Source organism: Photinus pyralis, unplaced genomic scaffold (genome assembly GCF_008802855.1).
Source record: "Photinus pyralis isolate 1611_PpyrPB1 unplaced genomic scaffold, Ppyr1.3 Ppyr1.4_LG7, whole genome shotgun sequence".
Taxonomy (NCBI): domain Eukaryota; kingdom Metazoa; phylum Arthropoda; class Insecta; order Coleoptera; family Lampyridae; genus Photinus; species Photinus pyralis.
The window spans coordinates 15429601-15668799 of record NW_022170738.1 but is presented as its reverse complement, the minus strand read 5'-3'; the positions used below and the strand labels follow the sequence as shown (position 1 = coordinate 15668799).

The 239199-nt window shown below is 36.2% G+C and overlaps 7 protein-coding genes across 11 annotated transcripts; 5 read left to right on the top strand and 2 right to left on the bottom strand.

Moving 5' to 3' along the window:
* Window positions 1-29299: 29299 nt before the first annotated feature.
* On the top strand, window positions 29300-30402 carry LOC116177296 (cuticle protein 18.7). The gene is made up of 2 exons (XM_031496230.1): window positions 29300-29457; window positions 29510-30402. Exons 1-2 carry the CDS (start codon window positions 29446-29448, stop codon window positions 30329-30331), a joined length of 834 nt encoding a protein of 277 aa, XP_031352090.1. The 5' UTR covers window positions 29300-29445; the 3' UTR covers window positions 30332-30402.
* Window positions 30403-36455: 6053 nt separating this feature from the next.
* LOC116175962 lies at window positions 36456-38327 on the top strand. The gene is made up of 3 exons (XM_031494357.1): window positions 36456-36634; window positions 36913-37055; window positions 37105-38327. The coding sequence occupies exons 2-3, from the start codon at window positions 37044-37046 to the stop codon at window positions 38116-38118; spliced, it is 1026 nt and encodes a 341-aa protein (XP_031350217.1). The 5' UTR covers window positions 36456-36634; window positions 36913-37043; the 3' UTR covers window positions 38119-38327.
* On the top strand, window positions 37853-44092 carry LOC116175961 (facilitated trehalose transporter Tret1-like). Of its 2 annotated transcripts, none has more exons than XM_031494355.1 (5): window positions 37853-37986; window positions 41920-42169; window positions 42646-42821; window positions 42923-43335; window positions 43383-44092. In XM_031494355.1, the coding sequence occupies exons 2-5, from the start codon at window positions 41979-41981 to the stop codon at window positions 43902-43904; spliced, it is 1302 nt and encodes a 433-aa protein (XP_031350215.1). In that variant the 5' UTR covers window positions 37853-37986; window positions 41920-41978; the 3' UTR covers window positions 43905-44092. The 2 variants fall into 2 exon arrangements, with proteins under 2 accessions (XP_031350215.1, XP_031350214.1); XM_031494354.1 differs by lacking the exon at window positions 37853-37986 and adding an exon at window positions 41709-41833.
* Window positions 44093-46667: 2575 nt separating this feature from the next.
* Window positions 46668-48280, top strand: LOC116175688 (zinc metalloproteinase nas-13-like). The gene is made up of 5 exons (XM_031493928.1): window positions 46668-47552; window positions 47601-47707; window positions 47757-47949; window positions 48002-48135; window positions 48188-48280. The coding sequence occupies exons 1-5, from the start codon at window positions 47324-47326 to the stop codon at window positions 48278-48280; spliced, it is 756 nt and encodes a 251-aa protein (XP_031349788.1). The 5' UTR covers window positions 46668-47323.
* Window positions 48281-50376: 2096 nt separating this feature from the next.
* Window positions 50377-201367, bottom strand: LOC116175798 (octopamine receptor Oamb). 4 transcript variants are annotated; one of them, XM_031494097.1, is made up of 6 exons: window positions 201307-201367; window positions 118252-118355; window positions 69774-70254; window positions 58742-58978; window positions 58361-58571; window positions 50377-51499 (listed from the first exon to the last, which is right to left on the bottom strand). In XM_031494097.1, exons 3-6 carry the CDS (start codon window positions 70035-70037, stop codon window positions 50571-50573), a joined length of 1641 nt encoding a protein of 546 aa, XP_031349957.1. In that variant the 5' UTR covers window positions 70038-70254; window positions 118252-118355; window positions 201307-201367; the 3' UTR covers window positions 50377-50570. The 4 variants fall into 4 exon arrangements, with proteins under 4 accessions (XP_031349957.1, XP_031349959.1, XP_031349960.1 ...); XM_031494099.1 differs by lacking the exons at window positions 118252-118355; window positions 201307-201367 and having other exon boundaries at window positions 69774-70134; window positions 70177-70397; XM_031494100.1 differs by lacking the exons at window positions 118252-118355; window positions 201307-201367 and having other exon boundaries at window positions 69774-70124; window positions 70177-70397.
* On the bottom strand, window positions 128468-129562 carry LOC116175800 (zinc metalloproteinase nas-14-like). Its single transcript, XM_031494103.1, has 6 exons — window positions 129549-129562; window positions 129278-129448; window positions 129119-129225; window positions 128877-129069; window positions 128691-128824; window positions 128468-128638 (listed from the first exon to the last, which is right to left on the bottom strand). The coding sequence occupies exons 2-6, from the start codon at window positions 129369-129371 to the stop codon at window positions 128552-128554; spliced, it is 615 nt and encodes a 204-aa protein (XP_031349963.1). The 5' UTR covers window positions 129372-129448; window positions 129549-129562; the 3' UTR covers window positions 128468-128551.
* Window positions 186861-187664, top strand: LOC116175799 (larval cuticle protein A3A-like). The gene is made up of 2 exons (XM_031494102.1): window positions 186861-186967; window positions 187017-187664. Exons 1-2 carry the CDS (start codon window positions 186956-186958, stop codon window positions 187662-187664), a joined length of 660 nt encoding a protein of 219 aa, XP_031349962.1. The 5' UTR covers window positions 186861-186955.
* Window positions 201368-239199: the final 37832 nt, after the last annotated feature.

The following is a 239199-nucleotide window of genomic DNA, read 5'->3' as shown; positions in this document are numbered from 1 at the left end:
AAGTATACAGGGTGAGTTTTTTTTCATTTTAAGCATTGGGATCTCGGAAACCGTAAGACGTAGAGATTCGGTTAAATGAGGAAAGAGTTGTAGTTTAAAGAGCTTATTCAAGATATGCTTTTGTTTTTAAAAAAAAATCAATGACATTTTTAAAAAGTGCATTTTTTTCTGTTTACAATAATATGATTCATTGTACTTACTTTGACAAATAAATATGATCATTGAATAATTATTATTCAATGGTATTATTAAGAGTAGTAAAAACAGATTTTGCCATGGGAGACATTTTTGTTCTCTTAATTACTGTCTATTACAAAACTTGCAGTTAGTTGTGCGGCGGGGCACCGTTGTGTTGAAACCAGCGTAAATTACGTCGTGTTTCCAAATCTAGCCCATCCTACATAATATGTAAGATATTATCTTGAAATTCATTTGGTAGAAAATGAAGATAACATTGGCCTGTCCAATATTCGTGGTAAATGAAAGGTATCTATCTCACTAGAAATTGTTTTCCATGGCCAACTCTGTTTAGTTACCTCTCAATAATACGAAAATTACTGTAGGGCGTTTATTTATTATAGTATATTAAGTATGGAGAACGGTAAGGGATTTTTACCGTTCGAAGACAATTGTTTGGAGGAGGAGCGAAGCGACGACTCCAATTATTGTCTGAGAACGGTTTACGACTCCTCTAACCCTTAACGTTCGACGTGCTTATAACATTTTTTGCGCGATCGAAATTAAAATTATCCAACCAATATAAATATGCACTAAGAAATTAACGAGCAGAATAAATCGAAATAATCGAAGTGGTTTGGTGTACATCACTAGGTAACCAGTTGAAATGTCAAAATTGAAAGTAATAATTTCATAAAAATGTGCATGTGTCTGATGTAGTTTACTAGCTTTGCATTTCCTTTATGACTTTATGAGCGTCTTGCTATAGGAAACAACAGCACAAATTGTACGTTTAATGTACCTAACAATAATTAAAGATTAAATGTAATATAAGACTGTTGATTTTTAAAAAGGCGTCGGTAAGTATTTTTGCTGTTCTGTTTTTAGATCGGTAAGTAATTTTGGCGTCGTCGTAATCATAGCAACTGGTAAATTCTACGTACTGTCATAGAAACATCCATGGTAAATAGTCAGAAATGACCGATCGCGCAAAAAAGTACATTTAGCAAGCCTTATATCGTTATAAAGAGAAAAATTTGTCCTTTTTAAAAATGTCAAAGCAAACTATGACTACCATTTAAAAAAATTAAAGTTTGTATTATAACTCAAAAATTGTAAGATCTAAAAATAAATTAGTATGTTCATCATGTTAAGGATTAAAATGTCTAAAACTTTCATTCGTGTCATTTTGTTGTATTTCTAATAATAACGATTCTGCAACAGTTAAATGAAAAATCACTAAATCCGTTTTTCGTTCATATCTAGTGAACTGTGGATTTAAAAAAAAAACAAAAGCATATCTTAAATGCTCTTTTTTCTTATTACACTAAATAATTGCGCGTTAACTATTATGTATTGTCCTGTAATTGGAATATCTGTTCTTTTGGGCAATAAATCTCTATTATTATTATTAAAAAAAAAAGCGACAACTCTTTCCTCATTTAACCGAATCCGTATGTCTTATGGTTTTCGAGATCCCAATGCTTAGAATGAAAAAAAACTCTCCCTGTATATTCTTTCCTCCAATCTTCTCTCCTTGCACTTTTCTTCCTCTCCTCGTTGTGCCTGTCCCAGTTCGTTCCTTCGTTTTAGTTCTGCCTCCATATTATCACCTTGTTCTCTCTACCCTTTTTATACGTACCCGCCTCTTTAGAAACACTTTTTTCTTTGCTACCACCAATTTACTTTTCTCTTCACTCTTGTTCACATGCATTCCGGCAATATTTCGCGTTCTTTCTTTCTCTCTCTTTGCCTCGCTTTTCCATTCTTGTTTCTTTTTCTATAATATAATTTGATGCTCTTCATTCAGGTCCAATGTCCACTCATAATATCTTCTCAGTACTCCTTACATTCCTCTAATCTCTATATTTCCTTATATACCCTTCTTACCATCACATCATTTTTTTAATCTAACCTCATTTTCATTCCCCATACTTGTCTCGTGATTTCTCCGTTTTCTAATTCGCTTGACCGTTTACTCCCATTTTGTTACCAGCGTCTCTCGATCCTTCCCATCATTTCCTTCATCTGTTTCTCTTCCATTGCTCTTCATCGTTTTCGTATGTCATCTTCTTTCTCTCTAGTACCATTCTTCCACTGGGTCTATTTTTCTATCCATCATTTTCCATACCTTTCATCATCACTTTTCTTTTTCTTTTTGCTCTTTATCCACCAGCGTATGTAGTACACATATACGAGTAAAATAAATTTTACTTCCCTTTCTAACTCCTCATTGGCGCCTTCACAAGGGTTGTAAGACTGATTTTAGTTATTTGGGATATATGCACGCTGTTTTAATACTGGTATTTCTTGTATTTTTGACATCGACATCCGATTCCTAACCACAGTTTTTCCGGTTGAGTTTACTCGAGGCTACCGAGATCGACCCGCCAAAAAGTTGCTACCGCCGACCTCGACCAGGCGTGAGATTTTTCGCTTGGTGGCGCCCGAGTCCGTCCGTCTGTTTCTGGCGTTTCTTGCCGCGTTCCGCCGTCTTCTGTCGACAAGTCAGGTTGCCACCAACTGCCACTGCTGTGTTCGAGGCTGTGTTCAATGAATATAGTTTGTATATTTATTTAATTATTCTTAATTAAACTCCAATTATTGTTCCGGCAATACTCTTTAATTTCCTCTCTAACCATGTTTTCATTTCAGTGATTAAATAGGTTTCTCTTATTTCAGGTTCCTGAGTACTATTGCTGTTAGACGATGCAGCTACTTTTGCAAATGTGACCTGACTGCTAACCGCAAACAATAATAATAATAATATCGTAAACCATTTCAATATTAATGTGCCAATTCCAAAGAAAGGATTTTGGTTAATTATGAAATCTTGTTAACGTTACCATTGTTGCGGTCATTATATAATTGGGTTATAGATTCTCGTGTAACAATGGCTATTCAAAAATTCCCAGAAGAATCAATTGGGAAATTATTACCTACTTCCCAAATCCCAATCCAAGCAATATATGAAAATTGTACAATTGCTATAACGCATGACGCAAGTACCACCTGTAACCAGCATTCACTCATGTAAACCCATAAATTATTAATTTGGCATTTCATCGTTTACTGTGACTTTTTAACAACAAGTAATGCAAATGGTTACCAATAACAGGAGACAGTTTAAATCTTTCTATAGCTATTTTCAGGATATGTTTCGTGAAAAAGACGTAAAAAGCGTAGGTTTAGTTTATAAAGCGGATTGTGGCAATAGCGAGTGCAACATTTTTCGATTAGGAAGTAAATTGTGAGATCGCTGGATCAGGGCTGGACGAATTTGAACGTGCCCAATTCTTCTAAACGCCTATTAGTGTCAACTTAATTAGAAGTAAGTTTTACATTCGACCTTAACACTATTTCTACGAAACTTTATTAGTCGAGTCCTTGTAAGGTTGCTGATAGCTGTATGTAGTAATGGAAAGATATCAGCTCGACGCTATCTATATACGGTAATTTATTGTTAAGTAATGTGGAATATGTGTATATATTTAATTAATAGTTTCTTTAAATAATTTTACGATTTACTGTACAACATAATCAGTTTTGTATTGTACTAATCATATGCAGTTATTTCAAGTATTTCGTAATAATGATTGTTATTGCGAGCGAGTGGATATAGAAATTCTATTAATTAAAAACATTTTCTACTATTGTTGCTATTTCGTATTTTTGCATTTATTTGTGGGGCGGATGCAGAGTGGAATTTATAAAAGATGAGTTCTTTGCCACTATGTTTTTATTAGGTACTTCTGAAAACAACCCAAAGTTGATATAAGCTTAAAATTACAGGCAGGGTAAATCCCAACGATTATCTTTCCCAACACAGCCAAATTCAAATCTATCAAAATGCCAACTTTGAATTGAACAGTAGGTAAGTATAATCAAAGTGTCTCACTTTGATTAAGGATGTGTGTTTTTTATAGTTGTGGCATTTTAGAAGTGAATCGCTTTAACATTTAATATGTAAGTAAGCCTCTTACTACAAATAATTACAATGATATTACATCTTTGTGAATTGTAATTATGTAAATTATTTCGACATTTCTGAAGAGTGCTACTTAATCAATGAATATGTATATGCATGTTTTACCCACTAATAATCATTGCATTATTATACCGTTACGCATTGTAGAAGGTAATAATTAACTGACGCGCCGCACCAATTTTAAAATTCAGTGCAAAAGTTGTTGCTTCAGGGTAGATGCACGTTTCAACGCGACGATTGCTGAACCTATTAAAAACAAGAAGAAATCTGCCAAACAAGCTTCGCCAAGTGCCGGTGGAACACGTTTTTGGTGCCTACTGCTTTACTAATTAACCTTATAATTGCGGTAGTGATTTAATGAGTTCGTATATACGTGAAATGCATGATAATGTTTTTTCTTTGAAGCGAAAACATTCTCTTTTTCCTTCAATTTGAATTATTTAAATTATTTCATTTGTTTAATTTTACCCTCCAATCTCAATTTTTAAGTCTCAACGGTTCGCCATCAGGGGCCCCGACCCAAATGAAATATCGGTTCCGGTTTTGTTTATATTTAAGAAAAAGTACCTATTTAACTATAACGGTTCTGGTCCGGTTTGGGTTCTAAGAAACGAACGTTTCGATTCTGCGCATTTTTTCGGTCCATAACGGTTCGTTTCTACTACTACTCTAGGAGTGAACATTCTGAAGGCAAGTTTTCTTGGGGCCGAAAATTCCGAGGCGAGTTTTCATTGAGTAAAATCTTGCTCTTGTTGATTATTCCGAACGCCAAACATAAAAGGAGACGGGCAATTCATAGGGAGGTCGGTAATAGTAAATGAAAAAGTACTGGAAGAAATAGATGAATTTAAGATAGGAACAATCGAGATAGAATCGGATCACCAACCGATGGAATTGATAAGAGGATGGAGAATCGAAAAATGAAAAAAGATAGAGTTGTGAACAAGAGACACGGTGGAACGGTATAGAAGAAGACTAGAACAACAAGGAGAAGAAATGGGAGAGAATACAGGGGATGATGTGGAATGACGGTATTAAAGAAGCAAAACCGTGGAAACAAATGACTGAAGGGCAAGGGACAGAAAAAAGAAAGGACTGGTCGGACAAAGAGTGTACAGAAAAGAGAAATAGGGAAATGTTGGAGAAAGAAAGAAAAGAGAAGTAGAGGAGAAACAATTGATAGAAAAGAAAAAAAGATGGGAAAACAGAAAGAATACGAAGAGTAAATCAGAGAAATGAAAACAGAACAGGATTTTTAGAAGCTGATAAAACGGGAAAAAAACAAAAATAGAACACATGAAAGGAAAATAAGATTAGCGGAATGAAAACATTTTATCGAGTTACTACAAGGAAAGCGACAGAAAGCGGACACTTAGGAAGAGGTAGCCAGTGAGGAGGTTGAAGGAGATGAGATAACAAGAAAGGAGATCGAGCAACAATTAAAAAGACCGAAAAGCAGCAGCGGGAGACGAGGTCATGGGAAATATAGTAAACAAGGTATGGAACGGAAGGGGATTATCAGGAAAATGGTAGGAAGGTGTAATTGGGCCAATCTTCAAAACAGTGAACAATCGTGTGGGAAACTATAGAGGAATCACTAAAATTACTACGGCGTAGAGAATCTATGCAATGATACTGAACAAAAGACTCAAAAGAGAAATGGAAGAGAAGAAGATGCTGGAGGTAATACAAATAGGCTTCAGAAAAGGAAGGGGAATGAGTGAATGCATATGTATTACGCAGATTGATGGAAAAGGAATTAGGAAACAAGGCGTTCGCGTTTTTCATGGACTTAAGGGCAGCGTTTGACAGAGTGTATAGGAAAAGGGTATGGAACATGGGGAAATGGATAAGAAGTTAAAGCACGGAATCAAGGAACTATATGGAGAAATGAGATTGAGGGTAAGGAGCCTGAATTGTTCCGGATATGTAAATTACTAAAACAGGGATGCCCATTTAGCCAAACCTTATTCAGTATTTACCTAAGAGACGTGGAAAGAGTATCAAGACAGAACTAAGGTGGAGGGATAGTAGTGGCAAACGCAGTGATCATGGCAACAGAGGTGGAAGGAATAAGAAGAAATGGAGGAAGGTAAAAGAAATTAAATATTCATAATACTAATGCAAAGAAACCATAGAGCAATTGCGCAGATAAGTGAATTAAGGAAAAGGGTGGTCGTGGTGGCGATGATGCAGGGGTAGGAAATTGGAGAGAGAGGTTCAGAATGATTTTGGAACAAGAATGTACGTACTGAACGGAGATATGGGGGTGGAAGGGATGGGAGGAACTGAACGATGATGTTAAAATAGGTATTATGGTTAAACGGAAGGACGCCAAATTGTATATTTAGAGGAAAAAGGTGAATTTAAAAACGTTGGAGCGCAGGGCGGTAAAATTCGATGAATTGGTGAAATAATGCTTGACAACGAGGATGAACGCAAAAGAATTGTGGGAAGAACTAAGAGGAAAATATTACGAAAGAAATAGGATACGAACGATGAGGTCGAAAGGATGAGAGGAGTAGGAGAAAAGATGAAAAATGAGCTTGAAAAAAGGATGTACAAATAGAACAAAGATAGAGAACGCACGAGGGAGTAGTAGTTATAAAGATCTAATAAGGGAGTGGTTACCATCATATTTGTGGAAAGGAAGCAAAAATATGAAAACAATAGCAAGATATGAGCGGAAGAAAGGTAGAAAGAGAAATGGAGACAAGGAAAAAGAAAGAAAATGTAGAGTATACGGAGATGCAGAAGAGAACACATGTTATGGAACTGTACGCAGGTGGAAATGCCAAAGAGTGCGGTGCTGGATGAGAGGGGAGGAAGTGAGAAGTGGAAGACATAGATTTTAAAGCAAAGAATGGAAAAATCCCTTTTTGGTTTTATTTTGTTACAACTTTAATTTGTTTAATAAGATTGACTGAAAATTCCGCGCGCCATTCTTCCAGGGGTGAGTTTTCCAAGGGCGCAGCTTCCTGAGGCAGGTTTTTATGAGGTCAAATTTTCGCTGGGGAACATTTCGGGGACGCATCTTCCTGGAGGAAAATTTTTCTGAAGACGTCCAAAGCGAGCACTCCGGGGGAATTAAGCTTGGCACGGACAAAAGATCGTTATTTCTGCACCGAAGAATCATTTGGGCAATAAAACAGGATAAATTCCATACTACGGGCGACATCCATTGCCATTTTAAAAAATTCGACTCAAAAAGACACCCATACGCCGCCCGTATGAATTTTTGGTACCCAATTTGTTAATATTACCATTTATGTCATCTACAACACCTTATAGGGTCTGCGATTGCCCCACGCGCTTACAGTACATTTATATCTCAATATGAATAAAACTGCTCGATTCCTAGCTACCGAAAGCTGTAGACAAAAATCTTCATGGGTGGTGGAGGAAAGAAATATTGTTACTATTACGTTAATGTTCTTGTTAAGCATCGATATACATATAATTAAATATGGTTGTTTTGTCGATGGAAAATTCTTTATTGAGATTGTTCTATTGTAACTTCATCTCTTAAATGTTAATTAGTTATACAAATGTTAGACATACATCGTGTAATTATGTAAATTTATGGATCAGTTCCGCCCAAAATTAGCAATATACTGGCTCTAGCACTAAATCCGCGGTTTTTTCTTCACCGCGTTAATTGACCAGAGAAGTTTAATTAATACTTTTATGTTACGGCTTGTAAGACTTAACATAATAAACGATTCTGGATTTCATGTTTGGATTTACAACGTGAATCCGGTTACAACGTGACAATTTTAGACTGATGTAAGATCGGCGAATCAAGTTAACAGAGAAATCTGACAAGCCCAAGAATAACAGGGGAGTCTGAAGGTTGCATTCGAGAATGGTATGTGTAGATCATAACAATGCATAAACAGTGCATCACTAATCGTTCGCTGTTAAAATGAGGCTTGGGCTGCACTTTTTTCGGGCCTTGTAGAGGGAAAGGTGTAAACGCCTCTGACAAAAATGTTTCGATAGAATTAACATAAACCTTAACCTCAGTAATAGGAAACGGTCCTAATTAGAATATTAAAGTGTGTGGTTGCACTTATTGGCGTGTGCCGAAATAGTAACCTTGATCGAGGGCTTACTAGTGACCTTTAGCTGGAAGTGATGAATTAAGTAGTGAAAGTTGTCTTTTAGTAATGTACTGAAATCTAAAATATCGGATATTTTTAAGATATAAATGATGGAAGCGTATGATGCCTTTCAGGCTACAATAGTAATATCCTTTAACATGAAAGCCTTTTATGATGAAAGTGGTACTGATATAGAAAGAAATTGTTACCTATATGAAGAACTGTACTCAAAAAAAACAGAAAAATAAAATCTTATGGAATTATTAGGTCACGCATGCAAAGTTTTATTACTGCACTTCCTGCTGGGGTACATTCCTCATTAGGATAATTTAAAAGGAGTCTTCTAGTTTTGTAGCTCTTTCCTTGCAAAATCTTCCTTAACTTATGGTAACCATCAAAACTTATTTAATCATACCTCCAAAACAAAATTCTTAGATGGCTTGTTTTTGGTATGTTCTATATTCAAATGTTAATAGTAGGTATGTTTGGGTTGTTTGGTACTTAAAATGTTTATTTTTGATAAAGTGGATTCGATTACGGGGTTTAAATGTTTGTTTAGGATTTCGCGTGGACAACCCCACAGTATAGGGAGCTTCAATAAAAAAATAACATGATCGCTTTTTAAGGCTATAACATTGGAATGAGTTGAACGGTGAAGGGGAGTTCTTTCTGCAATCCCGGTGACATATTTTGCCACCAAAGCTCTGAAAACCGCGTACTTGCTGAAGGTTATACCATAGACCAAATACAATAGACTGTGCACGGCGTAATGAATCATTGGTCGCATAGATGGCGCACACATTAATTACGATGACCTCAGTAGCGTTTTAATTTTATTTCGCGAATCGTGATGCTGTTTTCCGTTCATGCAAAAGCGTTGGTTACTCGCCTTATCATGTCAGCTACAGGAAATGTTTTTGCAGAGTCAAATTTCACAGTGTAGAAGCTACCGTTATATTTTTTCTACAACTGAACCGATTGCTTTTAAGTTCAACTTTGTCATGTGTGCGAAATACTTTTTTTCATTGTTGACGGTTTCGCGCACGTTGTCAAGAGCAACCTTACTTATTAATTAACCGTTTAAAAATCTAGTACTTCGCGTTTCGAAATTCGTCAGAAAATGACAGGTTTTTTTGACAGTTGTAGAAAAATAGGTTTTTTATAATAAAATAAAACAAAATGGGAAAGTGTAAATTTCAAACTGAGTGGTTGAAGAAGCTAGATATTATCTTGGGGTCGAAAATTTAACGACGAGAAGGTGTTTTGCGTTGCGGTAATAAGTATTTTAAGAATGTATCCATTTTATGTTGTTACGTTGTTTAAAATGTTATTAAAATTGCAACGTCTATGCAGTTACGTTTTAACGGTTACTTTTTTTTTTAGATATATTGCCGTTTATGTATCTCATCATTCTCATCTATTACAAAATAAATATTTTTTGCTTAATTTTGTATGGAAATTAGTTCTTTAAGGTCTCGAAATGGTCTCTATTTTTAAATATGTAAATAGAGACCAAGTCTCTATTTTTTTGCTAAAATCAGTTGCGAACCCTGTTTTCAACGAAAACTGTTGATAAGTACTGGCTCCAGTATAGTTGTAAAAAAAATTTGCCAATTTTTTTCCAAAAATATGTTTTAAAGGTTTTCATTAAACGAAAATGCCCGCATGTAATAACACATCAACAATGTTTGGAGCACGTAAAATTTTTATTGATCAATCTAATAACTTTACGTAATTATTACAGTTCAGTTCAGCGTTACGACAGCCTCATCGTCGAATTCATCCTAAAATGTTGATCGTCAAAAATGTGTAAATAATTTATTTGTTTGTATTAGCCTCTATTAGTGATTGTGAAATTTAATTTTACTTTATTGGCAAAAATTTATGTATTGGACTTTGGTATTTACATGGCGTTATTTTATATTCTGTTTAAATGCTATAGAAAAAATAATAAAAAAATAATTCGCAAGTATGCCTTCAGAAGCCGCCAGATTCTGCAAAGAAAGTTATTCAAACTGCGGTTATAAATTTATAATGTAGATGCAAATTTCTTTGAAAACGAAGTACCTTAAAAACGCATGTGCAGCATTTTACATTCCTAAAACGTTATCACTATTTTGGCCCTCGTCATGGCGTAATCTTCAATGTAAAATTCGTAATTCGAAAGAATGTAAGTATATTTTTAGCAAATGCAGTCGCTATAAAACCGGCGCAAACATCAGCAAATTCCTCTGGTGTTAGGTTTATATCGCGTATGAATGGAGTAGGCAATGCAATTAGGCGGGAGAGGTGATTGTATAATCTTCAAACGGTTGTCGTTTCCAAACGAAACTTCGCGTCGTCGGCATAAGCTGCCGCTGACTTTTTTGTAGAAAATTTAATGCCCTTTAAAAAAGTCCGCATATATTTTCGTCAATCTCCTTTTCTGAGCGTTTGGAAGAATTGGTCAGAGAACACAATTTTTACAACTCTATATTAATAATTCAAAAATCGGACGATATTACACAGCATACAAACCAAAATAATCATATTTACCAATCAAAATAATAATATTGACCACGCAATCTGCCAAATGACGGGTTTTCAGTAGTATAAAATTATTCAGTTTTAAAATTTCTGACGTTAATTCAGTGCGCCACTGGTTGCTGGTAAGCGACTTCTGTTGGTCCAACTCCATCTATACGTATTGGTCCACATTAAAACCGGTGCTCAGTCTATTGTATTTGGTCCATGGTTATACAAAATTTAAAATGTCACCATCTGATGCATTTTATTCTAGAAGTAAATAGGAAACCCGAACTTTCAAAGGTCAACAATGCATTATTTGTTGATAAGCGTGTTTAATATGCATCGATGCATATTTTCATTAGTGGTAATTGGAGCATACATTTTTAAATTTTTCAATTGTGATAAATTTTTGTAAATAATGTAAATAAAACAGTACCTGTCCGGGCACATTTCCGGAGTGTTGATTACATTTATGCCAATAAAATAATTTATTATTGCGAATGCTTTCGACCAACACAAGAACAAAATAACAAGGGTGGCACCACACCGAGAAGAAGAATCAATTAATGACTAGTACTCACAAGAGGGAAGAAGCCATCATTAATTAGTAGTAAACATTAAAAACGATAACATAATTTTATTATCCAAACAGAATGAAAGAAAAGAAGAAAATCGAATTTAAACTCATTCAAACTAAGAGACAGCGAAACAGGGAAAAAGTATACCGAATACGTAAAAACAGAAGCGGAGCAATGAAGGTTATAAGAGCGAATACCTAGAATAGTTTCAGTAATATTACATGTGAAATGGCATGCGGTCACAACGCAGAGCGACCCACCAAATACCTGTCCAGCTAGCTCAAAACAAATAAAAATTGAAACTTCTCATTGTCTTCAGAACTTAACTAAACGCCATTTTCTCCATAAAATAAACTCCTTCTGCAAATCTGCACGACTGTTCAAAATCAACCGCCGTCAGGAAACTGAAATACAAATTCAAATCAAACGATCACACTTTGTATTTATTCCTAAAAACCCACCAGATTTACTTTAGAATTGAAATTGGTTTTACACACAGAGTTGCTCGACGTTATTTAAAGTGCCTGAACCAAAATATTTCTGCGTAGCGTAGTTTACAGGACATTAAATTCTATTAAATGCAGCAAGGAAGGCAAGTTAAGTGTGCAAGCAGCAACGAAGGAACGTTAAAGAAATCATACGGGAGGCAAAGCAGATAACATCGGGACAGTTCGGGGAAAAATCGAAACGGACACTCGTACAGCATAAGCAACAGAAACTTTTCTATAAAACCATTAAATCACTTAGAAAGAAAAGATACCGAAACCCGTTGATACTTATGAAAGGACAACGAATAATCAGCAGGTGGAAATAGTGGAGCTGCCACTGAAATTGAACGACATGGAAAGATCCAGACGACAATATGAAATAACAGCAGATCAAAGGGAGAAGATGGGCTTATTACTAAAAATGTTTAACAAGCCATGGAATGAAGACAAAATACCACACGACTGGGAGAAGAGAGGAATAGTACCCATCTACACAAAAGGGGATAGAAAAGAATGTAAAAACTATAAGGGAAATACTCTGGTAAGTGTAATACTGAAATTCTATGAATCAATTTTAGAGATAACGAGAATCAATCAATCAATCAATCTTTATTTGTCCGTATGACATAAATAGGTTTTGACACGTCAGTGAATATAGTAAATAATAAATTAGTACAATGCATATATAAAAAGAATAATAAAAACTGTTTAAAATTTCAAATAAATAAAAGCTAGACAAACCATGTGGCTGAAACAAAACTAGATTATAAACAATTTAAAATTTTAGTTAAAAAGAGACAAAACAGAGATAAAATATAAACAAGTAAAGGTAAAAATGACTAAAGGGAATAGTACTACACAGGTACACAAAAGTAAAGTAAACAAACAATGAAATAAATAAATATTAAAATTATTGAATAGTTCCTCAAGGCGTATGTAAATATTCAGTAACGTTATAAAAAGAATACCTAATAAGTGCCCCTTAAGGACTCTTTTAAATTAAAAAAAAATTGTAAGGTTTGATACAATCAGGAACGATATTGTATAAGTCGACTCTTAGACTGTTTTTAGACCTACGTAGTTTATAATGGGGCGTTTTTATTTTTTTTTTGCTCCTCGTGTAGAATAGTTGTGAGAGAAGTCAATGGTCAATGGTTCTCTGGATCAATAACAAAGCGGATTTAGAGAAGCACGAACGTAAATTGAATTATTGATTCTTATTGAGTATTAATTACGGTTTAGTATACGACTTGCCTTAGTGTTAGACGTTAAAATTCTTTTCGCAATATTATTGTGCTGCGCTATTCAGTACCCCTCTTGCTTAGTTGTTTGTGCTGTTACAGATTAGGCAGAACGCGCCCTTCTAAGCTCACAAGGTTATGACCAGAGTTCAAAGGTAATTTTTTATTTTCAACGACTCCTTGATATAGGTACCTATAACGTTTGATAACGTTTGATCACATTCTTCTTTTCGATACAATCGAGTTGTAATTACTACATCTGATAGTTACTTAACAATTATAGCTCCATTATTTTTTGCGGAAGCCTGTTTTGATACTTTCTCTGACTACGTGTTGATCCCCTTTTTTTTACTAAAAATATATTTAAATTTAAATATTGACAACTCAATGTTACAGTGTCAGGATCTCTTAGTCTGTCTTGTTTCCCCCGTATTCTCTTCTCTCTTTCCAAACTTACTAAAGATTTGTAAGTGAATAAATGCTCTTTTTTTTCTGATTTGTAAACACTTGTGACTTTTACTAGAATTACCAAACAACTCCACGTTTGCGTAAATTCATGAAGCTTCTAGTTTCGATAGTAACAAAATATGAATTTGCAGTTTAACATCTCTTCGAAGCTATTAGGGGTAGGGTTGTGATTCACTGTAAGAAATGATCCGCTTAAAAAAGAGACAATGTACAAACAGGAAAGTAGTACAAAAAAAGCAGGTAGGCGTTAAGTTTTTATCGTCCTACAAAATACACGGTAAAACCTCCAAAGGATGATTTCTCAATGTCGAATTTTTCTAAGCACTCTCTATTGTATGTTAAACCACTTAAACCTACATGTTCGCGTTATAGTGTAACACAAATGCCTTCCTATGTACGGTACATGACCAGCATATCAGTGGGTACCTAATCAATTTGTTTTAGAATTTTCATTATTTCTTTAAAACAAAGAGACATTTAATTTTTTCAAACACTTCCATCTAGGTACTATCAACCACGCCTTTAAGATACCTTGATCCGCTTTGTAATTAAATATTATACTAAAAGCATTATAGACAGAAACGATATATCAGATATATACGCAATTAGTACCAGTCAAAGCAATAAAATGTCATTTCTTACAAATTCAATAGTAAACTTATCCTTAATAATGTTGTTTTATATAAGGCAAGCAGAATTAATAATGTCATCGGGTTTTAATGGCCATCAAGTATAAAATGCCTTAATCCGGCGATTCAAAATTTGTAAATCAATTACCTTTTAAGTTTAAAATATCTGATTTGGGTCGGACTTGTATAAGTAGATGTCTTATTTAAATGATAATAATTATTAATCGATGTATTTTGGCGTGGTGCGAAATCTACATAACTTGTACGTAAATGGAGACTTCTGAAGGCTAATTTACGGATCTTTATTTAAAGCAATTGACGTAAATAATGAGCTATACCTGTCGAGCTTAAGTTTAATTTAGACGGTTCACAAAGGGAGGAACTTTGCAATTAAATTCCAATTAGCTCTGATCTTCGTGTATATTTTTTACGTCCTGCACAAAAACCAATGTTGTCCGGTCTCAGAAATACTCGTACCATGAAGTTATTGATCACTTGCAATTAATAAATTGATGTTTGTTTAACATTTGTAGACTTGGGGAGCTATTTATCATATCAATGCACAGTTTAAGCCTTTAAGCCTTACACAGGGGACTGTGCCGCCAGTGGATGTTTAATCATTTGTACATATGACTAAATAACCTAAAACCGCTGTAAATGAAACACAGTTGGAACCCCAGATAAGAGAAAACGACACACATTCCGCCACTAAATCTTATGTAAGTACAATATATGTGAGTTCAAGTAGTTAGCATCATTTATCGTAGCTAATTATAACATATGTTAATTTCCTGTTGTAGTGAACGCAACATAAGGGATGGAAATATTTAAATTGTTAAGCGTCCGTTTAAATTTCCAATTTAAAGAATTATACCTATGGGAACGGCGTTATGTGTGTATTATCCTCCGGGATTTGCATCTCATTTGGGAGTACTGCTTTTTGCCTTTTTAATACAGCCGACAGAGTAATTTACGGGCGTTCATTTAAAGTGTAAAAATAAAAGATGCAACCCCGCATTTCTCTTGTTAGCGGAATGTAGAGCGCGAAAATTGCCTACCATCTATCTTTAATTTGTTAGACTAATTACATTTTGTATTCAGGCAGTTGAGAGCGTGTTAGTGAGACACCGTATTGGACATATTCTTCTATTGCAAAGCGTCAGCACTTCAAGTATTGAGAAAATTAGGAGAGGGTCGCTGTAAAAGTTATCGACATTCAACCGTGGAATTAAAATGTTGTCCGAGTTAACTTTTAACTACCTACAAGTTTTTGAATCTCATGCCTGTTTCGTAGAAATTGTATTGCCAGAAGTTCGAGTTATCCTGTGAAGACTTCATACAAGTGTATTAAAGTTCTGTTGACTCTACAACTTCTTATTTAGTTGATGGCTGGGAAACAGCAAACGTTTGCTTTATTTTCTAAAAAGCTACGCTAAAATGAAGTTAAGTTTTTCATTTAAATTGTTTGCCAGTAAATTGCCCAGATAATGGCTATCAATTAATAAAGACACACAGGGTGTGCACCATATTCTTGATGCTATTTAAGATTTCCAGAGTTTTGCTTTACAAATTCAGAGATTATGAGTATGACAGCAAGTTTTGTCACGCAAGTTGCTGTTACTGTCGAGTGACAATTTCACTCACGCTTGAAAATTCAGCTTAATTTGGGAGAAAACCTCCCCGGAGGTCTCAACCCTCGACTTAAGGGAATAATGGAATAAAATGTGAGAATTGAATAGAAAGGTATATGTGTGCAAGTATTTTTTAAATGAATTTTCCGGGAACCTATTCATTGGTACAACTTTTAGTTGGGCAAATGGGCACACTGTATAGGATAGATCACAACAGGTTGTAAGGATGTCAAGAAGAACCAACAACACAACAAGCATTTCTTCCAACTAAAAACGTTTCGTCTGATGGGATGTATACCCAAAAAAGTACTAATTGGTGTTCTTTCGTTAATATTTTTCTCAGCAACCGTAAATTATAAAAGAAATTGAACTATGGGCTGAACGTAGATTTTTTGATATGCGCTTTCCCGAATCTGTTACATGTAAAATTTCGACTCCATGACGGCGTACCCCTGGACACTTCATTAACATTAAAAAACTAATTCAGGTGAATTTTTTGAAATTTCGAAAGAATCCAAATGAACATTTTTTTGTATGCACTCGGTGCATTTTAGAACAAATGTTGCCCAATCGTTTATGCATACAACTTTTCAATTAAAGTACGTTATGTAAGTAAACCCCTTGCCATTGGAAGTCATTCTACCACTTTATCAAATAAGAGGGTGGAGGGTTATCTGTTTGGCATTTTCTGCAGTCGATAATAGTTAGGCGTCTCTTACCGACGTGCTTGGTAAATTGGCACTAAGTTCGATTTTGAAAATTCGCTCCGGAAAATTCATCTCTGGAGGTTTCGCCCCCTTCTTTCCAGACCGAGTTTTCATAAGGACGAGGGTTTGGGTTTGGGGGACACACTTACCGTGGCTAATGTTGTCACAGAAATGTCTTAATTAAACAAAAGGAAAGCAGCAAAAAACTTACCTTGCAATGAAACGGAGCAGTATAAATTACTATGCAAGAAAAAGCAAAAGCTATAAATACGGTGCGTTAAACTTAATGTAAAAGCAAAAGTTAAACGGTGTGAATGCAAATTAATTAACGGAAAACGGACACGGCGTATTCGGTTATATACATTGAAAAATTAAAACTTCTTTAATTAATTGTGCGGTCTGCAGACGCCCTAAAAACATGTAATTGATTCCAAAATTCAAATCAATCAGGAGTATTTCTTTTGATACCCCACACGACTATGTGAAATGACGTTTACTGCAACACTTTTATAATATTAATAATAATTTCTTTATTGCCCAACAAATATGCTCCAATTACAGGTCAAAAATACGTGCAATTTACAAAATAAGGAGATGATAACGGTGATTTAAGTACAAATTAACAATATATGATAAATACATAAACAAATTCTAAAGAAAGAAAAAAAAAGTGTTTTAACTGTTAATTTCACTTACTTAATTGGCCGGATTGATATTTCTAAAATCAGTGGTCAAACACCTACCGTTAATTGGAATTTCTCCAGTCGGCATAAAGGTCGATTATCAACCTGATAACCATAGAAAATAAAAACCTGCTAATAATGGCATAACGTGACTAAAACTCTCAAATATTAATTTTCCCTCTTCTTCTAAAGGGTTGCCTTTTTTTCCAAAACGATACCTGACCAGTGGTATTTAAAACTGAAGCTTTTCGGCTTGTCCTTCACAACATTCGATATTTTCAACTTGCTTTAGACTCGACTTGTAACGAGATCTTCTCTTGGAGAACCATGAATACATGCGCTTAATTGATATTATAAGGAACGATTGTATAAAAAGAGCAACGCTTACCTACATAGCTACCTAATTATTCCATAATAAATCATAATTTAATTGGAGCGTAACATTAACTTGTAAACATTCATAATTTTTCTCAATCCAATCAAAATTTGATTCAATTTGGAACATTAGTGTCTTGTCTATCTTTTCGACGTTATAATTAATCTTACTCGCCTTACGTTAACTCCCAAAATGTGGCCTCGATTATGTACGAATTTCCTGATACATCGCTCATTCATAAAACTATAGTTGTATCGTTGAGTGAAGGATATTTAATTACTCAATGGTTGTATGTAAAAATTTACGATTCACGCAATATTATAATTGCTACGAACTTGGGCGTGTGCGTGCGCTTCCACAGTTCGTGGTTCCGGGCCTGGATATCTCCTGCATAAAACCACTTTCTTTAGAAAAAAAAGTTAATTAGTGTATGTGGAAACGTATCTCTATTTTAATAACAAATTCCTGAATGTAGCAATTTATTACACTTGTACTTGTCAGTTTTTTATGCGAATTGTCGTTAATTTAGCGCGATCAGCCTCGTAAAAAGCAAGCATGCCACTTAGTGGTAGAACAGGATTTGTAAATGCTTGATTGGTAAATTAATTATGTGTGGAAATATACATTTTAAGAGTGCAACCCTTGACTTTTGAGTACCTATGGTATTTGACTTTGAGGAATTTGCAACATAGCATAGCAAATTGAAGAATACACCTAGTCACAATGCAACTAGCTCGTATCTATTTTGTAACTATGAAACTTTGGTACTCTTTCACTTCATCACAATCAAACGACTCTTTTATTCTCGACAATACAATTGCCTATCCATTTTCTGGGTATTTCCACAGCTTCTGTATGCCATGGATAAAAAAAGGAAGCCTGGCGGCAGTTTATAATACTTAATTTAACTATTGACCCCAGTACAATCCCAGTACTAGTGCTTTCCATGGAAAAAACATACTTGTTCTGGGTGGTAACTTCAAATTTGTAACATCTCGCGTGAGATCCAGTTGTTACTAATGAACTGTGTGGCATTAGTATACAACTGTCGTAGATGTTTACCACGTTCACCTACTCCCATAAACGTTAATACCTAATTCATTTTTTAATATCGTTAATGATCCAAATTTAAATTAATTTAAATACATTTCGCCTCAAGTTACAGCGCTTAATTTAACACCACAAGTGATAAATTTGCTAGTAGATAAAATGTGGGTGGTTCTTTATGGGAATAATTAATTTGAGTAGCGATTACATTCTTATCGTATTAAATATCTATAATTAGTTTAGTTAAGAGGCGAGTTGGGATCGATTTCAATGATTTCGAGGAAAGTTAATTGGGCAGCCTTTAATCGATGTGTTATTGTTTCATAGCGAGTAAGTCACTATCTCCAATCACCTTGAAATTGCTTAATCAATGCAAAAAAAAATTAGAAGGGCGTCTTAGTATCACAGATTGTAACCTCATCCAGTACCTACTAACAACATTTTTTTGTAACACTACAAGGTCTACCGCCAGTAGCATCTGTGTCTGATTAGTACTGATAATCCTAAGACCTCTTTCTATCAGTCAGTACAAGTCATTTGCCAATCACACTGTATCGTTTTTGGAGCACGAAAAACCGAACAGGTTAAAAATACCATCAGTAAGTAGCGACAACTTCCAAACAATTTTTTTTTAATTTGTGAACAAGGTCGTGAGCTAACCTTTACGGATGGTAGCACATTTTTGTTGTCGATTCACCCGAAGTTGTCAAGCCGCGTTAATATGAATAAATTTGCATTCACCTACAATATGTAGGGCGTGACAGCAGAAAAAATTCCCGCTACCTAATTAATTAAGTGGCACCGTTGCGCTGTCATAAATTATACTTCTGTCGACGGTTTTCACCTTTGATCTTGAAATGTGCTCATAAATCAACTGTATTGCAATATGTAATGATCGATTTTCAAACAGTAATTACTGACTGAACGTGTTAACATTCCATGATCGTTTTATACAGGATGTTCTGGAAGGTTAATATGCCCGAGTTTTTTTTATTTTCATTGCTCCTCAAAAAAAAATCAAAACAAAAAATGGTAATGTATTTTATGCTGATTAGATTAACTATACGTAAAGCTGTAAGTACATAAGAAAACCGTAATTGAAGCTCCAGTTCAGATAGTTCAGAATGCTTAATTTCATTCCATAGAACAGATTTGTAATGGGGGAGAAGGGCCATTGTCCCTTTTTTTATAGATATATCTATTGATGACTAGACGTGGCTGCAGTGGATTATAAATCCGCTGGAACGAATTAACTGAACGGAATGGATCTAATCCAAATCAAACTTGGTTTCTGAACACATAAGACTCGTATTTAATAAACATCACCTGCAAATTCTTCAATTCTTGACTCGCCAGCTACTTTTCCACTCTAATATACAATACGCACATAGGGACACAGGTATAATATTAAAAGAACTACAGCAGGTTTACACTTATCGTACGCAGAGGTATATCATACATTGAAAACCCTACGAAGTTGTTTTTTAAGTTTAAAAGTTGCTATTTATTTTGAACAGTTTTGTTCAAGCTATGCCTATGTATTCGAAATACATAGAAGTATAAGAATACACATTTTGTAGAGGTATCAGACAACATGAAGCAACAATTTAAACTTAACACTTTTGTGTCGCACCTTTTTGCTCTGGCGCCTTTTTGTCCACGCGCTTTATTGTCTCGTGCCCAAATGGCCGCGTCCTAGTGGCTCCACCCAAATGGACGAGCCATAGTGTCCGGCTCCGTGGTTGCCAGGCCATCTCTGGGAATAGGAATAGATAGAAAAATTAATTCTAAGCAAAAAGTGTCCTATACAATTTTTTCACGTTAATCGCGATCGAAAGTATCAGTTTTTCATCGAGAAGATCATTGGTCACCAGCAAACAAACTAAAAAAGTATGTGCTGTGTAAAAAAAACTGTAGAGGACAAAATTGTAGCCTTTAAAAAACAAAGAAAATGATATTTTTTTAATAATAGCTGTATAACTAATACTAATCGAGCTATGGTTTGTTAAAGGTCAGCAGCTCTAGTTCGTCAAATGCATCAAATTAGAGAGTTTACAAGTCAAATAACGGGAAAGCTATAGGCATTTTTCGAGAAAAGCTTATATGAAATGTGAATACGTTAAGAAATAAATTAATTAAAAAACAAACTAGGATTTTTATTATGGTTTCTATAGGTGATCGATTTCGGGTGTTATTTTACCCATCATCAGGCCGTGCTGAAATAATAAGGCACAGGAATTAGGTGAGAATGGACTTAGATTTACATTTTTTATAATTGAGCGAGTTACTATTAAAATAAGGTTAGGGACGAAATAACCATCAAAAACAACCCCTAATTATCACCCTAATTAAAATTAGTCGTTAGTTTTCTTTATTTATGTATTATTAATTATAGTCCGGGAAAGTTTTTCCAAAATGCAAAAATTTGAGTAAGTTTTCACCTCTAAATTATTAAGAGCCCCCATCGGTACAATATGGATTTTGAAACGACCCCTTTTTACGCAAGTCTATAAAACTATATATCTCTTAAAGCTTAAGGTGACTAAAATTTGGTTCAGATGAGTTCACTAATGAGTAATGAATGTTAGATGTCAGAATATTTCAATTGGTAAAAATCTTTCACAGCGTTTTAATTTTACACATGTTATTGCTTAAAATATTAATAAATTCATTTTGTAATCTTTCGAACCTAAAAAACTACCCCTTATAACATTGCAATGTTTACAAACTACTTTAGTAGACGGTCGAGTATACTTCCGTTAATACTGTCCACCATGAAGCATTTGAATGGTACGGCATCCGTTAAACCAGATTTACTAGAATTGGGTAGCTCACCAAAGGCAGTGGAGTCTAGCAGTTGTTTTTGCTGAAAAAAGTAGGGATTAGGTATTTGGAGTTTTTATCATAGCTCGCTGAATTTTTATATTTTATTTTATTATTTTAAAAAAAGTATTTTAAAAAGGCACTATAAAAAAGAATCTATACGTTTTTCTCAAAAAAATGCATAGTTTTCCGGTTGAAACTCTCTAATTTGGCATTTGCCGAATAAGAGCTAATCTTTAACGAACCATAGCACAATTCGTCTAGCAATTATTAAAAAAATCATTTTCTTTGTTTTTTTAGAAGCTAAAATTTTGTTCACCACATAATTTTTTACACAATGCATACGTTTCGAGCTTTTTGTGAAAAACTGAAAACTTTGGGTCGCGACTAACACTTTACACAAAAAATGTATAGAAATTTAAAAAAAAATTATAATAAAAAATTGGACAAATACAAGTCTAGCGCGCCAAAAACAGTCAATTTGCAACTTGTTACATAAATAGCTATTAAAACACACGTGCTTTAAAGTTGCTAAGTAATGATACTTTAAATATTACTTTTGAAACTGTCATCTGGGTGAAATAAAAAGTCCTCTTAGGTCGCTTTCTGTAAATGCAGAACATTTCTTTGCCTTGTACCTATCATGTAGTTGAAGCTTTCACAAACGCGCGTAATTTAGGGTATGCTTCCAAACCTGTTCCACTTTTTAATCGCAGCATTGTTTGAAGTTTTGAATGAATGCACCAAAAGATAGAAGATTTAAATACTTTTGACGTTTCCTTCATATATGCCAGCATTATCGATGCATTTAAGACTTTTAGGCTTTACTGGATTTGGATTTTACACCTACCAACGTTTGTTTAGATTTAATGGACGGTGTATTATCTTTTTCAATGGAAATCGTTTTATTCACAAAGACGATGATTTTTATAAGCCAACGTTAAGTGACATTTCCATGGCAATCGTGACATTTCCATGGCAATCGTGATATTACGAACACCCAGCCCACTTAATTAGACATGTATTCGAGTATAACGTCAATATGATTTCATTGTATTTCCTATTTTGAAATTATACTGCAGGTATAATAAAAAATACTATAAGTTTGGTTCTTGAAATTAAATTTGATCGGACGAACTGTATGAATTGGGGGAACAGTGTGGAAGTTTGTGTTCGGAATAACTGGAAAAAGGGGGACCAATGTATTGGAAACACAAGGATACGCCAACCAAGCGCAAGCGATCACTAGAACAAAAATGCAAATTGGAATACGAGGGCGCAAACGAAAGCATTCGGGGCGCTTGTAGGTAAAATGCAATCGTGTATAAACAAGCTATAATACAATGCGCATCCATTTCAAAAACAAAATTTTTTGCTACTTAAAATTGGTGAGCCTAATTCACATAGGTCAATACAACAAAAAATAGCTCATAAAACTGTCATCTCTGCCTACTTGTATGGAGATGAACACACTAGAAAAAGCTCATCTTCAAATCCAACAGTGGTTTGGAAACAAAAGCATTCAGCCGACAGAGCAGAAATTGCTTTTCAGTTTGGCGCGGCCGCTTTAGCGCCGGGAGACTTTGAAAATTTTAAAATATTGGAAAAATTATTACATCATGAAAATTCAAAATTTATTTTTTCCTTATTTAATGTATATGTGAACTCGTACATGTTTGTTTTATTTGAAAGTAGTTTTTAAGCATTGCAATGTTTTGTACACATAATGTAATATTTTAAGAAGTAACATTTTGTAATTAAAGAGGGTAAAAAAATTTAGGGTAGGTAAATGCTAGGGGTTGGTTCAAATATTCTAAAAAAATCCAATAAGTAAAACAACGATTACTCAACTATTTTGAACCAAATTTTTCTCACCTTTTAAGCTTCAATCGAGGCTTTAATATAATAGTGTTTTACAGGTTTTGGCAAAAGGGGTAATTTTCACTTCCAAAACATGAAGAGCGCCCATCGGTATAATATAGATTTTGAAGTGGGGGGTAATGTAAACTTAATCCTAAATCTTTATGCAAATCAATCCATTTTGAAAAAAATTGCTAGATATCGTAAGCTTCGTTTCCTGCAAAAAAAAAAGCAAACAAAGTAAGATAAATGTTCATTACACAATTTGTCCACTTCCACCAATATTGAGACGGTTGTAAGTAACAATAACAATAACTGTCATGTGGGTCGCTAGTTGGATGCTAATTGTTAACTTATAAGTCTTTTTTTCATTTTAGGAATGGCCTACTAATTGGACGGTCGGCCCACTGCGTATGTTGGTCAAGTTGTCACTGAAAAAAAGTACAATACTTCAACGCCTCATTAATTTTGCGAAAAAAAGATGTGCAGTTGGGCACAGGTTGTTTCATCTTACGTGATCGAATACATCCGTACTTTTTGTGTGGTTAAGTTAAAAAAAAACAATGTGCATATTTCGATTAAATCGTCACGCACGAGTTGGTGGTGCTTGCAATAATTTCTCTAAGTTTTTTAGATCATCATTTTGCAATCTTCCAAACGCATTAATCTTGAACTCTGTCCCCCAGAAATAATTAAAACAAAACGACTACTACCTCATACTAAAACAAGCCCCCACAAGATTATCAGGAGATCTTCAATTTTTAACGCGATGAGGTGGGTGTGTCCCTGTCCATTTACTACACAATTAATAATACGGCGTAACTATTGTTCGTGTTTAAAATCGTGCATGCCCGTAGTCTTGTTATATAAGTAAATAAATTACGAAAATTTTTGCACTTGTTATAATCTATCGATTGCTTATCTTTTCGAGTTAATTATTAGACTCCTATTCTTGAATAAATTTTCCGCATTGCCGTACGATATTTGTAATTTAACCACATTCACGGTATTATAACGCATTGCAAAACTGAAGAATGGTAAAGTTACTTTCTTATAATATTTTCTATCTATATCGCAAGCCAACCCGCAGTATTTCAATTCAATAAATTCGATTTCAAAATGTCTACGCAATTAGTCTACTACAATGGTAAATTTGCAGACCACCTGAAGTGAAGTTCGTGGCGTTTTCCTCTTTTTTTGACCGTCACTTAGATGCTTAGATGCTTAGAGTATACTTCGTACTCATAATTCGCATGTACCGCAATATTGGGAAAAATTGTGGCTAACCTTTCACGTCCACTTATTTATAATTTCAGAATGAGAGCATGCACAATGGATGCAGACTGATAAATTATTCTAATAGTGTAGATGTGACTAGAAAGGAAATGTTTTTAACTAAATCAAGAACACGTTTCTTTGTTAACTGTTAATTGTTATAAAGGTGCATTCTACTACTAAAATTACGTTTTGTGGATTACTATTATTATAATTTCCTTTTTGAGATCGATTTTCTAAAATATTGGTCTCTTTCAATAGAGACGAGTTTGGTACTAAATTATCTTATCAATTTTTATCTAGGGTGCCCTTGGAAATCTCCGTCTCCGTTGTAATCTAGATATTTTTTGGAATTTCTTTAAAAGTGTTAGGGGTTATTATTATACTAGAAGCGAGGGGGGCGGGGATCTTTGGTAACCATTTTTTTCATTTCTGCCTTTCCGAAATAATGACTTGATTTAAGAAAAAAACCTTGAGAGTACCGCATAATCCATATGAAAAACATTCCATAAATCCCGATAGACATGAAGGTGCCAAGAATTTCGACTATGTGGCTCATTGGTAGAGCGTTGGACTACGTAGCAGGAGGTCGGGTGTTTGAACCTGAGCCTAGGTAAGAATTTTTTATCTGCGGCAGAGATGGGAATTTCCTTAGATCAGTTTCGAACATTCGGCGGGCTACTCTGTATTAGGGTTTCCTGCAGTTTTCCTAATTCGTTAAGTAAATACCGGAGTAGTATAGTATACTTAAGACCTTCTGCAGAGGCACCTCTAAAAAGCATTATGAGGGTCACCTGTAAGTGGGCGCAAGCCCGTTTAGAACCCAGAACCAGAATGAAAGCCGATTAACAAACCATGGAAGATAAATCGGAGGCTGGTCAACAATCAATGGAGGCTAAAATCGAAACTGACCAACAATCCATGGAAGCTAAAATAGAATCAGGTCAACAAGACGTTAGAAGCACGATTCAAGATGAGATACAGGGTGTCCAAAATAAAATTCATACGATAGAAAGCGAAATCGATCAATTACGAAAACGATTTATGGCATTGATTGAAGAACGCGAAAGAGTGATAACACAATATCTACTTGCTGTTCCACAATCGTCCCGTAAAGAAGCCTCCGAACTATGTGAAATATTGGTACAACAAATGTTCGAGTTAAGCCACCAATATTCGAATGAAAATCACCGTGGTCCACCTAACTTGAGACAGTTTGGATGCAAATAAATGGCCAGAGGAAAAGAAAGCAACTTTTCTGATAGTTGCGTTGCGGGGAAATGCATTGGTTGTACGATTCCAGAACACCAGCAACAAGACTTTGAGCAAATTTTACGTTTAGAAGCTCGGTATGGAGATAAGCATTTGCAGAAAGTGTATTACGCCCAATTAATGAACCGAACGTAAAAATCAGGCGAAACTTTGCAAGAATTCGAAGCCGATATAGCTCGATTGATAAGATGGACGTATCCAGAAAGCTGTTTACAGCGGCTGGTGGTGCAGACCGCTATCGATGGTGTTCGCGACGGGAAAACGTAGAAAGCTTTGAAACTTGCTCGACATGAGAAATTGGAATCGGCATTGACGCATGCTCTGGAGATAGATGCATCTCGTGGTAATGCTTGCGTGTCAGATGAAGAAGATGAAAATCTATAAGAAATAGTGAAAAGAGTAGTGCAGAAGCAGTGGACAATGCCACGAGGCTTGCGATGTGGGGGCTGTGGTGAAACCCGAGAGAGAGAAAGAAATTGTCCCGGCAGTACAGTAACCAATAGCCAGGGAAAACTAGGACGAGTCAAAGGGCAGGAGCGAGCAAGTTGTGCCCAAGAGACTGTAATCCTAGTCAGCATCATTGCAGCATCGAGTGTTTATTGAGCCATCAGTATGAAGCATGAAGATGCGCGACGCACGGTGCTTGTAGATGATGGTTGGTCACCGCAAGAACTCCGGACGGCACAAGAACATTTACGTTTAGTGATAAACTGTAAAATGGACGAGAAAAGGTCAATTTGAGAAAAGGTACCTCGATACGGTCCCAGTTTTAAAGGCGTATATATTGGCCTCAGTGGGACTCATTACGATTAGAAGATGGTCTTCGGAAGAGTGGTTTAGAAAATTATGAGGGTACGACCGCCAGGGTGCAGCTAGTGATACCGAAGAGCAAGAAATCAAAAGTACTACGACAAATGCACGAGGCCCTCTAGGAATGACTCCTGATTAAGGTGCGGGCGGATTCTACTGCGTGAATTGCAAACAAGATATGAAGGAATGGTGGAATAGCCATTTATATCGCAAGACTCTTGCCGAAGACAAATTCTAGAAACAAATACATCTTGTTGGTCATGGACTATTTCAGCAAATGGACAGAAGCATATGCTCTACCAAATCAAAAAGCGACAAGTCAGACAAGACAGACATTCTGGTAAATCTAGCCATTTAGCCAAACACGTCAAATATTTAATCACATGCCGGATAGCTTGAGATGGAAGAAAAACGAAGATATGAACATATACAAAAAAAGATTAAAATCATACTTTCACGCGTTGCCTTTATATTCATTTAACGAGTTCTTCAACCTTAAGTTTTCCGTTTAAGCTATCTAATTAAAAATAAAAAAAAAATGTATACTTAGTAATTAGTTAAGCTAGAATGTAGATCAAATATTGACATTCCAGAAATATGATAGACATCGAGGCGCCATGGAAGATTGGCAATCGGTGAGAAAGAGCAGAGGCGGATTTTAAATAATCCTTCCGGGAAAATGACAATTGTCGTTTGCTATAGAAGCAAATTGTAATTATTGTTATTTAGTTCTAATAAATAAAACCACCATAATTGAATTAACGTTACAATAATATTCTTCACGTTCAAATGGTTTCGAAAATATGTTCCTCGATGAATGAATTCCAATGATTAGAGCATTCGGTGCACCGCAAGTACGATGTTTTACTTGATCCAGAATAACGATTTATTATTATGGTGAAAGAGTGTAATTATTTCGATTTTTGTTTTTACATCTCCTTTTTTTTGGTACCTATAGTTTTTGAATGACATATTCCAGCTACGAAAACGAACCAACCAAAATTTGCAGAATTTATAGAACCAACGGAAATATAAGCAATTCAAAATCTACAGAATACAGGATCTATGGCATTTTAATAATGTGAATCATTTGCAGAGTCTACAGAAATTACAAGATTTTCAATACAGAAATTACTATGTGAAAACGGCGTCCATTTGTAAAGTCTGCGGTACCTTTAGGAATTGTATCATCAAGATCTACAATATTCCTAATAAACTCCAGAACAAAATAATATTTTATAGAAGGTAGAATCTACAATAATCATCGGGACTACAAAAGCGGAATTTACAGATACTTAAGTACCTACAGAATTCAGTGAATTCACAGAATCTTTGAATAATTATGTAGGACCTACGAATCCACGAGATTTACATTCACCCACCCACATGACCCCGAGATCAAAAGATCTGCAAAATTTAGAATGCTTTATGTGGATAAAATAGCAAACCTTCCCTATGAGTATTGAAGAAAGAATTTGAAGTATTTTGAAGCACTGTACGGCAATTATCTGGGTATATATCTTTAAGAGCAGATCAGTATCGGTTTTATCAAGGTACAATTTTCGCACTTATAACAACTAATTATACCCCTAATTAATTATACTTTCTATAACCCGGTGTAGAAGGATGTCTAGGAACTTGTAAGGCAATAGCGTTTCCTTTGATAAAAGTAAACACAATTACTTTACGAGAACTAATTAAGCAGCCAAATCCAAGAGGCTCTCTTAGATGATACATGAATGTCTTTTTTTTAAATTGAATTTAATTGAATTAGAAACTCCGATCATGACCTTATAATTATTACGGTGACACAAAAATTGACCTCTAATCACCGCTAAGCGTAATTTTGCCCTACATTATCAGATGAAATATGTGCAATAAATTCGCCATTTAATTAACGTTTGCTGGATAACGTGTTAAAGCGAATGAAAGCAACTCCTTACACTTATTAAGATTAGTGAGGTCAACAGACATTAAGTCACGGATATTGAATTGTAAATTCGAAGTTAAGTACGTATTGAAAAATCCTAATTGGGATGACTGGAATTTCACTTTTATACGTGCGAAACTGGTGCATATTAGGGATGAGAAGGCAGTACCTATCTTTCAAATATTTACAGCTGTACTACTTACTAGTCATTTTGCTACAGTGTGGTGTACCCTCGGGTGTACCTACACCCTATTTTAAATTAAATCAAAGATGAATTATTGATGAGCAACTTATAAGGCTTTATGTATATTTTGTAGATGTGTCTAAAGTAGATCATTAATTGTAATGCAATAATCCTGTCTTTTAATTTAATCATATTGAAAGTCAAGGAAATCATTGAATTAGAGGTAGCGCGATTATCAGTGGCAATTAATTGGTAAAATGTCGCGTCTTCGTTACCTTTTGGAAGTTTTACGCGAACTGGCTTACGTTTAATTGTATGTAAAATTGTGTAATCTGCATATGGTTGTGTTTCTAATGAATTAGTGAACACGCCCCATCTGTTTTAAGTTAAAAATGATAAATTATTAACGAACAAAATTTACAAAACTAGATTGGTATTACGTTTATAACGTCATCTCTGTCGGCTTAGTGAAGTTGTACTGCGCTTTGGTTCTTTTCTTGAAATTTTAAGTAGGATAGATATGTTACCGTCTTCTGTAAACGGTGAAAGGGACCTTGCTCCTCAGATGGGGTATTGTTATTGGGGGACTGTATATAAGCAACGTTGGGGCGATACCCCGGTACAGTCATCAACAGTCCTAGTGTCTTAGGAGGTTGAAGAGGCAAAAATGAAATACTTCGTGAGTACTCCTTCTTAGTTAATTTGCGGTTAATTTAATCGTACTATTTCAGGTTGTTTTATCTGTCGTGCTTGCAGTTGCTTCGGCAACGCACCCTTACGCTTACGGCCATTTATATGGTCAACATATTCCCTTAATCGACCACAGTGGAGTGCCAGTGGATACACCCGATGTACAAGCAGCCAAAGCCCTTCACTTCTCCGCACATGCAGTCGCCCGTTCTGGAATCTTTCACGAACACTCGCATCCCCTTTCCTACGCCGCTGGACTCTACCACCATCACTACCCCGTGGTTGATGGCGCCGGAAGGCCAATTGACACCCCCGAAGTAGCGCACGCCAAAGCCGCCCATTTTGCTGCATACAACGAAGCTGCCGCTCGTAATAGCTTAGGACACGTAGCCCCACTTGTTGCCGTCGCTGGACATCACCATGGCGTCGTAGATACCCCCGAAGTGCAAATCGCCAAAGCCGCTCACTTCGCCGCACACGCCAAGGCCGCCCATGGACACGTCCTCAAGCGTCGCTCTGCCGTCTTCCCATACCCTCACCACATTCCAGTTATCGACCATACTGGCGTACCAGTTGAAACCCCCGAAGTGCAAGCTGCCAAAGCCGAACACTTCGCCGCCCACGCCAAAGCCTCAGCCGAACACGTAGGAGCTGCCCATTTGGTGTCGCACCCCATCGTGCCATACGCCGCCGTCCACGCGAAATATCCCATCCACATTCCCGTGATCACCCCCCACGGCGTCCCAGTAGAAACACCTGAAGTACAACACTCCAAAGCTGCCCACTTCGCCGCCCACGCCGAGGCCTCCGCAAGAAACGCAGCCATCCACTACCACCACGGATTACCTCTTCATCACTATTAGATACCTCTTGTGGAGGTATTCTTCCTGTACATTATTCTACTGTAAAATCAATAAATAAGTTTGTGAAATCACAAGGTATCTAGAAAGTGGGTGCATGTATCTACGCATGACTAGATAACATAATCAAGCCGCCACAATTATTACTATACATTTTTTTAATACCTCAAAGTGTCATAAGGCGGAAAACATAAACGCACTTGTTAAGAAATTCCACCCACCACATTTCCTATATAATTTCTCGTGAAACTATGCGTACGAAATTAAAATAATTGAAATAAGGAAACTGCTCGATGATGCGTGCCAGGAACTTGCAAACCTTGCTCTAATTAATTAGATAACTGAAACGGCGCGTAAGAGCGAAGTTAACCAGGTTATGAAAAAGAATTCGGTGCGCACGGGCGGTATTAAAATAATAGCCGCTCAAAACATTTCATTACGACACCTGTTGAAAGATACGACATGATAAGCACCATTGAGAGCGTAATAAGCGGTTAAGAGTGACCGAAAATTCGGTTACGGCTAAATTATAACCATCAATTACGCGTGATTAGTTAAAGTATTTAGTAATTGGTGACCTTAAGACGTATTCTAAGAACGTTATTCATATTTGCAAAATGTGGGAGTGCGAGACTTTTCTGTTGCTTCAGAGTGCATTCACGTTTTGCCAGTTATGGATTGGCACGAAGTCATCGTGAACTTTAGAAATGGAAATACCATCATGAAGGAATCGGTAATTTTCTTCATTGATTTACTACTTACATGCATTACTCGGTACGTGATTGTAGCGCATATAACAACTTCTTGTAAGTATAGCAATTTAAGACGTAGGAAAAACCCCTCGAAGTTCAGGCTATGTTAAAAATGATAATTTTGTGCCATTTTTCCCACCCTCGTATTTATCTAGATTTTTGTACAAAGATTAGATGATTTTTTGCTTTTTACCCGCACGTTATAAGCGGTCGTGCAGTGTCAGACGTGAGGACGAACTTTGGATACGATTCCTTTGTGATAATCCGAATACTTCCAGGGAAAGGATTTGAAATGCGGATTGGCCACATCGTTTGAAAAGGATAAAACGAACAGAATCCAAATCCAAATAAAACTGGATCCGAAGTACCTACTGGTACGTTAAGTTGTATCCCTTAAATTTTGAAGGCCATGTCTCCGTTAACATACACATACAAAACGTAGAAATTGAGGCACAAATCAGTACGGAAGTGGTACATTTCTGTTCTTGGAGTTAGGGAAACAACCTAATGCAGTGGCGTAGCGCGGTTTTTCGCCGCCTGGGGACGATTGGAAATTGGGAGCCCTATGTCCTGCCTGAACCCTCTTCAAACTTCTTCCTGTGTCTGCAACCATAACTTCCGACCAGTGCGTTGACGTAGAAAATAAGTAAACAGATTTTCGCCCTAAGGCGAGTAATTCAGCGCATTTTCCATGCATTGAGCAGTACTTCCCAAAACACCATAACTAGTGTGGTATGTATTTCTTTACCATCTATGGTAAAATTTGCAAAGAAATATCTCCATAAATAAGAAAGTTAATGTTGCGTAGTTCACGCATGTCATTTAATTTTTGCTATATGCGATATACCTATTTGTTTTTACTAGAAGCGTCTACGGTTAAAATTCTAAAAGAGAGATCTTCATGAGTAAAAAAGTTGTCACTTTGCAGTCTGCGCATGCGTGCAGTCGATTTTTCTATGTGCTATGTGTTTACCTTTGCTAATAACATTTGTACTTTTCGGTAGAATAATTCCCGTTGACCCAATGACCTTATGTCCTTATCTATATCCACTGCATAGAGATTAACCCCCAAACAAAATGGCCCCCAGCCGGTCTACAGGTTTCCCGATAAGAAACAGGTGTCGATACCCGCAAGTAAATGGAACATTTCCGTTTCTAGAATTTAAACTCGAACCAAGACTCTCATAGTAGACCTTGTTATTTACCTGAACGTCAGGAAAATTACACATTACTGGCAAGAAAATATTGAAGTACGAGGAATCTTTGGGGCCGAGTACTTTATTTTTCGAGTCAGGTGTCATTTTACTGACGAGTTTTGTATTAAAATTTAACCGAAATCGTATTTTAATATCAAATTTCAAACAGAATGCACAAGATAATCATGGGTTTAGCAAATGGGGGCCAACTTACAGATTAATGCATGCACAAAATATGTTTACCGAACCACTTCCAAATTATATCGAACTATGCACAACCACAGGGTCAATCGGCAGAAACAATATAAGCAATTATTAATGCAATTGGACTCTCATGGATGATTAAATCTGCACTCCGCTTCAGCGGTGGTCTGTCGAGCTTATGGATTCTGTGTATTTTGGTCAGTTTGGATTCCTTAGGTGTTTATGTAGATTTTTTTGTATATTTCGCAATTCTGTACTTCATGTAGTCTTTGTAAGTACCATTAACCCCATAGGTATACGTTGTGTCGATCCTGTACATTCCCTTGCAATTATCTTTGGTCATATTTAGAAAATGCCCTCTAGCGCCTTTATTGTGAATCCGGCGTACAAAGTGTCAAGCCTTTTTTTGTAGATCTCATCAAGATACATCTATTTTGTAATTAATATTTTTGACTCTAATGATTACTTTTATAAATGCAAATTTAGAAAAATAAACTATTTATAAATAGTTTAATTTTTCAATTCGAAACTTCTCAAAAACAAAGAACTCTCAAAAAAATTGTAATGAACTGTTTTGTAGAGTTTTTAAGCCATTTTGACCAGTGTATGCGAAAAAAATTTAAAAATTTCTCAAGCCGTTATGGCTCTTAAACTTTTGACACCCTCAACAACCATGAAGATGGTTACGGATCAAAACTAAAATAGGGCGTTTTCGTTTGATGAATTGTCATTTTAATTTTAGTTATTTATAGTAAGTTTAGTTAGTAATTGTTTAACTAATTTAATACTATGTCTTGTCTAAAACGCATAAATAAGGGAACAATCGAAATCGTAATGTGAATGTTTAATCTGCTCAGGTGTTTGTTAAAAAAAGAGGTTTTTGTCGATAAAGCTAATTGGTTCTGTGATAACAATACCATGTGCGAGATAACGCATGTGTTTATCAATACAGTGCGACGGAGCAGTGTTTCGTGTATCGCCGGGAAACAATGATATGGAATTGATGAATCGTAGTGCATAAAACGATGCTGTTTGACTGATGGTTTCGCCAAATAAAGAAGTTGAAAGTCTTTCGCCTGAAATTGCTACGCATCCTGTTCTGAAGTTGAGAAGGTATTTCATACTTTCATTCATAATTTTGAGTAGAAATTTTATTGCAATTTACGGAATTTGATTCCCATAGAATGTTGGGAAATAGGGATTTTGTACTGCACCCCTAATCTTTGTATCGTCTTTGGCAAAAAAAGGCGCTGGGCTATGGAAAAAATAGTCAAACGCAATAAGCTTCGGAAATTTTTCTTCTTTTTAATGATCACAGCCCATGGACGCAGCCACGAGTGAATTAACTTTCACGAGATGGTTAGTTTCCCTTTATCGTCGTGTATAATACAAAATTTATTTTATAGCAGAAGCCATATAAATCATTGTAAAGTTTCTGACAATTCTGAATTTAATTTAGAGACGTCAAAAATAGCAAACTTAGGTTCTACCGCCGCGTTCGTTTCCATAGAAATAGAATTGTCATATGTTCTGAACATCATTTTATATCGTGCATTTGAAATAAGAATCACAGATGTCATTAGAATGCACAATTATCTGTTTCACTTTATCTATCCTTACGGTTAAAAAACGGCCTCGTACTCCTTTGTTCACAGGAAATTTTATTGCAAATTTATAAAAACGATGAATTATAGTGTATTATTTATGTTAGTAAGCAATTGCGTGCGACAAAAATTAAAAAACTAAAAAGAAACTATGAAATAAATAGAAGAAGATACACTCACTGTTAAAAAGAATTAACTAATTGAAGGAAGGAAAAAATAAATTACAATAGAAAAAAGCGGTAATTACGAAAATAGAATAAGAAAACGACGCGAAGGAAAAAAATGTAATATGAAAGCAGTTCAGATGAACAGATACTAAGAGGGTTTAATAGAAAACGGTGAATTAAATTTGATACAGTGAAGAAAATGGATAAAAGTGAAGGGAAATTTATGATACTAGAAGGAAAGCTGCGTTAAAATTTAATTAGAAACACGAAAAAAGGAGAAATGACCTTTGTTAAATACAAACAAACTTTAGTACACGGGAATGTTGGTCACGCTTCAGGCGTTTTTAAGGAATGGATGATAATTTAAATACGGGGAAAATAATATTAAGAAAACAGTAATGAAAATTTGGAAAGCTGAGTGGTTGATTTAAAGAGAGATTTAAATAATAGCACGTGGGAGTGTATCGATTAAAATTTAAAGGAAAATATCGCAAAAATTATATTACGCTTTAAAGTAATAACAAAGTTTCCCATTCACACTTTTGAAGGAATTTGATATCCTTACCTTTTCACGTTAAACTTAACTCAAGTTTATCCTTTTCACGTTTGTAGAAAACCGACTTGTACTTAAATTATAGGAAAGTTGACTAATTGAGAGGGGAGTGACAATAACACTTGATAACATCATTTCTGTTTTTAATTTCAACTCACTTACTGAAGGGCGATAAAAGCTTGAAGGAAAACAGTCGCTTTTAGTTTTACATTAGAAATCGTATGCAAAATAGGCCGACTTATAATCGCCGAACTGCCACAGCCAACATTGCGATTAAAAGGTAAAAGCTTTCAACAGGGTTTTGCTTAATGCAACAAGTTAAAACTGTCATACCATTATAAATGATTGACAAGGTGCATGGTTTCTAGTTCCCGTTTATTAAAATATGGAAGGAAAGCTTCATAATGAAGAAAGCGGATTTCTTACAGGAATTTCAGATCAATATGGTGCGCAAGACCCATGAAATCGTGGATTCTGATGTTAATTCAGTAATAATTGATACGTAACTACAGCTCAACATTTTTCCAGGTTTTCCATTTGTTTATCTTTGGTTTGTGTTTCTATACCTGCTGAGATATGAAATCGTGAGACAGCGGAATTAGTGGTGTTAGTTTTATTTCGCCATGAAAAATAAGCGCCTGACCAAATTAATAATAAGATAGGTACCTACTGTGACTTGAGTATTAAATTAATTGAATTCACCCTAACCTAGTTTCCCCTAGTTCCTTCTCAGAGAAACAAGGTCTAATTGAAAAAATTGCTTGTGAACATAAAATAATCTGTCTAGTTTTTGTGGTCGTTTGAAGTTATATTCAGTGAGGAACAGTCTCGTTTACGTTTTTCAGTGTTAGCCCTGAAGTTTTGCGTGGCATTACATTATTTTGTTTTTTTTGTGCAGGTCATACTAGGTGACAAGGTGGTTCACACTCTATTTTCGACGCCTCGGGCTTTAGCCTACTCAGTCTGTACATAAATTCACTCTTGATAGTTCTCTAGCTCTACCTTCATATACCAATAAAATGGCCAGGATTTTTTTGAGAACGAAGGTAGTTCCTGATATTTTGTGGGACCAATATTCCTGGGGCCGGTTTCTGAGGTCGAACCTTCGATGTGAGAAATTTCCGGGGGGTGAATTTACCTGGACGAATCTTGCTACTATCATATACAAGGCGTTTTTTCAACGGTTAGCTTGATAAAACATGAATGAAACAACCTATTTGTAATGAACTCCTTGTTTTTTTTGAAAGATGTACGTAACTAGAAAACTTGCAAACCTGATTTATTATGTAATTAAACGGTATGTATAGGAAAATGTTAAAGGTAATTATGTACTAATGGTGCTTTAGAGGTGTGGATCCTCGTGAATATAGTTCACCACCTTATATGATTAACACAAAAGATGCATGAATTGCAATTCGCGATGCATTATTTGTATTATAGAGGTCAATATTTATATCTCCAATTCGACGGAATTTTACTAGACACCTGCAAGGCTTTTGTGCGTCAATGTTCAGTAGGAAAATTATGAATATCCGTTTTTATTCACTCTAGAGAAATGGTAGAGGTATAGGTACCTCCTACACCAAAACAACTTCGATCGTGATTATTAGCGAAGTTACTCAAGCACGAGAAGCGTTACCGTCGACTACCTACAGACCGTTTAACTGTCGACAAGATTTACAAAGACGTCCATTTCCGACTTAAAGAATGCAAAAACAATATCTATATAATTGCCAAGGTTTCCACCTGTACGGACTAGACCCAAAGGAGAGTGCCATGGTATTTTCGATTAACATAACTGTAAAAAAACTGTATACCAATAAACCGTAGGTAGGTGTGCAATTAACATTTTATCATGCGCAATTATGTAACATAGAACAGTGTTTTCGGTGGTCGCATTTGTAAACAACATAATTTCATCTCCTATCCACACCCAATATTTCTGTTTTTCATTGTAGCCTTGATTGGCACAGCAAAATTACAGGTTGTTTTCCGCGAGAACGGTTACGAGACATTATGCGTACCGGAATGCATCAAAAAATTATCCTTGATCTTAAAAAAGCCATCCAGTTATAAATAATTTCAAGAATCTTTTAAATTAATTCAAGGTGCTGGCGGAATATTCTAGTGGTGTATTGCGTACTTGCTGTATAAAGCAAGGCGAGGCCCGCTATATAATAATTTCATGAAGGTGCAATAAACGTAGTTAATGTGAGTTCTTGAAATAGAAGCGCATAAAATGGAATTATTGGTGAGTTTTATCTTATTTTTTAATTTATTATGGCATTCATTTATTTTAGCGACTGTTTATTGCCTTATTATCAATCTGGGGCGTGTCGAGCTCCGGTGTCACCATAGGGATAACACCATACTCTCTCCCAATTTACTCGCAGTACCACGCGCAGGATATTTTGGGACAGTACGCGTATGGATATGCGACACCCACGAGTACTAAAAGTGAGACGAAGAGTGCTAACGGGGTCACCGTTGGCGGATACTCGTATTTAGACTCGTTTGGGATATTGCAAACTGTACGCTATTTCGCCGATCCCATTCACGGATTTCGGGTGGCGGCAACGAATCTACCACAAGATCTTCCCGATGTGGCGCTAGCCAAAGCTCAACATTTGGCAGAGTTCCAAGCCACGCAATCGGAGCGTGCTGCCATTGCTGCGCATTACACTAACCCCATCGTTGTGCCCGTTTCGCAAGTAAAGAAAATTGAATTGTTGCCAACGCCAGTTCAAGACTTACCCGAGGTGGTAAAAGCAAGGGCTGAACATCTAGCCAAGTTTCAAGCGACACAAGCCGAACATGCTGCACTTGCGGCCCACAGTGCAACGCCCGTTCCGGTTCAAGACCTCCCTGAGGTAGCTCGAGCAAAAGCGGAACACCTTGCGACTTTCGAGGCGATAAAAGCCCGTGATGCTTCTCAAGTTGTTGTGAGTCCACTCCCCGCTCACATTTCCGCTCCTGTAGTTGCACCGGCAGCGATTCCCTATTACTCGTACGTGCCTGCCATACCATTACTCCCATCATCCCAGTACCACGCCCAAGACGGAATCGGCCAATACTCATACGGTTACGTTGGCCCATTAAGCTCGAAAAGCGAAGCAAAAACAGCGGACGGCATAACGCGTGGTGGATATTCTTACTTGGACGCTAGGGGAGAAATCCAAACCGTAAGTTATATTTCCGATCCCGTTAACGGTTTTCGTGTTGCGGCCACCAATCTACCCGTTGCTCCTGAAGTATTACTTAAAGGGCCCAGCGCGAGTGCTAAAATTGTAGCTCCAGTTGCGCCAACGATTTAAGTAGTTTAGAGAAGTGGTCCTATGATATAAAAATTCTTGCATTGATAAATATAGGTAACTAATTAAATAAATACCAACGACATACCAAAATACTGGCATGAAGCCACATGGTAGCTATTTACTTTAGGCTAAAAATGTACCTGTACGCATAAATATGAAGTAAGAAGAATAGATGTTATTAAAATTTCAATCACTTTGTATAACCATCACTATCGTATATTCGTATGCTCAATATTTGCGTTCCTCTGGTGATAGATTCTTCGAGAAGAATACGAGCGGTGATATATCATAGTTGCATTGGCCATTTACTGTTTGCATTGCTTAAATGCTTCCTGTGCTTCGGTTGTCCACTGGTTTCCTCGAATCTTTCCTTGCAGTAGCTCATGCAGTAGTTTATACGGTGTCTTTGAGGAACCGTCTGTAGTAGTTCACCACCCCCAGAATTTGGTGAAGCTTCTTTGAGGTTTTGGGCTGAGGGAAATCTAGTATGGCTTGCTAGCACTTTAGTATCTATCGGGCCGGAAATTCGATCTCCTTCTAACATTTATCCGCGTTTATTACCATTCCGTTGTCGTTCAGTCGCTGGAACAGTTTTGTTCGGGGTGCTTTTCCTGGTCTCTTAATGTCACGAAGATATGTGTATGTAGGCGTAGCAGAAATCCATGTCCCTTATTATGCTGTCCATGAACCTCTGGAACGTTTATGCTGAGTTTCGTAGTCCGAACGTCATAATGGAAATTCGAACAATCCGAACAATCTTGTAATAATTGCCGTCCTCGAAATGTCGTTTTCTGCACCCGGAATTTACTGGCACGGCTCACCAGATCGATGGTGGGAAAAATGTTTTAGCGATCCAAGATGGTTCGTGAGTTATGCGCACGGTAGTGTCCGCACGGTCTCCATTCGTTCGTTTTATTGGGCACCAGATGTAGCGGTGATGCCCAATGGCTCTCCGAAGGTCTTCCGGGCGGTATCGAGTTTTCCGGTTGCTAGTCTCCGCGGTTTTTAGTCTGCCGATGGTCCCTCTTTGGTACGGATGTGGTGTCTCGTGGATTTCGCATGAATCCTGGCGATTTGGTCCGGGGCGGTATCCTTCTACTAATTCGTGGTAATTCCCTTTTTCGGGGCGGTCCAAATACTTCCTATTTCGTTACTGGCAAATACTTAGCTCGTTATCTCGTGGATGTTGGTCGGAAATCTGCTGTCCCAAATGGACCTTCGGAGGTTGTCTGAGGTGTTTTGCGGTCCCCTAGTTCCTCACGTTCGAGTAACTGTCTCATCCGCTGCTCCTGGGTTACCTTTTAAACCAACCAACATGCATATCAAAAGGGTCGGTCTACGGGAACCCTTCATAACCTCATTCTAAGATTGAGAAAAGCATGCCGGACAAACAATGGACCTTCGTCTGTCCCACATATGACTCCATTGACGAAGAGACAAAGATAGCTATAGCTAGTGCGCAGAGGTCATTGCGGAGGACTGACGCCTCGCTAAGGCCGACACCAAGCGTCCCCAAAGTGTAAGCAATAAGTTTAGCTGGAGGAGTGGTAGAGAAGCCAGCTTAAAAAAGAGTGGAAACGTCTGTGGGACTAAGCGCATCCAAAAAACCGATCAGTTTTCAGGAGACTAAAACCAGCAAGTTGCTAGAACTCAGCGGAAGTGACCTAGCCTGGTCACTGGGCAGCACCCTAAGATATCATCTCGACAAAATCGGGGTAGCTGAGTATAACACATGTCGCGTCTCCTTCGAGGAGGCTACAATAGCACCTAAGCTGACCAAGGGGCTGCAGCTGGAAAGGATTCTCAGATTTTTAACAAACTGCCTCTTTGTGAGTAAGACACTGGGGTACGTACAATAGACCCAAGGGTCAAAGAGCGTAGGCGTGAAATAGCCCAACCCAAGAAAGGAAAAAAGATGCGAGGAATAGAAAAAAAAATGGAACAATTTAAACAAAAGAAAGTGAATGAAATATTCAAAAAATTGGAAGAACCTAAAGAACAGAAAATTCCAATCGTCACAGGACGCGTCCGATAAATCTAGAACGAAACAAACGTCCTCAATGGACCCAAAATCCGGAAGAAACCGAAAAATTCGAATAAATGGGAGAATCTGAAAGATCACACTAATCTAAATTAGACGAAAAATATGTGTAACATCTAAAGAAGCGGAAATCGAGGAATGGGCTCTATGTTTAAAGAATACGCAAATTATGAAAGTGAAGGTTTTAAAGATTTAGTGAAATAAAGCATTGGAAGAAATTCAAACAATGTGAACTCAAAAACCGGAAGAATCCAAAGAAATGGAAGAACGCGGTTTTAGAACGCCTAGTATTTTGAATGACTAGTGGATTAATTTATGCAAAAAAAATGTATATATCTGCAAGATGAAATCCCTTTCTGCCTCATTCAAGTTTCAATGCCTTTTTTGCCGTCTTAATTAGTTCAGGATATTACGGCGCCGCGATAGTTCGAGTGGATCTCAAGTTCAGTCTCTTTTAATTGCTTGATAAAGTTACAGTCGTTGGCAGCATAAAACTAACATCACCGTGGAAACTTTCGAGTCAGCTTTTTCCTGGAAAGGGATGGGAATAATTAACGACCCTATAACTAGTTCGGGATTGGTTGAAATAGGATTCTTAACCATTGAAAATTAATTAATGAGCTCTTCCATTAACAATCCGCTATTTTGGGCGGGGTTAATAATCTAAGGAAATTAGTCTTTGGAGAGGCTCTAAGAGGATTCTCGAATTTGGCTTTGTGCGGACATTTGCCGTCATAGAAACCCTGGTGGAATTATTTACGTACTACGTAGAATAGAATAGAAATAAAAAGTAAAACCACGATTGCAAGTGTTATTAACCGAAAAAAAACATTAATCCATAAAAGATTATTACGAAATTAACCGAACGGGAAGTTTTCTGAAGTGGAGGCTAATGCGTTGTGTCAATAGTATAGATCGTTGTTACTTATCTTATTGGCCGAAAGTCCTGGTCCGAGGGTCGAGGGGGATGTGTATCCTAAATAATACACGTGCGCGCGGCGTAACCCTTTCTCAAATAGGTATGAGCTCCATTCCAACGACGCATTCAACCATAATCGCGAGTGTGCGGAGATCTTGGAGAGCTCAGCACCAGCTTGGGGCAGGACGAAGGGAAGTTTCAACCCTTACTTATGTAATAGCCCAGTCCATCACATAGTTCAGAATGACTGAATGAGGTTCCTCAGTCCCATTTCCATGGTTAAAGGTAGGATGCAACGTATTTAAAACTTTCCAGAATGCAAATTGGGTAAATGATTTCTACAATTTGCGTATTTTCCATCACATGGAACAACATCTAGACTTTTCAGAAACTCACAACAAAACATATTTATAATAGCGCGGGTATTACCCTGTATTTGTTTCTGGAGGGTGATAACAGTCTCGACACTGCTGACTTGCTTGTAGCAATAAACTCCTAAAGGTTAAAGAAATTATCAAAAACAATAGGTTTAACTTTTCGTCTGGTGTCAATAATTGGAACGATTACCTTATCAGTTGGTTAGTTACGCGACCTTTTGACCTGGTATGAGTATAATATAGTAATCTTGTATGGGATAAGATCAGTGTACAGTTGGTTGGTTAATGGCATTTCTAGAGCTATAATGATAGTACAAGACATAAAGATGCCCTTTACACCTATCCGTACATGGCCTCAGTACGTTGCTGCTGCAGTCGGTATGTCAAGCATGTGGCTACTAAATTCCTACTCTTATATTTTAAATCACACACATCAAAGTGCTAACGTGATTTGCTTGCTTCAGGAACACTTTCAGCGCTGATCCTTGGAACGCACTTATCATGGCCATCGACTGCGCTCCCAATGTTGCAGTCACCGTTATCAATAATACCGATATCAAGCACCGAAGGATCGTGGATAGTATCGGTAATTACCTTGAGTGCCTGCGCCGGTGCAATTCCTACAGGAGTAATCGCGAATGCAGTGGGACCAAAACGAACACTTCAGATAATGGCTATACCTCTGCTGGTGTCGTGGTACCTTATTGCATTCAGGTATGACATTTCGTCAAATTCAGCACCTACCAGAACGCACTAGTAGTGACATATGAACTCGTCGCAAACGGCTTATCGCTCAAGATAGACTTGAATCTCTTTTGACATTGAAATTAAACGCATTTCAACTCAAAGGAACTGATTTCATCAAAAATAGTATCAATTTTGTTTCTACTTTACATTTTAGCCACTAAATGCCACAAACCTTCAGTTTAATGAAAGTAAAAAGTTCTCATTGGCCCCCCGACATTAATTAATTAATGGCAACTCGTCGCGTAGGGTAGGTTAAACGTTTTCATTGATAACCCTTTTATCGCGTGGAGACATCCTACTACGACGATAACGCTTATCTACGATAGTTTAAAACGTTCTTTAGCTATCAATGAAAATTCTGTATTTTTCATTTAGTGGAAAGGCTCTATACTTCTATGAAGATTAGGCTTTGACGTTGAGTCTGTTTTTTTTTTGCCTTTCAGTAAATACCTTTGGGTGATATATTTAGCAAGACTGTTAGCGGGAGTTGGTGTAGGATCAACATGTGTGGCGGCACCAATGTACGTAACGGACATAGCGGAAGTACGAGTTCGTGGCTTGCTGGGAACCTTCTTCCAGTTACAGATAACTATAGGTTTCCTAATAGGATATACTTTCGGTGAGTTAACTCGATAAAATCAACTGTTCAGGAAATGCAAACTTTTTGATCTCATATTAAGTAATCGATTAAATGTAGAGTGAAGGAATATTTTCTTTCAGGAGTCCTTATTGAAAGTTTCCAAATCCTCGCCCTGGTCTCATCGGTGTTTCCCATTATTTTCCTAGTAGCTTTCTACTTCATGCCGGAGTCGCCCACTTTTCTCCTTTCAAAAAACAGGATTCACGAAGCCAGAATGGCCTTACAGTTCCTAAGAGGTCACGGCCACGAGATCGAAAACGAGCTGTCGACAAGAAAGGAAGAGCTTAACGAAATCGCTTCTAACCAATGCAAGTTTTCGGACTTGTACAGATGTCAAGCGACAATGAAAGCGATGATTATTGCCTTGGGCCTGATGTTCTTCCAGCAGTTTAGCGGTATCAACGCCATATTGTTCTACGCTGGAACTATTTTCAAGGACGCGAGTGGCTCGCTTTCTTCCGGTTGTTGCACTGTTATTATTGGTACCGTTCAAGTAAGCTTAAGCCGCCTGCTGAACAACAGTTAATCTTCTGCTTCCAGGTTTTAGCAACACTAATGGCTGCAACGCTCATCGAGCGATTGGGCAGAAAGATTTTGTTGCTTATATCCGGATGGATAATGGCAGTCTGTCTAATTACCATTGGCGTATACTTCCACTTGGCTATATTGGATTATGACGTAACAAGTTTTGCGTTTGTTCCACTGGTATGCACCGCAGTTTATATAGTTGCTTTCTCTGTCGGTTTCGGGCCAATACCCTGGATGATAGCTGGCGATATTTTCTCGACTAAGGTGAAAGGACTTGCGTGCTCGATCTCGACAACGTTCAACTGGACCTTGGCGTTTACAGTTACTAAGCTTTTCATTCCGCTAAGGGATGAAATTGGAATTGGATTCACATTCATAATTTTTGGTGTGGTATGCGTACTTGCGTTCCTATTTACGCTTACGTACATCCCAGAGACGAAAGGAAAGAGTTTAGGAGAGGTGCAAATCTTGTTAGCGGGGGGTAAGGGAATACAACAGCATTTGGTCACTCAGAAAGCGAGCTTTAAAGTGTGATACTTGCAGATAAAATTGCGTACGACTGATATTTATTATGGTGATTATTACCAGCTAATTAATCGTAAAGCTAAATTAACGTGCCCCTTGCGTATTTTGTACGGTTGTAATTGTAAACCATGGTGGCAAAAGAACTCAGTTCTGAGTTGATACGTTCGTTGTAAATAAAGTTGCATTGTGATATCGAATTGTGTTTATTATAATAGAGAATAGGTTTATACGTAGGTATTTACTAAACAAATAGCACATGTGGAAAGTTTTCACACATTATTATTGTTTAGGTATAAAGCCATTTTGGCAGTTTCTCATGTAACGGGTCACACGTGTCAAGAATGAAGAACAAACTTACGGTTCACAAGACATGTTACACCAAACCTGTCGGAACATCTCATAGCAACTTAAAAATGCCCTCACTACCATGAGGATAATACAAACTGACGTGCTCTCTAGTCATGTACACCTTTTAAGCTTTAAACCCACCGCTTAAGGGATTAATATAACTCTCGCTCTTCCGAAAGCCCATCTCTTGCCGTTCCTTCTTGTACAATAATTATTTATGACGTAAGTAATAAATTATCTGCTTCAAAATTGTACAGGTTTCACCTCGTCTCATACTTTGTAGTAAGCTCTTCTCATGATTAATACAAAAAAGCGTGTCATTTACAGAGACTGGATTCACGCGAATTTGTTTGAATTTGTGGTTCCTTGTATGCACGATACACACATTGTATGCAGTTGATGCTTCACCAACCTACTTAAAGAACCCGCATTCGAATCTGGGTTTCTTACATCCACCTCACTACGCTAAATGAGCCGGATTCGATTATGAAAAGCGTCTACTGAGTGTTAACTTCCAAACAAGCGCAGCAGAAACTATGAAACTATAAGAAGTTTCCAACAGCAAGGCTCTAATCGCATCGAGGTAGTCTGACCCCATTAGTCTAGGTCGATTCAGTGGACCCGTATCAAATCGTATTTACATGTCGAAACGGCCGGTACACCGATCAGACCTGGCCTCTGGATTGAACTTACCTACTGACTCCTTTTAAAATTGTAACCAAACTCAACTCCACGATTTAATTTCACTTCCAACGGAATTAAAGAGACGTGGCGTTTATATATATATATAAATATACACCATAGAGTTCACTTTATACGTTGATAATACGTATATAAATAACCGTTTTTTAGCATTCGTTTTATAAACGTATATACTTAACACTACTTTCATATACGCATATAAATCGTATATCAATGGGAAATAATAAACGCATAATATCCCTACAAGAATACAGCAACATCTACCGGACATTTATGCGTATTATATACGTAGGGTTTTAGTCTGCAATAAACGCTTTTTATATGGAACTGTGATGCTAGGGTTAGGTGATGGATGGAGAGCTCATTACGACTTTTCAATGTTGCCTTCAATCAATAGCTAAGAACCCTCACATTAAAGAACTTGGGTTCCCCGCTGTTCGTGAAGACTAAGTTCGATACGTGGCTTGTTCTCGACGGTTGGAAAGCGATTTGATTATTTCGAGGCGTAGTTTGTCACTATTATAAAAATGTTGTGCAGAAACAAGTTAACCTAAGCTGTGTGAGTTTAAAGCGGTTTAGCCGCTTTGTGGAAAAAGTCTATCAAGTTGAAAAATCAAGCAGTTGGTGTAAACGCGAGGCTTTCTCTTATTATTAACAGTAAAAAGTTTGTACCGTTTGCAGACCCACCGGCAACTCGTTATTTTATTTACCAAGTTAATGTTGTTAAGTGCACCTTGTTATCCCAAATCTTTGTACGACCAGATTAGTAAGCGAAAAACTGTCAGTAATTTAAGTTTTTTGATATTTGTAACTATCGACCGCCTGTGCGGGGTAATTTGTTCAAGCAAGTTTTATAAGCGTTTCTTTCTTTCAGGAATTTTGTTTTAACTTTTCATTTCATGTGTTTCGGATCAATTAATTGTGTGTTTATTCAATTCCAATTCAATTTGTGTAGTTATAATCCTTTAGAATTTTCGCTGCACGGAGACGAACAAGACTGCAATTTTGGAGCTTTCATCGTTCGATTATACAATTTTATAAGGAACTGTGTTGCTATGGTATGCACGGAAACGGGCTTCACTTTACATTAAAGTTATCAAATTTTTCTTTCTCTTGTCTTTATCGCTTTCTTGTATTTCTTTAATCATAATGATAATAATACGTAGATAACCGATAAAGAGCTTAGTGATAATGTACTATCAATATAGTCGACCTTAATAAGTAGGAACTACTTGAAATCTTTTTCCACTCGAAAGGTATCTTGAAATTGAATTCAAGAGCTACGAAGTTATTTTATTACACTTCACTAAATGCTACTATAAGAACAAAAAGCTGCAATCGTATTGACTAAGAACAGAGCAATTTACAGTTGAATAGGAGATTTTTCATAAATATTTAACGAAACAGGACGATCAGAGAATTATTACGAATCTTCAAGTGGCAGATGTAAACACCTTTATTTCAATTACGATAGAAAGCAATATTGACGTCTTTAAATAGACTATTTCTTGATTTTACCAAACAGTAACGACTGTAATTTCGCAAGCTTTGTGAAATAAACGATCGCTATGTCGTTTTAATTAAAAGGGTACATTTTTGACTAGACTATTCTCACCCCGACTTTACTACCATATTATCACAAATTTAATCTGTGGTATGATACAACGCAGTGAGTGTCCCCTTGAAAGAGGAGATAATTCTTGCTTTAAGTTTTTGCTGAGTTGTAAAGTATTCCAATTGTTTCCATTAGAAATTCTACTCAAAGAAAATTTCAAATATGACACATGGAGACGGCTCAGTATAGTATTTTACATTATTAGCCAGGTAAGTGAGTTTTTACTGGCGATAGGAGAAGTTGACTGGCGAGCCTTTCAGCCACGTTGGTGCTCATAATCAACCTCTTCAGTAACTAGCGACTCTCTGTGTGGACAGTTATAATGTCTTTTGTTTAAGATCTCTGAAGTGCTTTGTTCGCTACATCAAGGTCCAGTATCATCTAGAACAGAATGAAAGTTATAAATCACTAAGTTATAAATTCTGCTCTGTAATGGTAAATAGAGCTTAACAACCATCCAACTTATTTCTATGAATGAGCCCACCGTCGGGTAGTACTAAAGTACTGGTAGCTACTGCGAACTAAACAAAAATTGTTACAAAAGAAAAGGGCAACCGATTATCTCTTTCAGTGACGACCAAAAACCAGCGGTTTGTAAAAAAAACCATTTCGCTTCCCACAACGATTATCTTTGCTGATATCGGGACAGGAAATTATGAGTGGTTTTCAACTCGACTTCCAAATTATCAATTAAGTACCCTTCACACTTACTGATATCGCATGGATTAACGGATATATAAGGAGCAGCTAGTCCTAAAAGATCATGATTCGACGTCTAACATTCCCTTCAGCAATGTTCGCAATAGTGTTATTGGTTTCGTCAGCGTTAGTGCAAGCACTTCCGACTCCACTCTCTGATCACGACTTATGGCAACGAAGCGGTAAATTTGAAGGCGACATGGTGTTGGCACCATGGCAAAAAAATGGAGTTATTGATGTCAAATTAAGATGGACAAACAGACATATACCGTACGAACTCTCGGACGAGTTTGGTAAGTCGTCTATCTAGCAGTAGAGTTTTTCTAACTTTTCCATTCTAGATCAACAGCAAAAGGCGCAAATTAATGAAGTACTCGAACGAGAGTTTGCCAAGACTTGCGTAACAGTGAAACCACGCGTTAATGAAGCGGATTATGTTTACGTTACTGTAAGTTACCATCCCTTATGGAAGTAGGGATTAATTATATTTCTGCTAGGGCGGAGATTCCGGCTGTTGGTCGCATGTTGGCCGACTGGGAGGATTACAGGGGTTGAATTTGCAAGTTAGGGGGTGTGTTTGGAACCACACAATCGTTCACGAGTTTTTGCACGCTGCCGGTTTTTACCACCAGCAAAGTTCCACAGACAGGGACAACTTCGTGGATATATTTTGGGAAAATATTGAACCAGGTACCTCAAACTTTTAAAGAAATACCCCACGTAATTGCTAATATTTTCTTAGGAAAGGAGTATAATTTCGACAAGTACAATGCTGATTTCGTGACGAGCTTCAATGAAACCTATGACTACGGCAGTATCATGCACTACGCAAAAACAGCGTTTTCTGCCAATGGTAAACCGACAGTACTACCTAAGGTAGGGTATATCGATCGCTATTTTATACATTTCAAGTAACATTTCGTTCTAGGGTGATTCTACTATTCCCATTGGAGTAACGAATGTAATGAGTGAAATTGATATTCGAAAACTTGCTAAAATGTATGATTGTGTTGAAATGTGACAAAATAAAAAATAATAATTATTATAAAATAGTCTTTATTGAATATGTTCCCTGGTGAAATTCTATTCTATTTAACTATTTAGAGGGCACGGAGATAAGTAAAAATTAAATATGCACAACACAAGATAATCAAATTATGATAGAATACAAATAAAACAAGAACACAACATTATTCATCTGCAAGAACTATTGCAAATTTTGACGTGCTTATATTAAGAAGGTAAGCCTTTAAATGTTTTTTTTTTTAAATTAATATATCGGTAATGAATGTGGGAAGAGAGTTAGAAAGCTTCACGTACAGAGGCAGCACCAATTTTGAATTTGTTGTGTACTGTATATATCAATACGATCTAAACATGGGTCATAATCGGAGCAACCATACTTAAAATGGGACAGAGCAAAGGTTTCTGATAACATTTTTTTTATTGAATGATAGTATATCTATACTATAAAATCTTTAACGATAAGTAAGCATACTTTTATTAATTGAGACATATATGTAACTTAAATCGAAAGGAGGAATCAAGTAGTAATCACGTAAGAGGTCTCCTAGATCACATTTGGAATCGTCTAAAGTCAGACCATTTTCGTTTCCTATTTTCCTGTTTATGGATATCCCGAGAAGTTGTGGTATCAGAAATTGAGCCGTCACCAAGAGCTCTGATTCCATTGCTTGCACGATTGGATGAATACCAGAACTGATCCTATGGGGTATCTTTGTTTTGCTTCTCTGTGATGGACCAACCTTTGAATAAGATCAAGTTTTATATGTTGGATTGAGGTAAGAATGAACAATTCTTTTACCCATTGAGAAATCTCTATTGTTCTCATTAAACTCGTTCCTAACGTCTATTTTAAGACACGCCTTTGTTCTTAAGTGCTATACAGAGAAATATCTTGAATCCGCATGAGCTCCCTCTTCTGAACCACCATTAACATCAACACCCCAGGTTGATTGTTTATTGTGTTTTTCTTTAGGGCTAAAGATATTTTGGATGGGTATTTATTTGATTGAAAATTGAGCCATAAAAACCTGTAGAAAACTGTCCATTAAGGAACAAATTAAAGCGCGTGTGCAATTTATCGAAAATACAATAGTAGTCAGTTGGGCTATTTCAACGAAAAGAATCCAAAAGTCTTTATTTAAAAACAATGAAGAAAATGTACGGCAATCATTCATGAACAATTTAGTTTAGTCCTACTAACAGGCGGCCGACGTTTTGCCTGAGAATTCGGCACTAATGTGGTCTATTTTTTTTTACTCCTTTTTTAAAATTTCCGGCAATATAATAAGCCCTCGGGATATTGTTCCTAAATATTGCTAACAAAGCAGATTGAATATGCGATTAACATGTAGCCGACGATAATCACTTCAGGGTGTTTTAACCAGGATTGTTTGCATGTTTAGAGTCAATCAAAACAATGTAGTAGTTTATTTTTAACGTGTTGTTTTACATAATTATACACGCCATTAGTTACATTTTTGAATTGTTTGACAATTATGAATATATATGTACATTTACGATAGCATTAAAATAGTACCTTTTAGTGAAATTTAACATTTATTATAGACTGATTTCTAAGATCGGGTAAATATTGAACACCCTTATTTTGGATCACATCCACTATAAATGATGATTGGTGAAATATACATTTTGTATTATATATTGACCGCTTAAAGGTACAAACGCTAATATTTTATTTGGCTAAAGAACACAGCCTTCATTTGTGAACGGCGATTTAAAACGCCGATAAAAATCTGGATATCTCATTTGCTTATGGCTACCCGTTTATACAGAAGACTAGATTTACTAAAATACCACATGTCAAGAAATAATACTTAGTAGGTAATACAACGCAAATACTTACGAAAATATGAGATCATTACTTATACCTAGAAAGGTTAAGCAAATGGGACATCTAGAAAGGAACTTAACAGATCATCTACCTGTCAAAACGATGGGCGTATTAGGTTGTCGTTGCATACAAATCTAAAAATTTCAGTCGGTTTCGAAAACTAAGTGGTGCCTTAATTAAATGAACTTATGGTTTGTGCGGTACGAATCAGCAGGTGAGGTTGTTTCTATAGCAATTGCTTTATAATTACAGGTTTAATAAGTCGTTAGTTTTTCCCTCTCCGTAAATGCATAAATATATTAAAAACACGTAATAAATCTAGCTACAGTCATTAACACTCATGCTCCTGTCATCCGTACAAGTACATCGCCATTTTAAACGGCGAATTGTTGTCGAGATACATTTGAGCAACGGACCGATTTTTCTTGTTTGGTCACCTCGAGTCCGAAGGATCTCCCCCTGGATCACTTTCTTCTCCTAGCGAATTCGCGTGTTGTGTCGTGTTATAACTAGGCGAACGGAAATGCCTTCCGGCAAGTTGAGATCCATCCGAACCTCTCCGGGAACTCTGCGATCCGTCCCCTTTACAGAAGCATTTGCATATAATTCTCTTAAACGCGAACCTAAAGTCTTTCGAAAATAAGGCGTAAATCAACGGATTAATTGCACTATTGCAGTAGCCTAACCAGAACAGTATAGAAAATAGTAGCGGATGAATGCATCCCCCGCAAAACGCCCGTATCAGGTACATCGTAAAGAACGGGAGCCAGCAGAAAATGAAACCACCCACGATTATACCCAACGTCTTTGCGGCCTTAGTCTCCATTCGAAAACGTTTCACTTGAGCTTTAATGTTACGTTTTCCCATGCGTTTCGACATCACTTTCGGTTTGTGAAAGCCGTCCTCGAACGCACTCGGGCTAGGACTGGGATCGCGGACCCTTTCCATGTGCCCCCCAAAGCTCGACCGTCTGATAGGTTTGTGGTTTTGCGAACCCAAACGATTTTGTACCCGTAAGTGGTTCTCTCTACGATACAAATTGGTTGATGTGATATCCTTTCCATTGGTCGTGTAGTGCACGGCGTAGCTCGCTTGGGCGATTGGAGACGTTGGACTGACGGCGAGTAAGTGGGGCGCCGAATTAGATGATACGTTCTCGGTCGATGGATAACTAACACTAATTTTTACACGTTCGTGCTTTCCACGAGGACTAGGGGATGCACTTCCTGTTGTTGTTGTGGTGCTGTTGCTACCGGTGCTGTGGGGCGATCCGTGGAGGTGCTTGGTGGAGGACCCTCTACCACGGTGTATCCGCAGTGTAAGCCGTTGCTCATCGAATCGGTTGCCCAATCCTCGTGTACCTGAAAGTATAATGCTAATTATTGATTCAAGTATTATTTAAGTACAGTTTTACTATGGAGCTTCGATAATTTCAAAAAGGTTGATGTACACGTAATTTGGAATAAACCTTAAATTTTGGTTCTGTAAACCGCAAGCCATTTCAATCCCCGAGACCATTTCGCGTTTCCGTGGTCAATCGATTCTGAGTACTGCCACTTCCGAAAGGAGTGATTTAGCAGATACCTAACATTTATTATTTATCAGGTATAATACCATAGCTGCTTTGTACTTAGGGTATTGTATAAAAGGCAGAAACGGATTTCGCGATAGAATTAGGTATAGAGTAAACTACTGAGGTTCAGTAGTTACTAACATGGCAATCGCGCTATAGTAAGTTAAAAGTGAAGACAAATCGCATGCACCTTATTAGAAAAAAAACAGAAGAACTAAAAAAGTTATTGTGAAAAATTGAAATCCTAGAGGGTAAGAGGGGGATAACGTCTTTTAGTGAGAAACACAATAACACTATTCATACCTTTCTTGCGCACAAACGCAAAGTAGGTACAGGCTCTTTGTATCTTTCGACTTTATTTGAAATATCTGCACTATATTGTTTGTTTCACTTTTTGTATATTATAAGTATAGGAAAACTTGTAATGCGAGCGAATGCTTTTAACCCTATCATTTTACTCGGTGGTAATTCAAATTTTGTGCATAATGTTATTCGCAGGTGCATTTCTGTGTAAACGAAAATACTAAAGGAGTCGCGAGTGAGTATAGCATTATCTAAGGATTAAGGTATGGCAATGGATTTGCGAGCTCGTATAAAATGTTAATAGTAAAATATTGAATCTCTTTGACAAAAGAATTCTATAATTATACTCGTCTTTTACATGAACTGGCTCTTTCTGATTAATATTCCTGTTGCATGAGGTTTGACCTACAAATGTTTCAAATGATGTCTTTCGAAGCACAATAATTGCAACTGTAGTAATTTCAGTAATTACAAACCGCCATTCTTATCCGAATACAAAAGGGATGAAGGTATGTGAGGCTGATCAAGCGTAAATATTAATTTTCTCACGTTTTCGTCAATGAAAAAGGTGGTGGACGTTCTAAAAATAGACCCTCTATCAGTCTGCACACACAGAATTTCCCTCAAACGTTTTAAAAGGTCCAACGGGTAACTTTTTAGAAAACTACTTCTCCGTATTTAAAGATCTAAATTGTAGCATATAATGGTTAATTTTCAGGCCGACACAAATATTTGCGTTGCCCTCTTCACAGAATGTTAAAAGCGTCTCGTCGCCCTAACCCGCCTACATTTCATTTTAAACGAAAACTGTGTGAAAAATGCCTTTCGGTAGGGATTTTAATTTCGTGTCTCAGCAGTGCGTGATAAAGCCGTCTGACCTTTATAACTTTCCAAGTTTGTAGTACAAAATTAATAGTTCTCAACACAAGTCACACAATGTCCCCAAATGTAATAAGATAAAACATCCAACCCTTAATTAACAAAAAGCGCGCCGTTAAACCTCCATCTTATAAACCATGCTATTTATCACTCCACAATATATATCATTAAGGCGACTTTGCTTATAATTTGGAAAGTTAAAACCGCGATTAATGGGTATTTATCCTCTGTCAAAATGATGCCGAGCTAATATAATCGCCCGGTTTACAGTTGCTTCTAACATTAGTTTTATTGTGAGCTTTGTCTCATTAGTAGCTGGTTGATTCTACCATCAATGAGAGATATGTCACCATTTAATTTACTGTCCACATACGTGCTATCTCCTGTGTAAACGTCAGTGGGACGTTTTTAAGGTTGAAGATAAGAGCGGGCCATCCGGTATGTATGAATGTTTTAATTGAGTTTAAATCTCGAGGATTTGATTACAAATAAGCACGGAATTGGTTTATTTTATCGGAATTTGTTATTTTATTGTCTATTTCTCTCTTTCAACTTTGTTTGAGGCTATCCTAGTGGTTTCTTATACGATACTTCTTTGTGTTGTTGTTAGAGTGCACGCTTTATACCTTTCTGCACCTATATCCCTTCTTAAAGTTTACCTTGCTCGCGCAGTTTTAATTCTTCCTCTTCAGTAAAGCTTCTGCTTTCCCATTGGTTACATGCAAATGTTCTCTTGGTACGCCATTACGAGCTATGTTACGTGATTATGCAACATTTTTCTCATTACGCATATTTTTTTAGGACTTTTACATTCACTCAAAACTCAACCTTCAAGTTTGCTCATAATTTAAGTTCTTATCGTTATTTTTTTTGATTATACGTTTTTACCTACCTTGATATTACTACTATCCACACAGTACGTGTATGACATTGCAGATTAGCTGTGTTACATCGATATTAGTACCGTTGCTTTGTTTGAAGCCGATATCTACAAGTATTGGTTACATTATTTGTTTTGTTTCGAAATATTGGCGCATATTATCTTAGTTATGTTTTGAATTGATTGGACCAATACAAATTTAGTTATTTGTGCATCGTAAAGTATTGTTCTTGAATTGAACTTCACGTTTGTTCTTTTATACCCCGAGATTGTAAGGATAATCCGAGGTCGATCAAAATTTTGCTTTTGCTACTGTAATAAAGCTTAGAACTATTGGTTCGTGTTGAGTATTAATTACAGTTTTAATATCTGATTGCTTTCGTGTCAGACGTTAGCATTGCTATTAGGTACACAATATTTTATGTGCAGCGCGATTCACTACCACTGTTTGTGCCGTGGTTTGTTACAGATTTGAAGAACGCGCCTTTCTAAACTCACAGCCGTTGATCAATGGAAAAACCAATCATTATCCGACTAGACATAGTCCTGGGCGCAGAAGATTACGTGAAGCTAATATTAGATGGCGTGAGAATTTTTTGTCAAATTTTGGCAATTGGTCCGGGGTGCGGGATCATATTGCAGTAAATACCAGGTGTGCTGAATCATATTTCGGTAGTTGGCCTGAGGTATTTCGGTAATTGACCCGGGGTACATTTCTGGATTAAGTTTAAGAGCAGGGTTGGGTCACTGTGAGTAACTCAACATCTGGACTTCACTTTGTTAAATTGTGTCTTGGTAGTGTTTTAGTAGTAGTAATATATGTGGAAGATATCAAAGACTATCAACATTCTAACGATAATATTCAAAAGTAAAAAGAACTTCTACAAAGTTACCGAGCGATACAGGTATAGAATTTTGTAGGTACGTATGGAACCACAAAAGTTAAATGACAAACTTACTTTGGGTTGGAATTTTTATTCAACACCAACATTGAATTAAACATGGGCTCCCAACCTCACAATACTAACCCTGCCTCTAATTCGCATAGCATCGGCGCAAAAAGAAATCCGAAAACAAATTGTAAACATGTTTTGAAATGAGGGAGATCGTTTGCATGGATACTGATAAAAGCACTTACTGTATCAGCTTTCAAGTGAATGCAGACGAAATACGTCCTCAAAGGCCGCGTTGAAGACCTAAAAATCCTACTTCTCCCTCTGAATGTTTATTCAGCGTATATCTGGCTTATTTGACAAATTCAACGAAAGCTTCGGTAGTGAGATTGAGCGTCGTATTCCCGCATACCAAATAGGGAAATTATTTGAAAGGTAAGGTAGGAGTTACAATCCGGACTACATTCTAATTAAATTCGATTTATTTATCATTCGTTTCCCTTTTTTTCACATTAAAACATCTAATCGTAGTTCAATGAGAAGTAAAATTACCACTTTAGTGGTTTTTTTCCAGATGGTTTACAAAATTCGAAAGAAGCACTCGGTTTACAAAGAAAGATTCGACGAGACGAGCAAATATTTCATATGGAGGTACTGCCGAGTCCAAAAAGATTAATCAATTTTAATTAAATTACACGCCGTTTTACAACAGAAATCTGGCGGTCTTGTAATTTACTACCTTCGGGATGCATAAAAGATAAAAATTTATATTGCAGTACCAAATCGTGTCACTTTTTTAATTTCCTTTTATGTTTTCCTATGCAGAAACAATCACAGAAGATACTAAAACTACACCACGAATAAATTGCCTTCAAATGTCAGTAGCAGTAATTTACTGACAACCACTACGTTGTCGATACGTTCCTTTCATTGTCAAGGTGCGTGATTAGCCCTAATGAAATCAAACGACGAAATAGGCATTCCAGAAAGCTTTTTACCGTTACGTATTCCCTAGTGCTGTTTTTTACATTATTTGTCCATGCACCCTTGAGAGAAAGATCTTTTAGAATAATGCGATGCCTTCTAAGCCTAACATAAACGTGCCCGCGACACTGATACGTTGGCTGGATGTGGAAGTCGAACTTATCAATATATAGACAAAGTATTTCACTAACCTTCCAGATTTTAATTATGAATCAATTTTTAAAAAAGCACTGTAGTATGGTTGTGCACATTTTGAAATGCCGTGGCCTTGGTTATGTAACGGTAGGTTTTAATTTGGACGAAATTCGTCCGAATTTTTATGAAGTTGAAATGTCGGAAATTTTTATGAGTGCGCATTGCGATTATGTGCAATTGTAGGAAAGGTCGAAGTTTTCAATTAAAGTTTAACGATCTTTTTTATGCGTCATTTAAATTCTATAGCATGTTGATCTTTTCATGGCTTTAGAAAATCATCGGCTCCAACTTCTCGGAAATAACAGTAGATAATTCCTATCTTAAATAGATTCGCGTATTCTGGTGTTAAACAGTCATCGATGCTCTTGAAATGTGTACCGTCACATCATCCTGTTGGAACCAAATGTCCCCTCAGTCCAACTCATCTAAACGTGGGAAAAATTAATTACTGAATATCCGCCCGAAAAGTAGGATTTAACGGTAGAAGCACACTGCTCACTGTTCGAACGCATGGTGCAACTGAACTATTCAGTGACAAAACTTTCTAGTTTTCCCACTGAAACGAGTCCACCAACGCTCTCTGCTACGACGTCACCCGACTGAATGGAGCACATGTTCGAAAAGGAAGTTATTCTCCCGCACCTTGTATTCCTTAACCGTTAGTGGCAAGTTATTTCGCCGCGAAGAAACAAAAGAGGTTGAACCTGTTAGAATTCGTAATGGTAAAACTGCGCTAAACCTCCGCATTCGACAAAAAACATTAATAAAAAATAGGCTGAATACATTTTGTGAGAAAATGTGTGAGTACATATCCTAAAAGTTTTTCAATAGCTCTTTTTTCCTTCAATGAAGTCCCTAGAGCTATTCTCGTGTGATAGGAGAGGACAACCCTGATTTTAATTTGAATTTGATTGTTTTTTTTGGGGCAGCCATAGGAGGTGCTGCAGCTTCTTGTAATCCGCATTCTAGAATGGCTAAGAAGAACTGAAGGTTCAGTTCAGATCTACTGTGGCGTAAACCTAATAGGCAACCATGAAATTTGCCCTTAAAGTTTAAAATGTTTCGGAAGAGGGAGCGCCGGGAAATACTTCATCCTCCCTAAAATCCTTTCCGCCATAGTGCCATTACATACGGACCTGAATCCCCCACATAATTGCAACTCAGCTATGACGTTTTTACGATTCTTCTGCACCAATTTTTCAAAAAGAGGAAAACGTGTTAAAAGATATTTCTTCGTATTGCATATTTTCAGATTATGATTATGATTTAAGATTATGTTGTTCAATTAATATTCTCCTATTAAAGTTTGTCGGCGTTCGTATGGTCCTAATACACGATTTGTTCGTGTTGCAAGGAAATACAATATGTAACATTTTGATTTTTTCATGGATGTTTTGATTTATATGTTGGTTTGAGAGTCACTGTAGTTTTCAATGATCTCTTTTAATTCGTGGCGAATTATTATTGGGGCATCTTTAAAGTCGTTTTTCGTTTCGTTTTCCTTGCAAACACATTTGGTGGTGGTCACCTTAAGCGTAGTTGTATTAATAAATTCAAAATCGGTTTAATTGCAAAGTTATATAGTGTTATTAGCTTCTGGCGATTAACCGGATGTTGTGTACTTCTCGCAGTGGTTTGGGTCGAGACTGAAGACGCATCTTGGAGGATAAAAATTTGGATTTTTAAATATGTATGGCCGCCATTTTATTAATCATCTGTTAGGTTCTTTTTCGGATTCCTATTCGCTTTATCTGGAGTTTGAACCCATTTACTTCTAAACCGTTGCCGTATTATTATAATTATTTAATAACCCTCTTAGTCATTGGAGGTAGGTTAAATTCTGTGATCGAATAGAATTTAAATGTAATTTTTTTAGGGTTCTAGTGTTGTCCTAATTTGTCCTAGTTTTTGGGTTAAGTACAAGTTTAAGAACCAGGTCAAATAACGAACCATATGCAATGTCAATGATATCGTCGGTATCCGTCAATGTTATCAATCAGATCGCCATGTACTTTCATAGATAACTAGAGTTAGTGGAAAACGCATTCTTTTAACAGCATCTCTATTTTGTGTCATTCATTAATTATTTACCTACATTTTTCTTTATATAATCATAGTTTGGTCTCCTCTTCGAGGAAATATGTAATGGGAATAATTTTGCTGTTCATTTAAACGTAATTATTTAAAGTCGCCCGCACTTCGGTACTTGATCGAGTTTATTTTTCCGTTAAATTGTAATTGGATATAGCCAAGAGGCTTGGCTATAGGAAAATAACCCTCAGAAGTCAATAAACTACGGTTTCTTTATTACAACTTGGGGAGAGGATGATGGTTAACTACTTAAGTGGGAATTCGTGTCAATTCAATTACTTAAGTCGTCTCAATTCACTATTGGAAGGTTACACGTAAGGATTTTTAATTAAAAGGTTTTATTGCCATACCAGTAGAAATTGTGTTATTTCGATTTTTATAGCCTTACGCAACAGTTATCTCGTCAACAACACTGAACACTAACCTTTGGTAGTCCTAAATCCTTGATTAATAGCACGAGTCGTCCTTACTGCCGCACGATAAATTCGCCAGTAGAAAAACAGCATAACGAACATTGGTATGTAAAACGAGCCTAACGCCGAATAGACAACGTAACCTGCTTCGTTTGTCAACTCGCATTTCCATGGACAAGGAGGATCTTCCGGAAGCGTTACGTTGCCACTTTCGTCCTCACTCTGAAAAAAAATGCTACTTAATTTATCGTGAAAATTGAAACGAAAGATTCCGAAATTAAATTTCGAACGAATTACCGTCAGCAACACAAAAATTCACTTACACGAAAACATAAAATGCGGCTTTACGCCGCAATTAAAAATACTTTTTAATTTAACTCCAGCGTAATTACCTGTTTATCTTTCCATCCAACTAACGGCGGGAAGCATATAACAAAACTGAGAACCCACAATCCGGCAATCAAAAGCTTCGCTCTCGAGTGAGACATTATGCTCGGGTAGGTGATGGGTCTGGTAACGGCGACGTAACGGTCAAGGGAAATCGCACAGAGATTTAAAATTGATGCGGTACACATCCAAACGTCGAGAGCTAACCAAATACTGCACCAAGTATCTCCAAATATCCAGACCTGAAAAGAAAGAGGATTTTCTCTTTATTTTATACAGTCCATTTTATACATTTGCGATTTTACACTCGACTTCAAGTGTCGTTCAGTAAAAAATCTCATTTGTGCAATTTCCCGACGTGTTACTTCATTTCCCTCAAAGACTTTTTATTAGTTTTATTTTCGATTAATCCAATTTTTCCGTAATTGGTTTATGCGAAAATGTCGCAATTTGGAAAATGACATCGTATGGCAAATGGCATGCAATTAATACTAATGAGCTGGAGCGATTAAGGATATAGTAACATGAGTGCAAACCCGTGAAAGCGGATAGTCAAATCGCGTGAACACCTCTCCACGTATTCCCATATTATTCACGAACTCAACTCAAGCACGTTATTGCCAAGATTCGTGGCTTTTAAAGGTTCGAGGGTGTCTAAATCGATTAGGGTATTGCGGTAATCCAGATTTATTCCGAGGGATAAAAACATTAACTGTGTACACCATAAGTCAGTTCCTTTTCGATTAGAAAACATCATCGACGAAATGAAAATTCAACGAAAACTAAAAACGAGTTCATTCCTTTTATTTATATCCATTTTGTAGAAGTGCATTTTAGGATCAAATTAAGATAGCTTTTATACATTTTTCAATAGATACGATTAGTCGCTTTATTTTCAAAACGTAGTTTTTATTCCATTAAATGTTGCAATTTTCCAGCTCCTTCTTCATGGAGGGAGGGAGGGGGGGTCCATCAGTAGAGGTATTCAAATAACGGTAGGTATTAATGATTGCTTTTTGGGATCCTTAGCACTACTGGAAGTCTTGACATCCCTTATCCTAAAAAAGACGACCTGGATCCTAGGTCGTCTTGATATTGAACAATTTCCCGGGATCTCATTACCAAAAAAGTGAAAAAAAAGTGGCAATAGGCACAGTTTACCTATGTAATTCCCATGTATTGACATATCTGTGAAATCATTAAGCTATTCCAAATATTTAATTTCAACAGCAGGTACTCCCAGTCAAAAGTAGCTAAAGAAGCGGGGTGTAGATCTATAGGAGTCAAGAGACATGTTTACGATTAGATACTTGGCACATGCTATGTTCAATACATGTATCCATCCATAGTAACTAGTGGATAATAAAGAGCGATTCAAAAAATTCAGCGTCATACATGGCGGCATACGGAACAAAGACAAAAAAGGAAAAATACTGATACGTCCACACTCTATACTTTCACAAACGTTACAAGAAAAGTTTCAAAATCTAATGCTTTACATTCATTTCTCAACAAATGGCGTACAAAAATAATATTGCAAAAATTTAGTTTTAACCTGGCGCCACTAAGTATCGTTCTGATCATGTGGACATTACGAAGCAGGATACTTATCAAACGACCCTCGTATCTCCAATGTCTTTAATAATAATGTTTATTACGTTTATACGTCTAAATATACAACAAATAAATACACAAACATATTTAGGTAACCATCAGGTTATGGTATTTTAATGCAGTTTTCAAAAATTAAAATGAGCTGTTACTAGCGCTTTGGCCACTAATCCATTCGTGCGTCAGTCCATTCATCCATCCGTGTGAGGGAAGAGATTTTATACATTGAGAGTAGGTACTTTTTCGGTTTTTGTATCTTTTAGGTGAAGTTGGAAAACAAAATTTCCCCAGAAACACTGCACTACTGTCTTGATGAGTAGGAGCTGGGAACAATACGTTGAGGACTTCTCGTCATCATGGACAAACATCTTCTTTTTTTTCATTGCATTTTAGTTGTTATTATTTGGGTTAGGGTTGCAGGTAAACGACACATTTTATTTGTTTGAGAAATTGTCTGTAATAAAAGGAAGCGAAGTAACAACGATAACACTTAAATAAAGCATTATTACATTAGGTATATTCCTGGAGAAACACAGATAGTTTCAGTCTCTCTAATATATACACATAAATTTGCAATATAATGCCAACCGCTCTGATAAACTAAGATTGCTCCAGTAAATGTCCAGCATTAATGGGTTTACATTTCTTGGCCAAGACTTTAGCGCGAATACTTGTGAACCAACATTCGTATTGATTTCGTCAGTGAAATAACAAGACGTACGTATTTATTCCTAAATGTAGAAATATTCTAACGAGCATGCCTCTGTAAAATAAATCGCTCCCCTCCATGTATGGAAAATAGTATGTGGGAAACAGACTGTATTTTATGCTACACTATTTGAAGTGTTCGCGGTGGTTGGAAGTAGGACAGCTCGGCAAAACCTAATATTATTAAACGAAGTAAACTTCTATTGGCTACACACACGTTGTTCGTAGGCGGTTGGAAGTAATAAGCCAAGAACAGGTAACAGTAATGGAATTCTGCGTCCTCTCAAGAATTAATATTGCTTACTTCAGCGATAACACTTGCTTATCTTGAAATTGATTAGCTAACGTAGCGATAAACTTTTATCACAAACGATCGGAGGTAACTTTTACAATAAAAATAAGCTTATACCTTAACACGTGATGTTTTACAATTAAACAAAATACAAGCGACGATTTAAACAAACTTAACATTAAATAGTTCTGGTACAAAATCAACATTGACCTCGAATTTAACCAAATATGATCGAGTCTTGTATCCAATCAACCAACATGAAACGTAAAAAATTTAAATCAAGAGGTGTCCCATCGTTATTGCAAGTGCCGGAGCCAAGTAATACGTCTGCATGACGTAATTTAATCAACAATATTGCTATGTGCTTGTCCAGTTAGCTCAAATAAACAAAGTTGCTGACAACATTTTTATACCAAATTTAATTAAATTATAATTTATCTAGGGCACGTCTAGCCTCCACCTCGATGCAAATCTCGATATTATATTGATTTGGGAAACTCAGCTTTGATCAATTCCCAACAATCCCAAAGAATTATTTAACAAATTTTTGATTAATACCTAACGTAATCCTGGGTACAAATAGAAAATTTTAGCTTGAGAACTCTTTTATCTTGGATCGACGGTTAGGCACAAAGCTAGTCATTTACATACGAAATAAATTTATTCGACATAAATCAATCAATAAAGCTGTAGAAAAGAAAATCACTCACAGCCCACAGGCTATGTACCACGCACTTGCGATCGATTGAAACAAATTCGTTAAATAAAGTTTTAATCACCTTAATTCTTAACATCCGGTCATAACTTTCCTTTACTGACACAAACAAAACACAAACACCAACGGATATTGAAATGTTTAGTTGTTACTTCATTTAATTTGAACGAAATGGCTTTATTGTATTTACGAATGTGAAAGTGGCTTTTTGGTGGTGGATAAATCCACTTTAACTAAATGATTCACATATAACTGCTCTAACAACATTCGAACAACTTCTCCGTATACGTAAGACGACCCTTAAGCTTCCACTTTACAACCACCAAGACTGAATGTCTTTTAGCAAAAAAGAAAACATTCATTAAGGGTGACTGCCAAAGACCAAAGAGACACTTTTGGTGTGACGTTTGCTACGCCTTTTTAATGACTGTTCCCTTCTATTACTTTCTGATGCTGCTTTATTATCATTTTCTCAACATTAGCCAATCGACCAACTCTCCCTCTCGTATCAAATTTCGGAGTGTCTTTTATAAACTGAACACCTGTGTTTACTAACGGCGAACACCTGTATTTTTTCAACTTTAGCTTTTACACAGCGATAACGGACTATTCCGTAAGCTCTCAATGAGTAAAGTATTTCAATTGTGGGAATGTGTAAGCCGTAGGATGTTGCACAGTTTCCAGATTGAAAGTTATATAGTGCAACTCAGTCTTCCTATTAAAAAAATGTGGGAAGTTTTTGACAGAACAGCTTTCTAGCAGCTAGCTCAAACCATGCCATGTGTTCGTAGAATAAAAATATTCAATAAAAAGGTATATGCTTATAATTAAAAAATTGGTTGCGCTACCCCTTAAGGGACAGTTATGTGAAAATGTGCATAGCATCATTAAATGGGCTCCTCCATAATAAAAAGATTTTATATAAAATCATTTTTTTGATAACCCCGCTAGTTTCTGCAATAATCGACTGTCTCAAGATATATGGAACGCCTTGTATATAAATTAATTCAGTAAAATTGACTGAAAAATGAGATTACGGAATTGCTAGTCGCAGCTTAGAAAAGAGATGACCGCTACGCCCTCGACTACACTCCAAATCGTCTCGTTATGCAGCAAAAGTCCAATAAATCATCCCCGAAACTGATATCTATTCTAGGCAAAAATGCTTGCTTCAAAACTATGGCATACAGGGTGTTACATGATCGCATGTAAAAAAATTGGGTGATAGAAGGGATCAAGACAAGCACTCTTTCCAAATATACCGAGGGTCCAACGTGTTTCGTTTGGGAGCCACCCCCAAAGGAGTGGTGAAATTTGGATTTCTTTTTCATTAGTCTTCTCAGCAACCATAAGAGTTACAAAGAGGGGTGACACGTCTTTGAATAGGTTTTCGGGTATGCCCTACCCGATTTTGAAAAAATTTTTCAAAAATTCTTACCACGAAAGGGCGCACCCCTACTTGAAAGTGCGAGAAAAAATTCTGATTTCGACGAAATTTGGTATCTGGGGGTTTTTGAACATGAAAATGACGAATCTGGAATATTAGTTTTTGATGAGTTAAGGAACAAAATTGTCGAACAGTTATTTAAAATAACTATTCAAACAAAAGTTATTCTTATTTGAAGATTGGGCCTTCGGGTTACAAAGTGTCCTCCGTGAGTGATCTAATTTCGCAAGTAATTAGTTGAAAATGTCCCAAATAACAAACACATAACGATTTAAGTCGAGCGAGCCGAAGGATCGTGCTGCTGCAAGTTATAAAGCACTAATAAGCACTAACGAAGCACTACCGAAGCACTAACGATGTGATCGTGTACTGTCGGTAGCATGATCTAAGGTCGGTAGTGCTTTTAATGACCGTGCTAACTTCACGGACCTCGAGCTTGTCCCAATTAAGTTTACGCTCCAATTTTGAGATCCTGCGGACATAGTAAATTCATTTGGACGTACTTTTAAAATAATTTATATCATAAATACGATGTCGATCTCTTTAGTAACCCAAATTGACGTCTTGCGCACCTAGATAATACGTTTCGCCGTTTTTATTGCAGTGGTTTCGGAAATGTTTGGTCAAACCAATTTTGTTCATCTAAAACTGATCCCATCAGCAGCCGACCTAAGCTACTTATTTCAGAAAACAGAATTAAAAAACTTTCTTTGGTCTCAAGTTATCAACTTAACAATCCCAATTCCATAGGAAGCTTTTGAGCCTAAAGGCTTTCGCTTCGTACATAACAATTTTCAATACGAATACATCTCTCAATGACATCATTTATATAAAATAATATATTATTTATCTTAAAGACATACATAAATCATCCCCACAAGTGTAAAATGCGAATAGAAAAGGTGCTACTGGCAAATGTAATTAAATTCTTCTTGGCTTACATTGCGCAAGAAAACATAAATCATAAATTTCATTACGCTGAAACATAAATTCAAACTAATAAGCTAATATACAGAGGGAAAATAAAGAGCTTCGTTTTGAATGTCTCAATAGACACTAGATTTTCATGACACAGACATTGCGGGCCTTCATTACGGTGATTTACTTCCTCTAAATGCCTTCCTAATTTCCAGCATTCTCGTTTCGTTTGTGTGGATGCGACCTTTAATATAAATATTAGGATCTTAGTGTCATTGCTTTTTAAGTAGCTATCCTCCTGTGTGAGGCACGTAATTTAACGTACTTTGTTACCATTTTGGAGAAACACAATAATATAGGAGAAAATGATTAACAAATTGAAATCAAATTCAATGAAGTATGTTACTAGTTTTGACTTTTAAATTTTCCAATAAAAAGGAATGGAAAAAATCTCCACATGCTGTAAGAGCAAAACTTCCACACGACGTATTTCCAAAGTTCTCTTTTGATACACCAATAAAATATTAGTAACATCTCTTAATCATTTAAAAGGATCCAGAAATCTCATCTCTTCAACTTATTTTTCAATCCCATCTCGAGAAAAATGATGGCAAAGATATTAAGGTTACGGAATTTGCCCAGCCATTTCCTGAGGGGCATAACTGCAATTTAATTTAGTAAATGGAAAATCTGAGACAGAAATTTAGTGAAAAACGTACTAAAGGGGATTCTTTGATTGAGGCGAATAGAAACACCTAAGTTCCTTAATCTATTTTAGAATGAATCCATCCAATATTGCAAGGCCCTCGATGCCAGGACGCATTGCAAGTAAATACCTGAGCATTTCCCATCGATATCGGCTGAGCAGGTTGTTCACATGAGAGTCTCGCAAGAGATTTGTGTTTTACAAGACAGAATTAAATTTACTTCCAGGCTAGATATTTCCGCCAAGACATTAATACTCACTACCTACAAGCGATGGGGGAGCGACTCTCAAACCGTTTTGCAATTTACAAGGAACTTCAAAAGTTGTAATCCTATACAAACTTCTGTATGGTGTGACAGTAACGGAATTCAAGGGGATGCCTAAGTAAAATCACCGAAAGCTGAAAAGCTTAATGATCTAAGTGCGAACAATAATTGCCTCAACGTCTCATTTAGGCGCTAATTTTCCACAAACGCTTCGTATGAACCGAATTACATAAATTAAAACATCAACGGCTTTGTAATTTTTCTTACGGTTACACTAACTTTCGTAATTATTTAGAAAGTTTCGTGTATTTTCGCTAAAACCAAAATTCCAAACTTGTTGATTTGTTAAAGTTAGAAACTTAAATTTCAGACAGCTTTGATCGGCTGAGTAGATTGCTATATTTATTTACTTCAATGCTTCGGGGCTATTTCTGATAGATTACTTACAAGAGCACTTTGCTGGTTTTTAACATTTTCCTTTTGAACATGATTAGCGGCAAAACGAAACCAAAGTTCAGAGCAGAGTGAACCCGTCAACCAATATTAGCGTTATCAGTGTAAATTTAGGGTATATAAATTGTTTGTGCTTCTGAATGGTTTTTAATTAACATCATTTTATTAAAAATACTCAAACTACCCCTGCGTTTCTACTGAATTCTTCATAAAGAAAACTAAACTTGTGATTCTTAACCAATTGACCATAGTTTTCCTTGCCTCCAGCTTCCAGCAACGCTTACTCTCCATAATCACAATATAATATAATTCCGAACGTTATTTAAACTGGAGTTTGAAACGTGTTGATATCAACAGTCATAAAGCAGTCAATTCATTTTTCTGGCAAAGCAACTCCAACTAAAAACAAGTACATGAACTCTGGTAGTAGTCAATTCGCATCTAAAAGTAAATGTAACTAGCAATTTTGAATTTGCACGAAACTAATCAAGTTTTATTTATCTTTAAGACACTGTTCATTCCAATGTCATAATTGTATAAGGGAATTGCTTTACTATCCTTTATCGTTAATACCTATTAGTAGATATAGTAAATTACGAGGTAAATTATGATCAAGTAAACGATAGGATCGGTTAGTGTATAAAGAAGCAGTAAAAGTGGGAGTAGTAATGAAAAATTTACCCTAAACACTTCAACCTTTATTTATAACGGGGCGCATTCTTAAGGATCCTCATTATTTATTTACTCTTAAACGTCGTATTTTAATTTACCTACCATCTTGAATAAGGTATTCTGGAAAATTGTTTGTAAATTGTTGTATGATATCAACATCATCCGACTTGTTGCGGTTATCTGACCATATACAGTGTATATGTTAATTGGACACACTGTATATAGACAGATACCGAGTGAGTCGTACTCGTACCACCTCAATTACCGAGTGACAAACTAATAAACCATATTGATCTTCATCTTTCTCTAAATATTCGGATTTTTCAGTTAATTTGTCGAATAATCGAATCCAATGAAGCAATTCTCGTTAAGCAGTAGAAAAATTTGTCTGATTTAAAGATTTTTTCCATTATTTGCTTCTGCATTTGATTAAAATGTACCTAATAAAATAACCTTCGAACATTAGGCTTTAATGGAATATTACGTTGATATGTAAGTATGACCACAAAACAAAGTAACAATCAAAGGTGCGATCAAGTTCTTAAACTCTACATTTTTCAAACTATCTGTAGCGGTCAGTTAGACAAACAAGTAAAATTGCAACACTTTAGGAGTGAAAGAAAGAAGTTGGCTTTCCCAAAACGCATCGGCGTTAATTTGGAATGTTTTTCAAATGTTGCCTCACGTGTATATATAATGAGGATAATTTACCGCATCGCGAGGGCGACAATGCTAACTAAATGAACCGACAAGGGAGGTTTGCTTCAACAGTATTAATCTATTACCTAAACCGAATACACGCTTTTAACAGGCTACTAACACAATGTCCCTTTTGATACATTGAAACCGCTAACGTGTAATAGAAAGGGGGCGTAAATAACAAACTCGCTGCGTCTGAGAAATGGGGAAATCAAATATATTCGTCACGTTTCGGTTTCTTAGAGTAGGTGACTGTTAATTTAATAATGAACGAAATGATGTCCTGCAATATTTGACAGGACATGTAGGTGCTTTGGTCACTCACTAATCCCAATAAGTTAGGTAGAAGAAATCAATCTTTTAAAATTCCCACACAACTTACAGTAAGGAAGAGCGAACAAAATTATTCGCTTTCTCCAAACTCAATTCATCATTGTTTGCATTTATTAAATGTTTGTACGGAACGGATTCGGTTTTTAGATTCGGTCGTTCCATCTCCCTATTAAATTATAAATTCATTGAAAACCGTTGTGTTTGGGTCCTTAAAATAATTTTGAGACGGGTCACTGGTTTCAAAATCTATTTATGTTTCATTATCTTCATAACAAGACGGAATATTGGAATTCATAAACAAACGCACAACGTAAACTGTTTTCAATGAAGTTCCGTTGTGACTCAAGCGGTTATACAATAACAAATATTAATAATGTTTCTTTTTTGCGACTTCCGATTTTCACTACAAGTATTTTGTTGTCACTTTTCGAATAAAACAAAAACCAAATATAAATAACCTATCTTATGGAGCTTGTTATTCTGCGTCCAATATAAAAATTATACAGGGTGTTGCATTTGAAAACAAAAAATATATTTAAAAAATATCGCAATTAACGGAGATAATCGACCGATTAGGGAGTTTGTACTAACGTTGTATATTTTTTAGAATTGATGTGAGAAACAACAATACATAAATAAGATGATACAATTGCCAAACCTTTATTCGCTCTGAAAAATTGCAAGGAAACTGAATATGCGTACTCATAAAGTGCTTATTAACTAAAACTGCCAATCTCCGTCCAATATGCAGGGTAGAAAAATAAACAATGGAAAAAAATGAGTTGCAAATGGAACCAAATCAAAAATTCTAACTAAATAAACATAAGGTTCAAGATGGATCATTTAGATTTTTTGGGGTACAAAAGCGGCAAGAATTTCAAGAGATTTAGTTTAGACACCCCTCAAGGACTTCAAACATTCGTCGCTAAAGCAGATATTTTTGGAAAAATTGGGACCCCCATCAATTCTTTGAGACCTTCTTTTGTCAAATGGCGTGTTTATTCCCTTAAGGTGAATAGAACTTTACATAGAAGTGCTCTATCTTTGAGGATGATTTACCGCTTATTTGTGACTTCTAAATTGGGTTTGTTTCGATTTGCACATATCTCATAATTGAAGATGTTGATGGGAATTTTTACACGTAAATGATACGCCATTTTTCTAACGCTTCTTTATCTTGGTGCATTTTCTTTTTAGACATCCAATATCTGACGGTTGGGCCAACGTAATCTAATTGTTATCATCTTCATTCGTATTAATTGGTTTCTACGCCCTCTCATTAACTTAGAGGCATGTGCGTTTGGGATTTTAAGACGGCCGTTGTATTAACTATTTTTAAACGATTTGTCCTTCCTCCCGCTGAACAATACCAGCCCAGCTCGATTGTGTTAAAACTATCAGGGCGTTGCCGTGCGAATATATCAATTTAATTGGGCGCAATACCTGTATCGATCTTATCAAGGAGATAACGGCCACATTGAAGCCATTGTGTTGATTGTATAGACCTTCTGGACACTTGGGCAATTAAATAAACATCCGAACAACTGGACTCTCTTGTTGTGTGTCAGTGTGTGGTATAAAGACGAGTTTATCAGTAAACTCCGATCAGTCGTGTACACCTGAATCCACACTAAACATATTAACATTCTGCACTGTCCAAAGGATTTCGGTTTTGCACTCCGCTTAGTTTGAAGGCCCTACTAATTTAAATAGCAATTTATGGGGCATTCAAATAAATGATCTTCGTGTAATATTGCGTATTTCAGCAGGATTACGTACACTGCGGAGGTATACGTTTTAAGATGTACACATATATCCATCTTGGTGACAAGTTGGCTTTGCTGACGAAAAAATAGATTGAAGTAAATCCGTAAATAACTACTTAAGATGAATCGTTTGGAAATGAATAAACCCATGACACGTGTCTCTTATTAAGCGGCAAAATTGTTGTACAAGTGCTGATTGAAAAAGATTGAGCACTTAAATGTACGTTGTGTTGCCTTTGACAGTTTTCAATTTCTCTAAAACCTAAAAAAGGCATTGTATATAATTTATTTTCCTTTTGACAAGTTACATAGAATTTTCTAAAATAATATTTTATTTTTATGTACGTTTTATGAAATTTTCCGTTTCCGTTCAAACCCAATGTGCTATCGCGTCAAAATGCGAAAATTGCGGAAACTTATAACCAGACTGATAATGTAGTTTTTCGCTTACCTTAAATATCTCCCAAGTTGCAGAAAAGGGAAGCACTGCTAATCCAACTAGGAGATCAGCGACGGCAAGCGACACAATAAATAAGTTTGTCACAGATCTTAATTTCGACGAACAGAAGACCGCGGCAATCACAAGACAGTTACCGACAATAACCATAACATTAATTAAAGCGAGGATCGAAAGCGAAGTTAGTAGTCCTGGATCGCTCCAATTCACTTCTTCCAATAGCGCCGCACACGCGGACGCGTTTAACGTTTTTCGCATCACCGCATTCGCATTCTGATTCTACAAACGCGGCTTGCAGTTACACAAAACACTTTTTGACGTCTTCCATTTATGATAATGAAGAAACTTGAAAATGCTACGCCATGAATCGTTTTTGACAATCATATTTTATATTCACCGCAACGTGCGCTTTTCCAGCTGGTGTCAGAATCTACAAGCTTTCCGCCATAGTCTGGTCCATCTTCAGCGGAGAATTCTGTAACAAACATTAATATTAGACAAATTCGTTAAGCATGTAAATTGAGTTAAGAAATTTATTTCTCGTCAACTGTAAATAGGGATATTGCTTAGCTTAGCCTTATTGCTCACTAAAATAACTTGATTAGACATTTATGGTCATTAAATTTTACTGGAATTCTAGTGAGCGAATAAATTTTAACTTTATCTAGTAAAGCAGATGTAACTCGGGACATTATTCCAATTTTATCTATCATTGATATTTTCGAATTTTATGGTACGAAAATTAAGTACCTTCCTATAAATACTTTTACGCATCATGCTATACAATACATAGAGCACAAGAAATGCGTCTCCATACATTCTCTTATTTGAATTATACAGGAAGTATACCTTTTTCTAATATACTCATCAATGTAATCAAAAATTCATTTCCGAACGGACAACCAGTATGTTTCCGATTCCATACGCAAGCAGTTCTCTGCTACTTCCGTCAAGGGTTATACCAAATTTCGTGAGCTCTTCACACCAAGAAAGTGGGTCTAGGACAACTCGCCGTCGGGCAAACTCGCCGTTGGTCAAGTCGCCGTCAGCGGAATAAATAATAAAAAATACTAAATACTAATAAATGTTTGTAAGTGTAATCAGTTTATTCTTATCAAACAAAACAATCTAACATTACAAAAATATTTTTGGTTATACATTATACATTTACATTTCATAATAATTATGGGCTAACCCCCTAAGATATTCCGAAATATCACTATCGTTCCCAAAATTCTGGACTACTGATAACACGCGTGCGTCAGCGTCTCGATACTTTCTCAATTTTAGAGGTGGAGGGTTACCAGCGACCACTGAATTCTTAAAAGGGTGTAGGCGGTTATTATAATTTTCAAGGAAGGTCTTTTTCACAAGGGTTTACGTACAATTTTTCTTGCTATTTTGCATACGATAAAAGGATCTAGATCGTGTTGGGGGGATCTTGGATCTTGATCTAGATCCTTTCTTAAAAGTAGATCTTTGATCTGGATCTAGATCATGATTTTTAAATGTATCTGGATCTCTATCTAGATCCAGATTAAAGGATCTTACCCAACACTGCAAATAACTACACCATTCCAATGATGAAACGAGATTGCTAAATAATATTATATGACTAAACTGATTGCAGTTTAAACATCTAGTGTTAGATTTAAATATTTAAAAAAAAAATCTTTATTTTGTTTCCGGTGACGGCGAGTTAACCGACGGCATGTTGACCGATGGTGAGATTGCCCGACGGCGAGTTGCCGACGGTCAGTCGGCGACGGCGACTCGGCGACGGCGGCTTGTCCCTGCCCGCAAGAAAGTATTTGAAAGTAAATCCTTAGTTGGGCCCTTCCATATAGCTCGAGTTAGCCAAAACCAACTACCGAGCTTCAATTTTCAAGCATTCGTAAGTCCTGTTGCAAGTGTCAATTTGGGGTGCTAATATAGCGTTATGGGTCAATAGCTGTGGCTGTTGCACTAGGTTGTTGCTCTTTTGATGTTCATTTTTCATGTAATTAATTTTCTTCAATTATTTACAGTTGATTCTCTCCTTTTAAAACGTAGCCGACATTCATAAAATTGGATAGTGGAACGTGCAATGCAATCGGACCAATGGTACTGCCTGACAAATTTAGCTGATCGTTGCAAATTAATTTGGAGAGATGATTGACTACTCCAAATCAGGAGTTCCGTAGTAGGGAAATGTCAAAATTATAATTCAGAGTTTTAACCTCGGTTTTAACAGTCAACAAACGCGCGAATTAATTGTCTTGGACTTTATTACCAGTAACCGTTTTATTTGGAACCTATTAGGGGAAAGTGGGGGAACGATGTGCGGCGTCTTAATCGCCCATCCAAATCACCCAAAATTATTAACAAAAATGACATCTTTGTGCCGGTATGGCGGCTATGCGGGCCCGTCGCTGCGGTATGGCAGGTTGATTTTCGTGAATGACTGATTGAAGACTTGATGCTCATAAAAAAATGAGCTTGTAGCTAATCACCCAAAAAAAACAAGCAATCGACACGTTCAAATGAGTATGGCGGGCTATAAGGCCCACCGGAAAAGTATGGCATTTCCACCAGAAAATCCAAAGAATTTTGTGTAGCAAATTGTCCAAAATCATTAAATTTTCCGACATGTTTAAACAATCGTCACGCAATAACGGCCCCACTCCCAGAGAGTTAGCACCATTTTCGTTTTGAGGAGTACTTAATTAAACCTTTGAATGGTCGCCATACTTGTAGCAAATCACACAACAAAAAGTGTAACCATCTCCCGGTCTAAGACAGTTCGTATGCCAAAGCGACAACCTTATATGATCTACCTCTTCAAAGTCATATACCATATACACCTTCCTCTGGACAAAAGCAGCTACCATCTGCATCAAAATTAAATAACTCGTTCTTCTATTCCAAGGCAACAAGAAAAAGCAACAGTAAAAGCAGTTTTGCATTCTAAACACCATTCAGAATTACTGACAGGCACATCCCTAAAGGAAAGATTCGAACAAGCATAAACAAAAAAAAAGGGAAAAAGAAGAAAGATTAATACAAAGAAAGGTAATAAGAAAATGAACCCGAACTTGATGCACAAGAACGTGACGAACTATGCTTATTTCCTTTTCCAACCAACTTCTATGGAAATGCTAAATGAAGGAGAACGGTCAAAGAGAAACCAGCAACGACATTCGTGAAAAGTCTGACCACTTCAAATATAAACGCAATGAACGTTCCGCACCTTGGACCATAACGCTTTTATATAAAATATAACCGCGAGTACTCTAATCCGCTAATGGAATAACACGCAGATGTTCGCGTACGTATTAACAAAGTATTCGTATTCGCACTGTATTTACGGTTGAACATAAATTATATCCTTGCAGCCAGCAAATTCCAATATACTTTTTGCATAAAAACGCTGCTTAGCATGGGTTTTGTTCGTAATGGCAACTCAAAATGAACTGATCAAGCACCCACGACCATCATTTCGTCGAAATGGCGGCACAATTTTCCTGTTGTGCGATTGACGATCCTTTCGTATACTGGGGTTATACGGCTTTCGGTTCGAACTTTTAATTGAAAAATGAAATTTTACGCAATCTCAAAATGCCGCACTCAACTTATATAGTTTCGCTTCGAAGGATTGACGAAAAATTCAAAACCAAAATTTTCTAAGCCTAAAGAAACCACTCTACTGCATTTCTCGCTCACGAGCAATTTTGTCCATGAGATGAGAAAACTAAACTGGGGCGTTCGATACCATGCATTCTTAGGTTCACACAACATGGTAGCTTTTCCAAAAGAATATAATTTAAGGGATTATCGGTTCTCATAACCACTATTTTTACCAACATCAATCATTACACCAGTTTCCTCTTGTGCAGGGTGTTGTAACTAAAAAAACACAATTTCCTTGGATTTGATAAGGTTTCTGGTCTTTTACCTAAATCGCCTACATAATAACTATATTTCTACTACTTGTCATTTGTGTAAGTGTACAGAAAAGCCATAAACTCTAATTTGAGCGGTTTTTAAGTGTTACCTATAGGTTATATTTTAAGACATAAAAATAGACGAGCTTGATTTTTGCACCATCAGATGATGTCAGTAATCTAAAAAAATGTCTTTGTCATGGTTGATCAAGTACAGCAAATACCAAATCGTATTCACCACACATTTCCCTATCTTCATGATATTTCAAAAAATTGGCTAGATCACAGATTAGTTACTTTTGCATTTTATATAGTCGTACTTTATTGTAAGAATAGTTAAATCATATCTAATTACCACTTATACGACTAGGAGTAAATATTATCTAAGATTTTATAGTTTTGGAATTATCGTGTAGAGTTCAAGGTTTAATATGCATGAATGAAATAGTGCATTGATCATGACCTTTCTGAGGCATGGATATCGCTACAAAAAAATTAATAATACTCCTATAACATAAAAACGCAATCCATTACACTGTTTTACCATACCTGGGTGCTTTGGCAAATGGAAAACGATATTCAACGTAGAGTTTGTAAGAGCAAGACAAAACTTGTTCAAAAGTACTTAACTGTAATGCCAGTAACCTACTAAGCATCTAGGTCCGTAGGTATCCACTTGGTAGAATTGGCGATCATTTTAATTGTCCGGAAAATGACTTTCGGCGCAATTCTGTCGGGCGTTGAGAATCGATTATATTGTCTTAATTAAGTCTACGTGGCCAAAACTGCCCATATAGGATTGCCTGGCGTTAGGTCACTACCAAAAACCTGAAAAAGTCCGCATTAAAAATTTGAACAAGCGTGACAGTGTGAGATATGGCTAGCGTAATTGGTGAATTTTAAAGAAATCAAATGCGTTAATGACTAAAAATGGCCAATTTCATTAATAAAGACCTATTTTGTGGCGTCAATTATTTATGAAAGATAGGTAGGGATTAATTGCGGGATATTTTTCCGAGCATCCCAGTTTTGCATGTGGTAGAATTCAAATCTAATTGTGTTTTTTTTCTGGCATTCCCCAGTTACACATCATACTCTTTCTCAGCTGCTTTCAATTTCTCAAAAAATTCACAAAATTTACACTATAGTTCACTTTTTAACACTGGCGGAAATGGTTCATTAGGAAATGTGCGTTCAAAAAAAGATTACATGTTTTAGTCCCCAATTGCAAGAGAATTGCTACACAATGAAATTACATGGAAACTAACGGAGTCTAACCTCTTCTTGCTAAAAATTATTATTTCAGATTTATTTTGCTCAAAGGACCAATAGTTACTTAGGAATCCTTGGTGGTACACATTAACTTCACTTTTGCACATCTCGTCGTAGTAATGCCTCTTTCCGTGTTCACAAAGAGGATTGTTCCGTTTACTCTATTTAACACGTTTAATTCTTAAACTGGAATTAATACCCACATAATAGCGATTCTTTTCTGTAAGGGTTGACGTAACCCCTCCCAGGTTAATCCAGGTTAAACAAACTAACGATGCTAAAATGTCGCAGATGCAGCGTATTACAGACATTGTGGCAAAATGAAATGTACCAAACGACGTGCATCCGAGCGTCACCTTTATTCAAGCCGCAGATAATCACGTCACGCTGAAACTGTGAATACCTTTATATTCAAAGGCTGAAATCAGTACTGATGTTTTAAACTGCATAAGCTCAAACTGCTCGTAAAAACGTTCAAACCCTTACATTTATAATTGCCTAAACCACTCGAGTAAATAGAAAAGTGTGGAAGTTAGAACGATCGTAAAATAGGTTCCCAAAGAAAAGGAAATAGATTTCTTTCTACCAAACTTCCTACGTTATAAATCTTGCAGCTTGTTCGGCATAAAAAAATAAAAGTGAGGTTAGTTACTTGACAACAAAGTCGTAACTTCTGAAATATACTTACTTCATATATCTTCTACCAATAGTAACTGAAACGCGTAATGTGATTATGTAAATAAAGTGCCGTGTTTGCGGTCTAAACGTCGTCGTAACTAACAGATGAACGAGCATAAGATGGGTAGAAACGTTAACGTAACGTCGACTAACAACATTTTCTGCATTAAGTTATGTTGAACGATTATTTACGCGTGGTTTATATTTTGAAGCATTGAGTGGTTCTTTACAAAAACACAAAGTGTTTGTGTGGAAAATGTATTTCTGGGTTAGGAAGTAGGCACTGTTCTGCTTCTGATTGTATTTCTTAAAAATCTACGATGTGGCACTATTGGTGCATTGAAATTACTTAATCGTAACACTCACTTCCCCTCAAAATCGTTGCTACAGGGACATGATCAATCCTCTCGATTATTTTGTTATACGTATCTATTGTTATATAATTAATAATTAAGCCCTAATTTCTTAGCTAACATTTTCAACGTATTCAAAAGTTGGTTTTCACTAACATAGTTAATAATTTTCTGCTATTAACATTTTCTTTTTCCATTAATACAATAATACTCAATTCAACCACTAACTAAAAACCACTAATAAAAGACCCATGCAAGGCACACGTGTGTTTTTCCATTTTCCATCAAGCAAACATGTGTCGAACTCCTGGTCGGACTATATATAGATGGTTGTGCATCTGCGGAAGTTATTGTTGAATGTACAGCGTGTCCCATTTTTACGGAGCAAATAAATAACTGGTCCTTTAAATAGAAAACCCTGCATATTTTTAGTTGTTTCGATGTTATTTGACATTTCACATAGAAACCCGAGTAGAAACCTATTCAGTTTCATTTTTTGCCAATGCTGCTATCTTATTAATTTTTTACGAATAATTCCTTTGGATCCGATTATTAACCACAAATCCGTTTCTCGCAAATCATATTTATAGGTCGGTTCCTTTAGGAATATTATGATTACGTTAAACAAACTTGCTTTACAATTCCTAAAAATAATCGACCAATACTTTATAATATATAAATAAAAAAATGTAAATAAATTATCGATGAGATAACGGTTACAAGTAATACCATCCTCAGAGCTTTATTTACAGAACAGTGCATTTCGGAATGAGGCCACTAAACTTCAGTGAACTTACTTTCTTAACTAGCCTTTTAAATCGGAGATCAGAAAAATGTTCTTTATTTATAACGATGTTTTATATTAATTGATTTAATCACGTTTTTGTGTGTAAAGCATTGCGACGACCCGGAAAGTTTCATTCGCGTAAATTTTAATCAACCACTGCCGGCTCTTTCGTTTCGTTGACTATTTGTATTTTGCCCGCTGGAAAAACCGAAAAAGGAACCTAGTCAAATCGTCGAGCTCTCTGTTTCAAACCACCCTCTACCTCTTCGTTGCAGCGATTATTAGAACTGGAAACACGATCGAGCTCGAACCAATCTACTAAACAAAGCCTGCGTGTTATTCGAAATGCACATCTTTATCGACCTTATCTCCGAGCAAACTTTTGGTTCACGTTTGCTATGAAGCGGTATACCGTATATGTGTAAATTTCCCTATTCGAATAAAATAGTTTTTAAAACTGCATTCCTCGTTACATATACAGAGTGTAAAATTCCAAAGTAGCATAACTATTTTTTTTTTCAAATGGAAATGTAAAGTTGAATCCGCAGGGTGCCGTTGTGGTAAAATCCTATTAGACATTTAACCGATTGAACCGCCCCCCCCCCTCACCGCCCCCTTATCAGGCGCTAGCCCGTTGCCTCTCTCTGTTTTAAATCATGAAACGATGCTAAGGCATGTGTTTATCAATCTGACGCCGAGATCCTTCTCAAGCACTGGGGGGTGTGTGATGAGTCGTCATTCTGTTTTAACCAAACCTCGCATCCCACAAACTGGGTTTCCTATGGAGAGCTGGGCCGCAATTGATTTTGTTGGATTTCGCAACAGAAGGAGGAGGCGATCGCATTGGTACAGGACCCAATAACGTCATTTTCCCAGGACATTTTTTTTATATTATTAAAATCACCCTTTAGATGAATTTTGAGGTTCGGCTTTTATATTTGTCATGTTCTTATCCAATCTTTCTTTAAACGTTGTTAAAGTGGAATGGAAAATTGCGCTTATGTTTAAGTATAATAGATACGAAAGATAACAAATAGGTTTTCACGCCAAATTGGAAATTTAAATGCTTAAAAATTAGTGTCAAAGCTTTGCCAAAGTGCTAAATCAACCATACTTCCCCCAATTTTACTCTCACAGATGGTGCAACTGCTCAAAAAGGCTTCAGATAAATCTCTATTTAGGAAAAATAACGTGATGGTTTTTGACCTCCTTTAGAGTGAAATTAAAGCCGAGTTCTTAGCACAGTTCTGACTTTATCTTATGTTTTCCATGTGCGTATTGAATTCCGCATCGTAGAACTTAACAAAACTTGCTGTAAACAAAACCACTCAAACGAGGGAAGTAAATTGCTCGCGTCTCGTGTGTGCATCTTGCGACAGTATTTACCGGAGTTTGTTTGAATAACCACCTAACCGATTTTTTCTACTTCTACAATTGGTATTCTAGAACACTCTCTACTTGATTGAGTTACACTGTTTCTAGTCCTTTAGGGATAGACGTTTGTGTGAATGAATTATTCATCGGAAAATTTCTTTGCGATCACATCATTAGTTCTGTAGGTACACCTTTTTTAGGTCGCGGTTCATTAAACAAACTTGACGGTTTCTATGTAAATAAAACATATTCAGGTCTTGTACTTGGGTGTTCCCTATTTTTGTTTCGTTTTCCTTTGAGATGTATACGTGGCCGTGTTTCCTTTTATTGCCACTTTCTCTTTAAAATTGGTGGCAATTCGTGCAACTGCCTTGTGCTCAACAAAGTTGGTATTCGAGACCACAACCGCGTTGAATTAATGTACACCTCTTTATAAAGTGTCATAAATGTCATATAAGAAACCAGAATACTAACAACAACGTAAGTTACCACAGATCTCGCCTAGATCAACTCTCAGCTGCTTTTCTCGACAAGTAAAAACAATAAGGAATAAGTATTTGTAACAGAAGTACTAGTAAAATGGAAGAGGTGCTTTTTTTACGACAACTTTGAATTTTGAAAGCTGAATGAAGCATTAATATTATAGTTTTAACTAAAGTTTTTTTAGGTACCTAACCCTTTTACAACCTGTCCGGTTATCACGTCAAATCCGAGAGCTTTTTTTGGATTAATGTTAGTTCTTATTTCTCCTTTAACTTCAGCCAGAGTAATGGACGGGATTTCTCTTTCCTCTTGTTTGATGGCGTCAATATTAGTTAATAGGTTCGACTGAAATATTTCTTCGAGTCGTTCTGCGTCTTATGGCCCTTTGCTCACTGTTTTTAGCCCAACTCCCATCTGTGAAGTGTTTGCATATTGGTCTTTTCAAGTTTTGAATATTGTTTAATATTCGCACTATAATCATTCATAAGTTGTCGCACAAATTCACTGATGGTGTCGTTTTTTATCTGTTTAATTTCGTTTCTCAATTGAGCCGTGAGATTATTCAACTGGTGCCATTTTCTTCTTGCTTTTCTTTTTTGAGCTATCAATTCCAAAATTTCTTTTTCCTTTTCTTTCAGTTTTCTTTTGATTTCTGTGGTGTTTTGCCATTCGAGTGCAGCAGTTGTAATTTCCAACTGTTTATTTATTTTTGGATTTTGCTCGTATAGTTTTCTTGAAACAAAAGCTTCATTTTGTTTCTTTCAATACTCATTTGGTGTGCACGGTATAATATTTCCCGACATCGTATCCGGGCGTATTAAGTGAGCACACTCTTTTTATTTTATTCAAGATAGTACTCGTGATAAGATTTCTCATATGTGCTTCTGTATTTAAGCCTTGTCAGTACAGAGAGCGGCGGAACACGTCCGTGCACAGCGAAAGTTAAACGAATAGGTACTATAGACATTGGATAAACGTGTTTCTGTTGGAGTATCTTGCTCTGATCACTTTAAATTAATTTAAAATGTCAAACATTTCCGTGATACATGTAAATTTGTTCCAATTTCAACACAACTATTTCACCATAGAATGTTACTTAAAAATTACAATATTGTGGATTTTCATTAACTTTAATCAATGGTGGGTGTGTACAATCATTATCATTAGTTCACAAAAATCATTAAGAAGTAGCCAATAGAAACAAAGGTTTATTGCGCGTTGCGAACCAACGAAACCATTCTAAGCTTAGTGAACTAAAAATAATCATTGTATAAAATAAACCCACCACAAGTCGTATCTAGAAAATAGGCTACAAGATACGTATACATGCTAAGGTATCTGATTCGTTTCATGCTATATCAGGAGTTCCGCAAGGAAGCAACTTGGGGCCGCTACTGTTTCTCCGTTTCACTAATAACTTTCCAATAAATCTCGCATTGTTTATCGTTGGTGGAGGAATTAAAGATGTTTAAAGAAATTAGGAACATCAAGCTGATGTTGACAATTGGAGTAAAAAAACAAACTTTACTTTAATATAAAGAAACACAATAGCAAGACCCAATCAATAAAGAAGGTATATACCGAAGCGGATTACTGTATGGACTGCAAACAGTTCAATTAACTAGAGATTTAGAGGAGATTTATAGCACGTTAAAATGAGACAAGCATATAAATAACATTGTCAATTTAGCACTAAAGAATGGAGGTAAGTTAAGTACGGCTTGGAATTCCGAACAGCAACTCCATACAAAAATAGAGACGTTCAAAATATCTTTTTTTTATATTTGCATTTTAAGGAGATTACCTAAAGAGAAGAATAATAACATAATTCGTGCCGTTAAAATACCTATAGGAGAGATATTTGTGTCCTGCCCAAATTGATAAATAATAAAATTGACTGTTCCAATTTTCTATCATTATAGAACAAACACTGTATTTTAGTACCTGTGTCGAACGGGTTACAAATTAAATTCGCCAATCATAATGTCAGTTATCACCACCGACCGGTCCAATGTCAATATTTTTAATGTAAACCTGAAATTATTTAAGAAAGGAGTTATAATCGGTTTCGTGCCAGCAACATAAACCAGTATCAGAAATGTGATTTTTTAGCTCTTTAAGAATATTTGTTATAGCTTAACCGTTGATTACTGACAATCTAAAATGGAAAGCCCCGTTTTGTTGGTAAATAAACTGTTTCAAACCAATATAGACAACGAGCGGCAAACATAGACCGACGGACAGAAAGTCTAAATACAAAATTTAATCAGGTGGTCCTTTGACCATTGTCTCCCTATTACTGAAGACAGATTTGGAAAATACAACACCCTTCGCGAGTTATCACGAATACACGCATAGACGGACAGAAAGTCCTATTATTAGAAACATATATTGGAAAATTCGAAACCGCTGGCGAGTTATGTACAGAAGAAAAAACAGCCAGACACAAAGTCCAAAACTATGAACCCGACCCAGCTAATAAATAAATAAATGTTATAGTTAAAAATGTCGATCAGTCAGTTGTATGTAGTGATATTTTAACCATTGAGGGAATTAACTTTCACGAGATGGTTAGTTTCCCTTTATTGTCGTGTAAGTATAATACAATTTTTTTTAATCAGAATCCATATAAATAATTGTAATGCTTTTGACAATTCTGAATTTAATTTAGACGTCAAAAATATCAAGCTTATAGTTATGATTTTATGAACGTCATTTTATATTATGCTCGGCGTGACATTTGAAATAAGAATGACAGATGTCACAATCACTAGTTTCACTTTATCTATCCCAGCGGTTAAAGTGATCGCTTTTACTACCCTCAAGGTTAAAGAGCGACTCATTCAAACTAATACTAAGATGTCAATTTAAGATCTGCTAAAATAAAAAATATAAATATACGCCTCATGACGAAATACCTACTGCTATTTTATTTAATACATCAAAATATATAATTTAACAAGTGTTTTTGTTTTCACCAAGCACGAGGTGTCAGAGTTAGGGGAGGAAGATCGGCACTCGACAATGTAACAATACTACAATATACAATAAATTAAATCCTAAACTATCAAACAGAATAGGTGCGGAATTTAAGCACAACAAAGCCAATTGAACGTTCCACACTTAATGAGACGTATTCCAATTTTCATCGTACAAACGATTCGTGGTTTCTCTACTCCTTTCCCTTTATTAAATCTGTTAGTTCGCATCAGATGTGTTTACTTTGTAGTAAAGCAAAACTTCGCTCAATTGAAGAGAAATTTTATTTGAGTGTGTAGTCTGACTTCGCTCGAATCAATGAATACTTAATTTTAGCCCTTGGCATACGTAAAGGTGGTTGTAGTTACATACAATGTAGCGAAAGTAACTGGATTTCGAGCCTTGATGTTCTGATAGTGAAATGTTAATCATACCGTCTTTCCGAAAAAAGAGGTCTCAATTTATGGATAAGTGTATAATCAAATTTTATATAGTCTACGCTCAGACATCAAAAAAACGTCAATTTCCAGTTATGCATTATGAACGTACTCAATGCATTCAATCACATTTAGGAAACGCTTTCAATGAAAAGCTTTCATATCATTCATGTACATCTATTTATAGAAGAAATATGATAATTTCCATACAGCCGAGTACATTTATTATTGATTTGATATCTTTTTGGCGCACTGAATTCTAAAGGAAATGAAAAAGTCGAAAATAAAGGAGAGATCGGCGCTTTTTTATTGTTGGCAGTAAAACAGACATGAATATAAATAAAATTAACTTTTTATACAACCGAAATTATGGCGATCAACTATGAAAACTCAATCCCTTAACCTAGTTCTTCATAGATTTCTATGTGAATCAGGTCTTTGCGTTATTCCCTCTCAGGGCGCTATATAGAAATTTTTAACCCAGTAAAATAACTCGCTATTTTTAGTTTGAAGTCAACTTAATGAACTTTCCAGTGAAGATGGTGTAAAAGTTAGGAACTTTTGCAATTACAGTATCATAACGTAAACGTTTTATCTCCGATAGCGGTTAAGATCGATTAGATAAATTTATTATTCTGAGAAAATAAATTTTATTGCGGTCGTTATAAGGATGCGTCTTTCGTTTAAGATTAATGAGGAAGTTCATCGATGATGTTGAAGGGAAACCTTTTATGAGTGGTAAATACGAAAGATAATCGTAAAGCTCCCTTTGTAGAGTAATGACTGTCAAACAAGATAACACTTGTGAGACCTACGTAACGCTAATCTAATTTTTGACAACGAGACCGTAGAGGATTCCAAGCAGAACTGGAACACTGGTCTTGTTTGAATCTTAAGCTTCATAATAATGCCACTAATGGCGTTCATTTCTCATTTCACTGAGATAAACCGAATGTGAGTAAAATCGTTGAAACGCTTCTTGAGAATCCATATATACTTTCCTTATGCATCAAAGCATTTGCGAATGTCGGCACTATACATTGCATTAATTGACTAAAATGTGACATTCCGAGTGCAATACACCATACGTAGTGTTTACAAAAAAATAAAATCCAACTCTAACAAATGAGCATAGTATTTTTTTTACTAAATTTTTTTATAAACCTGTTTTAGCACAATCCGCCGATTTGTGAAAATGGGCGCATCGATAATTAACGTTATAAATAGATGAGTGCCTTTTTTTCGTTTTAGGGGTTAAATAATCTTTAATTGTGCATCTGAGTTCATGTTTAATTTAGCGACTAAAGATAAGTATGAAAATATAAAATTCCATACTTTGATTTAAATTTTTAAATCTCAAATGCTGCTAAGGGGGGTTTTTCACAGGGTGCTTAAAGGAATAGGACATACCTATGTATTATCTTAAATGAATGAATCCTTGTAAGAATACTAATTAGTATATATTTACAATAATTCATAGTCTTTATCAAGAAGCGGCGTTACGTCGCCCAAACACGATCTAAATAGCAGTGATGCAGTGGCCGTACCTGGACCAGTTCACGGTCGCTGCCCACTTGGAGGAGACTAAGCTCAAAGGGCACTCCCCCCAGTTCTTCTCTGGTAGCAGTATGTGACCTTGGAAAGTAGGTCAAGGTAAAGCTCAAAAATCACTCACTTCCGAAGGTCAATAACCACATTTTTGTGGTGCCATATTTTATATTCAAGGTCAGAGGTACACAATACCACCTTGATGAATAAAAGTGACACCACAGAAATGGGGTCTTATAGAGGTCCATTTTCCCAATACTTTCTAGGTCCCAGACATTGATCCGTGCCATTGTCCGATCTCGTTAGCAGAAATCAGAAACCATTGATTTCACAGATTGACAGTTCGTAATCGGATCCAGGCGTCAATTGAACCTCACATTTGGGTTCGCGTTGACGTTTGGATTTACGCTCACGTATGGGTTTGCATTCCCGTTAAAAATGGGGCCATTGATCTTTGGAGGCGAGAGACCTTTGAGCTTTACCTTCCCTACTTTTCAAGGTACCTTTCCAGGTACAACAGTAGGATTAGGTTGGCGCTGTTTTAACTCAAACCCGCCGCATAATACAAAGTTAAATCGAGGTTAGCTTAAAAGGGTACCTTACAAGATGGCCGTTATCTAAGTGATAAGAGCGAACAGGTACAGCTGCTAATTACGCGGGTAGTTTGTACAGCTCTTGTAGTTGGTACACCCTCGAATTGAGACTGCTATTTTTCATCTGTAAACCCCACTACCTCTAATCCAAGAGAGGGCGTAGAAAACAATTAATATCAATATCAAGCAACGATGGGACAAATAATAGTTATTTATGTATCAAGGGCATTAAGGCGATATTTATGCCGAGGGCGACAGAGCCCGAGGGCCTCTGGCCCGAGGGATTGTAAGTCGCCCGAGGGTTAAATATCGAGTAATGCCTGAGGTGCATACAACATTTTATTTTTCATCGTTCCAAATAATGCATTTCCAATATACAAATGTAATGATTATTGTTAGTGCTTCATACGAATCAAGTAGCATCTTTTTTTATTACATAACTCCGTCAATATATTTGACAGGCAGTTTGAGGGCATAATGAGAGGGCATAATGGATTGTCATCTCATTATGCCCTCTCATTATGCCCTTGGGCGTCATAGACTGCTTTATATATCTCATATGACAGATATAATTGACATATAATAGGCAAATGAAAAATAAATTAATTTACGTCGGCTCAACTGTCAAACTGCAGAAATCTAAAACGTCGTGAATTGGCAGGTTACCCAGCAAACATTTATTTAAGGGCCATTGCTGGCAATGTAACGTACTGCCTGCCCTAAATTTAATGGGCCAGCAATGGCAAACGGCACTGGGCCGAAATAATAAGCATTGCAAAAAATTAATATTCCACAAAAATATGATATGTATATGTAGGTCCATACAAAACAACAGTCCTTTGTCACTATACCGCCATCACGATCAGCCGCAGGCGTTAGTGAAGAAATACAATTTTTTCTACCGCCTTTCAACTGCAGAAAATAGGCGATACTGACTGTTTGAGTTCCGTTATTGCACGGAACACAACAAAAAAGATATCTAAACGAGGGATTATTTTGTCAGCGCTCTACCATCACTGCCAGCAGTTTACCTTACGTCAGCCGCCTCCTTTATGTTTGCATTTCCCAATTATGTCCTCCACAAGAGATAAGTGTAAATCAAGATCATTATAACCCAATCATCGGAATCACAAAAATTCAAGTGAAGCGTCAAATATAGAAAAGCTTCTAATTTAATATACAATCCACCTTAAGGAAACACATTCCAGTTAGCGAGTTTTATCCTGAATTCTCAGAAACTGACTCGTTCGAAAAGTGTGCTTTGGAGAATTTGTGTACTACCTGGAAAAAACCGAAGGATCTCAAGGAGTAAATGAAGGGCCAAAAAGAAATACAAACGAAAAATTTGCAACGCGTAAGAGCGTTTAACCCATAATTGATACACGGAATACTCTTTCGCAATCGGTATCACTAATGATGGAGTGTAAACGCGCAAGCTAAAGATTAATATCATTACAGTACTTCAAAACTATGAATGAAAACAAAAAATGGTGGAATATGCATTAAAAGGTAGCTAAAGTGGATGACAAGAAACAACGATAGTCTTACAGTTAAAAGGCCTAAAAGTGAACGAAAAACGCCAAAAGAAGTGAAAAAAGAACAACAGGAAAAATAAGAATAAGGGAAATACATGTCAGCGAATCGTAGGGGGAATTAAGAAAAAAGGCACAGACACACACAGAAAGGCAACAAATTAAAAACGGAACTACATTCTACATGTGATAAAAAGATCGTAATTTAAAGCAAAAAGGAAAGTAAGTTATGGCATAGATATTCTTATACACAAAAAACTGCGCCTGCGTATGAACACAACTGAAGTTTAAAATATGCGATATGTTTGTCTCTACTAGAATTTTTATTTAAAACTGCAAAAGAATAAGAATAAGAAACTTGACATTGCGCAGTTGGCGCATACGCGCATTAATCGTCAAATTTGGTTCAGGTGTCAGAGCCATGAGTTACCGAATGCAAAAGGAACGAACCAAATATCTTGAAAACCGTAAGAGTGGTTAAGGCCTCGGACGGTCGGACGGACAGATGAAGTGGCCATAATAATAGTGCCTTATAACATGAGTTGCAAAAAGCACTAAAAAGGACAAGATGCAGAACTAATCGACACCAAACTTTCACCTACACTTTCCAAATTCGGCGTTCTTTTTGAAACAATCTTTAGGAACAGAGAAAAAAAGAGAACAAAAGGAACAAATCGGATAAAAATAGAAACAGGAACAAAACCAGGATACATAGAAGTTAGAAGTGACCAAGTGAAGTCAGAAAGACTTGCTTTTATATGCCACAAATAAGAAATGTAAATATCCGCATGCGTAAGAATTTTCTTGCGTCTTACGGATAAAATCCATTTTTTTTAATACGATCATCGAGCACAATAATAAATAAACCCATAAAGAGCGTTTAAAAAAGCGGCAGAGCACCTCGATGTAACCCCACGGAGTCATTGGATTTGACCCATTTTCAATAGGCTTATTACATGTGACATATAGGTCAAATGTGCGAAGTTTGAACGAAGGTTCAAGCGTTTGGCAGAAACAGAGAGGCGTGACCCCAAGGGATCATTGGATTTGACCCATTTTCAATAGGCTTGTTACATGTAGCAGAATAGGTCAACCGTGCAAAGTTTGAAGCAAATCGGTCCAAGCGTTTGACAGTTATCGTGTTCACGGACAGGCGAACAGACGGACACAATCGACTCCCCTATAAAGCTTACATCGCTTTGCTTTGCCGCTTAATAATGGACTATGGCTACCGACCGTCTTTCTGTTCAAAATGTTTGCACAAAACCAAGTAACTAAACCGAGTTTATCAGACGAAGAATGATAAAATTGGACAAAAGTAAACCGAATAGAAGCATGAAGGAAATTATCAAGAGAAATTGACTAATGTGAACTGAAAGCAAAATGCGAAGAAAAAAGGTGGATTAGGCGCAAACAATAGAAAGCTAAAAAAAAGAGTAAAGGAAATAGAAAGGGAGAGTTGATGTATAAAAATAGTTATTTACATATGAGTATGGTAAATCAAGGTTTACGTTAACGAGTGAGATATTTACTGCCGAAGCGTAGCTGAGGCAGGAATTTCGAAACGAGTAACGTTAACTGATTTAACATACAAATAATGTAAAACATTTTATTTCATACTGCTCTTTTTTTTATTAAAATGCCATACAATTTTTGATTAGAATGTGTACGCTTTCAAATGAAAGCAAAAGTCGATCATTTGATTTGGTTGATCTGACAGTAGTTTAACATACGGGTATTAATATAACTCTCGCCAGGAAAGATTGCCGATCACAGCACACCTTGTTTCGATTTACAATCTATGTTTTTCTTAAGATGCGAGTGACTACCGAAATAGGATCGTGCTAATGTTGAACTAAAAGTCTTTTTGTTCAACATTGACACGATACTACCCCGGAAGTCCCTCACACGTTTAGAAAAACATAGATTGTAGATCGGGATCAAGTGTTCTATGACCGGCAATCTTTCCTGGCGAGAGGTTTATATAGGTTTATATGGATGTCAGTTGATGTTGCTAGGCAACATTTCCAGTCTGGTAAAAATGTTCAGTCTGGTAAAATACAAGCGGCGATTACTAGATAGTATTAAGTATGAAATAAAAGGTATTATATTGGTGCAAAAATTTTAAATGACTTTAAAAGCGCAAAACGGGAATTTAACGCGACAAATCATAGCTGCTAAAAGGGTTTTATCCCTTAGCACACTAATAAATAAATAAAAATGAATAAGAAATATAACCAAACAAAGAGGGCCAAGGAGTAAGAAACAGTCAACATTGGGCTGACTAGAGATTAAAAGGATGTAAACTAATTTGGTTAAAAAACATTAGGAGCAGAACATTATAACAAAATGATATAAAGTATAGCATATACCAAAATGGGTAAAAAAGGTTAAATGAAACTAAGAAGAGGCCAATGAGGTTAAATGATTAGACTAAAAATGCAGAAAATATAGAACAAATAGAGTAAAAGTCTTAACCAAAAGAAGGTTAATTAAAACATAAAGTGACCAAAGTAGGTATAAAAGGGATTAGTTCGTGTACCAATGACCCACTAGTAGCAAAGAGTTCCCTGCTAGTAGTAGTGGACTAAGTAGGCGTAAAGAAGCGTAAATATGTGAAGGAGAAATTCAAAACATCGAAGAGGCAAAGAAGTCAAAGGAGCTGAGATAAATTGGAGAAGATACATCGATCTTTGCCATTTTAATCTAAGAGGTGGAGGTGATGTGGAAGATGTCGAAAGCGTCATATTTTTTGTACTACAATCAGTACACTGGCATTTAATTTTCCCACAAATGATTACTTTCCACTCTGTAAAAATAGAGCTCGCCCAGAGGCAGAGGATGATAATGCGGGATGAGATTATTGTGTGTAAGTAAAGAGGAATTGTATACTTACCAAAATGTTGTTCGCATTTATAAATTAACTTCGTTATGTTCACATTGGGAGTGGTAGAAAAAATTGCCGTCACTTACCGCAAACATCCCCAAAGCTACATCCGCAATTTATTTGTGTCAGTAAATAACATAATTAAATTTCTAAGTATTAAAAACGACCGCCAAGTAGCTCCTCTCGCACATAATTCTATTTAATTAAACTTCGGATAGCGTGGGGCGCAACAGCTGACCTACAAAAAATTTCGTAAAATGATGAATTTTAAGAACATTTTTAATTAGGACTAACCTGTGACATTTGAAAGTTCTCCTACGCGACTTCTCCCCCCGTGCTTTTATACATGCACATTAAGGTTTGTGTAATACGATTATTGTCAATGTTGAGCAATGAAATTCGAGAAAACTTTGGAAATTACGTTCGAGCGAGATTTTTTTCTTGTGAAAGCACGGCAAGAAATGGAAGGTATGAAAAAGTCAAAAAGACATTTTGATTAGTATGCATCGAGGTTTGCGACGGGTACCGTGTGTGGCAATCCAAGTTGGAGTCGGGTTGATGGTCAATTCAAAGAAACCGTGAAGGACTTCCTTACATTCTGTGAGGGACTTCTAATAAAGTTTAAAATTTGTTTTAATCTTGGCGTAAATTTACATAATAAGTTCCAGAGTATACTCGCAAAGACGCCATGATGAGATTTCTGTTTATTATCAAGATTTCTTTTAAGTTTAAGGGCATTTTTTCAATTTCTGTTCGCTAGCAAATTCCAGTTGGAATAAACCGTTTTATACCGGGATGACTTTGCCTTTTATAGGGGAGGGGACACATATTTTTACATCAAATGAATGAGATCCGAAGGAACAATGTACTCGTAGTATGGTCGTATTGAAAAATTGCCTATTGTAGATTCGCAAATTTGTTTTCGAATATGAATTAGGAACTATCTTACGAACAAAGTCTTAAATCAATCGATAATGCTAGCATATGTGAAGGCAATGTCAAAGGTATTTAAATCTTCTACCCTTTGGTACATTCATTCAAAACTGCTGCGATTAAGAAATAGAACAGGTTTGTCAGCATTCCTTAAATTACACGAGTTGGTGAAAGCTTCAAACAGAGGATAGGTACAAGTCAAAGAAATCTTTTGCACTTGCAGAAAGCGAACAAAATTTTTTATTTCAGCCACAGTTGACAGTTTCAGAAGTTAACGTTACTTATGACTTACGAGTAACGTTACTTCTAACCTTTAAAGCGCAAGTGTTTATAAGGCGTAATTTTGCACGCATTTGAGTGTTCAAAACGGAGATTGTGATTCAGGTATAATAAAAAAGGAGTTTTAGAAGCTTTAAAATAAAGTTTTTTATTCAACACTATATCATCTGCATCCCCGATAATCATAAAGAAAATGTTTAGGCTTACAAAATGTCATTTGGTCTTTTTAACCTTTATCAAAAAGATAAAAGCAAAAATTATTCAACCAAATAACTACTGCGCTAAAGATAAATACGATAAAAACCAAATTAAAATCCTTTTCAAATAAATTTATGTACAATCAGAAAGGTCAAAGTGCCAATTGAGCTTGCGGCTCCCTTGTACAAACAGCGAAAATAAACTACCGAATAATACACCTACACTTAAATAATCAAGAGTTCGAGCAATATTATACCTATAGTTAAATGAATTACACATACTGTCTTCTTTCATAATAAATTCTCAAATAAATAATCAAAAGATGTCTTGAAAACTTCCAGACTGTAAAATCCATTTTAGACGCGCTTCCTTTTTGCTTGAAAAAATAAATTTGTGCAATGTAAGAAAAAATTAGCTCCCGAAGTAAGGGATAAATACTATTGGGTGAAAAATTTCGTTATTCAATGATAATACGCTGATTGAGGAGAAGTTGCATATGAATTGCGATTAACTGCAGCGAAATCTGTTATGATTAGAGATGCTGTGCTTAATTTCAAGAAAGTTAATACCTTCAAACAATACGTATTTGTGCGAGTTTGCATTACGCTTATTTAACAAATCTGCAGCAGTATTCAAGAGTCACTAAAAGGCTTTGGATTTAGGTAATGCAGTTATTTGTAAACCCAACTAAACTAGTATGTATTTCTCCTCATAACTGTTCTAATTAAAAATATGTTTAAGATTTTGGCCAAATTGAATAAGTATATTCGCAAGAACTCGTGAATGATAAGTCTCATCAACCCTCAATACTAAATGAAATTTAAAGTAAAGTATGTGTAGGTGTTATTGATTTTTAGAAAAAAAAACGTGTAGGTGAACAGATTTCGTTTAATGTGCTGTTAAATGTGATTTTTAAGTAGGTAAGTTAAATAAGAGGGCTAATTGTAGATGAAGCAGCAATTTTCGATGAAAATTTTGGTACACAAATATTAACCGAACCTAAAGAAAGGTACACTCTAACAACACGAAATGCAAATGGCGGTACTTACGATAAGAAAGGAAGAACGCAAGTTATATCTTCACTATAGAATCCGTCAAATAATATTTGGGAATCCCCCAATCATGAATCCGGTCACCTATAAGGATGATGGCAATTAAAATTCCATGCAACTCTAAACGGAGGTACGAAAAATTCTCGCCAAAAATAGGTGGGTTTTTCGTCATCAAAATAGCAAGTAACGATCACACTTAAGTAACTATACGGACATATTTCTACCTACCTATATTTTCTATTAAGTATGGAAGTTTGGGCAATCTCTGAAAAAAACAAGCATTTTGCTCACAAATGAATTGAAGGTACAATTAACTGAGTGGTTTTTATGAATAGACTTTTTAAGATTCCTACACTAAGATGGCTCGCAAAATTGGTGGAATACGCTCTTGACGTATGAAAGACAAAAACGGTTGACTTTTCATAATAGAAACCTAACAATCGGGAATGGGTCACGTTTTTAAGTGTTGCAAATCGGAATTTATATACTACTTGGGTCCGTAACAATATTTTGAAAGCCGTTACTAGTTTTTCTTATTTCCTTGCATCTGTAATACTCTACATCAAAACATTGTGAGAAAATAAACCTGTGTAAATAATTCACTAACATTTGGCGGTTCGCCATTTCGTATTTAACACCTTGTGTCATGTTAACGTGCTATTCTGCCATTTCTGGCAGTCAGTGTAATTTCCAACCCGACATGCAATAGTTGATTTAAATTCGCCATCGATTACGTCTCATTAGGGAAATAAATGAGCTCATTCTGTTCCATTGTAATAATAATCGTACGTTTTGTCAACAACATCCATTGAAAATAAGGTCAACTTATTCCACTACTTAATTGGTACACTTAACTTTGGAGTTCTCTTCACGTGTGATTAATGTATCGAAAATGAGCGGGGTAGCGTTACTATTTTAGACAACGGTGTCAGCTTTAGAGTTTGAAACCCTAAACTTTAGCAGAATGTCGGCTAAATCGAGAACTGAAATAATTTCCGAAGTAGGATGAAAATATGCTATTAACCTAAATTTTTTTCCTAACCAAACACGTGGTTAATTTTAAGTGTTTGTTTATATCTATGAAACATTTTTGTAAGAATTTTTTATACAAAAGTAGCTGCTAACTCTTCAAATACAGTAGAAAGCAATCAAGTTTAATGCATATCTTTGTACTTCTCTTTAATGAATGTAGAGCGTAGCAGTGTGTATAAAAGCCCTATATGAGTATATCCTCCACCTTAATGTATTTCCTTTCCATGCGGCTTTTAAACTACCCTTGAGTTGGATTTATTTCCGTGGCAACAACAGATTCATATTTTACGTAGGATTAGTATACCAATTGGCATAATGCACACTTTAGTCTTCAATCGCGAATGGTGTAAAACACATCCGATTTACTTCTCGTAGGTAGAGCTGGTGATATATTTTAGCATACAATGGCTTACCTTATGTGTCACCTGAGTGGAATATTTTACTATAGATGCATAAATAGTATATGTGGTTATACTGTAATAGTATATTCAGAAACAAGTGTATTTATCAAGTCTTTAAAGCACTTGCAACGAGTTTAAAGGCATGACGCGCAGCGGAGTGCCTTTAAACGTTGCAAGTGCTTTAAAGACCAATTAAAAACGCTTTCTTATAGTATTTTTTATTATACCTGCAATATAATTTACAAATAAGGAATACACTTCGCGGAAATTTGTATGAATAAAAACTTGCACGCGTGATATTGCCACCAGAGTGTCATTTAATTACGTTTAACGAGAAATCATATGTACGTGAAGAAACAATTACGTATTTCTGTATTGAAGTGCAGACGACAAAGGCAATTATCAACAGGTTACCTGCAAAGTTTGCAATTCCCGGTATTTGCGATAAACATTTGCGTAGCGATTCTTCTATCTTAGATACAATGTAATGGATCAGTTCCAGCTAATCCACAGTTAGCATCTTCCAATTCAAAAGCGAGTAGGTATTTGCATTTCATCCAGAACACAATACTTCTTTACTCCGATAATGCCAAAAATCAGACCTAAATCTAGTTAGTTTAAACGTACACATTAATAAATAGGTTGCGGATTACAATATAGATAAAAGTAAGGATTAGGTAATTAAATTAACCTAAAAAGAAACGTGTTAACAAAGAGGAATTCAATGAAAATAACATTACCTAAAGAAGATTATAGCTCGCTCCATTCGCGTGAAGACGCTTAGATAATTAGTTGAATGAATCTAGTTTGTATTCGCGCTACCTTCCCGAAAAGAGGTTAAAAAAAAGGTGGGCCGGACCGCAAGATTACAAGTTCATATAGAACAAGGCTGCTGCAAGAGTTTCTTCTACAAGAGGATGAAGACATGACGAAAGATGCTGTGTTTTCCTGGACCCGATAAGTCGTACGTCAAATCGTACCGTGTGTAGGGCGTTTAAGATTATTATTGTTCAAACCGTAGTATAGTTCCAAGTTGTACCATAAGTTGTACGTGTGTAGGGCCTTTTACATAAGGGTAAAGTTATATCTCTGCATTAATATTATGTGCCAATTGTGTAAATCACAAAATGCGAAAAGTTGAGCATAAAACAAGCATAAGTTAGCTGATAAGCTTATCCGACACTTAATTCCCATAGAAGCCCAGATATATGAGAAGGATATTTTTACTACTTTTTTCTAATAGCGATATTCTAAATCGTATATTTTTTGTGTGTTGTAACTGGCACAATCCCGCTTTCATCTTCTTTGAACTATTAGTGCCATCCCTCAGGGAATAAAAAATTAGCTTAGAGTCTTTGATAAAATATAACATGCTCTATTACTAATATACGGATAAATTTAGGTTCGTGAAACCTTTGTCCATTAATGTACGTTTGAAGTTCCTTTCAATCTACGTTGTGACGTAGTTACATTATTTTGTAATAAGGTATATGTGTGGCTTTAGGATGTTGCTTGATTTTAACACCATTACACTGCATTCATCTATACTCTGGAGATTACCTACCCTTAAAAGTAATGGATTGAGTTATTGAATATAAAGGGGTTTTTGATATCAATGACAATCATGACCAGGAATGTTGCAATTGGGGGTTTTACTTTTGCTTGCATACTATGTTCTATTGATCGCGTATCAAATTATTGCAGCCATTACTTGCTCAAAATTATAGTTCTTTGTGTATATTCTTTACAAATCTACGCTTGTAATATCAGTTTTTTTCCAATAAAATTAAATAATGGCCAGTTGTATTTTTTCTAGCATGAAGTTTCAGCTCCTAATTTAAAAATCAGCTACAGAAGTTAGATTTATTGTACTATTTCCTGATGAAGTTCCGCCTTTTCTTTGAATTATGGATTTCTATTCATGAATAACTTAATAAAATGTAGTTTTCACGACACGCTGGCTGTTCCGTTCCCAGAGTAAAATATTTATCTTGAAACATTGCATCGTTGATGTGTAAATCACTGTTTATGCTTAATCTTTAACATACTATAGCTAGCAATTAATTCGAAGTATAGCAAACATGTAGGTAATATTAACGTTGATAAGCATGCAATCGGTTTTCTGGGTCAAATGCATTTTAATAGTAAATTGCGAGTGGGTATAGTAATGTAAATAATTAAATGGAAATTAAGGAGTATGCGGACTATACTTACGTAATTATGGCGTCGAGAAAATTATGGTTTTCATCAGATTTGAGCTTGCAAATACATCGCGGGTTGTAGATAAGGTCTAATGTAATAGTCATTGGGCTTGTAGAATACTTGCGAGTGGAAAACTGAACATGAAATCGCCTTAAAATACATTTGAAAGAATTTACCGTTTGTAAAACTTTCGTTAACAAAATGATTGCAGTTTTCTAATGCAAATATTTGTATAAACCAAAAATGCGAAAATCCTACAGATGATCTACTCAAAAGGATCCCCCTGGAAAAGTTTTTGTGTAGTTTTGATTTCTTGCATCTACACCTTTCTTAGAGTGCTAAATCCGATTTTGAGTTTGTTAATCCAACAAAAATTAGAACAAAAATCCTTCTTTGATAACAGCAGCAGCATCTTGGCCCCAACTCTGTCATCATCCCAAAGTTTCATTCTCGTTTTCAGACTAAAATAGCCGACGGAAAGACGACGTGGTCTTTTGTAAGGCTGTACTTTATACTAATATAATGTGCTGTGTAATAAGGTATGAGTAGCTTTGTAGATACTTTCCAGAGTTATAGCGCCTTTTCTTGAAATCTTTCACTTTCCTAGTGCACTTCATGTGGTTCCAAAGTATTTTAGGCCTATACCAGTAATTGTTTTTCTTTTCTAGGTCTTTCTAGCTCTTTTCAAAGGTTTCTCAGCATGTTCATTGCTTTCTTGGTCCTTTCTAGTCTATAACACGAGGTGTTATTTAAACACATTTACAGTAACTCTGAAATACACGTTACGTTTTCTAAAGATTGATGCATATGTTTATGTTCTTTCAAAAATTTGTCTGATCTAGCTATTGCTGCGCGTTTTATAGCTTTTAGAGCCTTATTGGCATATCACGCAATGGAAACCCGTTTGTAACGGTTGCTCGCTTAACCGTGTCAGTAATTTTTCGAATTTTTATTGTGTGCAACATACGGAAATTTACACATATACCGCTTCATAGCGAACGTGAACAAAAGTATGTCTGACAATAAGAGCGATAGCGAAGTGTGTGCGGGTATTTTAAAGTAGTCTGAGTTGAGCTCAATACTGACGATTAGTTGGCCGGCCGTCCGTGAACTGTCAGTCCTGGCCGGCCGGCATTATCGTTACTCCAAATTATTCCGTCCTGTGTATATCGTCCTGCCAAGCAATACTTACAATGTGATTTCACCTTACTCATCAATGAGAGGAATTAGCAGGCAGGCCGTCTATACGTGTGCAGTGAAAACTGGCCGGCCGGCCGTTGCCTTTCCGGACAAAACCGTTCGGCGAACTGAACGTGAGACCATCAGGGATCACGTTACCTTTTTGGTACGCTAAAAATTATCCATCGTCTTAGTTTCAAGAACAATCACGTAAAAACATGGTGCGTGAAAATTAAGACAAGGCTAGACCTTGAAAGACTAAGAACGTACTATTTGTGTGAGGTAATTTTAGTTCGCATAACCGCGATTATTTTAAGGTGATTTTCGCGAGCGGGCAAGTACCATTTTGGGTGCAGCTTGTGTGGAGTACATACGAAAATATCTTGTTTAACTGTAAGCTTGTACAAATATTAGTGTGTGAAAATTAATTCACGGTCGGCATTTTTAATTAAGTTGCGAGAAATATCCTCAGATACGTATCTGTGAAGGTTCACGCTTAAAATTCAAGAACCAAAAAGTGAATTTAGAGGGAGAAATTTATTCGGATAGCTGTAATAAAATTCGCAGCTTAACTACGAGTGAAAATAGTATATTAAGAAGAACTTGTCCATTAATGAGAAATCAATTTCTCATATCAGGGGTTTTCGTATACCCTTGATTAAAAAACCAGTACAAAATTATGTACCTTTAGAGCCACGTCGATCTACATCAGAAATAAGTATTATTAGTGACTTGATAAAAAAATTATGAGAACATTGGACAATATGGAAATTAACTTGCCACTATTAACTCGAAAACTAGCTATTTTATTGGCATTGGTTACTGGACAACGTATTCAGACTTTACATTCTAAGAAAACATTTACACACACGCGGATAGAGTGGAAATAAAAATTCCTAATAGAATAAAAACCTCTTCCTTGCACAAATCTCAACCATTATTAACATTGCCTCATTATGAAACCGAACCAAAAATATGTGTAGCAACGACACTCTTGGTTTATCTTACAAGAACTAAGGAATTACGCAAGCCTGGTCGGTTCCTTTTTATAACATGTAAAAAGCCTTATCGTCAAGCCTCTTCACAAACCATTGGTAAGTGGATAGCCAAAGTATTAGGTGAAAGTGGAATTGATACAAAACAATTTAAACCGCATAGTACGCGACATGCGTCAACCTCAAAAGCGGCACGGGCGGGTGTAAGCTTTGATACCATTCGCCTCGCGGCAGGGTGGTCAGGTACATCTAGCTGTTTTGCAAAGTTTTATAACAGGCCGTTGAATAATATTAGTAATTTTGCAAATTCTGTATTAAATTTAGATATTGATTAATAATTAATATTTAGAATATCGATCAACTAGTTAAGTTACTATTTTTATTTTTGAAAGAGAAATTTCTTTTGTTTTTTGATTTAGGTTTTGATAACACGAATAAATTAGCAAGTCGTGTGATATGAGGTTATTGCAACGTCTTTAAACATCTACACATATTATTTACGAGACGAGGACCGTATATAATTATAAGATCAAACGAACTTACCTTAAGTGATGTTCGATCTTGATTATATACGGTCCTCGTCGAAGTAAATAACGTCCCAGATCCCACCCTTAGTTATCAATTTTTTTTTCTTCGCCCAATCATTGCAATAACTAGGCAAAAAACTCGACTGAGGTTCCCAGAGTGAGAGCGACGCCAACAATCAACATTCTTTAAACTTGTGACCATATAGTACATCTACGGGGGTACTACACATATTATTTACTTCGACGAGGACCGTATATAATCAAGATCGAACATCACTTAAGGTAAGTTCGTTTGATCTTATAATTATACACGCGTTTCTTATAGTATTTTTTTTATTATACTTGCAATAGAATTTAAAAATAAGGGAATTAAAATCAAATGATATTGACGATATACTCGAATTCGTTTCTTATAATAATCGCCGCCTTTGTTGAAGAGTCTAATCAGCGCGCCTTGTTGCAAATGCAGAAAAAGTTAGTACCCGCAAAATCCAAATGCAAAAGCTTCATGGATGAATATGAAGCATCTTTCAACGAAGTCTTAATTGCATCGTTAATGCTGGCATATGTGAAGGAAGGTACTACATTTTGGTACATTCATTCAAAACATCAATCAATGCTACGATTAAAAAGTGTAACAGATTTGGCAGCGTATCTACTCTAAACTACTTAGGTTTGTTAAAGCTTTCAACGAGCCAAAGATTTTACATTTGCAGAAAGCGATCTGAGATTTCACTCCCAGCTTATATAGTTTTATATGTCGATTTGAAGTAGTGCTACTTATAGCAATCTTTAAAGCTCTACGTGCTTTAATCGGCCTTTTTCAAACGCTTGGACGTGTTTTAAACAGATTCTGATGCAGGTATAATAAAAAAAAACGTATTAAGTGGCGAAATCTACGAAATTTCGATTACGTCGCAGAGAAACATTTAAACAAATTCGGATGTGTGACAAAGTGCGAGTTGTCAATTATTGTGTATAAACGTTGTTTCGAGTGATAAAAACAATATGCGAAAAAAACAACTTTGAATATGACTTATCTGTCAGAAAATTACCAACATCAAGGAATTAGAATTTTTACAATTATAAGCTACGTTCAGAATTAAACCATATGTATGCAAAATTGTATATAAAATATCTATTTCATATTTTACATTTTAAATAATCGCACAAAAACCATTTCTCATTTTAGATTATAGCTACAGCAGTCCATTTTGCATTTTCTATTTTAAATAAAATATGTATGTTACCCACCTCTGGGAAAAAAACCCAAAAGTGAGCACAAAGTGCTTATAAATTCGAAACCTACATTCCACCACAATAAAGTTCTATTAATAACTATGAATGCAAATGTGCCATTTATTTAATATTACCTAGTTGGACGAAGAAGTAAAGTCCTCTTCGTAAAGGGATTGAAAGGGAAATAAAGTTGCAAATGAATTTTAATTAAATAGTCAGCTAAGCTCACCGCACCACCACCGCCATCATAATAAAAATAAAAGACATTCAATTTATATAGTTCACTCCGACAGTATTAATTTGCATAATTATTCACGAGGCATGTTAGAGTTCGAAGGATGCTACGTCGAGATAATGGGAATGAATAGATGTTTCATGATCTACAGGCATTAAATCACGCGAAACTGACCGCTTGTATCTACATTTAAAATGAAGGGACAAACAAAAATAATGTTGGAGCGAAATCACTGCGCCTCGGCTCTTCCCTTGTTCGCGGGAATGCGAAATACAGCCAAATAGACTTGTTAATAAATGACGTCGATTACTATGGACTTTGAATGGAGGACCTACGCACAGATATAGCTGTGGAGTATAAAACAATTAGTGAGTTTCCACTTTTTGCGGACAGCCCTCTCCATCGTTTCTCGCTCAAGTTTTTGTAGCGGAGCCCATACTGATGAATCGTTTCCGTAAATTTCGAGGAACTTTGATTAATAAATAATCACCGTCTTCTGATGTTTCACACAATTTCGTATAACTAAAAAATAAGTTTTCGCGCTTTATGTATATTCTACTACATTACTGAAAGATAAAACAGATGGTTCGTAAATTGAATTACAAAGCTTACTAAAAGCTTAACTAAATTATGTACAACTTGTGCTTATAGTCCCCCTCGAGCACGTATGCTTGGCAGCTTCCAGGTTATGTGCGTTTCCGAATACAGGAGTTAGCGAAGGTTTTATTGGATTAGCAATAAAATGGTGTATAATCTAATAGTCGCCGATGATTATTAATGTTTCTCGGCCATTAATATCGGAGGCACCTTTTACGGAGTGGACAAACCATACACAAGGTGGTTTGAAAAGTATAATCGTAGTAGTAGGACTTATTTTGGCAAGAAAGAAGGCCTTAACAGTATTTTACCTCGCCATAATAGAGCTTATTACGTCTCGACTTTTGTATTTTCCTCGAGCTCAAGCATAGTTTAAAGTTCAAAGCTTGGTTCTGTTGTTCGACTGTAAAAAAAATACATCTCAGTGGTGTGATTAAGTTAAGGGGTTGCAAACCAGGCCACCAAAAGTGCTAAAATTGATTTCAGACGTCCATGCTCGGCATTTATTATAAAAAGGTTAAGTGAGAAAAACTTCGAAACCTTAACTTGAATAGAGCTGTACAGGTAATTGGAAGAGACGTTCGGATGTCGTCACTCGTCACGCGAAGGAAGCGTGTGTAGAAGTTCTTATTAAAATATGTATAAATGGTTTAAGAATATCAATAGCAACCGATTTATGGGTGAAAGTGAAGATAAAAGTTCTTTGCTTGTTTTGCTATTGTTTTTTGAATTTACATTTAAAATTGGTCAAATGTGGGAAGATGCAGGTAGGTAATTCGGACGTTTTACGAATTTATATTATTTAAGAAACTTTTTGACCCTAGATGCACTAAAGACCGTGTATTATGCAATTATTCATTCACGAATATAGTACAGAATTGCTTATGTTGGGGTGCTGCTTATGATGCCTCACTACGCCCATTAATTAGTACCTATACAAAAACACGCGGTAAGAATTATTACTTTTCAAAATAAATTAGCTCCCTCTTTTCGCACTTTTCGAAATTTACAAATTTTAACAATCAACAATTTATAATAATAATAATAATAATAATAATAATGCCATTTATTAATCACGTACAGTTATTTTTACAATAAAACATTGTTTACTATACATACACTGTCTACGCAACTAAAAGGGCGAAGTTCAGATGCTAGTGACGAAATTCGCCCACAAGCCCTGCTCTACCACTTAACCCTTACTATAATTTTACATCTTATAACTATAAATGAACGTGAAATGACTGAAAAATTATAATTAAAACCATTTATCTTGTACGAGTGCAAAAAAAAACAAAAAATAAACGTAATATCGTATTTGGATCGAATACATACATTAATCATTGTTGAAAGATAAAATCATAAAATGATAAAGAAATTTCTATTGAAAGAGGAAAAAGAGAAAAAAAAAAACAAAAACAAAGCAAAACAAGAAGCATATTCTGTAACAAAATTGGTACTAAAGATTAATATGATTTCAATTTATTACGAATGATTTTGAGAATTGATTAAGAAACTGTGTAACTGAATTTTAAAAGACCTAACAGATAACTTTTTTAGATTACTCGGCAAATCATTATACAGCTTCGCAATATTATAGGTAAAGGACCTTTCAAATAGTGCTGTTTTGTGGAAGGGAGGTGTAATCAAGAGATTGAATCTAGGGTTCGAGCTAAAATGGATCTTACTATACAAATACCTTGGTGTTTTGCTCCAGATTATTTTGTGAAATAAAACTAGAGAATGGTATTTCCTTCTGTTCGCCATATTTAACCATTTCAGATCAGATAATCTATGGGAAATGCGATCATATTTTCTTATTCCGAATATCAGACGCATACAAGAATTTTGCATTCGTTGTATACGTCTAACATCGGTACTTTCAAAGCATGCACCATACACCGAATCGCAGTAGTTAAAATGAGACAGCACTATTGAGTCACATAATATACTTTTTTACTTTTTTATTGAGTATGTGTCTGTTATTATATATCAGTTTTAGGTTGGTAAACGCGTTAGATATAATAGAGGTTATATGGCGTTTAAATCGTAATCCGGAATCAATATATAAACCCAGACTTTTAACACAATCTACGTTTGACAATTGATTGTCTTTGACTTTCACACAAATCTCATGTTTTGCAATATTTCGGGCATTTATCTTGCCAAATAAAATCGTAGAAGATTTTACAGGATTGATTTGCAGCCCATGTTCTTCAGATAAATTCACAAGAGTTTGAATGTCCTCATTTATATATTTATTGGCAAGTTTTGTTTCATAGTCAAAGAAATCAAAATGTATTTGTGTGTCATCAGCATATTGATGAAATGTAGTGTATTTCAGTGATTTACCAAAATTAAAAGTGTAAATAATAAATAACAGCGGTCCGAGTACGGAACCCTGGGGTACCCCTGAAAGAAGATTAGCTGGCGCCGATTCCTGATCATTTAAAACCACTCGTTGGGTTCTTTGATGTAAAAATTGTTTTATTAATAAACGAGCATTTTCGCTGAACCCGATGTAATTTAAGAGGCTAATTAAAATCTCATGATTGATAGTGTCAAAGGCCTTGGAGAAATCGAGTTGAACTAGAGATGATAGTTTTCCTGAGTCTAGGGCAGTCAGTATGTTGTCTGTAATATTAAGTAGCGACGTGGCACAGCTGTAACCCTGTCGAAATCCAGATTGAGTAGGTGGTAAGATATCAAAGCAAGTTAAATATTGCTTAATCTGGTCAGTCATAATTTTCTCCAAGACCTTTGACAGCACCGGCAATATACTTATTGGACGCAAGTCTTTATAGCTTTTCGGAACAGTTGTCTTTAGTAATGGGATCATCTTGGCCTTCTTCCAAATTTTTGGAAATTCGTTATGTCTTAAACAGTAATTTATCAGATACGTTAAATAAGGTGTAATACAGGGAATACACATAATTAACATTTTGACACTGATGCCATCAAGCCCTACAGATTTAGTAGAAATTTTGTTGACATACTTGACCACATCAAAATCTGTTACTTCCTGGAATTCGAATTGTGAGCTTAGGTCTTTTATAAGATTATTATTGTAATATTGAGTTAGCTCCCCTCCATTTACTTGCGTTGTAGGTGTAGCAAAGAAATCACTAATCTTAGGTATGGACATCACTCAAAAATACTGGGATTTCGGTACGCGAAGATTTGCTATATATATTCATTGTTTTTAAATCATGCCAAATATTATTACTGGACTTTAGTCGATGCTCGATATAAGCCTTTTTTTCTCTTTTTATAGCAAGTGTCGTGAAATTACGCAATGTTTCATAGTAATCCCAGTGAGCGACATTTTTAGATATTTTGAACCTAGTATATGCCTTGTCGCGAAGACTAATCATAAATTTTATATTTTCTGTTAGCCACGGAGCAAATGGTTTGGTTATCTTTGCGGTTTTAAATGGTGTATTGGTGGTGGTATTTATCTACAAAGTACTGAAAGAGTTCTTCGAAAGGTCCGAGTGTTTTAGAACTAAAAAATATGAAAGACATACGCGAGGTAAAGACAAGGATAAAGTAAAACCGCTCAAACCTAATTTTACGACCTTTCGAAAAACTTTTCTTTATGCCGGTCCCATAATTTATAATTACATAGTTGATCATTGTCCGGAATTGTGTAGCAATGTAAAGCAATTAAAGAAATGGTTATATAACAACAACACCATATATGATAGTATCCTAGCAACGTTATGATGAAAATATCGAGCGATATTTACCAATTTTTTTTTTCCTTTTTGGTTTCTCGATTAATTGATACCGTATCTAATGAATTCAAATTATGCACTGCAGAAAGCGGCACATACCTGTTCTTTATGAAGTAGTATTTGTAAGTCGGTGGTGGAGTAATTTTTCCCACCATTTTCTCCTAGAGTAAGTTAAGTATACATTCTTTACAAGCTTTTTTACAATGGAGAATAAAATTGATTTGATTGATTTGATTGATTATTTGGAGAGGATCTATATACAGTCACATAAAACGTTATCAATTGTCTTGAAAACGTATAAATAAAGTTTTGGGATTTCTTTTCCATTTAATCCTTTGCAAACCAATTATGATTCTTTTGCTCACTTAAGGAAAAATAAATCAAGAATACCACAAAATGCGGATATTGGAGCGCCATTTCAGCCTCCATCTGAAATTTTGTTGGCATCAAAGAGTGGAAAAACGTATGTGTACATAAAGACCATAATAATATTTTCCACTTCCATTTTGACCGCCACCTTGATTTAAGTCCTTAACAGTTGGAATCTGCCCATGTGCATTGGATCGTCACACGCCCAAATACGAGAAATCGCTGTTCACTTTCATTCATTTTTGACACTTCCGTCGTGATCCTGGGCCCCAAAAACCCTTGAACTAAAAAAATTGGGCATTGTCGACGGAAAATTTACTAGGGTGGTCCAAAAATCGCCATATTGGACGCCCTTGATTGACCATCAATTGTATCTCTTCTTCCATCAGGACATGGTTGGTTGTGATGGTCGATACAACGGAACAAAGGATGGCTTCATGACAAAAGGGATCGAATTAGTATATAGTATACCTTTGGCGGCTCCATATACGGGTGCAAAGCCCTTTAGGCAACGCCATCGAAAGCGCAGATAGTCATTGGAAGCTTTTCTTCTTTGTTCGATAAACCTCCGTCCACAGGTGTACTGCAGAAGATCATCAGCACCTATCTGAAGGCCGAGTCTGCAGTCAGATGCTGTTGATGCCCCTCTGTGTAGGAGAAGGCCGTGTAAAATCGATCCGGGTGTCGTGTCCTGATCATATGATCTTGTAAAGGGACAGGAGAACATAATTGTGAGAATTGCTGGTTAGCGCGCAGTGCATTTTTGAAAAGGACTGCGGTCCCAATCTTAAACCTTGCGCCTGGGATTTCGGAACCGGAATAAACGGTTCGTAGTGCAAAAAAATTAGTGCTAACTCGTGGTCTTGAGCAAGACTTGATAGAACCCAAGGGACGAATGTTCCCCACAATCGTAGTGAGAGTACTCCGCTTCCTGTTCCAACTCAAACCCAGGCGTATCAAATCTGGCCAAAATATACCAAGAGTTTTTCCTCGCCAGCTTCTGATGCCATCTGCCTGAATCCATTTCTACGGGAAAGAAGTAGGGGTAACAAATCTTCGCTATGTGCTGCAGAGTCTCGAACCCGCACTCGCAGCATAAGAGGGCGTAAAATTCGACCGACGTAAAAGGGCCACGTCAACCCTTTATCTTTTATATCTGCATACTGTCGCTCACAGAGGCTGGAGGCATCCAGTGTGAAGGACTAAAATGTGTTTTTAGGGGAATTTTTCGAAAGAAAATAAATTCCCTTATGTGATGGTGTTGTCCGTCTGTGCGTCTGTTCCTCGTCTAATTCGGGAACGAAAAGAGATAGCGATGTTTAACTTTCGCCAATCGATCAGTGCTATTGAATATGAGTCGGATTAAAGGCCTGGTTTCTGAATGCGAGCTGTGCGGTAAAAAATTCTCCTACTGAAAATTGTATGCGATTCTTCGTATCTTGTTATTTTTTAGATCTATTTCGATTCTGATAGAATTCGGTATTGTGTTTTTTTTTTATTTCAGCCTTTTGGCTTTCACTAATTTGAAAACGCCCATTTCCTAGCAAATTCAACGGTTTCACTGGTTTGCTAGAGAATCAGGAAGGAAGTATGATTCGCATCCATGGGACAGATTTATTAAATGGTAATCACATCACCGCACCCATTCCTTTTAATATTCAATATGCGTTTACGGAAAAACTATTTGACATTTTTATATTTTCACGAGTAATAATTATCAGTCAATAATCAGAGACCCACCGGTGCACTAAATTTTTGTTTAGCAAATGTGAATTTTGTATAAAGATATTTTCTGACGACCTGATTGTACTTAATTCTCCTTTACTTCACACTCTATAATTACCAACAGTAATTAAGAAGGTGGGATGGAGCCCTAATATGAATTTATTAAAACGATAGGCTTTAATAAAGTACCGGTACTGACCCACCACTGTAGTCCTCGGTACCCAGAGAAACTGTTGAATAAAAGCTCGGGTTAGGATTAATTAAAACACTTCCTTGCATTCGACGCCTTTATTTTAGAACAGTTAACCAGGTTATTAATTTCTGTACAAATGAGCAATTAACCGAGTAGAGCCTATATTATAAACTAAAAACCCACAATGTCTACCTCAATTGCACCTTCGGGAATTGTTTAATCGTAATTTATATGAATAATACGCTTATCCAAATTTTCTGATTGAAAAATTGCTCGAAAGCGTAAAGATAGCGAGGTAAAAAAATCAGAGGTGGTAATAAATCTCTATGAGCGAGATGAAATATCGGTAGGTGGTAATGGAGGTCCTCGATATAGACACGTAGAGGTACCTATCACAATTTCCACCAAAGAAATTCCCGATTATCCGTCCTTTATTTAAAACTTCAAGATAAACGCGTACCATCCAAATCTCCGTCAAGCGAAAATCGAGATCGGAAGATGTCCGCTCGCATTTCTTTTATTATACATTAGAACGATAATTTTATTTACGCAAATAGAAAAGATGTGCAACTGACAAATGTATTTCCATTTATATAGATATGTTTTATGCAGAAGATTTAGGTTTTATCGATATCCTGCGTTGAGATGGAACGTCTCGACCAGAAAAATTGAAAACCTTATACATACGGGATTTCGCACCCGAAGAAATTCTCTGAACCCCTCCAATGTATACATTTTTATTTCGAATTAGATTAGTTAGGCTTCCAGATCAAATCAGATGTATACTTAAACAGATTTTACGTTTCTTTTTAAACTTCTTTCCACCGAGAAGGGGTGGATAAATACGTGCCGTCTTATTTCATTCGACGACTACGAAGGTGCTGTTTACTAGTAAACGCTTATTGAGAATTTAAATTAAATTTGCTTCCTTAATTTTCCAAACTCATTTCGTGTAGGAGATATTATGAGTTTTTTTTTGGGATTTCAACGAAATTTTAATAAAGACAGGTTGAATAGGTTGCCATTGACAGATTGTTGTTAATTTATTCAATAATTACTTGTTTTTGGATTCTCTTTTTCAATTTATGTCACTATCCCACAATCTTTGTGGTTCCCTTTTTCATTTAATATTGCTGTAAGGTTTAATTTTCATTTATCTGAATTGCTTTTTTTTATATTGGGAACTACCGGAATTATTCTTCATTTAAAGAAAATATGCAAATTCCCCCTACTTCCGCTTTCAATTTCAATTTTCTTTTTTAAATGCAGAATATGAGCTTGCTAACATTGTTTATCCTGATGTATGAAATGAGTAAGTTGAATAGACGACTTGAAACCGAAACAGGTTACTCCGCCATGATGATGAGGTGTATCAGGCTACTGTAATATCAATTTGATTACGTTTTTGCTTCTAATTTAAAAGCTGATTTAAATAAAAATTCATTGTGTATTGTTCTACTTTTGTCATGGGATGTTATAATATAAGGTGTGTAAGTACACAAATATCTAGCGTGAAGCGCGTGGTAAACAAAAAGACATTCGTCGACTGGCTACTAAGGTGAAGGCACTCACTAATAAGCTCCGATTGATTGCATTGACCTGTATTGTTTTCTATTTGCCTGTGTTTTGTGTTGGGTGAAGTTCGAATTGATTTTTTTACTTGAGTTTCGTAGAAATCAGGCTTTATTGTTAATTTTTTTTAGGAATGTAAGAACAATTTTCATTTCAGTTGTAGTATTCTATTTAAAATAACCTTTTGGAATTGTCATGAAAGTTATTGCTTCTATAAAATAGTAGTAACAAGTCCTTTGTTCAAAGACAAGCCAATATGAAAGTTACGTAACCGTTCCAAATACATCGGAGCGAGCGATAAATACCAAGTGAAAAGGATATCCTAAGCGATATGTTTTAGTCCAAACACATGTGGTAATTTTTATTGTTAATCTTATCTTTCCATTTAACATTTAAGATGTTTTTTGTGTAAGTTATATTAAGTTTATCGATGTTACTTTATGGTTTCGTATTCTGCCGCTAGAGGTCATGCAAATTTTCTATCAAATCGATCAAATGTGTTCCCTTCTCTTCTTAACGCTTGCGTTTGCGTACACCTGTATCTGGACAAGATTCATTGTTGCTTCGTTGGTCGTGACTTGTAAATACACGCTATATTTTTACTTGACATTTTTATCTGCCTTATCAAGGGATTTATTGGTCATGTGTTACTCTTGTGTGGAGTCTTTCGTATTTGGGTTGCTTCATAGAAGCTTATTGCGGCTAATATATTTACAATCGTTTAAGCCCAATTTTAGGGTGATAAAATTTGCGCAATACTTCAATTAACATCGTTTAATTTTTTGGTTTTCTACTTGTTCTCGTGGTTTTCTACATTGAGCATTAGAATATTACCAGCGACATCGACGTCCTTGTTACATACGCTGCACTTTTGGAAAATTACTTAACCGCCATTTTGATGGAAGCCAGTCTCGTGACATTTTACTCCTGACTATTATTTATCTTGAAGACCAGAATTACTGTACCTGTTTTAATTGCAAATTAACTAATGTCGATCAAAATTTCTTTCCATCGTAACTTGAATTATTGTTTGTCGTTAACTATTAGTTACAATGCCTAGTATTGGAGTTATTCGCCGTGTCAAACGTTTATTTTTGCCATTTATATGCCGTGCTGATTACACACACTCTCTCTCTCTCTCTATCGCTCTTTGTTTTTGTGATTTAGGTATCTGATTGTAGACTATTGGCAGACAGCACCCTTCTGAATTCAAACGGCTGCGGCCAGGGTACAGAGGTAAGATTCAAATTTCGTGGAAACCCCGTCAGATACCGTTTGTACATACCGGCCAAGCTCTAATAACTATATTAGTAATATAATATATAAATAACTAAATTAGTATGTGGAAGGTTTTGTGTTTTGTTGGTATCTAACTGTAATAACTATTTCTATTTGGTTGGATAGTCATTTAATTATTATAACTTTAGTTAGTTGTTGTCATAACATCATACTCACTCACACGGAAGTCACACTTTCGAGAATAGGGGTCATAGACCGGGAAAAACGAGGGAAAAAACATTTTCTTATAGATTTTGGCCTATAGAATCCATAACTTCAAATCAGGCTTCAAACAGTTTGAAGATTGAGCTACTAGATCAAAAATTACAGCCCGAAAGTTGAATTTTGCCTATAACGGATTCCAATTTTGAGGTCCAATCGACAAAATACGAGACGTTTTGGAATCTACGAAGCTAATTAATAAGAAAAAGAAAATATTCCGAAGTTAGCATCTAGAAACAACTATCGTACCCAGTGCATCCGACATTTACCTACTACAAAAGATTAATTTTAGCATAAAAATCCATGATAAGCACTTTTTACCTGTATTCATGTCGAGGGAGGGGCCAATTGTGCCAAAAATTTAATTTTTTTGTTCAATTAGTAGTGAGGTGGATAATGACCACCTAATAATATGTATTCAGCAATTTCAAATTCACAGTTACTCCAACGGCACGTTGGTGAAGTCGACATATTGGACTTGCTAATCCCAGTGTTACACAAACTCAGAATGAGGTGTTATCTATAAGAGCTCCGAGGTTCAGTTAAAGGTATAACGTTAAGCCAAGCACGAAATTCAGGCACCTGTAAAGCTTCGACTATCTATTTCAGGAACGGAATAAAAAGAACTGTTCGCTTCGAATTTAGTGTAATCTAGTTCTTCGGAGATGATGTTAATAAATCTACTCCGTTAGACCGTTACTTGTGTAGTAAGTACTGCAATTTCTGTAAATAAAATCACTCCACATTGTATACACAAAGAGCTTTCAGTGCCTCCCCAAGCGTTCAATGTAGCTAGACGACATATTGAGTAATAAATTTTATTTAAAACGAATAAATGCATGTGAAAATTATATTAACGTCACTGTGGAAATTATTTTCATTGTTATTCGGAAAAGTTGCTTTCAATTTCAAACTACAATAAATTCGACCAACTCACAATATCACATACTTTATCCGCAGTGCTCTCCCGGCCAGTCTCTATTGATTTTGTGATTTATTTACGAAATGCACTGCATACTTCTTTTATTGTCACTTCCATGATAAACACACGTCATCTCCACATATTCCCGCCATTCAAAGCAATGTTTTAGTGAATGACGAAATCCGTGCGCCTTGCCGAATGAATATAAAGCTTTCTCGTCCTTGATGCTTTGAACCAAACGGTCCGCTAAATTTTTATCGTTTGTGAAATGGAAGGTCTCCGATTTTTGCCCATTTATTTTACGTGTACTTGTAAAATCCTGCGCTCGCTGCATCGGTGGATGGAAATTTGAAACACGTCCGCAAAATATCCATCTTGAAATACTGTTATTGAGAATTCCATTACCTGTTGAGAATTGTCAAATGTCAAATACATGACAAAGTTGGTGTTGTTACGTTGACCAACGCGTCAAAGGTTTGCGAACGGAAATTACATACGCCGCGGCCTGTCAGGAAAATCTATCAGTAAAAAAGTTCTGTGTCCTCGACAGCGGAAAAAACGGTCATGCAAAATGTATAAACGTAATTGGAGTAGAGAGTGCAGCTAACCGGGTGCATTACTTGATTTGGTAATTATTAAATTTAATTATAAATTACTGGTTGCGCTTTCCAGCGAATAACTCCGTCCAATAATTAGTTTTTAATTGACATTCGATACGGTTGATTAAGCTCTTTTCATTCATTAGTGAACTGCAGCCATAAAACATGATTAACCTTTCGCACCAACTTATCTAATTATTTGCTCATCAATGAAAAACTCCAATGGCATTTATATAATTAGGGTAGTTAAGCCAGCAACACAAAAAGTATGAAAGTACAATCAGGGCCGTAATCAGAGGCTCCGAGTGAGGGGGGTGTATGCAATAAAAAAATGCAGACTTCAATAAAAATTCAAAATAATACACCGTACAACATTAAACGACGGCTTTTTAACGCTGGCCATTTTGACACTATTTTTTCCAAATATGTACTGTCTGCTATATCTTTTTCTGAGTGTGCGGTAAATTCGACCCGGAAGACTCGCCCCGGTAAATTCGCTCCCGAAAATTCGCCCCCGGAATATTCGCCCCCAAGTAAATTCGCCCCCGGAATATTCGCCCCCAAGTAAATTCGCCCCCGGAATATTCGCCCCAAGTAAATTCGCCCCCAACAAATTCGCCCCCGGAATATTCGCCCCGACAAATTCGCCCCCGTAGCATTCGCCCCATAACATTTATTAACACTCGGAAGTAATAGGTTGGTTTAAAAAAATTAAATAAATATTTGCAAAAATTACGATATTTGGAACTCAATACGGCGAGACTGACAACTCGAAATTGTTCATATTCAATCGTCTCTCTCCTGTTAAAGGCTGATTCAACGGTTCAACGTCAACCGTATGTTTACAATACATTTTACAACAAATTGCGTTTACAAAGGAGTCTAATTACTCGGCCATTTATGGATGTATTGAAAAGTTTTTGGCATCAATGTACAAACAAAGAATGATTCTTTCTTTAGACTTACATTTGAAAATTGGTCCAGATTTGATGTAAATTTGTGTTGAAAAACACCAACATTGATGAAGTTTGCTGAAGTATCAAATCATAATTAAAATAATCTAAAAAAATCTAATTCGAAACATCCCATTTCTTTAAAATATAAAAAAAAGTTTGCTTATATATTTATTAGTTAAGTAGCAATTAGTCTGCTACGGTACTCTTGTACTCGTTCCAAATTCAGCCCGTCGGATCAGCCTTAAATTTGAGAATTTTTGTAAAAAATGTGCAAATGCCATAAAAGTTTTAAAATGTCCAAAGTATCCACTTGAGATCAAAAAATGTTGAACGTTGACCATTTACCAAAAATTTAGACCTTAAAAAGACAATAAATTTAGTATATACTTTGTGTCCTACTATTATGTATAAAAATGACAATACAGACACGTTTTTATTACTGATGCTTTCCTTTTTTGCTGTTGTCAGTTTGATTTTCAGATTTTTGTATTTACGAAAGGTGAAATATTGTGTTTGATTTACAATAAAATAAACTCTTCGTCTATTAGGATTGTAATATTTAAAATCTTAGAAAATCGTGCACAAAATTCTTTTTTTTAAGTAAATCTAACTACCTAATTAAAAAATAATACAAAACTTACCAGCACCACGTGAAACCGATCTTCTTCAATACTCAAAACTATTTTTTCACACGGGTTTACACCAAACTCAAAATCCGTGTTCAAGCCAAGTATTGATCCGAAAGTTAAAAAAAAGCCATAGAATCGTTAACCAAAAATCAAAGTTCGTATTCGCTCCAAAATCTAACAAGTAGGAACATAAAAAGTTTCAAAACAATTACACCACCAATGACCAAACGAGCCATCAAACGTTCTGTTAGGAAGAAATGAAGCTAACAACTCAGTCAATCAAAAATGTCATTTAAATTAGATTATATATTACCTTCTTTTGTAATACAAGAGTTAAGGTGGATTTTCCATATGTCATGTCTGAAATTATAGAAGTCATTGTGAATATAGGATTTATTTCCTTTGGATGTCAAATCCTTTGCAAATCACCCTTACTTTATTCAACCTTATGTTAATTACCTATTCATATTTTAGTTAACAGGTATTTGAGTGCCATTATTCTACCCCCTTTATGTAGGTATACACAGTTATTACAAAAAAAATTAAAATTAAACAAAATTCATTTTATGAACTGCTAGCCCTGTTACCTCCGAGGATTAATAAATCTTATGGGGCGAATCCTACGGGAGCGGAATCGCCGGGGGCAAATCTTCCAGGAGCGAATTTGTCGGGAGCGAAATTGCCGGGGGTGAATTTTCTGGGGCGAATCTTACGGAGGCGAATAGTCCGGGGGCGAGTTTTCTTGGGGGCGAATTTTCCGGGGCGAATTTTCTGGGGCGAATCTTACGGAGGCGAATAGTCCGGGGGCGAATATTCCGGGGGCGAATTTTCAGGGGCGAATTTACCGGAGCGAATTTTCGGGGGCGAATCATCCTACAATCCTTTTTCTGATTACTTAGAACCAATAAGGCAGTTAGCCAATTATCCGCCATAGAGGAACGTAAATGATTTTTAATTAAACTATATAATAAATACCAAAGTAATAATGATAATTATTATTTTATGATTTGGCATTATACAGTGTGCTCTTTTTTCGCGGCGGTCATGGATATTTATTCTATTTTGTTTCTATTTGCACGAAAACCGAGTCGAAGTTTTTATAAGTGTTTATAAGACTTTTACAGAGGAATTTGATAAATATGGCCAGAATGGCATAGAACTTTTTTTTTTATTTAGGGTCGCCAAATTTCATCTTATGACCTTTCATCAGAGTTATTTTTCTCTGACGTGCCATAGCTTTTAATTTACTACTTTGTTTTACCAAAATACCTTATTATTCAATTTTCACGACAGTAGTGCTTTAGAAATTGCAGTCAAACTCATTTGCTGTTTTGCTTTGGTAGTTTACATTTATAATCAAAATAATTAAAAAATGTCGTTTTAAATGTAGTAAAGCGTTCTTTTGGCAAGATTTTATTATATATTATTATTAAGTTAAAAGTAGTAATCTATCCGAAACCGATTTTTGCCTAAAAGACACTCTCGTGACAATTGAATAATTAAGTGTTATTGCTTAAAATGTAATATAGAAATCCATAGTAAATTCTTTATTAAAAAAATCTAAAAATTCAATGTGATCACTACGTTCAAAACAAATTAAAAAAATAATGTCATAGTCTAAACCGCCCATTTCTCAAGTAGGTATACTCGTTTTTTTAAGACAGAATTATTAAAACGCAGAATTCAGTTCTTTTTAATTATTGAACCTAAAAGAGTTATCCTACAAGTGGCTTCAATTATTGATTCGCATTGTAAATTTAACTTTACCCCAATTTGACCATTAGTTTTCAACATAAGAGATCCCATCGTCAGGCGCTAAAAATGACCACCCTGTATACTTATCTACCATCTATTCCTATCGCAACTTTTAAACCCATGCAAACATAACGGCTAGAAAAATTTGCGGAACATTTTTAAGCGACCTTTAACCATGAAAGGTAATGGATCTACATCCTCGTAATATCAATGAGAGTAACAACCAATATTTCTTCATTTTGCGTGGAAGGGGCGGAAAACGGTTTTCCGGCTTACCGGCGTATTTTACGCAATTTTTTTCCAATATTAATTTAATTAATTTCATTTGAATAGCGATTTGCCGAGTGCCGACTAACTGAAGTTTTGCCGACTATGGTCACGCGTTAGGGGGGGTGTGACCCCCCCCCATACCCCCCCCATCCATCCGGCCCTGATGTACAATAAACTGGGCAATTGTTGGCTGCAAAGTGTGTATGAGAATGTTTTGCTTTCTTTTTCACGAATGTCTGAAGTAAACTGGGCCAGCAATAAGAAAGCTAAGGTCAGATCTTTAATGTAAAAAGAGAATAAGTAATTATGAGGCAAAGAAAGGATGGAATTTTATGTATGGGATGTAATCGTACTGTTAGGCTAATTGATTTGAAATGTAAGAGATGTTTCCCATTCTAATATTTTTTTTTTAATCAGTAACCCTAATCATTGTTTGGGAAACCGGCAATAATAATAATAGTATCATTGAAGTTTCAATGGGACTCGTAGTCGGCAGTTTGATTTTAAATGCTTCAGTTTAATAAAGCAAGCCAACCACCACTTTATTCCAGAATGGTACACTCAATTAAATTTTAATTCCTTTTAAAAGTGAACAGTCTTTTCTTAGAACACCTGGCTCATGACAACTAGTCATGAGCTCTCTTTTGAAACCGGCAATATCCTTGGTGTTACAATTCATTTGCTAGGATGAATTTTCAGGACACTTCTAAAAGAAACAGGATTTCCACATGTAATGGTTTATTTTCGCTTTTGGTTCACTGTCACTGTAGTTAATTGATTGAGATTTGCTGTAATACTTAAATTGTAACCGTCATTGCGTTCACTGGTGTCACCTGTGCTTTTCAATTTCCTTTTCAGGAAGCATTCCTTTACAGTAAAGTCACGGGGCACGTTGAAGCAGAGTGCAGAATTAATAATTCATGTGGGTCTAATTGCATGAATCATTGCCTATTCTTGTGCATAGATTCAGTATCATTTGGTAGCGAGATTAAGCACTTATCTCTGGTTTGGAGGATATATTTTTGATGTATCAATCTATGATGGTATGGTACGCGGGGTAGAACATGTGAGTAATTTTAGGGCTGAAGTATAGGGTTACAATCAAGTTGTGGGAATGGCTACCGAATAGCCGCATTATCTTATTAATATACGTGTATAATTGATAAAATAAGTAATAATTAATTGAATTTCCTGAGGATGTGATAGCGATTACTTTCGCAGAGATTTAGATCATTTTTTAATTTTTCTATCAGTCCTCTTCCTGAACTTCCCCATGTTTTGCTCACTTTATACAACTTCTTCACCAATTCCACATTATTTTCTTTCAATTTTATTTAAATATCTTCAGTCACAACTTCCTACATGTCAACAAACTTCTTTTGCACAATTATATTCTTTTCTTCAATTTTCTTACCGAACTCCATCTCAGTCAATTTTCTATAAAGACCGTCTTTGTAATAATAATATAAATAAATAAATAAATAAAGATCTGCAGGAAACCTTGGTGTAGTGGATTAAAAGCTCAATTATAGCCATGTACGAATGTGCACATTTTGTAAGTAGCTACTAGTAAGTACAAAAAGAAAAGGATAGATTCTCAAATGTTTCTTTGGAAATTCTTGATAGATATATGTACAGACTCTTCCGGTACACCTTAAAGCAGATCCTATATCAAGGTTCTTCAAAATTTAAATGTTATGGTCACAGAATTGGAATAATTCAGCGATTGTACAAACATTCTTCAGAATTTTATCACAGGTTATTAAAGTCACGTAAACGTTATTTTGGTGTCAGCACCTTCGAAATGGTTGGGCCATCCTGTACGTGGTATAATTTTAATTTTTAGGTGCAAATCTGGTGTTTTTTTACGAATAAGGACAAAATTGGTTTATTTTGCTTGAATTTGTTTTTCCGTATTTGGTTTTCCATTTAGAAATTTTTGTTATGCGTAATCTTCTTGTTTAGATTTTATCCAAAAGAGTTGTGGTTCGGATTACGGTTACAGTAGTAGGAATTTCCGGGTTCCTGGTCGAAAAAATTATGTAGGACGGCTGTACTCAATGAGTCTGTTTTCGCTCAAATATTTTCAGTTTTATATACGACCTCGTAGTTTATATTGATTTAGCTGTTCGCAAAACTTGCTGTAAACTTGATTTGTTTTTGGAATTATTTTTTTAATAATAAAATCCTTTACAGTGTAAATTGTCTTTTATAAAGGAAACGACATAGGACCCTATTCCCAGAATTTGCTAAATAGTGCAGAACGCATTTTCAAAACTGCGAAATATCATATGAACTTGTGTACACATTTTTTGAGTTACGTTACATAATTAGGTAAGAGGTCTTATTTAAGCAAAGAAAGTATTGAGTATGTCTTACAGCAAATTTAATCCAAAAAAATCAAGTCAAGAACAGCTAGAACATCTCATTCCAAATAACAATGTGTGAATCAACATCCGGTGTGACGAGGGATCAGTATTTTACTTGAAAAAGGTTCATGGAATTCATAATATTTCAGAAGATGCATTACGATCGACTTAAGCCAATAGTAGTTTTCCATCAGTTCCAGGGGGAAGTAACCCCAAATTTCGAAATTTAATGGCACGCCCTGTATGTTTTTACTCTTTTTGATTCTATAGACAAATTTGAACGTAACTCCATTCGAAAATAATGGCCATGAATGTATTACATTCTTTGCGCTCGTAATTCACATTTTGTATTCTTGCTCTTGTAGAGCCACCTAGTTGTTTCGTTTATAATCCACTAGTTTTAAACGTAAGTTAATTCTTGTAGTAAATTAGCATTACATTAGAATGTTCCTTGTTTCGCCGACGGAGGTCGTGCAGAGTTTTCAGAAGAATACATGCCTTTACGGTTACTCGACGATTCTTGTCAGCCTTCTTGATGTTGTATAACTTTAGCAAAGTTTTCTCTTGTTATTTTGCTTTCGACTCTTTGCTGATGCATTTACGGATATATTTTACAAGTTCTAAGGCCGTTTTCGGTATGTTAACAAAAATTACGCATTTACCTTTTGACTTTGAAATAATCATTTTTAGGCTTCTACTTCTGGTTTACTCTTTCTTCATTATTTATTACTTATCTGATTGTGCTTTTTACATTTTTAACATTCCTGAGTGGAAACCGCTGAATTTTGGATTTTCTCAATATTGCACAAGGAAGACTCATTTGCGAAGATCCACCGCCATCTTAACGGGTCAAACACGCAATAGATGAGTAGACCTTATCGACAGAATCTGGTGAAATGAACTCCACTTACATCGAGGTTTATATCTGGAGATTTCGATATTTGTTCCGGAATTGTAACTGCAATTATAACGAAACGGTCTGTCTCCTCCTCCTCCTCTGGGCTTTTAAAAAAATTCACTTTGCACATCATAAAGGATTTCCACGTTTTCCGAACGTAATCAGTGCCTAAACTACCATTTTGACACCTTTTGATTCAAAATTCATGCAGTTAACAAAAATGGAACAAGCCTACTTGTCCGGCATTGAGACCTAATTAGAATTCATCAGTAAGGACAATGGCATCTCCTAATTCCGCTTAAAAGCAAGAAAGATAGATAGATAGACCTTAACATTAGAAGCAACACAAGACAAGAACCACAGCCATCAACAAACCACAACAAGAAGTCATCAAGTTCCAAAATGTTTCACCAACTTAACCGATATCAAATTAACCAAGAAAGATAGATGGTAGTTTGTGTGTTACAGTAATGAACCTTTTAAAGAAAGAAGTCAATACCTTGAAAACTTTAGCAGTAGTTTTGTCTCCAACTCTTGAGGAGTTACTATGAATCCTACAAGGTCGTAAAGGTACAACCTTCCGTTTGGAATTTATATGACTTGTACAGTCGTTGAAGAGCATGCTATAGAGTAAAGAAAGAAGGACAAACAGCGGACCATACGCATTATTTTTAATGTAAATGAAAAGGGCGAGTGCGATCGCATATTTTATTAGATCCGTTTATTACGACAGCTGTTGTATGGTGGGTCTGTCATTAGTTCCACTACAATAATCAGCAATTTACCGAAGCATGTTTACCTCAATTTAATACGAAAACACTTGTTAACATTTTTAGCGTTCCGCTAACGGCCATGTCCAACCACAGAAGTGTTTGTAAAATAATCATCACGCGGAAACTGACGGGCACAACAGCGAACGGCGCATCTCTTTGATTGGTTTGCATAAAAGGTTCCATGTAATAAAAACGCCAGTCTTCCATCTGAATAAGCTACGTGAGCTTTTCAAACAAAAAATAATCCGACGGCCGTGTAGACTTCGCCAAAGATTACTTTCCACATAATGTGGTAAGCCTGATGCTTGGGGCAATAGCTTTATCAGAAAAAAAAGTTCTCATCTCCCACCCCTATAACCTACGCATTTAATTAAACATGTAATAAAGGTGTGCATATTAGTGAAAAGTGTAAAGCGAAGATTTGGAAAATTTACATAATTCACGCGCGCGCAAATTCACGCCAGATCTAAATTTTAATAATGATACTAACCTGGTATGGGTAAAGCTCGGGCGCGAACATTTCACAGGCATCGAGGGTGCGTACCAAGGCGTGCTGACTGCGGCTCACGGTTTCCTTGTTATACTCGCCTGTTCCTGCAAAGAGAAATCCCTTGATTCCCTTCGTAGAAAAATATTTCTGTAGTAAAACATTTCTAAGCAATAAGGAATGCGGACAAAAATGCTTAAAGGTGGTATAAAAAGAATTTCGTTTTCTATTTTCCTCGAATTCTTTTGCTTTTGTTGATAAATTATGTAAAATTTAACTTTTTCGAGGGAAAAGTTAAAAATATTGTTGCGGTTATTTTAAATGAGCGAGAAAAATTTTAAATCTCTGAGGGACGAGTTTTGTTGAACATAATTATAAATTCACCACCCCCCCTAGTTTAAATTGTATAATGTTGGGACAATTAAGATACCTATCTTCAAAAGCGTTTGTTATTTTTAATTTTTTAACTTATTCAGTTATTTAACTCTTCAGTCCCAAAGGCCTGGATACATAATAACTGATTATGTAATTTCTAACTCTGCAAGTTCTGATAACGTTCCTTTTCAGTCTTACTGTTTCCTATCCGCATAAAGCAGATTGGTGACCACGCATTAAGAAGCTTTAACCCCGAAATCAGGGCAGGGTTTGTTAGTCCAGTGGAAGGTAGAGATATTCACCACGTTCCTAAACTGCAGTGAAGCATTTAGCAAAATAGAAATAGTTTAATGCTGGGTATTGCTGCCAATTAGACATTTTACGTACATGTACTGTTAAATTGTTTCATTACAACTGAAAGCTAAGAACTAAGGTTTAGTATCTCTACCATAATTTGCACCCTACCCAGCCCTTTGATAGTTACAAAGTTGGTTAATACATAATCGAATTAAGAAAACTACACCTTGATATCTGAACATAATATCAATCAATCCTTACTACACGCTAGCTTTGCAAAACTTTTTCCAATTAAACTCCCCCCTTATCCAGCATCACACTTCTACCGTCATTTCCACCTCCGTACAGTTCGATGGCATGTCGTGTTCTATGTCCTCTCCGTATATTCTAGACTTTCTTTCTTCTTCTTGTCTCCATTCCTCTTTCCTCTCTGTTCATTTCAACATCTGAATCTATCGCCAGGGTTTTAATACTTTTTCTTCCTTCCCACACATATTGTTGTAACTACAGATCCCTTTTTACCAGCTCACCTTCCATCTTTCTCCTACTCCTCTCATCTTTTCGATATCCGTATCCTCATTTCATTCGTAATATTTCCCCCTCATTACTTCCCATATTCCTTTTGCAGTCATCCCCGTTATCAAGCATTCCTTCAGCAATTTGTTTTCTCTATCTCCACTTTCCTCGAGTCTTACCGCCTTGCGCCCCAACGGCATCTTTATTTTTTCCATTTTCGCTTTCTAGTCTTTCCTGCCTCCATTTCCATCCTATTTCCCTTTTCTTTCCACCCCCTTATCACCAAATTTCATCATCTTCGATTTTTCTACATTTAGTTCCATTCCTTTCCTTTCCCAATACATTTCCATTCTTCCCAACATTTCCTTCATCTGTTCCACCTGTTACCGGGATCACTGAGCCGTCCGTGTATGCCAGAGACCACATCTTTCTTCTTTCCACCACTATCCCTCCACATTTTCCTTGTCTTAATACTTTTTCCTTGTCTCCTAAGTAGGGATTAAATAATTTTAGGCATCCCTGTCTAAGACACATCAGACTTCTTCCCTTCTATTCCTACGTTCAATCGTGTCTCTCCATATACTTCCTTGATTCTGTCCTTTAACTGCTTGTCAATTTTCCAAACTTCCATACTTTTCCCTTTCCACTGTGTCGCTTGCCACTGCCCAAAAGTACATGAAAAACGCAAACACTTTTCCGCCCTTCTTTTTTTAATTACTTGTCCGTCAATCTGTTTAATATATATATACAGCCGATCGTTCCCCTCCCTTTCCAGAACCCAATTTGTGTTTTCACTAACATCCTCTTCTTTTCCGTGTCTCTATGGTCTTTCGTTCAGTATCTATACGCCTCCGTAGTCATTATAGTAATTCTCCTATTCCCACACAATCTTTGTTCTCTTTTTTGAAGACCGGCACTAGTACCCCTTCCTTCCATTCTTTGGGTAAACTCCTTCTTTTCTATATCGTGTTTACTAGAATTCTCATCCTTTCCTTGACTATATCTGTGGCAAAAATCTAAGTCTTATTACCTATCTCGTCTCTCCCTGTTATTTATCACGTTTCAAAAGTCTATTCCTTCCATGTATGTTAAATTCCCGTCCATATATCCCTCCATATTTCCGTTTAAAATTCTCCAACCTCTCTTTTCTGATAATTCCAGTAATTCCCTCTTTGTTGCACCCTTTATATCTGGAGTTCCTCTATCCATCTCGACCTGTTCCTGTACTGGCATTAATGACTCCCCCCCCCCCCCATCAATATTAGCCTCTTCCTTCCAAGTTTCAATTGATCTACCATATTTTCTACTTCCTTCATACCTTCTCTGTTGTATATCGTTACGGCATTGTCACTCTCATTTTCTTCCTCTCCACTTCTACTCGTTTGACTTGTATTCCTTGCTCCCCTCTCCATTCCTCTCTCCATTCATTTATCTTTTTTTGCCCCTGTTAATATACCTCCTTTTGCTCTTCGCTTTAAATTATCCCTATTCGCAAATTGGTTCTTCCATGTATTCATTTAGGATCATTTCTCCCAATTCTTTTCTTCTATCCATGATTGCACCATCTTCTACCATTAGTTTACCACATCTCCATCTCCAGTTCTTGCCCTTTCCTCTTTCCCTTTCCGCAACCTCCCTCATTTCTCATTGTGCGCTTTCTTCATATATTAATTCTTCATCTATGAATATCCCACCGAATTTCCCTTTCCCCTCATAACCCCACTCTTCTTTTCTCATGTTAGTTCCACGATATCTACCTTATTCCCCCTTGCTTCAAACGTTCTCGTCTCTTTTATATTCGGCTCTACGTGTAGGTTTTCTGTTAGCTATTCTTCCGTCCTTTCTCTCTTCCCTATTTGTTACCTCTACCTTTTTCCCTTTCTTTTCTCTTATTTTGTTCTTCGAGTTTAGTTATCCTTTCTGTAAGTTCTTTTTTTTTCGTTATCTCTGCTCTTCCATTCTCTTCATTTCTTCCCTTACTCATCATATTTGCTCCAGCATCTTCTCGCTGATTTTATCTATTTTCCCTTTTAGTCCAGGAAACGAAACTTAAAATAGTATAAAACCTGGCAATTTTTTCAAAATGCATTGATTTGCACGAAAATATGGGTTAAGTTCAATTTACCCTCTACTTCAAAATCTATATTGTGCCGATGGGCGCCCTGTATATACATTACAAAGTGTAGAGGTGCATGGAATGGGTGTAAGTGTGTATAAAAGTTTCTATGTGTAGTATACGAAATGTAGACCGGTCATGTGGATAATCATGCTCCGATTTGGGCTTTCGGAATATTTCGAAAAAAATTATGATTCGTTTTTTACTCATAACTCCTTTCTTTTTTATGATAGAAAGTGTATTAAAAAAGCCATTTTGTAGGTTTTTGCAAAAGCTACAAGGCTGTTTACATCAAATCCCTTTAAAACTCTTAGTTTTAAAATGAAGTGAGCATAAAGGGCTAAAACAAGGTAGTGCTCCCATATAAACACACGCGTTAAACGTCTATATCTCACTTAATTTTTGTCGTACAGAAAATTCCCGGTGAGGAAAATGTTTGCAATTAAAAATGCTACAATTGGATGTTTAGCAATTTTTACGTATCTCCAGTTGTTTTCTAGTTATTTTGAAGAGAAGGACGTTTTTCACAAAATTGCAAAAATTCGTTTTTCACTTTTAGCTTGAATTATTTCAAAATGAAGTCTTCTAGACTGGTCACACTTCTAGAATGTACTAATAATACGTAGTTAGAGAAAACTGGAAAAGGGGAAGGTCTAATTTTAATTAGGCTGGTAATTAGGGGTTGCTTATGCTGATTTTTTCGCTGAAAAAAGTACGGATCTACCTTATTTTCATTGTAACTCACTTAATTTTTATGCCAAAGTTTACTTTAAAAACAAAAGAAGAAAGGTTTTTTTAAGTACCTACTATAACAAATATTCTAAAAGTTTTTCTCGAAAAATGCATAGTTTTGCCGTGATTTGACTGTGAAGCCCTTTAATTTAGCGTTTGACGAACAAGTGCTAACTTTTAACAAGCCACAACTCGGTTCGTATTGGTCATACAGCAAGTATTAAAAAACCACTTTCTTTGTTTTTTTAAAAGCTACGATTTTGTCCTACATAGATTTTTTATAAAATGCATACTTTTCGAGTTTTTCACGAATAACCAATTTAAAAACATTGACCTTTTCTATCAAAAACTCATACTTTCGGTCGCGAATAACCGAAGAAGTAGGTATTAACTTTCTGAAAAAAATGTATGGAACACTTTTTGCTTAGAATTAATGTTTCCATCTATTCCTGTGTTAAAATTACAATAAAAAATTAACACCCAAGATGGGGTAACAACCACGTCCAGGGTGAAAGCGCCCTTTGGCATGATATAGATTTTGATCCTTAGGATATTTCCTATCTTCTGTCAAAATGTCAAGTTAATCGGTACATTTTGAAAAAATTGCGAGGGCAAAACCTTCATTTCCTGGACTATTTTGTTTCATAGTAGCTCTTCCACTCCTTCCATTCTTGTCTCCATTATTTTTTCCGTGTTTTTCTCTTCTTCTCTCCTCAATTCGCTCTCTTCACTCCTACCGTACCTCTGTCCCTAACTCAGTGCGGAACGATCAGAACAATCCACAAACTTCGATTTAAAACACAGACCCCTTGACGGGCGAGGTTCGGAAAAGTAAATTCAGTGGCAACTCTTGGCCAGTCAGCATTTTGATCTGTGAAGGGTATGAGGGTGCTCTTTGTGTAGGTACTTAAAAACAAAATAAAACGTGATGACTTCTTGCCAAAGTTATATGGACATTGGGTCATTATCGGAATCGCCCAAGGGTAATCGAATATGCGCTCCCTCACACGGAACTGCCAGAGAGTGCGAAAAGCCAAATGTACATCTAATATTAGAGTGTACTAATTTTTTTATCAAATGTGTTCTGTGCTTTAGAAAGTCATCAATCGTCACAATTTCTATGTTGTAACGCCCAAGCAGTGCCATTGAAAAGTGCGTGTCAAATTTTAAAATATTAGGTTTGAAGGGCAGAACAGTAAGCGAAAGCCGTCCCAAACCGAAGCAGCGAAGAGGACAATGACTATGGTTCCCTATCAGAAACTAACCAGAAATAGAAAATGCAAAAGGATGCCTATATAAAGGAGATATGAGAGAAATATTCCATGATTATAGCCTACAGCCACTAGATCTGTACCAATATAATATGTGAGCAGCAGAATACCGATCATGCGCACTGAGTTGTCCGTACATTTAACATTCCCGGCATTTCAGTGGCGTGCTATGTTCGCAGAACATAAAAGGTGTTATTACAGTAGAAAAAACGAGGGCATTATAATATTTAAAGTTCTATGGTAAACGTAGTAGTACAGAAAGTGCGATTTCATTCCATGGGTAAGTTACAAAATATGTACTTCGTAATTTAATAGGAAAATGGCCCCTTTTTGCGCCGTCTATGGTTTTCAGCTGTTTACATTCGGATGCTATTGCATAAATAGAGTATATAGTTACGACTTACGTTTTCAGTTGCTCCAAAAAAGAGGAACGCATTGCTAAATTGCACTTAAGCCAACAGTCTACATTTCTGCTCCGAAACGGAATGTTCGTAAACCTTAGGAATATACAATACTGACAGTTTCTGGTCTTCACCTTGTTTTATAACACAGAACTCGACAAAACTGTTACCGTAATCGGACAACACGCCTTAAACTTGCGCCATTTTGGTTAATTAACGACGAACTGCGTCTTCATATAAACAAATTGGGCTGACTGTCCGTACAAAAATTCGCGTATAGAAATGTACACGCTCTTAAATCATCGCGAAACTACCAGCTTGGTTTTCTTGTTGTCTCCAGTATTTAAGGAAATACCACTTCCACCATTTTCAAATAAATCGCCAATCACGTCGGAACGCGCCAAACTTCTCCGCGTAATTCGTCAATGGTTCTTCGTTATCAGCACAGGAACAAGTGCGTTAATTAAATTTGGCTTCACGTTAAAATTTCCCATCCCAGACGACCACATGCAACCTTTTATAAAACACGCAAATTTGACCAAAACCAAAGCGACAAAGTTAAAACGAAAACTACGCAATTACAAACAATTGCAGAAGGAAAAACAAACACTTAAATACAAATTCAAGTAATACAAAGAAATCTGTGCTTATTTCGTAAGCAAGATTTACTTAATAAATTGAAATAATCTCATATACAGGATGTCCCCCGTAATTATTTTTGGTGTTTAGATGGAAATAAGGCACATAGGATTACAAAAATATTATAAATGTAATTTCTTAAGTTTTAATTTGCTTTAGTGATAAAGTTGTTTAAAAATTGTTAAGATTTACTTATTATATTACCTACTTAGGTCATTACCGGAATTGTCCAGTTTTGTAAATGTGCATCAATCTGGTCAGGACAAAAAACAATAACGCACAAAAACTCTAATGTTTAGAAAAATTCGTAGGGGTGTAATAGTTTCTGAATAGAAGATCAACAGCAAAAGTCGCATTTTCCAAAATCTATTGATAGGTTTATCATTTATGTAGATGTGAAGTTTTTTAGGAGGGTACTCGCTTCTAGATATTCTAAAAGTAGCACGAGCCATTAAATTCATTTCTATTGATTAAGGACAAATCTATATCATCCAGCATGTAATACGGAAAAGATGCTTTCAAATTGAAACATCTGTTATGCAGTTAAGCGTGTTCAATACGATTCAATTATTGCGCACGTTACAGTTGCACCGGAGATATTGCAAATGTGTTTGCGTGACTGCCGTAAATTCACTTACAAATTGCTTTCCGCATGTCAAAAAATCTCGTTTATTTTACCATTACGTTTAGCAAAGAAGGCGCTCTTCTAAGTTTAGCGTAGATATTTAAAATAAATATCTAGAAGTCCTGTTTGTTTATTTGCACTGCTCAAAGTTTCAAGAACTTCGGAAGCTCTGCGAAGTTTTTACTAAATAAGAATCTTGAATGAAATGTAGATGAGGTAAGTTAATGACTTTTTCCGTTACGTATAACTCAAGGACGTCCTAAAGAAGCAGAGGTTGATATCGATGCAGTAAAACAAAAAGAAATGTTCGATAATATTGAATAATAAATAACCGAAATTTTCCTAGTTTACTTCGAAATTACTTCTGGCAGGCATCCAGATCTTACTTGAGCATACTTTTGAAGTGCAACGTTCAAAGTTAAAAAACTTCCCTTAACAGTGTACTGGAAAAGTTTCTCAAATTATTCAAGTGAAAAGCTAGACGCGGTAAGCAGGTGTGGAAAGTAGTGGAGCGAAATTAATTTTTCAAAACGTACCAAAGATCACCAAATTTATGTAAGGGGCGGAATATTATAAATCAGATAGGTCGCGTTCGGTTTTTTCCCAGTCAACTATTTTCTGGTGCCAACGGCTAGTCTAGACACCTCGTCGCCTTTGGAAAATTGAAAATAGCAATGAACCTTCAGTGGTGAGCCTCTTCACTATGTTTACAAATCCTAATGACATCGTCTTGTTGGCAAATATTACTTTTGGTAAAGTTTCGCTAAGAAAATTAATTGCTATTTACAATCTGGATTGTTTACAGACTTAATAATCCCTAACAACTTCTAACGTTAATCGCCGATTTGCGTGACTAGTACATAAAACGCGTTTGTAAAAGTTTAAGCACCCCCAACTTGTTTGTACGAATTTGAATGGAAGAAAGTTCTAACAGTCTAAAGAATTGACTTTTGTTCCTAAACGGTTTAATTCAGAAACAAAATAAAGGTAGGCGAAATTTTAAGCAAGAGCCTGCCTTAACAGAAAGTGCGAATGCCCTAAACGTACTCCAGATACAATGTTATTTAGGTGGCCTTGTTTAGTATTTCTTAACAAATGTTTGCTTTTATACACGCTCGAGGTACTATAACGAGTTTAACGATTATTTCTGAGTTTCTCTTCCGAGTTTCCTTTTATATTTTCCTAGCCTCTCTTCCCCAGTGATGTTTTTACAATAATTTTCTATTACTGTCCTCGGAGTTCTCTCATCCTAAAATGTTTTATTTAGCAGCTTTGCGTCTATATATGTGTAAATTTGGGCGTTGAAAAGGATAACGGATCATCATCGAAATTGCTTTCGTAGGTAAAATTGCTTTTGTAAACATTACCCGGAACACTGAGGACAGTAGGTAGTAGATTTCGAGTAAAAAATAGCACTTTGTATCCCTTATAGCTGAACGTCAACCACAAAATATCATTTTTACTCCTATACAGATGTAGGTACATTGTTCAGGCCTTTCAACGATCCGCTCTATATAATTCCAGATATCAACATCATTTTATTCTTTTAAAGTCATAAGTTTCCTTTAAAAACCCAAATTTAGATGACGTGGTGAAGAAATAATTTAAAAAATCAATGTAAAGTTAACGAATTTTACAACTCGCAACTAAGCACTTGAGAAGGATCTAACCACCAACATCAGCTATTCTTTTTGTTGTAATCAGTTAATCCGATCGAAGTGAAGGTACAATTTTGTTTTTATTTCTCCAAAGTTGAATATATTATACAAAGTGAAAAAGATGTAGAAACAGCACTATCTTCTTGATACTTCTCTACCCATTTTCATGTGCCACAACCAAGAAATATCTTGTGTGATTACTTAACCTTCACACGCAGGAGGAAATCTTTAAGTTTCCTCCCTTGTTATACAAATATTAAGTGTGTTTATGATACTAACAGATGAAGAAATTAGTTTTATTATAACGTCTCTTTCGAATCAAGATAATTGACATCAGAGCGTTTTTCAAAATTTACTCTGAAAACCCTCTCTTTATAAAAACTCTAAAATTCTGAATAGTACAGTTACTGTCACTCGAATAAATCGAGTTGGTTTGTAGGACTGCAAACGGAACCCAAATAAGACTTTAGGTTCCGAGCCATGATCAGATGGAAGCACAATTTTGAAAATTCTGTCTTTTAGCGCGCTGTGAGTCCGCGTTCATTTAACTATAAAACAGTTTTTCTCATGTTCTTAATTTATTGCACGTTCTCCATCAATATTGGCAATTAACTCGTAAGTTCCTTTCAAGCTCCCGCACAAGTTCTACTCAAATTCCTCTCATTCTTCCCATACGCTTTCCCCCAATTTCCTCATAGACCGCTCCTATTGGTTTTCAAATTCGTTTTAAGGTTCCTCCACGTTTCCACCCCATTATTCTCAGGTTTCTTTCACCGTAACTTCAAGTTCCCTAAAGTTCATCCCCATTTCCTTTCCAAATGTCTTGAAATATTTGTCCAAGTGTTCATTTTAACCCCTTCGCTACCAGAATAGTTCCGCATACTTCGTAAAAAATTTTCGGCAACTATTTTCCGAGTTGTAGTTGATCGAATCCATTTTGTTTCGTTCATTGAATTAAATAAAACAAAAACTTACAGTCCCAACGTTTCTTCTGCTTTTACAGCAAGCCACTGAATGAACGGTGGATCATTTTATTTGCAAAGATAGTGTTTTTATAAGCAAACTTGACATTTCCATGGCAATCATGAAATTGTGAATAAACCCATAAAGAACGTTTAAAAAAGCGGCAGAGTACCTCAGTGTGACCCCACGGAATCATTGGATTTGACCCATTTTCAATTGGTTTGTTACATGTGGCATATAAGTCTACTGTGCAAAGTTTCAACTGAATAGGTTCAAGCGTTTGGCAGGGACAGAGAAGCGTGACCCCACGGGGTCATTGGATTTGACCCATTTTTAATAGGCTTATTACATGTGGCATATAGGTTAACTGTGCAAAGTTCGAACAAAATGGATCCAAGCGTTCGACAGTTATCGTGTTCACGGACGAACGGACAGGCGGACAGACGGACACCATTGACTCCCCTATAAATCTTTCATCGCTTTGCTCTGCCACTTAATAAACGGCCTACATAAATAGATATGTATTCGAGCATAACGTCAATATGATTTTATTTTATTTCCCTTATTTTTAAATTATATTGCAGATATAATAAAAAATACGATAAAAAAATACCTGTATAATCGGCCTTTAAAGCACTTGCAACGGTGTGTGTGCTTAAAGACTTGATTATACATTTGTTTCTCAATATACTATTTTATTTAGTCACATTTCATTCACATTCATACATTTTCTTAACTTTTCGAATATCAATTTCACTCATTACCTTCGCTACTCCAATAGGAATAGTGGGGTCACCCTAGAATGAAATATTACTTAAAATACCTAACATAGCAATCGATATACAATACCTTGGGTAGTATTGTCGCTTTACCATTCTTGGTAAATGCGTTTTTTGTGTAGTGCATGATGCTGTTGTAGTCGTAAGCTTCATTGAAGCTCGTTACCTTGTCACCATTGTGCTTGTTGAAATTATGCTCACGTCCTAAGACAATATTAGCAGTTACGAAGGGTATTTCTTTAAAAGTTCGAGGTACCTGGTTTAATATTCTCCCAAAATATATCCACGAAATCGTCCCTGTCTGTGGAACTTTGCTGGTGGTAAAAACCGGCAGCGTGCAAAAACTCGTGAACGATCGTGTGGTTCCAAACACACCCTATAACTTGCAAATTCAAATTCTGTTTTCCTCCGATCCTACCAACCTGGGACCAACAGCCAGAATTGTTGCCCTGCCAGTAAAAAAATGAAACCTTATCGTCACAAGGGTTGGCAACTTACAGTAACGTAAACATAATCTGATTCATCAACGCGTGGCTTCACTGATATGCAAGTTTTGGCAAACTCTCGTTCGAGTACTTCATTAATTTGTGCCTTTTGCTTTTCGTCTAGAATCGAAAATTTAGAAAAAAAAACGCTACTGTTAAATAGACGACTTACCGAAGTCGTCCGATAGTTCGTAAGGAATATTTCTGTCTTTCCATCTCAAATTGGCATCAATAACTCCATTTTGTAGACCGTCGGCCAACACCATGTCGCCTTCTAATTTACCGCTTTCTTGCCACAAGTCGCCATCATCAGTGACTTGAGTCGTATCTGCTTGTACTACCGCTAATGAAACCAATAACACTATTATGAGCATGTTTGAAGAGAATGTTAGACGTCCAATCATGATTTATTCGAGTTAGTCTCTCCTTATATACCTACCTACCCGTTAATCCATTAGATATCAGTGAACTGATCGGTATACCTACTTAAATGATAATTTGGAGATCGAGTTCAAAACCACTTATAATTTTCGTTCCCGATAACAGCAAAGAATAACTTTTTGGGAAGCGAAATGTTTTTTTGCAAACCGCTGCTTCCTGGTCGTCACTCGAGGAGGTAATCGGTTGCCCTTTTCCATTGCGACAGTTTTTATTTGGTTCAATAGCTACCAGTTTTCCAAGTTCTCAATATTGCTTTTCATCGTAAATTGTAATAAAAGTGTTTACATCAGCCACTTGAAAATACCCAACGATTTTATTGTTCTGTTTTGTCACTTATGCAAAAACCTCCTATTCACTTATAAATTACTCTGTTCGACTCACAATTTTCTTAGTCACTACGATTGGACCATTTTGTGCTTATTGTAGCAATTGGTAAAGTATATTCATATTCATAGCGAAGTTGTTTGTTAGAAATAGCGTCGTAGTTCTTGAATTGAATGTTATCACCTACACGTGGAAAAGATTTTAAGTAGTTTCTATCTACTATCATCAGGAATAAATAGATACAATAAAAAGGAAATGTTGTAACTTTTAAATATATTAAGAGCACTGTAAACACGTGTACTTACGCAACAGTCCTGTTTTTTATTATTTTATTTTTTTGGTTTAAGATATTTTTTTAAGGGTGTTTTCTATACAATCCAAGACATCGTCCGACACTTTAGGAGGTGTAAATGCACTAATAGCCTCACCCCCTTAAGGTAGGTACGTTCCCTATAACCGCGTCCGACGCACGACTGATTATTAGGGGTAAATGTTTTGAGCGCTTTTTCAAAACATCAGAATTAAGAGATTCATACTCTGGGCTGTGACTGAATTTCGAATTGCAATACCAAAATGACGAGTTAGAAATTACGAATTGCAACTTGCAAATTAAAAACATACCTATGTTCTGTGGCCCCTGTACGCTCTCGTATCTAACAGGTGTTCCGTGTTTGTTAATAATGTGAATAATAATAAATACATGCTTCTGTACCGCTACGTTTCCCGACCCTCTAAAGATTGCCAAAATAGTATGTCTTTACAAATCTGGGGACCATAAATCGATAAAAAAACTATCGCTCAATAGCACTACTATCGATTTTTTCAAAAATAATTGAAAAGTGCATTTCAAAGTGAATTATTGATTTTCTTTATAAACACTCCGTATTAGCGAAAAATCAATACGGCTTCAAGAAAAATGCATCTACCTCTAATGCGTTCGTCACAATTTGCGACTTTATCTACACACACTTAGATAAAGGTAAAAAAGTTATGGCTGTGTTTGCAGATTTGTCGAAAGCGTTTGACAATGTAGAGCACGCAATCTTGTTGGAAAGAATTGAGCACAACGGTATAAATACAAACTAGTGAAGTCCTATTTGGAGCAAAGGAGACAGTTTGTTCATTTCGATGGTAAAAACTCCTCCTTGCTTGTTAGTAATAAGGGAGTTCCTCAAGGGAGTGTTCTTGGTCCATTATTGTTCATACTATATATGAATAATATGGATCAAGTGGTGCCAAGTCGCCATGTTGCATTTGCCGATGATATAACCTTATTATTTGCTGAAGAAACGGAATCGAAGGCAGCTACTAAAGTTAAAGGTTCATTGTGCAACCTCTCTCATTATTTGGAAGAAAGCAACCTAGTTCTTAATTAGCAGAAAAGCTTTTAATGCAATTTTTTACACAGAGTTCGAGATACGTCTGTAGCCAATATATACCTTCGATACAACAAGTTTCGAGTATTAAATCTCTAGGTTTATACTTAGATGTTTCACTGTCATTTGAAGATCATGTAAGCTATATTCATAAAAAGTGCGCTGGTGTGTGTTTTTGCACTGAAGAGGTTGAGTTGTCTCGCGCCTATTAGCATCACAAAAAGCTATTATTATGCCTGCTTTGAATCCATCATCAGGTACGGTATCATATGTTGGGGAAACAGCGTTGCCTCAAAACGAATTTTTATGCTACAGAAACGGGCGATTCGAAATATGTTCAAAGCTGACTACCGCGAATTATGTAGAAAGTTGTTTTTGTGTAATCATATATTGACGTTGCCATGTATCTACATACTTACCACATTATGCTTTGTAAAACAAAACATTGAGAAATGTCCTAAGCTCAATGAAACTCACAATTATACCACGAGACATGGCGCTAACCTGCAGTATAAACTTCATAGTCAGAATTCTATAAATCAAACCCATTTTATATGGGGGCAGTACTCTATAGTAAATTAGATCCACAGGTAAAGGCTTTAAAACAAAACAAAAGATTTAAAAATGCCGTCAGACAGTTATTAATAAAAAAAAACGCATTCCATTCAATCCAAGAGTACATGGAGTTTGTATAAAGTAATGTCATTGTGATATTGTGTGTTATATATATTAATATATTAGTCTGTGATGCTTGCTGGACGAAATTTTTTTAAATATAAATGTAATTTGCATTTGCATTTGCATAAAGCACGATCCACTTTCGAATTACTACCCCTCCTTTATGCAGTTACGATGAGGTTTCTTGGAGGGAAAAAACCAAAGGAAATCATGATGTAGGTGTTGGTCATATACTACATTGATATGTATCCACATATGAAAATATTCAACCTTGGATAGTCAATAACATAAAAACGATGCGTTTTTTTCCGTTTTTTCCTAATTATGTATCCACTCAAAGTTATAGCAAATTTAATAAGCTTTCATTTTTAGGTAGGTACAAAATTTTTGCTATGAAATGTAAATGTATAGTAGGCGAATGGAAAGCTCTCGGAAAGACCTACATTAAAAATATACGTCCAAATCCGAGTTCACGAGAAATCAGCTTTTGACTTCGGACTTGTTTTCGACACAACAAAAAAATGATTTTGCAAATCGGGTCGCATCGAACGATTCATTAAAGGGTGAGCTTTTTAATGCTTCAATTTTACCAAAATGTATGATTTTTATTAATCAGAACGCCAAGGGCCTATTATAGAGTTACCTTCCTTGTTATATTTCGGGAGTTATTAAATTTGTTAGTTAACTAAAAAAAATTCCACAGTTCATCAATTTGCAAGAATCATCGGGACAAATTTTGGAAATGGTTGTCTTAGGATTCCACCATCTGTAAACAAATGTAGAACGTTCTGGGAGTCACCCAGTTTAAAAGACCAAGTATCGTTTTGTAAATTTGTTTATTTAATTATGCCATAACTATCAAATCTACGGTGATCGGGTTTGTCATATTGTTTTGTTATCAAGAGAAGTGACCAAATACGGATTTTCAAAAAGATCGGATGAATTTTACTTAGTAATAACCAATTGATCATCTTTGGGATTGCTTTTTTGTATTTTTCCATAAAAAACAATAACATTTGAAAATGAACGTTTCATGCCCATTGTATCTTATGGAAAATTCAATTTTAAACCAATTCATTTCTCTTCATTTTTTCCCTTAGAGTAATAGTTAACGAGATAATTGAAGTCAAATACGAAAAGAAACATCTTGCATTTTTTCATCGTTTTTTGTTTATACATAACAATATATTCCGGAAGTTTTCGGCTAGGGGGACTATGGTTTTCGGATTCAGCGGATCTTTTTACATAGAAGACACTTGATTTCGTTGAGTGAAATGACAACACCCAGCTCAATCTGCGCAAACTGTAATTTGACTGCACTAAGTACTTATGAATATTGACACAACAAATGCGATCGCGTGGCATTTGACGTCACTTTCATTCGTCCAATAGTGAAGCGTTTCGAAAATTTGAATTTCGTTCGCTTATTTTGCACTTTTGAATTAACATTTTTAGCAATTAAAAACAAACTAAATAAGAAACTAATGATTTAAGTATAGTGTCAGGACAATAAATATTTGCTGGAGAAAGAATCAAGTAAATTTAAACCACATGCATATTCCCAACCAATAGTGGCGGGTTCCGCTCCGAGAATGGTAATCTCATTGGGCATTTTGTATACGGTTTAAAATTTGTGTTCATGGGGACAAAGTCGTGAAGGGATAATTTGAAAAGTGGATAAGGGAGAATCGCGACCGCGGTAAAGGAGTTCGGCACCCGGAAGAGAGATCTTCTGGTGGTGTAGCGGCCGAAGAGATTACCTTTGGAAGCATAAAAAAAGGGGTCGGGGCAAAACTCATTCGTGTTAGTAATTAATTTTAGAACTGTGAAAAAATCGGGCGGTCGGATTAATTGTGCCAAGATTACGGCCGGGGCGTACTCACGGGGTTTGTGCGGACTTATCGCGACGGATACCCAAAATAAATGTAACGCCAAATAAACTTCTCCTTTTTCTTACGCCGTCATATTATAATTGCAATTGCGAGTGGGTGATGTGAATCGTGCAGAAATTGCCCAGTTAAAGAGTGTCGATATTGAAACATTTTGCCTAAAAAAGGGGTCCGAATTGCAGTCTCCTTACCCCTCATACAAAGAGGGGGTGTCCCAGCTAGTTGGAGTTGTCAACCCGAGCTACTTTTGGATCCTCTACGTACCAGCTAATTCCATCAGCATGTACATCTATAGATTTGAGCACAAGTTCATTTAGAAAATTCTTCAAGAGCTAGATCTGTTTCGGTTGTTTGTATTTTTGTTATTCGAAGAGACTCATGAGAATAGGGATTAATAACGAATGTTAAGATTGTATATACAGGGTGGTGACGCGTAACGCATCATAGGGATTTCAATGTAAAATTCATCGCATGCGATTATTGGCTCCCCCAGTTATTTTAGAGCAAAAATGTATTAAGGTTTTTTGTAGAAAAAAATTTTTTACGTCAATCAACCGTATTAGTTTTCAATTTTTTGCATAATAAAGACGGAAAATTGGAAAAATAAACCCCCATCTTTTTCAATAATCTTTGATGCCATGGAATTTTATAATACAAAAACTACGCCAATATCCGTCATGCCATGGAATGTCTGCTATAAAAGAAATCAAATTCTTTCAAAGAGTATTATATTTAGAACAGCGAATTCAACATAAAGAAAGACTAAACGGTTTCCTAATATAACAATTTACAATGAATGTTCGAATAAGTCACCATTAACTGCAAGACAGTAACCAAGTCGATCATAAAATCAATTTCAAACTGCTGTAAAATGATAACTGGATATCTGTTTGTTTTAGAAAATTCCTTGGCATCGCAGATTATTGAAAAAGATGCGGGTTTTATTTTTCCAATTTTCCGTCTTTATATGAAAAATATTGAAAACTAATACGGTTGATTGGCGTAAAAAAATTTTTTCTACAAAAAACTTTAATACATTTTTGCTCTAAAATAACTTGGGGAGCCAATAATCGCATGTTATGAATTTTACATTGAAATCCCTATGATGCGTTACGCAAGTCACCACCCTGTATATAGTAACGTTACAGTGTGTTCCTTTGTTGTGAACTCAATTATTCAATAAATAAGTCCTTCTTAATTATAGTTAGTCACTTAAGGGATAATTAGGTTTAGGTAAAATAGGGCATTTTTATTGTTAAAATAACGAGTAATACAAACAGGAAAACACGTGATCACGGTTGTTTTAGTTAATTTGCAAACTCGTGTTAGTGAATAACGTTTGGATCAGAGTTAGTATAGAAGGATAAAGAGGAGTAGTTGTAAAAGGGGCAATTGTGATTCGGAAAGACCACGTCGCAAATTTTGTTGTTGCTTTCAACTGTCAATAATATATTCAATGTTATCTGATAACTAGGTGTTTACTTAGACAAGCCACCACACGTTCGAGGTGGAACCACGTTACAGTTTACGAGAGAAGGAGAAGTTTTAGGACGGTAAGTAAGAATTGACCAAGAGGGCTAGCCGGGAGTATTCCCACCAAATAATAATAACAAGAGGGCACTTCTGGGCAAAATTCTATCCTAAAAGTAAAAGGAGCGAAACCACTACAAGTGAAATAGGTACTATTGTAGTTGGCGCCGTCTGAAGCCCTTATCTTTTGATGGGAGGATTTGTAGATTTCCACACATATCCACTATCGATATCAATTTAATTGGGCGCAATACCTATTTCGATTTTATCAGAGAGATAACGGCCACCTTAACGCCATTTTCTTGATTGTACCAGATTTAAATATATATGATTGGCAATGGACTGATTGTACCGACCATCTGAACACTTGGACAATTAGATAAGTGTCTCAACAACTGGATTTAACCGAGACATTCAAGCAGCTAGGGGATACTTCTGAGTTCTGTGTTATAAAGGGTAGGTATCGTTAACTACCTCTTATAGGAATAATTTTTTTTTAGTTGTCATTGTTAACATAATTTGGTGAATGCTTTTCTGTAATTACTACCGATGCGTGATCGAACGTGGTAGTTGCATTGATTTTGCAACTGTAAAACAAAAACACCAATAAACCATAATAATATATTAAAACCTCGAACGCGTTTCGTCAGCAAGACTGTCATCATTTGCGAACAACATGTTTTACTTTTGCAAGTTCAACAACTACAAGTAGTTCCAAGCGTTCAACAGTTATCGTGTTGACGGACGGACAGACGGACACCATCGACTCCCCTATAAAGCTTGGATCGCTTTACTCTGCCGCTTAATAACCTATTGTACTATTAAATCCGAACCTGTCAGGTTTTAGGCTTCACCGTTACACTAACCTTTGAATAAAGTTTTTAACGATCCTCGAGATCGTTTATAATTTTGTATTGCTATCAGTCTGTCTACCCGTATGCACGATAAGTTTATTTATAAATGTCCGATAGCTTTGAAACACATGTCCTTAAGGTTATAAGAAAGGTAGGTGTCGTATTTGAGCTACACGTAGACTATCGGGTCAAAAAGCTACAGGCCAAAAAGGACCTCGTGGATCTAATCTAGTACTGCTGCAGAACTAAATTGTCCATGCTTTTGCAAATACACCAACAAGTCGCGGTTGTAATATTTGACATCGAAAGTGCGATCGATACCACCTGAAAACCTATAATAATCTATAAGAAACTTACAGAATTAAACGTATCGAGGAATATCTTGCGAGAGATGCAATTTACTACTGGTCTAGAACAACAGGATTTATCTTTTCTGCCCAAAAATCTAAGCGCGTTGAATTTACTAGAAGAAAATCACATCCTGCATGTAACTTTAATAGTTGTAGAGGATCAGAAAATGCCTAACTTTTGATAGTAATAAGCTCACTTGGAAAGAACGTCGAAGAAACCAAAGCCCACCGCATGAAAGGAACGAATATCCTCAGAACACTTGCACACCGCCATTGGGGAGCTGCGTAAGGTTCGTTCAATACTGACTATGGTATCATCATTACGAACATCCCCTTTAACTTATAACGTGAGGTTAGTTCGGCGCTGTAAAACTCAAACCCCGCCGCATAAACGGCCAGCTAGCTCAGATTCTTAATTAAAAGAAGGGCTCGAGATGAGAATATTCCACAGCGGTTTGTTCGTTTGGGCATATAACATAAGTTCTGATCTTTGGTAGTTACTAGAAAGGATTAGTTGAGCGCCACCCAATTTTGCACAAATTCTGACCTCTCCTGTATAGAAATTGGGAAAACACAAGAGAGCCAAATAATAAATTCACTACGAGCAATTCTGATTTTATTAATCCTGACAAAACGGTGCAGGATCGGCAAATAAAATGTATCTTCAATACGACAATAACAAATACTTTAAATGACAAAAATAATCCCCAAATAAATTCATGAACACTTCCCTAATAATTACGTTACCAGACCCCTACAACAATGATCGAGCAAAAATGTAGTTAAGATTTCAATGGATTCAAAGATTGAATTAAGTTAACCCGAATAACAACTCATATAGGCAACACTGGGTACAAGTAAATTAAAAATCTTACCTTGAATAACACATACGCTGTCTTCTCCGAAAAAGAGCTCTCCTTCGAAGTTCCAGTTCTGTAACACAAAAACAAACCCCAAGCTACAACGCTCGGAACGATTATATGAGCCGGAAGGGCCAAAAATAGCTTACTCGTAGCCGGCTCGTTTACCCATACGTTAAATACAGGTGCGTTGCTCGTGAAGAGAGCCACGACCTCAAACACTAGACGCGAACAAAATACAAAGCTCCAATCATAAATCGTCGGAAGGTTACACTAGATTAACGGTATTGAAGCAAATAAAAAAAAGGTTGTGTAAAAGATCGTATCTTCCGAAAATTCCACCATCAGCTGGTCGCTCCCGGTATCGTTTAGGTGTTAGCGCTTATCTACTCGGTGGTACGCCGGATAGCTGCCGGCAATCAACAGGTGTTCGTACTCCGGAATATTCGCAAGATGCAAATTCATTTACTATTCCAAAATTATGCCAGGTCAATGTCCTCCGCACACAAGAATGTGCAAGGATATACTATAAACTATACCATACAAGGATTCGTCTGTACAAGGATTGACCGGTACAAGAATTCATCTACTACATGGACCCCCTAAAAGTAATGAAGATGTAACACTCCCTTAACGAGATTTTTAATAACATACCTGAAATCGTCAGGAGGGTAATAAAAAATACTTAAATCAATGAAATATGGAAATTATCCAACCTCAAATTGTGAATCTGAAAGAATTTTAGATAACATAACGTAAAAGAAAGCCAACGCCATTTCACTTACATGTAGGTAGGGCGATGAACTTCAACCAGATATAGCCTCGCAATGGAGAAAACGGCTTCTGAGTTACACTTCTCGACAACGCCAATGAAAAGGTAAAATTGCCAGAGATTTCACGTGAATGATGGCAAATATTACCCACTGGTTTAAGAAGAATTCACAATGCCACGCTCTACAACAAGTACAACCTCGTTGGCTTTTAAAACGGAAATGAAAAAAATAACGCGATTCTGCGCGAGGAAAGAAACACGCGTACAAGTGACGCCATCTCACCTATATCCTACCTAACCTAGCAAGCGGTAATTTTTGAAATTTGAATATGAATAAACTAAACTGTTACAACCTTCAATGCGAACAACTTCTTTTTACTTATTTCACAAAGGTATATTTGCTAATCTTTACAAAAATCCCGTTTATAATGCCCTTAACGCTGCTAAAACTGGAAAAATAGTTATATTATGCTCCGATTCCCTTTTCTTCAATCCATTTCATAGAGAACATTCACACGCAAAACTTCTTAGCACAAAATTTAACGACGCTACCAACAGCTTGCTACCAGAAACGTTAAGAGTACATATTATTTGGACGCCTTCCTACGTAGGCGCTAAAGGAGCCCTAAATTGGAGCTACCTACTGAGCAAATACAGCTACATACATGGAGAAGACAATTCCCAGGTTGGTGATTGGCCACACTGAATCAACTCACGGATACGTTTTTGAAAACCATGAGCCACCACTCTGCGAATGCAACGAAATTTTGACAGTTACACATCCTTTCAGAGTGTCCACTACATAATATAGAAAACAGACGGAAATACGAGATCGGAAATCGGAATAGACCTTAAAAAAACTTGTACTAAAAGTATCAACAAAGTACTCAACTATCATTGAGGGAAAAAACTTTCACGATATGGTTAGTTTCCCTTTATCGTCGTGTATAATACAAAACTTTATTTTATAGCAGAAGCCATATAAATCATTGTAAAGCTTCTGACAATTCTGAATTTAATTTAGACGTAAAAAATAGCACACGTAGGTTCTGCTCTCTCAGTCATTTCCATAGAAACAGCATTGCCATAAGTTCTGAACGTCATTTAATATCGTGCTTCGCGTCCCATTTGAAATAAGAATGACAGATGTCATTAGAATGCACAAAATCATCTCTTTCACTTTATCTATCCTTAGGGTTAAAGTGATCAGTTTATCTATCCTCACGGTTAAAGAAGGATTCATTCGAAATCAGGTTCGAAATTATTAAAATGTAAATTTAACATATGCTATAAAAGGTCTTGGATTGTAAATAAATCTACAAAACTACATGCCAATGGTCACTAGTAGTCGAGGAACATTAATTAAACAAGAATAAATAAATAAAACCTGCATTTTTTCTCCAAACAGTTGGAAAATGCCAAAACCAGGGCCAAAACTAATTACGGGCACATGTTAAATTTGATTACACAAACTAAACTAAATTACCGTAGTTAAATAACGTAATAATTTTAAATATGCACAAAATCCTTTTTTTGTTAGTACGCTTGGTAATTATTTTAACGTTCATTCCGTGAAACGTTGGAGTATATCGATAACTAGCTTTGACTGACAACTGAACATGAGAACTGAAGCGATTTTTCTCGGAGTTTATCTTCACGGTCGATTTAGTGAATAATTTTCAAGCTTTGTCTTCTAATTGCGAAGGACGGGAGTTTTCTCTAACTGATTAAATCGGGAGGTTTTTAGATTATTAACACTCATTTCCCTAGAGAGATATACGTTAAGATGTCTGTGATAAAACCGAAAAATAAAAAAAATTCAACGTGACCTACTTCTAGTAAGGGGTTAGGCTAGTTTTTAGGAAAATCCATGATTACGAAAAGAATGCACTAAAAGGTAACGAGGTCGCACTTGACCCTCTTGCGACCACAGAGTGTCACAATAAGTCCTAGTATCATCGCCTATTTACTTACCTCTAAAAACAACGGCTTCATTATCGTACACTCTCAAAGCAAAGGAATGAATAGACCGAGCTCTAATTAGCGTGATCTCGTCAGTTCCAATTTTAATGCCTCACTTAATTCTAAAAACTAACTTTCCATTCACTGCCGGTCATACATTGTCTCCTTTTTCGCCCAATTTAAACGGGGGAATTTTGAAACAAAAAGTTTGTTGGGGCTGATTCATTAATAAAATCCTTTATTCGCTTCATCAAAAGGGAACTCTTATAATGTTTCTACCCACTTTAAGCTGCCGTTTGGTGATCCACATCAAAATAAACGCTGTAAGTAGTTCAATTCAAAGTAAGTTGTATACGTCTTATACTTTCTCTCACAATAATTTTTTTCTATTTCGGTGTTACAATGAGAATTTTGTGCAAATGTTTTCGGCAAAAACAGTGTTTCAATGAGTTCCATTGTAACATTGTTTTTGGTAACTTTTCATCTCTAAGTTGGCAGTTCGCCAAGACGTCAACGTCAAATCATCAGATGCATGTGAAATCAAATTACGTAAAATTTATGTGTTTTCCTTGATTTTTGGTACACGAAGAACTTAATACATTTCAAATCAGCAGTTTACACATCCACCATAAATAAATTTATCTACGAATAAAAAATTACACATTCACGGAATTTAAAGTTTCCAAATGTCAGTGTTGTGTTTATCTACGCTGCCAACTTAAAATTTGTCAACGTAAATGGTGTTGCCAACTTAAAACATATTAATTCTAGTTTTCTGTAGTTTTTCATAATTACTTTTTTATTATACCTGAATCACAATCTCCGTTTTAAACACTCAAATGCGTGCGAAAAAGGGCCTTTAAAACACACGTGCTTTAAAGTTGCTAAGTAACGATACTTCAAGTATGACTTTTGAAACTGTCATCTGGATGAAATAAAAAATCCTCTAGGTCGCTTTCTGTAAATGCAGAACATTTCTTTTGCTTTTGTACCTATCCTTTGGTTGAAGCTTTCACAAACGCGCGTAATTTAGGGTATGCTTCCAAATCTGTTCCACTTTTTAATCGCAGCATTGCTTTAAAGTTTTGAATGAATGCACCAAAATATAGAAGATTTAAATACCTTTGACATTTGCTTCATATATGCCAGCATTATGGATGCATTTAAGACTGTATTCGTAAGTAACTTCCTATTCATCCATGGAAACAACTTTTCATATTCTTTATAATAGGCTTTACTGGAGTTGGATTTTACACCTACCAACGTTTGTTTAGATTTTACAAGCGATTTAATGGACGATGTATTATCTTTTTCAACGGAAATCGTTTTATTTACAAAGATGATGATGATGATTATAAGCAAACGTCAAGTGACATTTCCATGGCAATCGTGAAATTTCGAACACCCAGCCCACTTAATTAAACATGTATTCGAGTATAACGTCAATATGACTTCATTCATTGTATTTCCTATTTTTAAATTATACTGCAGGTATAATAAAAAATACTATAAGATACACGTGTATAATTGGTCTTTAAAGCACTTGCAACGTTAAAGGCACTCCGCTTTGCGTCGTGCGCTTAAACTCGTTGCGCGTGCTTTAAAGACTTGATTATACACTTGTATCTTAATATACTATTTAATTAAATTGAAGCCCCGAAATAGAAAAAATAGTATGAAAAACACGTGTTACAATGCTTTATTGTAATAATCCTATCTTGTGGACACTCGTGGCTCTGCTTCGCTACGCCACTCGTGCCACAAAATAGTCGTATTACAATAGGTCGCATTGTAACACTTGTCTTTCAATATACTATTTTCTCGTAAGATTCGCCCCCGGAAGATTCATTACCGCAAGGTTCACCAACCAAAAGTTCGTCTCTAGTAGGTTCTAGTCCGGAAAATTTGCACTAAAAAAGGTTCGCAAGGAAATTTTCGCCTTGAAAATTCGCCCCGGACAATTACGCTTCAAAGATTTAATGCCCCGGAAAATTCACTAACCAAAAATGTATTTCTATAGGAGTCTAAAATCCCTCGGGTAAATTCCCGCCACCATGTAAATTCGACCCTCCCCTCTGGTTCGTCGCTATAAAATTAACAAAAAATTTACCCCCGAGAATGTTCGCAAATTATTGACAAAGAAAACCCATTTTTCAAGTAAATTCGACTCATACAAACTCCCTCCGAGAAGCTTTCCACTGGATCGTTCACCCCCCGAAGATTCATTCCCGCAGAAAAATAAAATTCGCCCACTGCAGAAAATTTTCTCCCTTAAAAATTAAATCTTACGCAAAACCCTCTAATGAAATAACTGTTGCGTCTTCAAGTCTAAAGTTCCCTTGTATTGATGTGATAAAACTCGACTTGGTAAATGGCATTTGTAAATTGTTGACCAAGAAAACAGACCTCCTAGTTCGATCCCTTCGTCTTTGTGAGCTTTCGAAATTTGCACGATTCGTGATCTTTCTGGAGCTGCAAGATGGCGATTTTGTAATTTGGTTGACACTTTGAAAGTTGTTGCTTGATGGAAATTGGTTAAAAAAGTGGAATTCAGTAGGTACATAACACCAATTCCAAGGTAGTTTTCGCTTCCTTCAGATTGTTTGGGCCGAGGATTTCAGCACGTGCATTTTTCTTCATTCATGTAGAGAATTAACTTAGAGGTGAGTTTTCTTGTGAAAATATTTTTAGAGGCAAATTTACGGTGGTCAATGTTGTGACAGAAAGTTCTTGTTCCTGGCGAGCAAGTATTTCAGCGGTGACAAAATTACCGTCAATTCTCCGAGACCTAGTATTCCTGGGACGATTATTCCGGAAGAGATCTTTGAAGGGAGAACTTATCAGGGGCACCGAAGACGACGATTCTCTGGGCGAAGAATCTAAAAAGGAATTCGCAAGAAATTAAAAAAATCCAGAAATATTAAGAAAGTCCATTAAGACACAGGGTAACAAGAAGGTTTCAAAACTTAATGGTTGTGATGTTTAAGAGTTAAAAAAAAGATTTCATATAACCAACACATATACCCTGTGACCAAGATAAGCATGTGTCTATCATGGGGACCTCCGAAACCTTAGAAGATACAACGATGTTGAAATTCTGGAAAAGTTGCGCAATTAAACAGTTATTATCATGCTTTGAGAAAACTAGACAATTCCACAAAGTAGGTACATACTGTATTTAGTAGCATTTTTTATTACTAATACGAGTACAACGAAAGTTGGAAAGTTGGAAACGCTCTATTCGTGTAAGAATATCCATAGTGTATTCTATTCTTTACACTAAGGAATATCTAACGGACAAATGACCTGGAAAATAAAAAATATGTTCGATAGGTATTCTCTCACGATTAGGGTGTTGTGTGCCGGTGCACAATCCTGTTGAAACCAACAGTTCCAGTGTTTGCTTTCTTTTGTGTGTGACGTATATCGCTGTACGTATTAGTAATTAAATGCTGCAAAAGTGGTAAAGGTAGGAAGCTCCTACTGTTTGCTCCAACATTAGGCTTGTTCATACTGTTCATACCACCGAAGACGATTTTGTTTGATTTCTCCACGGCTCGCTAAAAGTTTTTAGATTGACACCCTGTATACTTTTTGAGTTTTACTATGATTTAGAGTGCTTAGTCTATCGATAAAAACACAGTGCGAATTCAGAACTGCGCAGAATACCTACTTTCAAAAAGTATTTGAATACTAATTAATAGTAAATACTTTAGACAGATCAAAAGTATTTGAATACTAAATACTTTTACCTCCAGCACAAGCAAATACTAAATACGGATACTTTGAAAAGCATTCAAATACTTTCAAAAATAAGTATTCAAATACTTTAGAATGTATTCGAATACTTTCAAAAGTATTCGAATACTTTAAAAAGTATTTCATTAGATTACTTTGAAAAGTATCCGAATACAGTAAAAAGTATTCAAATACTTGTCACTCAAATACATTAAAAATTTAAAATAGTATAAAATAGATAAAAGACTTAATACTACTTAAAAAATGTCAAGTTATACTTTGTATTGGGGCAACATGGAAGAACAGCGTTTTATGCACTGAATGTAGTCCCTTTCCCTGAACTGAGGTTACCTTTTTTTTATATTTCTATTGTTATAAACAAATTTAAGGGGAGTAAAAGCGTACTATTGTTATTATACTCGTATTATTATATAGGAGGTACCAAAGACCTGTCTTATATCAGTTATATCCTTAAGAATACGTGTACCAGTTTTCAAAGCGATCGTACGTCGTGCATATGACACTGTCTTACACCTTTCTGAAATTAATTCTAGCGATTTTGAAACAGATCCTTTTTGTCCGTCCGTCTGTCCGTGTGCACTGTGCATGATAACTTGTTTAGAAACGTGCGATCGTTTTGAAAATTGGTACACATGGTCTTAAGGATATAAGAAAGGTCCCTATGTTTTTATATTACGTAGACTATCGGGTCAAAAAGTTTCACTCCAGGATCGTTCGGTATTCAGTTGTATCGGATTTTTATATTTGATTTTGTGATCATGGAAACTTCCTCTAAAAGTTTCTAAATAGTTCTCAAATATTTGAATAACTTAAAAGTATTCAAATACTATGCGAAATATTTGAATACTTCTCAAAGTATTCAAAAACCTTGCGAAGTATTCGAATACTTTGCGAAGTATTCGAATACTTTACAAAGTATTCAAATACTTTGCGAAGTATTCGAATACTAACAATTTGCGAAAGTATTTGCGTTACAAATACAAATACTGCTTCCATAAAAGTATTTAATTACAAAGTATTTAAATACTTTAAAGTATTGGAACACTAAAAAGTATTTACAAAATCGAATACTGCCCACCTTTGAGTGCGATTGGGGCGGTTTCATTCCACCATGTACGAGCTTGATGCGGTGTTTATTGAGTTTGAAGTGCTTTGAGATACTAAAACGAAGCGCGAAATTGTAGAGCAAACCTTCGCAGAGCACGTATGTTCCTAAAATTTAATGAAATTTACACTAAGAATTTGTTGAGTCAACAATGAACCGCACTACGAAACGTGTTACATAACCTCATATTTATGTAGGATTAATGAGTAATTCAGACGTGGTATGTGCACACAGAGATGTACCTCCTATACGAATTCGTGAAATGGCTCTATTTTAATCTAAATAATGACTACTCATTTCACCTTTTACACACTTCCCCAAAAACAATTTGACTAAAAGTAGCGGCTGGTAAAAATCAATACATTCCAGGGCATTCAGTTAATAACCATTAATAATTGGAACTAACTTGAAGTAGGTAGTAAACTTTAGTATTACATGCAATCAAGGGTTGGTTTTACTTTCCCAATTCAAATTAAAGTTATGAAGTTAAACGTTTTCAAGGTTTTTAAATTGAATTCGGCGAAATGCTGCTTAAGGGTAGGTATGTGTACCTACATCGCAACTAGTAAACTTTTATCCAGTACCTACCTGGACCCGCCACTTCGAAATTTAATATCCACAATCTCAGTACGTTATTTGACCTATACTCTCTATTTTTAGGCTAAATCAATATAGTATAGCGTAATTACATAGCAAAGTTTGTTATTAAGGAACTTTTCAGTGTGTGAGTGTAGTTGGGGCACAGAAAATCACTATGATTATACCTACTGATCGACTTGTTCTAGTCCTTGGACGGTCAACAATTTGGGTTTACTGCATTGTCTCATGCCTCGAAGTGGTGCGTCGCTTGTTTAGACTTCGCTCACATAACATGCAAAGATGTAACCATTAAAGTTAGTCTAAAATTGACGTATAGAGTAATAAATAATAAGTTAATGAACTAGTAAAAGTATTCTTTTCTAGAAATAGGTTTTGATCACATCTGCATGGATTACTGCAGCAACGAACACTCGTAGTGTGGGTTCTAGGGAAGTACATAAATTAAACCTCTCGCCAGGAAAGATTGCCGGTCACAGAACACCTGATCGCGGTCTACAATCTATGTTTTTCCCAAGATGTGAGCCACTTCCGGGATAGTATCGTGTCAATGTTGAACAAAAAAACTTTTCGTTCAACATTGGCACGATCCTATTCCGGAAGTTGCTCGCAACCTAAGAAAATCATAGATTGTAAATCGACACAAGGTGTGCTGTGACCGGCAATCTTTCCTGGCGAGAGTTATATATAAGTATCATTTTATGTTTAATAACGCCTGAAGTTCTATTTCAATGACAATTCAACTCATGTATAAAAAATCGCATAAGCCGCAGTGTAATTGTCACTTTGACAGCGGCAAAAGTTACCTGCAACTTTTCCAGCGACAAATGCACTAGTGGTTTTTTCACTTATTCATTTTGGAACAATTATCGCATTATCCTTTCCCATATGATTAGCTTGACGTCTGTCAATAATTGACTAGTTTGGTGAATTTCTTGTTCGTTAAATTGTCCTGCCGAATTACACTCGAGGTTTGTATTTAAACCGAGTAAATTTGGGTTGTTGCAATTCAAATCTGTTTCCTTTTAGCAATTGAACTCGAAAAACTGTCAACCTAAAAATGCTCCACCTGCGGTGTCGCATTTTTATTAGTTGACAGTTTTTCTCGTCTAATTGCTAGGCAACAAATTTTCATTACCTAAACAACCCAAATTTACTCGGTAAAATACAAACCTCTTGTGCAATTATAAGTGAAAATTTGGTGATGCTGCACCTCATTTCCAGAAATCTAGAGCTATGGTGGTTCTGTGCTTGAGTCAGAAGTATGTGGGAGTAAAAGGTATACAAACGATTATTATAGAAAAATGAAGGATACTTTTTCTAGATTCTTATTTGCATATCTGTTCTCATATTGTAACCAAACTCATATGACTGGAACATTTCTTGGAGTACCTATTCGATTGTAAAGGTTACGTAAAACATAACTGCCATATTCTGCGAGCCTTCAAAGAATCGAACATTCCAAATTATACAAAGCCAAACCAAAATGATTACCATATCACGAAATACGGCGTCCAAGATAAAATAAGGAGAAAACTTATTTTCTCCCTGCTAAATAAAACTTTTCCAGCTACTTTTCTATGCTATATCCGACTAAAAGTAACAAAAAACATACACAAATCAGTCACGTAACATTCGAGGTGTAACGAATAGATTGTTAGGTTTGAATAGATGTCAAACGAAAAGTTTCGCGTTGTAATAGAGATCGGATCGCCACATTCAAATGCACGATATGAAATGGGTAACTTCACGAAAAACAAACTTGGGAATACAAGTTGTGTCGTAAGTAACTTACCGAAAATTGATGATCTAATATGACCAAATAATCTAATGAAACACACAAAGGTTGAGAATAGGACGTGTTAACCAATATTAAAGGATAGGACATACATCATGTGAATTTAGAGATCGGCAAAGGTGCGGAACCAAGTAAATATACCTGGAGCGTTTAAGGGATGTCAGATCTAAATTTGGCAAGTATTAGAATATGATATAGTAAATGCTGAACTACAATTGGCCGTCGTTCATTAATAATATTAAAACGAACGAACTCCATCCATACATTAAGTTTGTCATTTTCTGACTGTAATTTAATGTTTCGTGCTTATTGGCGAGTTAGGTAATCACGATTTTCTCCAGTTTGCTTGGGAATAAAAGATATGGAATCCTATATTTTCGTTACGGTAAATAATGTATTCAGAATTTAAATAAAATACAAGGCCACTAGAAACTCATATGATAATAAAAATAAGTAAAGGGAAGGAAATGATAGGAATCTTCACATTAATGTAATGCAATCGCAGGATTTAAGGCCAAATATCTGAAAATTCGCCACTCGTTTTATGTTTCAGCGTAATACTGACTTGTGTTTTAACCAATCACACTGAAGGTCAAATCTTCCCTATGTTTTTTACCGCTACCTTCTTAAAATGAATACAGTATAGTTATTTTTTGTAAGAGTAGTACAAATGTTTACCTAAAAATGTAAAAATTTACATTTGTTTGTGTAAGAATGGTAAATGTACAATTCATATTTACAACTAATATTTAGATTTGTTATAAACTGTAGTAGTTTCGCTGTGATTTTTACACTGGTAGCATAATTTGTTCACTTTTTTATCTTCTTGTCTTGGACATTTTATAGCATCTTCCTTTTGTTGGTAGTTCTGCACTTTGTTGAGATCCAGGGTCCTCACAATTAGTTGCGCGTACAGTACCCTTCCATTGTTTGTAAAATAAAATTTATATGTCTTTCGTAGCCTTGATCACAGGATCATCTTTCCTCTTTCGAATTTGAGGCACTAATACAAGTGATTGCTCAATTCTAACAAAAATAGGCGTCTCCAGGTGAAAATATTTCCATATAATTATAATACAGAGGTTCACAGCTGCAATGTCAATCAAGTTCGTAAAAAAGGCAGTTGGCCATCTCTTCGTTTACCTTTTGCAGGAATACTCTGTCACCAACCGTTTTCCCGATTATCTCCGCTAGAGGAGGATATTATAATTGCGTTTTTTTCTGGCTAATCATAACTATCCGCCATTTTCATTACATCCAGTTGCAAATTTATTCCGAAACACGAAAGAATGGAAACAACTCGGAAGCAAAATCCCTGAAAGAAAGAAAAGGTTACAAAGCTCGTTTTGAACATTTAGTACTAGCGGTATAACGGAAATTCTTGAAAGGTACTGCATTTTTTTATACCAAGGTGCCACTTGGTACAGTTGTTCCTTAGAGCAATTTAAACGATTTGACCCGAAGAACACTTGACATTTTCCGTGTGGGTAGATTTTAGAGGGGTTGGGGGTGATTTATTGTAATATTTTTTTAAAAACTAAATATGGCCTAGAGACGAGATCTGGGGGTCGATTTCGTATGATTTTAACCCGAGGAATCCAATGGTAGCGCCAAAAATGTAATCCGGATACCGGAAGTCCGTGAAAAGCCGCCATTTTTAGAAAATGACAGACTTTTGATCGAATTATATTTCTAAGGCACACCGGGTCGTGTAAGGTGTCTAGACTTATGTTTTTGGGGTCAGGGAATTCATTTATGATAACAAATATAACCTACTGTCATCGGAACTGCATGAGAGGCTTCCCCACTGCACTTTTTGAAGACGTCGCACGCGGTGAAACCCAAGATATTCCAAAGTTTTAATATATAAACTTATATTATTTTATTGAATAAAAATACACATTAACAAAACATAAGATATATTAAAACATGGGGTAAAAAATGTATAAGCCGATGAAGAATCACCAAGTACAGTTTCTGACTTATTTAATGTCCCTCGAATGCCTCATACCTGTCACATAGGCAACCAACATTCCATTTACTTAATTAATTCGTTTGACTTCGGTTTTTAAGTGGAAGGGATGCCGTTAGTTGTAATTTATCCCCACACCTTTTTGCCAAAGCGGTAGCAAAATCTTCGATTTACCTGCTAGGAAACTTACGCACATGTAACCTCGCTTCATGGCATATTAATTGTTAATATTGGCGCGTCTAAAATTAGAAACGGCGATTCATTTGACAAATACCTATTAAAAAAAGAATCTTGTTGCAATATGCGACAATAATAACCCACCCACCGTCTTTTAATTCAATTCTTCCAAGTACAATTTTTGAATTAATTAATCAAAATTGTAATGTCTAATTGTTTAAAAATCCTACTTTTAATTTTTATAGGGCGAACTTATACAGCTCTCTGCGTCTCAAAGTAGTCGGGATAAGACAAGTAGATTAATAACATATTTAGCCAATTCAACCTTGGGTCTTTCTTTTCAGGATTGCTTGATTGTTATAATTGAAAGCCGTATAGGTATTGTAAGATTACTATATGAATGCGGGTGGAAAAATTTTCGATTTATTCGAAAGTCTGTAACCTTTTCATGGCACATTTATTTCAATTGGCACATCTAAAATTGGGAAGGGTAATTTACTTTCACTTCATTAAAAAATAAATTTTTTTCAGTTCAATTTTTCGAGCGTTAATGTTAAATTAATTAGCTAATTCTTAAATTCACAAAAATAATACTTTTTACTTATACTGCGAACATAACTAGTGTCCTTCCTTGGAAAATAAACTTTTAAACTCATACTTTGTAAGGTGTAATCTATCTAACGAAACACGATGGATTAATTCGAATTAATGATTTGTGATCTAACCTTCATCAACTTGCAATCAAGATATAATTAACTAATAAAAGAAAAGGAACTGGTGGAGAAAGTCCTATTGGCCATATGCAATTCATGAATCATATCTTCATATTGGTTTCATCGGGAGGAACCTTATCAAAGTTGTTGCCTGAATTCCACCAAAACTCCAACTGAGGATTACATGTTAAAACAATTTCCGAAATTTGATTATCTTCCATGAACCGAAAAGGCAGTCAAATTTTTATCGATTTTGCAAAACCTAAGTAATTAAATTTTCATGGAAACCAAAACAAGTCTTTCCAATTAGTAGGGATTTTAATTTTGTTAGGTTAATCAGATAGAGAAAGCGATTTATAGAAACCCAGAAGAAAAATGAGGTAAATAATTGATAATGACTTTTTCGGTCAGGGAATACATAATTTGTAAGGTGCCAACATATTTATACTTACTAAAATACCTTTTTTCCAATATTCCATAGTAAGTGACGATTTACGAAACTAGCAAAGTAGAATATAACTGGCTTGGTTACCATTTCGGCTGACTTGACAATAAGACTACCTATATCCCAGATAGCACGTAAGTTTACGGAAAGCTGTATTTTGATTTGATTTTGGCTTGCTTATCCAGCTTAACGTGAGTAGTTTACTTTAAGCTTACTCTATGCTTGAAATTCTAGCATATCGAATACTTGTAATAATCGGCCGGAAGAAAACCCGATTTCGGTTAGATTAAATATCTTTATTTCCATTCAACTATTGGTTAAGTTGAAGTTGAAGTCATAGCGACTAATCGCGCGTGTCGCTTGACGTGCGAATAACTTAATTGTTACTTAAGAACTAACTTTGAGGTTTGGTTTTGCAACCCTAGAAAATATGAATTGAACATGATTGGTTATCCCACTTAAAGATAGAAAACGTTTAACCAGTGATATTTCTTTCTATAATTACATTTCTTGGAATATTGCAAAAGATGACAAATGACTAAAATGACTAAAGTTTCCTCGAAAGGTCTAATCTTATACTAAGAAAGATTTACTTTACTAAAATAAGTGTTTGTGCAAGGATTTGTGTACAATACGAAGATTTAAACTGAACAATGAAATTAAAGAGAAAAATCTGGTAAGATTGACATTTACGCTTGAATTAGCAAGTACCTACTTAACTTAGGGCTAAATGACTAATATTACGCGTTACGAATTCCGAGGGTTATTACATACTGATTGATTCGATTTTGGCTTGCTTATCCAGCTTAACGTGGGTAGTTTACTTCAAGCTTACTCTATGCTTGGAATTCTAGCATATCAAATACCCTTACGCGGCAAGGGTAGATCAAGCAACGTAGGTACAAGCTTTTTACAATAAGAGCAAACACGCTTCTCGAGGTCATGTCCATTAGTGATAGAAATAATCGAAATATTTTCATAATCGAATGATTAGTAATTCAGTGATACCTACCTACAATCGAAATATCATTCTATTGATCGATCAATTGTTACAATTTATCGTGACGCATATCACAAAAATCTCGTTTTAAAATGGATTTTCATTTCATTATTCGCTAGGTATTCGAACGATCGATCATTCGTTAACCGTAGATCATATCGCATATTTCATTCTCATTATCTCTTATTCGTTTTCGAAAGAATTCAATAATAGGAAAGGGGTTGTTTAGTTTATTAAAATGCTATTCAGATATTCTCCGAACTCATGACTCACGGTACTGGAACTTGAAGTTGTTTACCTAAACTTAACTGAACGTGACATTTTCGAAAGTAAGGGATTATTGTTCAACAATACTACTTCACGAAAATGCCAAATTTCCGGAACTATCTTTAATCTTTACCGACATCGACGTTTATATATTGGAGGAGCCGCCTTGGGTTTATTTTTTTATTATAGAGGGACAGCCTCTTGCCTTTGTATTTTCATGTCCGATAATAAATAATAATAGAACATACTGCTCTATGTTTCTTATCCTAGTTTTCTCCCTTCGTTTAAGGTTTTTTCGTTTTTTGATTTTTTCAGTCTTGCGACAAGCTTGAAGCGGGTTTGCGACACTAATTTTCTTTTCGCGCTTTAGGTGTATTCGGTTTTGTGCAAGTTACCTTTACGGTAGTTACTGATGGTTACCAATTATTCAATTATTTTCGTTAACACGTACGTTTTTCAGAAAAAGGCAGGTAAGTTTTTTTTCTACTTTCTTATTTCATATTAACTGGTAAATATGCAAATGTAGTGGTATACATCACTTCACAAAGTGACCTAAGACACAACCTTAAAATCATGTGAGCGCCATATTATATTACTTAGTAGATTGAACATGAAAATTACGAATCTAAAATTAGTTCTTGAACATTCGAAAAATAAATTCCACTGCAATTCTTCACCGTACAACGAAAATAGAGAAAAATCCACAAATTTTGTTGTGTACATACTTGATGAGTTAAGGGAGAAAATGGTGTAACAGTTTTTTAAAATCACTTTTCAATCAAAAGTTATACTTATTTGAATGTTGGTTCTTCTGGTTGCAGTGTACCCCGCCTACAAGCGAATCATCTAATTTCGCATCTTGTTACTTGAAAATGTCGCAAATAACAAAATATTTAGTCGATATTATGATACTTGGAATTAATTTAACCATTAAATGATATAAAAATATTCGATCATTCGATAACCTATCTATCGTAACCTACCTTAACGCGGAATTCTCTCCATTTTCGTTGTCAGGTCAAGAATTGCAGTTTTTTCTCATTTTCAAAAACTAATTACAGGTTCGTGATTTTCACGTTCATAAATCCCTAGATACGTAATTTCGTCGAAATGGCCAATTTTTTTTTTACATAAGTACTTATGTAACACCCTGTATATTACTCGTAAATGTTAAAGTAATTGTAGTAATTGTTTTATAAGGGAAGTTTGCAATGATGCTACTGTAGCCAACTGAAAATTAGATAAAGGTGCTGTTTTCAGTTTTAGTAAATTAGTTAAGTCAGTATGGTTGTTAATTTGAAACCTTCCCATTACTTAATGGCGTTGTTCACAGTCCACACTTCTTTTGAGATTACAGCTCAATACTCTGAAATAATTTGACATTAATTTTTTGTTCTTTCTTTACAGAGATCAACGTCTCCAAAAAAAGGACAACAATGCAGTTGACGGCATAATATATTATTTTATTTAGACCTTTTTTTTAAAATTATATATAATATTATTTTATTGGTATGTGTAATAACTATAATTATTGTAAATTTAATATTAAGAAATAAAACCAGTATGTTGTTAAATTTGTTCTTTTATTCTTAGTAAGGAATGGCAAAGCAGGATTTTTGATTCCAGTTGGATATAAGCTTGACAGCTTTACGTGACAAGCGAGAAGCAAGCTACTATAGCTGCAATAACAAACTTGATTCCACCATTTTTTAAAATAAAATTATACTTGAATCAAGGTTAATCCAAGCTTAGTAGAATTGAACAACAAGCATTATGCAAGCTTGCAAAGTAAGCGTAACACAAGCTTGATGTGTGTAAAGTAGGATGCTAGATTTCAGTTGGATGTAAGCTTGACAGCCTTACATAACAAGCTAGAAGTAAGCTGCCACTGCTATCTTAACAAGCTTTATTTCAGCTTGTTTCCAACCATTTTTGCTATCTGGGATAGATTAAATTAAAAAAAAATATGTTTAATTACATCGATGAGACATCATTACGAATTCTTTTATCAGGTAGAAACTTCAAAATATTGGATAGAACGTTGTATGGCATACGTGAGTAAAGGCTCCAAAATAATCTACTGATACAATAAAATACTAAAAATCAGAGTTTATTCATTTTACATAAGATCGCTTAATCGTTCCCCCAACATTTAAAAACAATTCATATATGTAGTAGGTAATCTTACAAACCTTACGGCTTTTAATTTTAAAATGAGTAGGTAACTGTTAATTACTAAGTAATAAATAAACCTGTTTTGACGCAACCCTGCAAGGAATGTTACCGAAATTGAATTGGTTAAATAAGTAATTAATGTTCTTATCTTATCTCAACTGCTTTGAGACGTAAGGAGGTGAATAAATCCGCCATATGAAAATAAAAGTGTTTCTTTTATTAACTATGCATTACAACTTTGGCAAATTAAAATCTGTAACTTATGAGAATTAAATTAAAAGACGGCGGACGGTTTATTGTATTGACATATTGGAACAAGAGTTATTTTTTGTCAAATGAATCACCTTTCCTAATTTTAGACGCGTCAATTTTAATAAATATGCCATGAAGCGAGGTTACATGTGCGTAAGTTCCCTAGCAGGTAGATCGAAGATTTTTCTGCCCGCTTTCGCAAAAAGGCGTGCGGATAAATTACAACTAACGGCATCCCTTCCACATAAAAACCGAAGTCAAACGAATTACTTAAGTAAATGGAATGTTGGTTGCCTATGTGACAGGTATGTGGCATTCGAGGGACATTAAATTAGTCAGAAACTGTACATCGCTGACCCCCTCTGAGATTACGTTATCACCATTGAAAAGGAATTTTACATATAGGTAAATATTAAAGGTTCGGCAGTAAATTATATCGAAAGTATACAATCTTACCCTTTGTTTGAGCAATCTCCCATACATTTTTGGCATGCAGGGGAACATGGTAATCCGTGTCGCCGCAGCAAGAGGCGGAGGAGCACATAAGGAGGGCGGCGTATGTCGCTGGCCATATCTGGGAATGTGCAAACCAGGTGATGAGAAGCTTCACAAGTCCAGAAGGATGGGGATGGACTCTTGAAGCCAAAGGCTGGAAGGCTCTGCAGTCCAAGCTGCCACAAGTATGGAAGGCAGTCCGTGCTCTGGACAGGTGTGGCTGCGGGACCCTTCAGTGCAACTGCCGGCGACACGGGTTGCCATGTTCCCCTGCATGCCAAAAATGTATGGGAGATTGCTCAAACAAAGGGTAAGAATATTGTATACTTTCGGATATACTTAATTTACTACCGAACCTTTAATATTTATACCGGGTGAATATTCCCAAAACGAACATAGGGAAAAGGGGTTTTTGTAGATAGTTGCTCCCCATGTTAACTTAGAGGGATGATCATGACACCAATCGAAAGAAGATTTTCCTCGTCTAATGATATACGAATTAGTTCACGCACGCGGGCGGTAGGCAATTAAAATAATAGACCGGGAGGCAGCGTACATAGTAACTAAACCATAAGCGACAAAAAATTCGACAATACAGGCTGAAAGTACGTTGAAAACTAATAATAAAATCACTCGTCTGCCAGTCGTAAGTGGCAGCATTAACTTGGGGCGGCGCTGAATAGGTGACTTCTTTAGGTGATCAACTAAATTACCAAACTATAAGGGTCACGGAAAAGATTTGTATCAAGAAATCCCATTTTTTCCATAGTTTTCAAATATGCTATGGCAGACGATTTCAAGTGCAGCGTTGGTAGCGAAAGACGCCCTCCAATGTAGGGAAAAACACCCCTGAACTAAACCATGAGGACCGTATAAAAATTATACATAAAAAATTCCTCTTTTTGTCACTACTTTAAAATATATCCTGGCAGACGATATTAAGTGTAGCTTTAATAGTGGCAGACGTCTTAGAAGTTAAAAAATTTAGGTATAGTAAATCCCAGCGAGTGCGAGCGTGTGAGAGATAAGCGCGCGAGAGCATAACCAACAGAGATAGCGATAGGATACTGACTACTGAGATCTTTCAAACCATTTGATTCTAAACTTCTGATTCACATAGTTCCATCCACTTCAATCAAACGGATTGTAGAAACTCAGACATTTTTCGGTGGCATTCGCCCAAATTGCGATGAACTAAACCATGAGGACCATACACAAGTCATACATCCGGTAAATGCGTGGGAACCCGGTAACGCGTTACCCTGCGCGTTACACACATCAACACCCAAATTCACGAACATCTCTCGAAGATTTATGAATTTCTGCGTGTTATTGGAAAAGAGACCTACTTCCATCTATACCTTGATGGTAGCGTCAATTTTACATTTCCCAAAGCAATAACAGCAATATCCATATCGGAAGCGCTTTTGCTACTTGTTGGTAGTTTACCAAGATGGTAAATTATTCGAGAATCTGCCTCTTAGTGGCTGCAGCACAATTCAGTTTTTACCACATCATCTTCCCTTGTCACAAATTTATAGCACTTATCTTCATATGTGGCAAACACAACTTTCCTTCCAAGTAAAGCACAACAGGTCTTTTTTGAACCTATAAGAGAGGCTTTGAGCTATCATTGCGAAGTGGTTTTATGAAATTTGCAGGCTGCTTCTGAGTGGAAACAGAAATTGAGTAGGATTGTAATCTTTCCTTATTTTGATCCCAACGATCATGTTCTGCGTCCTTCATGGAAGGGGTAACTATCTGTCAAAAGTAAGATGTACTTCTCTCGCTGACACAGCACAAATCTTGCCGAGGATGTGTTCAGAAAATCGCTCAAAGGTTTACCGGAGATCTTTTAAAAGATGCAAAAAAAATAATCCATCGATTAAAACAACATCTACAACTGGCGATGGACTAGGAGCACTTGAAGAAATCATACTTCCGAAAAAGTTTCAGCAAAACAAACTTGTCGATTTTAATCATCGATCCATCAATGTTGCATAGAGACAACGGAACTGGAGTCAGAGGATAGTTTAGAACGAGCTGAAGATCTATCTTCTTTTCTCTTCAAGTTTTCTGTTTCTCAGTCTGAGAAGAATTCAAGAAATACCGACAATCTTATCGCGAAATAAACAATTTATTATTTTCCCTAATTTAATTCGTTTGGTAACTCCAAGCGGTGCGTAAATCTATAGCTATCTCTGTTCGTTGTGCTCTCGCGCGCTTATCTCTCACACGCTCGCACTCGCTGGGATTTACTATACCTAAATTTTTTAACTTCTAAGAACGTCTGCCACTATTAAAGCTACACTTAATATCTTCTACCAGGATATATTTTAAAGTGGTGACAAAAAGAGGAATTTTTTATGTATAATGTTTATACGGTCCTCATGGTTTAGTTCAGGGGTGTTTTTCCCTACATTGGAGGGCATCTTTCGCTACCAACGCTGCACTTGAAATCGTCTGCCATAGCATATTTGAAAACTATGGAAAAAATGGGATTTCTTGATACAAATCTTTTCCGTGACCCTTATAGTTTGGTAATTTAGTTGATCACCTAAAGAAGTCACCTATTCGCGCCGCCCCGAGTTAATGCTGCCACTTACGACTGGCAGACGAGTGATTTTATTATTAGTTTTCAACGTACTTTCAGCCTGTATTGTCGAATTTTTTGTCGCTTATGGTTTAGTTACTATGTACGCTGCCTCCCGGTCTATAAGGAATTTTAAAAATTATTTGCAGTTTTTCTCAATAATTCAAATACTCTGATCGTACAAGGTTTGCGATACTAGGCGCACTAAAACTGACACAAAAACTCTCGCCGACAGCTTCAGGAAACTTCATTTGTTCTTCATAAAACTGAACTTGATGACAAAATCTGGCTTGTTGAATTGATCGGTAGCTGTTCGGACTGTAGAAAACTTTTAACTTGTAATATGAAGAGGAACTTAACGCAAAGCGTCGATGTACTACAATTACTCTCACTCACAAAACTTTTCCCGTAATCGGACAACACAACGGCTGTTGTCCGATTACGGGAAAAGTTTTGTGAGTGAGAGTAATTGTAGTACATCGACGCTTTGCGTTAAGTTAAGTTAACGCAACTTCTTACACCGCTTGGTTATCGTGCTTCTGCACAGATTTAGTTTAAAAAATGACGAACTGCGTCTTCAACTAAACAAATAGGGTTGACTGCCCGAGAATTTAGCGTAAACTAATGTACACGCTCTACAACCGTCGCTAAACTAACAGCCTCGTTTTCTTGTTATGTCCAGTATTTAAAGAAACACCATTTCCACAATAAAACAAACTCCAACGACTAGATGTGACCTTTTTAAAACACGCAAACTTGACCAGGTGTGTCTGCGTCTACCACCGTATCTGAACTGAATTATTTACAAAACCAAAAAAATGCGCATGTAACATAATCTCTAAAAGGAAAAACAAATACGGAAATACAATTTCAAATGAAACGAATGAACTTTGTGTTTATTTCGTAAATAATCCCCCAGGTTTAGGTAATAAATTGAAATATTCTCATATACAGGATGTCCGTCATTATTTTTGGTGTTTAGAGTGAAATAACATCTACGCGACATTGTTTACGCTACAATATATGTTTTTTGTTTTCATATATGGAATTCTTATCGCCAAAACAGTGATAAAACGCTCTCCTGAAAACGACCTTTCATATTTGCATGAAACTAGCCACATTCAGCGTTCGTTTATGTAATACGTATATTATTTTCACGCACTTATTTACAGCATTTCCATCCATTTCAAATAAAAAGGTGAATTGATAGGTGAAGCCGGAATTTCTCTATCCGCACCTTTCGGATTACGGGAATGGAGGGTGGCATAAAGAACAAAAAAAAAACACTGAAAGGTGGGGTTGGCGTTTCTCTATGTCCACCGTGTTACCGTTAAGGATGGCAGCAGAGACCAAAGCTATCACAAACGTAACACAACACACATTCTTTGAACCAACATGTGCGTAATAAAGTGACCCATTAACCCTACGAAGTTCTATAGTGGCTAATTTTCGACAGTATCTCAATTATCTACTACAAAATTATCAAAATCCCCCGCCTCTTTTAACTGTTTCGTTTAATAGCTGTTACTGAAAATGAAATTTATTAAAGTTGTTACATCGTTACGTTCAAAACCTTCGTTATCTGTACAACTTTGAGTATAATTAAAGAGACTAATACCGAATTTAATGGTATAAATTTAACGTTCATAAAATTTTAGTGGTCCCCATTCTCTTTTACTGTATTCCACTTTAGAAATATGCGAATTTCGTGTCGACTGAGAAGAAGAGCCGTCTAGAAATTTAGTAAAAAAGAAAAATTGCTAGCAGCCGCGCTAATTCAGATCATCGCGCCTGCTGAAAGCTCGCAGCGGCGAATTAAGGAAACCCAAAACATTTGACCATACAATTAGGGGGCTAATGGCATGTTGTTAGGTACCTATCCACTCTCTTAAATTAAAATTAACGCCTTTCGCTGTTTGTTAACATAGAGCGAAAATACAAACTATTACTCCGCTCTGAGTATATAGTTCTAATTTCCCTTATCGTATAAACCTCGCAAATTGTGACCATTCAGTTGAATTTTTCAATTTCCCTTCGTGCATTGCAGAGGGTTTGCGAACGGGAAGTGCAATTACATAAACGAATATTCCACGCCTCGGCAAGCACACAACACTATTCGGAAAAGACAGACAGAAATGTCGATTTGACCGCTCCAGCTTTGCTGTCTTGATTTAATTAGAATTTGTACGTGACTTGCATTATCACAAATGCATCATGCAATAAACATGAGTTTTCGATTAGTAATTTAATTAGGGCCACTTTAGTGATTTTGTTCCCTACGGCAGCATGCAAATTCAATATTTCAAACGCTCACTGCACAGTCACAGTAAAGAAATCAACATGCCGTTCAGTCGCAGGCTCGGAGATTTGCAAATATTTTAAACTGATCGTATGTCCTGAACAAAATCACTCTGATAACGTCTGAAAGCTTTAATTCTTCCATTTCACAGAACAAACATATCCTGTGCACTATTATAGTCGGACGTAATCAACATGCACAGCTGTAAAGATGAAAAACCCACACTGATTGTGGTTGACAGCCAGTGTGGGTAGTATTATTCCTGGGAATCGATTTGCCTGCCTACTTTAAAAACGCTTTAAGAGTTCGGCTTTAGCTTTAGCCGATCGCTAGGGATAATTTTTCAACCAGAACCATTTTTTTGTCAAAGAACTAGAGGTGCATACTCAAAATGTAATTGTAAGGATCACTTCTGATGCGATTCGCCAGAAAACTATGTGAAACGCTTCGTATTATGCAAGCAAGATGTTCAAAATGAGCAGAATAAGAGGCGTTCGGCATCCTGAAATGTAAGACTAATTTTAGTGTTTGTTTTTTGTTGCTCCTTGCAAAGTACCTCAACTTATCATTTCCACAACTAGAGATGATATTATTGGACAGTCGTGAAAAAAGAGGGGGTTACAAGCAAAATTCAGAGAAGAAATGTGAGTTTTTCGGTGGCGATATTGTACCTACTCTTTGCTGATATATAGGCTATATCTCGAAGGGACCCCTCAAATAAGTTGACAATGTCAAACTAACTAAAATGGATACCGGCGACCTCTGAGTGGTGGCCCCTCTGCTTCGGGAAGGGACTGGAAGCCAAGTCCTGGGAATTGTCTGAACGATTATTCACACAAACCCATTCTGGACTCCTCATCAGAGGGGACCTTGTTGGCTCTCAACAGGGATCGGTAACGGGGCATGCTCCTTGAAAAAGGGGACGGGCCTAACACAGGGTCTTATTCAAGGAGCTGCTGAAACGGCTGCTATTCGCAAGAAGAATAGGTCTGGCACATATAAGGCGATGACTAGGAAGCGCCGGCTCGAGGAAACCTGGGGTCAAGCGGGCCCTGCGCCAAAATCCTAAGGCTGTGTCTTTGTTCTTTGGCTCAGGGGAGCAACCTGACGTCAGGTACGAAACGTCTCAGATCCAAGGGAAGCACTCCAGGGTCCAGGGCCGTCTGAGAAGAAACCCAGAGGTTCTGGAGCACCTGCGGGTGCACCACGAACCTATAGGCAAGTCACTGCGGTAGGGTTCAGGGTATCCATGGTTCTGTCATCACTGAACCTCAGTCGAGACGCATTATATCTGCATTGACTGTAGTTGCTGACGCGATGAAGGGGAAGCTCTTTCCTTGGCTGGCAGTGTTCCGCTGGACCTTGTACAGGTTGGAGAGGATCGCACCTCTTATGGATCTTATTAGGCCCTGAGATGGCGTGTCTCTGCAGTTCAGACGGACGTTTCTAGGGTAACCAAGGTGATTGCTTTGTTAACAAGCTCCCGAATAACACGACCACCATCTTTGAGCGCCTCCAGAGGCAGGACGAACCTATGGAGGACGTTTTTCCTCCTATCGGGTACCCCGCGTGTCACTTTTGTGACGACTGTGCCAGGTAATGGAAGAAGCCCGCACCGGAGCAGCGGGACACTCAGTGCCGTTATGACGGAAGGGGCTCAATTCATCGTTATCGACCTTAAGGAAACGTCGGAATTATTACCGGCGCCCTCAGAGATCGAGATAGATGTCGGCGAGCTTTTGGATCATGTGGAGGTTCTTGGTTCCGCTCAGGGCTCGAAACCGTCGGCATTACTAGGGGAGGGAAGGACCTAGTACATCAGTGATGGACAAGGTAACCTTCTTACAGAGCAACAGAAAGGGGGCGACCTGTTTAGGCCGCTGCTGTATAGCATACAGGCGTATGCCTCATACAAGAACCTTGGGTTTATAAAGGATGAGTAAGAGGTCTGGGTAGGTGGAGGACTATTATAAGAGCGACAGCCAAATGTACGCTAGGACTTGCATTTATATCGAGTAGCGACCGACGCCTTGACAGCGTCGTATGGGGAAAGCTGCCGATTTTCGAGGAATGAAGAACACCTTAGTGGAACTCGGACCTTAAAGAGGTGCGCAGGCTCTTAATAGGGCCATGCGAACTAAGCTACTTGCAGACTGAAAATCTCTCAGCGTAGATATAAGGACCATATTCGAAGGTCTAAAGGAGGATCACGGAACACCTTCTGTGGTAACATGGAGGGTCTTCCTGAAGTTAAAAAACTTCGTAAGATCCTTTTGAAAGACCCGGGGTAAACAGTGGGGACCCTGAGGGCCTGGACCCGCTGCTCTTAAATTCGGGTGGTGCCAAATATGACATGGCGAAGGATTACAGGTCCATTAGCTTATCATCGTTGGAGAAACTGACTTATATAAGGAATAGGGTACTGGTTCTTAGACCACTACGACCATTCTAACATGGTTACCAGGACTGGTATGTCCACGTAGTCTGTCGGGGGGGATAAAGGCTTCGACATTAATGGGTCAATCGTAAGATGGATCAAATATCCTCAATCGGGACGAAAAAGATCAGCTCATCGGTTACTAGGAGATGTCCGCACGGTCTGGTGTTGTCTCCACTGCTGTGGTCCCTGGTGGTAGACCCACTCATCCGCACTCTGAACGAGGACACAGGGATACGCGGACTATCTCGCCGTCGTCATAACTGGAAAGTTTCCAAATCCCGCAGTAGCCATGGCCTTTCTGTTAACCCGGAAAAGACCTAGGTTATTCCATTTACAAATAGAAGGAGAGGGGACCATGACGGGCTCACTCTTCGAGGACCTCAACTGGGTCTGACCAGGTCAGTGAAATATTTGGGAGTCATTATAGACTTCCGCCTGACCTGGAAAGGACCCATTGAGCAAATAAGCAAAAATGCCACTACATGTCTATGGGGCATGTAGAAGAGCTTTTGGTTGTACATGGGGCCTCAACCCTCGACTGCTATATTGGCTTTACACTGTAATGATAAGGCCAATAATACTGTACGGTGCACTTGTATGGTGGCCTGCCATGCGCAGGGTAACCTACAGGATGCAGCTAAAAAAGTTCAGAGGCTCACCTGTTGAGAATCAGTGGAGCCATAAAATCCACGCCAACTTTCTAGGATCTGGGCTGGGCCTTTACATTTCGTTGTGGAGGCAGAGGCTCGGAAGGTTTCCATACGGCTAAACGATCGGAACGAGTGGAAAGGTTCGAGTCGAGGCAGCCTTGGGCACGGCGGATCTGGGAAGAAACCCTCAAATCCGATCATCCCCTCGCAAGAATAAATGTGATCCGAGCTGTGTTGCTAAGACCAAAGAGTTATAGTCACTCTCCCGGACTGGGAGCAGTGGCTGAACTAGGATTGCCCTTTCCTCAAACCTGAGGGGCTCGTGTGTTTTACGGACGAGTGCTTAACAGAAAGGTGAACGGAAATGCATGGGTTCAGCTTCTCCCTTGGTCAGCATAGTACCGTGTTCGATTAGGTGATTCTACGGAATTCACGCAGGTATTTACCTATAAACAATACCACTTTTGCTCAATTTTTAGTGCCTTTGTAAATGCAGAGAATGTTACTCGCAATTTCCAAATCCACTACTACAGCACGATATCGCCTTTATCAACAGTTGTCTTAAAAATTGATCTCTTTAGGACGGTTTTGTCGATGTCCTCCCAATAAAATCCTGGCGCTATAAACTTGTTTACATTTCCAAAAGGTTAAAAGGTCATCCCCTTTCTGTTCGTTTCATACAAATTTAGGTAGAGAAAAAATGCTAATTGAAAACCTCTGTTTCTGAGAGTCAAAGTGTGCGTAAGAATAAATTAGGAATACAATTCATTAAAGTTCGCAAGTCTCCAGTTTGAAATCGAATGAATATTACATTACTGGCCGTCTCACCTGTTTAATTAAATAGAATCCCCCTTCTAGTAGATGGAATACCTACCGTGCACTGCTGGATTTGGAATATAGAATTTGTTACGATATCGTCACGAACTTGTTTGGATAAGCAAATAGAAAGAGGGACTCATTAGCGATTTCATTAATTTGCCTCCGTTCTAAGGGGATATTTAAATACAAAATTGATATAGCGCAAATTTGCGTGACCTAAATCGAACTTTAAATGAAGCAGGAGAGAAATCGTAATAGAAGCTTTTTTCCCGCCGCGCGTCAAAAACTTGCAACGCTGTATAAAGTAGCCGACAGGGGTTAATCTAAGCAATTTGAACTAAGGTTGAAGGTGCGCTATATATCGAGAACTTTTCAAGTGGAAAAGCGCTTTTACTTTACCAAGTTTGCGTTCCATAGCAATTTTAGGTAAAAACCTGCCCTTACTGTGTTTCGTTTTAACTCGATTTTATTATCTAACTAAAAGCCTAAATTGATTGCAGAAGTGTTTTATTGCAAGAATACGTCATGAGGAATGACGTAGCACGTCATGAGGAATGACGTAGCACGAACCCAACAACTACTTATTATTCCGCGTGGGAGTAGCATGTTACGTAACAACTAACACCTATTGTAGTGTATATCAATCATTATTTACTACTATAGCGACTGGGATTTTTGTTGCCACAGTACTCATGCTTCTTAGTAACGTGTTTTTTCGATTTTTTTCGGAAAAATTAGATGCTCTTATGATATGATTTGTGGAGCACCGGCTTGGACTTTGATTGGTTTGATTATATGTATTGACAATACTTGCGTCAAATGTATTTCAATGTAATTGTAATTGTATACATTTTTTCCGCAAATATATTATATTATTATGGTCGGTGTTTCTTGTGAGAACTCAGGTCTAGCCTGGTTAACTAATCGCACGGATTAAAATCAAGTAAGTAATTATTATTATCGGTGTTTCTTGTGAGAACTCAGGTCTAGCCTGGTTAACTAATCGCACGGATTAAAATCAAGTAACGATTAGTGTCTGTGTATGTGTCTGGCGAAGTGTTATGTAGGGTCATTAAAAAAAAAAAAAAAAAAAAAAAAAAAAAAAAAANTTTCAGAGTTGTTTAGAACGGATGTATTATCTTGTACGGCGAGTGTGTTGTTTGTGTTGAGTAGTGCTTCAATTTCGTGCCTGATTTGTTCCTGTGTGTCTAATGTAAGGAATGTATTTTTAATAATAACTCTACGTTGGTTTGCAATGCGTTGTTCTGTTAAGTGTGCTAAATGTGGGTATTGTGTAATGAACGCGTGATATAGTTTACCTCTGTATGCTGTCCTGTCCGTTTCCATCTTCGTGATCTCCAGATACGTACCGAAAATGAAGCGATTCATCCCTTCGTCCCATTTCATACGTCTTTTGGAGGTTTCCTTTGCACTGGTCCCATCCACAGGCGGTTGAGAAGCAGGCACAAAGGTTTCTTCTTGGTCGTCCTCTTCAAGTGGTCGTTGTCGTCTTCGTGGTCTTCTTTCGGCTGTAAAGGTTTCGGGTATCCCGACGAGCGGCCGCCTGATCACCAACTCGTCACTATCGGCTCGCATGCTGCAACGCCCAGCGATAGCTCCAGACGTGCCCTGACGCTCCTCAGGTAGCGGCATTTTTCCGAGGCTTTGTTTAAACTCCATTTTCATAAGAATATGGGGTGACTAGGAACACGTGAAGGCGTCACTCTTCAAGATATTCGCGTAAGCAAATATCCACCTGCGTGTTGTGTATAATGTAGGAAAGTAGGGAACATGGATGTGGGAGTTGGAAGGTAAAGTGGGTAGGTAAGTACTAAAGGTGGTTGGACTTGTCACCTTTAGTGCCCATTGATCGCCTTTTACGTTCTCTAGGGCGAGAGTGGGCCTATTCTATCCCCGAACCCACAGGGGATTATTATTATTATTATGGTCGGTGTTTCTTGTGAGAACTCAGGTCTAGCCTGGTTAACTAATCGCACGGATTAAAATCAAGTAACGATTAGTGTCTGTGTCTGTGTCTGGTGAAGTTATGTAGGGTCCTAAAAAAAAAAAAAAAAAATCACACATGGGCACAATAAGCCAACGCTATCAGGAAAGAGGAAAACAAAACAAAACAAAAATCATTATAATAATTCCTGTAATTTTATTAAATGGAGTTTATTGTGTAAGTGTTTCTTTGGCTTTGCGTTTGGGTTGAATACGAGTGGGTTGTGATAACGTGGTGTTCTTCGGTGAGGATGGAGTTTTGTGTTTTTTAACTGTGCTAGGACGTGTAACTTTATTGGGTGGACCTGTCTTTGTGGTACATGTTGCCTTACTTGTATTTATGGTGTTTCTTTGTTCTTGAGGTTGTATTTGTGTTATTGCTTGGGTTATTGGTGGAGGTATTACTGTATTTTGTGAGCTAGTAGTGCTGTTTAGGTTTTTGCGTTTGGGTTGAGTACGAGTGGGTTGTGATAACGTGGTGTGTTTCTGTGAAGAAGGAGTTATGTGTTTTTTAACTGTGCTAGGGCGTGTAACTTTATTGGGTGGACCTGTCTTTGTAGTGCATGTTGCGTTACTTGTATTTATGGTGTTTCTTTGTTCTTGAGGTTGTATCTGTGTTGTTGCTTGGGTTATTGGTGGAGACATTACAGTATGTTGTGAGCCTGTAGTGCTTTTAAGGTTGTTGCGTTTCGGTTGAATACGAGTGGGTTGTTTCTGAGAAAGAGGAGTATTGTGTTTTTTAACTGTGCTAAGACGTGTAATTTTATTGGGTGGACCTGTTTTTGTAGTGCATGTTGCGATACTTGTATTTATTGTGTTTCTTTGTTCTTGAGGTTGTATTTGTGTGGTTGCTTGGGTTATTCGTGGAGATATTACAGTATTTTGTGAGCTAGTAGTGCTGTTTAGGTTTTTGCGTTTGGGTTGTATACGAGTGGGTTGTGATAACGTGGTGTGTTTCTGTGAAGAATGAGTTTTATGTTTTTTAACTGTGCTAGGGCGTGTAACTTTATTGGGTGGACCTGTCTTTGTAGTGCATGTTGCGTTACTTGTATTTCTTGTGTTTCTTTGTTCTTGAGGTTGTATTTGTGTGGTTGCTTGTGTTATTGGTGGAGACGTTACAGTACTTTGTGAGCCTGTAGTGCTGTTAAGGTTGTTGCGTTTGGGTTGAGTACGAGTGGGTTGTGATAACGTGGTGTGTTTCTGAGAAGAAAGAGTATTGTGTTTTTTAGCTGTGCTAGGCCGTGTAACTTTATTGGGTGAGGGCGTCTTTGTAGTGCATGTTGCGTTACTTGTATTTATTGCGTTTGTTTGTTCAGGAAGTTGTGTTTGTGTGGTTGGTTGAGTTAAGGGTGGAGATATTACAGTATGTTGTGTGTCATGTTGTGAGTCTAAAGTGCTGTTTAGGCTTTTGCGTTTGGGTTGAATACTAATGGGTCGTGATAATGTGGTTTGCTTCAGAGGTGAATCTCTGATTGTAGTATATATTGTATCATTTGTTGTACTTGCTTGCTCGGTAAGTTGTATTTGTGTGTTTGTTTGGGTTAGAGGTTGAGATATTACAGTATGTTGTGTACCGTGTTGTGAGCGAGTACTGTTGTTTACATGTATACGTTGTGGATCATTTGTGTATGTAGTATCTTGTGTTATGTTTAGAAATTTACGAACAATATGGCATGTGTTGATAATGACTGCTTTTTGTAAATGTTTGTATGTGTTTTTGTCTAAACCTAATAGTTGTAAATTGTGGTGTATTGTCTTTGGTATAACTCCAGTAGCACTAAGAATAATGGGAACTATAACAGTAGATTTCATTCTCCATTGCGTCTTAAGCTCGATAGCTATATCGGTGTATTTGCGGTGTTTTTCTGCATGTGTTTTAGTTAAGTTGTTAGTGTTGGGTATGGCAATGTCTATAATACAAATGGATTTTTGTGTTTTATCTATAAGTGTAATATCTGGTCTATTATTGTGGATAGTTTTGTCTGTGAGTAGTGTCCTGTCCCAATATAATTTGTGTGTGTTGTTTTCAAGTATGATCTGTGGCGTGTATTTGTAGTATGGTGTCGTATCTGTTATGAGATTGTGTTTAAGTGCTAATTTTTGATGTATGATTTTAGCTACCTGATCATGATTATTATTATTATTATTATTATTATGGTCGGTGTTTCTTGTGAGAACTCAGGTCTAGCCTGGTTAACTAATCGCACGGATTAAAATCAAGTAAGTAATTATTATTATTATTATTATTATTGCGTGCGAAAATCCTACCTAGCTTCAACATGGGTAACTAATGACTAAAGGGGTAATGGCCATTTATTTCTTAAATTCATTAATTACTTGTACTGCCAAAGCGGGTTATTTTGGGGTAATATTGACAGTAGAAATAGTGGAAATTCTTTGAGTTCGGCTCCCTTAATTTGAAATTTAATTGGAATTGTCTTTGATTCCCGAAACTAAATAGTATGTTAAGACTGGTTGCAAACTCAGAAATTTCTTTCGTTGGAATTACAAAAAAAGTATACACATAACTTTACATAAGTTTTCGACAACTTTACGATCCTTTACAAATCACAAACGTTGGGTTTAATTCTTCAAGGCATTCAAAGCCGCTTAGGAAACGGGGTACTGACCAAAACGCTAATCTCTCTTGTTGACTCCCCATGTCTAATTAAGTGGGCTGGGTGTTCGTAATTTTACGATTGCCATGGAAATGTCACTTGACATTTGCTTATAAAAATCATCGTCTTTGTGAATTAAACGATTTCCGTTGAAAAAGATAATACACCGCCCATTAAATCGGTTGTTGTAAAATCTAAACAAACGTTGGTGGGTGTAAAATCCAACTCCAGTAAAGCCTAAAGCCTATTATAAAGAATATGAAAAGTTGTTTCCATGGATGAATAGGAAGTTACTTACGAATAAAGTCTTAAATGCATCGATAATGCTGGTATATATGAAGGAAATGTCAAAGGTATTTAAATCTTCTATATTTTGGTGCATTCATTCAAAACTTTAAAGCAATGCCGCGATTAAAAAGTGGAACAGATTTGGAAGCATACCCTAAATTACGCGCGTTTGTGAAAGCTTCAACCAAAGGATAGGTACAAAAGCCAAAGAAATGTTCTGCATTTACAGAAAGCGACCTAAGAGGATTTTTTATTTCATCCAGATGACAGTTTCAAAAGTCATACTTGAAGTATCGTTACTTAGCAACTTTAAAGCACGTGTGTTTTAAAGGCCCTTTTTCGCACGCATTTGAGTGTTTAAAACGGAGATTGTGATTCAGGTATAATAAAAAATAATTTAAATGCTTTTGATACCGAATGCAACGTAATAATGGGACAAACGCACAAATAAGAGAAAAAGGGAGAAGTGTCGATGAGACAGGTGGGGAGGAATTTCAAAAATGTTTTCAGATTAAGAAAATACCTTTTTGACGCAAGGGGCAAGGAGTACTGATGTATGGAACGGAGGTATGGGGATGGAAGGAATATAAAAGAAGCTGCTACAAATGGGTACTGGGTCTAAACAAAAGGACACCAAATTATGGGCTAGAGGAGGAAATAAAAATGGAAAGATAACGATAGAGTCGGGATGATTCAGGTATAATAAAAAAAAGTATTCAAATACTTTCAAAAATAAATATTCAAATACTTTAGAATGTATTCGAATACTTTCAAAAGTATTCTAATACTATCAAAGGTATCCGAATACTATAATAGTACATTATATATCAAGGTAGAGAAGTCCACTATTATAGCCTGAGCACCAAGATTACATCTCGAGGCGCTTGCGCCGAGGGGTGTAAGTGTAAGGTGCAAAGGCAATAATAGACTTCTCTACCGTGGTATATATACTATTTTTTTCACTACTAGCACTTGAAATCCTCTAAATTAACATATTATATTGATAAGAGAGTTAACGGTTGGACAGAATTGTTTGTTTCTTAATTTAACATGTCAATCAAGTACGTGGAAGTACAAGTCAAACAGGCCGTATTTTGTTCTGTCATTGAGATTTTTCAAAGAGTAATTTCGTTCGAATTTTTTCAAAATGTGATAATTTTAGGTATGTAATTTCTCTGGCAATTGCGAATGGTGGCAATTATTCGTTTTAGAGAAGTTGTCTAAACGTTCATTGAGCGAAATTTCGGGTTGTGTTTGCTAAAAGTGACAGCGTGACAGTTCTTCATTATTGACTACTAGTTAATAATAAAAAATTATTAACCACTTTGAACAAATGCCGAGAAAGCCTACTTAGTCCAGTCAAATTAGCGCAATTTTGGACAAATAAAAACATTAATCGGTAAAGATCTGAATTTTGGTATACACATTTATTGGGACTTTCTATTGAACATACTAAAAGTCCCTGTCAAAATCTGTTGCGCTCGAGACGCCATCTTGGAAAAACGGTACACTTTTCCAGTTTTTTGCCCATGTCTCGGCAACTATTACTGATACGAAGAAATAGTTTACATGAAAAATATAGTTTACTAAATTCCCTATAAAAAAGAGTATTTACATTTTTTTGTATCTCCCATACTTTAGCTGTAATCTCACGTTGAATGCATCAGAAAGCGTTTAGGCCCCGCATCGTAGTTATAGGAAGGAGGCCGTCTTTTTTATGGCTACACCGAAAGCTGTAAAAGCACCAAAAAATGAACAGAATCGTCTTGCGATAAAGCATTCTAGCAATGACATAATGTTTCATGATACGACATCATGTTTTTTTTCAAAAAGGTAAGCGAAAATGATTAAAATTGTTGGGGCCACGAAATGATTTCTGAAGCTGGAGAACGCCGTTCTCTGCATACAACGTGCCTGCTAGTGAGAGATATTTAAACCGACATCGTTATCAGACCTGCAGAAAATACGCATACAAGGGTCAGCCGAATCTAACCGCACTGTTACCCCCTACGGCTGCAGCGGTGCAGCAACACACGTTTCGTATTAATCAGCAAGTTCAGAAGGTTTGTGGATATGAAAAATCTCCCGAACTGTGGAGTTGAAGGAGAGTCCACGATTTCCTTGACCCTGTTCGGTCACTGAAGGCTCCAGTCCACACTCAGTGCTTAACTGCTCACATTGAAGATGAAAGTTCTATTGAGAGAGAGAGAGTTTTATGAGAAACCTTTAAACGTGTCTCATACCAAGCTTGAGTGCGACGACTTCGCATATATAAGAAATACTGGAAGAATTTTCAATAAATTTAATGATTTGTAAAAAGTTGTAAAAAAATATCTGCGCGACTGTTTCGAGAGCTCAGGATACTTGATTCCCTATTCGATGTCGGATTATAGCTAAAGTATTGGACATACAAAAAAATGTTAATGTGCTTTTTTATGGGCAATTTAATAAACTATATTTTTTATCTGAGCTATTTTTCCGTGTCAATAATTGTTGCCGATATATAGGCAAGAAACTGAACAAGTGCTCCTTTTTTCCAAGATGGTGCCTCGAGCGCAACAGATTTTGACGGGGACTTTTAGTATGTCCAATGGGGAACACTAATGAACATGTTTACCAAAATTCAGATCTTTACCAATTAATGTTTTTATTTTTTCTTATTTGACTGGACTAACTTTACAAGTGGAAAAAAGGTTAATAAGCATGTCATCAGACGCTAGTAGTGAAAAAAAAGTATTTCATTAGATTACTTTGAAAAGTATTCGAATACAGTAAAAGGTATTCAAATACTTGAAACTTGAAACTTTGACATATGCCTGGCGACAATACTTGTCACTCAAATACATTTTAAAATAGTACTAGATAAAAGTCTTAATACTACTTAAAAAATGTCAAGTTATACTTTGTATGGGAGCTACATGGAAAAACAGCGTTTTGTGCGCTGAATGTAGTCCCTTTCCCTGATGTTAGCTTTTTTTAAATATTTCTATTGTTATATACAAATTTAAGGGAAGGAAAAGCGTATTATTATTATTATATTATTATATAGGAGGTACCAGGACCTTTTTTATATCAGTTATATCCTTAAGAATACGTGTACCAGTTTTCAAAGCGATCGTACGTCGTGCACATGACACGTACACCTTTCTGAAATTAATCCTAGCGATTTTGAAACAGATCCTTTTTTGTCCGTCCGTCTGTCCGTGTGCATGATAACTTGTTTAGAAACGTGCGATCGCTTTGAAAATTGGTACACATGATCTTAAGGATGTAAGAAAGGTCCCTATTGTTTTAAATTACGTAGACTATCGGGTCGTAAAGTTTCACTCCCAGGATTGTTCGGTATTTAGTTGTATCGGATTTTTATATTTGATTTTGTGATATTGGAAACTTCCCCTTAATATTTCCAAAATATCTCAAATATTTGAATATCTTAAAAGTATTCAAATACTTTGCGAAGTATTCGAATACTAAATATTTGCGAAAGTATTTGAGTTACAAACACAAATACTGCTTCCATAAAAATATTTGAATACTAAAAAATATTTACAAAATCGAATACTGCGTGAGGACTGTCTACTGAAAAGGCTTATGTAGCACAATCTCTGCCATGCTTCGACTTGCCACGTCAGCAATGTAACCTTATATTACCTATTTTTTCTACGGACCACGATACTAATTCTCTAATATGTGGTAACTGATACCATTCAAACAAGCTTCTATAAGACAGAGATGATAAACTAAAACCCACCTACACCTTCTAAATGCAATTAGGAATTGAAACCTTTTTATGACTTCGGTAAATGAATTTTTTTATCTGCAAGGGCAAATTCCACTCCCTTAGACGACCGCTAAGTGAATGCCAATATTTTTGGTAATGCTAGAAATTAATCGTAACCTTTTAAGTACAACTTCTTTTTGTTCCAGCCGGAAATGTTGTTACACTCCAAATCCCGATCGACGCTAAGTCATTGCCATTTTTTTTGTGACAGTAAATGGAACTACGTTTTGTAACCTTTTTGTGGGTGTACTAAATCAAGTTTTTATACTGTGCGCTTCGCCACTACCTAACCTTCCAAAAGGAATTGGACTCTCAATCATTTCTTCTGCGGGTGGTAAATGAACTTCCTGTTCGGATCAGAGACTTGTTATACAAGTCTCTGGTTCGGATTTCATCCTTCTAGAGGTTCTCTTTTTTGCGGCTGGTGAATGAATTTTTTCGCCTTCAGGGATGAATTTCGCCCACTTTGACTGTAACCTAAGAGTACATGGGTACTCTTTGCTGTAACTAAGTAAATACCATTCCTTTTGGCGGCATTGATGGTCCATCCCTACCTTCTAAAAGGACTTCATTTGTACTTGCAATCTCTAAATGGATGAACTGAAAAGGAATATTAGAATAAATTGAGAATCACTTAACAATAAATTATAGAAACTTCTTGAAACAATTACGAAGGAGCTTAAGAGAAACTTTAGGAAAACTTGGTAAGAATTCTACGGGAACGTGAGGGTAAATTTAGGGAGCCCGAGAGAACTGGGCTTAAAGATGCAATCGAGGAACTAACGTGAAAATAATTTGAGCGAATGAGTTCGATAAAATTGGCACACACCCATCGTCGTATAACACATAACACATAACATAAATCAAGTGAAAATATGCCTATAAGGACTAATTAAAGACTAATTTGTACCCACAAAATTGGAATTTGTACCCGCTTAGTTCCGCCGGAAAACCTATTTTTAAAATGGTGGTGTTAACTTGGGAACGAGCTAGCACCCCCACTTTTCCCGATTGCATTCTTATTAGTTGCATCAAAAACTATGATTAAAGATTAATTTGTATCAAGTTATATTTTCGTTGTTTAAACAAGTTATACATTATTTAAACAATTTTTAACCATAATAGGACAATTCCCTTTGCCCTTTATGAGTACCCTCTTTCGTCACTTCATTTTCGAGATACTCGCTGTAAATTTTTTTATTATAGAAGTTTCGTCAGATCAACAATGAATCGTTATACTTTTTTAGTACAGACAAAAAGTGGCAATAAGTATCGTGTATTGATGACGTCTTGATTTCAGTAGCTATTTTTAATTTTAGTCACTATACCTATTCATCAGAGGCTATTAGATCTTGGAGTAGTCTTCGTTTCAGTTTAGTATGTATGTTTCGTTTATATTTTGTAATGGATCACTCCGTCACACGCTTTGAGCACCTCTTTTTAATAGAATGTTGTGTGTAAGAAACTTAGAAACAGTTCCTTGAAACCATGCTTCCTAAATCTTAACGCATTGTGAGTTGTGACATTTATTACAACTAACAAGTGATAGGTGTATCAAAAATTATTTTCTTTTATAAACAACAGTTGATAGGTAGGAGTCGAAAAAAATTACTCGAGCAAGGTTTGCAAGTGAATGCGGAATAAAGCAAATTTGAGGGTAATATATTAACAGTGAAGTTTAGTGGGTGGCTTTGCGGTAGCCATTCGATAATGAATTAGACTTACAATGTTTGCTAAAGTGTTAATGGGATTTGATATAGTCGGTTTGTTTTAACTGCATGCAATTAATCTTTCTATTTGCAGGCGAACGTGTGCGTTGTTTATTTCTTTTTATACAGTTCATTAATTGCGTTTTATGTCTCTTGGATCGCACGGCCCTAGTTTTTCAACCGCGTTCGATGATGAGTTGGAAAGCTGCCAACGCTTTTAATTCAGTCATACATCACATTATTGTATGAATAATTGTTATTCTGTTAGTTTATCTATCTCTGTATTTTATATGCCAATTCTGTAAATATACTGGATACTATCACGAAACTTCTGACCGAAAATAGAAAGGTGACTGTTTTACTGCTCAATCGCACTACTCAAGCTCATAATGGTATGACGTAGCCAAATTTATATTCAAATAATTAATGGTTATCGGAGCTTAACGTCCAGTTTTGCGACAACATTAATTTTACGACGCTTCGGCGTCTTCTCAGGTGGAAGTAACTTTCAATTTAGGTAGCGCCAAAATACTACCACGATTTTCCTGAGAATGCACTCGACGTCCTGGCGTCATCGTAAATGACGTATATTTTTCTTAGTCAATACGCCTAAAGTTCATACATATTTTGCACTTACTACACAATATTTTGGTGTGGTTTGCGTTCATTGCCCAAGTGGAGTAGGACTTAATGCGAACTCAGCTCGGAAGTTCCAAATAACGTAGGTATTTCCAATATACAAACAGAGTTGGACTGGGTCACTGGGTCAACTGGGTCACCTGGGTCACTAAATTAAACTGGGTCACTGGGTCGCTGGGTCACGTCATACTCTTTTCAGTTAGACCCAGTGACCCAGTTTGACCCAGTGACCCAGTTTGACCCAGTTTGACCCAGTGACCCAGTTTGACCCACCCAGTGACCCAGTGACCCAGTGACCCAGTTTGACCCAGCGACCCAATTTCACCCGGGGACCCAATTCGACCCAGTCACCTAGTTTGATCGAATAACGCAGTTAAGTCAGTGCCCTCGGTTCAAGTGTACAGATTATGAAATAAATGAAATGCTGGTTTGTTGAAAATAATACTCGATTGCTTGACAACTGCCATTTCTGTGATGTTTGCTTTAATACTGCCGTAAAAAACTTTCCATGTCCCGAATTGTATTAGAATAATGTTATTTCTTTGCTTCAGGGCTTACCAGTTTGCTTACAGCTTAATCCAAATAAATCTTTTCTCTAAATACTTTCATTGACTACTTGACTACAAACTATAAACAAATGCATTTGATTTTTTTAGGTAAAAGTTCTCTTGAATGAAATTGGGCTACGTGCTTGTTGCCGAATATTATTGAGGAAGTTTTTTTTTTAAATTAAAAGTTACTTGAAATTGTTTTGGATGATACCTAACAATAATTTAATTACTGGGCCACCGGGTCAAGACGGTCACTGAGTAAAGCTGGGTCAAGATGGGTCACTGGGTCAAGCTGGGTCACCGGGTCAAGCTGGGTCACCGGGTCCGGGTCAAGCTGGGTCACCGGGTCAAGCTGGGTCACTGGGTCAAACTGGGTCACTGGGTCAAGCTGGGTCACCGGGTCAAACTGGGTCACCGGGTCAACTGGGTCACCGGGTCACTGGGTCAGTAAACTAACTGGGTCACCGGGTCACTGGGTCACTCTATGCTTGACCCAGTCCAACTCTGTATACAAATGTATAGGATTATTGTTTGCCCAACATTAAGGTGCTTCATAGGAATCAGGTTTTTTAATACATAATATAACTCAATCAATATATTTCACAGTACGTTTGATGGCATTATCAGATGACAATCCATTATGCTCTCTCATTACGCCCTCGGACGTTAGAGACTGCTTTATATATCTCATATAGCAGATATAATTGGCATATGATAGGCAAATGAAAAATAAATAAACCTCTCGCCAGGAAAGATTGCCGGTCACAGAACACTTGATCCCGGTCTACAATCTATGTTTTTCTAAAGATGTGAGCGACTTCCGGGATAGTATCCTACATTGGCACGATCCTATTCCGGAAGTCGCTCGCATCTTAAGAAAAAGATGTAACGAGTGGTTTTATTTCGCGCCAAATTTCATTAAAAAATTCGAAATTTCTTGTCATGATAGTGCAGGTCACCCTGTATATTTCGTTATTTGTTCCGGTTAGAAATTTTGTGTTTGGGCATTTCGGTTCGCTCAAGACTATGGTCCGATAGATTTAATTTCGCTCAGATTTAATTTCGTCGTGGGAAGAGTGCAAAGTTGATTGACGTCATCATGAGTAATGCGAGTTTTTTGTCGTTCGGTTATCACCCAAGGCGCCGTCTAGACCGAGAATAGGAGCGGATATAGCACCGAGCCATCAAGAGATAAGGGGTTTTAAATTCGTCAGCAGAAAACCGTGAGATCAGTTTATTCAGCAGTTCCTGGAGGTTGACGACGAAGTTAGAGTGGGTTAAGTCTTCTTTATCTAAACCAATGGGAGAATTTCTAGCGGGAGCCATTTTTGTTTTATGGTAATTTGGGTGTGGTTTTTTCATTTCAATTCTGAAGAAGGGGAGCGTTTTTGAGGAGACTCGCGGTTAGTACGTCAAGCGGTCAACACGTACCTTGAGCGGTCGTTTTGGTACACCTAGCGTTTTGAGCCACCGGTTTATTTCGGTTGCTCGCAGTTGCGTGCTTTTTGCACCCGGTTCGAAGTGTTATTTTCTTTTCGCGTTGATTTTTTGGCGACGAAGACCCAGGTTCCAATCAGGTGATATTTTGGCGAACCCTTGAGCTTCACCCCAGTTTACTTTGGATGCAGTGAATCGCGTTAGGATACGTTGTGATTTCTCGAGGATATATAATTCAAAGTGCTGCCCTAGTCCTCAAGGCGCCGATATTCGGGATCCGCCCCAGGTGGAATTTCCTACTAGTGCCGTACGGTCATTTGTCGAAGGAGCGCTGCGTTTTGGAGAGATATTTGCCCCAAGAAGAGCTGGTGAAATAATACGTCGAACCACCCAAGAACAAATCGCGGTTTACCGTCGGATAGTGATCATAAAAATTTGTGTTCTGCCGTGCCGCTAACTCAAAAATCTGTCTCCCGCAGGCGATCAAAGTTAATAAACTCTAAGAGCCGGTGGAAGGAAATAGTAGGGGTCACTGTTTAAATTAAATACACCTGCTGTGTAGAAACTTTGGCAACTAGCCGTCTCCCACTCGCCACGCGAAGGATTTCCTGGACTAAGTTTCAGTTCAAACACTAAACTTTGCTTTCGTTCCGAGGAAGGATAGGCACCGTGGATTTTTGTTTCCGTGTGTTAACTTCAAGCCACCCCCTAGGAAGTCACAGAGACCTAAGTGTCAGGTTTCATCACATCCACCCTGTACCAGAGGAAAGAGCAGTTCACAAGATCGGCTGTACAAATGTTGTAAAGGTTAGTCTAATTAAATTTGTAACATTCTGTAAAATTCCACTTTTTGGTAATGAAGCTATAGTAAAAAATTTTGATTTGATTGTTTGTTAAAGTCCAATGAACGATTACCAAAGAGTAGGATAAATTTTGATGTTTATTTAAATAAGTCCCAGCCCACGCTGGATTAAAAAACGATTACCTGTTGTTGCAATTTTCAAACTGTAGAGGATGGCCACCCCTTGAGTAAATTAGTCTCACCTGTAGGATTTTTTATTTAGTTTAGTTGTCATTGTTAAGCTAGTGTTTTTACAAGGAGGAGAGAAGAACTGCTAGATCCCTGTAATTTGTTTGTATCTCTAATATCATTTCAATATATTATCTATTTGGTTTCAATGTGCCTATGTCTTTAACGAAGCACGAGGGGAAGGAAAGAGAGGAGTAGGAGTTGAGGCAGAAGACTGGTAGGCGGCAGGTTAAGGTTTGTTACGCAGTTTCAAAAGAGTTAAAAGCCCACCGATTTGAGTTAGCCGGAGCATTTATTTTTATCGATTGAGCAGCCTGAGAAGAAGACGGTTTGCCTTGCCGGGCGGAACCGACGGTAATTTTCAAGTCCAGAAGGAACCCCCGTAGCAAAGATAGATTGTAAATCGACACAAGGACGTGTGCTGTGACCGGCAATCTTTCGTGGCGAGACATATATAAATTTTGTGACAGAGATCTACAACTTTTTATGTGAGCGCAGGTATGTTTCAAGAATCTGTATATCCGCAATGGAAAATTCGTTGAGATGATAGTATTAGTCCCTATTCCTCAGTGAAGCTAAACGTTCTAAATCAATATAAAAACATACCTTAAATAAAATCAATGCTTACGTCAAAATCCAAACTTCCACCAAATCTCAAAGTGAATGTCAAAAATAACAATACATTTAACATTCCTCTTAGGTTCTCTTACGCAGTAGAAAAGTTAGTTTTCTCTGCAAAAGAAGTATTTTTCCAAAGAAACCTAGGGAGTGGTGAAAAAATTCACGCATATCGTTTCCAGATTCGCGGATGAGCAGATGTGCGGGTGGTATCTGTGCTAGCCATAGTAATTTTTTTTCCTTATTATTACATGTCCTATACATAGATTTATAAATTCATCAATACTTATATCGTCCTGGGTATTGTTGGCTGTAAATACAGACCTAGTCAAAAGTTATTGTGTCGTATTTTATTGTTGGTACTTGTACTTGTATACTTGTGTGAGAGGTTCCTTTTGAAACTTAAACTGTCGCCTACAGCTATACACCCTTACAGTTCGGCTCTTGATATTTTCAGCAGTGTAGCAGTAGGGAGCGAGCAGGTGGCGCCCACATTCAGGTCTTTTGCCTTTAGTCGACTTTAAGATTGTAGTAGGTTCTGGCCAACGCGAAAACCCTCCCGTCTCCATTGAGCTAGTGACAGGGTTGCTGCTGCTGAACACCTAGATTCGGAGGGGCGGCATCGAAGGAAACTTAACTAAACTTATGTGTGTGTTTTATTCTACTTGGGCTATTAGCCAAGTTGCAAGAGCAAAAGCAGGTATATTGGGTAAGAAAAGGGAATAGAGAGAGGAAGTGAAAGAGGAGGGTATACAGGAAAGACGAGTGAAAGTGGATGAGAAGAAAAGGAGAGTTTACAACAGAGAGGGAATGAACAAGTTAAAAAATAAAATAGAAAATATGGTAGATGAAAGGGGGGGGGGGATGATATTGGAGGGAGATTTGAAGATTTGTTGTTACAATTATGCACAAAAGTAGGAATGGAGAATATTAAACGGAACTTATAGAAAGTGATTAGAGGAACAAAAGGAAGAAGTAGTAGAGAGCACAGAGAAGGAGTAGAAAATTGTAAAGGAGAGACTTCGAGAGCACAGAGAAGGAGTAGAAAATTGTAATTAATTAATTGTAATTAATTTTTAATTTTTTTTTTTTTTAATTTTAATGATGTATTACGGGAATAACCCCAAAAGCACAACATATTTCGGTGTACAGTTTCAAGGTACTACAAAAAATAAAAATAAAATAATTGCATTTTAAACTAAGTATTAAATTAAGATTAGGTACAAGTAGAGCTGATAAATGGTAGTTTATATATATATTAACCCAAAATGCCAAAAACTATAACAAAAATAATCATTTTAAAATTATAAAAAACAAGAATCCAATAACTCAAATAAAATGTACAGATCCTCTACGAAAAATACAAATACACAAGTACAATTTTTAATCCCTTAGCAAGGACAAAGAAAAATAAAATAAAATAAACCTTAGGGAATAACTTAGATTAGGTAAAAGTTTTCATCCTTTTCTGTTAAATAGTTCTGTACATGTACATACGAGAAAGTGAAGAAATCGTAGGGGGAAGAAGGAATATATGGCCCCTGGCATATGCTGACCGAGCATTAATAATGGCAGCAGAGGAAAAACAGGTGAAGGAAATGATGGGAGGATTACAGAGGTACCTGGAAAGAAAAGGAATGGAATGAAATCTCAAAAAATCAAAGAGAGATAAAATGGAAATGGAGAAAGGAAAGAGTAGAAGATATACGAGACATTATAAATTTAAGGTACCAAGTGCAAAGAAATAGAGAAAGTGCGCAAATACTGGTGAGGAGACAGGTGTGGACGAGGGTGTAGAGAATAGGAGAGAGGAAATATAAAAACGAGTGCTGAACAAGAATACACCATTTTGATGCAATGGTGAGAGAGGGCATGGAACGGATATGTGGGGATAGAAGGAATTTTAATATAGAAGCTATTACAAGTGGGTACTGGGACTTAACGGGATGACACCACATTAAATATTAGAGGAAGAAATAAAAATTGAAAGGATAAGAGTAGGGTCGGAACACAGGGCGTAGATAGGATTGGAGAAAAGGATAGAAATAGAAAGTGGATTGGTGGATCAATGTTTGTCATCGAGGATGAACAAAAAAGAAATGGGGGAAATAGATTAAAAAAAGAACTTACAAAAAGGGACCAAGATATACAAGCGCAGTAACGGAGAGATAAAAACGCAAATTTACCAGGAAATAGAATGTACCAGCAGCTAATAACGGAGGGGCGTGCCGAAATATCTAAGGGAGGGAAGGAGAAACATCAAACTCATGACGAGGTGCAGATGTGGACACCAGAAACACTATATTTATTTTAGGTAACATTTTAAGCTTTAAAATAAGTCCCCTAACAAGTTACAAACGACAAAAATCTTTAATTTAAATTATGAAATAAATTGGAATTGGTAGATAGTTTAAACAAACTGTAACTGTAAGAACAATAATCGTGTGTACTTTGAGAAGGTGTTTGATGCAAATATCTAGACTAAGTTATTAAATTATTTTATCTTTAATTACATTATGGCTGTTAGAAATAAAATAAGGTTTAAGGGTTCCAGCCCGTACGCTAGAAAGTTGTCTAAAGTTTGTTTCGAAAATGAAAAAAAAGAACAAACAAAAGTTTCCCTCTAGTGGGTTTTGATAATTGCAATTCTACGGCAATGTCAACAGTAGCAAACGATGTTGTCCAAAAATACTTATGTAAAATAAATATACAAATGTAAAGTACATCTTGTACATAATTTCAAAACGCAATGTAAACAAACGGTGAGCCAACATAAAATGTAAAAAAACGCTCTTAATATTATCATATTATTTCAGCATCCACTCAATTCCTTGGCTTGCTAAAGGGGTTGCAGTGTTCTAAACTTTGGCAGGCCGCAGGTATGCAATTTTTACTAATATATTTATACAGGTGGAGATATATCTGCATTAACAATTATGTTTATGTTTAGGTTACAGGTTACAGGTTTTAACCAGTATTTTTTACTAAGAGGACGAGGTTATTCAGAAATTATCATTGTAGGGTTGTAAGTGCGACGTAAAACTCAATTTGCAAATTAACGATCTATTACGCTCATAATAAAATGATGAGTATAGTATCCTACATTTATGCCATCCTAATTTTATGGTTCCCTGTCTCCAACCAAAGGTTATACCTAACGTAATGCACTTTAGAATAGGGAACATTCGGTGAGCTTTTACTGCCTTGCTTTCGCAGCGTTTTATCATATGGTCGGCTATGAAAGCTTTAATTGCATACACCTCAGTGTATTCGAAGGGTACTCCCATAAATGTAAATAGGTAGGTACTCAGCTTTGTGATTAAGGCAAAAACGAAGTTCAATAAATTGTAATCATTTATTATTAGCTTCAGCTGCTCAACTCCTAGTAAAGTTTAAATTAAATGGAAATTTATGCCATACATAAGGTGTTGGCAGTGGTATCTACAATCCCACAACTAATAAGATTACACTTACAGATGACGGAATATAAAGCTTATTTCGCAATCGGTGCCTGTCGGTGTTATATCGAACCGCTGAGAGAGGAATGGTTACATTCTGGATTTAATTAATTAGAAGTGAAGTGTCTAACTGCACGTGACATTTACTTACTTTAAATGCCCTACGATATTGCACAATTACGTTTACGAAGGGAATCTGCCATATGCAAATCGTTTATCTCAAGTGCCCGCGATTATTTAAAGTCTGAATAGAGTATAAATTAGATTTGCATTTAGAGTAGAAAATATCATGATAGGTGAAAGGAGCAAATTCAGGAAATGGGGAGCTTTTGTATGACGAAGTAATGGTGGTAGTTAGTGTGGAAGTTTTACAAATGTCCCATCGATTTAACCGATACCTTGACACAATGCTGACTCGGCACGTTCCCAATACGATAGTGTTAATTCAGCAAGATCATCCAACAAGTAGATCTTTCACGATGATAGGTCTTCAGTTATTCTTTACGCTTCTCTTTCGGCTTGTCTTGAGCTGGGAATTAAACTCGGACAATGATGTGCTTCAACGTTAAAAAGAAGGGTCTACCGAATAAACACATTTACCAAAATTAACGTCGAGAGAATAAACGTTGACGTATAAGATTTATTAGCCTATGAATATTGGGCGTGGGAAGAAATATTCCTAATTGCCCTAATACTGGCATCGTGCGTGGGCGCGTTAATCTGAAAATAATTATCTAAGCAAATCATTGCTTCTACCATTTTCTTGCTATTTTTAGGTAACCTCAGAATTTATTGCGTTTTGCGCATTTTTCTTCTCACCTACAAACCTGGAATTTTTGGCTGCCAAACTATACTAAAAGAACAAACTTTCGATCGAAGTATTTAATACAACTAATTAGATGCATGCATCTACTAAAGTGGTCCTATGTACGAGAAATTTACAGTCCAAGGTATTTCTGTGTAGGCAATTAAATTGTGTATATCCTTGGAATCCAAGCGATTCGGATTCGGGATTCACAGATATTACAGTTGGATTATAATTTCGTAAAAAAAAGGGTAACAGAACATATAAGCGTAAAAAAATAACACAACCTAACAAAGATAATCTCGCAAAACAACGCACACACTACTCACTAAAACTAATTCACATAACCTTCCTTTACAAAAGCCGTTGTGATATCTATACATCAAACTCAATTCAATGTGTTTGAGCGTTTTCTCGAGCAAACGTACTGCATATTTAATGGTTTTGATATCTTTTTGTAAAGATCCACGTTTTCAACTAAAAGAATCTTGAAAAGAACTTCTGATGTAACCAGAACTCCTGCACGTAAAAAACGACGAGATTACCTTTTGTCATATCATCAAGTTGCTGGGCAGAAATATGCGAGGGTAAACAAAAATAAAAGGAAAAATAAGAAAGAGAATATAAGAGAGAAGATTCTAAATAGAAAGCCAAGTCATATGAAATTCGTAAAGGCCAAAATTGTAAAAAAGATATATAAATCAAATCACACAAAGAAACTGTCAAGAGAGAAAGGTCGGTAACGAGAAGTTAAATAAAGTTTATCAAAGCTTTGAAGAAATTGAGGAAATATCCAACAAGAATACATATGTATATCCAAATTGAAAAAAAACACAGGAGAAAATTAAATTCATTCCTTACAATGAAGGTTTTGGATGGAAAACGGTGAGGAAAATATCCAAACAGAGCCCAACGCTTTGCCTACGTATTTTGTAATATTTATTTAAATAAAAGTGGGGTCAACTACTATTGGCCTTTGGGGCCGAGTACTTTAATTTCCGAGTCAAGTAATGTCATTTTACTGACGAGTTTTATATTACATTTTGCCCAAAATCGCATTTTAATATAAAATTTCAATTTTTATATACATTTGATTACTGCTAATCTGTCCAGTGACGACAGAAGTTATTATAGAAATTATCAATATGGCAGATGCTCCCACAAAAGTGACAGGTGCGACCGGTAAAGTGACAGGCGGCAAAAAAAGTAATCTGGTAAAGTTTCACTGTCTGTGTCATGGAAACAAAAATTTCCTGGACGTATGAAAATGAAGGTTTCATGACGATTTTGGGTAAACAATATTACATTATTATATTTTTGGTACTTGCACTATCGTATGATGTAAAATCAACGCACTTTTATTTAGTAACCTAGGTAGATATTTTATATTATTTACAAGGGTTAATCAGTTAGGTACCTAGGAGTTGGGACAAGTTTTAAAGGTAAGGTTTTTCCTACTGCCAATTATTAGAAGTTGCTGCTAATAACTAGGTGTTAATAACTTTGCTGCAAATTACTAAAAATGGGACACGAATGTCAACTGAAAATTTGTTCAACACAATAGAGGTCCATATTTCGTAAACAAACCGGTTTTAACATTAATGACGTCCTTATTGACTAAAAACAAAAACATTAGGGGGTCGTTAAAGCTAACTTGCCAATAACAGACCACTAATTTAGGTTTTCAAGATAGCAACTACTGTAATACTATTAAACATAGTCATTGGTTCCAAACTCCAATTCGTAAATATAATTATCAAAATTTTAGGTATAAATATCAAATTATTCACTGCCTCTTTTAAACTTTGGATTTTCATCTTTCTTGCAGTATCAAAGTGTCCATTGTACTGCTTCTACTTTGTTGTCTGTTCATCCGTCGGATCAACTAGATAGCAAAGCAGAATGCATAGGGATAAGATATGCTGCAAAGATTCTTTACTGACACCGGTGAGGTTCCTAAATTATTCACAAATCGATATTTCTAAAGGACGTTCTACAACGTGTGGAGATCAACTCTGGAAGATTTTCTAAAATTCTGAAGGAAGGAGGGTCATGTGTGGATATTAGTAAGAATGTGATGTTGGTTTGCCGAAGAGATTGGGTCTAATGGGTCAGATGCTCGGTTGCAACCAAGAAGACGACTAGTTCTAGTCTTAAACATTTTTAAATAGAATGGTAGTTCGATTAGGTACCAGCAAATTGGGGGGATTTTTCGTGAAGTTAGTGCAGTAACCTCCACCGAAAGAGATTTTTCATAGAATTACTTAAAATTCTATAGGGGCGCATAGAAATCTCATACATATTAGTAAATTATAAAAGCGATAAAACTTAAACACGAAAAAAATATGCAATTACAAACAATATTAAAACGAGAAAAAGACACAGAGATAGCAGTTTCAAGTGCAATAAACCCACTTTGTGCTTATTCATAAATAACTAGACAGTTTCATACCTAACTGAAATACTATAACAGCAGAACATTTGTATGATACGGCAAAAAAATAGCACAAATCAAATAACCAAGTATACATTGTGCTCAAATTTTGTGCAGAAAAATCGCATTTTTTTTAACCGAAACAGCCTTGTAAATAGTTGCTTATAATGGGCATACCGTATCGCACCTTACTTTCAAATATTGAATAGTAGATTTGCAAAAGGGTTTTATGGTCACATAAATTTTTACAACGGGACAATGCGAAAATCGCTTAATGTAATTTTGCTCTCAGATGGTCAATGTGATCTTTCCAACTAAGTTCTGTATCTATAATGACTCCTAAAAAGATACAGGATTGAGACCTTTCTAATTCTGGTAACGCAGTGGAGCGATATCAAAACCCATATTTTTCTTACAAAGAAGAATTTTTGTTTTTTCCAAATTGAGTAAAAGTTTATTTGCATGAAACCAATTAATAAGAGTTGATAACGCACGCTTTAAATTAATTTCTAACTCTTCTTCAACACAAGCCACGCTAACACTAGTATCATCTGCATATGTGGTGATATCACATGAATATGGATCGAAGCAGTTAAATAGGTCATTAATAAAAATTATAAATAATATAGGACCAAGGATAGATCCTTGGGGTACTCCATACTTAATTGATTTTAATTCGGATGCAACTTCAATCATTTGTACCGAGGAAGAAATTTGCTCAACTGCAACATATTGCCACCTAATAAAGGATCTCAATAAGTTTAGCGTTACGCCTCTAATGCCACATGAGTATAGCTTGTCCACTAACAAGTTATGATCAACCAGATCGAAAGCCTTCGACAAATCACAACTTATCGATGCTGCAACCTTGCCATTATTATGCGCAGTGTGTATGTAGTGTAACATACTTTGTAAAGCTGTGGTAGTTGATTTATGCTGTATTTATCGATTGCTAGATTATTAATGAGGAGGGGACACATTCAAAATTTACGCTATATAATGCAAAAAGAACCAAGTCCTTAGAGGAATTACTGTTTTTCCCATTGTAGGGACTTTCTGCGAACACTTTCAAAATATTCACAATTCAATTTTCACATCGCCAGGAGATACGTGTCGTTTAGACCGTCTTGACGCCTTTTGAGAGTACTCTCCTCTGACACCCTCTAGACGAATCATTTTGCCTTTGTGAGTACTCTCCTTCGACAAACCATTCTCGAGATATTAAATAAAACAATAATCACGGTTACTTATTAGTCTCATTTTCCACATTAGTTTCAACATGAATTTCTACATTGATCACGTTCGTATCGTGTGCCGGATATATTCCCTTAAAAATAGATACGCAGATGTGAATTGTATAATACCTACCTATTACATTATAACGACTAAGGACCGCTATTCAGAACAAAGGACCTTAACTTCGTGTTTGTTAGCCGATTTCTCATAAATTTGATAAAGACAAGCTCTTTATTATTAAAGGTATTAGTTTTCGCCAAATTTTGCTCGTCTATATCAAATTACTTATATTATTATATACCTACTTGTCTAATATTAATAATTATCCGTCATTTGACAACGTAATTTGTTCTTTCCTAAAGACAGTCAACGCTTCTTTAACAGAAAAAGCAGGTATTGCAATGATGACATTGGAAAATACGAATTTTAAGGTTACTCAACTGGCTTCGATTGAGTAAAACAACATTTATTAATGAAGGACTCTCTTATTAAACGACATATTGGTATTTCAAGTTTTGGTATATTGTGACCTTTTGAGGGGTGGGCGCGCCCGGACGACTTCTGCTCTAGATACCGCAAAATTTGGGTATAAAAGACACACGAGATCAGATTTTTTCATTGTAAACGTTTGCAAAGTGAGGTAAACAGCAATGGCTTTACAGGTAAGATGTTCCGTTAAGTAATTTGGAAGGTTTCTGATTTTGTTTTTAGTTTGTAGTTCTCGCCGTCTTCATAGCGGCCGCCAATGCTGGTGGTCTAGCTCCTGTGGCCTACAGTGCCTATTCCTCGCCAGTCGCGTCTTATTCGTACTCGTCTCCACTCGCCTACGCCGCCGCGCCAATTGCTAAGGTAGCAGCTCCGCTTGCATACGCCGCCCCCGTGGCGAAGTTGGCAGCACCTCTTGCCTACGCAGCTCCAGCCCCATTGTCCTATGCTGCACCCGCACCAATTGCCTACGCCGCGCATTTGCCGCGCGTTGCTGCGCCTCTTCACTACGCCGCACCTGCCCCACTGGCCTATGCCACACCGGCCATTGCTAAAGTTGCCGCACCCCTAGCCGTTGCCAAAACCGTTGTAGCTGAAGACTTCGACCCCAACCCTCAGTACTCCTTCGCTTATAACGTGCAAGACCACCTCACCGGCGACAGCAAAAGCCAGCACGAAACTCGCAACGGCGACTACGTAGAGGGAAGCTACTCCGTTGCCGATCCTGATGGTTCAAACCGCATCGTTGACTACACCGCCGACCCTGTTAATGGATTCAACGCCATCGTACGCAAAGAACCCCTCGTCGCTAAAATTGCCGTTGCCCCGGTCGCGAAATACGCAGCTCCACTTGCCATCGCAAAGTTACACTGAATATGTTAAATTCTTATTTATTTACTTAATTTGTACATAAACGTAATAAATCTCGATTGACATTTTAAGGTTAAGGGTATCGCGATATTTTACCAAGGTCCTCGAAAATAAAAGATCGGGGCGACAACGCACTTGAAAGTGGATCGCATACTTACGCCTCGTCAGAATGACATTACAAATGGTAAACAGCACTATTACGCAATGGTCTGGTCAAAAGAAGTCCCACTTATTTCTTTCAACACAACGTGTCTACCAGTCTATAAACATTTAATTTAATTAAATATTTAAGATACCTCCGAATTAAACGGGGTTAAGTACGCCTTAGCCTTGAGGACAAAGTTTATTTATTTATTATTTTATTGTCGTTATTTTTTCACAGCGGTAATTATTTCTTGTATCCCATGGAAATTAGAAAAATTATCTTGATATGTGGTGCTGTAGTTCTGTTAATTAAATGGTAAAGACGTTCTTCACAGTTGGTGTGCGGTAAATTCGCCCCGGAAGACTTGCCCCGGTAAATTCCCCCGGAATATTCGCCCCCAAGTAAATTCGCTCCCAACAAATTCGCCTCCGGAATATTCGCCCCGACTAATTCGCCCCCGTAGCATTCGCCCCATAACATTTATTAACCCTCGGAAGTAATAGGTTAGTTTAAATTAATTAAATAAATATTTGCAAAAATTACAATATTTGGAACTCAATACGGCGAGACTGACAACTCGAAATTGTTCATATTCAATCGTCTCTCACCTGTGAAAGGCTGATTCAACGGTTCAACGTCAACTGTATGTTTACAATACATTTTACAACAAATTGCGTTTACAAAGGAGTCTAATTACTTATGGATGTATTGAAATATTTATGAACTATTTATGGATGTATTGAAATGTATTTGGCATCAATGTATAAACAAAGGATGAGTCTTTCTTCAGACTTACATTTGAAAATTGGTCCAGATTTGATGTAAATTTGTGTTGAAAAACACCAACATTGATGAAGTTTGCTGAAGTATCAAATCATAACTAAAATAATCTAAAAAAATCTAACTCGAAACATCCCGTTTCTTTAAAATATAAAAAAAAGTTTGCTTATATATTTATTAGTTAAGTAACAATTAGTCTGCTACGGTACTCTTGTACTCGTTCCAAACTCAGCCCGTCGGATCAGCCTTAAATTTGAGAATTTTGGTAAAAAATGTACAAATGCCATGAAAGTTTTAAAATGTCCAAAGTATCCACTTGAGATCAAAAAATGTTGACCGTTGACCATTTACCAAAAATCTAGACCTTAAAAGACAATGAATTTAGGATATACTTTGTGTCCTACTATTATGTATAAAAATGACAATACAGACACGTTTTTATTACTGATGCCATAAGAGTTCCTTTTTTGCTGTTGTCAGTTTTATTTTCAGATTTTTGTATTTACGAAAGGTGAAATATTGTGTTCATGATTTACAATAAAATAAACTCTTCGTCTATTAGGATTGTAATATTTAAAATCTTAGAAAATCGTGCACAAAATTCGTTTTTTTAAGTAAATCTAACTACCTAATTAAAAAGTCCCTATTAATCCCGTAGAACCGTAGAATAAAATCGTTAACCAAAAATCAAAGTTCGTATTCGCGCCAAAATATAACAAGTGGGAACATAAAAAGTTTCAAAACAAATACACAGCCAATCACCAAACGAGCCATCAAACGTTCTGTTAGGAAGAAATTAAGAAGCTAACAACTCAGTCAATCAAAAATGTCATTTAAATTACATTACATATTACCTTCTTTTGTAATACTGGATATGGATTTTCCATATGTCATGTCTGAAACCTTATCTTAATTACCTATTTATATTTTAGTTAAATTAAATTAAATTAAATTAAATTTCCTTTTATTGCCCAACAGAAAAACAAACATTCCAATTACAGGACAATATGACGTTACAAATAATAAAGTGTGCAAAAGTGAAATAATAGCTTAAATCTTAATATAATAATACCTGATTGTTCTACATAACAAAACAACCAAAAACAAAACAAAAGAAAATTAATAAAATGAAAAACTAACAGGTATTTGAGTGCTATTATTCTACCCCCTTTATGTAGGTATACACAGTTATTACAAAAAAATTAAAATTAAACAAAATTCATTTTATGAGCTGCTGGTCCTGTTACCTCCAAGGATTAATATAAATCTTATGGGGCGAATCCTACAGGAGCGGAATCGCCGGGGGCAAATCTTCCAGGAGCGAATTTGTCGGGGGCGAACTTGCCGGGGGCGAATGTTCCGGGGCGAATTTACTTGGTGGCGAGTTTTCTTGGGGGCGAATATTCCGGAAGCGAATATGCAGGGGCGAATTTACCGGGGCGAATTTTCGGGGGCGAATCATCCTACAATCTCACAGTTACCTGAATTATTCGTTGTAAATCTACTATAAAATTGGTTGTTGGTTATTTCGTCACTCCATGTGTCCATGTGTCCGTTGCTATTCAATTTAGAATTAAAATTCAAAGTCTTGTAAAAGAAGGCGTATAAGTTTCTTAAACCAAACACATTATTTTTCGGCACATAAAATATATTCCTTTTTATTTTTGGAGTTTTCACCTTCAGTACCTTCATAAAAATGAGCTATTATTAAAAAAAAATTAGTTAAATGGAAGAAAATGGAGCAAACATCAAATTTATACGATTAGAGGTTCTTAGGCGGTCCTGGACACAGGTTCCCCCCCCCCCCCCCCCTTCAACCATGCCTGGTGAGTTTTGGCACCCATAAAGGATATTTTTTTAATGAACATTACCTTTTTTCCCACCTTTGCATACGCTACTTCAGACTTAGATAAAGAATAAATACGTATGAAGCATTTATACAAAAAAAGTTAATATAACAATTACTGCTCAGCTCCGGTTATGAAATAAAATTCCTATGAACCCACACCAAATTCACCTCCCACACTTGGGATGTTCTGATTTTTATTAAACTTTGAGATATCTATTATCTAAGCAATAAATCTAAGTACCTTTCTGACAGCTTCGTTGAAGGTAAGTAGCGTACTTTTCGACTACGGAAATTAAACGTCCCTAAACCACCTGAACTGAACTGAACTGAAAAAAAGAAGGTTCTAAACACTTTTATAGATCATATTCTTATAGATAGGCACAAGAATGTAATCTCTAGCCAAAGAATTGTCGAGCTATAAGTTTTCCTTTAAGCTGATTTAACAGCATATGTGCTTATTGTCTTCTCCTAATTTAATACAAATTCCTTTCGCCCTCCCCATCACTACATTAATCACCACCTGGTGTGACAAATGCTATGTTAGGCTAAAAGCGTAGTTTATATGTAATTAATTGATTTTCACGCCCGGTCGTATTAATAGCGCCTAAATGTTGAAATAATTTCCCAAACAGAAGTGCTAGTGGTGGTGATTCTGGTACGAGTAAATAGAGAACCAGCCTAATTACTAAAAGCAGAAATTGATCTGAATGAAATATCAGTGTTCAATTTGTGAACGAATTTGAAAAGAGGAAGTGCTCGATCACTAGGGCGAGACGGAGGTCATCACACACAGTTTGCGGTAAGACATAATTCAAGAGAACTGAACGCATTGCCCTATGTTTATATTTATCTACAAAAAAAAAACTAGAATTTAATGCACCCTTTGTGTGAGTTTTCTTGGCATGCCTACAAGAGAAATCTGTAAAGGCTGGGATCATTTTTTATTTAGGATTTAATGCGCGTATTCTTTGAGTTTTCATTTATTAATGTCTTAATTTCACGTTAGTGGAATTAATTTATTACATAGTTTCTTTCGAAATTCGTGTGGGTGTATTTTGACTAAGAAACATTAGGGCCTTATTTATGTACCTATCTGTATTTTTCAGACTTGTAAGAACAACACTGAGGAGCTTCATATGAGTTTGTGTTTTAATGCGGCATTTTTTAGTTCCCAGAAGTGTTTGGTTCTGTTAGAATCTCAATATATATTTTTTTAATATTCGTGTTAGGGAATTTTTGAGAAGTGAGTGTTTTACCACATCAGTAAACGGTAATTGGTAGCGCAGATTACCATTAATCTGTGTTGGTAGTAATTTTATCATGGAACGGGCATTTCTTTCATGTATACTTCAAAATTGCCGTGAAAAAAAAAATAATCATGAAATATTATATAAACTAGGAGTGTCATTAATTGAGGATTTACTTGTACAAAATACGAGTACACGTTTCAAGCTCTTTGCTTGGTTAGTAGATAGCTTTCGAAGAAAGCCTCATTATACCATAACGAAAGAAATACACAATAGACGCATACAATGGAGCAATCAAACTTGTTCGAATATCGTAAGCCCTTGTTCGTACTTTGGCGTAGGGACATTGTGTTATTCTTGTGCTGGAACTACGGAGCGTATAAACGCTATTGTCTCATAAAATATTCACATCCATGATGCTAATTTATTAATGCCCATCAGCGTTTATCGAGACACGTTTAATATAGTTTACAAGCGTTTGTATGACGATGTTTACCTAATCTGAGAAAACTAGTAAATATTTGTACTTATGGCTCTGTGTCAAACAAACTTATAAGGCTGAGTATTTATTTTCGAATTTGAGTGCAACAATTTAAAATACAATAATACTAGAAAGTAATTCCATAAAAATGATTTACTGACACCATCGCAGTCGTTAAAGCGTTAAAAGAATTTAGTTTCAAATAATCTGGCGTATCTAACCTAGCACAGATAATCGTACCGCAATTTGACGAAAATATTGGCGCCGCGTTTGAACAACCTTCAAGGTTATGATATTAAAAAATACTTTTGATAAGTCGAAACGGTACTTATTTCAACGAGAGGTTAAAACCCTTTTCCCTTACTTTTAATGTAAATCAGTTTCTCTAAGGAAAACAATATAAAATATAAATATACACACAATTTGGTTGTGCAACGAAAACACTTACGGAAATAAAAACCTAATGTGCAACTTAAGCGGGTCCATTAACTTGGCCCCCCCACTGAGAGATAGTCGTATTATTTTGAAATGAATGCGCTCGTTATGCGCTCATATGCGCCACCGATAATAACTTTTGCGCCATTATCGTTTTTTAGAAATCCGAAAAAACATTTGGGGGGGGGGGCCAAGTGAACGTAGCCCCCCCAGTACGTATTTTGTCCCTTGTAACTAGGTCACCTGATACATTTGGTTATGCGCTCAATTGCGCCACTTGAATTAAAGCTAGCGCCATTACGGTTAAACCGTGACAAATTTTCAAAAAGTGGGGGGCCAACTTAACGTTTTTAAAAGTTACTTTTTTTAACATCTTTTCATACGAAATTGTACTCTCAGGTATGCGCTGAAATGCGCCGTAAAAAGATATCTTTGCGCCATTATTGTTTTTTGGTTATCCTTAAATATATTTGGGGGGGGGGGCAAGTGAACGGAATCCCCCATAACGCATTTTGCTACCGGTATTTGTGCCACTTGATACATCTGGTTATGAGCTCAATTGCGTCACTTGAATTAAAGCTAGCGCCATTACGGATAAGCCATAAAAAATTTTTAAAAAGGGGAGGGGGCTAACTTAACGTTTTCAAAAGTTACGTTTTTTAACATGTTTTTTCTACTACATCGTACCGTTGATCATGCGCTAAAATGCGCCGTAAACAAAAATCTTGGCGCCATTATAGTGTTTCAGAACACTATACAGGGTGTTTTTTTGGGAGCTTTAGTTAAACGATTCTGAGAAAGTAAAATAGGTAGGTTTTTAAAAATTTGTATTTAGGAGTTACTCCGAAGGCCGAATCGATGTAAAATATTTTCAAAATGGACGCACTTCCGGAAATAACTTTTGAAAACGCTAAGTTAGACCCTCCATTTTTTTAAAATTTTTTATGGCTTAACCGTAATGGCGCTAGCTTTAATTCAAGTGGCGCAATTGAGCTCATAACCAGATGTATCAAGTGGCACAAATACCGGTAGCAAAATGCGTTATGGGGGAGTCCATTCACTTGGCCCCCCCAAATATATTTAAGGATAACCAAAAAACAATAATGGCGCAAAGATATCTTTTTACGGCGCATTTCAGCGCATACCTGAGAGTACAATTTCGTATGAAAAGATGTTAAAAAAAAGTAGTTTTCAAAGAGGTTCACCTGAATTCGTATCGTACAGATATTTAGATTTTTTGAGCGGAATATGTGAAAAAGAATGTCGATAGTAAACTTTTAGCCGAAAAATTGAAGAACACTGTTAATGTTATCGTTTTCTCCATCATTTTGAACATTTTTAGTCCTGGCAGATCTTGATTCGGATAAAAACAAACTGAACTTAAATTCCCAAATATTTTAAGATACCACGAAATTGACCAAAAAATGTTGTGTGACAGACTCTAAACTAATTATCCAGCTAACCTAAATGAGAGGACCTCAACAAATGTTAATTTTTTCGAGGCTCATAAAAATTTATTACCAAAAACTATTAGCTGGTAGTAAAACGTCAAAACAACTAAATTTTTGAAATTTTATATTAATACCTTTAGATTTTATTGTAATCGTAAATAATTTCGATTCCTTAAATTTTCTGGGCAAACCGAAAATCTAAAATAAGTTAGCCCCCTCCCCTTTTTAAAAATTTTTTATGGCTTAACCGTAATGGCGCTAGCTTTAATTCAAGTGGCGCAATTGAGCTCATAACCAGATGTATCAAGTGGCACAAATACCGGTAGCAAAATGCGTTATGGGGGATTCCGTTCACTTGCCCCCCCCCCCAAATATATTTAAGGATAACCAAAAAACAATAATGGCGCAAAGATATCTTTTTACGGCGCATTTCAGCGCATAACTGAGAGTACAATTTCGTATGAAAAGATGTTAAAAAAAGTAACTTTTAAAAACGTTAAGTTGGCCCCCCCACTTTTTGAAAATTTGTCACGGCTTAACCGTAATGGCGCTAGCTTTAATTCAAGTGGCGCAATTGAGCGCATAACCAAATGTATCAGGTGACCTAGTTACAAGGAACAAAATACGTACTGAGGAAGGGGGCTACGTTCACTTGGCCCCCCCCCAAATGTTTTTTCGGATTTCTAAAAAACGATAATGGCGCAAGAGTTATTATCGGTGGCGCATATGAGCGCATAACGAGCGCATTCATTTCAAAATAATACGACTATGAAATCTCTCAGTGGGGGGGGCCAAGTTAACAGACCCAACTTAAGCAGGCAATACTTAGTAAAAGAAGGGTGCCAGTTGGTCGCATAATGTGTAGAGCGTTGATATAAATGTACACAAAGTGCGAACGCACGTTCGGAATACGTACTTCATTACAAGGTAAATTCTTTTCAATAAGAATAATTAATTGAATTAGTATTAGAGATATAACATATATGCAAGTAGCCGTTATAATCATAATATAAATGCTTGCGATTGGGCGTTCGCAATTATGCATCCAGATGTCCATGTTAATTACCCAAGTATCCCAGCAAGCACACTTTACGTTTATGAACGGTTTTAAGGTGCTTTGAAAGGATAAATTAGGTAATGGTAGTATCGTATACGTTTTTGTGTAGACCGATTTTATACCTACGTTTAAAATACTCGTACTAATTTTATTCATATGTGTTTAAACCATAGAGTTCACTTTCTACGTTGATAATACGTATATAAATAACTGTTTTTTAGCATTCCAGTTTAATATATGCATATAGATCGTATATCAATGGGAAATAATAAACTTGTCAAATCAACATTAAATCCAATTCAAGCAATAAAAACCAAACTGGTGCATCTCTAAATTTGTAGCACTTACATTAATATTCAGTCATAATTTAATTTCTTAAAGACTGACTATTTCCTGCCCTTATTTAATCTATTTTTGACTAGCACCATCAATTAATCTATGCAAAAACTCCAAGTCTTTCAATGTAAGGACCATCAAGCAGCATTGTAGATTGTTGAATTTTTTGTACTTTTTTTTTGTTATTAGCAAATATGTACTCCAAATCGCTACTTATTCATAGCATTGGCTATTTTGAAATACAACTTATTGCTTTTAAAACGATTTTAAAATAGGTAACCTAAACTAGTTGTTGACAAACACTGTCATGTTATACATTATGCAAGATATAATTCAAGGCATCTGTCTCATCACTTTGAAAAATTGTCAGAAGCTTACAGAAAGTAATTTCTTGCTGTATTACATTTTCCTAGCGCAACAATTAATTTCGGACGTTCGTCCCTTTTGAAGGAAAAATAATTTATAACATGAAATTTCCCTTCGAAATTATATTAGGAAGATTATAACATCCGTCCGCTTTTATAATATTAAAAAATCATTCTTAAACCACCTAAAACCCGAACGCGTAGTTCAGCAGAATTTCCGCCGAATTATAGAAGAGGGTGCGAAGTGTACCAACATAAATGTAAGACTTGCGTTGTCTGAAAGGATTTCTCGCTTACGTTTCAAATCGCGGATGAGAGTTAAAGTATCCGACCGCCTTGTCTTCTTTAACTAGTTTTGGGAGGAATATAAATTACGGAGAAGACGAAGATTTATGTTTAACTTGTAATTGTGTACAATTAAATAGAAAGCTACGAGTAGGTACATTAATCGCAAATTACGATTGTTTGTAAACTTAATCTTGTGATCTAGTAAAGTTTACTGAATAATATAGATACACTTCCTACGTCATGTTACTATAATCAAAATGTAGTTGATGGGGTAAAAAGTGATATTAATTAGGGTAATCAATCACAGTGGGACATCAAAGCGTGCTGTATTGAAAATGCAACATGCTGTTCAAAGGAACCGGTCGAATTAAAATAGTCTTCATCATTACACTTCTGTATTCATATGTCCAATTAAATTTAAATTTAAGTATAATAACGACTAATGTATTTAGTACATATTTCGTCCCCTTTCCATCATTTGGAATTTAAAAAGTATCTTAATATGGGTAGTGTATTCATCTTTTTCTGAGCGAGTTAGCGCCCAATATGTCACAATCTGAACACTGATTAAGGAAATAGAAAAGAACCTAACCAGCATCTTGAAAATATCGCAGAAAACTCGTTCTTAACAGCTTCCAGCTTGGAGTAACATCACGCAACGAGTTCTCATGACCGATACTAACTCCTAACGATAGTCATTGCTTGGTGCAAATCTTTAGAGGACGATATACATGGCAAGTTTTTGTTTAATGATGGGGAGCAGTGACGATACTTTCAACGACTTACGTTACCGTTCTAGCGCCCTCATCTGAGAGGTATTGGATATACAAGCCAAACCCTCAATATATCATCTCCAGCTTTTTTATTAGTCGTGGGGGACTCAAACAAGCAATAAAATTAACTTACATAAAAATTCAAATCCAGAAAAATTGAGATAAATCCGGGAAATACAAAAAAAACGCAAATTTGAAACAAAATCTGATAAAATTTAAATTAAAAAATGGAAAATACAAGGAAATTTAAAAAAATGCATTAAAATGTAGAAGTATTCGGAAAATTCACAAAAATGCAAAGAATTCAGATTAATTCACAAAAATTCAAATTCCTATAAATTCAATGAAATTCACAAAAATGTGAAAATACATGCAATTGTATAGAAATTCGGTTCTCTAATTATTATTATGTATTAAAATTCAAAATGTATTGTAAAAGTGAAACACAAAAATACGGGTTTCTCAAATAAAGCAAAGGAAGCATCTCGAGTTTCACAGTATTTCGTAGTTGAGTATAGCATAGTTCCAAAGTTTGATACGCGAGATAGCTGTGAGAATCTTCAGTTCTTGTAAGCAGAGAACCTAAAAAGCTCTGGAAAGGGTATATCAGTGGCAACTCAGGGATGCTTCAAAATACCTAAAAAACCTGTATACTCTGGAACACCTTCGAAAGATTTGAAAAACGCGTGCATAGTTGTGGAAAGCATTTATAATTCTATTTAGAGTCTAAACTCTCCACGAAATTTCTTGGGGTGTCTTATAGGATCTTTTTGGATCGTTACTTGAGCTAGGCTTTGCAAAGTGTCAAGCGTGTTTTTGATGAAACCTAGTAGACATTGGAGGGGGCGTAGAAATCATGATCCATTAAAAGGCTCTAGGAAGAGATTCAAAATCTTGGTAAAGGGAATATAAAACGCCACAAAAGCCTAGAAAGTTCAGATGTAAGCCAAAACCTGGATAAAAACATGGAACAGGGAGATGAATTAGTCTAACTCTAAGTGTCTTTCAGTCGCTACAAAGGACCTGGAAAGTTCTATAAGTGGTCTACTCGATAGAAAATATTTTCGAAAGAGAATTGACTTTTGCAGAGACCTAACCGAATGGGGAAAGTTTCCAAGGGCTCATTTCAAGGGGTTATTTCCAAAGCGTGATAGGTTCTTTTCATGACTGGACCAGCATAGAAAAATTAGAAAAGGCCCAGACAGTTCTAGAACGGATAAGTTGTGCTCTGAAAGGGAAGTATTTTAAATCACACAATGAACAGTAATTTCTTGAACTGGTTGCTATTTTATGTACTTAATATTTATTGTATGTCATAGTTTAACGTCCTATTAATTGCGTGTACCAAGACGCATCATACAATATTATAAATTGTCCAAAGGAATATTATGCTATTATTAATATAACCAGAAGAATCTTGGGGAGGTCTAAAACGCTCTAGAAGAAGGTTTGAAATTATCAGCCGCATCTTTAATTCCTGAAGACCTCTTGGCGACCCAGCTTTTAAGGCTTTTAAACGCTACAATAAGCTTCGTAAAAACTCTATAGCGTATTATAGAAGGCTCAGTAGGATTTTAGACACCCTTCGAGAAATATCCCGAGGACAGTCATAGGAGAATTTAACGATCACTCTTAAAATCTTAATATTCATACTCGTAAATACTCTTACACTAATAATTTTCGAAACACGCGAGTCTTAAGAGTCCATAAGCCTAAAAGGTCTCTGAGACTTTTAAGAATTCATAAAATTTTACGGATCTTAAATGCCTTTCTATAAAAGGTTGCAACAGTCTCTTAAGAGTTATTTTTAATCCCTTAAAAACCGAGTTAAAAACCATCAAATATGAATGGCCTGGACCTTTTTGGAAGGCTTTTTCTTAAAGGCATCTCTCAAAAACAATCAAACGCTTTTAAAGGGTTCGTGTAACGAAACAACCGTTTTCCGCCCTGAAGTTACATACCCAAAGTTATGACCGCACCGTATATTTGTGAAGTCGGCCAGCATTGCTGAATACTCTGCATCTAGAAGCGATTTAAGCTGGCCGCTTCGTTACTAAACATTGTAGGTTCGAAATTTACTTATTTGCTCTAGGAGATGAGGTGTGTTTCGTGTTTTCATTTTTGCTTAATTGTTTATTTTACTGCCGATTTTGTTTGCTATGGTAAATTTTAAACGAGTATTAAAGACTGCAACGTCGTGCAGTTTTCTTAAATGCCAGGTGATATCTTGACATCGCCGATGGCACTTAAATTCCTGAGGGACAATGGGTGCAAATTAGAATTCCGTTTGCCGAAACTTCCATCTGGTAAAACGAGTGAGTACAATAGTGACAATCAATTTTAATGAGTTGCAGTGAACGTTATCAGAAATAGTCGGGAGAGGTGCCCCTGGACGCGCTCTAATTTGCGAGCTATTTGCATATTTTTCCTATATCGGGTAAGGGGATAAGTAATTAAGAACAGTTTAATTTAGTTGAATGTATGTAAGCACAGATAAAATACTGTGATGTAAGGTACAAGCGTAGGAAATGGGAATTCGAGATACTCCCTACTTTTGCAACTGTAACATATTTAGATCTTTATGCCCGTACTCATTGGATTTGGCCTTTATCAACTTTCTTGCAACTTTCCCGTAATTGTTTTCCACCGTTTTCGCCGATTTGGATTTTGTTGCTTTCGCTCCCAATAATTAGGGAGTCTGCCATAATTTTGTTTAGTTTTGCCGAAGTGACCGCCGCCCTCTGCTGAACCCGACAGATTCCTTGCTGCCGTTTCTTCGGTTGCGTTTACCCTTGGTTACCGACACCGGCCCGCCAGTCCGTTGGCTACTGCCGACCTCGACCCCGCGCGAGATTTTTCCTTGACGGCGCCCGACCCCGTCCGTTCATGCCGTTTCTTGCCACCGTTCCGCCGACAAGTCAGGTTGCCGCCGACTGTCGCTGCTGTGTTTATTAATCACTATAATTTGTATATTTATTTATTTATGTAAATTAAATTCCAATAATTATTCTGCTAATAGTCTTTAATTTTAAAGCACACCGACTTTGCGTCGCAGTAGGCTGACTTCTTCTGACTTTTAAAAATTCCTTAGTGCTCTTGGAATACATTACAACACTTATACCCATGTATCTCGAGAGTTTTAATTGCCTCAGTCTTTAATGTTCAAGAATTAAATATCTTTAACGATGCTCTAAAATACCCTTATTCTTATAGGCCGTCAGATGCTCTCAAAACCAATAGAATGGTGTTAAAATCATTGAAAACTCCTGAAACGACATATGGGACTCATTAAGGTTTATTATAAAGGTAGTGGTTGATCCATCGTCTCGTATTTGGGATGTAGTTAAATGAAATCTTATCTCATTTATTATAAAGGTAATTAAAAAAGAAACACATCCCCATACATCGTTTTTAATTACCTTTAAAATAAGGTGAAACCCACCCAGTATAGGGTTTGCAATTTAAACATTTTAGGGTCATCGTCCCCTAAAAAAAACTCCCCAGTTGAAATTTTAAACCATCTGAAATGCAGTGTTTATGACCTTTCACTGATCCCAAAATTGTCTTCACTCGTTTGGATCTTGTAGTTCCGTCGCGGGACTTTTGGGGAATTCTGTACATGTGTAACTGCAGTAGCTTTTAACAATCAGAGACATGGAATGAATGATTATTTATAAAAACTTGTAATTGGTTTACCTATGTTAATTAGGCTGACGTAAGTAGTGTGTGATGAAACATTTGCATTAACATATTCATAACGGACAAGAATTAATGCAACGATTTTTAATATTAGCGATGTTATACTTTGGCAATAAGTTGCGTAATTCGTAAAAATTCGTCGCATATATCTCCCACGTAAACAGGTACCTATTTTTTTTCTGCGCGAACCTGAAGAAAATAAAGAGTGTTTACATTTTCGAAGATATACACTTAAATGAGATAAAATATGGATGTAAATCCTACTTCTTATTCCATTATCTCGATTCACGCACTTCGTTACGTGGGAGCACAAATTCAATTTACTTAATCAATACTTTAACAATTTGAGTTTGGAGTTTATGTATGTAACTTCCTTCATGGGTAATGGTGTCTTGCGAAAGTAACTCGAGAGTCGCGACGTCTACAAATTGCTTGCATGGTATGTTTAAGTGCTTATGGATACAATAAATTGCAATTTAACGCCCCAATACGTTTTTGTTATATACCGTCGTAAGTGCAGTATATCTTCGCAGTATTACATATTTACAAAATAACGGTGCTTGCAAATATGCAAAATGGTTTGCTCTCCCAAATGACGTGGAGCAGAGCACGTGCCCAATTTAAAAAGAAAAGTGTGATTCTTCGTATAAAGGGGGTTCACAGCATGCAAATAAAAGTACACAATGCTTGTTATAGGCGGCCACATGGTATGACTGCCGTAAAATCATTATTAACTTACCCAGTGAATGTACCCAAATTAGTTCCTCCTACCCATCAGGAATAAAACGAATACTCCAATTCTGAAACAAAAAGAACATTGTCATTTGGAAATTACGACTCAAACTAATGCTATATAGGTGTAAAGATCGTAAGCTACCGACTGTTAGCAATCAGACTCAATTTAGTCCCAAAAACTTCCCCATCAAGTAGGTACTTCTCCTTATCCCGTCGATCAAGTGGCACATTTAGCGTTTTACTTTAATGACAGCAGCACCGATTTACGTGAAAAAAGACACGGAGTAGCGTTTACACATGCTTTATGTTTTAATCAATCTACTATAGCAGGGCGTGTGGCGATGTGAGTAACGATAAAAGTCAAATAAATGAAACTGTATTATGAGATACATATATAATGCGCTATTGAAAAAACAAACAAACAACCCCTATAATTCCTGCAGGATATTAAACTTAATGGTCTTGTTTGTATTGAAAAACAAAAGTTTGTTTTAAAATTGGTACTGGAATCACTTTTGCCTTTCCAATTGAGAAACACGGCGGCACGTACACTGAATCGGAAATGTGTACCGAAGAAGCTGCGTGAACTATCGGTAACAATAAGAAGGAAGGAAGGGTATTACGATTCATATGTTCACTTTAAGGGTGGAACTATGAAAAGCAAAAAGAGATACCGACCTGCGTAGCTCAGAGGAGTTTACGCAATAGTGGTTTTAACTTTGGCTAACTCTACTAGAATTGCTACTAGTCCTGCGTGATATGGAACAGTACACGAACCAAGTACTTTCATTTTTAGCTTAGCTAAGTTTAATGAGGTATTAAAAAATATACGAAGAATCGCATTCGATTTTCGATAGGGGAATTTTTTAACAACACTCTGCTCGCATTCGGAAACGCGACTTTTAATCCGGCTCGTTCTCAATTTAGACGTCTGAATTTCTCGCATTAACAATTTCTTGGTTCTTTCAATTTGACATATAATATTGCATAGATTTTTTTTCTACGCGCCTTATAAATATAAATATTAAAAAACTGTCCCAACTGGGAGGATATATTTTAAATATATATTCATAAAAAAATTTTTTGGAGGTTGTCACTTTCCAAAAAAATGTGTGTTTGAAGTTTGAAGTTTATTTATTTCCAATAGATTACATAAATGTAATATATGACATGTCAAAATTTACATTGGTACATATAAAACATACAAAACGTTACAACGAATTAAAATATTCTTCAAGGGAATAAAATTCCTTCTCCAGTAGGTATGATATTAATGCGCGTTTAAAGCTTTTTAATGTTGGTAATTGTAACGAGTGGTTTTATTTCGCGCCAAATTTCATTAAAAAATTCGAAATTTCTTGTCATGATAGTGCAGGTCACCCTGTATATTTCATTATTTGTTCCGGTTAGAAATTTTGTGTTTGGGCATTTCGGTTCGCTCAAGACTATGGTCCGATAGATTTAATTTCGCTCAGATTTAATTTCGTCGTGGGAAGAGTGCAAAGTTGATTGACGTCATCATGAGTAATGCGAGTTTTTGTCGTTCGTTTATCACCCAAGGCGCCGTCTAGACCGAGAATAGGAGCGGATATAGCACCGAGCCATCAAGAGATAAGGGGTTTTAAATTCGTCAGCAGAAAACCGTGAGATCAGTTTATTCAGCAGTTCCTGGAGGTTGACGACGAAGTTAGAGTGGGTTAAGTCTTCTTTATCTAAACCAATGGGAGAATTTCTAGCGGGAGCCATTTTTGTTTTATGGTAATTTGGGTGTGGTTTTCTCATTTCAATTCTGAAGAAGGGGAGCGTTTTTGAAGAGACTCGCGGTTAGTACGTCGAGGGGTCAACACGTACTTTGAGTGATCGCGTTTTGAAAAGACTCGCGGTTAGTACGTCAAGCGGTCAACACGTACCTTGAGCGATCGTTTTGGTACACTTAGCGTTTTGAGCCACCGGTTTATTTCGGTTGCTCGCAGTTGCGTGCTTTTTGCACCCGTTTCGAAGTGTTATTTTCTTTTCGCGTTGATTTTTTGGCGACGAAGACCCAGGTTCCGATCAGGTGATATTTTGGCGAACCCTTGAGCTTCACCCCAGTTTACTTTGGATGCAGTGAATCGCGTTAGGATACGTTGTGATTTCTCGAGGATATATAATTCAAAGTGCTGCCCTAGTCTTCAAGGCGCCGATATTCGGGATCCGCCCCAGGTGGAATTTCCTACTAGTGCCGTACGGTCATTTGTCGAAGTAGCGCTGCGTTTTGGAGAGATATTTGTCCCAAGAAGAGCTGGTGAAATAATACGTCGAACCACCCAAGAACAAATCGCGGTTTACCGTCGGATAGTAATCATAAAAATTTGTGTTCTGCCGTGCCGCTAACTCAAAAATCTGTCTCCCGCAGGCGATCAAAGTTAATAAACTCTAAGAGCCGGTGGAAGGAAATAGTAGGGGTCACTGTTTAAATTAAATACACCTGCTGTGTAGAAACTTTGGCAACTAGCCGTCTCCCACTCGCCACGCGAAGGATTTCCTGGACTAAGCTTCAGTTCAAACACTAAACTTTGCTTTCGTTCCGAGGAAGGATAGGCACCGTGGATTTTGTTTCCGTGTGTTAATTTCAAGCCACCCCCTAGGAAGTCACAGAGACCTAAGTGTCAGGTTTCATCACATCCACCCTGTACCAGAGGAAAGAGCAGTTCACAAGATCGGCTGTACAAATGTTGTAAAGGTTAGTCTAATTAAATTTGTAACGTTCTGTAAAATTCCACTTTTTGGTAATGAAGCTATAGAAAAAATTTTGATTTGATTGTTTATTAAAGTCCAATGAACGATTACCAAAGAGTAGGATAAATTTTTGTGTTTATTTAAATAAGTCCCAGCCCACGCTGGAGTAAAAAACGATTACCTGTTGTTGAAATTTTCAAACTGTAGAGGATGGCCACCCCTTGAGTAAATTAGTCTCACCTGGTAGGATTTTTTATTTAGTTTAGTTGTCATTGTTAAGCTATTGTTTTTACAAGGAGGAGAGAAGAACTGCTAGATCCCTGTAATTTGTTTGTATCTCTAATATCATTTAAATATATTATCTATTTGGGTTCAATGTGCCTATGTCTTTAACGAAGAACGAGGGGAAGGAAAGAGAGGAGTAGGAGTTGAGGCAGGAGACTGGTAGGCGGCAGGTTAAGGTTTGTTACGCAGTTTCAAAAGAGTTAAAAGCCCACCGATTTGAGTTAGCCGGAGCATTTATTTTCATTGATTGAGCAGCCTGAGAAGAAGACGGTTTGCCTTGCCGGGCGGAACCGATGGTAATTTTCAAGTCCAGAAGGAACCCCCGTAGCATAATTTATTGAACAGTTTTTTACCAAGTATATATGGTGATTTGGCTTTTATGTTACCTCTGGAGAAGGATATGCGGAGGTCATTACAGTTCCTGGTTGCCCTGTTATGTAATTCGATATTTTTTTGTAGGATTGCAAATTACTAAATACGTAAACACACATTTCTAAAATAAACAAACAAGGAAGAGTTAAAATATTGAATTTTCTAAAATAGGTCCTACAACTGGTCCGCCGAGAAATGTTAGCTATGGTACGAATTAGCTTCTTTTGGGAAATGAATACATTGGCACAATGCGAGGACGCTCCCCAGAAACATATGCCGTATCTTAATCTGGATTCGGCTTGAGCGCGGTATAACATAATTAATTGTTTATGGGACAGCACAGAACTTAACGACCTCAGTAAATAGTTTGTAGAATGCATTTTCTTAATAACCACCTGGCACTGCTTTTCCCATGTTAGACATTCATCAAAATAAATACCAAGAAATCTGACGAATGGAACGAACTCTATGTTTTCGTTATTGTAATATATTTCTATGGGTGACGCTTTTGCCTATTGTGAAACCGGACAGATTCAGTCTTTTTTGGATTTAAGAACAATGAATTTTTTTAAAACCAGTCATGCAAATTATATAATAGACCGTTACACTGTTCCGCAAGTTTGATATTTGATTTACTAGAAACTAACAGTGAGGTGTCATCAGCATATAGTGTGATATTAATCGTAGGTTCTACTTTAATGATATCATCTATATATAAGAGAAACAGTATAGGTCCTAGAATCGAACCTTGTGAAACACCTTTATTAATCACTAAACATTCCGAATTAGTAACGGAGATATTAACATACTGTTTCCTGCCTTTCAGATACGAAACTAGCCAACTGTAGGCTGTTCCTTTTATCCCCAAGCATTCCACTTTATGAAGTAAAGTATCATGATCCACGCAGTTGTCTTGTACCTCTTGATTTCCACAACTATCTTCGTGTTGCAAAGTAGTTCAGCTTCTGTACTATCGTCATGTTTTATTTCGTTTTAAAAACTGGTAGATGGCGAATATTCAGATTCATATTCAGATGAATTATGATCATTTTCCGCACCCTCAGCTTTCCTCTTAGATTTCTGGAGGAAACCTGACTCTCTAGGGCTTCCTTTTACAAGTTCTTGTCCCTTCTTTAGGAAATATATCATTATCTTTACTACTACCACAGATTGCACTACCTATTATATTACGTTATATTCGATCTAATCGTTGAATGATTTCTTTCAGGCTAAAATTTACTTTGTGCTACGCTGTATCAAATGTTCTACAACCGTACTCTTATTTCTCCTGGTGAAGGGCGTTGCCGCTGAATCCATTACTTTTAGGAGGAGAAAAAAGCCATTCTGATGACCTATCGCAGGCCCTTAAAAAATTCAAGGTGGCGGTGGTACTCAAAATGCATGTGGCAAAAAAATTATTAACCTCAAAGTATGTGAAATAATTTCAAATGGGAGCGTTCTAATTTTCATGTCTATATCTCAAACAGTTTGAGCGTGAAAGCTTTGATTCCATCTTTAATCCCGACCCTGTATAATATTTAATTTGGTTTTCGGTAGAGCGCGGTGATAAAAATGATTAACTATAAAAACGACGAATCTACTACGCAAAAGCTTAGTTGAAGATTATACCTCTATTTTGATTTCTTTGCCAACCATATACGCTTACTAAAAGTGTTTCTCGTTTATAATCTGATAAGGGGAATTTTGTCTAAAATTACACTTTAATCTGATACTGTAGACAATGTATTAAGTACGCAATTCGCTGATAATATTGCATTTATGAAGCTGATTTTTCTAGTAATGACGATTTAGAGGACGCTCTTGATAACATACTCATAGTTCGCAACTGTTGAATACAGCAGGATGGTGCACCTGCACATAATTCTAGAGACGTTCGGGAATATCTTTCAGTGAGATTTCCCGCTTGATTTCTTCGTAAGGTGGTTCATTAAGGTTCAGCAAAATTTTGCAACGGAAGAAGAACTGAGCTTAGTTCTAAAAGCATTGGCTAGCTTTACTCCACAGGCGCTATGGCTAACTAGGGTGAGAAGATGCTATCTGTGTTTACAAACCAATGAAAATCTTTAGAACAGATGCTCTGAATTTATTTGTTATAATTGTTATGTTTCTTGTTGTATTTTAATTGTTATATCTTCTAATAATTTAATATGATGTTTTTTCTATTAAATTGTTGCACCAAGATTCATTGGATTGGTATTAAATAATGGATGATATAAACCGTTAATTGTCTTACCAAGTGGTATATTTTAAAAAACTTCCTATAAATCATTGAATTCAGAATAAAAAGGGCTTTAAAAATATGATATCGGCATATCAAGGCTGGAACTACTGGTGACGGAACGTTGGATTCAAAAATTAACAACTCTGAATTAAAAGTTGCTATTTGCTGGTGTTGATTAGCGCCAGAAAAAAATAGTTCCTACAATCGAAAAATCCCATTCTTTTAAAATATGTAGTTCAAAAACCAAAAAATGTTTTTGGTATTTCTTCAAACTTGATTGCACAACTTTCCTCCCATATTTAACTAAATTTAAATTTCTTACCGCCTCTAAAATGCCCATAGGGATCCTCCTTATATCGGACAGAGTAAAATCGGTTTTGTTTTGTAGATTCAGGTATACCGGTGTTTTTTTGCAAATAAAACGTGTATAACATAGTGGATCTTCCTTAGATTCCAGGAAGGCGTATTTTCTCGTATATAAAACGTGTAAAGTTATAAATACTGGATTTTGTTTTGTTTGGATGACGCGATTTTCTCGTATATAAAACGTGCAAGATTTTATACACTTTATACCAAAGGCTATAAATAATACATAATTATTCCTTGCTTTATACCTTGCACTTTATCTTTTGTGGATGGCGGGATAGTGGTGTTTGCTTGCATATAAAACGTGTAAGGTGTGATATACCTACTGGTTTTGTCTGGCGGAAGAGGCTCTGAAAAGCCTGAGCACTGAGCAGTCAAGGGTGTTGGACAAAGAAAAATTATTCCGGTTCGATTCGACTCATTCATTTACCTCTCTTACAAACATTAATTATTTATCTATAAGAAAACACTTAAATTTAAACTTAACCATAATTATTCATATCAGCTTAAATGCTGGCCAAAACAAAACTATTGACAGCTCGATTTAAAATTACGCAGTCATGTAAGTTCCTATATGCCAACATAACGACATAAAAACATAATTACCCGGAAGAGATTCTCGACAGTATGTTCAATCTCAAAAGTTCTCAATTACCTTCAAAATTTCCTTGATATTCCGCATATTATTATATAGTGGTTAGCTTCTTATCCGTTATATGAAACCTTTTCAAATCTCAATTTCCTCGAAAGTACAGCATCAGTAAAACGCGGTTTACAATGTACACCTACACAGAGGTAATTATACCGAGTTGTAGAAATTTAATATAAAAAAGTAGGTTTCCGTTTAATAAGTTGCTGGCATTTGCAAAAACGCGTAGGTGTTCGTTGAAAAATGTTTGAAGGAAGAAGAAATTAAACACCACGTTCGTCAAACCAAAAGTTAAGCGGTAGTAAATTCATTCGTTGTAGTTATTTAACTTTTCCTAGAGCCGACGTGGTAATGAACAGAATTTTTATATACATTTTTTTACGTTATACAAGAGATTTTTTGTGTGACAGCTTTGCGTGGGCAGCAACTCTAATAGAAATGGAAAAGGTTGACGGAGGAAATTGTAAAAAAACGTTTTTTAGACATGTAGGTATAGCAGTACAAGTTACGACATGTTATATTTTAATCGTCGAATCTGATCGATTCTTCAGTTTTCGATGTTTATTGAGTGTAGATACACACATTTGAGTATAAAAGCCGAAATTAATCACCACAATAGCATTTAGATTTGAAGGAAATGGTTTCTCGAGTACATACAATGAAATAATTAATCATTGCCTATACCGCTCTTATGAAACATGATTTTAATAACCCTTTGTCGCAACGCATGTGATGCTGAACCAATACTAAACATAACCTCTAAATCTAATCCTCCTGTCACCTTCCGTTTGATCCATTTATTTCCACAAGCATTTTCTAAACAGTCAAGGCTACTAAATTACATTTTAAATCAGGAAATCATGTTTTATCGTGTTAGATTATAATATTGTGCAACTGCGGCATGCCTTTTACTTTTGAAGAAGATAAGCTGCTTTTGCAGTCCTATTTCCGTAATGGAAGTAAAAAGGGAAACCGAGTTTGGACGTATTCGACCTCGTATTCGACTCACCTGCGCATAGAGGAATTTCAAGAGGCATATCCTGAACATGTCGTTAATCAACTTACGCCGCCACATTCTTCGTGTATTTAAGCGATTTGACGGTACAGGAAGTGCTGCTTGTGGAAAATCCCCTGGTCGCCCAACAATTGGCAGCGAAAGGTTAGCAGCGATTGTAGGAGGTTTAATAGTGCAGATTACAATGCTTTTTTTAGATACATAAGTCGTTCTTACGGAAGGGTGTATTTATAGTTTAGTGTTTAGTGTTATTAGCTGTTACTAATAATGTTTGCATTTTCAAAATAAAAGGTTCTTCTGAAATCAAATTTATGTAATGCGATGATTGGAGTATTATGTTAGATGTAGCAGATGCGGTAAGTATAAGGTTACATGTTGTCCTGTCATTGTCTATCTTACAAAATATCAGAAATATGTTTAACCAAAAACCAAAAGGTGTAGGGTAAGTGAATCGAATTCGCATCGGAGTCGCTTCCACTAAACCAATGACCACGGCGAAATGGAAAATAGAAAAGGTTATTATAGCCTATAAAGTTGTACTTTTTAATATTGTACGTAATAATGAATCAAAAAAAGTAAAAGGGAATCGTACGAATAAATTTAAGATCTCAACAGGATAATAATTAAGAAGAGCCCTTAAAAGGCGTATCAAGAGATATACAAAAGACATCAAGTTCGAGAGGAAATGAGTTCATAAAAGATACTGCCCATAAATAAAGAAAGAAAGGTTTTTATTTAAAGGTAGAATTAAATGGGGCGGCACTAAAGCAGAATGACAATTACAGAAGATGCACTAGATTTTCTGCCATAAATTAGCTTCCCGTGGACGCTGTAACTTTCATTTTGATTTTTAGTATGATTTTGATGCAGTTGCTGGAAGTTTTCCAATAAAACAAGAATAACACTATAGTTGCAGTTACGTGTTTAAAATACGAACTAAATTATCCAGTTAAGTCGAGTTTGCTAATAATTACAAGTTTCTACACCGTGTATAAATTTCGGTGGAAATTCTAAGTAGTTCTAATTTCATTAACGACCATAAACCATAAATTGTACTTATGTACGTTTGCTTTACCTCGCAGCTTATGGCTACTGTTAATTCGAAGTAGTGCAAGTTGAATTTATGGCTCAATTATATGCGCCGCGCTTAAGTTTTAAAGCTGCTAGAGGTTGTCACAACTTTTCCCTTATTTAAATGCCGCACTACATTCAATTAAAGTGTCTTCTTGTTTATACCAGGCTACGAAGTAGGTATTTATTTGATGGCGACAACCTTTCACCTTTGCGCAGATCAGTTGAACTTTAATCAATCCGGCAATTTGATACGTGCCCGTTTCAAACAGCTACATACATTAAAACTTTGCTGAATCGGGTGCCTATAATTAAATATGGAAGGATACCTACCAACTTCCGCAAGCTGTCAAAAGCACTTCATGATGAGTTGATTGTTCTGACTTAGGATATTAGGTGCACATCCGTAAATACCTACGAGTACTATCGTACAATCATTACAAGGGGTGTCATTCGTTGCTACTCTTAAAACTAGCATTAATAATCCTGCAAAAGTGATTAACCTTTTAACGAACAAATCTGAAAAAATAAATTCCAGATTAATTTTGAGCCAAAACCCTAAAGAAATTTGATATAGGGAACAAAATGTGGTGATTACCAAGATAATTTTGGAAAGGGAATTCCATATCTTTTCATTATTTATTTGTTGATATTTTTCATCTTTAGTACATAGGTACTGCTATTCTGTACTAGTTATTTTGTTAAATTATGCCTCGCCGTGTTTTTTTTCCAGTTTCGGGATATTTTATTTCAGATATCCTGTTAATGGTTCAATTGATCAATCCATCCATGTCTTACACTACAAATAAGTCGATTAATTTTGGTTAGCGTAATTATTTTATGTATATCAGAAAGACTGATTACAAATGTGAATTTAGGCCAGTATTAGCTAAGCGAAGTTGCTTTGCGTATAGAATGTTTTTTTAGATGGAACGTATTTTTTGAAACAAACGATATATTTTGGCAGAGGCAAGGGCGATGTTTGAAATAATGCTTCTATTTCTTATTTATTTATTTAGGATGCCTCTTGGAGCCAATTGTTGTACCAAATTAACTATATTTTACCACGCGACAAGTTTTTTTTTATTATATTTCAAATCTCTGTAGTCTATATCTACTCCAAAAACGAGTACCAGCATTTCCAACACACTACCACATTGGAAACTGCATAGGCATTGGCACTTTCATTGCAAAACACAGGAATAGATTCTTCTATACATTTTATAAAATTTGCTTTAACTTCTTCTTTAATTTCCATGCCGCAGACATTAAAAGCTTAGAAATAATGTCAGAAGAATACGTGTTTTTTTCCCAATTTGTTTTTTGCAATGTTCACAGCTCCTAGTAGAAATGGACTGCAGCTTGTCCCAAAAACCACGCGCGCATGTAAAAAAACTCTTATATTTCCATCTTGGTCATACCATAAAAACTTAATATATTTATTAATTAATAATTTCGGTCGTTTTCACTCAAACCAAGTTCAAGGAAGGCTGTTTTGATCTATAGGTCCATCTGTCCATCTGCTGCAGTTCTTCTAACCAAGGTATTGTCTTATAACCGCTACAAAAGTGTGGCGGGTCGAGTTCTCCTCTTCCTTTGATGAATTACCATTATTTACGGCTGCCTTTGATTCTTCTTTTCGACACATAAGAGGACAGTATGTTCCTTGGCATTTGTTACGTTTTTCATTCGATCGACATCTTCGTGCAATATGGCCAAACTTCGTGCACAAACGACAACAAGCCGATTCTGAAAACCGCTGCTTTCTTTCTACCAAACTAAGTTCTTTGCAATGATCAGAGGAGTGGGATTTTTTTCAAAAAAACACATGTTGGGATACCTTTGTTGAAGAATCCTGTTGGTATATTGATTGTGCTGTGGCTTACACTTCCTTCTGCTTGTTTTCTTTTAATTCCTAAAACTCATGGCTAAATTTTGTCTTCATTCGTAACTTCCTGCTTTAAAAAATCTATTAGAGCATCAAGGCGCTTTGTGAAGAGACAAGGAAAGATTGACTTCTATGTCAGGCTCTAATCAAATTGCCTCCCAATTTTGTCAAAAAAATGTCGAAAGTTTATTCTTGGTATTGAGATTTGCTAAAATTAGCTTGAGGAGTTCCCTAACATACCCCTCAATTAATAAATCCTCTCTACCACTTCTTTGCTTTAGGTTATTAATGGCTTTGGCATTACCTGCTGTCGCAGGGTAACTTTCTTTCAATTTGGCTTACTCTGGAACTTGGAACAGTTGCCTGAATAAGATTCCTCCTCCCCCATGTCATAATCCTCATCAATGATACTAAATTGATTCCAGAAGGCGAGCCAGGAGAATAACGAAATTCTAGTTTTGGGATTTTAGCTTGCTTGTTGATTCTGATTTCGTTGACACGGAATTTTCGTTCTGACTGAATAAATTGTCAAAACGCAATTTTATTTGACAGTAGTGCTTAAATTATCCATTTTACCTCAGTATCAATAGTGTCCTTATATAATCATCTGAATCTAACATCATATTTAACATAAGTTGATTGAATTCGACATGTACATGTACGTTTATTAGTTCATAGATATTTGTGGATAAGCCTTCAATTTGGCCTTCAATTTGGCAATAATTTTCATAAAAGCATCTCCGTGTAGATCTAGGGCTTTCTTGGTTTTATCAATACTTGCTTCCAAAATAGTCCTGTCAAGGTCGCCACTTAGAAATAATGCTTTTGTTTATTATTTATTTATGTAGGATGCCTCTTGCAGCCGATGTACCAAATTAATTACATTTGACCACCAATTAAAAACTTTTAACAACAAACTTTCCATTGTGACAGAATTAATAACAATTATATTTCAAATCTCTATATCTCTATTCCAAAAACGAGTAACAGCATTTCCAATAGGCGGGTAATAACATTGAATAACTATTTACTTATTCAATGGTAATAATCAGCCACAGTTCCCTGATATTTAAGCCCATGATTCCAGTGTTTACTTTTCTTTTTTAAATAGGCCTACAAAGAAACCTATCGAGGTCTGCAATCTTTTAAAACTAGCTTTATAAGAAGTGTATCTACTAACCTGTAGTACTGTGATTGCGACATATTAGTTGTTCACCACACCGCTTCCTCATATCCCTATTGCTTTTGATATGGCGTCGTAATCAAAAAAGTTACCCAGCACGTCTTTCTAATAAAAATTCGCCCGTTGCTATTGCGTTATTCATTCTGATTTTACATGCCACGTAAACATCAGAATTTAAAATCTTTCAAAAGAAGATATGAATGTCATGTACAGGGAGATAACCTGACACAAACACCATAAAATTTGAAATCGTAATTAGTTTCACGTCCGACATATATTCATAAAGCTCATCCCACTAACCCGAAGCGAGTTTTTCTTTCGAAAACAGTAATTTCATACCAGGCGCCACCAGCTCGGGAGGTTTATTCAAGTTGCAATAATACAAAACTCCGCTGAATGCTTGTAACATATTCCTAATTTTAAAATGTGTACTACGTCGAATTGTTTTGTTGCTCTATTCTCTGGGTTTATGAGTATCTGTGTCTCGGTGGCTTGAGATTTACATTTTCAAATTTCGGTTTAGTGCGCTAACAAATTTCTTCGTGGATTGTGTGAGTATATTATCGAATTTGAATGGGAAATATCTGTCGACAGCTTCGGAAAGCAATATAGTGTTGCATGTTTATTATGCTAATTTTGTCGTATATAGAAGCGACGACGATAGTAAAACTTTACAGTTACTATACACTGGCTGTTAGTCCCAGATTCACATTTCACAGATTAGAAATCCAAAATTTCACACTTTAACGCGGAAATTCTGACATCAACCTCGTGATTTAGACTCAATTAATTGATCAATTAATTAATGCGACATGGAAAATGACAAGTTTGGGTCGAGATTATTCGGTTGAAGTTTCCGTGTAAAAATTCGGAGATCAAAGTGCAACAGAACTGAATGGAAAATTTAAATCCCAAAAATATACATATTCAAGTTGCGTATACCAGTGCCACGACGTTTCAATGGATTAACATTATTAACAGAAGAACGGCACCTCCATCATGTGCGTAAAAACAGAGATTCTCAAAAGTTGCTGCATAAGAACACCATATTTTTGACACATCGACAAATTCATCTTACCAGCCAAAATTTTGACTTAAATAATGAATTAAAAAAATAAGTATAACCAATTCAAAGTATCAGCCCTGTGATGTATCAGTAACGTAAAACTTAACGTGCAGGTGTAGAAAATTATTTTATTTTATAGCAGTTGTTTAATTGACATTTTTATATGTTGAATGAATTGGGTAAGTCGCTCCTTAACCGCAAGGGCAGATACAGTAAAACAGATGACATCTGTCATTCTTATTTCAAATGCGACGCGAAGCATGAAATAAAATGACGTTCAGAACATAATACAATGCTGTTTCCGTGGAAACGACCGCGACAACAGAACCTAATATTGCGATTTTTGGCGTCTAAATTAAATTCAAAAATTGTCATGATTTCTTCTTTCTTTCTTTCTTCTTCTGCTATAAAATAAAGTTTTGTATTATACACAACTATAAAGGGAAACTAACCATCTTTCACTCAATGATTAAAATATCCTTTTATCGACTTATGCATTAAAAAACATTTTAATTAGGTAGGAATTTCAAAAAGTAAGACTTTCAGCTTCCATACCCGCCCCTTGGGTTCAATATGATACAAATCCCAGTGCAATGCGCATTACCTAAGCACAGATAGTTTAATTCATCGTAATTAATTAACATAGCGAATATTATACAAGTCTAACGGTAAGATATCGACGCAATTCATCCCTAAACGCTGCCACAGACACACCGGTAACAAACAAATTACGCTTTGGAACTTTGGAACTGATTTCTGTTATTCAATACATTTATCGTCCCAAACTTCTTCTGTATTTATTACTCAGGCGAATTCTTTACGAAACCTTATATTCACTTTACATGGTAAACCCTGAATGTCGCCCCATTCCAAAACTCAGAAAAAACATCGGTACGAGAAGGTGAATTTATCACACGTGTTAGAAAACAATCAGGCTGTATTTTGCCGAATTAAAAAAAATGTGCCCGGGCTTTATATTGTCGACTTTGGGAGCTGGAAGATTTTATTGTGCGAAAAATATTCCACCTAACGTGCTGCATATGGAGATGCGATATATTTTTCATTCATTTCATAAACACATAACAATCTTTTGTAGTGTTGGCTACAACCAAGGCTACAACATATCCGTAAAGCAATTATTAATTTGCACGAAAACGAGCCATACCGTGCCATAAAGTATCATAAATATTACATAAGTACTTTGTTTTCCTGTTATCTTTATCGCCTTCTTGTATCTATTTACCTGATGATAATAAATAGGCACTATTTGAAATATTTTCCACGTGAAGATGATAAAATTCAAGATCTACGGCGCTATTTTTTTACAAACAACTTGGATATGATTATATTTTAATAAATGCCACGGTAAGTACAAAAAATCCAATCCTAATGACTAAGAACATTGCGAGTCGAACACTGTAATTTATAATTGAATAAGAGATTTTTTCATAATTGTTAGCCTCTCCAGAAATCAGCAGGACGACTTCAAACATCAAGATGCAACACCAGATGACATCGCAGACTCTGGAGCTTTGTGCGGTAGCAACATTGAAGAGGACACCTTGGAAGAAGTCCGCTACCATCGTTTCTATGCAGGTAACAAATAGCGGGATACATTCGAAAGAATCACAAAAATGTGGAAAAATGTATATATTTCTGTAACTCGGAACATATTAGAAGTACAAAAAAAGTTTATTACAAAACAATGTGAGGGATTTTGTTTTCTTTACATTTTATTTGCATCTTATTTTCGTTAGATCCATCCCTGTATTAAAAAAAAACGATTTTCCCCAAGGTCAACAACATGGTTTTTGTTTCAAGGTCCAGACCTCAAGAACATATTAAAAAATTACTGCTACACGACCTTTTCTAGGGCAAAAATCCCTACTGATTGGACTAAAACAACAAATCGTACATTATATTAGTGGATAGTGTATATGAAAGTCAATTTTCACACTTAACCAATTTTTTCAGAGAAAGAGGCCAGCATTCAGGTCATTCTTTTATGGATTCTAGAAATGCTTGATCTTGATAATTTGATGATCAACTATCTTCTGGAGTGTGATTTAAGTTGGTGCCAGTTTTAAAAGTAAAAAAAAAGTGTTGCTTTACCTCACTTTTGACTTTTTTATTGAAACAAATAAAGGAGGTTTTTATCTTCATGGCTAAGTGTTCTTAATCTCAGTTGCAAATCCGGTTCAAATCACAAAGAATATTCTATAATTTCTTTAGAAAAAGGAAACTGAACATAAACGCTAATGTACTCGTTGAGTACTTTCCGGTACCTAATCTCGTTAAGGGAGAAGGAAGTTTTTTCTTGAATAATTTCCCTGCGACGATTCGCAGTATTACACACTCTCCCATCGCTATCTTTTTTGCCATTTTCAGCTGTGTACATGTACATTCCTGTAGAGTGTAGAACATCTTTCCGATAACTCCTACCCAGTCTCGTAAATATACTCTGCAATTTCTTTCTTCAATTCATCACTACCTTCATTTCCTCCATATTTAGTCTGTATCTAAACTAATAATTGGTTTTGTGAAACAGAAGGAACCGGTACAGGCTGCAAACTAAACCCGATAACTTTATTTAGTTAAAGAAATCTACCCTCCCCACAAAATGTATGAACATGCAATTGTCTCCGAACACATTTTTGGAAAGGTCACGTATAAAAACTTTGTGGATGGTGACTGAACTAGCTTTATCGAATGAGTATCAACGTGAAGTCCAAGAGGAACCATTTAAATTGTTAAAATTGCGCCAGAAAGTAGAAACAGCCGCCGCTAAAGTAACAACGCCAGCTTGCATGAGAATTTTGGAGCACGCTATAACAGAACCTTTACACTTAGTAAAGTGAAAAGGAAAAAATAATCAGACAACTTCAAGTTTTCGTGGTCTTTCCTATAAAAATGGCAATTTCCAACATTATCGGCTTTGGTAAGCTAGAACAACCTAACTAACTCAATAAAACAATAACCCTGAAATTCATGAAATATTTACGCAAAAAGAGGCGATAAACTCAAGATTAAACGCAACGGCTTCAGGAAAACCAAGTAAAAATTGTAAATTGACGCACTGTGTGTAAGCCAAGAAAGCCCGCAAGTAATTTGTTGGGGGCGTAAGAAAGAAAATATTTTAAACGCACAGCTTCCGAGGGCGATCGAAGTTAAAACTATATTTAGAAATCGGAAGCGAGTACAAAACATACAACCCCAATGCAATCAACGGTGTGAAACCAACCGTTGGCGGCTATTAATGTTACCAGCTTCGATTTCAGGAATTTATAGTTAAAGAGGAGGAAGTGCAACATCGTGTTCAGCGTTTCGTAGGAAAAGGCAGGAGTAATTTCCTTGTCTGAGAATGGTGTGTGATCTATCCTCCCAATATCGAATTGTTTTTATGCCGTGCACGTACTCACCTATAATTTTTGAAGAGGACACAACATTTCTTTCTAGTAGTTCCGTCTGTATTCCAAAACAACGATTCAGGACGGCACGTGTATATAAATTTGACAAAAATAGATAAAATCGCAATGTTTTAATTAGCGCTACTGAGCGGGATAAAGTTCTTTAGAAACATAATTTAGTAACAAAATTGGTCTGAAATGTGTTTCGTGGTTGCATTACCGCATACTTCAGGCGAAGTGCACATTATTCATAATTAATGACTCTGTATGAGATTTTCCAACATACGCTTTTCTTTTTTTACCACATTAATTTATATACTTACTAATGTGCAATTCGATTTGAACAGAAAACTGGAATGGTTGGCGTTAGATAGAATAGCTGCCATCTTGCTTCTCTAGTTTATGAACTAAAATGTTCCAACTAATTATCGAGCGACAAAGGTGAGTTTATGATTTTGGACTTTTTATTTATTTTATTTTTATTTATTTTCTCTTTATTTTTCAGTGGCTGGGGTTTCAGCCAAGGTTGCTCTACCAACCCAACCCACTATACAGTAAAAAATAAGGTTTTCATCTCTAAAAAAGGTTATGATACATCAATGCAATCAGGAAAAAGAATGAGAAACAGTTGACGATAAAATATACAGGGTGCTGCATTTAAAAAATACAAACATTGGGTAAAATCTCTGTGGTCCAAACATTTCATTACTTTTGCGACGGCGATACAATCCAATCTTCTGATCTTGAGAGCTCCAGAAGAGTTTAGGGCAATTTTCATTTATAAATTGTTCTAGAAATCCGGACTGCTTTTCATTTTGGCTTGAATTTACGAACATACGTGCCGTTTGTTTGGAACGAACGCAACATGCGTAATCATGAGGAATATAACATCATTGACAATGAGATTTTCTTAGATTTATTTATTCTTGGTTTAACCTTAAAAAAATAGTTGTACATTTAAAAATTGAGATCATTATTGCTTTTCATTGTCATAATTTTTAGTATAATCATTAATCGTGATTGTTGAATAAAATTATTGTTGAAAAGAATGTATCTTTCGAAGAATTGCGGGCAAAGAAATCAGTGCCTATCAGAAGACGTGTGCGAAGACTTGCCGTCGAAGAATTGCGGGCAGAAAATGTTGTATTGCAATACTATATTTATATTTATGTTAATTTGGACGATTGGATACACCAAAGTTGCAACTCGTGGATCACAAACGTCTATTAATAACGAAGAGGATTAGCTGAAACCACTTCAATACATTGTACTATTAATGACGTCAATAACACATCACCTCTCTACCGTCCACCGAAATAGCAATTTGCACGCAAACATGTCATAAAATAATAATCTATTAACCTAATTAGATTAAATCTGAAATATGTCGCTAAATTGGAACTAAACATTACATTGGCCTGCGTATCTACTATACAAGGGATACTGAATGGCCAACAAAATCAACTAATTATTTCACTGGGACATCCGAACGTTCTTGTTTGTCATTCCGTCAAGTAATTTAATTGGGGCACCTTTTAATATGCAAATTATATCAACTACTGACTGCAATATCCCACAGCGAATACGGTTACCGGGACAAATACTGAATTTGCTTAAATACTGCGCAGCAATTCTATGTTATAGCTCATTTCGCTATTTTCGATCGGCTTATATCTGGCGCTCGAGAGAGTTATGGATTCCATCATGCCGACATTCTATTGACGCAGCCGAATTCCCAAAGCGAGCTATTTATTGTTTATTCAAACCGTACAGAACTAGCTTCTTATTATTAAGGGGGTATATTTTGCACGTTAAGAAATTAAGGATAAGCGGAAGCAAAATTTCTAAGAGTGTAAGTAGGTTATCTGAAGTTGAAGTTCAGCTTACTACTGACTTTGGCGTAATTTATTCAATCTTGATAGGGAACGTGTTTTTGTAGGTAAACTTTGTTTTTTTTTTCTTGTTGAGTCTCGCCATAATTACGGTTGTGAAACCGTGCACACGCGTTATTGTTAAGCGCGCGACTCGATAGAGGGGATAAATAGAATCTTTTCTGAATGCCAAGACAGCTTTCTTGTTATGTCAGTCGATCCCACACCACCGCATAGTTTCATAACTTTTACACCCTCAGACAACTAAGTACTTTATAACAAGACTAATCCAATGAAATGGCTGCGTTGCTTATTTAGAATTACTCGGGTAAAATAATCTTGGAGGTAATTTTCTCTGATGATGATTACCATCGCTAAATTATATTTGTTGATTGCTCTATCAATCATAACACCGCATCCAATTATTGTTATGTATAAATAAATTTGAGGTTGGTGTTAAATTCAGTAGAGCTTTAGAAAGCATTTAATGATGTATTCGTATAGAAGTGTTACTGCAGCTTCCAAACTAGATTTAACTCCTCAGAGGTACGTCTATTCATTTAATAGAAATGATGCAGACAAAGCTGTAAAACGAATAGTGTACCCGTTTTATACCCACACTTACGTACATAGTTCTCCATTTTGGACTACATATGACATTGAAAGTAGTATTTTCCTTGTTGTCCTTCTTGTATACTTGTTCCAAAGTGCCACACGAGCTTCTTTTTAAGCGAGCGGTCTCCAACAACAGCTACGATCATGACCACTATTCCATCTCTCGCACAAGTTTTGTGTGGCAACACACACATCATGTAACCTTCACTGGTATGGATGTGTGTTTTTTGCGCATTGCGAGGATACTGTTACGTTGATTCATAACCTAAGTGGGTATATTATTTAACGGCGAGGAAGCTAAAAAGGATTTAAAAATATAAAGTAATAATCGTGGTTAAAAAAGCAATTTTATTTCAGATGTAAATAGGATCATACATACTGCTTTACGTATGTATATTCGGAATTAAGTACTATTGTAATTAAATGTGAGCAAGTGAGTTCATTAAATACGTATCGTCAGTTCCGAATGTTAAATGACAAAAAGCTTGAAGTAGCGCGATTAAGTATATATTATAGACTATTCGTCTTAGATACGCGGTAATTAATTACAGTGGGAGGTAGAACTAAGGCCCCGAATTTGAGGCCTAGGTACGCGTGGCGCCTATCGTAATCCAGAATCCAATTAAACATCCGCTTTATGTCGATGGTGTCCGTTTGTTGGTATGTCCGGCCATCCGCGAACTCGATAATTCAAACGCTTGGACCGATTTGGTTCAAACTTTGCACATTTGACCTATATGCCGCAAGTGATAAGTCGATTGGAAATTGGTAAAATTAAATGACCCCTTGTAGTCACGCCTCTCTGTCTCTGCCAAACGCCTGAACCTTATTCAGTTCAAACTTTGCACAGTTGCCCTATATGCCACATGTAATAGGCCTATTGAAAATGGGTCAAATCCAATGGCCCCATGGGGTCAAGCTTCTCTGCCCTGCCAAACGCTTGAACCTATTCAGTTCAAACTTTGCACAGAAGCCCTATATTCCACATGTAATCAGCCTATTGAAAATGGGTCAAATCCAATGACTCCGTAGAGTCACACCGAGATGCCCTGCCGCTTTTTTAGATGCTCTTTAGGGGTTTATTTTTATTGTATAGGGTGGTTAGAAAAATATAATTAATTTTCTTTTCCGAATGAATGTACGTAGTATAACCGCTTGCCTTACAGGATTGTTCCCGCTCAACCCCACTTAGTAACTTTGTGTTCTCTTACTGCAAAAGCCATATCTTTAAGAAAATAAGAAATGTTAGTGCTTGTACCATTAACAAAGAATCTGATTTGTAATAGTGTTTTGTGAATAACTGAAAGGGGTAATATCGTAAGAATGCTGTAAAAATCTAACAATGAAATATGATTCGGAACAGTGCCTGTTCTAAACTAGCATAAATTGCGTGTTGATTGTTCCTAAACCCAAACTAAATAAAGACTCCAACCTTCAATTTTAGCAGGTGACAATGTTGTTACAGAGTTGGGTTGGGTACAATCCTCCTTCAGTGACAATGAATTATGGAACATAGGTGACGGATCGTGCACATTGGATTCTTGCCGACGGTAACACGAAACTTCTTTTTCTTTTACTTTCTTTTTTAGAAATTATGCAAAATATCTCGAAACGTATTCTTTTCGGGTATATCCTTGTATTTTAGAAGTTACGAGCAAACCACTTTAATTCGTGAATATATAACAGAATTTATTTCCTTCAAACTCTTTTTCATTTTTAACGATAACTACTGGAACTCAATGTTGTTATATTTTACGTTCCAAACACAAATACTAATCGTGACGATTGTTCAAAAATCTAAACTGGTTCAAATGTTATTACGAGTTCCGCTTCCGCATTAGTGGCAACGGCTTTCGAAACACAAATCTTTTCCAAATTCTACTTTCTACGAAATGCCTGACACTATCGGCTCTATCAAGAGTAAGACTTCAATTTTCAGACCACACTTCGATTACCTTGCTAGCCACAAACCCGAATGAATCCAATCTCCCCCAAAACTAATTCCAACTATTATCTTTACTAAGTATCACGTGTAACAACTAAATCCGCTATGTTCTTAATTGTACCAATTGGAATCGTTATATTATGATAGCACAAAAGAAAGAGGTGGGGATAACTATCGAAATCTTGTTGACTAATATCATCCTGACAAAATATGATATAAAACCCATACATCTCGGTTCGAGTGGCTTTCGAAACCTATTAAGAAACAATGTTTCATAGAAACCAAAAAACGCACCACATCTGCACCGCAATTGACAAATTTATTCTATGAATTTCTACCAAGAATATCATTTATTTGTAAAACCAACTGAACCCCCTATTCACGTCCGCAGTTTCAAAAAATTCAGCTTTTATCACGCCATATTATAGCGAGCAATCAAAATTTATTTTATTGTTCAAACAAAAAGTGCCCTTTTACAATAAATTATTAACCTTGGTTATGAAAAGAAAAAAATGAATAACGGCAGGAAAACATGGAAAAAAATAGCGCTATCCGTACATAAATGAAGTTTGAAGCCGTGTAAAAACCTAAATTAACATGAAATAAAATTAAAGCAAGTAGCTATTGAAGTACATGTTTAACCTAAACAAACTCAAGCTCAGAAACAACAGAAAATATTTAATGCTCACGTCCATAAATTAGGACCTTGCTCTAATTTAACTAATTTAATATGTTACACGATTAAATGGGGTACTTCTTAAATAAATGCAATAGGTAACCATTTCTTTTTTTTAAATGAAAAAACCTCGACTGTGGCTAACCTTGTAGTTGCTTTCGACGCCTGTCGTTCCAATTAATTTTTGAGGCTGAAGTGAAGTTCTGACGAATTACCAAGATGCTGGCTGATAGAATTAAGACTGACTATATCAAGATGCGGACTTCTAATTGCTTTAGGGTGAATACGGAGCTGGTACGTATTTAATTTTGTTTATTTTCTTCGTATTAATTAATTCCTTTCAGGGTTCCAAAATCCAGTTAAAAAACTAAAATGTTTTGACTTAGATAATTATGTATTTTTTAATTAAACTTACGGTACTAAAGACCTCTTTTTTTCCAAATCAATCAAACTTTCAATCGGTATGAATTCAATTTTTGTAACGTAACTAATTTTGAAAACACGTACTATCCGCTCAAGGCGTACGATGACAAGTGCATGTCCGATTTTGATAATACATTTTGGTAATATTTTAAACGTTTAAATTTAGTCAGCCTAATACACGTAGTGACATCTAACAGTGAACGTCATAATGTTACACTTTACCAAAGATGTATGTTCACGGTAATTGAGTCTTGTTCCACGATCTTAAGGCAATTGTGTTTTTGTGCATACCTTTCAGATACTGTTGTAATTAACGCCAACCCTTTCTCGAACTTTCTTAGTATTATTAGGCACTACCTCAATGCTTTCATTCATTAAAACGATCTGCTCCGACCAAATGTATAATATAACGCCACTTCCTTAAGTCATTGTAAACAAAATTTTATTGTGCTTGGAGTATCCCATCGCTACTTACCCCTCAGATGCAATAGACTACCGAATGCGTTTTTCGATACACATCTGATAGTTGCATTTGTGAACTTTATGTCCATGGAGATTTATAGAGGTGTAACCATTTTCCTCTACTCATCTTCCTGTCGACGATTACCGTACGTAGTAGCATGCTGTAAGAAATTAAGTAGAACATCGTCTCTGTTTTGGAAGCACCAATTTACAAATTAGGCAACTTTGAAATAAAGTTTCGCACTCATTTACAATAGGTGGCAAAATAATTAATCGCCGGAATTTATGCATTAAGGTTAAAAAGCTGCCAGACACGGTTCTTCCATAATAACTCCTTGGTTAACGTTGTAATTATTAAATTTGAGTACAAAAGGGCGCCTTCAGCACACTTGAAAGTCTATTTACATACATCTCATCATTTTAACAGTTTCCTAATTAAGCACAAGTACGATACACAGCAACGGCTGGAGTTAATGCTATTATTTCACTATGCTCTACCTGCATTCTGAAGGACAATTATCTAATTGTGATTGCAGTAATACATCAGAACTAAATGGAGTTTGGTGCTTACTCCGACATTTATTAGTTCCATTGATCGTCTCACCAATATTTGACGTTTTATGAACCACTTAACCCATAATTGAAGTAGCACACACACGTTGTCCTTCATATCTTTGGAAATCAATACCAGGTACTTTCCTTGGTCGGTTTATAATTTAGTTATAGGTTTCGATGGAAGATCAAAGAGGAACTGTAAAAGCTTTTTTAAGCTCGAGAGGCGTTACTCTCAAGTTAACATGTGAAGCACCTTTTTGTCTTTTTGTCGATCGTTTCAATTAACTTAAATAATTCTGGCGTTCATGGTACTAAGTGGAAGGTTAATTAAAATCGAAATTATTGCTATTTTTAGGCGATCTCGGAGGCCGACGTACTTCAACTAAATCTCGATCCGGTAAGTGCCCGAAACCCAAATTTCACGCTTTTATGCGGGGGAGTTTCAACAAATTTAAGTGGGATTCGTCAATACTTTCGTGCGGATAATGAAGGGTGAATTTAGTGTATGCGAGAATAAAAGTAGGTGAATCGATTTTGGAAGGATCACACCTGTTGTCAATTGATTTGCTTAGGGTTGTTGTGAACAACTTTCACTTTTATAAATTGAAATTTCAAGTAGATTTCACTACGTCAGTCTCAATTTAACGTGGTCAACCATGAGTATACCCTTGTATTGTCATTATTCCTTCCTAGTCTAGTTTGTGAGTATTCGACTAGAAATTCGGAACAAGCAGAAAGGAGGAGCCCACCGCAACTTCGATGTCTGCGTCCTGAGGCATATTATGTTTTTTGTCCCCCGCACGGCACTCTCACCTACTCCATTTGAATCCATTGCGTTTATATTATCGAGCTATAAAAACCGAAATGCTTCAATTTTACCTAAGCAGTAAGATTCCGATAAATGCGCTATTAAAGAAAACGTTTCAATGTTACAGTTTTACACAAAGTGTAAGACATAACTATACCATTTTGGGGCATATCAGAAGAATAAACTGTACATTTCAGCCCGATAATAACAGTAATAATGTATGCTACCATTATTTAAATGGAACATAGAATTGTTGCTGCTAAAGCGGTATTTCCGTACGTGCTTATCGAATCGAATTAAACGAACCAGAAGCAATCGTGCCCTGTTCAAAAGCTCTATCAGTTACAATGAGAATAATTTATAACGCACGTAGGTGTATGTAAATGGTAGATAATTTCTGGTTTCAAGTTGAGGTGGGTACATAGTATGTTTGAAGGGTGCAACTTTCTGAAACATCTCCACCACTTGAGTAAATCGAGTAGTGTGCCCACGCTTGATTAAAACAAGAGGTGTTGTAAAGAGTTTTCGGACGATTTTCGCGTACATTTTTGATTGATTGCTATAACTAAGCGATGTTACCAGTAAGTGGTCTTTGAAGAATGTATAAATACGGAAATTACTGCTTGTTTATTGTGAACCAACATCTGATTCTGAAGGAAATTCCCGTGAAATTGACAGCGAATAAATACCGAATTTGTCTAGTTTTACGTGCAATGATCGCTAATATATAAAAAATTGTTTCAGTGTCTCGTACAAGAGATATGTTATAAACTTATAAACAATTAGAAGAAACTCTATTTAGTAAATAAATGCCAGTTTTGCTTATTTTAAGACACGGGAATATAAATGATTGTTAATGATATTAACCGAATTCTGAATGACGCACTTAACAATTGTCGCTAGAACCTCTTTGCTGAGACCATATTCTTTGAATCGACTAGCGTGACGTTTTGTCACTGTACCACGAAAACCGATGTAAAGGCAACAGAAATGTCTAGATTGTAGCGAGTTTTTAGGTCGGCAACACACGGTTTGTATATAGTGATATTTATTAAGAAGTAGACATAGGGATTTACGTGTATTGTTCCTCCCTATGTCTACTTTTAAATGACAAAATCTCTTCTGAAGGGAGTCTATTTTTATGCATCCAAAAGAACTTCTTACATTAGGATCCATATAACATTACATAGAAGAAAGAGGAGAAAAAATGAAGAGATAAAAAAAGAAAATAAACGAAAGGAATGCAATAACGAGTTCATTATATGACAGAAGAATTTTTACAGCTGAGCAGGTTAGTGTACACGTTTTTTTTAAAAGTGTTGATAATCATGTTTTGGAAAACATTGGGTAAATCGTTATAAAGTTTACAACGTCTGTGTGGCTCAGTAGTAGAACGTTGGGCTACATAGCCGGGAGGACGGGTGTTCGAACATGGGTTGAGGTGAATTTTTCATGTGGCAGAAATGGGAATTTCCTTACAGCAGTTTCGAGCATTCTGCAGGCTACTTCGAATTAGGTTTTCCTGCAGTTTTCCTAATTCGTATGGTAAATACCGGAGTAGTATGAAGGAGCACCTAAAAAGCGAATCACTCTGTAATTGGGCGAAATCCTGTTGAGGGCCCAGAACAAGAGAGGGACATTCAATTAAACAAATAAACGTTTAGGGGGGAAATAGTTACTCTAGTACGCGATATTTGTTTTCCGTGCATTTTAATGAACGTCCTTGGCTCAAAAACCTATTTCAATTCTTTAGGATATTTCCATGGCTTAACATGATTTTGCTAATTGTATTTATTGCCGATAAAATAATTTGATAAAAAAATGAGAAATACAACTGAAAATGAACTAATTCGCATATCATTAGGTGAGAAAAAGAATCTTCTTTCGATTGGTGTCATTATAAATGAGATGGGGAGCAACGATCTGAAAAAACGTTTTTCCCTTGTTAATTCCCCAAGTTCGATTTTGAAATATTCACACGGCGTGTTACCGAGTATCACTGAAAATTTCTAGAAAAATTTAATCAGTTCTTCTTTGGACGATGATAAACATATACTGTAAACATAATTGGAACATTCGAAACCGTTATCAATTATCATGTACCTACCTACACAGACCGATAGTCCAAATGACCAAAATTTAATCAGTTAGTCCCGTGACTGTAATCGTCTACTGTAATCTGTAATAGTGCACATAACTGATATGAGGTAGTATTTTTAAAGAAAGTTTTAATGAATAGTTTTGACCAAAAAAGGAAGATAATCTCTAGCAATTCTGGAAAATCTGGGAATTCTTAGGAAGTCTTGGGTTATTCTCGGGTAGTCTTTAGGAAATCTTGTACACATTTTTCATTATGTATAACAACCCCTCGGTTAGAACCATTGCCTGTAGTGCAACTGATTTCTTCGTATATTGTTAACCTTTGGCGGCGAAAGCCGTCGGCAATAACTTGACCGAACTTTGTTGTGACTGTTGTTCATAAGCAAGTTTACGAACGGACATGAGCCCAGAACGTGTCCTAGGGTTTCGGGATAATAATAGTTTAATTCTTAACAGAAAACAAATTCCAATTACAGGACATTTAACACAGATAATAGAGGCGATACAAGTAAATATTACTAAAACGAGAAAAATTGGTATAAAAAATTTAAAATGATCAAAAAACCAAACTACTATAATAAAAATAGTAATTTTAAAGATTAATCGTTAATAAATAATTTAGTTTTGAATTAAATATGTCCATCGGTTTTACAAAGTTTATTGTATGTTTTACACGAATTTAAAATTGGAAATATATATAAAACATTAGTACGTGGCGGAGAGAGGTGAAATGGTAAACTAAAACGGTAGTGATAAGATGGCACAAGTAAATTAATTTTAGATAGCAAATCGGGGAGATCTGTGTGACATCGTCTACACTGCACTCAAACCGGGGTTAGCTCGAACAGACACTGAATTTGTTAACATCATGATGGCCGTGTTAATTGTTTCGAAGAGAGTCCACTTTTGTTACGGAGCCACAAACTGTGTAAAACCGTTGCCTAAGTTTCGTAATTTGGATTGTAAAAAAATATTTTCTAAATTGCTGTTAGTATTCGGCCCTCCACATTAGCGTATTATTACCCGTTTTATCATCCTCCCATCATCTCCTTAAGTTTACTCATTTATATACATATATAAATACACATGTATAATTCCTTGCTAATCGAGCAATCGGAATCGATCTTTTTTCCCGTCCGTTTCCCTAGAAAGTTGGTCCCTAATTAGCGATTTTCACCGATTTAGAGCAACAACGATATATAAATGAGAAAGTAAATTTTTGATAGTTGACCGCCTGGAACCCATAACCGTTCATATAGCGAAAACCCAATGTCGATATGAGGTCTAGAGACCGAGCTATAGCACGGAAGTTAATTTATTTAATTATATTATTATCTGTGAATATTTGTAGTATTTGTAAGTTTTAGAAACTAAGGATTTACAAGACCTGAAAAAACGTTATATATGCAAGTACAGGAGACTTTTGTTGAACACTTTGCTTTATTCACACATCCATATAACTAATACTTTGGCCCATTTTAGATGACTAATTTGTCATTTTTTAAGAGTAGCGAGGTTTGCATCTCTCCTGTCTCTGTCCAATGTTTTAAAGTTTTTGTTTACCGATTGGATAATTTTCCTATTTTCAATAGTGTGCGAGTGCAACAAGGATAGACTGAGTTTTAATTAAATCGAGTCCCAAAGTGAGTCAATAGATCAAAATAAATATCTAATTTCAACGAAGTAATTAAATTGTCCTTGATTGCACCCATGAATTTAATTAATTCCGAGGCGAATATAATCCGAGATGGTCGACAAACTGTCAGGGTTCTACTTATGTGTGGTCAATCCGAGAAATTGAAAGAAAAATAGTAAACTTGAAGAACTATATTTTTGGTTTCTAAAGCACGTATTTTAAACAATATAAAGCAATGTTCTTTCAGCCTAGATTGGCTAGCCAAGGAAGAGGACCTGGATTGTCTTTGGTTCCAGCAGTATGGAGCTCGATTATCTACGAATGTTTTGAGAAAAATGTTCCTTCAGCGTCTGGTTTCTCTGATGGGACTGTTGGGTGGCTTGCACGTTCGTGAGACCTGACCACTACAATAAATAAATAAACAAGTAAATTACAGCCTTGTAATATTTAATGTGCTCTGTTACTTAATTAAATCTGTTTAATCCCAGTCTCTGGTTCAACATTATGCCGGCCACAAAGTTCATGTTCAACTGCGGTTGGATAAACGAAGAGTGACAAAATGGGGACTACGACTACCTATTAGTTTTTTTTATAGTTTCGGTATCTGATTCCATTACCCTTTTTTATAACCCTCCAAAAACCGGGGAATCTTATGTGCCCCACTCTGTACGATAAACATCGCTTATTTCAAAAAGTTCTTCCAATACTTTGATCGCATTGCTAAACGCATGTGTCAATCAGTTTCATTATTGGTAAACATTGCCGCAAAGATAACGATATAGTTTATTTTTAAGATCTGTGGTGTTACTTCAACCAGTATCTTAGCTATTTCATATATTACCGTTGTATATGAGGTTTTCACTAGCGAAATAAAATTGTGTCGCAAGAATTTTATAGAAGTACTGTCAGTTTTCCCGCAAGACGGATCTATATTTCACCGGAAATAAAACTGAATAACACCCTCAGTAAAACCTGTAATACACTTTGCAGAAGAGAATATAAGGAATTGGGTCGTGTTATATTTGATACAACAGAACTTAAGGTACAACGAAAAGAAAATCCTTAAGCAGCTTAAAGTTAAAGATATTTCCTACATTCAAGGGACATTAATTTTACCTGGAACGTTTTAGTAGCAAAAAAAGTTTGAAACAAACTAAAATGAAAATGTATTGGACAAAATATAATTAAAAGTGATTTTTTTATTAAAAAAGACACGATATCAATTCGTTTTGTTCCCCAATCTCAATTTTTCATAGATACACTACAGCTCTTCGCAGTACCGACAAAATAAATGAAGGTATTTTCAGTTAATTAAATTACCTTTGCAAATTAATGAAGCTTTTATGTAAATGAGATCTCGTGTTTTACTAATGATACCAACCCCATTGATCGCCCAATACGCTATATACCTTCGGGCTGAAAAATATAAACGAATCTATCAATGTACGACATTTGCCTTAAAATTTCCCTTGGGGCCGCCGCAGACGTATCTACAATGACAAATGTCAACAATGAAATACCGCCTGGCTGTACAGATGGTGATTAAATTTAGTGAAAATTTGCACGTTTGGCCTATTTTAGCTCAATAAGGCTTCACAAAAACCTAATATACATTTTGGGGATATCATTTATATTTTGCCTTATTCGCTTCGCTAAAAGCTTCGCATACGGCAGCAATTTGCATGTATCTTCCTTTGGTTGTAACCCAGCGTTACGTTTATACAAATTGTAATAATCGTCTTCTATAGCACAATCAATTAGTTCACATACGTGCAATATTGCCAAACAAAATCCGTTATTTATTCGTTAAAAGATCCGTAATGTGCGAAAAAAGGTTATGAAAGACATGTGGAAACTTCAAAGGTAAACCTCAAAGAGCAATAAAAATCGTATTTGAACGTCGGCTCCGTCGCTATAAATGGAGAAAATTCTTAACATTGATGCGCGGTGACATTCTACTTTAGTTTCGAAATTTTTTGCTGCAAATTTCTGCTCTCTTAGGGATTAAAGGGGATTGCGTACATTGTAACAAAAACTTTTTATTTTCAGCTCCAAAAAAAGTGGGACCAAAACTTCAACAATTAAATAACTTCTTTAACACCTTTAAAGTAGTTACGGAAAGCAGATTAAACCTGTTTTGTTAATATAATTAAAGGGCGTGTGTTATTTTCGTAATTAAATTTAAGCAACTTTAACTTATTGGCATAATTTTGTTGAGGACAACGGCGTATGGTTCTATAAAATATTTGTGTTATTCTCTCAATCTTTAAAATATAGGAAGTTATGATGAAATCAGTAGTCGTAAACACAGATTTAGTGGTCCTAGCAGTCAAGGGAAATTTCTAGTGCCTCTCAGCAATTAGAGACTCGTAACTCAATTCATAAAAGAAGCCTTCACACGACAAACAGAAGGGAGGTATCGACAGTTCGATATAATTAGACGCCATTCTCGTTTAACTCAAATGTTCCAATAAAGATGAAGACGTGACGATGCGAGGGTGACTTGTTCAAACTGTACGATAACGCATAATTTTTTTTCTTCGTGCAAGATCAGCTCCTCGAACAGAATAGCGATGGCACAAATACTCATAAAATAAAGATCATTCGTATATTATGAAAGTGTAATTTTCGAAACTGACGGCCGATGCCTTCCGTCAGAAAATTATTTCGAACTGTAACGATTTAGCTGCGAACTCCACTTATGATGGCATAATATCCTTAATTGAATATCGTTTTTTATACGCGCAGGAGATTCGTTTCGGGTTCAATGGGTATTGAAAATGAAAATGTGTACGCTAAAAGGGCTACTAGACCACAAAACCACTTTATTAATTCCATACGTGTTTCGATTGCTGGCGATGATAGTTTAGCGTTTGAAGTGCATCCAATTTTAATGTAGGACTCCTGTGTATCGTAGCTTGAGGATTTTCACTGTGGCTATTCAGTCATGCAATTAAACCTACACGTTCTATTGAATACTTATTGTAGGCAGCCATTTATCAATAAGTTACATGATTTTTGTCGAGAAACAATACATCCAGTGCAAATATTCACGTATACCTATTCAAAGCTTTTGGCTTTACACAACATTCGTCAGTGGGTATTATTGCTATTAGGCTAGAGCAAATTTTATTGCTTTTGTAAAAAATGTACCGGAATTGAATGAATTAGCTCAATTCATTAAGCTTTCTCATTTAGTATTCTACTGGTAGTTCGGGTTTAAGCTATTTTTGTACGAATAGATTAAAACGTACATCTCAGAACAATACTGTTTCAAATCAATATAGACCACGACTCACGAGCGACAAACACAGACGGACGGACAGAAAGTCCAAATGACCAAAACTGAATCAGTTCCTCCCTTGACCATTGCCTACCTATTGCTAAAAACAGAATTGGAAAATTCAAAACCGCTCGCGAGTTATCATGTACACAAGCGAACGGACGGACGGACAGAATAATAAGAGACAATTTATTGTTACATCACTCAGTTATGAGATTAAACAGTAGTCCTATATTTTAGAGAAGACATTCTCTTCCAATTTAGAAGTGCAACCAGTTCGAATTGCCAATCAGAGGTGATATAATCGTCATTTTAATATCCACGGCCGCTTTTATAGCCTAGCATATATTGTTGTGTAAACTACGCTATGCGGACGTTTTATTTGGCTTCAGCACCTATAATAATGTTGGATCATCCTGTATGCGTTCATTTATATATTTGACGTTAAATTTTGGTCGCTAGCTTAGAATGAATAAAATTTAAATGTTATTCGAATTTGAAGTCAATGTTAATTTTTTTTGTTAGATTTATTTTAGAAAGGAAAGTTGTTGTTTAAATAATCGCTTTGCTTATTTTCATCGTAAGATTGAGTTACATGTTGAAAGATAAGAGATGTCTGGAAATAATGTTTTGTAATAATTTATCTCATTTGAAATCCGATCGTAATTAGTTTGAAGATAAGCGCATGTTATCGCGGAAGTTGGTAACACAGGTGTTGACTTTACTCGCTTAAAATTGAGGAAGGTGGAAGGCAGGAAAACGGAAAAAGAAGAAGGAATCGTGACTTTTTTGGTGGGGGAAGCTTTTGGTATGTATATTGCAGTCAGCGGTAGTTGAGCATATTTTGTTACATAACAGCCATCTTGCCAGTTGAACGGTTTTGTAGAAGAAAGTTAGTTGAGTGATTGAGAGATTTTTTATTACACCGTTTAAAGTGAATGTTTAAGCCTGGTTAAAGAAGTTAAGTTTGCGGAGTATTGTGTTTATCAAGTATATGTGAATCCTTTTCCAGTATCAGTTAAAGGGAGTTTTTTCACCACAGCCAATATTACATCAGTAATTTTAAGGATTATTAACACTTGAAAGTTCATTTTTTCCATCTCTCGATAAATTTATTTTGATAGATAAATAACGTGACAACGATTATATCGACAATGGAAGCAATGGAATTTATTCGAATAATAAAGTTATTGAGGGGTGGAAAAACCGGCCCTAAGGCAATTAAGATTTTTAATTAATTGTTTCAATCGATCGCTTCTTGCGTGGTAGGTACTCGTCTTATGGCCCTGAATGTCTATTTTTGTTTCAGCCTTATTGAATTGATTTATGTCGAATAAATTTCGTTTGTAAATGTTCTATGTTGTTTTTCATTTAGCCCAAATGACAACCCAGGTCAGAGTTCATACTAAATTTGTTAATTAATTCTTTGGCATTTTGTAAGTAGCGTTTTTCCAAACTAATAAAAAATAGCGGACGCTGGACGTGCCCTAGAAAAATTATAATCATTTCGTATAAAAGATTTTGTGAGTATTTAATTCAGCTATAGCTGGGCCGTTTACCATTGCACATAGCAATATAGTAAAATTTCTGAATGTACAATAATTTTCTGCTCATTTCGTGCCATATCACACAAACCTTGTGCTCACGGTTTTCAAGTTATTTAAATTTTTAGAATAGGACTCTCACTTCCCACCTATAGGTATTAGGGGATCCACCCCTAATCAAGAAGTAGAACGGACGAACCCCTGAGAAGGGATTCGGGTAATTTAAGGTGTTGGGCGTTATACTATCAAATTATTCTAAGCAGAATCAAGCTCACGCTTTTGACACCTTATCAGTAATAATAGAGCTGTAGCTTTTACGACGAACGCCGGTCTCGCTCTCCATATTGAGCAGGAGAACGGTAGGTAATTAATCAATATATGGCACGCACTGCACTGTGTAATGATTACACATCAGCAACTTAGTCTGAGGTCTAAAATCGTGAACCGGACGGCACAGGATAAGCCAAAGGGAATGAGTGGAAGAATCGAGTTAGTTCAGATCTCGTAAAAAATTACTACCTTTCGGGTATGGTTAGTGAGAAAAGTTATAACCAGTACGAAAGATCTTCCTTGGAAGGTCGTCATGGAACAGCCTTTACAATCCATCGACTCCCTGGGTCTCTCATGGCAGTGGTTCTTCCTAAAAGACAATAAGGTTGTACAGAACCTGAAATTTATTGGACCTTATGCAAACTAAAAATGACGTCTTTCACAATTTTCATACAGTCTCATTTTAAAATGACTTATTGCGGGTGGCTCGTTTTAATTGAAATGCACTGTATATATTATATTTTATGTACACATCTTGCAAAGCACCTCCATTGATCCGCTTTATGACAGTAAATCCCTTCTTTACTTAACTTATATAACTCTTGTGACTCCGTTGAATTTGACTGTATAATTTCTGAACAAAAATTTCTCCACTCAAACGATTCACGTTTCGTATAAGTAATCCATCCCTTATTCGGTTCTTTTCTTTCGGAAATTTGACTAATTGATTAATATTTATTCACTAAAATTTTGTTATATTACTTCAATAATCCTAAAACCTCTTTTTCTGATATAAAGTGCTTCCGGCGATGTTTATTTTAACCGTTTCATCTGCAATGCTGCATTCGAAATTAGAGACTTCAAGTGCTTATACAAACTTTCGGCGAAAACTTTATCCGTCATAAGTCGGTGACATAAAAATCTACGTGGTTGTCATTCATACCAGAAACTTCTCATCCACAATAGACGGGCTTGCTGTTTGCATGTTAGAAGACTTTGAGCTTTCATGCCCTTCTTACGAAAAGCATTGAGTGTGTAGGAATGGGCTCCCCATACGTTTATGTAAAGGGTTTTTCATTAAGAACGCTCGAACTTTGAAATGAAATAAAACAACCGGTTTAAGTTATATTACCACAATTTTTATAATATTGTAAAGGATATTCGATGACATTATGCATGAAAAATAATTTGAGCCAAATGGCCCCCGCGACTCCTCTGTGCATGTAATATTCTGGTGGACCAATTTTGGACATCTTCCCTTAAACTGGGCTCAATTTCACAAAGAACTCGAGTTATGCTGGCATTTAGGGCCGTAATTGACTGTGGTTTGTCTGCGTAGACTAGGGAACTGAACTTTATATGGATGAATACTCAGTCTAGGTGCAAAATCTGCCAATTTGACGTCCCAGAAAGACCCAGTTCTTGCGCACGACGCAGAATGCACTGTCGGGGGTTTTCTCGCACACTGTCCCGAACGGCAATAATATTCTCCAACAATCGTGCGTTTCTTTTGAAACACAGGAACTGCTTCATCAATCACTGACCCCGTTGTCTCAAATTTTTTATTAAACAACGCATTGTGGATTCTGCAGGACGGCCATTAAAGTCATAAATTGGACGCAACGCACAGAACGTTAGGCGAACGCAGCACTGATTTTGATAATCAATTTTAACAATTTCTACGCGTTTTTGAAGGGTGTAGCGTTCCATGGTGAAATGACAGGACTAAATAAGTACTCATTGCAGTAGTAGGTATTGGGTCGCTTGTGCGTGGGAAAATTCTGGGGACCGTGGGAACTTTTTTTTCCTTTGATGTATGCCGCCCACGAGGTGGCCCTAGACCGTGGGAATTTTTCCTTTGATATATGCCACCTGTGTGGGCGTGGTCCTAGACCGAGGGAACTTTTTCCTTTGATGTATACCGCCTACGTGGGTGGCCCTAGACCGTGGAAATTTTTATTTCCTTTGATATTCTGTCACCTACCTGGACGGTCCTCTACTTACTTCTAACCTGACCGCTTAAGGAGAGGTCCTAAGCTTCTACCACGGTATCTATAATGTACGTCATGCGATTGTTATGGCTTTATGAGAATTTGACGTTCACCTATAACGGGCCCTCCGCCGGCGATTAACTGAGGAAGTACGGGCGTATTTCGTACGCGTTAAGAGCTCTCTAGTAGGAGTGGGGCGTCAAACAGACACTGCGCCTGGATTAATTCTGAAAAACTTTTTTCTTGTCCTGGGGTTCGAACCTGGGTTGCCCGATTAAGAGGCGAGTATCAAATGCAGGCGGCCACTAGAGCATTGTTATATGTGTGTTAATTATAATATTTAAGACAAGAACAATTCTTTGGTACATACCGATTTTGATTTATATGTACAAATCTCGAGTACACGGTCATTTACGAAAACCTCAATAACATGAAAGCTTTGGAGATTTATTATTATACTTTTGTTACAAAATTTGTTACGTATGGTGATTACATTACATAGGTATTTTACAAAATATGAGTAGCGTAAAAGTGATCACAAGTCGTTACTTATTGTGACATTATCTACCCTAAGTTTTTAAACCCATACGGGTGTGAAGAACAAGAACCGGCAGGGATAAATTACCTGTGTTATTAATAGAATGTAATAAAGCAAAAGTTATGTGTTCTCAGTTACTTCATTGTAGAAAAAAGCATGCTTTAAGAAAAGTTAAATTTGGCTGCAAGTAATAATTTGATGTTCTAATTATTTTGAAAAAATAGCGAATACATGTATACCTACACAAAAATTAGGTACTAAGCGTAGAAAGATTACGTACTAATCGGTAACCTTTTACACTTGTGCAAAATCGCTTTTCTAGAATTTATATGTTCTATAAATAGCCTCCCGCGCAAGGAATGTTAGGAAATGTGATTCATATTTACTACGATATTATAGTACCGTAATTTTAAGAAAATAGGTCTTTTTAATTAAAACTAAAATCGAATTAGTTGATATCCGTGAAGTCGTCGAAGTGGGTCTTGCCCCTACAGATTGCATGTGTCGAGAGACACCTTTTCCAAAAAAATAAAAAGGACCAAGTTGGCGTTTCTATAAATGCAATTTTCTCCTCTACACAACGAATGACATTAAAGGTGCAAACTATATTAGTTACATAGGCAAAAACAGCTTTATTGCATCTAAAGGCGTTAAAACGTGTTTTTTCAATATAACTCCTAAACGGCACGAGATATCGAAAAAATAAATCGAAAATCACCCCCGCACCCCCCCAGGTCGAATTTTACCGAGTAGAACATGATTTGAGAACAAAAATTCCAAAATTTCGGAAAATTGCCGAGACGATTTTGTAGGTGTTTAAGGTGGAAATGTGTTACTTATTATATTAGTTATTATAATAAAACGATTGTATTAACAAAACTCGGGTACAAGAAGTTGCCGAAAGCTTATTCATACACAGCATCGATTGTATGTGTCGAGGAATACATCTTTTCGAAAAAAGGACCTAAGTCTCCTTATCTAAAATGCAACTTTCTACCTCGACACACCCAATGGCATTAAAGGTGAGAAGCTATATTACTTACATCGAAAAAACAGCTTTATTGCATCTAAAAGCAATTAAAACGCGTTTTTTCAAAATAGCTCCTAAACGGCGCGAGATATCGAGAAAATAAATCGAAAATCACCCCCGCACTCCCCCAGGTCGAATTTTACCGATTAGAACATGATTTGAGAAAAAAAATTCCAAAATTTCGGAAAATTGCCGAGACGGTTTTGTAGGTGTTTAACGTGGAAGTGTGTTACTTAGTATAATAAAAACGATCTTATTAACGAACTGTACTGTCAAATATGGCTTTTTGGGAATAACTCTTTTGAGATCGAAAAAGTGAATTGGAAATCATCCGCGTAATCACACTTCCATGGATCTCGACGAAAAGAACACAAATGGGGCTGTAATCATTTCGCTAAATAATTGATAGGTCTTACGCGGTTTATAAAAGGGATCTTTTGTACAAATAGTTTAAGTTAATATCGTGTCCTGAAATTACATTAGGCCTCGAAACACTATTTTCAAAATAACTTTATAAGTTATTAATAGAAATATGGAAAAAGAAAGTCAGTTTCGCCTTGTACTACTCTCTTGGTCTAATTTCGGAGAAACGCGTAACAAATTGACGAAATGGTTATTTGCGCAGTCATACTGGTAATCACCACAGATTACAGCTTATATCGTTAAAATAAGACAATTGTTTTCAACTTAGGCCGAAACAGAGGGATTTTTAAAAATAATGTCCGAATGGCTTAAGATATTAGAAAACAATTGAAAGTATACCTTCTACGTAAAGAGCGCACTGTATTTGTATAGTTAAATGCTCATAATTTTTCTGAAAAAGCGGCCATTCTGACGATTTTGTACAGAAAACAGACACAAATTGCAAATTATTTCTGCAAAATTTGGATAGAAGTTCGAATTTTTCTGTTTGCGGTCCGTGCAAAGTTGATATCCCCAAGCCTTCACGAGCGCTTCGATCATAGTGTGAGTGAAACTTGTTCGCGAAGCAGTTCTCCAGTTTGTTATTCTCTGTGCGGTGAGAGTATTTGAAGTTGTGATTATGGAAAATTTTGTTATAATAAGAGATGTGACTCGTAATGTGCGTCGCTTTAATTTAAGCGGTCGCATTATGGAGTTTAAAATAAAACCTGTACCAAACAATTTGGATCCAGTGCAGTGGATAAAAAACGCCATCATACAACTTATTCATAAGGCGGTAGAGGCTCTATCACCCCACGATATGGTTGGTTTCTCCTTCTGTTCCAAAGACTTTAAAAATGGTGAGGGGTGGTTGCGGTTCAAGCCGGTTAAAGAGGTGGCGATTGACGATGTTTGGAATACTATAACGTCTATCTATCAGTCCAACAGTAGCGGTCTAAGTACCGAAACGTTTTGTTTTCGAGTTACATCTGTACGCTTACCATCCGGTTTGGGTAGATCTCGAAAGTATAATAATTATAAAGAAGAATGCAGAGCAAGGAGGGGCATCGTGTTAATTAAGAATAGTGATAATTTGTGTTTACCGCGGGCGATCGTTGTTGCTATGGCTTATGTGGATCATGACGTCGATTATCACAAGATTAGGACTAACAGAGGTAAAATACAGGACCAAAAAGCTATGAACTTATTAGAAGAAACCAAAATTACAATAGCCGATTGTGGAGCGGGTATACCCGAATTACAGCGATTTCAAAACCACCTTTCGGGTTACAAACTAACCGTCTATCTATACGGAAGAAAAGGACGCGATGTGATGTTCGAGGGTGATAGTGCGGGAAAACACCTGAATTTAATGTATCACGAAGGACACTACAACGTGATAACATCTTTAACCGCAGCCTTCGCTTGTATTTATTATTGTCAAGAATGTCACGTACCGTACAATAATAAAACGGACCATCGATGT

What these genes read in the sequence shown, in the direction of transcription:
- LOC116175961 (XM_031494354.1), top strand. Translation starts at nt 41,761, where the DNA reads ATGATAGTACAAGACATAAAGATGCCCTTTACACCTATCCGTACATGG. An exon ending in GTACGTTGCTGCTGCAGTCG is followed by an intron (nt 41,834 to 41,919) that starts GTATGTCAAGCA and finishes TGCTTGCTTCAG; the next exon opens with GAACACTTTCAGCGCTGATC. An exon ending in TTATTATTGGTACCGTTCAA is followed by an intron (nt 43,336 to 43,382) that starts GTAAGCTTAAGC and finishes TTCTGCTTCCAG; the next exon opens with GTTTTAGCAACACTAATGGC.
- LOC116175688 (XM_031493928.1), top strand. Translation starts at nt 47,324, where the DNA reads ATGATTCGACGTCTAACATTCCCTTCAGCAATGTTCGCAATAGTGTTA. An exon ending in CGAACTCTCGGACGAGTTTG is followed by an intron (nt 47,553 to 47,600) that starts GTAAGTCGTCTA and finishes TTTCCATTCTAG; the next exon opens with ATCAACAGCAAAAGGCGCAA. An exon ending in AACCGACAGTACTACCTAAG is followed by an intron (nt 48,136 to 48,187) that starts GTAGGGTATATC and finishes ATTTCGTTCTAG; the next exon opens with GGTGATTCTACTATTCCCAT.
- LOC116175798 (XM_031494097.1), bottom strand. Translation starts at nt 70,037, where the DNA reads ATGCGAAAAACGTTAAACGCGTCCGCGTGTGCGGCGCTATTGGAAGAA. An exon ending in TTGGATGGAAAGATAAACAG is followed by an intron (nt 58,572 to 58,741) that starts GTAATTACGCTG and finishes ATTTTTTTTCAG; the next exon opens with AGTGAGGACGAAAGTGGCAA. An exon ending in AGGATTTAGGACTACCAAAG is followed by an intron (nt 51,500 to 58,360) that starts GTTAGTGTTCAG and finishes TTATACTTTCAG; the next exon opens with GTACACGAGGATTGGGCAAC.
- LOC116175800 (XM_031494103.1), bottom strand. Translation starts at nt 129,371, where the DNA reads ATGGTGTTGGCCGACGGTCTACAAAATGGAGTTATTGATGCCAATTTG. An exon ending in CGAACTATCGGACGACTTCG is followed by an intron (nt 129,226 to 129,277) that starts GTAAGTCGTCTA and finishes TTTCGATTCTAG; the next exon opens with ACGAAAAGCAAAAGGCACAA. An exon ending in AAGCGACAATACTACCCAAG is followed by an intron (nt 128,639 to 128,690) that starts GTATTGTATATC and finishes ATTTCATTCTAG; the next exon opens with GGTGACCCCACTATTCCTAT.